The sequence below is a fragment of the Lycorma delicatula genome, chromosome 9, assembly GCF_047948215.1.
Source record: "Lycorma delicatula isolate Av1 chromosome 9, ASM4794821v1, whole genome shotgun sequence".
Taxonomy (NCBI): domain Eukaryota; kingdom Metazoa; phylum Arthropoda; class Insecta; order Hemiptera; family Fulgoridae; genus Lycorma; species Lycorma delicatula.
This window is the reverse complement of record NC_134463.1, coordinates 37,697,526-37,954,854: the sequence shown is the minus strand read 5'-3', so window position 1 is coordinate 37,954,854 and position 257,329 is coordinate 37,697,526. Positions and strand designations below refer to the sequence as shown.

Sequence of the window (257,329 nt, the reverse complement as noted above, 5' to 3'; positions counted from 1 at the left end):
GATGATTTTTATTCCCTCTTCCTTTATTCCATCTATACCAGATGCTGAGCAGTTTAAACGTTTGTTGTCTTCAACCCTCGGTGAGAACAGTGGGGTTTGCTTTTAACCTGGGTTAGCAACAAATTGGGATAAATATTATTTCAGCTTAATTTTTAATTTTATTAATTGTTCCACCTTCAACTGATATTAGTTTGTTTTCACCTGGAATGACATTTTAACAAAACACCATTTTTTCAAACTGCCTTAAATAAAAAAAAAAATCATTTATGTTCTAACGCGTTACTTATAATTATTATAAAATATAAATAAATAATTAACTATATTTTTTTAATAATGCAAGAAATAATTTTACAAGTAAAATATTTCATTGTTTTGTACAAATTTCTTTTTACAGCTGACGTGAATTTTTTGTATTGACTGACAAGCAAGCGAATGAAGAGATTTTGAAGAAGAGCAACACAGAATTTTTCAAAAAAAATTTTGTTGTACTTCGCAATATTTATAATTTATTTTTACAAAATAATTATGTACAACTAATAATTAATATATTTTTGAAGACCTCAATTCACAAGCAGGTGCATGGTGGAACAACTGGCCAAGGCAAAATTTTTTCATTTGTGAATATAATATTTTAAGGTAAATCTAGAATCAAATGAGGTGCAATGAAAACAATAGAATAACAATATTGATATTAAAAAAAAAGTATTGATAAACATTTTAAAAATTATATAGAGAACTTTAGAACATGAACAACATAAAAAAAATATTTTTGAAAGAACATAATTGTTTACATTAATGAATCGTTTTAACAAACAAAAATTACAATGAACTAAATGTAACATCACTAAATATGAAAATCATTAAAACAAGTTTTTTGCCTCCAAGATACAATATGACTTCACAAACATTGCATTACCATCGTGAACAAACCAATTTAAAGTTTTTTTTTTCTATAGATTGAACATCTATGTGGCAGATCCCAATTCATCAGTTGATGGATGCTAGATTCCAATTGTAACCCACCAGATTGGTCTTGTGGTGAACTCACCATCGCAAATCAGCTGATTTCAAAGTTGAGAGTTCTAAGGTTCAAATCCTAGTAACGGCAGTTACTTTTATATGGATTTGAATACTATATTGTGGATACCGGTGCTCTTTGGTGGTTGGATTTCAATTAACCACACATCTCAGGAATGGTTGGCATGAGACTATACAAGACTAGATTTCATTTACATTCATTTAGAGATGAATACACATCTTCTGAAGTAATAATTTACGGTGGTTCCGGATGCTAAACAGAAAAAAATTCCAACTCCAAATTTATATCAAATGTTGCTTTTTTTTAACCTGTGAGGCACTAGGTTTGTTTTTTTAAGCACATAATGATAATTATTTGCTTGCAAAAAATGTTTGGTATATGGTTGTTTCTATAAATTTGACACTTGAAGTTTTTGTGCACTGGTTCATAATAAGTACTTTACAAATGATAAAAATTAATTACCAATATTTTCATCACTCAGTAGGTATTACTTCTTGTTCACTTCTTTACAAAGTTGTCAATTTATAGGTTTACTTATTATGGGCATTGGTTTTAAAGTGGAACCTCCAGGTATTGAAATTGTTTATTTTAAACATTAATATTTATTTTAAAACATTCAGTAGTTATTAAAACAACTTTGAAAATTAATTAAACATTCTAAAGAAACACACTTTAAATTATAAAATCGAAAAGTATCATAAAAACGAAAATAATTATGAACAGATTGAGGTTAACAGAAAAATCATGGCCGATATTGATGTACCAGTTCAAGTGGCATGTTTACTAGCTATGAAGGTAGTTATGCTTTGTAACTGCTTCTTTTGTAATAAATAACGGGAATACAAATGAATACACTATGTAACCACTGTCCCTTTGAGAGACAAATTAAAATGGTTACATGATGTAACTCCTATCCCTAAAAGAGTTAATAATTTGTACGTTTCATATTAAAATGCTGTTGTGTTCTTTCTTTTACAAAATGTGATAAAAGTATAATTTTTGTTGAAGATACTATTAAGGCAAAATTGTATTCAAAAATGGAATGATGACTGTTCTAATGGCTTAAATCGCCAATGGTTTATACTTTAAGAGTGTGTGTAAGATGTTCAAGGACAGAATAGTAACACAAAAAAAACATGTTACTGTTAATTGTCCAAAAGTTGTATCAATTTACAATGGGAAAATGGGGATCTTGTTATGAGACCAATTAAAGGATGGATGCTGGAGTTGTTCTCATAAAACTGGAAAATTGACAATTAAAACTACAATTTAACTTTCTGACCTTGGCAATTACTAACAAATTGGGTGGATTCCCAAAATCATTGTAAAAAGAATAAAGTTCATAAAAGCAAAAAATGTGTTTTCTACATTTTTAATAGTCAATACTGTAATACTTGAAAGTGGGCTAAATATAAAAAGAATGTATGAAGATGAGTGATCTTCAGCATGTGATGGGAATAACATCAAGGTGTGCAGGCCATCAATAAAACTGTTTATTGATAAAACTGTATATATATATATATATATATATAATCTTTGAATATTTTTAATTAAAATTGAGATCAAGAAATTAACTGATGGAAATAGTACAAAAACTAAATTTTGCTCAAAACAACTTTGGTGCTGATATTAATTAATAAAACTTGTGTAGGAAGTTATTCTTAACAATGACAGAAAAATGTTCTTTCTTTCAAGAGAAATAATAATGGGAGCATTCCCCTATCATTTTCAAACAGTCCCTACCTCGCATAACAAATATTGAATATTGCAAGCATTTTGTCTAATATTTTTATAATATTTTTTTTAGGAATTAAAACTTACTTCTATGAGTAGATGATAATAAATAATGATTACTACCACTGGCTGCTCCTGTTAACTATTTCATACAATTAATTTTAAATTGCTTCTAATGTGCTGTAATTGTGAAATCAAAAATACGTTATCAATGAACAACCTAGATTAATAAAAAAAGAAAATATCTATAGAAAATGATAAAGTACTGTCAAATAAAGATACATCATCCTTCATTCAATTATGAGAGTTACTGTTAATGAATATTCTAGGTGTTTTTCTACTTGTTTTTGATTTGTAACTTTATGTATTCTAACAAATGAAACCATCTTTTTATAGAAATTCATGAAATCCATTTAAAAAAAGAAATTCTAAAATATGTTAACATAAGACTATCTTCATTTATTTGAGTCTAACTTTAAAGAAAAGTAATTAATTTTTTTAAAGTTAATCTTAAAGAAAAGTTAAAACTTACAATGTAAAAGAACAGTCAACCTACTATCTGTAATCCTTTTGCATCTTTATCTGTACACTTTTTGCATTATTATTTGTACATGACAAATTATAAGTATATGAAAAAGTTAGTGGAAATATACATAGTCTAAAAATTTTAAACAAAACTAAAAAAGTGAAAAAATACCTTTTTAAAATTCTTCTTTGACTTAAAGAAGTAAAAAATTATTTATAATTTAGCAAAAAGAAATTGAATGAATGAATGAAAAAGTATTACTTTTTAACAGAATCATTTAAAGTGGTTTATTTATTTTAATTTTATTTTTGTTTAAAATTTTGGTAGGCTTACAAAAATACTGCTCATTAGAAAAAAAATTAAAACTTTCATTTTGATTATACAAAAAGGAGAGGAGAGAAATGAATTGAAGTGACTGCTGTGAGTGCAAAATAGGGCTCTTTGAAATGTATTATTTTTTTACCTAAAGGTAAAACTTTGAATCTGAGTGACATGAGTAGCATATAATTATGGATAATAATATATTATTAAACACAAGAAAGAACAAAACAACATATATATCAAGTTTTATTTTGGAGCATTTCTTTTTTTTACTATTTTTTTTTTCTCATTCTCAATTTTACGACTAAATCAAAGTATACAGACTGCCATTTAAATTCTCTTTTTTTCAGAACTCTATAATATATTTATGAAAATGTTATCACATTCTTTCTAGATAGCACTGTAGCAGAGCTATAGCTTTAGAAGGGAAACTATTGCACTCAGTCCAATTGTCCTATTGTACTTGGTACATGCGGTTTTCACCAAGTCTTGACGTTTGACACCTAAGGAACACAAAATCCAAAAAAACCGGATAGAAATTTTCCAGATGTTATGCATGTGTGTGGTGTTAGCCTCTAAATCACCTTATATCTCCAGAACCACTGGACCGATTTTGACCAAACTTATCACATTACTTCTATATATGGGGGACTGGTGCCAATTTTCTACTTAAAAGGTCAAGGGGATGAAGCTGTAGAGCAAGGTCACTCTCAGTATCTTGAGATTTCACCTAATTAGGTCATATTTTTCTTAGGCACATTTGTTAACAATTAAAAAATAACAATATATGCAAACAAAATTTTCAAAATCACACCCCCACCACAAAAAATGCTGTAAATTACTGATATGTTGTGACGTCACAGGTGAGCAGTAGAATTAAATAAATGAATAATATTTAAATTGTAAAAAAGTAACGTGGTTTTGCAGGGTCTCGAACTCAATCGTCCGATTAACTCAGTACCTGGTACACTAAGCATCTGGCTACACCAGTCTGCTAACTATAAAAATAATAAAAGTAAACGTCAAGATCCAGTGAAAACCGCTTATGTCCAAATTGGACCGATCACAATGCTTTCTCTTCTAGATTTATAGCTCTGCTATAGTGCTATCTAGAGAGGAAAGTAAAATGACTACCTTACAGATGAATCTGGTGAGGTATAGCTAAACAACCTTGCCCAAATTATAGTTTCAAAGCTCCATCTTGCTCACAAACCCTTAAGTGATTTGTGAAATTTTACCGAGAACATATTATTGATCAATTTTGAGTATAACTGGTTTATATAAAAGATGGCAACAAATTTTTCTTTTCATCCAGAAATAGGCTCGGGCTTCTGAAAGAATATATTTACAATCCCTGATTTTGTGTCACATGGATCCAAATGAACAATTTCGTCAGAAATCACTACTATTATTTACTGTTTCCAATACCATTCTAAACATTAGAACTGTTGAACAGAGATGGAATGACCGATTTCATGGTTGATTTTAATTTGAATTTACTAGCATTAAAAAAGAATCTAGGTTCTACTGCATCACACTTGTAAATGTGAAAACATCATGTTTTTCAAGTAATTCATGAATAAACATCATAAAACATGTAATTCATGAATATCTTTGTTTGGTAAGGATTTTTATTTTATTTTACTGTAAACTCTACTTAGTAACTCAGGTAATTTTATTATGTTTAAAAGAGATTTACTGATTTGTCTTCCTTATTTTACTTAAAACACAACAATCCTTTTTTTACCTTTTAATTAGATTCACTGAAAATGTACTGAACTATGGGTATCTGATCGGGTAAAAATTTATTTAAAGAATTAATCATAGAAAATAGAATTTAATATGATGTTTTATTCATTTTATAGTGAACATTTTGTCTTAAAATTTTAGCATAAGTAGGAATCGCAGCTGTTAAAGTATTATTGTAATTGCCAGAGGGATTTGGTAAAAAAGCTACCAGATCCTAGTTATGAATGAATTCTAGTAGTAGTTGAATGACTATTATTTATATTGTGTCACCATAATTCAGTAATAACATTTATTATTTTTATTATAATATACAAAAGTAAAGTATTTAAACAGTGGCAAGTTACAATGAAAAACATGTCTACATGCAACTTGGCTACAAATTATCCTTATCAGATAAGATAGAATATCTGTTACCAGAGATAATACTTGTATTTTCCATAGATAAAATCAAATGGTATCGAAAGTAGGAAATATTTACTAACAGAAAACAACTACAAATAGATTTGAATATATATTTTTAATGATGAACAATTAATTTAAATTAATGCATAGACTTAAGGAATTTATTTATAAATTAACACTACAACTATAGTGTAAATCTGTATTTTTTAATATAACATTAACACAAAATGAGATTTGAAAGAATTATTGAAGATAATATAACAAAATATTATTTTCATAATTACAATATTGAATAGTATAATCATGTCATATATTTGCACACTATATACTTTTGTAACTTATCACATAAATTATTCTAACATGTAATAAATTAAATCAATCATGTATGTAAATTACACATTTTGAAAAGATACATATCTCTTTACTATTGAACTGAATGTACGATAGGATTTTGTAGGGAAGGAAGCCATTGATAAGGAAAACAATTATCTATTATTTGGAAAAATAAGGAAAAGATTAGTTGATTTATACAATAAATATCATGGTAAACAATCAAAATGTGTCAGTAATGATCATGAAATTTTGTTGAAATGGAGTAAACAGTCATTTCTTAATGATTCAAACAATTATCTAGATATAATGCAACTATTCTTGATTTGGAAGCTGTAACCCCCCACCGTACCATACTGAGCATATCATATCTGTAACTAGTTATACCCATGGATTTTCAGACCAGGACACATTGCTAATTAGAATGCAATAGCATGGCAGTTTATCAAGAAACTATTAGTGTTAAATGTACCTAATTTAGCAAGGCCTCAATCTGTTAATCTTTTTTGTACAGCAAGTTTATTGAGTGTAACTATCTGCACTCCACACAGACCACCTGAAATATCTATACAAAATCATTTACACCATTCCAACACATTTTAGAATAGGAAAATTAGCTTCCTATATGTTTGATGCATTTTTATCAAATGCAAGGCTAGTTTAATAATTAAAGAGACAAAGGATAACAGCTGAAAACTATTTAATAGAAAAAAATTGAAACTATCTGATGTTCTATTTGGCATCCCTGGCAAAAAAATCATTCAATCAAAAAGAGTTTCCAACATTATAATTTCTTTTATTTCAAAATGTTGGATCCAGTTGAAATGTGTACTGAGGAAGAACAGTGGACTATGATAACATTTTTATTTTCTTAAGGTATAAAACTGAACTAAATTCATTTGTGGATGTCAATACAGTATGGCGAAATAGTCCAGTATTTGATGGTTTTTCACTCAGAATTCTTTCGGACAAAACTGATTGCAACGTGAAATTTAGACAGTAATTAGGGAATAGCTCAAGGAACAAAATTTATGTAGTGCCGATGTGTGCTTTTACCCTGGGGGTGGATGCCACTTTTTTTAGAGTCAATACTTTTTGAATTATTTGTAATTGAAAATGTTGATTTTTCATCCAACCACTGATCTTTCACGAATAACTCAAAAACCTTATATTTATGGAAAAAATGTATTAGCAAAAATGAAGCTTGTAAAATAATGAAGAGATTGGTTTTTTTTATTTCTGCAGATGAAATACTAACTGAGTTATGCCTCGTTGAAGGTAACTTTTTGTTCACCGAAAACTGAAGTGGAATATTTCAACATTAAATAATGGAAAAATTTTTGAGGAAAATTTATAGGATATTTCTCAAAGTACTTGAAAAGACCTTTAAAATTAGCTTTCGTGTTAATTAGTTATTAGCATGAAAACTAACAGTGTTGATGATTATAAAATGGTTGTTTTGCTTTTTTGGGGAGAAAAATGAGCAATGAAACAAATGACTTATTCACAAGAATTGGAATTGAACATAATCCTTTAACAATTTGCTTTATTTAAGTACTAACAATATTTTCTAGAAGTTTGACAGTTTGGAATGTCTAGACTTGAAAAAAGGTTGAATCAAATTTGAAAATTTTTTTGAATTTCTTAAAAAATTTAATTAAATTAAAACAAAATATGTAAAATATGCTAGAATACAAAATTTTTTTTAATTTTTTTATTTCTGTAGAATAAAAATTGATTGAGATATCACTGTTAGAAGTTTGCATTTGAGTGCAAGGACCACCTTTCCCAAGCTCTTTAAAATAAAAAATTTCAAAAACAAAGGGCTCAAAGAATTTGAACGTTATACACCTTGTAGCCATTGAAATTCTCTACAAAGTGGTTTTTTAAGTTATTGGATAGCTTAAAAACTAAGGAAGTTATTTTTGAAAAATCAATCGCATTTTTTTGGTGAAATCTTTGGAGCATGTAAATTTTTATATTCTTCAGAATTTCAGAGCATTTATGAATACATGTGAACACGTATAACTATATCTATATATGTATTACATTAACTGTGAAAAATTTATAATTCAGTATAAATGCACTCACTATTAAAACATTTTAAGCTGTTGAAAACTAATTTTTTTTTTGTCGTTGAGTGGATTCTAAGGGTTGCAACATTGTAATACATCGTAAATTATGTTTCACAATATGGAACAATGTTTATTCTACATATTTAAATGATTTTGAACTACAAAACACTTAAATCTATAATTTTAACAATTTTTTTAATAAGCGGTGGATATCACGGGTTGAAAGGTTGCAATAAAACATAAATTATATTATAAAAGGATTATATATATATATATATTATAAAGGGATTTTAATTCATTATAAATGCACCATTAAAACATTTCAAACTATTGAAAACTAATTATTTTTTTTTAATTTCATCATAAGGGGTGGTTTATAAGGGTTGAAATGTGGTAAAAAATCATAAATTATATTTCACAACATTAGAGAATGTTTATTCTACATATTTAAACAAGATTTCAGTCTATGAAACATTTAAATCTATGGTTTTTTGCATTTTTTTAACAAGGGGTAGTTTTCATTCCCATAAAACAAAAAGCACACATCAGGAACATATAACTTTTGAAGCAGCGGGTTAGATAAGCTTAATTACAAATTTTAATGAATCAATGTTGTCCGAAAGAATTTTGAGATAATACTCTATTTTTACTTTCAAACACTGGACTAAAAGGTATATTAACTGAGCTAATTTTTATAACTGGATTGAATAGTTTAAATTGGGCAGAATAAGTACCACATTTCATTACAGTAGAAGACCAGTGGTCTGACACTTTGCAAAATCACATTAATGATCTTATTCGCAAGGATGACCTATCAAAATTTGGGATATTGCTGAAATTTGTAATGTGAGTATCAGCAACACTGTTCATTCTGTTATTCAGGATAAAGTGAGATACCATAAAACTTGTTCAAGGTCGGTTCCGAAGCAGTCATTTCAAAATCACAATGACACCCAAATTTGTACAGAACTTGAAACGACAGTTTTTAGCAGATCTCATAATAATTTGAGATGAAACTTAAATTCATAATTTTGAACCAGAATCCAAACGTCAAGAGTATGAAATTGAAATATTCATGTATGGTCACCAGTAAATAGGCACTACTTTTAATGCTAATGATTTTTTTTTTTTGCAAAATAGGGCAAATTTATTTTGATTATTTGGAAGAAAAATTAGCAACAATGAGTACTATTGCGACATGCTATAAAACAGTCACATCCACAATAAGAAGGAAATGTGCTGATTTTCTTCCAAAAGGCATAATTCTTTTCTGCAGTTCCCACCACCATAGTTCTCAAAAGTCATGGGAAGCTAATCAAAAGTTGGGTTGGAAGGTACTGCCACATCTTACAGTCCCAATATCATACAATCAAATTTTTGTTTGTTTGGTCCTCTCATTGTTCTGTAAATAATGCTAAGATAGTTTTATTTTCATGTTTTCTATATTTGTAAATTTTAATTTAATTTTTTCCAATTTATATTGCTAAATTGTTAATAAGCATTATTTAGTTAGTAATTGAACAACAGTTATTTTGTTTTTACTTCATTTAAATTTACAGAAGTTTGCTACTCAATCAATAAACATTCAGATCAATTTTTTCAAATTAGGTTACAAAAAAACAATGAATAAAAAATATAAGACTGAAAAAGAGAAAATCTTATAAAAACAAATAAACCAAAAATAAAAAAAAAATTGATTTTTTTTTTCTCTATTTTAAATTAAATTTTTTGTGTTCCTGTAAATGTTTTACATTTTATTTTTATTACTTTCTTCTGGAGTACATAACAAAGCCAGCTTTTGTCATAAGCAGGGTGGTATGATTGCAAAGTGCAACCTGAACAGCAACGTTACTTTTGTTACTGTCAATTACTGGAACAAAAGCGACAATCACAAACTCATTACAACCTGATGACTTAATGAAAAACTAAGTTATGGAAAGCCAAACAGAATTGAAAAATTCTGTTATTCAAGACAATGGCCATGCCATTTTCAAAAGTCTCATTTTATTTTATGTTAGGCTTCCCCAACCTTTTGGTTATAATACACAATAGAAATTTTAAAAAGAATAATTGTATTTATTATTTAAATATATGTGTATACATTAATTGTATGAAAATTGATATATTTTTTAAATTCTTATTATTTATATTTTTAATTTTGTAAATTTATACTGTAAATCAGAATTCCCACATGTTCTTGTAAGCTTTCGTTTGTTTATTCTGGTGTTCACTTAAAATTCAGAACCACTGAGCAATCTAAATAATTATTTTACCATTGTATTTATTGAAATTTATAGAAGGTTACAATGTATATTTAATCAGATAACAATCATACTGGATGAGTAATAAATAAGGCTTAAACTGATAGTGATTTGTATTTTAAGGCAAACATGTTTTGTAAAAAAAAAGTTTTATAATTACAAAATACATTATAGAAGTAATTTTATTTGGTATTTATATTCCATATTTGGTATCAATTGTCCATTCCCCCACTGATGTTATTGAAACTTTACAGACCTTTTAATGAAGGTTCTAGAAATGTTCTATGAAAATTTCAACCTTCTAGAATTTATAGAAACAAACTGGCAAGTTTCAAATAAAAACATCAATTTTAGATAACCACATTTTTTATTCATTACAATATAGCTGGTAAAAATAATTAAAAACAGATGAATTACAAAATGAACACTCCTAAAATAATTAGAAATTTTTGTATGAATTAATAAAGAAAATACTTCACTCAAACTGAAATCCATTGACAAGTGACACACTGGTAACATAGTTTAATAAATCCTGTGTATGCATTTGTAAAGAATGTCTTGGAATTTGTATATTTCTTCTTCATTAGTATTAAGTTCATGGGAGTACACACATTCCTTTAAATAAGCCCACAAGAAAAAGTTAGACAGAAAGATCTGGTGACTTCGGAGGCCAATCAAATAATTCACTTCCACGACCGATCCAATGACCCTTAAGATGAGTATTTAGAAGCAGTTAACTGAATGTGCAAGGTGAGGTGCGGCTCTATCTTGCTGAAAAATACCATATCTCATACCTGGAACACTAAAATGGGACATTGTGTTAATTTAATTAACACTTCTAGGTATTTGTTTACAGTCATTATGTTGTTTGATATGTTGTAGGATAATACATCATTGACAATAACAGCTGCCCAGGCAGAAATGCCTTTTGATTTAAGGTGTTTCTGCTTACCATTTAAGTTATGCCTGCTTACCATACCCTTAAGGTAGAAAGTAGATTCATCTGAAAATTCATGTTCATGCCAGTCTGGATAAATTTAATGATACTCAATAATACATGAACAAAATTCAACTCTCCTACCTGGGTCACCTTCCAAAAGATTATAAATCAGGTGGCTTTTAAATTTTACTTTATTCCTTTTTGCTATTCTTTGCACAGTCTTTTTTTGGCACACCAGTATCTAAAGAAACCTTTCTCACTGAATTAAGTTTACCTGGAGATAGTAGTAATGAAGCACATACCATTTCCTCTTTTCCTTCATCAGTAGATCAACTGTATTTTTTAACTACACTGCCAGTTTACAATTAACATTTCCAGTTAGAAATTGACATTTAGGTGGTTCAACATTAGGAAATTCAGCTCTAAAATATTGTATGGACTTTGCTAGTTTGTTAAATGAAATGCACCATGCACAACATTTTTTTTTTGTTCAGTTGTAAATCCCATTTTAATAATTATATTTATACAGGAAAGTGAAGCAAGGTTATAACTACTTATTAACTTACTTTATTCAATTTGAACAGCTGTTTAACAATGTCATCTTCTTTCTTTTTCCTGTTTAGCCTCCGGTAACTACCGTTTAGATAATACTTCAGAGGATGATATTATGTACGAGTGTGAATGAAGTGTAGTCTTGTACATTCTCAGTTCAACCATACCTGAGATGTGTGGTTAATTGAAACCCAACCACCAAAGAACACTGGTATCCACAATCTAGTATTCAAGTCCGTGTAAAAATAGCTGGCTTTACTAGGTCTTGAACGCTGGAACTCTCGACTTCCAAATCAGCTGATTTGGGAAGACGCGTTCACCACTAGATCAACCCGGAGGGTTAACAATGTCATCTGGCTTTAATTATTTTTACAAACTATTTTGTAATGAATAAAAAATGTAGTTTATCTGAAATCGATGTTTTTATTTGAAAGCTGTCATTTTGTTTTTATACATCCTATAAGTTTGAAATTTTCACAGAACATTCGTTAAAAGGTCTGTAAAGTTTCAATAGAGATGGTAGGGAAATGGGCAAGTGATATTAAATCAAAACTGTACACCTCTTTGTGGCATACGTAGAGATATATACCTATCATTAGAGACTGGGTTATATGCATTTGCATATTAAGCCCATTCTCACTGGTTATTACATATTTTCCTGAAAATCTAGTGATGATGCATATTTACAATATTCTTAGGTAGAGTACCTAGTTAATAAATGAAATCTTACGTTGTAGCCGGCCAAACCTTTTATCCACACACCACCTTTTAGAGCACAATCTGCAGCCATGAGTATGGTTTTGGTAGGATATTATTATGAGGCCAAATAAAACACAGACTCACACAAGACAAAGATGGACGATACTGTTCTGCGTCGCATATGCCTATTGCAGCACTCTCCCACTAGGCAACTAAATTACACAAGTTATTGTTGATGCTCTCATTGCATTAGTTTTGTTTTTTATTTATTTGAGCAGAGTTTAATGTGTACCCGAAAAAAAAGCGCCTCTTCATAGATAGCTGACTATCCTGGAACATTTACATACAATGGAAATGTTTTGCAATTGTTGAGTTTGCGAGAAAAATATTTTGTATACAAAAAAGTTTCAAATAGACCAGCATGTCAAGACAAGTCTTCATATCGCAGGATTGCAAAAGAAAGGCCCACGAGAACAACTTATAACAGTGGCAAGTAGCAGTAATTTCACTTCCAAAGGTAAACAAAAAAACTGCTTTAGCATGGATTTATGTGAAGCAATGCTTACAAGTATTGTTCCTCTTCACAAACTTACAAATCCTACCTTCAAAGATTTTCTGTGAAAGTATTGCTTGAATCAATACACTAGATGAATTAACATTGCGTAAAGATTACATACAAACAATTTACCATTTACAATGTTCTGGAAGAAATACACAATGAACTCAAGGATAGCATTATTTGGATTTCAGATGAAACTACTGACAGTAGTGGCAGTTACATTGTGAATTTAATTGTTGGTGCATTAAAACTAGAGCCTTCTTCTTCCTATCTGGTGGCCTACAAATTGAAAAGACAAATCATTCTATGATCGCCAGATTTGTGAACGAGTGTATTAAAAAGATATTTCCTGAATCTTCTGCAGATGAAAGAGAGTTTATATTTCTCTGAAATATGCTGCTCCCTATATGATCAAGGCAGCCAAAGCCCTCCAAATATTTTATTACAATTTGATGCATGTGAAGTGCTTTGCTCATGGTGTACATCGATTCGCTGAAGAAGTATGATCCACATTTGGATCATACAATATCAATAAACTGATTTCATTCACAAGTATTTCTCAAGGCACCTGCTCGCAATAAGGCCTATAAAGAAAAACTGCCAAATGTGCCTTTACCTTCCGAACCAATGGTAACTCTAAGGGAAACGTGGACTGAATCTGTACTGTTTTACAATGAACATTTCGAGGTCATCAGAGGTGTAGTAAACAATTTCGATAGTGCAGAGGCTATGGCAGTTTGTCAGTCCAAGGAAGCATTTAACGATTCCAGTAACAAAAAAAAAAACATATGTGATTAGGACTCATTTTTCCCACATACCTGTGAGTATTAAAAAGCTTGAAACTCAAGGTTTGGCATTGAATGAATCTATTCAATTAATGAATAAAATCCACCAAATGAACTACGCATTGCCAGAGGTATTCCCATGTAAACTTAAAGAAAAATTTGAAAATATTTTGAACTATAACCCAGGTTTTGAATCTTTGTGTCAAATTTGATAGTTTTATTAATGGGACAGGTGAACTTTTGCCAGAAACAATAAAAGCTACATAGCACCCAAATTCAAATACTGCCGTTACTTCAGTGGATGTGGAACGATCCTGTTCCACTTATAAAGTATTTTGGGTGATAGAAGACACAATCTTACTACCAAACATTTGGAACAGCACCAGATTGTTTACATTTAAAAAGGTAGCAAAATGTTAAATAATTGTTAATTATTGAATTTATCAATATGTTATTCAACTACTTATTAATTGTATGCTGATTTTGAAATAAAAAAACTGAAAATTACAATTTTTTTATTATTTAAAGTTGCATATTTTGACACTTTTCATGTACATTTTAAGCATTCTTCATACACATTTCAAGCTGCATATAATCCGGTATCTACTTATCATATTATTTATAATAACTGTAATGTTTGATCATTGAATGAGGATGGTGATACAATTGGGTGATTGATTATTGAATGTTACATATGTAGCACATATAACTCTGTTTGGTTTTAGTTGTTACAATCACAAAGAATATGCGATGTTAAGAATAACATCGCTTTAACGCTTTAATGTTTGTCTCTACCTGGAGTACAAAATTTTTTTAATTTCAGTAGGATTCAAATTAATATTTTTTCTCTCTACATCTACAACTGCTTCCACATCTGATGAACCGAAAATGAATGACAGTTATGTTTGGTTAGAAAGGAAAACTATAAAATTAAAGCTAATAATCTCTGGTCAATACATCAAGTTCCATTGATTTTAGGTAGATTGGATAAGATATACTTTATTCCAGATATAAATTGGGTTTCTCAATAACTATTTTCGGAATGAAATTTGTTTTGCTTTTACTTAATCCTTTTTTTCCCCCTTTTATAAGGGATTTGAAATGTATTTAATTATTCTGTTTTTTATTTTTTTTTTTAAATGTTAATTTTGAAATCATAAAAAATTTTTCATGTGTCATTTTGTATTTTTATTAACAATTGTGTTCTATAGGGAAAAACAATCCATACTGGTACCTTGTTATGGTTTTTGATGAACAGACAAAGGTAATTTTATATAATTTGAATACAGGCAATGAGAATTAAATAATATTAAAACAGAAAATTAGCATTGGTATGTATAGCTTCAAACTTTTAAACTACCTGCAATAAAATGAATAATGATAATTCATGCATTTCATTTTACTGGTAAACATAGAAAATGATTATGTTATCAGTTACAACTAAATTTTCAATAGTTATAATATTTTTACAAAACCATATGGTAAAATATATTTAACCATACCTGACAATAAAATTGCAATTTCTATTTCTACCTCTTCGGTTAATCACACAAACTTTACTACAACTATATATTTGAGATATTACAAATTCAAAATTTTCAGAATTAACAAGCAATTTTTACCAGTATAACAGCTGTGCTTTCTACCACAATAAAATTTCCAGGATTTTATTCTTTGACTGTTATCTGTACAATAATATGGGAAAACCGATGTTAAAAACATTGAAAATTTTATTCCTGCTCTGATTTAAAACGTATTTTACATATGATGCAGGACTATTCATCTCACATATTTATTTAATCTAGCTCTGCTCATAAAGATAATTAAATACTTAATATGAAGAAATCCGAGGAACAAGTATTAACTATTCAAAGTTTTACACAGCCCATCAGTGAAAATTAATTATGACGTAAAGTTTGACAACTTTTGCTACTCAATTATTTTTCAAGTAAACAGTAAATTTTATTTAGAGCATGTACATTCAAAAAGAAATAGGTGGTTTACGGTGTACGATTTTGTGATTTTTTTACATGGTCAAAAAGGATGATTGTTAATAAAATTGTTCTGAACAATGAGTGAATAGTTTGATGAGGCAACATAATGTTAAAAACATTTGGTAAATTTTTTTTTCATGTGATAAGCACACTTCCTAATATAAGCACAAATGTTAAATGAAAGGTGCCACCTCTAATTAGTATGCATTATTTTATAATAAATCCTGTTTTCAGACAGTTAATTATTTGCTGTTATATAACAGAAAACATAATCTAGCTGAAACTTAACAAGATGACTATGTAAAATAAGGAGCAAATGCTTTTTTAACAGTTTTTTAATGCTTTTAACCGTTTCAATTTTGGTATTGCGGCTGTGGATATTAAGTCTCTGTTGGTTCCCTTATCATTGACTCACGTATAATGTACTAGTTTAAACACTAAAAATTCAGGTTATAGCTCTTTTGAGGTTGAGTTTTCAAAGAAAGAATTTGATAAGGTGAAGAATCCCAATATTTGACCAAAGGGTATTTTGGTTGTGCCTTTTTGTGGAGCAATGAGGAAAAGTGTTAAGTTCTAAGTCAAACCACTGGAGGATGACAGCAATACAACCCCATAATGAAAGATTTGATTTCTGTATATAAAAAAGTATGAGGGCTGAGAACTAAAATCAATGATATTCTTTTATTGATGTTCTCCACTGATTTTCATGTTACGGCTGGACTAGGAGCATCTGAATTTGGACTTCTTTCCAGAGACTTTTAATGTTTACAGAGCAGATCGCAATTACAATTGGACTAAAGACATTTAATATCTTTTTTTAACTTCCATCAAAGACATCTCCACCACACTTAAGAGTGATGATGAATAAAGAGTAAATATGCTGATGTTATTTTTATTAGTGAACAATATTGAAAGAGAGATTAGCCAGATTGGTTTTCTGACCCGCCCACATTTCCACATTATGTCACACAGTTCCAGTACCTGCTTTGTGTGGGTGAAGAACAGAAGTGTGTTGTACATCAGCTGTTATCTAACCCCAAACAAGCAAATATTTCCAGACCAACCCTGACGATCTGGAAGAAGCGACCCAGAACATGAAGGGCGAAGTAATAGTGGCTGGAGATTTCAACACCAAAACTCTTGAGTGGGGGTGACACTCAACCTGAGTACTGTCCATAACATTGTTGATGCCTGGTTTCTATATCACCCCCAAGTTGCTAGTTCATCCTCGTTCTACAGAGGTCCTGGAGGTTCCCCTCTTCAAGGAAGAGGAATAGTGTGGTACACTCCATGACTAAGGAAGGTGCTGGATACAGCTGGTAAACTTCTGGAGAGGTTCCTTAGACCTCATCTGCACATGGCAATACAGGCCGCAGGGACCTCTGGAAGGCAATAATGCTTCAGAAAGGAAGGTCCACAGTGCATGCGATCCAGGAGGTAATCTTGGATCAAGGATCATTAATATGAAAACCTTAAATGAAAATCTTACATTATTTCTATATGTGAAAGACTGAAATTTATATTATACAAGATTTATAAAATAAAATAAAAATTATGAATATTTCTGTATTGAAAATGATTTGTTATAACTTTTCTCAATATAGCTCAATATGGCATATGATAGTCATATGGCAGACATATTTGTAATGCAAAAAGTAATTGTAAAAACAATTTTGAATAAACCCTAGAATCAATCCAACTAACTTATTATTTAAAGAATTCAAAGTTTTCATAACAATAAGACAGTTGTATATAAAGAATACTTTCAAATAGTTTTATATGTATAAAAATAACTTTAAGATAATAACACAATTTATAATATTACATATAAAACTGCTGTTATGTATCTGATTTGAGTGTAATTTGAAAACAACTAATTTATATTGGTCCTAAAATAATTAATATTATTCCCTATGATTTAATCAACAATCAAGCACTAATGTGTAAACAGATGTAAAAAATTGATCAGTGATAAATTTTTTCAAATCAAATATTGTATAAATTTACTTGTGTGTTATGTAAAAATTTCTGTTTTCTTTCTTCATTTTTGTAATTTTGAAGTATTTATTCTTATCTTTGCATTTCTCTTTTTAAATTTAACTCTGCTTCTGTTTCAACCAGCGAACAAGTTTTGACTAATGCTGGTTGATGCCTTAAAATCATGTTGCAATTTATTTTTAAGCATATATATACACTTCATTATGTATTTTTTATTTTGGTTATGAATTTGTCTTATATTGTTACATCCTTTTTTTTTATGTATTGTATAAATTTTGGTTTGGGCAATAAATCGATTGTATTGTAATTGAGGTTGCCAGGGGTATGAAGTGAGGAACCATTATTGTTACCCCGTTTATTTGCTAAATCACTCCGAGTACGAGGAATACTTTTGATTTGGTGGAGTGATGGGCTATGTGTGAGCAGGATTACCTCCTTTGGATGATCAATGACTACTTGAAGGACCGCTCACTAGAATACTGTATAGACGAGGCCTGGTACTATGGGAGCTGACAGCCTGGGGCTGCCCAAGGCTCCATGCAAGGTTCTGACAGAAGGAACATTACAAATGGAGATGCCAAAAGGGACTTTCCTGATTGGGTACGTGGATGATATTGCCACTGTTCTCATTGCCAGGAATGTAGATGCAGCACAAATGCTTTAATAGGCCAAAAACCGAGATCTTGCTGCAAACCAAAAACCGTATTTCCCTCATACACGACATGCAGGTAGGAGAGGCAGCTGTCCAGACACAGACTTCCATTAACTACCTAGGAGTGAGCCTTGATTCTAGACTCACCTTCAGGGACGAAAGGTAAAGAATGGTTAAAGCGGCAAGAGTGATGACCGCATTAAGCAGGGTCATGGGCAATATTGGTGGACGTCAGTCCTACAAGAGACGACTACTGACTCTGAAGGGGAAGATCTCACCATGTGATGATTCTGGTCACCACGTCACCCCCTCCATAAGTAACCCTGATGGGCTTTACTGGTCATCTTCTGAACCCACAGACTGAATAACATGTCTCAGTTAACGGCTTGGCCTCCATCAAAATGCCACCGACTGTTACATACCACCGTGTCCAAAATGCTGTATGGAAATGAGCTCTGGGCTGACGTGCTGTGTTATGAAAAATACCTCAAATGCATGGCTGTGGTTCAACAAAGAAGAGCCCTTTAGGGCCTGTGACTCTGATACAGAATCACCAACTATTAGAAAAGCTATTAAAGCGTCACTTCATCTACTGCTAAATGATTCAACTTCAAACATCCAACAAAATATCCAGTCAACTATCCAAGAAGAAGAACTGGAAATTATTTCTGTGTTACAACTGAATTGACCAAGTAAGATCAGAAGTTAACCAGTAATGTGATGAAAATTGCTCTAAAAAAATTCTTATTGGTGATACTAACAAACATTTTTGTCAACTCTGTCGACTGACCTTTTGCTCACCTTTCAATTCAAGAAACATCTGTTTAAGCTTCCAGCTTATATCCATTTTTGTTTGACTGATTATTGTAAGAAGGATAAGCAATGTTCAAGCAAAAATCATATCTCCCTTAAGAGGTTTTACCACCTTCCAGGTTTAATCTGGCTGATATTTCTAATGATGTTCTAATGACTGCTTCTTCAGTGGATGAAGATGCTGATATCAATGAGTCTTGGTTAAAAAAAAAACCAAGATACAAAAATAATTCAAAAGCAGATGGGGGGAAAAACTCTTATCAAGTTGAATTTGAAAAAGATTATATCTAGAAGTTTAATTTTGGCCAAGTTGATGACAACACTAATTTAATAAGAACAAAAGGTCTTTGTGTATCCAGATTAACTCAGGTGTGTTATTATAGATGAAATAATCAATTTACTTAAATAGAAAAATTTTACACAATTGAAATGTATAAGATTGAAAATCAAATTACAATTATAACATATTCAATGTAGAGTTTAATGAAGAGCATTTTGTGAGATTGAATTGTCCTGAAAGTTGGCCCTCAGGTTGTATTTTTTCTTCATTCTGTGGTGTGTTAAGAAAGAAGCAACTTTAAATGATGTAAATCTGGCAGACGATGTTTCTCCTTAAGTCAAAAATGGTTAAATTGAAGATTCTTTACCAAAATATTTGGGGGTCTATACTAAATGGGTCGATTTATTGGGATCTATGATTGACACTCAGATTGATATTAATACATTGACAGAAATCTGTTTTAAAAGAATTATTTAAACATTAATATGTTCCTTGGCTCTTACAGTGTTTTTCAAGTTGATCAACCAGGTTTATACAGACTCAATGATATGAGGGGTGGCAAATTATTAGCTCTTAGATCTATCATTAAATGTTTTAGATCAGATCTGGAAATTTTTCCTGAGACTGCCTGAGTAGAGGTCTGTCACCTGGGTTTGAAGAATTTATTTGTTTGGCATTTACATCTAATGTTTGCCTTGATAATTATTTTGAATCCTTGTGAAATTTGTTAACTTTATTTGCTATGATGTTCTCATTATGGGTGATTTCAATATGTCTAAAGTTAATTGTCTTCAAGAAGCTTCTCCTCTGATATTAGTTTCTATGCCAAAAACAGAGCATACTCCATATTTAAGTTGAATAACCTGTTAAGTCTGGAAGTCTATTCGCACACGTCTCTTTTTTACAATAATGACCTTGATTTAATGCTAAATTACTGCAATGTTTTAACGAAAGACGACGTGAGCCTAGTTAGGCTGGACAGATTTCATTCACCTTTTGAGCTAACTGTGCATGATTTTGACATGATCAGTATTGATACTGATAAACCCAAATTTCGCTTTTACAAGGATGGTTATTTATAATTATGTAATGATGTCAGAGATGCTGATAGGTGTAACATACTTTTAAGTATTGATTTAAATTCTGCTGTTTCAAGCTTTGATGTTATTAAGAAAAAATGTAAATTTTCTTCTTGTTTACTAATAAAGTTATTGATCTGTTGAAGAAGAAGAAAGTGTATTTCAAATATAAGTCATTTGGTTTGCCAACTGACTATGTTAGGTTTTCGAAGCTTTGATGAGAAGTCAAAATTGCTATTAATAAGGTTGGTTTGTTGTTTGCCTAGAGCTGTGAAAGTGATTTGCTAACCAGACCTAAGAGTTTCTTGAAATACTTCTTTGTACACAAATCTAGTGCTGAGCAAACAGCTGCTCCAAACATTAATGGCAAGACAGTTAATGACTCCAAGTTGGCTACAAAATGTTTTGGTGATTACTTCCAGTCTATTTATCAGGATCTTCCATCTGATTCTGAATCAGGTGACACTCTTTAGCAATCATCTTTGCACATTTGATATTCCATTTTTAACATTTACTGTAGTATCGTGTTACTAAAAAAAACAAAACAGAATCTTTATTTGTTTTTTCAGTAACAGATTTGTTACTACAGCTGGTGCAACAATTTCACCTGCTGAGAGATGCACTGGTGTTGTAGTAAAATAATAAAATAATATCGATTTCTGGCAGGAAGGGTTACAGTTTATGAAAAACTTGAAATCACTATTAGCGACTGATTGCTTTCCTTAACTCATTTGTCTTAAAATGCGAAAGTAGTATAGAAAATCCAATCTGGCTCCCTTCCTTTGTCTGAATTTAGTATATATGATTATTGTTAGTAAAATTACTATTATTATACTGTTAAAAATTATAATTATTATTATTATAATTTTAAAAAATCTATTATTATCATTATTATGTTATGCATAGAATAAAGTTGGTTACATTTATTCATGTTATTTGTGAATTTATGTTAACGTTACGTGTACATTAGTTTTTTATGTTACTTATGTTGACTGAACAATATATCAAGGCTTAGAGTTCAAATGTAGAAAATATTGAATTGTCAAAAGTTAAAAAATATCCATTCAAGAAAGAGAACTAACCTTTCGTAAGTAATAAGAAAGATTACTTCTCTTTCCTATCTTCTTTAAACAGACTTCAAAGTATGCAAAAAGAATGAAGAGTTTCTTGGTCCTCTGAAACAGCTGTAGTACGTGAATCTTGGTTAGCTATTGACAGAGTGCTATGCCCAGACTAGACGTGTAGCTTTGTCTACAGCAGTAATGTATCAGAGCTTCTATGTCAAGAACAAGGGAAAGATTAGAGAAAAAACAGCTTTACAGGCTTTAATTGTTATTTATCAGTATTATTCTCACAACCATGAGGATAAACAAAATGAACCCTGACCAGTATTATTCTTACAACTATGAGGATAACAAACACAGCAAGGGGTTGAGGGAGCACAGCCCTCGTGTTAGTCAATTTGAAACAAATTAAAAATTCTTAAGTCATAAAAAAATACAATTTTAAATTAGATTTCTAAAAATAAACTTGACTGGTAAAAAAAAAAACCAATGGCAATATAAATACTTATTATCTTACAGAGATTTTGCCAAGTAACCAATATTTATTACTATAAAAAAGCCGGCCTACGGCCTGCCGCAAAAATGTTACATGGTTTATGTTTCATTTCACATGATTTTGTTAAATGTTTTTTCCAATTGTAACTAAATAATATTCATGAATTTAGCGACTAACAACAAAAACTTTTACAATAAACAGTTTCAAAATCCTGAACATTTTTGGCTATTTCTTGATTTGTGATTTTTTAACATACCTCTAACCTCAATGTTTTCCTTTTTATCCCCAAAACACAAATATAATTTTATATAAATTGTTTGTATCAAGAAGTATATATCGTTCGAACGAATGAATTGTTCGAGTGCTATGCACAGCCGCCTGGTGCATCACCATTGGTCCACTTTGCGCCAATAGCAGCTAAAATAAAAATGTGAGCACATTCAACAAACAACCCCATACACCATCCTTTTTTATGGGAAAAATTAATAAGTCTTTTTCAATTAATGTGTCTTAATCCTTTACTATTCAGATATTCTGAGAAACCATATGCCCCTAGACTTTGTTTATTATTCCCAACATTTGTGTCAAGAAAACATCAAACTAGCAAATTGTTTACTATACAGCCGTCATTCCAATGTCCTTTTTAGTCATTGACTAGCAGAAGTGGTTTTAAGTGTGCAAGTAGTGTTTCATTCTTAGCAGGACCTGAGGTCTGACATGGGTATTTACATGACAATCTAGAGTGTATACCTATTAGAGCTACTGATTTTAGTAAAATGAATTGATTTAAAAAAAAAAAAAATACTTATGAGTCTGGTCTAGTGAGACTGTAGACTGGATTTATTTGTGCAACAAAAATCTGACTTTGGTAATCAAGACTTTAAATGTAATGTAAATTAATTATAGTGGTGGTTCAAAGAATTAACATAAAATTATTATACATAAATTTTGTTGTAATCTATTATTCAAATTACTACTTATTTCACTTAATAGAAATGAGATATTGCAATTACACTGTTTCAAATAAATAAATAGTTTCAAATAAAAATAATAGTCTAAATGGTGGGTATTCAGTTATAAAAACTTACCTTAAAATAAACAAATCATTAAGTTTTTACATATGATGAAAAACAGAACTCTATGTCAAATTAAATCAACCTTGATTGCTAAATTATGTAACAAATAAAAAAAAGATCATCTTAAATAAATTTACATATCTAATGTACTGAAATTACTTAAATACAGTAGTCCGATGTAGTGAAATAACTTTAAACAAAAAATAATAATTTATAATGAATATTTTTCTCTTTACAATAGTTTTCATCTACTTTAAATGGGAGTATATTTTAAAAAGTAAGAAATATAGTATTTCATTTAAATAAGACATAGTACTGGAAGAAGAAAAGAAATAATTTGAATACATTATATACATAAAAATGCATTTATACATCAAGATCAACAAATAAACAATTCTTTTTCCTAAAGTGTTGATCAGTTTTCCAAATAACACATCTTCCATGAAAAGGCTGAGTATATGTATTTATTAAGTTAATGCTTTCATTGTCTTTTTTTTTTTTAAATATGATTTTCCACAAAAAAATGAGAACAATTAATTCATCACTTACACTGATATAGGAAAATGCCCTATACCGGACCCCTTGTCTCCTAGCTGTGTATTCATTTAAATTCAAGCAAGATAGAGCGTAAATAGTAGTTTAGGCTTCTGCCACTCAATAACAGAGTGAGCTGTTATTGAAAGTGTTATCACTTTCTTCACTTGCTGCTTGTCAATCCACCATTTTTGTGTTTTCACTGCAAACAAAGTTTTTCGGTGTGTCAGTTTCTTCCTCATTGTTCCTGATTATTGGCAGGTAAGCCTTTCAACCTAAATATATTCTTAAATAATAATATTAAGGCTTGATCTTTATCATATCATAGTTTTGTTTAGATGAACGGTTAAAAATTTGTTAGTTTTCAAAAATTTAGGTTAGTCATGCACAAACCAGACCCCTTTTAAGCTGCCTAAACCAGAACCCCCATTTTGTCATGTTTAAAGTCTCCTCTCATTTTATCATACTCTTATTCCCTTGGAATTCTGTTGCATATTCTAAAAGAATAAGATGGAGAATGCCGATTTAAGAAAGTGGAGAACGTCTGATAAGACAAAGGCAATTGATGCAGTTTGGAAAAAAAAGATGGGATGGAAGAAGCCCAGTAAACAGTTTTATGTACCGAAAAAAAACAGGTTGACTACATAAAGGTTGTCTAACATAAAGTACGGAACCTCAGAGGAAGCGGCACAAACAAACAAAGGCAGACCTACAGTTTTGGGTAGGGTAGACAGTACTGAACCAGTTCTTGAAGAAGAACTGGTTCAGTACTGTCTTGTTATGGAAGTTTTTTATGTGTTTATCTGTGCTAACTTGTAAAGATTGGCTGAACAACTGGCAGAGAGAAATAACATGCACTTCCTTTAATTTTTCCTTACATGCCACAAAACCAAACAGGCAGAAAGGAAGCCTACCAGAACATCCTACAGTAGGGCCCTTGGGTTTGGCAAAGTAAACACACTACAGTTCTTTAATCTTCCATAAGATGTTTATGACAAGAGTAAATTCACTCCTGACAGAATCTACAATGTCGATGAGAGTAGGATCACTACTATGCAATCAAAAAGTGGAAAAGCAATGAATGGTCTTTATGGTAAAAAGTAAGTAGCTTCTTTGATGTCGAGAATATGGGGCACTTATTAAAATTATTGTTTACATGAATGCAAGTTGTTCTTTGGGCCCCCTCCTTAATAGTATTTTTGAGGAAAAATATGAGTGAACAGCTAAAAAAAGAGGCTCCTAAGAACAATTTTTGCAGTGCTCTTCAGATTGGACCCAAACCAACAATTTCACCCAGTGATTTGACACTTCATTAAGTGTGCCAATCCAACAAATGAAAAACCTGTCTGTTACTCTTGGATGGATACTATAGCCATACACAGAATATTGATGTGATCGATTTAGAAAAAAAAAACCAATGTTACAATTGTTTTGCTGCCGCCTCACTCCTCCCACAAGCTGCAACCCTTAGACAAAACTTTCATGGGTCCTCTCAAAGTCTACTATAGTGAGGAAATCAGGCAGTGGTTAAGGCATAATGAACATGATCTTGGTGCTTTTGATGTAATAGAGCTTTTTGGCAAAGCTTTATCAGATGCTAAACAACTTATATATTAATCAACAAATTTAAAGTAACGGGAATTTATCCCTTGAACATAAACCAGTTCTCAGATCAGAATATACTGAAGAGGCCAACAAAAAACAAAATTCATATTTTTATGAATCTGAGTTAAAAAATAAGATAGCAGCAAATCATCTGAATCTCCTAGAGAACACAGAAAAGTGTGATGTGGATGAACCACAAGTTATTGAGTTAAGAGTTTGATCCAAATGAACCAACATCTTCAGGAGGTAAAGGTATTCCACTTAATAGTCTCTGGTAAATAACTCAAGGATCCTGTAGTAAAAATAAGCTTCCCCACAGAACAACTCCGCAATTTCTAGCATCCTACACTGCTGTAATCACTTAAAAATCCTCAAGATTTCACATCTAAAACTAGCCTGTCTGAAATCAACCTCATTCCACAAGTGCGTAAGAGGACTTCGAATAGGGGATGAAAGGCCAGCAGCCACATGATCAATACATCTTCGTCTTACAAAGCCAAATTGGTGGAAGCCAAACAAGTTAGAGGTTGAACAGCAAGCAGGGAATTGTGATTGTGGATGTAACCTTGGCTGGGGATGTGGGTCAGTACCTGCTCTAGAACCTACAAATGTTCAGGAAGGGAAAGAGCTAGTGAAAAAGCACCTCAGTTTTAAAAGAAAAGTAGAAGAATCCAGCAGCAAAGATGATGCAAGCATGTCCTCTGGTATCTTAGAACTACAGCTTCCTCCGCAAGTTTCTCCTGCCAAAAATGATGATGCTTGGTGTATGTTTTGTGATGGGAAGTTTTCAGATGACACTACAGGTGAACTTTGGGCAATGTGCATAATGTGTTTGGTATGGGCCCACGTTGACTGTGCAGGGGCTGACAAAACCACATATATTTGTGACTTTTGTTGCTAGTCAATGTGAATAATTCTAAAGTGAATTGTAATTGTAATCTGTTTTTGATGTACTAAAAGAGTAGTTTGAAATTGTATAATGTTTTCATCGATTTAATTCCTTATTCTATTTTTAGAAAGTGTTATTTTAGTTTTTTTTTATTAGGGGGTGATTTAGGCAACCCTTCTCAATATTGGCAGTATACTGTTAATGAAAGAAAAATTTTTCAACCGAAACAGATTGTACATTATAGATGTTTTAGTTTGATTTTAATAAAAAGTAAATTTTTTAAAATTCAAAAAGAAAATGGGGGTCCAGATTTGGGCACTCACCTGTATAGCTTCTTAATTCTTTTAATTTCTGGAAAATACTGCAATTTATAAAGTTTAGCAGTGAAGGATTTCTTATCATAACATGAAATTCTAAAACATCTTTTACCTCCCATTTCTAAATCTGATGCATAAAATTCATGAGATAAAATAGATTCTCTCAATATTCAACTGTTTTCTAGAATAGTAGTTTTGTGATACAAATTGAAAGATTTACAATATATTATATATTTAAACATATATATACAGTTATTGTAAATAAACTATTTCTTTCATTCTGCAAGCACAGTAATATGGCATTAAAACTTTTGAAAATAAGTAAAGAAGATTTTAAAATGATTTATGCACAAAATGAGTTAAACATACAAATTTGGTAATAATGACAACATTTTTTTTTTGAGCCATGGTCAATTCTAATAATGATGGCTTTTTACTGTAAATTATAAAATAACCTAACCTGCTATTATATAAATACATATATGTTTCTAAAATTAAGTCTTTTTCAGGATGTATAATCTAAGCTACAATTATAATGATAGAATAATCTACAATGATCAATCAAACATGAGTCATAATTGCAACACATATTACATTGAGCAATTAATTTTAGCTATTACTATTACTAATCACTATATAATAAACTTATTTTATAAGTACTAAGTTAAAAAAATTAAACATTCACACTCATATATGATCGCAAACATATATATGTTTGTGATCTACTGATCAGAATTATGATATACCTGAAACCAAACTTACTAAATATATTTTAATAATAATATGAATAGAAATATCTTACCTATATAATTATGTAAAAAAATAATATCTATGATAACAGAAAATAAAGGATGACAAAAAAAACAATAACACTTTGGTAAAAGAATGAACACTGCAGTGGAAAGAAGATACACTATGGTAAATTTAAAAAATAATTAATTAATATAAATGTCACCATCAAATTATACCAAATTTATCTCTTTTATAGTAAAAATAAATTACGAATTGAGATTCTTAACGAATGTTGAAATGTCATATTCCTCTTCATAACAATTTTCTTCCCATAAATCAGGTAAAGTTTCTAAAACTGTTTTCATAGTCACTGTCCCACTAGTAGAAGATCCTGATGGCACTGATTGATTACACCAATTGGGATGTTTTGATTCAAGTGAGAATAGATCAAGTAACTTAAAAAAAAAAAATAAAATAAAAATAATATAACAAGTGAATAAATATATAATAAATGAATATATAGTTCAGTAAGTGAATACATTACTGAACTTTATTCCATAAAGAAACATTTCTATATATGTGTTATTTGAAGTCTCAGAGTCATGAGCAAAAGACTCATGACTCTTGCCAAAGCAAGGTTTGCCATAAAAACCAATAAGTCTATCTCACGTGTGTGAATGTGCAACTGCTGCACTCATTACAATTAAATAGGTCCTTGTATGCGAGTCTATTCAATACTGATGAAGTATAGACATCTTCCATTACATAGTTATAACAAAACTAAAAACAAATATTGTGAAATAATCTCCAACAAAATATAAAGATTTAATAACTGTTAAACCAATCACATTATAAAAAAAAAAAAAAAAAAAAAAATTGGTCACATAATATATATAAACTATTTTTAAAAACAAATATTTCATTTTAAAACTAATGAACTAAAAATAACTGTAACTAATGTATTTAAAAATAAATAATTAATATTATTGGCAATGGTCTCATCTAGACTGCACACCTTTTTACAGTTATGCTGTTTTTTTAAATAACAAAAACTCTCATTTTCACACAATTTTAATAAATAAAATTAAAGATAAACTTCTGAAATTATATATATTTTCAAAAAATTATCTTGAAAAATGATACTCCTTTAACCTTTTGGTGGTCTTCTGTCAATAAAAGACATTGATATAGTTTATAAAAAACTGAATAGTATACAAGTCAGAAATTATATAAGATTTGATTATAAATAAGTTCTTCCTTATTTTCTTTAGATTAGTATATTAAAAAAAAAAAAAAAAAAATTAGTAATCTTATTCCCGGAAAGTAAAGGCTGTTATTATGTCGTGTATGCACATCATTTAGACTGATTTTCTTGGTTATCACTGACAAAGTCATTTTCTACTTATTTTCACAATTCATTAATCATTACATTAATAAACAAAATATGTAACACTACACCTAAACCACAATAAAATAAATGAACATTGAACAAATAAATAAGAAACAAAAACATTCCAGAAAAATTAGACAGAATGATTGCATGAGTGTTTTGAAATAAATATTAGAATGTGTGTTATGGTATATAACTAAGTAGTAGTGGTAAACAAAAACATTAAATATAAAACAATAGAAATGAACTAGGCCTTGCAACTGACGTTGCAATCGCAACATTATTACAGCCATAATTAGTATGATATTTGCCTCTTATTAGGAGTAAAATACTACGCCCTTAATAAAATTATATCCCCTTAATAAAACTTGAAAGAAACTTTTACTTTGATGCAAAATTCCACTTTTTTTTAAAGCCTGATTTTATTCGTTTATGTTTAGGTCAAGATTGTTTGTGACTTTGTTTCTTATTATTTTTTATTTTTTCTCTGATCTAATTACTTTATTTATAGATCTTTTAGTGACAATTTTGGGGCAATGGAATTTGTTTTAATTTTGCTTCTTTTTTTGTTTTAAATGCTATTTTTAAATTAATTATATATTAATATATATACTTTAATATATATTTGATTTTATTTAATTACTGTATTTGTTTCTTTTACTACAGTTTCCTGTTACTACAATTTCCTTTTTCTTTTTGGCATCCTACTGATATGACAGCTCTTACACCTACTTTTTAGTTCCTTCTACTTTGGTTATTTTTTTATGTTTTATTAAGTTAATTAATTTTTTTATATTATTATAAATCTTATTATTTAATAATTACTGGTTCCTGCATTCTTAGCATAGAATAAACTGGAGTCAGGCTCAAGAGCCGAAGAACCCAAATTGGGGACAATTGATGAAAAATCAGATACTAGTGAATAATAAAAAGAATATTCTTTCTGAAGGAATACGTGCAGGACAAAAAAAAACTGATTACCGAGTTTAGCTGCTCCAACTATGCATCAGGAATCTCTACAGGAACTCTTCTCTATATGATTAGGGGATTATTATTGATGGAAAGAGCATATTAGTAATCAAAATTTTGCAATTTCAAATTAAAAGCTATAAAAATCTTAGCCACCTAAGAAATAGATAATTTTAAGGAAAATTCTAACCCCTCCTACAAATTTATGACAAGTTGAAGTGTCCAAATTAACTGCTCAGTCAGCAAATCTGAGGATTATTGTAAATGTGATAGCATGTTGTAAACAATTATGATAAATGTTTAAGCATAATCAAAAACATTGGAAATTTTTTCTTTAAAATCGTGATGTTTCTGATTAAATGAGTATCTGCTCTTGGAATGGATAAAAAATTGGATCTAAATATCAATCTAGCATAAGAGATATTCATTCGTTCTTGAAAATATTTTTATTCAAAATACTCTAAATATGTACATCTGCTAGACATAAGCTCCATCCCAACCCCGTAGGAGGAAGACACCCACCTTGTGACATTACCGGTCGCCACACCACCCCCTCTGTTCCAAGCTCTGAGGGACTTTATCAGAGGTCGTCTTTAGACCCTCTAACCGATTACATCTCACAGTCATCAGCCAGGCCTCTGTTGGGATGCCACTGATGAAAATGCGTTGGCAAATTTCACCTTCATGTAGGCCTCAAATGGACATCTTCACATCCAACCTAACATGATTCCCTCAAACTAATTAACTGAAACTGTGAACCACGCGCCTAGTACAGATCTGACAACACCGTTCGTGACTGTGAATGCCTCAGAAAATGAACGAGTTTAAAGTTAAATCAGTGCTACTCATACTAATCAAAATTGTGTTTTACGCAACATAGAAATTCAGACCTACACTCAAATAAGTCTACCAGTTTAGGTCATCTAACAAGGGGAACACAACCTCATTCTGGTCCACACAGGAGTCTGGGACAAACCCTGCACCCCCACCCGGTCCCAACATGGTGTCTCGCATGGCATTACCAAGTCACGATCAGGACCACCATTGGCAGAGGGAAGCCACGTTCCAGGTCGCACGGGCTACCACAACCCGGCAGTGAAGCCACCCCCACCAGCAGGAGCCCTAAATCACATCACAAACAATACCAATATAACTGTGGCATGATGCCAATACGCCTACCTCCAACCAATTTAATGCCTAAGCTAGAACTTTAGCCACCCAGGATCCTACCACAATCAAGTACCTCGATCAAACTCCCTCTGCAGACCTACACATTTGCAAGAGCGTAAAGAAGACTAGCAGTGGCTAGTCTTGATGATCTATAGTGATAGATCATCCTGTTGGTACGGAGATCCAGAAAGGAATGTATTCTCTCAAGTTCCCTAACAGCTCATGAACGTTCGACCTCGTATCAGGGACAGACGTAGAGAATGTGGTCCACTGTATCATCATTCCCGCAATCTGGGCATTGACTCAAATCCACCAAACGAAACCTAGCCAAACTCACCTGAAAGGCACCATGCCCGGACGGAAACTGTGTGATATACTGATTGGGGGAGACCTATTTAATCACACCTAAATTAGACACTATAGGAAATATAGCAAGCTGTGGGGGATTCATCCCACCTGACCTGTCAAGATGCAAGGCCCCGCTCTTCAATCTCCTGTTTTTGTTCTGCTGTCAATAGGTTATTTACCTATTGACAGGTAAATAACCTGTCGATAGCTTTCCCAAAAAATGGGAAAGATATGCTCAAGAAAAATATGTAACCCATTCTAGAAATACTGAATAAAGCAAGGTGTGAAGTGTTTTCCTTGATGCCTAATTCACTGAGCTAAATACAGTACAACACCTTAATTCTGAGCCTTCTAAAATGAAGGTGATAAGCTAAAACAATTTATGGAATTTAATTAATTTTTAAGCACTGCATTCATTAAGATGCTTTTGGACAAATAGACTAAAGTAAAAAATTAAATGTACCCTTTTCTATTACGAAAAGTACTTTTACTAGGGGATAAGAATGTTACATAAGAATACGTAAAAAGCTTTTATTGTAAAAAAAAAACAGAAACCCCTTTTAGAGGCTATAACTAAAACAGCATATTATATGTGTGAGTTTAACCAACATATAATTATAATTTTTTTTTAATATAGTAATGCAAACAAATATAAAACAACAGGTATTTAAAAACTAAACAACAAACCTTATCAGTTCCCATTGTCATCATATGAGCATTTTCTCCACTTATTACTGTATTGGCAGTCATTAATTTGAACTTCTGTAATCTGTAAAAAGAGAAACAAAACTAAAAACCCTATAAATAGGAGGCATATTTATATTTTCCTACATTTCTCACAAAACGAGCTGAGAACATCATGATCCTGTACGTTGGCTGGCTTTGTAGTTCCTAAGATAAAACAGTAACGTAACATATGATTTCCAATTATTAGATACTAGATATGTTGAGGCCTTTCCCAACCAATGAGTTTGGGTATACACTGGAATACCCAGTAGAACCATATAAGTTAACTGAATCCAACCTTCTATTAGAATCAGAACTATTGTACTAATATTTAAAAGCTTAACTTGTACAACATGTGTTTTAGAATGAACTAGTGAGTGGCAAAATCTACATATGCCTTTACCTCAACCAATTAGGGTGACAGTTTAGGCTGCATCAATTATCACTGTCTGGCTGATATGTTTACCAAAATAAAATTTAAAAAAATGTAAAGTACTTATAAACAGAATTGCCTTTATAAACAGTAAATAAATATTAAAACAATAGTTAGAGTAAATTTTGATCAAGTGGCACTTTTCATATGCTATAAAACTTTCTCAACTTATTCAATCATAAAGATTTAACTTAAGTGGAAACAAAATATTCTTATAAATTCTAGTTTCTCCTACTGTCTCAATGCAATAGAATATTATCTCGAAAAATTATTTACTTCAGTATAATAAGATGAGTCACAGTATGTAATAATTAAGTAAAAGTTATTTAAAGAAGATTGTGATGGATGGTCATGAAAGTTTTTGGACATTTTTAATATTAGTCCAGTGAACAATAGAGCTCATTCATTTAGTACATTGAGCTTTACAATGAGATTGGATTATTTAAATGAAAATTAAAATAATGTATAAAATAGAATATGACTGTCACAGCTGGTTGTGAAAGGAATAACCAGTGCAAAAATAATCAAATTGTATTAGCAATATCATAAGAAATATTTCCAGGACACTATATCACTGAATGATGCCTTTCAAGAAGGGATGACTGTCTGAAGTGGGAAATATAAATTTATTAAATATTATGTCAGGATCAAAGACTGAGTAAAATCTAAAATAGTGAAATATATGTAGCTGCTAAAAGATAGACTGGAGTAAATTGGTGACTTACTGAAGTAGATCACAATAGGAATGGAGACAATCTGCTCAGTTTGTTAGCAGTGGCTTGAAACTTCTCTTCTAATGCAACTCTTTTTTACCCCAGTGTAATAAAGATAGTAGGCTACCATTTTAAAAACAGAAAATTTTATGAAAAATATTTACAAATAAATACATTGTTTGGCCTAATTGCCGAAGTTTTACTGTAAAATTTCATAAAAATTAGAAAACACATTTGGCCATAAATGCATCACAAATGTACAAATAGGTCAAATTGCTTCAGTCATCAATAAATGTATATTCTTCATCCAAAAAATATTAAAAAGATTTCTCCAGGTAGTTTTTAGGTAATTTCATAAGAAATCTACCTATTATAATGGGTACCATGATTCGACTTCAGGAAAATTTTGACATATCTTTTTCACATCCCCCAAACCACAAAATCACTATCAGTTCAAAAGTTTATATATACATTTATATATGTACATATTTCAATTTCTTGTAGACACGATAACTGCCATAATTTTGCGCTAATTACTTTTAAATTGATACATAAAATATAATGACCCAAAATCTCGATCGAGTTTGTTAACGGGCAAAATTGAACCATGGGGTGGAAATGGAGGGTGCTTTTTCGAAAAACAAAATATCGCTATAACTTTCTTATTAAGTAAAATATCAAATTCGTTTAAAGTTCCTACTATTCTTTGGATAAGGGCCTAAAAGTTATTGAAGTAAACTTTTTTGATATCACCAACCATTGGGCCAGGGGGTGGAAAAAATGGGGTTTCAAAGATAAAAAAAAAATCATAATTCCCTTAATAGGCACAGTATCAAATTGGTTTAAAGTGGTCATTAGTCCTCTAAACATTACCTTTGTCTGAAATAATTTTTGATATAACAAACCTTTACGGTAAGGGAAGGGATGACCAAAATATTGCTGGAATTTTAAGTAGATGAGGCTTGTCATATGCTAAACATGTGAAATTTTTTTTACATGTAACCATTGTTGTATTGAGTAAATTTGAAGTTTTTCATAACTTTAAGGTGTAAATCTTTTTTACCTCCTACTTAGCACCAGTGAAATCTACCTCTGCCTTCCAGCATGCCAAAAGGGATTTTTTTTTGCTGTCTATGTTAATTGATATCTTAGACATTTTATTATTTAAACAAATATTTTAATAAACTGAACAGTTAATTCAGTAAAGAGTAAACTATATGAACAATATTCTAAGATTAATTACTGATAACAGTTTTATAAACAAATCTTTTATTATTTATTTTTATTTTTTATTATTTAATTCAATTTCATTCGGTATAAAAATGTTTTAAAATGACAAAATAAGTTCTTTAACATACATAAATTAAAAAATAACTTCCTTGCTGTAGGTTGAAAATGTAAAACTCATGTATATTGATTAATATACTATTTTCAGCTTTTACTCTACCCCTTGTGAAAATTAACTATAAAATAAATTATTACCATTATAATAGAAAATATATGGGTGTTTCATGAATATTATTATAGTATTGTTATATACACTTTACAAATGGACCAAACATCACATGACAATATTAATGTTGCAGTTAGGTAGTTACAAGGGAAAAACAATGTAAAACTTCAGAACAGTTTAAATGCTTTAGGGTTTGTTTTTGAACTAGCTGATTTGCCTTAATATTTACTTTTTTTTATGGATACAGGTTATAGTACAATAAATATGACTTAACTTTGACACACCTGGAAAATTTCTTTTAAACAGAGAAATAAAAAGGTCTAAACAGATAAATTTTATAAAAAGAATGAATTTGAGAGATATTTTTTACTTTCATTGAAGTTGTATGACTAAATGATAAAATAATACAATTTTTGTCGTTCCAAATAGAAGAGCAACAAAATTATCAAGTTATTTATTATCATAAATAATATAAGAATAAGAAAAATTACCCCATAATTTTTTCTTCCAATGTAGCTCTAGTTATCAACCTGTAAACATTAACAACTTTTTTCTGTCCAATTCTGTGAGCACGATCCATAGCTTGTAAATCTTTCATTGGACTCCAGTCATGCTCAACAAATATTACCTGAATAAAAAATAAATAATTTATTAAAACATAATAAAGACAAATTTACAGAAACAATGAACAAGAAAAAACAAATTAAGCAACAGGCATTACACTTTAATCTCAAATTAGAAAACATAAAAATGAAAGATACAAATAAGGGTATTGGATTAAAATTCATATGTTACAAGTAAAACAAAAATTATTATCAGTCAATGCCACTTAAAAAATAAACAACTTTTTTCACTATGTTATATAAATATTAGTATTAAAAGAAAAAAAAAAGATTGCCTCTCATAAGAGCTATTTGGACCAATTTCTTTCAATATCTCATCAATTGCTTACAGTAATTTGAAAATTCTCAAAATGCTGCCTTCCCTGACAGTTATTATCAAAAATATTTAAATAACCCCCTTTTACTGTTAAGGTTTATTAATTCCTAATGATTTGATGTAGAATTTATTTTCTTGAAATCTGTACTGTTTAATTATACTACTTTCAATTTCCTATCCTACATTTCCACCTATTTGAGGAGATAGGTAGAAATGACCTTTACATTTCTCAAATTACATCCGGGGGTTTCATAAAATTTATTGTCCATATTTTGTTCATATTTAAGATGATAGACTTAATTTAAAACCATAAAATTTAAATTAAAATTTGAAAATGAAATTAAAATTTCATTTTAAAGCCATAGAATAAAGCTAAATTATAATTATTAGAAAACAATTAATATATGCCCACAAAATAGCTTAGTTTTATATTATGTTCACCTGCTGTGAGTATAATGCTCCCTCGATCTCCTATCAGTTGATAAAGAAAACAGTATCTAATATTGTTTTCAAACGATAAGTGACATATATTTAATACTGAGGAAGTGGTTATGCCAGATATTTGAAGATAAAAACGTACATTAAGATAAAATAGTACATTTTTTCATTAGTAATTCATAATCACTGACTACAGTGATTGCAATGAGGTAACTATGACTCTCTGTAACATCTACTTCTTTCAGCTTACTTGTTTAGATACACGATTCAATATTGTTGCATAACAAAATTTCATTGGATAATGTTTTTTATTGCTTGTGTATGAACTTGTTTAAACTATATCTAGTAGACTGTAATAAAAATAAGGGCTGGTTCAGACAAGCTCTATAGGAGGAGTATACAGAATCAGTATTATTGCCTGCCTTTTAGTTTTAGTGGCACCTCTTACAACCTCATAATGAAGCCAAAACGATATTACTTAAATTCTTCTGCCAAAAATTAATAATTAAAATGTACTGGAAGGAGCTGGAAGCACTAAAGCAATACTTACATTCATAAATAACTGCATATGATAAGACTCTCACTTAACATGTATAATCTTTGAATTTTACTTCAAAAGTTAACTTTAATTAATTTAAAAACAAAATGAATTTTACTTCACTTGTATTTTAATTAAGAAGATGAATTTATGATTCTGAACAAAATAAAATAGAATATAATTACTTTGTAATAAATAATAATTTTCCAACCAGTTTTCTAGCTATTGCCAGGTCTGGGTGTGTATGAATAGGCAAATGCAATTACCACTACCGGCTTACCAGGCCTGAGTAGCTGCAATGTAAGTGTAAATGTACTGGTAAACATGTAGTCTGGAATAATCTCAGGTTGACCACTCTTGAGACGTGTGGTTAATTGAAACCCATCCATCAAAGAACACTGGTATCCACAGTTTAACATTCAAATCCATATAAAAGTAACTGCCTTTATAATGACTCTAACCTTGATAAACAAACATTTCAAAAAGTAGAAATAGACTTATAACATTTTTCAAATTTTTTACCTTTTTATAATGATATATAATATACATTTATATTTTACAATAGATCATTGTCCACTTTGTCATCTATCTAATATTATGCTTTTTATTCAGAAAAAATAATTTAAATTTTAGTGATTTAAACTTCTCTCAGACCTTATGAAATCAAATTACTGTAATTATACAACACAATAATCAGAAAAAAATTTAAATAAAAATTTCTTCCATTACCACTAAATTATGATATAATAACACTAAATAGATATATATTATACATATAATTAAACATACCGTATCAGCTCCAGTTAGATTGAGGCCAAGCCCTCCAACATGTGTGGTTAATAAAAGAACATCAATTGTGGGGTCGTTATTAAACTGTGTTACAACAGAATGTCTTAAACCAGGTGGTATTGAACCATCAAGCCGAAGGTAAGTGACACTAGGCATGTTCTTCCTAAAGAATAGAAAAAAATTTTACTAAACAAAAATATAATCAATAATGCACATCATATATACTATGACTATTTTTAATAACTGTTTGCAATTTTTCACCACAAATCAAAACTGTTTTATTCAGAGATAATAATAAGTTCTGGCAAATGCTCTTAAAAGTCTTCCATGCAGCTTTCGCTTCCTCATTTAATGTACTATTGAAGTTGTCATCTATAAATAAATCTGTAATCTGAAGTCCTACAAAGATTCCTTCTTTGAGTTTTGCTTCACTGATCTTTGAAAACTTATATTTTATGTCAGAAAATTCAAGCCCACTTTGATTCATTGCTTTCACAAAGTTTTTCATAAGCCCCAGCTTTATTGGAGTAGAGGTAAGTAAACTTTTTTGAATCAACAAGTAGTGCATTAACAACATTATTCTTTCCTAGAGTTAATGCTGTTAAGTTTGGAGGAAAACTAAGTTCTGAGCCACTCAGACTTGCAGGATATTTCAGCTATGGGGTCATCAACATAAGATGACTTTCAGTCTGGAGAAGACCACTATGATGCTCCTCAAAGGATGTTTGGCAGGTTCATGTTTCGATGGCTGGCCAGCTCATAAAATACGTTCAGGCTCAAAAGTACTTTGGGGTGTTTCTTGATGAGAAAATGCAATTCAAGAAGCACCTTGAATTGCACTATGTTATGGAGAAGGCCTGTAGTACATTCTTCAGTATTTGGTATGTGATCAATCCTGATTGGGGGTCTTAATTTTAAGACCACGAATATCCTGTATAAGGGCATCTGCGAGGCAATTATGTTATATGTGGTGCTTGTTTGGTTGGGTAGTTTAAGTTTAAAAGCTAACGGGACATATTATTGAGGGCTCAACGCCTTATACTTTTAACATTAGTCGGTGGCTACCGTATGATTTCATGGGAGGTGATTTTGGTGATGGTGGGCGTGAAACTGATAGACTTGCTTGTGTAAGAGCGTGTTATGTTGCAAGAACTTAGGTGAGTTAACTTCTGACAAAGTCTGGGAAATTGAATAACATGGTAATGCTTTGTGGCAGGCCAGATGGGATGGGATGGATATCTGTTTCCTGATATTAGTTTACAGGGAACCTCTTGGGTACAACTGAATAAGTACATGACAAAATATCTTTCTGGGACAGGCTGCAGATATTCAGCCTGGTGGACTCAGGAATGTGTCTGTAATGTAGACAATTGGACGACGTTCATCATGTTTGTTCAAAGTATGAGTTGATACTCATGGAAACCTGTCAGGTTGATATTACTGGGTCGGCGCTGGATCTACATGACAATTGGAGAAACCAGTCCAAATGGTTAATAGCTGAGAATTTTATACACTATTTGGCAAAAGAAAGGATTGCCTAGGAAATTTAGGGTGCTGCCTGGGCCTTCCCGTGTTCTTCTTTTACTTGTTTTGTAATTTGTTCATTTTTGTTGTTGGTTTGTTTTGTTGTAATTGTGTGTTGAACTCAGTCTTTTACCTTCAGGTAGGTAAAGGATTTCAGTTCCTTTCCATATTTTGTTTACTCAGTCCTGTTTGAGACTAATGTAACATGTGTTTTGTTTTTATTTTGCTGTTTTTTTTTTTAGGGGTAGTAGTATCTGATGGAAATGTCACATGTGGCATTCGCATCAGTGGCATCCTGACTCGGCAAAAGGCGCCTTTTGCCGAGGTTTTTGAAGATGACCTCTGGTAAAGCCCCTTATGGGCTCTGGAGGGAATGGAGGGGGGGTGGCAACCGCAACTGTCACATGGTGGGTGTCTTCCCCTATGGGGTCAGGATGTCTCACTCGCAAAGAAAACAACAATATCTGGTGAAACCAAGTTGAAGACCTAGCAACAGAGCAATTTCTTTCAAGTCACCAGAGATATTCCACTAAAATTCTTCACACTTTATTTTATCTAGTGGTAATGTAACTTTCATGTTACATGTTTGTAAGTTAATGTAATGTAAGTTCATGTTAATGTAAGTTTCATGTTAATGTAAGTTTGTTTCAGACCCATGGTGTAAGCTAGTGGCACTGATGGAAACTCATTTCCAATGTGCAAAAGTATGGCTTTCAGACTAGCTTTAGATGAATCAATAAACGAATGCCACCCCTCTGTTTTGTATTAATGACCAAATGATTCATTACAGACAAAACATTATTACAGAAAACGTGTCCATCTTCAAATACAAAAAAATTCTTGAAGTCATTATGCCTATTTATAAAAATATGTACTTTTATTTCATACTGGAGGAGTTTCCAACCATTCAATTGTGAGTCTAAAAGTTCTGCCTTCATTTTTGATAAATTCAGATCTTGTACAATGTCAATGAGGTCCCCTTGTGTTAGAAAATGTGGTTTACTCATATGAACATGATGGTTCATAGTTTGGATCAGCCTTACATCATCATTATCCTTGGCCAAATCTTCGTGCTGTTGATCATTGCTAAGTATGATATTTTCTGGTGGTTTAGACACAGGCAGTTCTTCACTATGAGCCACAGGCCTTATGGCAGATGGTAAAATGGGTATGAAATAGTGTGCTTTGATTTTGAACTAATGCCCACAACATTAGTCAGACAAAAATAGTTTATGTGCCGAGAACCCTATAACCAGCTTGTAAGGTATCTGACACAGGTAGCACAACAAATGTGAGGAGTCAACGTTTGTCTTGGTCACCAACTTTGCAGCCAAATTAAAGCTCATAAAATTTTTTGATGAGAGGAGTAAAACTATGTTTCTAAAATTTAAATGTTATCTCATCACAAATGCAACACAAGCTTTAGGCATTTTGCAAAATTACACAGTATACAAACACTACAAAATATATGCACTACATGTCTTGAATTTAAAAGATGAAATGTAAATTTAGAAAACATCATAACTGAGAAACGTTTACAGTCAACTATATTGTATCAGCACATATGCATAAAATATCTACAGGTATCACAGAACACTGAACACAGACTGGCTACGACTTGAACGAGTAACTCAGATAATTAAAAGAGATGTTGCTTGTAACATCACTTAGACAAACAATGATGACAGTCTATAAGAAAGCCATTTTCTGACTCATCTTAGAATTGCATCATCCAGCAGTTATGACTAATTATATTGTTCTATGCCATTGCAGACTTTCTTTCATAACAAACTATACTCATTACCATTTATAACCGTGGTTTTACTGACTACTTGTCGGTAGCATCTACTTGCCTTATCACCCCCACTATGTTCCAACTTTCCCATTCCATATGACCATGTACAAGTTACCACAAAAACATGGCAGTGTAAGTGTTTCTGTGACTGTGATTGTAGGAGTGCTTTCTTGTGTGTGCAGTCTATTGTTAAAAATTTCTGTACTTTCATCAGATTTACGAAGTCAGAGTAAGAACTTTGTGTATAATGTTTGTTTTACTTTTAACATTTAAAAACTCCCAGTAATGTTTTTTGTGAGTATTTTTCCAAAGCTCAACAAGCCACAGCAGATGGTTGTTGTGTCTCTCTCAGAACTGTTGAGCAAATTACTGCTGAGGGTAATAAGACCACTACCAAAAGGAAAGCTGATAACAAAACAAATGTGAATTCTTTTTCTTCTCCAAAGAAAAAACAACCACATAGTGATAGATCTGAATGATTTTGATAAGGATGTAATCCATAATACCATCCTTAAGTTCTATGACTGTGGGGAGTATCCTACCATTCACAAAGCAAAACATACGTTACAAGAGAAAATTTATCACTGTGGTAGCATGATGTCTTTACGGATAATTTTTAAGGAACTTGGATTTTCATTCAAAAATGTAATGATGGTAGAAAGTTTTTAATGGAAAGGCAAGATGTTATTTTATTATGGAAGGCATTCCTTAAAAAATGCATAAAATTTGAAATGAAAAAATCCATACCCTATTATTTATTTAGATGAATCTTGGGTAAATCAAAACCACTCAAAAGATATAATTGGCAAAATTTGTCAAGTGCAGGTGGCTTGAAGGTAAAGATTCCCATTTAATTTTATGTGATGCTGGATCAGCCAGGTATGGTTTTACTAATAATACAAAATTAATATTTCAATCGAAGAAATCTGGTGATTTCCATGACAAAATGAATGCAGTAGAAAAATAAACAATGAAGATTATTACTACTGCAAAGATGATGATTATGTTATTTAAATCAGATTATTTTCTCTAAGATATGTATTCAATTATTACAATATGAATTGTACACAAATTACACAGTGAGCAAAACATTGCTCATCGCAAACAGCCTGTTTGTGAAAGAGCATATATGTGTATAAACTGAGATCCTATAGCGGGGACTGTATGCTGCACGTGCAACCCGCCTATATTAATGGTAAAGTTTATAATCATTTTTAAATGCTTAATCAATACAATTTTTATATTCATTTATGTATTATAAATATATACTACCATAACATAATTGCATAATTTCCATAACATATATATAGCACTGAACAGGGTGTAACTTGAAAACTAAGGAGATTAATGAAAAATTCTGTTAACACTTTTAAGTTCAAGGGGAAAAATAGATATAGACATCACTTCTATTTGCTCTAAGAGAAAATTTTGTACACTAGTGTTATTATAAATGTTTTACGTTTAATAAAAAGTACTATATACTAATTAATTAAAAATAATTAATCAAATTATATAACTGATTACTTACTTAAAAAGATCATTTTCAACGATATCTAACATAGCCTTCAATTGACAAAATACAAGGGCTCTATGCTGATTGACGACAGGTTCCGTGTTACATCCGACAGTATCACAACCTATGCCACAATCTAACAACAATTGTCTAGAAAAAAAATTCAAATTAAATATAGACAAATCAAAAAGTAATTTTTCAAAATTACAATCTAGTTGTAGATAATGCATAAATTCTATTTACTTACGAGAAGGTGTACTGTAAATAATTATTTTTATAACAAAAAATATAAAGCAATTTATAAGCATTCTATAATTTATTGGGGAACAGTTGACCTTAAAATGTTTTAAGGTTTTTGTAGTTTTGACTCAATGTTTTTATGAGAGTGTGCTAATGTCCTTTTTCTCTAAAAAAAAATACTTTTTCTCTTTTTAAAATCATTAAGTGAATGTAATAAAAAAAAAAAAAAAAAAAAAATGGTAGAAATAGTTATTAAAAACTAAAAAAGAAAAAAATTACAAATAAAATTAAATAAATACAATTAACATTTTATATATACTGAAATTTTAAAATTGAATTCTTAGTTTTTATGAAGCAAATCTTGTATAAAAGATTCTAACTTCTTTTATCAAAAGTTGTGTAGGTAAATTTGATATAATTTAATTTAAGATTCTGTTACATTATACAAGATCTGCTTAACAAAGAAAACAAATTCAAATTAAAACAAAAAAAAAAATGGGATGGCACAGTGCTGTTAGCTACATGGTGATGCAGTAGTTTATTAGTAGTTCTCAAACTACACCAGTTCGTTGCCGTTTTAGATTTTCATTTTTATTTTATAGTAGCTTGAATAACATAATTTTAAATACACTTACTTCCAGACTGAAATTCAAACTTGAATCTTTTGGACGAAAGGCAGGCAATGGAAGACATATTTGGTGTCTATGACAATTTTGCAGGTGAAAAAGATGAAGCAAGAATGAAGAACAAGCTGTACATGTGTTAAATTTTATATGAATGGGGAAAACCTTTAGTAGAGATTTATGATGCTACAATATGACTATGGGGAAGTTGTATACAGTTTTATGAATACATTTCAAATTAGGCACTATGAAAACAGAAAACAATGCAAATCTGAATGCCCATCAACATCAACTTACTGAAAATAAGCATAATATAATTGAAAATAAGAATGCTATTATCAAAGAGAATTTTTAATAGCCAAATGAAATAGAAATCTGTTTGATTTGATCAAACTAAATTTTTCAATTGATTTGGCAAAGAAACTAAGCATGCATTTTGCATAAAATTCAAATTAAGCATAATTGCATCACAATCTTTGACCAACAGTTGAATCGTGTTGTCAGTCATGAGGTTTTTTTTTATTGGTAAAATGATAATTAAAACATTTTGTAAGATACCATAATAGGTGATTAGATAAGCATGTAGTTATGATGTGGAAAGCAAAGCAAAGTCTCTGCTACTAGCAGAGAAAATTACAACAGCCCCCAAAAATGCATGCCTAAATATTTCAAACATTAAGGACATGTTGATTTTCTTACTACATTAAAAGGGTATTGCTTATGACTTTAAGTCAGCAATTTATTGCTGTTGCATTATAAAAATACTCATGAATTATTCCTCTCAATATGTTCCTAGTGAATTGTGTGATGACTGCCATTTCTCAAAGCCCCAATCAACTTGGCTACTGTGTACTTTTTCTTAATTAAAGACTAAAAAAATCAACCTTAAAAAGTTTCATTCTCAAATAACCCGACTCCAGGAAGTGTTTCAATTAAAAAAAAAAAAAAATGTTTAGAGCAACAATAAATCATGCAGGGAAGTATTTTGAAGAAGCTAAATTAGATCAAACAAATATATTTAAATAAAGTTTGGTTTTTATATGGGTAGCTATTATGAGAAACTTCAAAACACAGTGAAAATAAGAATACACAAAAGAGTAAGAAAAAATCAATGTCTTACTTAAGTGCTGGCAATTTAGCAGCATGCTGTATATCGTTTAGACTAGAGTTCTGACTTGCTAACTGTTTATAAATCTTTTCATATTCTGGATGCTGACGTGATAGTACTAATTTTGGATGATTGCAAACATTCTGAAGATACCTTAATGCCTATTAAAAAATAAAAATAAAATATATTAATTTTTTTAAAAAATAAAACAATTATTCAAATTTTTTTTTTTTACAAAAATATACTCTGAATTTAAAACAATAACATTTTTTTACACACACCTGGAATATATGAGTGTTACTCTGGATATTGCTAGTGTTTTGTTGCTTTCCTAATGATTCAGTTAAGGACTGATGTGCTTGTGTATGCGTGAAATCTTCATATAGTTGTTCTTGTAATGGACTAAGATCACAGTAGTAATCCTGCAAACAATAAAAAATAATGAATTTTAAATCAATAATTATTCAATAATCAAATTTTTTAAGATTATGCTGTTCTATCTCTTTGTAATTTTTTAGTTTAAAACAAAATATTATTAATTGTAAGATATATGTAATTTCATAAAACATCCTCCTGTATTGATATATTCAATACTTAGAATGACAGAACCAGAACCCAATTTTTTGTTGTTGAGTAATTTCTGTCTTGGTAGTTTCACTATTTTAAATATTTTATACAAAAAGAGTTCATAAAGAATGGAAATGGTTTAATAACTTTTCAACAGTTAAATTATAAAAAATGAAAATTCCACAAATTCTCCTATCTTGAAACATCTTATTACTTACTTCCTTGTAAGAAGTAAAGGAGTATTGCGATTGTGAAAAATTTCAGTTTCAGATTTCAACAGAAATATCCATTTCTGGACTACTTTTGGTGTGATGTTTATATGTACGTATGTATCTCGCATAACTCAAAAATGATTAGCCGTAGGATGATGAAGTTTTGGATTTAGGACTGTTCTACTTGTGCACCTCGCTTTTGATTGCAATCGACTGGACCAAAAGTGTAAAAAAAACCCAAAATCCAAAAAAAAAAATGGATTTTGGACTTCTTCTTAACTGCAGTAATAAGTCCTCATTGAGTGCTTTTCAACGTTATATCATAAGCAGTATTTATTTTCACTAGTTCCAGAGTTATAGCCAAATCAAATTTTAATTAATGAATTATTTGGATCTTACAACTTCATCAATTCGAATCAGACTTCATTTCATTTTTCTTTTTAACTTAAATATATTGATTTTATTAATAACTAATTATTAACCTTCGATAGTAAATTTTTTTTAACAATAAACAATAATTCAATAAAGAAAAAAAAGAATATGAAAAAATATCAGAAGTTATTAATGAAATAAAATTTTATGTAATTTTTATTTAAAAAAATGTGAATATGTAATTTAATATGTGTACAAGGAAGTCACGTGGTGTCCACATCAGATTTTTTTTTTGTATGAGAACAGGAGGGCTAACTCAAAAATTTTAAATGTTTAAGGGTGGTATTGTGACACTTCGTTTTTAAGAACATTGAAAAAAAAATTATATAAAAAATCTTCAAGCTATAACAACCCTAACTAAAATGATGACCCTTTAAAATCTTTCATAGTTTAACATCAAAACTGATCAACAGTACCTCTTAAATAACTACTCAACAATGAAACACTAACAAATTTAATTTAGCAAATGTTACGTTACCTCAAAATGATTTATTTTCTGATCTGAGATCATCAGGTCCAATTTAATACCCTAACCAAAATGGGAATAGGACAACAGGATACTTTTTACAATCAATGGGGGTGTGGTATTAGCAATATTTTTTCAGGTAGGAACATCTGGTAAATTTCATTTTTACATGTTTAATTATTAAAAAGTTATTTAAGGGATCCTTAAATTATATAAGTATTTTTTTAAATTCCACTAGTATAAACCACCTCAAAAACTCAAAACCTGGAAACAACCTGTTTACACTAAAGAATAATAACAACTTGATCATGTCTTCATAGAAAAAAAACCACAGCAAATAATTCTACACTGTAGAAGTCCTCTGAGGAGTAGATACAACCTCAGATTACTACATAGTCAAAATTAAAATTAAATTCACTCCCCAAAGGAAGCAACAAAACCAAGCCCCTAAAACTAAAAGAAAAATAGACCCTACCTAATTAATCAAGAATGAAAATTATCAAAAAGCTATAAAAAAAAAAAAAACAAACTTTAAGGTCTACTCAACAACCTTAGACATATCGCACAAAATTGGCCCCTATAAAACCCCCAAAAAAGCATCAATGGTGGAACAGCAAATGTGACAAAACAGAAGAGACTAGACATCAAGCATGGATATTATGCATTGAACCCAAAAATGAGAAATATCCTTCCAAAATCTAGTAAAACAAAAAAGAAACCACCTGAACTCTAACGAAAATAAAAAGGCAACACCATGCAGAAATATTGAAATCAATAGAAGAATTCAACAAAATGCAGTCAAGAAACTACCAAAAAACCTTCAAAAACCAATTCCAAAAATACAAACCCTCAACCATACTAATGAAGGTTGAAAACCATAATATGGTCCATAACAATAAAGACAAAGTGGAAATCCTAGCTAAATATTTCAACAAACTTCGAAATTGCAAAGAACCGACAGAACTTCTAAACTTCAACATCTACACCCCAATAACAACACCACTGGAAAACATCTACCCTCCCACAATAAAAGAAGTCTACCAAACACTGGGTGAGATGAAGAATTATGAAGCAGCAGGAGAAGAACAGATCTTTGTAGAGATCTGGAAACATGCAAGAAGACCAGCAAAATCACCATTGATCAATAGCTTGTAAACATCTGGATTAAAGAATAACTATCAGAACACTGGATGGCAGACCTCATCTAACTGCTACACAAAAAAGAGGACAAAACAGATCCTAACAATTACAGGGGGAATCTTACTCCCAGACACAACATACAAAATTCTTTCAAGAATCATTCTCAACAGGATGTGTTTACAACTCAAGAAAGAACTAGGAGAATACTCAGGGAGGTTTCAGACCCTGGAGTAGCTGTCCAGATCAGATCATGAGTTTCAAGCTAATAATAGATTACAACAGGAACAAGAACAGAAACATGGTGATAACATTTGTAGATCTCAAGAAAGTTTAAGACTGCATCCACAGAGAATCCCTACTAAAAATTCCAAGACATCTCAGACTACATCACAAATTAATAAACAATATAAAACTGACTGTCACAAACACTAAGTCAAAAGTGAAATTCAGAGGCGAACTGTCAGAACCATTTGAGATCAAAACAGGACTGTGCTCTGGAGATGGTAATGAGGGAATGGCTCAAAAAATTCACCCCCAAAAATAAAAATAAGCCGAAAAATCAAAACAAACTGCTTTGTTTTCAATGATGACTTGGCCATGCTAGCAAACAACATTGACAAAGCTAAAACACAAGTACATCTACACTAAAAAATGTATATCCATAAATGTAAAAATAAGACACTACAACATAGTTATAAAACCAGAAACCACATATGCAGCACTCTTCCAGTTGAATGAACAATCAAAGACTGACAGACTTCAGGAAATCAAAATAAGGATTGGAAGAATCTGGATTAACAAAAAGTACCAGAAAAATGGGCAGCGGTGGATCGTGTCCAACAAAGTCGTGTAGAATCCATCACTGATACTATGTGTAAGAGGAGACTAGGATTCTTTAGACACATCATGAGGATGCAAAATTCAAGACTTCTGAAACAGTTGATACAATACAATTTTGACAAGAAGAACACCAAGACAGGATGCAAATAGGTCAGAGAAATAAGAGAGGATCTGAAGGAAATTCGCCTTATACCAGAAGACACAACCAACAAAATAAAATTAAACAAAAAAAATCAAGGACAAAAACACTCGTATAAGAAAGAAACTCACAACACTAACATTTTCATTACCAAAAAGGACATGGAGATCGAAATGTATGAAAAAGTACTGGGAGGATTGCAAGGCTTTACAGTCCATTCGAACAGACTTTAATAATGGGCTGACTAAAGTGATTCTTTGCGATCACAAAAGATGAAAAAAAAAACCACCTAGAATAGAACATTGAGATAAGACATATCTTATCTTAATTTTACCAGGAAAGTTCTTTTGCTGGAACCCACATCCTCAGTCATGATTGAAATATTTAATTAAACAACGTATTAAAAATATTAAAATAATGAAAATTGTCTATTAATTTATTATATGAGTGTTGTCATTTGTTGCAGTTTTTATAAGAATATCTCCCTCACACCAAAAATAAATAAAAGAATAAGATAAACAATCTTGTGGAATTTATAAAATTAAATGTGATGATTATGATTGTATTTACATAGCACCAAAAAAAATTCTTTAAAACTAGATTTCTTGAATATTATAGAAAATAAAAAAATTATAAATTAGGGTTATCTAATATGGCAGACCATCTGAAAAATAAAAAAATTCTATTTCTGATATTAACACAAATTTAGAAATTAATAAAGATGACATAAAATTAAAAGTATATTCTATATTTAAATACAAACAAAATTTCAATATGATAAACCATCAGTTGTTTGAGGGAGGTGGCTTTATAAAAACTGCAACAGATAGCAACACTCATTTAAATTAATACGCAATAATGGAATTATTTCTATCATGACTGAGGATACGGGATCCTGTGAAAGTACTTTCATGAAAAATTAAGGTAAGATATGTCTTATCTCAATATTCTGTACTAGGTGGTTTATTTAATAGAATTTAAATATATACATACATACATATTTTGCATGTCCATTTCAAAAGAATAAAAAAGAATGATTAATAATTCATGGCTATTATAAAAATCAGTTAAAATAAAAATGTAATAAAAACTAAAAATAAATGGCAATCAAAAAGACATTAGTAATAATTTTCATATTTTTAATAAATTTTATTTTTATAATCTCTGAATAAAACAGTTTTGATACATGGTGAAAAATTGTAAAGAGTTATTATTAAAGATAGTCACGGTATATATGTTTTATCTAAAAGTTGGTAGTAGTATGCAGAATTCACTGTACAATGTTCATGGATAAAATCAACATGCAAAAGTCCTTTGAAATAAAAAAATACTGTGGCCAGAACCTTTCCAGCTGACAGTCAAGTTTTGGATTTAATAGGTGAAGTTTCTTCTGTTTTTCGCCATTCCATATTTGCCTGTTTTGATTCTGGGGTGTAATGATGCACCCAAGTTTTATCACAGATCATGGTTTGATGCAAAAAAATTCTCCTTCAACTTGGTAACAACTGCTCGCACACCTCTAGCTGATAGAGCTTCTGACCTTTGGTGAGAATATGAATGACCCATCGTCTTGCCACTTTTTTAAATCTATGGTCACCAGTAATGATTGCCTGAGCATTGCTATAGCTTATTCCGATCTCAGAAGCAATTTCTGCAATTGTTAATCGACGGTCATCCTTGATAAGGCGATGAACCATGAGAACATTTTCAGGAGTAGCACTTGTCCTTGGGTGATGATAGTGACCTTCATTTTCAACTAGTTCTCGTCCTTCTGAAAACTTTTGGCTCAAGTGTATGATTGGCCAATCATACACTTGAGTCTTTTTAAATGTGTTTACCCTGACTGTGCCTGAAGTCTTCTCACAATTTTGGATGGTTTTAAACCCTTTGTTGCTGTGAGAAATTTAATAATACGTAGTAGCATAACACACGATGACACCTCCTGATCTGATATTATGATTCTGAATAGGAAAAAGTAGTGAGTTGGCTACTTTTTAAGTGGGATCCCCACCACACATCCCTACATACAACACTGAGAAGCCATGCCCCTCTCCATTAGCCATGCGTCAATGACAACAAAAATTTCAGTTTATATTTTATTCACCCTCGTATATGTGTAATTATGCATACTATAAGTCAAAAATAGAATTTTATTATTAATATTGAGATTTTTTCAGAATTTTAAATCTCAAGGGGATGGTGCTGTATCATTAAGTAACAGAAATTTACTGTATATAGTACTATACAGGAATCACTGACAGCTAGATATAAATGATGATGGAGATCTTATTCCTAATTTAGGTATAATAAACTTTATTAATATGTTATTATGTTTGCAAAAAAATATAATAATTAAATACATTAAAAAAAAGAATATATGTACAGTATAAACCAATTAATTCAGATTAATCCAAGCCAACAGCAATAATTTCTAATAATAATTTTAATGAAAAAAAAAAAAAGAACTGAAATATAAAATCATTCTAGTGAGTGTTAAATACAAAGTTTAATTATTAAAAGCCAGTATTTTGGCTAAATATGTAAAGTTTTATCAAAGAGTAGATTATCTGAGAATGGTTGTTACTTCTCTGTAACTGTTAAAATGTTGTACTTGTATCCAAATTGGATACATACAAAATATTGCAATGTGATTTCTAATACAGTATCACTATCATTTTATATTTTTACTACTGAGTACCTTTGTTTTGTTGTATTGTTATGTTTTAATATCACCCTTCATATTTGTTGGCCTTATTTGAGCATGAATACATATCTATTTATTAATTTTCATAGTCAGTATTTATAAACATAAATTCTTAAAAGTAAAATTTTTATACCTGAGTAATTTTTGGTGGAAGATCATTTAGTACATCCTCTTTCATTCGTCTTAAAACAAATGGAAGAACTTGTCTATGAAGAGCTTCCATTGCCAACACACCTTTACAACAAATAACAAAAATAATAAATCTAAGTTATTTATTTTTTTTACATTTTGAACATATTATGAACACATATTTTAATGAAAAATAAGATAAAAAAACTAAACCAATGCAGGAATCCATGACCAACAAATTTGTAAGCCAGCATGCTAAAGTAATATATATTTATTTATATCTGGGTAATTTGGAAAATTCTTGGTCTGATGCAGAGATGGGGTAAGAATGATTGATCAAATTACTATGAAATTTGTCAGATATGATCCTTTAGATGGCATATTGTGAAATTTCAGATGTGTGCATTTAATTGCTTGCTTGTGGCAATCGAATAAAACAAACAAGTTTTGACATTTTTTGAAAAATGAATAAAATTGAAGTTCAAGCTGTTATGCATTACTTTGTTTTATAAGGTTTAACCCTGATGGGCATAAAAAAAGGGTCAGATTACACTTTAAAGGATTCTACTCTTTTGTTTTCAATGGTGCAAAAGTGTACAGCTGAATTTAAATGTGGTCATACATCCACGTAAGATGGCGATTGCTTGGGATGACCAAAATTCGCTGACTGATGAAATTTCACAAAAATTCACAATTCCATATTAGATTGCTGACTTAACATATGTGAGCTTGTTAACATTGGAAAAATTTCAATAGATCGTGTCCACTATAATTACACGATGTTTTGGGTATGAAAAGGCTTTCCACTTGACTGGTGCCCATTTGTTAACATGTTTCAAGGGTGTTTAGGCTTATTTAAACGTGATTCAGCTGAATTTTTTGACATTTTATAACAGTAGATAAAACATGAATTTACCATTGCATGTCAGAGACTAGATAGAGTAGATAAGTAAAAGTGTGCCAAAGAAAGTAAAAGTGGTTCAATCTCCAGAAAAAATCATGATTACGTTTTTCATGGTGTGGTGCTTATAGTCTAGTTGGAAGAAGGTAAGTGTACAAACATTACAATTCACTACTGAACCAACTGAAGGATTCAGCTCAGATGTGGCTTTTTCACGCTCAGATGTGGCTTTTTGGACACATTTGGCCAAAAAGAAAGTGCTCTTTCACAAGATAATGTGCCTAAACATAAGTCCTGGTTGTTGCTGCAAATCTGCATCACCTATGCTTTGACATCTGCTGTATTTAGCTTCCGGCAATTAATTCCTCTTTCCAAATCTGATGAAATGGGTTGCTGGACAAAGATTTACTTCAAATGACAAGGTTAAAGCTAAAACAACCACTTATTTTACAGAGTAGACAAATTAGATTATACCAAATGCATTAAAAAGCTAGAAATTTGTTGGTCTAACATGTATTTAATTGCAAAGTGAGAATGTTGAGAAATAAAATAAAAATTTTAAAAAATCTTAAATTTTAAACTTAACAAATGGCCACTTGTGCAATATAAAACCATTGTGCTGGAATAATCAAATCAACCTAGCATAACTTACATATTAATAAAAATACTACTACCTACTAGAACAAATTAATAAGCACTAACAAATTTCTAGTTTATAAATGAGTTATGGTAGCAATTGAGCATTATGACACAAGATGTGAAATAACTGCTATGTTTCAACCAAATATGATCAATGGGATTATTATTATTAATGTGATCAATTAATGTTTTACAGATAATAAACACCTAGAAATTTAATTTAGTGAACTGAGTGTGCATAGAAAAAAGGAGAAATTTAGTAATCTAAGAAATTACTTAATAATTAGAAAGTATCTGAAGTTGAAAGTTTTATAAAATTTGCTAATAAGGAGATACCACATATGAAACAAAAGTTAACAAACTATAAGAAATATGTTACTAGTTGTTTGTCATATATTACTCATGTACTACATACTAATGATGTTAAGACGTGAATACAATAACTAACCAATACAATTTAATAGAGAAATGAGTAAGCTAGTTAAATTAATAATTCTTAAGAGAGATAAAGTGGTTAAAAAGTAAATAATAAATCTCATTATTATGAGAGCTATTATGACTTATCTATTTTATTAACTTGAAAATTACCGGATAATTAAGCTTTAATTTTACAATGTGAATATTTAGAAAAAACAAACTAGATATGATTTTTGTAATAAAAACACACACTCATTCATAATAAATAAATTACTTAATTTATAATTACCAGCTTCTTGATCACGTTGAGAACTTTTCGGATCTCTGCTAGCTAGAATCGGTCGACTATATTTTGCAGTAAACTGTCGTTCAGTACCAAGAAATCCTGGCATTAAAAAGTCAAATAAAGACCACAATTCAAGCACGTTGTTTTGTATGGGTGTTCCAGACAATATTAATCTATGATTAGCCACTAACTGCTTTATTGCCTTTGAAGACTGGAAAAAAATTTCAGCAAAGTTTTTTAAAATTATTATGGCGCTGCTTATTTTATACAATCACAAATTTTCAAATGAAAAAGTACAAGTAATTTAAAATAAACCGTATTTTATATAAAAGAAAAGCAGTCTAGTTATTCTCACTGACAGCTCTATAACAACCCTGTAAGAGTAGAAATGAAACTATAAATAGTTGATTCATGGTAGGCAGCACATATTTTTTTAAATTACAATTTCAAACAGTTAATCCCAATAAAAAACTTGTTTTCTTAACCAAATTATGAAGACATGCAAGGAACGGTCTGATTTATACAATGGTATTGGTTCATTCATAGACAGCAGAGCCATAAATATTCAAGAATTATCTAAAAATAAATATTTTCAATATTTTGTTAAAACCTAACTGCATTTAATACAATAATGGGCTGCAAAAGCATTAAAGTTAAATCTTTTAACAGGAGAATTGTTACACTGCAAAAAGGAAATTGATAGTAACAGACCAAATTGTCACATTTGCACTTTGTCTATGTGCCAGCTACAATGAATACATATATTATTGATAACAACATTAAAATATTTGGGGAACATAGATATCATCATGTTAGCAACTACCATACAGTCCAAACTATTCTGGTCAAAACAGCAAATGAAATGCAAATTTTGCTCCACCAACCAAATTTTTGCTCATGGAAACTCATTTAATTTGTTTTTACCTTAAATTTTAAAAATTCAGTTATATCTCTTTTACTAGTATTTGCTAAAGTCAGTGTATTTACAGATAAAGTTTACACTCAAAGTAATAAAATTGCTTTCTTTTTCAATACAACTGAATTTTTTCGTATATAGTAACTTTCAAGCATAAAATGCAACAGAATTTGGATATTTATCTAGATAATAAGAGATGTTTTACAACTAACATGATTTTCAATTTACAAAAATATTTTATATCAAATACAAAAAATTAAATTTTTATATTTTCATTTCCTACAAAACTGAGGTTGGATAAGAACTTTTTCACCAGTGTATAAGTATCAAAGTTTCTGTCCCAATTCCCAAAAAAGCTTTGATCATTTCTTTCACTTCTACAACATTGGAAAAATAAATTTTCCCATGATATCCCACTAACTTTTCAAACAGGTGAAAGTCAGCATTGGTGAGGTTAGGGTTGTACAGTGGATAGTGGTGGTTTTTAATCAATAAGAATTCATAAGAGAAGTAATGATTTCTGTGATATGCACCCACAGAGTAAGATATTAAAAAATGATTCTATATGAAAGTCTAGCTTAGCTGCTTAGTTCTTAATTATTTCTAAGAATTTCTTTATAATGATCTATTTATAACAATTATAGCACTGATAGCTGTTTCTCACTCTAAAATGTCAACAAGGATTATGCCTACACAAATTTTTTATTCACTTACGAGACTGGTCTTTTGATATGTAGGTACATTATGTCAGCTATTACTGAACATGTCACACTAAAGAAATACATTTTTTATTTTAATAACATCTGGTTTAAATGTTTACAAAATTTTTTTCACAATTTTGCATTTTGTTTCTTGCCCATTACAAATAGATTATTGAACACACATCTTGGATGTAAACTAACAAGGCTGAATTCGTTTTAGCACATTCAAAATTAGACTGATTGAAAACTTGGACTGGGATCAGCTTGAAGTTACTTGATGCAAAATAAATCATTTTTTTGTTCTAAACTCAGCTGAGAAGGCCAGAGTAATATTTGCAGCAGCAGATTTATAACGGATTTTACTATTTGAACACTTAGTATTTTCTTACATAAGGTCCATTACTTGAATTGCAGTCAGTAAATAAACTGATCTTATATTGTTTAAGTCTTTTTAGTTCCAAAAGTGTATTTTAATACTGTATAATACTGTACTAAAGATCAAATTTTTTTTGTCTTCAGTCATTTGACTGATTTGATGCAGCTTTTCAAGATTCCTTATCTAGTGCCAGTCGTTTCCTTTCGGTATACCCCCTACATCCTACACCCTTAACAGTTGTTTTACATATTCCAAACATTGCCTGCCTACACAATTTTTCCCATCCAATATTAAAGTGACTATTCCAGGATGCCTTAAGATGTGGCCTATAAGTCTGTCTCTTCTTTTAGCTATATATTTTCAATGCTTCTTCCTTCATCAATTTGCCGCAATACCTCTTCGATTGTCACTTTATTCACCCACCTGATTTTTAACATTCTCCTATAGCATCACAATTCAAAAGCTTCTAATCTTTTCTTCTCAGGTACTCTGATCATACAAGTTTCACTCCTATATAAAGTATATATAGTATATCTATATACTATGCTCCAAACATATACTTTCAAAAATGCTTTCCTCATGTTTAAATTAATTTTTGATATAAGCAAATTATATTTCTGACTGAAAGTTCGTTTTGCCTGTGCGGCATTTTATATCACTCCTGCTTTGTCCATCTTTAGTAATTCTATTTACCCAACAACAAAATTCTTCTACCTCCACAGTCTTTTCTCAACCTATATTTATATTCAGTGATACATCTATTTACTTTATTTCTATTACATTTCATTACTTATGTTTTGTTAAAAATCAACATTAAAATAATAAGCAAACTAACGTTAAAAGCTATAACAGTTTCATTGAATTTAAGCCTGTTACATTATAGTAAAACAGTATTTATAACAGCTTGTAAGTTTTGGTTAAGTTAAATTTAATCTAGTAATTTTAGAAATGATATATTACTAGTAATAGTAAACATTTTTACTATTACTAGTAAAAATATTTATATATTCATTTTCCACTGTTTATGAGATAACTGCAAAGTGTAGTGCAATTACATAAAAACAAAAAAATCTCCAACTTGCAAAATTTACGTGTTGCTAAACACGATTGGTAGTTTCTGAAATTTTTTTATAGGCCCGATTGATATGGGTAATTTAAATGTTAGTAAATAATAAACAAAATATATTTTTAATTCTCACCTTCGTTTTTCCATTCTTAATAACATGTCCTTCATCTAAAATACAATAATTCCATTTTATAGCTGAGAAAAAATCAATATCTTTTCTGACAATATCATAAGAAGCAATGATAAGGTTATGCTTTTTTACTTTTGATCGTAATCTGTAAAATGAATAAATCATATTAAAAAGAATGCGTTGATTACTAATCTAAGTACAATACAGTAATCCAGTAAACAATGAATCCTTCAATAATGATACAGCAACTGATACAGTGGTTAAAATGGCTGTTACATAAAATTTTTGGGTGGAGGCTTTCAGTGCTACTAATATAATATACTAGGTAATAAAATATATCATATTCCTTACTTATCAACAATGACCACAGATTTACACAATGCAATTATGTTTTTTTTTCTTATAGGAAAATAATTTCATTTTTAAATAAAAATAAATACTGTTTATTGTGTAATTCATTTGAAGAGCTTATTATTTTTTTTAAAACTTTAGAATTTGAAAAAAAAAACAAATATGATTAGTACATAGATTACTCAAGTTATCATCCTTATCTATTCAAGAAATATTTTTAAATATTCAATAGTTAGTTTAATTTATAGGAGGTTTTTTTACCAAAAATCTATTTGCAGGAATGGATTATTTGTAGCAAAATATAACAAGTAATTAAATAATAAATCCATATATAAAAAAATTGGCAATTACCTTTCTCGTTCAAGTGGTGGACCAGCATACTGAAGTGGATTCAGATATTCTTGTGATATAAACTTATCAACTTCATACACCCAGTGACCAGTTAATGTAGGTGGACATATTACCAATGATGGCAGTGGTGCACAGTCTGGACTTTTGTTAATCTATTGAAAATATATATATGTATGCATAAAAATATACTCTACAAATTAGTTGCTCTAGTAGCATCTAATACTAATAAAATAAGATGAACACAAAAACACAGAGTGAACAGAAAGTTGTTTTATTGTTTTTTTTGTCAAGTAAAGTATAAATTGGGAAAAAAATTAATTTATTAAGATAAACAAAATTTTTCTAATGGAAAGAAAAACTGTTCCATTAGAAAATCAATAATATATTATCAGCAAACATAAAATAAAATTCTTCATTTCATTGTTACTGATACATATCTGCTGACCTAACTTTAATAATTATAGACATGTAATTGATTGCTTATATAATTGTTTTACCTTTTCTGCAACTGCTAAAAAGATTTTTTTTATGAATTTTAATTTATATATTTATGAATTCATTATATTTTAATTAGCCAGTAATGGAAACTAATTGGCTAGCTAGGTATGATATTGTGAATAAGAATTGTATGGAAAGGAAAGAGGGGAAAAGAATAGCCCTTAAGTAATTACAAGTCCTTGAATACTTAGATAGGATTGGAGGTTAAAAGAAGATGCAATCAAATGAAGCTGAAAGGACATATTGATGAACATAATACAGTAAATAGGCAGAAATCCAAGTGACATTTAAACAAACTCTGGAATAAGGAAAAGGATTATAGCCAGGGATGTGGAGAGGATGCTTGGAAAGATACATGTTATGGATAGAAGGAGGAGAGACAACTGTTATGTTACTGACTTTCCAAATAAAGGAAAAGCAAATAAGTTTATGTAACCGTTTACATATATAAAGTCCCAGATCTAGTTGCAAGGTAAAACACTTCTCAACCCCAAGCTCAGCTATTTTTCTAAAATATGCTACAACAGGTACTGATTTTTGTGAGTGGAAGAAGAAAAGGCGTGGACAATTGTTTTCATGGTTGACAAGAACCCAGCACAGATATAAGTGGACTTACATTTTTTTTAAACCAAAAATGATAAATTTGATCATGAAAATGACAGTGTAAGCTTAATGAAAGTTAAATTAAAGTAATGGTTACAAAAAAGAGCACACATCCCATTAGACCAGTAGAATCTTGTCTTGCAAGTTAAGAAAGATTTCTAAGCTAATTAAAACAATTTACTTAACCCTGCCACATTAGATATAGTCATAACTCTGTCTTTCCTTACTACAGGAATGAGTTATTTAGAATACAGTGTAAAGTAACATATATACACTTTTTTTACGAACCTTTTATTTACATATTTAAGAAGTCAAGAATTAATGTATGTTTTATTTTAAAACTGATTTTTAGAAATGTTGCAAGGTTTTGGAACTGTTAAAACTGGAATAATAAAACATAAAAAAAACTAGCTTAGAAAAATATCAACCATTTCAAATTCACTGATTTTTCTAAAGAAAACATGAATTAAAAATGTCCCGAGAAAGCTGTTACATTTTTTCAGATATTTATTTATACAATAAATATAAGTGAATAATAATAAAATTTATAATATTTATCAGCAGACATTTAAGGAAAATAATGGGGAAATAATAGACAAATAATATTTTAACAAAGTTAAATATATATAATTATTAGATACAAACCTTATATTGATGTTGTCTATTATAATGGTCCCCAGCTAAGATGCATATTGACTGTAAAGTCTTACCTAATCCCATATCATCACATAATATGCCGTGCAATTTATATTTATTCAAGAATGCTAACCAATTTACACCAGCCTGAAACGAAACACCACATGTAAGTTAAAAATGTACTAAGAAGACCTACTAAGGATATTTGGCAGAAAAAAAATCGTTTATAAAATTTACTTTACTCAAGACTCATTTTTTTAATATTTATATAATCAAAATGAAATTTTATATTCTCATAAGCAAGAAAAACCAAAATATTCTTTAAGTATGCATTTAATGTGACAAATTATTAATAAATTTTTATAGTATTAGCATATTTTATATAATGGCTGGATATGAGTGTATGCTTAAATTTATATTGGGCAACTAAATAGGGGACCCCACAATATAAATATCTGCAATCAAGAGATACAGTAGAAATCTTTGTCAATATCAAGGCTATAAATTACATACTACATAACCTGATGATTTAACAACAATGAAAATGTCTCAGGGAGTAAAATCCTGATTATAAAAGGACATGAAATAAGGATTAGGTGTCAAAAGACTATCTTAATAAATCACTAATCCACATCATCAGTTAAACAATGCTGTTTGCAGTTACCCTATGAACTGGAAACTCTATTGTAAATCATACGCATGTATAGATCATGATAATAACTAAGTTCTACTTAAATCTACATAATCTTGTCAAATCATTTTTCTGAAATTCAACTATCTTTTAAATTCAATTATCTTTGCTTATTGTCAAAATACTTACCATAATTGCCTCTTGACTTTCCAATAAGATCCAATAAATCTATTAAGTTTGCAGTTTAATTGAATACTTCCACAAACCACATAATTTTAGGGATATGGGAGGGTTTCCCTTAGGGAAGTCACATCTGTTTATTAAGTCACATCTGAAGATTTATTATCTGAAGGAAAACAATTTGCTAATAGTAAACATAAAATCTTTGACTGGTAGCATACTGCTCTCATCCTAGTTTAAGATACCTTGACTTCTAAAGATTAGTCACATACTGAATAGATCTAGAATAAGATCCTATTGAGTGCGGTTGCAGTTGCTATTTCACTACATTGTTCCTCTTTAGTATATAATCTCTTTCTAATTAGTATTGTTTTCTTCTACTATACAATTATCATTCTCTGATACTTATTAGGTGGGTCATGTGATTTGTCAAGAATTATGTTTTATGACGTCTGCAAATAAAGTAATGTGACTAGTTTTTTTGGCAGCCAAAGTGGCAACACTGTAAAGTTACTAGTAAACATATGGCTATATGAACAGCTGATTTATATTAGGTATTAATATTTTTAGTTTATTGTTGCCATGTGAAACATAAACAAGATTTCTTGAAACAAGTTTTTTTGTGCGTTACAAAAATGAGTGATACTAATTTTAAGCAATGTTGTGCAATCAAGTTTTGTGTTAAATTCAGTGAGAATGCTATTAAAACTTATTTAAAATTGAAAGGGCATATAGAGATGATGCTGTCATGGGCCCAAGTTTTTAGGTGGTTTAAAAGATTTTCAGATGGTTGGGAATCAGCTGTGGACGATCCATGCTCTGGAAGACAGATAACATCAAAAACTGACAACAATGTTGAGCGAATCAGAGACTTGACAAACTGGCAATTAACTGTCAGAATGATTGCAGAAAAATTGAATTTGAATCACACCACAGTCCATCAAATTTTGACAAATGAATTGGACATGAAAAAAGTTTGTGCAAAATTGGAACCAAAAAACCTCACTGCTGAACAGAAAAACAAGGTGGAAGTGTGCTGCTCTCTTCTAGGACAAATTGAAAATGATCTTGATTTTCTAAAAAAAATGATATTACTAGTGATGAATCTTGGATATTTGAGTACAACGCAGAAACAAAATGCCAAAGCAAGGAATGGCACACTTCAAACTCACCAGATCCCAGAAAAACAAAAATGAGCAAATCAAAACTATGCTAATTTGTTTCTTTGATAGTAATGACATTGTCTATAAGGAGTTTTTGCCTACAAGACAGACTGTAAATCAATATGTTTATCGAGAAATTCTTGAAAGACTGCGGAAAAGAGTTGGGCACGTGAGACCAGCCATCAAAGACAACTGGATGCTGCATCATGACAATGCAACTTGTCACACTGCACTCTCAGTTAATGTGTTTTTGTCAAAGAAAAACATTCCTGTAGTTACTCAACCAGCTTATTCACCTGACTTAAGTCCCTGTGTCTTTTTCCTGTTCCCAACCTTAAAAAAATACCTCAAAGAATACCATTTTGGAACAGTAGAAAACAAAAATAAATGCAACCAACAATCTGAAGGATATTGCGGTTTCTGAGTTCCAACACTGTTATGGAGCGTTGGAAAACCATTTGAAGCATTGTGTGTCTTGCCAAGGGAACTATTTTGAAGGTGGTAGAGTACATGCATAATTGGATTGCAAATAAAAGGTTTTTCTGAACCAGTCTCATTACTTTATTTACAGAACCCGTATATCTGGTGGCTACAAAAAGCACAACTTGGGCTGGGGTGCAAAGTTTAGTCCTAATATAAATAGCTGTTTCTTAACATAGGCTACTAGTTATAATATGCTTTGTGCATGCTCATTTCAAGATTATGCTCATTATAATAGGCAGTCGATTGTACGGCAATAGAAATAAGATCCTATACCTGTTCTGTTAAATCAGCTTATTTTCTTTATATTGTTTTTTGGAAAATTTAACACTGAATTTTTTGATTAATAAATACAGAATTCTCTTCTGCACTTAGAAATAAAATCAACAATAACAACTATACCATGAATACTTTATTAGTTACTTAATATATGCATGTTAGGCGTCACATCCAAAAATATTTATACGATCTAAAATAAGATACAACCCTTCTGAAACAGGTATACTCATTCTCATATTAACAAGTTCTCATGTCAGGCTTACCACGAAGATTGAGGAATGAATGGTTTTCTGTTGACTTTTTCAGTGAGCTAAGCTATTGCACATTAGCATACCAACCTATCAAAATGAAGATTTTATACTGTGTTCACCACAGGCATTGGCTACATAATGATTATCATTACTCTCACAAATGCGGTTCTGATTGGTATTTCTTGTATTTTCAGGTGCTCTAGATGAATCAGTTATAAGAATAGTCAAATACAGTAAATTAAATTTTTATACCCCTCTTCTAGAAACACTTGTATACAGGGTCTTTACTTAGTAGGAGACTGTTGTCTTAGTTGGGGGTTATTGTCTCTATCTATATTAATCTAGTCATCAAAACAAACTATGCATGGTAAAATAACATAATATATTTCAAATAAAGAACTTAAAGGGAACATCATATAATTGTTTAGTCTAAAATGTAACTTTCAAATATTTAATCGAATAATGAAACACCCAACTGATAAAAGATTAATAGGTATTATAAACCTTACAAAACTATTCTCATGCTTACAAAATACTACTTCTATGTGATATTTACTCTAAAGAAACAAATAAGAAAATTAAGTTGACAAGCATGCAAAAAAAAAGAGACCTGCTGATATGATCTGAGTTCTGCATATATTTTAACAGGTACAACATAATCTGGTATTGTTTTTGGATTAAATAATTGTTCTAAAAATGCTTTATCTTTATCCTTTTGTTGCACTAGTGTTGTTGTCATCATTGGAGGATTTGGCACAGCTCCGTCTAAAGGCATTAACTGTATAAGAGTTGCAAAACAATGTGTAGATATTTGCCTTACAGATGATTCATGATCACTCATACGTCCTAGGGGAAAAAAGAAGCTTTTATTATATAAAACATTAAACAATACCATTTTAGTAAATGATTAATAAATGGGCTAATAATACAATATTCTCTACAAATAGAACTTATTTTTGTGGAGGTTCCAGGAAAAAGTTCATTCGGTAACAGGGTTTTAAAATGTGGTATAATGAATTACCTTATCAAATATTAATAAATCTATAAAATAACAGGATGTCCAAATACAAGGTAGAAAATATGTATTAGTCTTATTATCAGTAAATAAATAAAAATTTTGTACACAAAGTTGTAGGTCGATTAAAAAAAATTAAAATATTTTTTTGTATCTTTAGATTTCTTTAATAAAACATATTTATTTTCCTAATACGCAAAACAAGTAATGGATAATACAGTAGAAAAATTATAATACATATTAACACAATAATTAATACATAATTACATAATATGTAATTAATACATATTATTATAATACAGTAGAAAAATTATAATATATATTAACACATTAATTAATACATATTATTATAATACAGTAGAAAAATTTATTACTTTCTAAATAAAATAATAAATATGAATTAGAAAGCAAGAATCCAAAGAATTATGATGAAGAAAGGCTTCATTGTAGTCATGAAAAAGCCCAGATAAATAAGATTTTTCTAAAAGACAATAAAATGTTTTTAATAATTGCTAATAATAATTTAAAATTTTGTAACATTAGTGCCATTTTTAAAAAATTCTTCATCTAAAATAAGACTAAACGCACCAACAAATCACAGATTAGCAGCAGGACCAATCTATCACAACAAAAGATTCTGCATTACCAAAATTTATCTTCAATTAAATACATGTTATTAGAATAAATTTTATTTCTGATAGCTACAGTACAATTAATAACACTGAATCATACATGAAGACAAGACAAAGGCAAGTTAAAAATTATCTACACTTTTCATTCTACAATTTATTTACACAAAGGCAGGAATTCGATATGTACATCATTTTTCTGCATAGCCACCTCCCTTGTAAATGCACTTGGTCCAGTGGTCCACAAACTTGCATATTCCTTCCAAGAAGAAGGTTTTTGGTTGGTTGTGAAGCCTCTTTTTCACTGCTCTTTTTATGTTTTGTGGTAAAGTAACGACCTTGCTAAACGTCCTTGAGTGGCACAAACAGATAAAAAAGAAGCAAGCCCAACCAGCCAGTTTATAATAAATATAAAGAGATAAATTTCATCATTCAGGATTATGTCTACACTTACTTTAAGTAAATTAAATTTTTATTTTACATTAACTTAAGTTATCCATTTCTAAATCAAAAAATAAAGTTAGAGTAAATTTATTCAACTCATAAGTCAACAAACAAAAGAGTATAAAATTTTTTTCATACTCTTGCTCATAACTATCTTCCTTCTCTTTCTTGAGTAATACAAAATAAAAGAATAATAACTGACATTTAATTTAACTAATATTCAATAAGCACATAATTTTAATCTGAAAAACTTACCTAGAAGTGGAATCACAAGTAACACAATATAAGGTACAATATCAAACTGTAATTTTTCAATGATGCAAGCAATTGCTTCAGCAGCACCTTGTCTACAAGTATCATCATCTGTAGTATTTAACATTGGTAATATATAATCAACAACTGCTTGCATAATTTTTACAGAATCTAATGATGATAACACGGCTAAACAACGTGATGATAAGTGTCTAATTGCTCTGTATGGATTTCTTAAACATTTTAACAATTCGGGGACAATAGCCATTAACTGAAACAAAAAAAAAATTAAAACTAAGACTTACAGAAACATAAAGATATGGATTAATAAAAGAATAATAAGTAACTTGATATCTACCATCAGTAACCACGGAATATGATGATTGGTATGAAATAATTAACGATAATGATAACTAACAATAGACAGGTAAAGAATATAATGCAGTATTCTAACATAATATACATGGTCAGGAAAAATTAAATTTAATTAGAAAGTGTTTTAAAATTGATTAGATTTAATATTTGAGGACTGTAACATATTAAAATGAATTGAGATGAATTTTGAATTTCATTCAACTTCTAACCCAAAACTTAAAGAAAACATAATATAAGTGTACTTTCTATTTTCACGTGTAAGCAAAATCTCACACAATTGAGTTACTTGTTTTCCAGAAAAATATAAATTAATTTTCTGAAAACATAACAGCAACAGAATATAAACAGCATTGGCTCAAGATTTATAAAATAAAAGAAAACATATAATATCTTTTATGTGATCAGACAGTTTGCTTTATTTAGAATAGAAATCTTTTTCTAAAGTGAAATTAATTAAAAACATATATGTAACCTTTACAAAAGGCTCAAACTACTTTGAAATATTATTAATAAAAACATGTAAACTTGTGATCTTGACTGAGATTGAATTACACTATCCCAATCATATGTAACTGTATATAGTGGAATGAAAAACCTACCTTGGAAAAATTTAACAAACAGAAATTTAACAAATTTAACAAACTCAATTGAGATGCATAAAAAAAATGTCTGCCTTAACTATATTGCAAACACCTTGTTCTAATGGTTATTATCATTATGGTTTCACCACAATAAGCATTTACTCAATGAAAAAGCACTTATAAGTGCTAAATTTTATAATTCCTTCAGATTAACAAAATGTGAATAACTGGCAACATCTTATGCTTAACATGGCTGATGATTAAACTGTTACCATTTATTATATCTGATACATTATCATGAATCAGTTCCATATTCATATGAAGAACCACAAAGGAATAGGTAACAGCTAAGTTTTTTAATTAAACATTTTTGTTTTTGTTTTTTCTGGATGAAAAATGCTTTGGCATTATCACTGGATATGACACATTTGTTGCAATAAACAAACAGATATCACATTTGAATTCTTAATCAGAAGAATAAAAGTTCCAACTACTTGGCAACTAGCATGAAGAGCTGATACACACACACCACAGTAAATCAAATCAGAGTGTAAACAGATGGCCTTAAGAAAAAACAACACATGATCTAAAATTTCCTTATCATTGCCAAGGAATTGTAAAATTTTTCTGGGCAATTTGTATTTAAGACACAAAGCTGCATTAACTTATGTAATCCACAAGAATGTGGCGCACAATCAAGCGGCTGTCAATTGTAATTTGTAAAACTTGGACACATGAAATACAGCTAAATTTCAATCATACTACAGGATAAGTTTACGGAATTGTATCATCCACAAAAAAGATTTAAAAGCATAATATAAAATTTGACCTGAGGTAAAAGAGATTTATGAATGGCTGGTGATGTAATTTCTAAAACTTGTAATGTACCAACTAAATCTTCAGCAACTGTATCACTATCAAAAGTTGAAAGATTATCTGCAAAAAAATAAAAATACATTAATAAAAAAGATTAAACTAAAAAAGCTGAAAATTTTATTATGATACCAAAATTAAAAATATTACTGGATTATAGTGCACTTCTTCTGCACAGGACATTAATTTTATGCAAAAAGAAATAAATGTGTGATTATTTTATATTGTCTAGTCTAAGTTTTTAAAATATCAAATAAAAATGTTTGGCAATGCTTTTAATTTTTTTATAAACAGTAGATGACTGAGTGACAGAAGTCTTTGAAGAGCTCATAATATATATTTTTAAATGTATTACATCCTCACAACCTAATCTAACTCTAATGTGTTATTCTTTGTCTTGTTTTTTCTCATTCACATTGAATTCTTAAAAAGCTTCATGACTACTTTTTTGCAATCTTTACAGAATGGCTGTAAACATTTTTTTGTATTATTCTCATTTCTTCCAAGTTTTATTTATATCAGTAATCTTGAGATCTTCTTTATATACAATATTTTTTTAATATATATTATATTCAATATTATTTTCTAGTTTACCAATGACTGATTTAACTTTATACATTGTTTTGAATGGCAAAATATCTTTTTTATTACAATAAAAAGCACGGTTAAAACACAACAATGTTGAATTCATAGTACTGTAAGGAATAATAAATTAAAAGACACAGAAAACTATACATTGCTTTTAGTATCACAGTTTTCAACAGAATAATTACTAATTTTCAACTGTAACAATCATCTTCAACTTTTTTTAACCACATTAACTGTACAACACTTTTTAGTCAAGAGTTTTATGGCGCATAGCTGTAAATTGAAAAATTTATAAACATGTATAATAAGAGTGCATTAATAAAAGTGAAGTGTATTTTCTAAGTAGTATTATAAATTATAATTGTAGTGTAGATGGTTGTATTATAAATTTAAAACCAGAGGCATGTTTTTTAAAACATGCCTCTGGTTTAATGAATTTTTTTTTAAATTCATTAAATTTAATATTATGAAACAACACTAATCAATATTTTATGCTTCTAGGCATACTATTCATGATTTTTTATTCTTTTATGGTACATAAGCATGTGACAAAAAAGGAAATTTTTTAATTCTGTATGTTATGTCTTTATGAATGAATTCATGTTTTTCCCACATGATGGCAGCATTGTCTATAATGTATATCAATATTTTCAACCATTGTAGTTGCATAGTTCAAATTTATGAATGGTACAAACGATTTCAAGAAGACTGAAAACAAGAGTTAATGTCCTAATAAACTGACAACTGATGAAAATATTGACAAAATAAAGTACAATCAATAATAATCGAATCACCATTAGAAAAGAGAATCTTTTACAGTTTGTGTGGGAGAATTTTCAACAAAAGTAACACTGCAGCATATTTATTAGCTAATATTGCTGATAACTCAAAATTATTTAAACACGTCAAATAGGTGATGAGATGGGGGTACAGAGCTATGATTTGACACAAAGACCAATCATCCTGATGGAAGCTTCTTGAAGAACCAAGACAGAGACAAGATTGTACAATCAAACAGTATTACTAAGTAGTTTTATGCTATTTATAAGAGGCAATCTGAAGAATACAATCACAGATATGGGTGAAACATTCTTGACTTTTGCACCATGATAACAGTCCAGCTCACACTTTACTATTAATTTATGATTACTTAGTTAAAATAACACCATACTGAAGCTGTAGACTTCATATCTCCAGAGATGGCACTCTTCAATGTTTTCCTGTTCTTATTAAAAGGATGATTTATGATGATAGATGATATGAACAAAAATTAATATTCTCTTAAGTAAACTTAAGACAATACCAAAAAAATGCTTTCTACAGATATTGAGGTTTGGAATAAACATTTGAGTATGTCACATATCTTGGGGACTACTCTGAAGGGAATAATTTGTACCACTAGTAACAAATGAGAATGTCATTGTTCTTCAAATAATGTAATCAGGAATATCCTTAATTTGTCTAATAAATCTTATTCCTGTAGCTTCCTACATTTCTTTCTTCCTACACTTTATTTATTATTTTATAGGTGATATAATTAAATACTGATAAACTTAATTCATCATTGTGGGGGGAACATAACAAGAATATATATAACTCAAGTATAAATAATAAGAAAATATATATTGCAATTAACTATATTCCAAACACATTTAGAAATCAGTTTAACAGTTATTGGTGTAAAAGAAACTATTTTAATAATCTGATGATACATAATACATGAACTATTTCTTTGATCACAACTATAATCTGCTACAGCATAAATCATGTTGCAGATGCAAATTCGGATACAAAATTCTTACTTTGTAAGTTTTTCTGTGGACAGAACTGATGAGAACTTTTAAACCAAAAAAAACTCAATATGGAATTAGATTAATGAATTGACATGTTTAGGCAATTAAACTGAATGCTTTTTTATAAAATATTTTTTAAATCTATTGGTTGAATAAAATGTGGAAAAGATAGGCAATGATACCAAAATTAGCTAATAACAAAATATCTAATTTAATGACAGGTCACAAAGACGTTCTTATTATAAAGATAGCATGGTGAGTACAATATACACATACAACAGCCATCAGTGAGAAACAATAGTGTTTTGATTCTTTAAAAATCTATCAAAACATTTTAAGATGTTAAGCCTTAAACTTGAGTTTAAAATTAATCTAAATTAAAATTTTCCAATTCTCAAAACTAAAAAATAAATAATTTAGAAATCAGAAAGTCTATTATTACACCAATAGCTGTTCCATTAACTTAACTTACAAATTATGAAAACATTATTTAAAAAAAAAAATAAATAAAAAATAAATCAAACAAATGTAAACTAACTGTAAAGATTAACAGTCAACTGCTTTCAACCTTATAACAACTACAATAATCAGCTTAAAAATAATAAAAGTAAATAACTGGCACTATAAGAAAAGGAATCTTAAAAAATACTGTTTGCTCAGGTAGTATTTTTTTGTTAATTGTATACTTAGTCAGAAAAATGCAAAAACTAACAAAATTGATTTTTATTAAAGCTAATTATTTTTTAAAAACAATTTTTACTCTAAATCATTATAAAAAGACTAAAATCATTCTTTGGATCATGAATTAATAAAAGTTCATGCTGAATGATTAGTTTTTATTTCATTTATATTTTTTCAAACTACAACAGATTAAGACACATTTAAAAAGTTATTAATTACAGTATAAACAAACGACTAAGGTTAATAAAGTAAAAAAAAAAAATTACCAAAATTATTATTTTTGACCACTTCTTGTAGATGTTCAATAATTATTTCCCATAACTTAGGCAGCTTAGTTGGTAAATTTGCACCAAAATGAGATGCAATAGTTGTAAAAGCATATGTTGCACCAGTTCTTTGGGTTTTATTCAATTTTTGTGTATCATCTTCTGGTCCAAATAATTCTTCGATTGGAATATCAGTAATTGGTGGTCTACCAGGACCTCTTCCCCCAGTTGAATTAGCTCTTCGAAAAGCTGCTTTCTCTGCTGATTTTTGTTGATTAAGAAGCGTTAATATACCGTTATAATTATCTGTATTATTGAAAAAACTTAATGAATTACTATGACTATTAACACTACTGGTATTAGCAGAATTATTAGTAGGTTTTGAGGAATCGTTACTACTTGAACATTCACCATCCACTTTTTTAAATATTTTTGGTGTAAATTCTGGATCGGAACGTAGGAATGTACATAGATTAGCAATAATTTTATTATTCGGACACGGATTTCTTTCGACACATAGTAACATTAATTCAGCTAAATTTTTAGCAGCAAATAATTGTAATTCTTGATTTTCTTCACGTTTAATTGATTCCATAAGTGGTTTAATAACTGGATTTAATTTTTCAGGTAAACATCTTAACATTAATGTAGCACCAGCTAATGCTGCTTGTGTAGATACTGTTAATAGCTGTTGATCAGAACTTGTCTGTGATACAGATCCTTGTATCGATTTTCTTCTACTTTCTAAACTTTCAGCTACTTTAGGTTTTAATTTACAACTTGAAAGTAATTGTTGTGAAGCTGGTCCACTCAATTGTTGAATTTGTTCTAATGTTAGAACCTGAAACAAAAAATTATAAAATGAGAAATACTTATTTAAATGCAACATTAACTTTACCAACTGAATCTTAACATTTACAATTTTCTCTCTAGAAGTATGACAGAATTCCTGATTTTTTTTTTTATTTTATGAAAGATGTTTTTTGATAAGTGTAATTTTAAACATATAACAACAATTTTTAGATAAAAAAATTTATGAAATAATCAAATTTATATTTCAAGAATTTCAGTTTGGCTTCATTTAACTGTTCATCAGAAATCAGAGCTGAATCCGGAAATACAATGTTTTCATTCCCATGTTCATATGATCTTTTTTCCTTTTTTCACATTTGTAAAATAGGTTCTGAAATTCTTCCAATTTCTTCATGAGACTATTTGAATATTAATCAACATATTCAATTGGTTTTTAAACTTTTATATGAATATAGGTCTATAGATATGAATACTTTTATATGAATATAGGTCTAATTCCTATAGATGTTAACTGTAAATTTAATCCACACCTCAGCTTTTACCATAATTATATTTAATAAATAATTTACTATCTTAACTCATGATTATTTGGTGAACAGTAATCTCCTGTGCAACATGTGACTGGTATCCATGGTTTGCCATATATTACAGCTTTTGTTTTGAGATTAGGGTTCCTTCTTTTTCTTTCATTACTTACCTTGAGATTGAGTACACTTAATCATTATAATATATTTCTTCTGAAAATCTACACAAGTTTATTTTTAATTACTAATTTCAACTTAAATGAAGTTTATACATTTTCCCCATGCAAATTACTGAAACTTGTACCATATCCAAAGATGAATTTACTACAGAACAAATTACACTTTTTTGAAGGATTTGCTAAAGTAAATACTTAATATTACCAGGACAATTAGACAATTTGTTTCATTTTTCTTGTAGATGAATAGTTTCTTGTATACAAGAGTTATGTTTTTTTTTTAAACAGTTCTGTACGAAAACGTTTTACAACTCTGAACTAGTTTTAATGGTATATTTCCTTAGATCTAACAACAACTCCATTTAAATAACAATTCATTAAAAACTTCTTTTATAAAATTTAATATGGCCTAACAAAAACTAAAATGAAGAAAGAAAATGGAAACAAAGTATTCATAGGCATGGCTAAAACTAATTCAGACTGGGGTTTTCAAATCTTATCAGTAAAGCAATTTTATGATTACTAAATAATTATAGGTTGATGAGAGAACCGGTTTAATATTACAATCTTAAAAACAGTCATAATTAATTTGTTCTTAAACAAAGTTAATCATGTTTGTTGTTAGACTTGAACTGCAGGTAAGATAGTTTCTTCCTGCATGTTGAATCCACAATACTGTTGTACTCATTATTTTTTGTACCAACAACTGTGAAGAGGTAGAGCAGTAAATCATGAATACTTTATTTATTAAAGCATGCAATTTAAAAAAGTCAAATTTTTATTACTATTAATTTTAATATAGTTAATTTTTAATATATTAGAAATATTTCTAACACTTCTTGGTAATAAAACATTGATAACTGGGAAATTATCACAAAAGAAAATAATATGCTTGTGATGTTAATGTTACAGAAGAATGTTGAAAATCAGAAGTTAAAAAGTTATGAAATGAACTGGATTTAAGATGTAACAGATAGAGCTATTTATTAAAATCTACAGTTTTAGTTTATTTATAATATATATTTATATTTGAATAAAGGGTAAAAAAAATATAGTAAAAAAAGGTAAAAAAGCAAATGTATGAATAAATGTAACGGATGGTTCATGATGAGAACGTAGTAATTACATTGAAATTAAAAGATTAACACAAAACAACAAATAAGAATAAAATAGCATCAAAACACTCAAATAATTAATAATAAAAAAAACTTAGATTTACCTTTTCAAATAAATCCTTATCAAATGGAATCTTATAATGTTTAAGCATAGCTACAAAATCTTTAGCCTCTTGGAGTAAACGTATAAATGAAACTGATATCTCATCAAAGTAAACATTTTCATTTAATGTGCAATGTAAACGAGATGTAAGAGAATCAGGACACGGTACAGGACGTTCAAGACGACCCCATTCTGTGATAACTAAACCGGTTACCATTCTTTGCAAAGCTGATTTTGAATTGAGATGTGCTAGAAGTACTTTTACATAACAATCTATTGGTGCATCCATATTAGGAGTATATATAACACCAGGAGCTGGCTTAACAATATAACATGAAAGAAGACCTGCAACACAATAAATATTTAGATAAAAAAAATGTAACAAAATAAATATATATCATTTAATCAAATGCAAGTAAATGTTTAATTTCAACTTTAGTTTTAATCTGATCTTGGCTGAGCAAATTGTTAATACAAAATAAATCAGAAACTACTAAAAAATCTGGCTTTATAGTTGCCCCAGTGAATCTTGTGATTTCATGTACTGACATCTGATTATACTATTGTTTTCCAAAACTTTATTTTGACACGCAATTAATTTTATTTCATTTTTTGATTTGCAAACAATACAGGGGCTCAAGCAATACATTTTTGTTGCGTGTTCAATTCTTTCCACTTGAGTTGATTACATGTATAAAAATGCTTAATGACTCAATCCTGTAAACAATAACAATTCCTTAACGAATGACTAATGCTCTGATTGATATTATGTACAGGCCTACAAAAATTTAAACATGCAGTTAGAAATGATGTCTTTCATCACGATTACACTTAGATCCACCATTCATAGTACACAATGTTTGTATAAAGAAACACACTTTAGTCCAGTTTATATTGTGTTCAGTGAAGGTATTCAGATAGTGTTTTTGTGGAGTCATAATATTTTATAATTATTCATTTTTTTCGAATTGTTTTGTAATATATTATTTTTTGTTTTATTTTTGTACATGAGTTAGTGCAGTTTGTTATGGCAGAATTTAAATCTGCGGTTAAGAAAAAAAAAACTTTGGAGTCAAATACATGAAATTATCAATAACATTTATGATTTTATGAAAACAGAAGCTCTAAAAGTAGGTAAATTAATTGATGACAAACATATAATTGGCATTCAAAAATGCAAAGAAAGAACTGCTGCTGCTTGTGGGATATCAAGAACACAGGTTCAAAAACTATGAAGAGAAAAAAAAGACATGATTCTTCAGTCAACATCTCAATCATGTTCTTTTAGCAAGCCAAAAAAATATAAACGACATTTGAAACCTGTCAGTGGACTGGACAGTTTTGATTTAGGTGTAGTTAAAAAAACAGTTAATGGATTTCATTCAAAGAAGAATGAATTACGTACTTTAAAAAAAAATAAAGCAAGAACTTCAGTCATCTATTGATTTTAAAGGCAACTTTAGCTGTTATTTTGAAAGAGTTAGTTTCAAATGGTGTAAAACTGAAACTATCTATCTGATAGTTATTAAGAGTACGTATGATAATAAGTAATACTTCAATTTCATATGAGGGAGTTGATGTTTTCAGGCCGAGTAGTAATACACATGCTGCTTGTGACATCACAAGCTCATACATTGGCTGGGCCAAGTATACACTAAATTTTTAATTCAGGCAGTAACAAATCTTTTTTTTTAAATTATAACTTTCATATGTTGATTTTTTTTGGGGTGCAATTCTTTGTAAAGCATACCTTTAGCCACATATTTCATATACTGTCTATTTTCATAATTTTTTATGTAAGTAATTTTATATAATTCACATACTACCATAAGGCAGTGATTTCTATAGAAGTGACCAATGATCAAATTTTGTTAAACAGATTCTACACAGAATCAGTTTTTTACCTGCAGAAGAAAAAAACAAACCGTAAAATATGTCCTCAATAAAAACAAATTAAAATTTGAAGAAAATTATTTAAAAAGAAAAATAAATTCTTAAAGAAGGAATCTAACAATCATTTTATACTTCTTACAAGTTGCATGGCTGAAGTTTCTGTTTGTTATTTACTTAAAAACAAAAATGAAAGAAAAAGGAAAAACTAGGAAGCATTAAAAAAAATTTCTATCTATATTTATACAACAGAAACTCAAAAATAAAACAGTGTAATACGTCTACTTTAACAATTCAATGCTATTTTACAATGCAGATTTTTAAATTTGACACACATAGCAAGATTGTATAATTTTATAGTTTTTAACCATTTGTTTTATTTCATAAATGCAGGTAGAAAATTTCTTTTGCAGTGTAGCTTAAGTGTGGCTTTCATTATCATAATAATCTCCTTGAGGCAGGTTCCTTCTACCATAACAGTTACAATTTCCTTTTAGATAAAATTTTTACTATTTGTTGGCCTTTCTTTTTTATACCTTCTACCCTGATGATCCTTTTAGTGACTGTTTTAATCAATTCTTCTTCTCTAAACATATGTCTCAGCCAGTTAAGCATTCATATTCTGAAGTTTTTTCTACCCATTATTTATTAATTTTTCATTTTGCTTTTATTATTAATCTTCTCCAGGCCCACATTTCAAATACCATGCAACCTTTTCTTTTCTTAAGTGCCCATATTTCACATGCATAAATGACATTTTTGTCAAAAATGTTACTGTTTTATAAAATTTGAAATTATTATGGATAAATATACAAAGTCTGCTTCTCATAAATTCAAAATTTACAACAATTTATTTTTAATGTAATTATAGAATTAAATACCAGCTGAAGATGTGGGATTCTGCGAAGATCAATTGTTGGATTAATGTGGTAAGTTTAACTTATCTATTTACTGTGTTTTGGTGGTTTAAATTTCATATAATATTAAACATATAATCTTAATTTTGTATTAAAACTATTTTAATTTCTTTAAGGCATGATTTTTCTGCATTTCCCTTTTCATTATTCTAAGAATTAAGCCATCTAATATTTTTTGCAGTACCTATGAAAGTGATTGTCATTCATACAATCATTTTATCATGACACAGCAAAATGGAAAAAACTAGTCTTAATAATAATAGTAATAATAATAACAACAACAATCGTATTTAAGAATAAGCTTATATTTATGAATAGTTCTATTTAAGAATTACTGGTCATGCTTATAACCAATAGAAAACAAATAATTATTTAAGTGAACTAACCAAGCATTCTTGAAGCCATACATCTAGCTAAAACAGCATTTTTTTCTCGTATTGCAATTGGAGTTGTTTCATAACCACCAATGAAATGTTTAATCTCACAGTTTGGTGTGAGTCCAACTGTTTCTAAAGTATGAAATGTTCTATTACGATTTCTAACTTTTTGATCCTGAAAAATAAATTAAAATTTGTAATTTGTCATAAACATAACCTTTTATTAAGAAATTTAAGAATGATATTTTAACATTTTTTCAAGGTATAGCTAAAATTATTACACTTACCCTGGCAGTGGTTTTTGCATGAATAAGTAAAGATGGATCATATGGTATTTTAAATGGCTGCATGGCTAGACATAACCATGTACTAACAAATGGACAAGATGCCATTAATAAATTATCCAGTTTACTATTAACAACCAGATTATTCCATACCTGAAAAAAACAAAATAAATAAACAGACTGAGAATAATTAATATAAAAATAAATTAGTAATTTTAATAAAGCTTTATTTTTTAGTAGCTAAATCTTTCATAATAAAACTACGGAAAAGCCTAAGAACTTAGCAGTAACCCACTTCAAATAAAACCATAAAATAAATAACCTAGCAAATTACATCCTAGTAGTAGAATATAATTATCTGCAGAACTAATTTTAAGGTGGTAAAATTAGTTCTGTAGATAATACTTTAATGGTTAAGTAAGTTTAGTACTTTACTGGTTAATATTATTATTATTACTTTCTCTTTTTTCATATTGTGCTTCAGCTTCATTAAAATGTATGATTAAAATATATTTAAAAAGAAATAAAATACAGAAAGGTTTGCTTACCACTGATATAAGAAACTGATATGCGAGGGCTATTTTTTAAGTAAGGTCTGTGTTTTTAATAAAACAAAACTACTAAAGATTGTCAAAAAACGTTTTTTATTTCACTCAATCTTTACACTTTACATTACCTTTCTACATAGTTACCTCGTTTGTTTAAACATTTATCATAGCATTTTACTAAATTGTTTATGCCCATGTCATCACAACCTGTGAAGACAACCATTTTTCAACGGTTGTTTTCACTTCTTCACCGGTGTCACCGCTGACTGCCGAGAAACTCCTTCAGGTAGCAGAAAAGGTAATAACTCTTTAACACAAGATCCGGGCTGTTCGGTGGGTAATCTATTTGATCCCATCCAAAAGATCTGATTAACTCTAGAGTTTGTGCAGTAGAATGTGACATGCATTATCAGGCAACAACAAAACTCCAGATGACAGTAGGCCACTTTGCTTTTTATGTATGGCATGCCAAAGCTTTGTCAATGTCTCACAATACACAGCTAAGTTTATTGTTGTCCTTTGGGCGTAAAATCAAATAACAGGGCACCTAGTCTATCCCAAAACACTGTTGCCATAATCTTGCGTGTTGACATTGTCTGTTTAGCTTTCACTTTGACTGGAGATGTTGTGTTGCCATTCCACTGACTGCCACTTTGATGCTGGAGTGATGTGAGAAACCCATGGCGCGTCTCCTATGACAATGTGGTTCAAAAGTTCAACTCTTTCCTCACTGTACTGGATCAAAAGTGTTAAAGCACTATCTATTCACCTTTTTTTGGTGTTCTTCAGAGAGCAGCCTGGGAACCAATCATGAGCACAGTTTTTTGAACTGCAAGATTTCAATAATAATATAGCACTGACATTGAAACTTTTGAGAATGTCAGCGACAAAGACGAAATTGTGAATCGCTTCATGAATTTTTGTCAACTTCATGCACCAAATTGGGCTGATCGCAGTTCATCATGGACATTATTCCACCCATCCTTGAACAGTTTTACCCATTTATGCACTTTGATGTAGCTCATGTATAGATATGTGAGGCCCATAAGCCTCACATATTTGGTGATGAATGTCTGCTACTGAAAGGGGCTGCAAGCCACTTAATTATTTGAAATATTTTAACTTTACAACACAACCATACACAGTGATGCTATAACTGCAAATGGCATCTGCATTTCCACAAGGTATGCTGAGAGCCTGGTGCATGCGCTTTTCAACAGTCATGCAAAATTTACATAGCTACAGCTGATCAGACTTTACTTAAAAAATAGTCCTCGTACATCTTAATTTCTAAAAAATATGTTTTTAATAAAACACATACAAGGTGAGCAACTTAAAACGAAATGGCTACAGATTAAAAGAGTTGCAACATATAATATTTTATAAATGAAATAACAAAAATAAAATTGTAAAATCAATTAAATTCTGTATTTACATTAACAAAAGTTAGATATACATCTTATTTTTACAAAGGATATTTGAAGCGAGTGCCCTAAACAGTAATGTACTTTTGTGAAAAAATGATCATATTGAGAATCATCAGACACAAAACTTTGTCAATGGCATCGACTTCTTGCTGAATGTTCCATCTTCAGTTCATTGACAGTACGAGGATCTTTCATAAACTCAATACTTCAAATAGCCCCGAAGGAAAAAAATCGCAACTACATATATATGAGGAACAAAGATGCCATGCTTATGACAGTTTGTTCTTTTGTAAAAACTGTAGAAATGCATGCTAGTGAATTAAAATGCCCAGGTAAATGAAATCATGCTTTGTCTGATGTGAAATATAGCATCAGGTTTATCTGTTTATCAATAATGTTTTTGAGAAGCTAGTTCCATTAATTAAGACATTTTGGTTTGTATGTTTTCTTTAGTTGTTGACAGTTGATACAAGATAAGTCCACCGGGCTGATCTAGTGGTTAACTCATCATCACAAATCAGCTGATTTCGAAGTCGAGGGTTCTAAGATTCAAATTCTAGTAAAGGCAGTTAATTTAATACGGATTTGAACACTAGATCGAGGATACTGGTGTTCTTTGGTGGTTGGGTTTCAATTAACCACACATCTCAGGAATGGTTGACCTGAGACTATACAAGACTTCACTTCATTTACATTCATACATATCATCCTCTATAGCAATACCTTATGGTGGTTCTGGAGGCTAAATAGAAAGAGTTGATAAAAGATGTATTTTCAAATTTAAATCATGAATAATTACAGCAAGATGTGTATTTTACACCAGTCTGTTGTGAAAAGTTGTATACAGATTTTTTCATACAGGCAAAAACTCCTTTGAATTCATCCGTAGTCCTAACGGAAGGAAGCACATTTTATTTGAAACCAAACATCTTGTATGCTTAAGTGCTTAATATAAAAAAAGAGAAAGTAATAAGTATAGCTTTAAAGAGAATAGCTCTCAGAATAATTAGAAGCTCTAATCTTTTGTGTTGATCTGAGGTAAAGATGAGGTTAACAAAATATTCATCAAAACTGTTACAGAATTATATGATAAAATCTAACTCTTCAATAACTACAACTAATTAATTCAATAAAATCTCAAAACTGTTTCTCTAAGTTGTTTGTACTTACTAAAATACCTGCACTACAATTTTGCAAATTAGTAAAATGTTTCCATCCATGGTTAGCAATAGTTCTATTAAATACACAGTTAATTAATAAGATCCAGTTCTTAAAAAGTTTTACATATTCGTACACCCATTAAACTAAATTATGTACTTTTAGCATAATAAATATACAGGCAAGCATAAAAGAAAGTGATTTTTACAAATTAACCAAATTTTAATGAAAGTACTGCAATGAATGTGAACAGAGAACAGTTATGAAATTTCATCACTTTTTATAGCTAACATCTGTAATGCTGGCTACAGGAAAAATATAATTTATGAAATTAAAGGGGAGTTTTTACTGTAAATTTATAATTGTTCAGGCTACATTATAAACACACTGCGCCATTGATGGTAACATTACAAATAACTCTTTTATAATTTCACTATTGTATAACTTAAACCACTAAAAAAGTAAATAAATTTATTGATAAATTAGATTACTAACTTTTTCCACGAGATCCAAATTTGGTTCTATAAGTGCTCTTTGATAAATATAACGTAAAGCTTCTTGTAAAATATTATAATCCCATAACAATGCAGTACCTTTAGATGACGTTAATGTTAATAATGTTTGAAGTGTTGCACGACGGACAGATGAAGCATTATGCATTAGAAACGGCCACAGTCTTGATACGACTAGTTGATCTGGACTAAAATAAAATTAAAAAAAAAAAAAAACATTATTTATAAAAAAAAAATCAATCAAAATAATAAAAAATTACAGAGTGTGTGAAATCAATCAATGCAAAGAGGTCTAAGACGATACAGAATAACAAAAAATATTAGTTAAATTATAAAGAAGTGGTTCAGGATAGTGATAAATAAACAAATAAGTATAAAATCAATAAAAATTGAAAGATAATTTTAATTACAATTCACAATTACCATAAAAAAGAAGTCCCTCAAAAACATATACAATTTATATTATTAAAAAACAGAAATATACTGCCTGCAAATGAAATATTTTTATTTATTTTCTTAAGAAAATGTCAAGAACATTATATCGTATTTGTAAGTTACACAATTTTTAACTTAAAATATCTAACTTCATAAAATTTATATCTTCTGATTTTATTTTTGTTTTCTAGCAATATCATCCTTATACAAACTATTCAGTCTCTAAAACTTCAGTCTGGTAAAACTATCTAAATCTTCAAAGGTGTTTAAAGTCCTTGGTTGGTAGATCTATTCTTTCATCCAAGTTCTCTCATTGATTGATTATCTAGATAGGTATCATGGGAATTTGGTATTTTTCCAAATTTAATAGTTTTCAGCAGTATCCATGTGCAATAATGACATAATCAATTTTGCCCCTGTTATCCCAATGCCATTTTATTGTCAATTCATATTATTTGTGTCTAAATTGTTAATAATATAAGGAAGAACATTTCCTTAAACCACAAGGCTGTGCCACACCTGGAATGCTCAGGATCTAGCAACTTAGAAATTGAAGGGTGTAAAGTACAGTAAAATTCCAGATTAATAAAAAAATTCCTATTTATCTTTAAAATTAAAAACATTGGATACAGTTACACTGATGCATGTGTGCTGCTGAATTTATTAGTGGCTTTATTAATGAGCATGCAGTTGATTCTCTCAATAATTTACTAAAATAACCAAAAAATAGTTTAGCAAAGTATCTTTTTATGAGAAATACACACTCTTACAATTTATTGTTACTTACAATAATATCAAATGAAATAGAATGTTGTTACACTACTGTGTACTGAATAATTGATTTTATACAATTTTATGTATAAAATCTTTTAATTCCTAAGAGTGCTGTGTAAATTAAAATGAAAAAATAAATATATATTATCAGAATCAAAATATAATTATGAAATTACCTGATCATATCTTTAGTTGCAGGTATATTGAGTAATGCAGCTAGTAAACCCATAAAACTATTGCAAGCAGCAGCTAATTCATCCTGGTCAGCTAAAAGATCCCATAAACATTTAACAATAACTGGTATTTCATGAGGTAATTTAGAGACTAGCGTTGACGCCACTGGAATTAAAGAAGATGCAGCAACTGCACCCACATCATCTACTTCATCACTCAAACCAGTTAGAGCCGATGGAAATGCTATCGGCAACAGTGTTTCCATGAGATCCTAAAAAAATAAATACTTAAACATTTTTCTCTAAGTACAACAAAGTATGAATTATGCATGAATAGTATTATAACTTTTTAGTTTTTTAATTATACATTAAGTTTTTCAAATTTTATCTACTCTTTTATTGAACATACAAAACTAGGATTATGCTTTGTAGATAATACTATTCATAAGTATTTTAAGAAAAAAATAACAATAGCAATGTTCTGGCACTCTGTAACATCTTGTTATAGAATGGATGTTATATTTTCTGAAAACAACTAATCTATTTCTCTATAAATAAATGTTCCACTGTTACAGTATGAGAAATGGAGCCATAGCGAGAATTAATAAATAAGTTTTACTTTCATTTTTGTTAAAGCAGACCAATAATAAAGCAATCACCAATTTGTATTAAATATAGTCCTATCAAGTACAGGCTTACAGAAAAAATATTCTGTACAAGTATCAAGCCTCTACTGTATGTTTTATGAGTATACGATGGAATGATTATAATTATTTTAAATTACTTTACGTACTTAAAAATAGCACAATTCCCTGAAACATAAGTAAATGGTAAAAAAAGGCCAGCAATTTTAGCTTCCAAGCATTTCATCTTTGGCAAACTATTACTTTGGATGAATTTTATTAATAAATCCCCTTAGTTTAAATAACTTATGGATTAGCTTCGGCATGCTTTCAATTAATTTTATTATGTATGCTTATGTATGCTCCTATCGCCCACTGATTTTCTTATAAAGAATGTTAACTGATGATGACTTTACATAATCAGAAGCTTGTTTTTTAATGAGACCACAAATTTTGATGGTTTAAGATCGTCAGATCACAGGCAACAAATGATATCAACAAAATGAAGGTAAAAAAAAATTAACTTCAAACAAAAATATAATTTTTTTTTAATAATTCTTAACATTGTAATTCGATAACGTAGCAAAAGCAGTGATAATTTAAAATTACCTCTACTAAAATTTTCGATATAAGTATATCTTTTAATTTCTACTTCAGAGCACAAAGCTTACAGAAAGAAGTTAATCTAATAAAGCAAAACTTTATTAAAAAATAAAGTTAAAAAAAGTGTTGAAGAGATCTTAATAGAAAACAGCAAAACATTACATTTTAAGTGTTAAAAACATACAACCAATGAAATATACTAAAAAACAATTTTTTACTGAATAAAATTAAGGGAAAACAACTCTAAAACTTTTATAGAACAAAAAGATATAATGTAAAAAAAAGGTATTTATAGTTAAGCACAAGCTTAAGTAAAATAAAAGAGAAACGGAAATGGTAGATCGTAACATTACAGGTGGGGAGGATCTAAGTGGGGTGGAATGAAGGGTCCCGTCTTGAAAATCATGATTTATTTACGGATATTCATTATTTAAATATTTAAAAATTTACATGAAAAGTAAAATGAGAATGAATATGCATCTTTAATCGTTAATATAAAATGAGTTTTACTAAAACGTTTTTAATAAAATGTTTAAAAAAAAGGTTTATTTTATTTATATTATAAATAATAAACATCTTTAAATCATAATAATTTATACTATAACAGACCTGCAAAAAATAAATTTTATCGGTCACTTAATTACTTAGTGAAGATGATGTAATGCATTGTTTCCCACAGGTAGGATGTGTTTCACACATCTACTTGTTGCTTTACAATGTCACATTCTTTCAATAAATATGATAAAAAGCTTCTAAGGTATAACTACTTAGTTCCTTTCTCTTTCTGAGTAATGATGATTATGGCTAGACTGTGATGATGGAAAAATGGTGATGACTGTAGGGCTGAACATCATTTAGATTTCAGTGACTTGATGTACTGATATGCAACAGTGTGTTCAGCTGTGAAAAGCCACCAGGCTTCATTCTGTACTATCCTTAGCAAGCCTAGAGTAGGTGTTCATTATTCTTGATAATTTCTGTAAAGTTTTTGGGAGTAACTTTGGTCTGGAAAGATCTACAACCATTATGGTTATGGCATCTAACATATTATTATATAATACACAGTAAATTTTTTCATTTATTTAATTTTTAAAATATGAACAAATTTTATATTTAAAAGCACTTAAATTACAGTGGCAATAATTTTTTTTTAATATTAACATCCTGCAACTATTGCATTAAGAAAAATATTAAAATCAAATTGTTTTTAAATGCAAAATGCAGTTTAGCAATGTAATGGAAATATGAGTCATGAATACTAACAGATTAATAAATCTGTTGAATTATTAATCTGTTTGTACAAACAATTGTATGACAGTTTGTATAAACAATTCTCTTTCAAAGAACAGTTTGTTTTTGTTTGGCAGAAACAGAAACGCCCACCTTCGTTGGAAATATAAATTAGGGTCTAACATCGAAGTATTATATGGAACAATATGACGTTATCCAATGTCTTGTTGTTTCTTAAGACTGTGCTCTGCATTCAAATATTTAATGTTTTAATGTGTTTAAGATTTTTACTATTTTGCTTGTAATATTGTGCTTTTTGATTTTATTTTTTATATTTCTGTTATTTATTTAATATATCTGTGATATTTACTGTTTGTTATTACATAACTAGTTTGTATATTATAGAAATGTAGCTTCTAGGTGCTAATAATGAATCTTTGTTGTGTGCCCCAAAAAAAATCTATAGATGGCCTTGACTTTAATGTAATTTAAGTAAGTCTGTTGAGACTCGCCTGTCGCTCTTTACAGAATTTCCATAGGAATTCATTTCCAACAGGACTCAATGATTTAGCACCTGAATTGTAGAGCACCTGATTTAGAGAATTGCATTAATGTTCCCATACTGAGAACACAAAGACTAAATTTTATAAATCCAAATTCTATAAATCTACTTTGGAACTTGTGTGATGCAGTTCATAGTTCTATCTCATAAAAAAAAAAAAAAACAAAAAACAATGATTCCTTATTTACCAAATGATGAGTTCAGGAACTACATTGGTATCTAATATAAGAATTTCTCTATTGTATAAGTTCAATAATAGCTAATGCCAAGATTGTGCATAACTTCATACATCTTCAGAACTGTTAAGTAGTTTCATATGAAGTATTGTGGCTTTTGTGGGAGACCATTAACAGAAGTTTTGGTTATTAAGTGTTGATAAATGAAAATGTGCTTCTCACTTGTCAAGGTGTTAGGTGTCAGTTTTTGGTTTTCACTAATCAACTGTAAAAAAATTCCACGGAAATTTGCAGTTTTTGTAGTTTTGTTCCCAAAATGTATTAATATCTTGAATTTTATAGGGACAGAATAAGTCCTTATGTAAAATATGCCAAATTTTATTAACCAGCTCAGCTAGAGTACAGCATAGGCATAAAAACTACAGGTTTCTGACTAGCACTGCATACATTTTATGGAAACATTACCTGACTCCATACATTTTATTAAAAATGTTATAAAGTTTTCACTTAAATACCAGAGTGATTCATGATCAACGCCCAGAAAAAATTACTGAAGATTAATTAATGAAAATTTGGATATATGTTCTTCTTATGGTGTAAGTGCAAACTAAGAAAGGATTTTTTGAAATTTAGAGTTTAAAGGGTTAGAATGGAGTAATAATGAAATTTACTCTTTTTTTGGTAACAAATGAAGTTATCAACCTGATTCTTGGAGTAAGAGAAGTTTCTTAGTTTGGCTGAAGAAAGGTAAAACAAATGTTGAATAATGTTTGCAAATTTTCCCCATTTCCAAGTATTATATTTACTTGATTTGAGCTTGCAAATACTCTTCAGATAAATATCTAAAAAAACATTTTTGGGTATTGAATTTTAATTTGTTATGAATTAAAAAATAAATTGTTTTTTTTTTTTTTAGATTTTTGTCATTTTATGCTACCACCATTAATCAATCATGAGATTTGGTAACATTGTGATGGTACTTCATGTTTGCAATTCTGATTATGTATTTCATGAGCAAAGCTGTAATGGGAAATCTAAAAACCAATTAGTGGTTCTTGTACAGATCAAACTGTAGCTCTGAAGAAATTACAATACAGTTGATATTTTTTTATAAACTGAAGAGGCTTTAATTTTTATTTATCATTAACATTCTCACAAGCATGAGTTTAATGAACACTGGGGGTGTCCATTCCAGATGGGAAGGGTGTTTGGACTTGGCTGGCTAAACACCCCTGAGCGTCACGGGAAATGCCAACAACCATATAGTACAGGTGAAGCCGCAACTGGGTTGCTAGTTATAAACATAAAATTATTTTACATCAAACTGAAAAAAAAAATTGTAACTGCAAACATATTTTAATACACTTCCATACCTGTCGTACAGCAAGTAGATATTTAAGTCCAAGAAGTCCACCATGTCTTGCTTCCCATTCTGTATGTTTTAGTAATTGCATTAATACATTTAGCACTTTTTCTACACCATCTCTACTCATCAGATGTACAACTGAACCTGTTAAGTGCACACATACATGAAAGTAAAAAAACTGGATTTTTAAATTAGATATCTAGGAGATGTAATTTAATTCATAAATTGGTGGAAAATCTTTTTTTATTGCATCATCTGATCTTTTGGAATTTATTCTATTCAGTTTTCTCTTTACAACTTCACACACTTACACAATCATCTGTTTGATTTAAATTTTACTAGAAAGCAGTTTTTCAAAAGCCTCAAATGTTTATTATTAGTATGAAATTTTAGTAATTGAGCAAAAATCACCTCCTTTTCAAAGCTTTCTTTAGCTGTAGAAAAAGGGGAAATTTCATGACATTAAGGCCAACTTTAAAGGAGGAATTGGCAAATTTTTTGAGGAATTTTTGAGAAGGTTTTGTATCTTCATATTATTAATAGACTGAATTTTAGAAAGTTGTTGAAGGATAAACAATGTGGTTTTCACCCAGGCAGGGGCATGAAAGATACTATTATCAACATTGTTTCTTCCAGTGACTATGTCTCAGGTATCTTTTTGGACATATCAGGGGCTTTTAATAATTAGTGGTGACCCTCTTTCCTATTTCAGCTGCAGAAACATGATTGTATGCAGAATAAGCTGAATGTGTTATATAGTTATTTTAGCAATCAGGACGTTATCTCATAAGTAGGAAAAACACTATCTAAAGGTTGTCTGCAGGGTGGTGTTTTAGGACCTCTGCTCTGGGTTGTTGAATTCAATTCTTTGATGCGGTTGAGCCTACCAAGTGGATGCAATATCATTGCATATGTGGATGATGGGCTTTCGCTGGTTAAAGGAGATTTGAGGTACGAGATTGAATTTAGGGAAGCCCAGGCTTGCAAGATACTCCTGTTATGGAGTTTGCAACATAAGATGCAGTTTAGTCCAGAGAAAATAACGATGATGTTGCTGAAGGGCAGGCTAACTGTTATACAACAATCTCTTGTATCAGTTGCATGAGATCGAATTAGGTATGTCCTGCTGCTGAAGTATTTAGATGTTATCCTTGATGAGAATTTTCTATTCAAGGAGCACTTTCAATGTGCTGCCAAAAAAGTTTGTTCTGCTTTCTTCAGTGTTCGGAGAGCATTCATCCCGATTGGGAGCTTATTTTAGAACCATTCGTGTTCTATATAAGAGTGTATGCAAAGCTATAATGCTGTATGCACTTGTTTGGGATCATTGAATGAGCTACAAATGTTATAGGAATATTTTGTTGACAGCCCAGTGTTCTCTTATTGCTATCTGTGATTGGTACCTCTACAAGACTGTTTCTCGAGAGACAGTCCTTGTTATTTCTATTGATATCGTTGCAACTGAGCACCAATTATGTTATGATGGCAAGAAGGTAGGACAACTTACCCTGGGCGCATAAAAGAAATAGACGACCAAGGTTTCCATTTATGGTAGGTCAGGTGGACTGAATTGTCCAATGACCATTACATGTATGGTATTTTTCCTGATGTGAAAAGTATGCAGATAGTTAGGTGAATTTCCTCCAATCAGCATTTTACAGTTTCTTTCTAAACATGGTGCTTTTCGAGATAGGTAGGCCAGATCTGGTTTGATTGATTCAAGCTTGTGTCCGGAGTGAAATGTCACTGATGATGTGCACCATGACTTATACGTCTGCCCCAGGTATAAAGCTGAACATACAAAAGTAGCTAGAGAGCTTGCGAGGATCAATTCTGGTTTTGATCTGCAAGAACACTGGAAAACCAAAATTGATGGAATATAATTGCTGGCTTCCTTAGATTCTTAGCCCTGAGGAGGATGGCTAAGAAGGTATGATGCTATTATAAATGTATAGATAGAATAGCAACCTGGGAGGCTGGCTGCCTGAGAACTTACTTTGTCAATGCAGGTGTTTTGGCATCAAGCCCCAGTTAGCTGAGATATTCACTGTTAGGATGAGAATAGATTTGCAGAGTACTCTGTGATGGAGCTGCGATATGGGAGGGTGTAGGCATTAATCTCGCTCCCAAAAGTGTACCAGAGCAGAGATAGGCTATGTTTTATTAGATCATTAAATTTGTGAATCTGTTTCTTGATTTTTAAGTAAATCAAGAGGACTTAAGAGTAATTGTAGGACAAAATTATTGTTGTTTCCATCAATACTTGTTTTGTTGATATGGGGATAATATTTTTGGTGTTAGACTCAATCAAGTCTCAAGAGTGCACTCTAATTGAAGTTAGATATAGGAAACATTATAGTGTAAAACATTTGGTGTTAGAGGAAAGTGCAGGGATCAGACTTCCGTGAATTGGTTAATTTGATAGTTGAGGGTTATAAGTTATGGTAGCTGGTTGAGGTTGCAAGAGGCTATATGAAGGCAGTAGTAAGTTGTGTAAAAACAACAATTGAAATGTTTGCCAAGACATTTGCATCAGTGGTATCATGACAGAGGCCAAAATGATGACTGTGTTATCAGGTTTAGGTCTAAAAGATGACCTCCAGAAAATCCCATCAGGGCTAGGAATGGTGAGGGTGATGTGGCGACTGGGATCAACACAAGTCTTCCCCTTTGGGGGTCAATTGCTAAAAATCTATTTAGGAAGAAAAAAGAGAAGACAAATAATATTATAAATATTATACAAGAATTTTTCCTCAATTAAAAATTTCCTTCAAGTAAATTAAATAAGAAGTCACTGCCTCAGATTTTGGATTCCCTGAAATAAGCCAAAGTTTGGTTTTTTATTCTATAATATGACAAACAAAATTTTTATTACCACAAGTTTAGTAATAAAATACAGTATGTAGAAAGTGGCATCTGATCATCTGAAGCAAGAGACTATTGCATGCATGATTTTAATTACAAAAAAAAAAATGCAAGAAGAAAAACCATACAACTAACAGCACAATTCTTTAGCCAGCAAATGAGTATAAGTTGGCTTCACAAATATTAAATCTATTTAATTCTGTTTCATTATTTAATTTTTAAATGGCTTGTAACCAGTGTAACTTATAGGCCATTGAATATGAGTTTCATCAAAATGAAAATAAATAAATTTAAAAAAAAGTTAGTGAAATCGATAATCAAATTTATTAATTTAATATAAAATATGCGTATCATTTCTTTTGATTTTTTCAGTGCTTTTGAACAATATCGCTAAATAATTATCAGAAACTAAATTTATATTTGCTTACAACATTTACATTACCTATTAATGGTTATTGATTATTACACTTATCTTCAAATGTATTTTAATTATAAAATATTTTTATGACAATTTTTAATAATTTTATTCAATCTTTCATAAAAATAATTTTTTATGCATGTTTTCTATTTTAATCACAGCTTTCAATATTTCACTTTGTGGGTTTGAAACAATTTTGGTTTTTGGGCAGAAAATGGCATCAACTGTCTGCCATTATGTATCAATATCATGTATTGATATATGTATTATGTATCATGTATCAATTGTTATATACTAAGAGTTTTAATGTAATTAAAACAAATTGTTTGATAACTATTTCATGAAAATTGTGATGCTGATTGGTACCAATTAACAACTGTAGTATAGATTATTTTCCTTTTAACACATTTGGTTACAGATAATAGATAGATAAAGATTTATTAAAGCTTATTTTAAACTTCCCAACTGAGTTTTATTTACTGACCTAAAACTTGAGAGCACGTTTCTCTGACTGGAGCAACAACTTGGTCAGAAACAAAATCACCAAATCTATCCAATGCAAGAACACAAACTAATCTTAGAGATACATCTTCTAACCATAGCTGATGCAACTCCTCCATCTAAAAAATTAGTGATGCATTAATAAACTGACAATATTTTTAACCAGAACTAAAATCATAAAAAAAATTATTTGATAAATAACTGATGATAATGATATCAAATTTTTAAAGATGTGAACAGTGTTTGGCATAATTCTTACATTTATTTCAAGAAAGATTATCAAAAAAGACTAATTCCAAGAAAGAAGGGCTATGCTTAAAGGTAGTAAAATAAATGTATAAATATAAGATGTCAAAAAATGGCACACAAATTAAAATTTAAAACTAAATCTGCATTTTTATTGATAAAACAGTTATCATCAATCAGGTATTTTACCTCTTACCAGTTTTTAATGAGATAACTCATCATTAACTACCCTGATAAAAATTGTCCTTGACAAAATAATTCATCATCCACTTTTTTGCTGAAAAGTGTCTCTGAAGAAATATTTTATCATTATGAATTGAGCCATTTTATTCTGTTTTTTGACGAGTTACTGCAATGTGTGTGGGTCTAGTTCCATTTTTACGCTAATTTAACAGTGACGTGCTAGTAGCATATTGGCTCTCTATTCTATATGTCTTGTTTCATAACAAGCTGTTATTGAACAGTAGTCATCATGCATTTGTTTTCGTTGTTTTGATCATTCCTTAAGTTACATATGTGTTAGTTTTATTATTTCTTTGTGTAATTTATTGTTTCTATAATTTTATTATTATTTTTGTGTAATTTTCAGTCATATTTTTATCTCTAACCGTTTGTGTCTGTGGATGTGACATATGTAAATATGAAATAACAGAGTTACTGACTGTGTGAGTAAACAATCTTGAATTTTTTATATGATTAAATGATCTTTGTGTTACTACTTGAATTAATTACTAATGTTTTACAATGCTATTGAAATGAAAATAAGGTATTGTTAAGTGATGTTTATTAGTAAAAAATGGCCTATTCATCACATGTAAATGATAATGATATAAATGAACTTTTAAATATTATTTTTTACATTGCATGAGTAAAAGTAAATAAATAGGTCCTTAAATTAGTTTTTTTTGTCATATTTCATTGCATAAATAAAAAATGTGTAAAAAACATGGGCAAAATAACAAAGATTTAGTGAAAACAAAAGGGTATAATAATATGATTTTCTGTTAAAATAAAGAACCATTAAGGGGTTAATGGATAACTGTGAAATTGAAACAAAAATTAGTCAGTAGACATAAGCAGTATTATTTAGATAAAATAGTAGAGATGTCCAATATTTCCAATAAAGCTTCAGAATATTCAGGTACACCTTACAAAATTACTTTATCTTTAATTATAAAAATCAAATCTCATTAATAAAAAAAAAATATTGTTCTGTTTCTGTAATTTATTAAAGAAAACAAATGATGGAGTTTTACCTGTATTCTGGAGGTATGTAGAACTAAAATCCATTAACTTACTACAAGTGGTAAAATAAAACTTAAGCATTATCCTTGTTTACTATTACTATTGTTTATTTTGTTTATTGTTTTGTTGGCTATCTGTCAAATATTTTTAATTTTTTTTTTTTAATATTTAGTATTTTTGTGAATCAAACTTAATTTACAAAGTGATATTTCTGACAATGAAAGTAATATTTTTACTGAAGAAATAAAATATAGTGTAATAATTTATGCATTTACAAAAACATCCAAGAACATAAAAATTGGACATTCAATATGGTAAATAATTTTTTATATAAAATTAATAATAATTTTATGAAAATAAGTAATATTTGTTTGAGCTTTCTAACAATATCAAAAATCATGTAAATGATTAAGTAATCATTTGTTCGATATTAGCCCCCCAATACATTTGAATGAATACATACTTCACACTTATGGACATACTTACTACATTTATTAATTATAAATGTTTATTTATCTCCTTAACTTATCATTTGAAAATATTTCATTATTTATAATTTTTGTCTCATTTTTCTACAATAATTTTACTTGTAACTTGCTTGTATTTATTTTAATAAAAAAATAATTTAAATTCTTATTATCTCCAGTCAGAAAGGTTTAGGTGACAATCTAAATGACACAAAAATCCTAAATAATAAAAAAAATTACATAGATATAAAATTCAACCTGCTGGGCTGGTCTAGTGGTTAGGTTGTTGCAAATTAGTTGTTTAACAGCTAATTTTCAAAGTTGAAAGTTCAACTCAAATCCCAGTAAAAGTTAGTTGCTTTTATATGGATTTGAATACTAGAGTGTGGATACTGGTGTTCTTTGGTGGTTGGGGTTCAATTAAACACACATCTCAGGAATAGTTGATCTGAGTGTATAAGACCACGCCTCATTTACATTTCATACATATCATCCTCATCTCAATGGGCCATTTGGGGGTTCCTTACTGTTCATTAGTTGAACAGATTGCAGCATACACATTAGGAAAAAGAAATATAAATTCAAGTAACTTAATATGTTATAATAAAATATCATAATAATAACAAATAGAATATTACCTGACTGGAAGGCATATCAGCAGATTTCCCAGTACCACGGCCATGAATTTTCAACAACTCTCTTAAAGCAGTACCTGCGCCATGTCTTACTTCCCACACAGGACTAAAAAGTGATGCACACAAGGAATCAGCAAATCCTTCAAGTGGCCAGTCTATTGCCTATTCATAAATAAAAAAAAGTTTAGTGATGAAATTAAAGTTTTTTTTTAACTATCAATACTTCAAAATCAGAAATATCAACGATGATATGTTCACAATTGATTTGTAAATAGTTAATGAGAATAAACTTACATCAGGACCCCAAGAACCAGTTAAATCAGGTACAGGTAAATTTTCAGCATTTCCAGTAACTTCTATGTCTTCCATTTTAATATCCTCTTCTTTTTTAAATTTCTTTTTATCAGGTTCTTCTTCTTCTTGATTATCTCTTGATCTTTGCTTTAATAATGCTTGTCTTGCTTTTCTTCTTTCTCTATTAATTTCACGTGAACTTAGACCACAATGATTATTTGCATTAACAACTTCAGACACATTTAGCTGAAAAAAGAAAAATCAAGTAATAAGTTAATAAAAAGCAATTATTTTTTTCCTTAGTTGTTTTCTTTATTTCAATTCAATTTCACACTTTTAAAAACAATTAAAAGTAACATAACAGCTAATGTACTATGCTTTACTTATAACAAAACTAGTTTAAGATTTAAAAATTAAAAAAGCCCTAATAAACTAGTTTTAAACAAAGGTGGACAGCAAATGAATATCAAAAATCTGTTGCTTAGATTCACAACCCGCTATCCTCTTAGCCAACTAGCTATCCTGAAGATATTGAAATTTTGTTGATGGAAGTAAAAGAAGATCAAGTGAGTGAAAATATGTTTTATATATTATTGGCTGTACATGGGTTGTCTGTAAAGTTTTGAGCCTACATAGAAAGACATATTTTTTCTGTCAAATATAGTTTTATTTTTTAACTTTTTAACAAATCCTCCTTTCAGCCTATACACTTTTTCCAGCAATGCTCTAACCTCTTTAACCCTTCCAAACAGTGGCTGACGTCTTGGACATTGTTTACGGGGATGCTAATCCCATCATTTGCCACCGTGAAAAGATGGGCAGCTGAATTTAAACATGTTCATACCAGCTTGGTTAATGATAAGCATTCGGGATGGCCAAAAACTGGAACCACCACTGATATCATCAAAAAAGTTCTCCAAATTGTACTGGACAACCAATGAATTAAGGATAGAGAGATAGCAGAGACTATGGGCATATAGAAAGAAAGTGTTTGTCATATATTAAATGAAGCATTAGATGTGCATCAGCTATCTGCATGTTGGGTGCCGGGTTTGCTCGCTTTGGACTAAAAACGCATTTGAATGAACGATTCCAAGGCCCTGCTGGAGCAGTTTAAGCAAAACGAGACAGATTTTTTGCATTGATTCACAAATGTAGATGAAACATAGACCCACCACTACACTCCTGAGACAAAACAACCTGCTCCGAAAAAGGCAAAGACGGTTCAATTGGTCAGGAAGGTGATGGCAACTGTTTTTTGGGATAGTAATGGAATTTTGTTTATCGATTATCTTGAAAAAGGTAAAACAATAATAATGGGACAAAGTTATGCAACATTTCTTGACAAACTGAAGGCAGAAGTTGCAAAAAAAGAATAACGTTTGAAGAAGAAAGTGCCTTTCCATCAGGACAATGCGTTTGACAATCGCCATGACTAAAATTCATGAATTACACTTTGAATTAGTTGACTATCACCATATTCACCTGATCTGGCCCAAAGTGACTTTTTCTTGTTTTCTAGCCTTAAAGTTTTGCTTGGAGGAAAGAGATTGTGGTCTTTTTTTGCAATTTCTGCCATCAGCTTGTCAAGTATTGATGCGTAATACTGTCCCATTATTGTTTTACCTTTTTCAAGATAATCGATAAACAAAATTCCATTACTATCCCAAAAAACAGTTGCCATTACCTACCCAGCCGATTGAACCGTCTTTGCCTTTTTCGGAGCAGGTTCAGCAGGTTGTTTTGTCTCAGGAGTGTAGTAGTGGGTCTATGTTTCATCTACATTTGTGAATCAATGCAAAAAATCTGACTTGTTTTGCAAGTAAACCCGGCACCCAACATGCAGATAACTGATGCACATCTAATTCTTCAGTTAATATATGACAAACACGTTCTTTCAATATGCCCATAGTCTCTGCTATCTCTCTATCCTTAATCCATCGGTTGTCCAGTACCATTTGGTGAACGTTTTTAACGATATTGGTGGTGGTTTCAGTTTTTAGCCGTCCTGAATGCTCATCATCAACCAAGCTGGTATGAACATGTTTAAATTCAGCTGCCCATCTTTTCATAGTGGCAAATGATGGGACAGCGTCCAATTCGATTTTCATTTGCATAGGCATATTGCCTTTCAAATGCAAGTATTTAATGAAGCCACGATATTCAATTTTTCCATTTTTACAAAAACACTCACAATGACTTATTAAAATGATTATCAAACAACAAATGAGTGTCAAAAATGGCTGTACCTTTCAATGCATGCACGAATACATTTTCTAACTTTTGTTGACCAGTGCTGCCATCTTCATGTTGAGGCTCAAAACTTTTCAGCCAACCCTAATAAATATACATTACTAACCAATCTTAAGCAATTTCTACAACTACTTTTTCTATCTCAAGAACACTAGCATTAGTAGTGTAACTTACTATAAATTAACTACCACTCACATCATGTATCACATCAATGTCAGAGTTTGCTGACATTCACTGGCAATGTCTATTTTTTAAACAAATAAATAAATTTGAGGATAGATGTTGAAGATTAACTTAATTTGACAAAAAATGGGCAGAGAACATACTTAAAAAAATTATTACTGTTTAGTATAGAATTTGGAGGAATGGAAAAAGCAGTTTTCATTCATTTCAGTAGATTCCAAGGAAAAAGCTTGAATTTTGATCTCTGAGCTCCACTGAACTGACTAGCAACAGTCTCAAATTATAGATTAACTATCTAATCAGAAATGATTTCTCACAAAATCAATTTAAAAAAACTTGTATATGTACCTTGTTATTTAAAGGAAATGGTGTGGTTGGTTTAATATCTAAATCATCGGTAGTTAATAAATCCTTATTACTAAGTATAGGTTCATTGCCTGATAGGCCAAGTATAGATTCACTTCCAACCAGTCCAATTCGTGAATTTAATTGTTGACACTGTCTAGCTAGTCTCTCTTTATTATCACCATCTGCAGAAAAATAAAAAAATTAATTTGATGATCAATAAATATGATAACAAAATCAATCATATAATTTAAAAAATAAACTGAATTGTTCTCAGCAGTACAAGTCAACAGGACTTGTTCTATCAATGAAAACATTAATTCTATACTGTGAACAACATAATATCACATAGTCTTCACAGATTCATCCACTTTCTTAATGTGAATTAAAAAAAATTAATACATAGTTTGTTTTAAAAGAGAGCTCATTTCTAAACCATTGAAGCTAGCAAATATAAAAAAAAAAACATGCGAGAATATTTCTTCTATATAGTAATTTTTTGTGTTGAGACCAAGTTCTACATGGGCTCAAAGATAATCTCAAACTATGCAGTAATTATTTCTCTTTTGTGAATTGATATCATGAATACATGATAGCTAATGAAGTATTCATATAGCATGCTGTAATATATGTCTGTTCAGAAAATAACCGAACATTTTTAATTACAAGCCAACAAAATTAAGTGATGTGTGGTTGGCAGCATTGTGTTTCACATAACCTGCTCTGTAACCACATGTTCTTCTAATACTTAGTTTTCGTGTTACTATTATTTGAGTGCAACATGTTTAAGTGTTAGTAGTGATTTTTGTAATTTGTGGTTTTCAGGAGCAATGATGAAACGTAAAATTTTGCATGAAACTGGGGAAAACTTTCACAGAAATGTTTCAACTTTTGAAATAAGCTTACGAAGATAATGCTCTGGGTCGTATGCAATATTATGAATGATTTTAATGATTTAAAGGTGGTAGTCAATCGACTAAAGATGACCCTTGACCAGGAAGGCCTTTGACTTCAACTGATGACATCTGCATTCAGAAAATCAAAGATCTGGTGCATGCAAGCATGCAAATCACCAATTGATTGTCAGAGAACTTGCAGAAGAGGTTAGCATCTCAACTGGATCATGTAATGACATTTTGACTGAAAAACTGAACATACATCGAGTTGCAGCCATGTTTGTTCCTCATTTGATGATGAAGAGCAGAAAAAATACTGAGTGGATGTTTATCAGCAACTTCTTGAACAAGCCAATGATGATAAAAAATTTATGCAAAGGATCATAATGGAATTTATGCAATTTTAATGGAATTGTGCATCTTGAATTCTTGCCGCAAGGTGAAATAGTGAACCGTGCGTGCTATCAAGGTGTTTTACAACGGTTACATGAAAAAATCTGCAAAAACAGACTAGAATTGCAGCAAGACAACTCATGGTTCCTTCACCATAAAAATAGTCCACACCCTCAGCTTTGTCAATTTGTTAGTTTTCTACCCAAAAATCAGATGACTGTCCTCCCTCAGCCTTCCTACTTGCCAGACCTGTCTCCAGGAAATTTTTTCTTAATTCTGAAATTAAAATCAGTGATGACAGGATGCTGTTTTCTATTGATGACATTAAAGCAAATTCATCATGGACCTTAAAGGTCATTTCAACTGAAGGTATTCAGGACTGCTTTGCGAAGTAGAAGTAGTAGTTAGAAGTTGCTATCCAGGAGTACTTTGAAGAGAACAAGGACCAATAATCTGTAAAATTAATAATAAAGATTAAAGAAATAAAGTTCAGTTATTTTCTGAACAGACTTTGTATGCTTGCCTTCAATGAAATAATATTACTGAGTTAGGACATGCAGAAAAATTTTCAGTTTTATACTACAAAAAAAATCATTTTATATTAAATTTAGTATCAACAAATATGATTAAGAAAATCATGCATAAGCATTCTTATCTAACAAGGGGTGTACATAAACAACTATAGTAGGATTATTTAAATTACATTTGAACTTTGTTTTTATTACTTATGTAAACAAATATTCCACATAGAAAAACTAAAATTGTATTTTTTTATTTTTATTTCCTAATGTGTAAGTTACAATCTGTTCTACTAGTGAAAAATAAGCAATCCCCCAACAGCCCAATGACATGAGGATGATATGTATAATATCTAGATGAGGTGTTGTCTTATACAGATTTAAGCCGAGCATTCCTGAGACATGTGGTTGATTGAACCCCAACCACTACACCAGTATACATTGTCTAGTATTCAAATCCATATAAAAGCAACTAACTTTTACTAGGATTTGAACCTTGGAACCTCCAACTTGGAAAATAAGCTGTTAAACAATTGATTTGCGATGACAAGTTAACCACTAGATCAGCTCGATGGGCTTGAAATCTTATTAAAGCCTGAATCAGTTGATATATGCATATATGATAATTTTTCATCAGGTGAAGGAACAGAAATAGTAAGGTATTCACATTTTGTGAAGAGTAAACTCTTCTATTCAGAGTTTTAAAACTTGTATGCATTTTAAATTTATAAAACAAGGTACTGGAAAAGATATTGACAACCACTAAATTGAAAAATATAACTTATGTAACTATAATTTAGAATGTGTACTAAATTAAACTTTGTATTAACAATACTAGAAAGATTAACATAAGTATATAAAAACTTCTCATATAACTTATAAGATATATTATTAATTATGAATAAATTCTTAAAAGGCAAAGTTATAACATAAGTCAGGTGTAATTTTTATAGATTCACGAAGTTAATAAATTGGTTATTCACATATTTTAGATATTCAAAAGTTCTTGTAAATAATTTTTTTTTTAAAGGGGTCAGGAAACATTTTTATCTTGCATAATAAAATGTTCACAGAAATTTCATCCTCATTTCCTTTTAATTAGCCTTTTTCATTTTAAAGGTTTTTTTTGAAAGTAATTTGTGTGCCAGATGTGTAAATATGAAACTGGAATTTACCCATAGATGGCCCTAGCTGTCAATGTAGTTACCGTCAAACCGCATCATTGGCGCTATTTTCTTTCTTTGACACCTGACAAAGATTTTCAACTCACAACAATACTAGTTTCATACAACAGCATAGTTTTAATTAGTGTTGAACATGTCGAGTTTTGTACCTACAGCATTGATTTTCTGTTATCATTTAAAGAAAACTGCTGCAGAATTGCATCGAATGCTTGTTGAAGCTTACAGTGAGCAGGTTCTTAGTAAATCACAATGCTCTGAGTAGTTTAAAAAAAAAATTAAAAAGTGGTGATTTTGACGTAAGAAATAAAGAAAGTGAAAGACCACCAAAAAGGTTTGAAAACAGCGAATTGCAAGCATTGTTGGATGAGGATGACACTCAAACATAACAACTCACGGATCAATTAAATGTAACACGAGAAGCCATCTCCATATGTTTAAAAGCCATGGGAAAGATTCAGAAGATGGGATAATGGGTTCCACATGAACTGAATGAAATACAGCCAAAAAAATGAAAAACCACTTGCAAAATGCTGCTTGTCAGGTACAAAAGAAACTCATTTCTCCATCGATTTGTGACCGGTAATGAAAAGTGGATATATTTTGATAATCGTAAGTGTAAAAGATCATGGATAACTCCAGGCAAACCATTAACATTGATTTCAAGGCCAAATTGCTCTATGTTTGGTGGTACAATGCTCTGTGTTTGGTAGTATCAAAAGGGTGTGATCTATTATGAACTACTAAAACCTGGTGAAACTGTTAATACTGAACAATACTGACAACAAATGATCGATTTGAATCAAGCATTGCATGAATAACGACCAGAATATCAAAAAAGGCAACATGAAGTGATTTTGTTTCATGATAATGCACCATCACTCACAGCAAAACTGATCAAGGAAATGATTGAAGGATTCAGTTGGGAAATATTTTTGCATGCAGCTTACTCAACAGACTTGGCTCTGTCTGACTAATATTTATTTGCATCGATGGGACATGCACTTGTTGAGCAGTGCTTAACTTCTTACGAAAATGGCTCGATGACTGGTTTGCCTCAAAAGAGCAACAATTTTTTTAGCGTAGCATTCATAAACTGTCAAGAGAAATGGACAAAATGTATAGCTAGTGATGGACAATATTTCAAATAAAATATTTTTATCATTTTCATACAATAAACGTGTATTTTCTATACAAAAATTCCGGTATCATATTTACACATCTAGTACAAGAGTCTATTCTTCATTCTGAATTTATAGATTTTAGTTAAAAGAATAAAAATGCACAGTTGCATATAATTTTCCGAGCCATGTCACTTTGCTAATAGTTTTGTTTAATCTGAGATTCTTATGCAATATAATAAAATAAAAAATACTCGACCTGCAGAATCAATATCAAAATCGTATTCTTTGCCTTCTGATCCCATAAGGTATGCACTATTTGATATTACATTCATTATATTAAATGTAGAAAACCGCAGTCGACCAGCATGCCACAATCCTTCTTTTTCTGAAAAGAAGAAACAAAACAATCTTTAATTAAACAAGCTCTATTTTTCCATTTTAATTGTTCTTAACAAAATAAGTTTCATATTACAAGGTTTATTCATGGACATCTGAAACAACAATAGACAACTCTTTACACAATCTAAGATGATAAAAAACAGCTGCACATTACGAATCTAAGTAAATATGATAGAGTGTGTTCAGCTGAAAGTAATTAATAATTACTTTTCCCTAGTTAGGCATGGAATTTGTCACACACTATAAATTTCTTAAATTCAAACTTATGTGATAAATTAATCATCTATAAGAAGAGAAAAATGCTTTAATCTTTAGCCTAAATCTTATAATAAATGTCAGAATGATTCCATAAATTCTACAGTTCACTAGAACAACCTAAAATATAAAATGGATTAGTTAATAAAAAAATTCAATTTTAGTATTTTCTTTTAATTCTCTATTATTCCTAAACTGAAGTGCACCTTTCTTGGGCAAGTGCCTTAGAAGTTGGGTTTGATGCCCTGGTTCCATTTATGGTATCATGCTGGTATGTTCTGGTAACTGGTATGACAACCAAATCGTTATTCAAGTTAGTAGAGTATTGAATGTATTTACAAACATGATCATTGGTATATTTCCTAACTGGAGATTGCATGAAAACTCAAACTAATAACTGAGTTATCTAATTCTTTAAGCCTGAGCTTCTATTCCTAATTTGTATATATGCATTAACTGAAAAAATTTGATTACAAAAAATTGATTCTTCAGAATTTAAATAATAAAAATAAATAAATAAATATATATAATTTTTCTTTACATAAATCTCACTTATTAAATTATTACCTTTAGGATAATCAAATTATCAAACTGTCAGAGACTTAGAACTTAATTTTGTGAAAAAGACTGTCATATTAAATTTTTTTTCAAAGAAAATGGAAAAGACTTTAATCTAAATAATCATTATCAAAGCCAAGAAAAATATTAATTAAAATGATACTATAGTAGATGATCATCCTAAAATAAAATCAAACCTCTAAATGAATGCACTGTATCTGAGGAGAATGGGATTCCAACTCACAATTCAATATCATATGTCTACTATACATGTAAGAAGAACTGTAAGGAATAATTAAAAATTTTGTTGGACTTCATTTCATTCATTATTTTTTTTATAACTATAATTTCAGTCCCACTCCTGTCTTTCCACTTTATTAGCAGAGGATGTTGTGGGATAAAAGTATACCTCTAGTAATAAAAATAAACAACTGAGGAAATAAATTGAGCAGAAATAAAAAAAAAAGTAGCTCTACTCTGAATTAAATTTTTTTTACACTTCTCAACAATCGCATCATCAGTTGCTCTATATAATTTTTCAAATCGTTGGTTCCAAATTACACATTAAAATTAAAAACCCTACACTATATATGAGATCTAAAATTGTTAAAAGATCCCTTTCAATTAAATCAAAACAGAAAAAACTAAAATTTTTTAAATTAAAAAATTTTAAATTGTAAATTAAAATTGAAACTGCATATATATAAAATATGAAGTTATTAATAAAATTAAATTAAAAGTTAAAATTAAAATCAATAAAAAAAAACAAAATAGAAATCCATGTAGACATTTACATGGATTTCTATTTTGCTTTTATTAATTTCAGAAAAAAAAAGTTATTCATGAAAAAAAAACAAAATTGCTGAATTCATGATAAACGTTCAAAAGTAAAGATGCATAAGCATGTTTCTTGAGCTATAAGAAATGCCAATGTTAGAATCATAACAGGTGATGAAATTTGAATTTCATCACCGGTTTAATCTTTAAACAGAATAATCATTGCATTAGAAACTCCTACATTCATCAAGATGAAAGAAGCTGTAGAAGGTCTGAAATTCAAACTTTCTATCTCAAAAATAGTGTGAATTTGTTCTTTTCAACATTAATAAAATCTTGATTTTTGTTCTGATGTTTGGAGATTTATTACAAAATGTGTAAAAAAAAACTTTGCTGCAACTGCAGTTTACTACTAATTTACAACATCCTATCCATTGGTTGTTCACACCATTAAGTTTCCTGATGGTGAATAATTTTATTCTTGCTTGTCATGCTCTTTTTTTACCAGACCTACTTACTGTGACTTTTACCTTTTTCACCATCATGAAATTGAAACTGAGTGGCCGTCATTTTGAAGCAGTTCCTATAATCCAAAACAAGTACTCAACGGCATTTCTACAGTACTTTTAAAATCTAGAAAAAAAGTTGGGATTACTGAATATATGTATATTTTTTATTAGAATATATTGAAATTATAAGTACAGAATGGTACTTGCAAAAGAGCTACTTTGAATTGTTCATTTGATAGTTTTAGTTGGTAAGATTGAGATCATTTTCTTCCCTAATTAGTACTGTTTAGTTACAGGGGTCTTGGTTGAGAGTGGATTTAAGTAAAAGTATTATATAAAAACAATAACCATTATTAAGTTGTGCAAGACCAAAATTTCATTGTCACTTCTAACTTTGGTATCATTCATATATTGAGCGATGAGGTATCACTTATTATAGCGTGAGTAAGTGGTACACTTCCATGCTATAAAGCACGAGTTGAAATTTGTAGTCTGTAGTATCAGTGCTGGATTAGAAGCATCCCAGGCATAATAAAAAATATCTGAAAACCAAAATCGTCAAGTGTTTTATTCCTGAAGAGTTCTAAGCATTCTGCATGGTAACATACTGTTATTAGGCTTCCTCATCACACAGTACAGAGTATGCAGATTCTCATTTTAGTTTTCATCTATTGTAAGATTTAGGTAGTCTGAAAATTTGTTATATAAAAGGTTTCTTCTGAAAAGTTTTAGCCAAAATATGACAAAACCAAAATTTTTTGAAATATATTTAGATTTTTGATGGAGCTGACTTTGATCTAAATTGTTATATTTCAAAAAGGAACTTTTTCTATTGGGCTGTAGTGGATCTTCCTCTTTTAAACCACCAATCATTACATAGTGAAAACTTCAGTGTGAAATGTCTTCATATGGATTATAGAACTTTTTTATTTTTTGGAAATGATTGCTTACATGATACTGTGACATTCAAATATTTCTCCATGCTGAGTTGAACAATTACATTTCAGAATGCTGAATTTCAGAATGTATTCTTTGGCCAATGAGTTCACCAGATCTTTCAATAGTATTTTTTTAGGAAATTTTTAAAAAGCGCCAGTGCTCCCACATCATCCTCATTGTCAGCATTAATGAACTAAAAACTAGGATTTAAGAAGAGATTGAAGCAATCTTTGCTGAGATGTCCCAGAAAATTTGCATTAACAAATGCATAAATCTTTACTCACCAAAGGTCTCGCATCTGTAGTGTCTTATCTCTAGGAAATTAAATTTTGTAAATTGAATGATGGATTGCTATTTTTAATTCTCAAATAGTCATGTAAATATGAAAACAAAAATAGGTACTTTTCCGTGCTTATTTAAATCATCCATTCTCATGAAGCAACCAGAATTGATTATCGCACAGCTTTTATCAATACATTCTTGAATTAATGTACTTAATACATAATTTAAAAAAAAAAAAATTATGCTTTCATTAATTTTTTTTTATATTATCAAATAAACATTGTACTCCTTAAAATCTGTATTATAGATTTTTGTTTTCACTGAAACATAATTATAGCCAAGTTTTTTTTTTAATATTGTATAGTTTATTAAACAAAAGTCTCTTGTTGTATAATAATGCCAAGGTGTATGGTTTTTTTATTGTTATTCTTGAATACTTGTTTGCTTGATTCTTTGTTTGCTTATAAAGAATTAACAAACTTTTATTTAAATAAGCTGCTTTTGTATGTTCTACATCAAGCATTTAGGTCAATTATCTGCATTTATTAATTTTTTTATGCTCAATAAAAGGTGTATTGACGTAATAATTGAAATAATTCATTACATTTCTTTTGTATGAAACATCTTCAATTAGTACTGGCTTTCTACTGTCAAATTACATAAACAGTCATTATTCAATTAAATTAAAAAACACAGATATTATTTTTAGAAAACAAAGCCATCATATTAAATCTATCATCATGCTTCATTCATCTGTAATAAAAAATTCTAATTGTTAATGTGTTACCACTAAGTTTAAAATTGTAATAATTTTAATAATTAATGATGCAACAGTAATGATATCATGTAGGTTTCTTCTGCCTCTTAAATATCCTTGAAAATATTCTTTTTCTTACTGCATCATACTTAGCAATCAATAAATACACGATCCATAATTTCCAGAAAAATATATTACAAACTGCAAATAACGTTGTGTGATACGTAAACAACTGCTTAATACCAAAACTCTATCTATGATTTATCAATAGACTTCTCCAGAGTAAGTCAACTACTATTTGTCTTAAACATCCCTCCAATAATCTTGTAAAGTATACTGTGAAGCAGCAAAACAAATAAAATCCCCAATCTCTGGAAAATTTCTATACTAATCATATACAACTTGTACATCCTTTAAATTGAAAAATATGTAACCTTAGGGAATTTATTATTTGGCAACGTAAGTACTTACTTATTCCAAATATGGATGTCTTTATACAAAGTTCAACTCTAATAAAATAAACAGGAATTACTTTTGAAATAAAGAAATTTTTAATAAAACTGAACTTGAATAATTTCAGTGTTGTCTTAATAATGAAGAATCTAAATCTTAACAGCATATAGAAAAATAGTTAATACCATTTCTCTGAACAGTGTAACGATAGCAAGCTAAGATTACATTTTGATTTAATAATTATAGTTTTTTGTACTCCAGTGTTTGATGGTTTTTCGGTCAGAATTCTTTCGGACAAAACTGACTGACGTGAATTTTAGACAGTAATTAGGGAATAGCTCAAGGAACAAAATTTATATAGTGCCGAAGTGTGCTTTAACCCTGGGGGTGGATGCCACCCCTTCTTGGGAATGGAAATGATTAATTATTTAAATTAATTAAATTCAAAATAACCGCAGAAATTGATGGAGGAATAGATTCTAAGTAAAATATGTTCTATAAAAATTTTTTGTAGTCAATACTTTCTGAGTTATTTGTGATTGAAAATATTGATTTTTCATCCAACATTGAAGGATTTTCACAAATAACTCAAAAACCTTACGTTTTATCAAAAATATTATTATTAGCAAAAATGAAGCTTATAAAATAATGAAGAGACTGGTTTTTTTTTTCTGTTGATACAATATGAACTGAGTTATGTCTCACTGAACGTAACTTTTTGTTCACCGAAAACTGAAATCAAACCTTCCAACGTTAAATAACAGAACATTTTTTTGAGGAAAATTGATAGGATACTTTTTCAAAGCACTCTTGAAAAGACTTTTAAAATTAGCTTTGGTGAAAGTCATTAGCATGAAAACTAACGGAGTTACGATGAAAATAAAATAGTTGTTTTGTTTTTTCGAGAAAAAAAATCAGCAATGAAACAAATGAATTTTCTACAATTGGAATTGAACATAATCCTTTTACAATTTACTTTATTTAAGTACTAGCAGTATGTTCTAGAAGTTTGACTGGTTTGGAATTATCAGATTTGAAAAAAAAGGTTGATTCATATTTGATAAATGTTTTGAAATTTCTTAAAATTTTTCTTTTTTTCACAATAATTCAAAAACTAAAGAAAATACGAAAAAATACTACAGTACAAAAATATAGTCTATTTTTACTGAAATATTTTTTTTTTATTTCTATAGAATAAAAATTAGGATGGTTAGAAGTTTGCATTTCAGTGCAAGGACCACCTTCCTCAAGCCTTTAAGCTCAAAAACTTCTAAAACAAAGGACTCAAGGAATCTGAACTTTACCTTGCCTTGCCTTGCCTTGTCGCCCTTGAAATTCCCTGCAAAATGGTTTTTTGGGCAATTGGATAGCTCAAAAATTAAGGAAGTTATTGTTGAAAAACCAATTGTATTTTTTCAGTGAAATTTTTGGAGCATGTAAATTTTTATATTCTCAACAGTTTCAGAGCATTTATGAATATATGTGAACACATAAAACTGTACATATTTATGTATAAGTATATCCTCATACATGTAATGTGTGTGTATACAAACACTCGCATGCACGTGCGTGCACACATACATATTTATATACAGATGAAAGTATAGGTAGGAGAAGAAAAGTAATGGAGCACACAATAGGTGAACACCTGCTGGTGGATGAGAACTTTGTGTGCTTAGATGTACGAGTATAGGTATATTGCACATATATATATGTGAATGTACATTTCTTATATGATGTAGTCAGTCTATTTCCAAACCCAGGTGTGGTTCGGGAACAAATATATTCGTCCAACTGACTAGGGATGAATAATGAAGGCTCTTTACTTCCAATTAAAATGCAAAAAATGCCTGCATCAGAAGAATTGCTTCAAATGATAATTTGCAATTGCAAAAAAAGGATGCGGCGCTACTTGTGGCTGCAGAAAAGTTGGACTTTTTTGTAAACCTACCTATGGTACATGCTCTGATGACATTTCTCAAAATTGTCCTTCAATTACTGACCAAGAGGATGAGGTCGGCAGTGATGACAGTTCTAGTGATGATCTATAGTTACAATAATAAAACGTGCTATTATAATGTACATAAAATTTTTATTTCTCTCCTTTAGTCATTTTATAACTTTAGTTTTTAATTTTAAGTAAACATGAATGTTAATTTTAATCACGAGGCTGGTTTGTAAGGTTTGGGATGTTGCAATAAATTATAAATTAGATTAACTGTAAAACATTTATAATTCATTATAAATGCACCATTAAAATATTTTAAGCTGTTGAAAACTAAGTCTTTTTTCACCATTAGGGTGGATTCTAAGGGTTGCAACGTTGTAATACATCATAAATTATGGTTTCAGAATAAGGAACAATGTTTATTCTTCACATTTAAATGATTTTGAGCTGCAAAACACTTCTATATTTTTAACAATTTTTTTCATAAGGGGTGGTTTCTAAGGGTTGAAAAATAGTAAAACATCATAAATTATATTCCAGAACATAAAAGAATGTAAAAAATAAATATGTATTCATAAATAAATATGAATGTAAATATGTATTCTTCATATTTAAAAATGGTTTTGATCTATGAAACATTTAAAGCTATGATTTTTGAATTTTTTTTAACAAGATAGTTTTCATCCCCAAAAAACAAAAAGCACACATCAGGAATATATAACTTTTAAAGCAGAGGTTAGAAAGGCTTAATTATAAATTTTCATAAAAATCTATGTTGTCCGAAAGAATTCTGAGGTAACAATCGATTTTTATTGTCAAACACTGGACTATTAATTACTGGGAGCGAAGATTAAATTTTGATTTAGTTATTATCAAGTTTCTTTAACTACTGGGAACAAGTTGGGCTATACTTATACATTTTTTTGTTACTTCTACATTTACATGAAAATGAAAATAACGCTTCCAAAAACAATATTCATTGCAGTACTCTAATGGTGACTCACTCCATTTCATACACCTGAATTTTTTCTTCCTAGAGATTTATTAAAGACAACTTTAATGTTCAAAGTAAAAAATTTAGATTTCATATTCCTTAAAAAATTTCTAGCTAGCTATAAAAATTGCAAACAGAATCCGCCAAAACAAAGGTATCATCTGCAAATATCATTAAAATAACAAAATATCCTCTATCAACTGTGCCAATTTCCAACCTCTTCCACCTTAAAACAATTTGTTAAATCTTTTATAGATTGTACAAAGAGCTAGCGACAGTTTACATCAGTTTATCTCAGTTTACATTTGTTTGTATAGTCTGTTTTAATAAAAAAAACTTACAAACAATCATAATTTCCCTGCTAGACCCGTTTAAAATAATTCATACCAGAGCTTAACCTAATTAATTGAATTAAAAAATACCCTTTAAATCTACAAAGATTCTGGAAAAACTTTTTTACCTTTGCCATATTTGAAGAAATAACAGAATTTAACGTGAATATCCTTTACAGTTATTAAACCCAGCTCGCTTATTGGGAAACAAACTTGCTTCCTCAACTTATGTCATTAATCTGTTGCTGATCAATACGTTTGTTATACCATCTTACTTGCAGTCAGCCTATAATGGTTGATGTATACTGTTGTAAATTATTTTGTAAATGTTGCATTTAGTAATTTCTACAAGCTTTTTGTACAAGTTTTTTATTCCTCTACATTCCTTTGCTGTTGTTTTATCTTTTGTACCAATGGACCAATCAGTTAATTATTATCAACAGACTACACTTATTTGAATTATACTTTTATTCTTTAATAAATCAATATTTTCTGCACCCTCCATCAAAATCTTTGAAATTATTGTGTAATGTATTAGTATCGGGATTTTCAATATACATTTTATTTGACTGATCTTAACATAAATCTAAAGGTTTCTTTATCACTATCATTCCAACAAAAATATTTTTTATTGTTGGGAGAATGCTTATTAATTATATCACTTTTATGAAACTAAAACTTTTTCATGACTTTCAGCAACACATGTTTTCAGTCAGGATCTCCTGGCAATTTTGATAACTGATCCCGATGAATAGTTAGGGAACTCATGGGTTTTAAGACAATGATTTAATGATTGAGTCCATCATCCTTGCAAAACCTCTACTACTTTTATATTAAATTAAATCTTAGGTCACATGATCAAAACATAAATACTTTTTCAAGAATTTGTAAACAAACATGTGATATTCATTTCTCTTTTTTATTTAAATGAATGATCTGCAGAAAAAGTTCGTCAAAACAAAAAAAAATACCAGTGTTTAAAAATAATAAAAAAATATAATTTTAAAAAACACTGGCAAACTGATAAACATTAATTCTCTTTTATATGCAAGCATAGATCTAAGAAATCAGAAGGTAAATTTGTTTCTTTTTGTTTTTAATTTAGCTTAATGACATAAAATTTACAAATTTCAGTTCTTGTTAACAGTAGGGTAAATTCCTAATTTGATAAGTAGGCCATTCTTTCTCACCACTCACTTTCTTCCTTATTTCTGAACTCTTTTTTACCATTATCAGTTCTGCGACTGCAGGTTTGACCTTGCTAGATTCTCCATGCTGAGTATGTTGGGATCTAACAGTCAATGCAATCTTGATATCCGGTAAAGAGGCATTTTCAGTGAACAGATTTGAGGGGGGCAATATTTCCTACCCATGATAATATACCATAAGCACCAATCAAGCAAAGCCAAATCTCCTAATACCCGAAAAACTTTACAATAAATAATTTTTTAATCCAGATTATGTTTTTAATCATTTTTTTCCTTATTACTTAAAAATCACTAATAAAATTTGATATTTGAATGCAAACCAACTTGATGCTATCAATAATTACATAAAATTGTAGTCTACGAAGCGGTTATCATTTGTATATGAATAAGTTACTAATGATTTACAATCTATTCAATTTAACAATAGCTAAAATAAAAATTTGATACTTAAAAGCTGATAAGCATGGAATCTTATATTTCAAAATTATATTAACCTTATATTTTAAACTCTTTATGTGTCTCTACTCATTAGAGTAAGATTTTCAACTGCAGGGCATTAGTCAATGAAAAATAATCAAATTAAGTCTGTAGAAATTATTTTACCATCATTTCCAGGAACACCGGGTGGATCCCACTGGGGTACATTTTTCAGTATTGCTTCAACAGCTTGTCCAGCTGCGATACGAGTCTCCCATGTTGGACTACGTAAATATGTTGTTAAACGAGATAAAAGGTTATGTAACTCGTGAGGATGTAAACGCTGTACCTCTCCAAGTTGTGTTGCAGCAGCACGACGTGTGACTGGAGATGAGCCTGTCTCAAGCAGTACAAACAGTCGATCCAATCTACAATAATAGACAATTATAGAATAATTAATAGTAAAACACATAAAAAAATTTTACAATATTCTATAGTAGGTGTGGACAATGAAAATTGGCTGACTGATAATGTTTGAAATAAGAGGTCCTCAAATATACCGAAGAAAAAAACAATTTATGGTAACAAAATGAGAACAGTGGAAAAAAATTAAAAATTTACTACAGGTTTGAAATACTTATTTACTTAATTTTTCTACATAATTACCATTTTGTTCCAAACTCTTTTGATATTGTGAAACAAGCTTTTGCAAACCTATTGCACAAAATTCTGCCCCCTGGGATTATAGCCTCTATTGCACCAAGATTTTCAACTCTTCACTTTCCTTGAATCATTGAGATGCAAGCCAGTTCTTGAGGTGTTCGAAGAGATGATAGTCACTGGGTAGGACTTTTTTTATCAAACTCCTACTCAAACTTTTGGACTGATTCTGTTGTGCATGCTGCTGTGTATGGAAGTGTTTTATTGTGAAGAAGAATTCCTGATCTCAACATTTCCTGTCATTGGTTTAAATGGTACGATGCAGTTTAGAAAGTGTTTCACACAGACTTCTGATGTGATGGACGTTCCAAATTCCATGAAATCAATCAAAAGCACATCCTTAATATAATTGCCATGATTTCCTTTGACAATGGGTTTGTTTGAATTTTTTTGGTTTAGGTGAACTGGATTGATGCAACTGCATGAGTTATTGTTTTGTTTCAGCATTAACATATGAAATCTATATTTTGTCACCAGTGATAATATGGAAAAAATTTGTCTCCCTTGTAATTAAAGTGTTCGAGAAAAGCCCCATTCTATAATCTGTAAGCACCTGTCAACATTTTCAGCCCTTGTCAACATGCACACAATTTATGATAGAGGTCAGTCACAATTCTCAACAATGTTGGGAAAACTTCAGGGAATTCTAGACAAAAACTGCTAATTGTAAAGTGACAATTTTCTCTCACTTTTGCATTCACATGTTCAATGAGATCGTCAGTCCAGTCACTAGGCCTGCTACTTCTCTGTTTTTCATGAACATTTAAAAGGCTTGCCTTAAACTCATGATAAAATTGCCCCACTTTTCCTTCACTCATTGCAGTAGTCCCATATGTTTCACACAACTGACAGTGAATTTCAGCAGCATTATGTCCTCTTGCATATAGAAATCTAATCACTGAATGAACTTCACAATTGGCAGGAATTGTTATTACTGCACTCATTTTAACACACTGTCTCACAAAGGCAAACAACAATGAACTGACAGCAATGTGGCAGTTACATGCTCAACAGACCACTTAAACCTACTGTGCATGCCCGAACCAATCAGTGTGGCAAGTTGCTATTTATAACTCATCGTCCCTTAGTTTACAACAGTGTCTAGTATTTAGCTAACAAAGACTGGTGAACTTGGTTGTACATTAAGATTAGAATGTATAATGCAATTAATTAAGAATAAAATCTATTTGCAAAGAACAGAGAAACTGGATATTTTATACAAAGTTAAATGAAAGTGTATTGCTAAAAATTAAAATGGTGTTGACACTTGTTATGAAAAAGAAACAATGTTACATGCAGCAATCTATTACTACACACTTAAAAATATATCAGTTTAATTTCAGAAGCAAATAATTTTGGTAATATATTAATTAATACAATAATTCCAACTTAATAGAAATTGGGTATGTTTTAAGCAATTAACTAATTTTGTGATGAGATACCCTGCATTTTTCAGTATTTTCTAATAACAATATTTTTTCGCACCGATTTAAAATCTGTAATTGGTTTTCAGCAAGGCATAGTAGTTACACTGTTATGTCTTCATCTTGAACAGTTAGATTCACCAACTGACTGTCACTATCATTTGAATTTTAGTACTACTCTAGTACCATAGATTTTATTGTGTTGAAGCACCTCTTTTTTTATAAAAATAAAATTAGCAATAAGAGAAATTATATTTTGAAATCAGATATTTATTAAAATTACTAATATCATAAATATTATCCAGATGAAGCATCAGAGTTTAAAAGGGTCCTGAAAGATTGAAATATACTAATTGTCCTTAATAATCCCATTTCTTTTTCCTTATCTGTGATTTCTTCTTCTCTTCCTCTACTATCAGTTCTGAGGTGCAAGTACAATTCTACTATGAGTAGATTCTTCAAACTTAGGACGGAGGGCTAGCTGACTGATGGCCTGAGAAGCCACTTTAGGGATGAGGTGGATATTCCCGGCAGACTGACTGGAGACTCTTGTTTGGTGGCTGTAAAATTCTAATGACTAAAGTGCCATTTGCCAGGTCTCCACTTTACATATCTGGGGTCTAAAGATGAAAGTCTGAAGAACACGGCAAACTAAAGAACTAAACATATTCACTGTTAATGGTTACTTCATCTTAACCCTTTTTTTACTTATTTTCCAGTTTGAAACTCATTCTGAATAGATCTGTGTAAATAAAAGCAGTAAAGAATTATTTGCAAACTTAGTCATGCATGATCCTGAAAAAAATAATATATGCCATTGCAAGACTTGTGAATAAAGCAGTAAGGAACATAAAAGGAGAAAGAGTCGATAAGTCATAGTTAAGAAATTTACAGCTTGGGAAAAATATAAATGAGAGCACAGATTTTCTCACAATTAAGTAAATTCTTAGTTTTAGCTGTGTGACTGACAATGGGTAGATATTGCCATGGTAAAAAAAAGGTAAGCGTTGTATACCATTTTGAAAAATCAAATCATCTAAAATAAAAATAACCTTTCCCAAGAACTATTATTTCATTCTTCCTCTTATAATAGATATTTTACTTACTTAAAAAAGAGCATGCACATATGATTTAAAATAGATTACATTTTTAAAACTAAGCATCTTATTTGTTAATTGTAATATTTAAGAATTTCCTTTTTTTATGCACTGTATTATTTATTTATCAGACTTTGTTTATTTATTACATAGTAAATTTGTATTTTTATCTTTCTATTTAATAAAAAAAAAAAAATAATGATAATGATAATTATTATACTTAAGCATGCATGCTTATTACAACAACAAGGAAACAGGAAAATGAAACAAATAAATAAAATAAACTATATAAAATCTAAAAAGAAAAAAATTGTAAGTAAAAAAAGAAATACCATGACTAATTTTGACTAAAGAATTACTACTTAAACACAAACATATAGTCTATAAAGATATGATGTTAAGATAAAAAATATTGTGTGATAAATATTTATGAAGTTTAAATAATTCTACAGTTCAAATATAATAAATATAATTAAATTATAATAATTAATTATTATATAATTATAATTATTATATTATTATTATATTATTATAATTATTATTATATTATTATAATAATTATATAAATTATTATATAATTATTATAATAATTAAATAAATATAATTGTAACAGCAATTTATAAATATTGTTTTAATTACCTTATTAAAACAAAATTTTTTTGTAGAACATTCAGTATACAATCAAAGAATATATATACAATAAAAGCACTACTTTTTGATTCATTAAACACTGCATAATAAAATGTTGAAGTATGGTTCAACACTTAAAAAGACAATTAAATTAAATAAACAAATTATTTAAAACATTAACTGTATAGAGTACACTCACACATTCATTCATGGATGTTTAATACAATGAAAAAAAATTTGTTTGAATAAGATTTTAATTTTCTTTTTTTGTCAAAGATGAATAATTTAAAATTTAACAACTCCTTAAACAGTACCACCAAAACAGCAAACTAATATAATTTCATTAAAAAAAATAAAAAAGTAATTACATTCTTTATTAAAGAATAATAAAGTAAAATAATTACTTTATTATAATTTAAATTTTCGAAGGTGTTTTTTTTATCAATACTGCACCCCACAAAAAAAAAAACCAATTCAATAAAATAATTATCTTTCAATTATATTTCAGAAGCTAGCCGCCTATAAAAGCAGAATATTTACAGTAAAAAAAAAATACTTGATTATTGGAAAATTCCATATTTTTGTTAAATTATGCTTCATATCATCAAAAAGAGTAAAAAAAATATGCTGCAATTTATGGATTGATCTACCCATCAGTGCTCAACTTCCACATTAGTAACTATGTGGATTGATTACATGGGTAGAATTACTTCTGGTACGCACCTAAACCAATCAAAAACTTTGTGCAATCCTTGAACAGAAAAGGTGTCTCCAGTCAAGCCTAGCAGGCCAAAAAGTGGCTGTTCCTCCTTTAACTTGAATAAGGAGAGATTAAAATGGTAACTATGATCCTGCATAATTTATTCTGGAAGGACAAACTAGCTTACAGGAATACTGACTCATGCATATACATTAGCATTTAAAATTTTATTGTCTATTTTAACAATTTAAAGTCAGTAAGTAGTTAAACAAAAGACTTAGAATTTTATTTATACATATAGTAATTCTACTAAATCAAAGAACAATATACTATAATACACTTTTAAAAAGACAATATAAATATCTGTTATTTCTTTTGCAAGCACAAGCATATCTGTTGAATTCAGAGTAGACTGATTTGTTTGGGAGAGTGTTTGCTGAAATCGAAATCTACCTTTGTCATGCCTCCCTAAACTATAAAAATTTTTTAAAATAATAAGGAAATCAGTGCCAACATAGATTATCAAACATTACATTACTTGGCATTTCTTAAATATTTTTTTGTGATGCTGGCTGAAATTCAGAGGCAAATGATTGTTCAAATTTAGTATTAATGTGATGGACAAAAAAAAATTATGAAGATGGTGTAGCATTCAAAGTAAATCTCAATCAATACCAATTTAAGGAAGCTCACTGACAATGAAATTAAAAAAAAATGACTTATTTACAATCTTAAATTTGAAACTATTTTTCTTTTACCATTTCTTGTGAAACTCATGATAAAATTGTCCACCAATATTAAGGTTACAAGACTAGTCTGAGTACTATGCACGTTAACACAAGACAATCATAAAAAAATGCCAATGGATATGCATTGGAAATTTTGATTTGCTATATATAATGATTTGCTATATGGGCTTTCCAATATGACTGTTATCAGAGATTAAACTTGTATGATCTATAATCCTTTACAACAAAATTCCATTATTTGAATGGCATCATCCTCTGACACCAAGGTAACCATGAAGTTTAAACAAAATCCATCCACATGTAGGTCGATAATCACAATCGTTTAAGATTTAGTGAACCGATAAACTTTTCATACCACAAGGAAAAATGAATACTGTACAAGCCAACAATGAATCGTTTCAGACACTGTACTGAACTATATAAAACTGATGGTTGACAAACAAGCACTGGACTGTGTGTTAACATGCATCCAAAATTTGCAACTGTAATGTTTTAAGGGAAAATTCAGATGATTTTTGAAAGAACCACAATACAGAATGAACTTAGCTCTGAGCAATTTTCTCAAAAAAAAAATTAAAAAGAATCTTTGGGTGGTAAATGATCTAAAAGTGATAATGAATTGAAATAACTTATCAAGCATTATTTAAACAGATGGAGGCTGCCAACAGAGGGTTCTGTTGTTTTAACAAAAAATAAAAAAATAACTAATTATAATATTCTTAGATTAAACATTTCTATAATCTATTGTAAAATATAAGATTCTGGGTTAAAATCCCAGTCATGCTCGGAATTTTCATATGCTACCAAATTCATCTAACATCAAGAAACTGTATGGCATTAACCTGTTATTTCTGTAATAAAAAAGTGCTATATGAGGGGGCACAAAAAAAGGGAATTATTTAAGGTAACACCTTGAAAACATCAATCCCCCTGCAAAATTCTGCCCATTAGATGATATTCACAGGGAGCTATAAGTCGAGCAAGTAAAGGTGGGGGGGAGTAACCGCTATTGTTTTTGTCAAAAAATGTTGATTTTCGATGTTGTGTGGGGAGGCGCATTGTCATGATGAAGCAGCCAGTCCCCCGATTGCCAAAATTAAGGTCATTTTTTCTCACTGCCTCATGCAATTACTTAAGCACTTGCAGATAGTAATGTTCATTCACTGTGGTGTGTGGTGCCCTGAGGAACAGACTCTAGGTGAATAACTCTCAAGGACTTCACATTTGATTTCATTTGCTGTGCTTTTGATCTGGGAAATGAAGCTTTCTTTCACTGGCTGGACTGTTGTTTTGTTTCATGGTCATACCGTAACACCAAGATTCATCCCCTGTTATGACTTTTGACAAAAAATCTGAATCAGTTTGTGCTTACTTTTTCAATTCCTGGCATACTATCAGACGGTTCTCCCTCTGGTCATCAGAAAGCAGTTGTGGAACAAACTTTGCTATTACACGTCTCTGGTTTAAATCTTCACTTAAGATTCTTTGGCATAAATTCCAGTTATTTCCTCCAATTTGTCAATTGTTCTACGATAATCAAACATGATAGCACCATTCACTCTTTGAACATTTTTGTCTGTTCTAGATGTTGAACAGCAACCTGAACAGGGTTCATCTTCAAGTGACATTTGGTCACTTCTGTACTGATCAAATCACTTCTAAATTCTTGCCTGGCCTAGAGCTTCCTTTCCACAAGCTTCCTGAAGCATTGAAACTGTTTCTACTGCTGTTTTCTTTAACAGGAAATAAAATCTGATGGTGTGTTGCTCTTTAAAGTTTACATCACTGAGAACATTGAGAGTGGCTTAAGAAAACAATCATCACTCTCTCTCTCTCTCTATATGGTTTCTCATGAATGCTACCTGGCTAACTAAATCTAGTCTAGTAAATGTACCTAGCAAAAGAGGGCATCCCAACCCTATGGGGAACGCCTATTGACGTTCTGGTCAAACACCCCCCCCCCCATCCACAGCACTGTTAGGTTTTAACAGGAGTTGTCTATCGCCCTCTGACTTTTTACATCTTATAGTAATAAGCCTAGCCTTGTTGGGATGCCACCAATGTAAATGCCTTGATAGACATTTGCATCGGTGATTTATTAACTCAGCTTTTGCCTTTGCTGTAGGCCTCGTCCGGACATCTTGAAGCAGGAGAGGGATTCCCAACACTGTAGGGGAAGACACCCCCGCCTAGTGACGTTCCAGTCACCACATAACCCCCCCTCCATTCCTAGCCATATTGGGCTTTAATGGGAGCAGGAGAGGGCAACACTGCCAACCCACTTGCCTACAAAAAAATAATTTTTATTTTTTCTGGTTATTCCCCTACATAATAAAAATAGATTTATAATCGGCCATTTTTATTTAATACAGTACCAATAGTATAAAATGTAAAATGTTATATACATAAGGAATTCATATAATTATACATTACAAAAATATAAATAATAAAAGAAAGTTTAACTTCTAGTTAGATGATGATTAATTATCTGTAAATTAGTACAGTATTAATTAATAATAATTATTTTCAAGTATTTTATTGATATAATTAATGTAATAAGGATTATATAAAATCATATAATTGATATTGGCAATAAAATTCAATCATTAATACTTCAGTAAAGACAGATAAATATAAATGCAAGAGTTTATATGGTTGTTCATTTTATATAAATATATTGTACTTTTTTATAATAAAAAACCAACTTGAACAGCCCAAGTACAGAATTATAAAGTAAATGAAATGACACTTACCTTTTTTCTTTTTCTTTTTTTTATGCCAATAGCACTTTCGTAGGATCCCACATCATCAGTTGTATATAAATTATATAAAATTACATATCAAATATAACAATTTTTTTTATAATAAAAATTAAAATTACTATCATATATACAAAACATAAAGTCAATTAAATAAAATAATTACATATATTTAAATATGATGTTAATTAAGAATTAAAACTAAATTTAAAAATAAAATAGAAAATTTATACCATGCAACCTGGTCAGCCACTGTTACATTACTGAGTGGATTTGAGATTATTTATAAACACTCTATATCTATTTTTATCTAAAAGTGTGCTGCCATCTGTTGCTGCTTTTATAAGAGTGTCATCTTCATATTCTGTCTGAAAGTTGATCAAGTTGGAAATTCTTTTGTACTTATATATATAAAATCTCTCCAAAATGTCCAAACTTTTACTATTATTATTTAAATTAATTTCTTGATTTCCACTATTTCCAAATTTGTCCGAATATCATATACAGAATGTTTGTTATTAATAAGGTGGTCAGCAACATTAGATAAACCCAATTTACCATTTTTATAATTTCTAATGTGTTCTAAAAATCTATTTCTAAAATACTTATAAGTTTTACCAATGTATATATATGGTCACAATCATTGCATTTTATTTTATGAATTCCCATGATTTATATAAGTCAGTATGATAGTTATTTTTTAAATATTTTATTATATGATTGTTTGTTTTGTATGCCAGTTTAAATTTACTTTTATCATAAATATTAGTTATATTTTCAACTACATATCAGTGTATAAATATTTTAAATATATGTTTTCAATTTTTTGTGTATCATTTACAGGTATAAAAGTTGTGGTATTAATTTTTGAAATTTGTTTTTTGTATGTATTATCAATTACAGAAACATTATAACATTTATAAATATTATAAAATAAAATACAATGACTGTGACCATATATATATATGTGTGTGTGTGTGTGTATGGTACACATACAAAAACTAATAGTAAAATGATGTAAAACTAATAATCTTTTAAAACTAGATTTTTAGAACACATAAGAAATTTAAAAAATGGTAAATTGGGTTTATTTAATGTTGCTGACCACCTTATTAATAACAAACATTCTGTATCTGATATTTGGACAAATCTGGAAATACTTGAAATCAAGAAATTAATTTAAATAATAATAGTAAAAGAATTAATAGTATAATAATTATAGTAAGGTACAAAAGAATTTCCAACTTGATCAACTTTCAAGCAGAATATGAAGATGACACTCTTATAAAAGCAGCAACAAATGGCAGCACACTTTTAGATAAAAATAGATATAATCAGAGTGTTTATAAATACTCTCAAATCCACTCAGTAATGTAACATTGGCTGCCCAGGTTGCATGGTATAAATTTTCTAACTATTTTAATTTTTAATTCTTAATTAACGTCATATTTAAATACATGTAATTATTTTATTTAATTGACTTTATGTTTTGTATATATGATAGTAATTTTAATTTTTATTCTAAAATAAAAATTGTTATGTTTGATATGAAATTTTATATAATTTAAAAACAACTGATGATGTAATTATTTTATTTAATTGACTTTATGTTTTGTATATATGATAGTAATTTTAATTTTTATTCTAAAATAAAAATTGTTATGTTTGATATGTAATTTTATATAATTTAAAAACAACTGATGATGTGGGATCCAGCGAAAGTGCTATTGGAATAAAAAAAAAGAAAAAGAAAAAAGGTAAGTGTCATTTCATTTACTTAATAATTCTGAACTTGGATTGTTCAAGTTGGTTTTTGTTTATAAAAAATACAATATACTGGTACAGAGGAATATGGATCTTATAAGTATTGAATTTAAAAAAAAAATATATATATATATATATATATGTGTTATATTATATATATAATATATATATATATATATATATATATATATATATGTATAAATGTGTGCTATGTATACAACTGTTAATTGGTTTAGTCATTGTTTTTTAAACTACTTAAAAGGAAATATATTCAATGCGATAACTGGTTATAATCCATTCCATTATCCTAAGTGGAAAAAACAGCAAAATTAAGTTGCTGCAGAATGCTGTCAAATCAGATCTATTTAAAATTTCAATTTAACTATTTTATCATTATAAAAATGCACAAAGATCTTCAGTTGCACAAACTCAGTTTACATCAATTCAAACCAGCACTATTTTTATTAGACAGTAAAATACAGAAAAAGCTCATGATTGTCTTTACATGGAATATACAAAAAAAATCCTTCATGGACGCCTTTTGTTTTTCAAAATTTTATTTTTTCCATAAAAAAATCAATATTCTATGAAATTATAAGTATTCAGGCAAGTCAATATTTAAGAATATAACATTACATAAAAGTCCTCCTTTTAATAAATACTGTTAGTAATATTTACAGAAAGAGGTTGAAAATCTGCTGCTTAATATTTACAACCTGATGAATTTAAATTGAATTCTTGCAAGTATAGGAAATATAACACAGTCTAACTTTATTTTAATGTAAACAGAGAAATAAATATTACATTAAAATAAGAATACACAATGCTGCAAGATTCTATTATTTAGGTAGTAAAATGACAAAGGATGGATAATGTAAGTAAAATGCTTAAAAGCAGATCATTAACACAAGAACAGGCTACGTGCAGAAAACAAATTTATCAAATATTTATACAGACTGAATGTTTATAACAGTAAAACATAGAAAATAATAAATTCAGAAAGTTAACAAAATAAAGTTTAGAAATGTGATTTTATAATGGCTGTTCAAACACATTTTTGCACTGTTGAATAGTACATGAAGGTCACAGTTGTTATCACATTTAATTATAAAGTTCCCCACAGAACAACATTTTCAGAGTAAAAAAGATTTCTAATACAGATGGCTAATCTTCTTCAAAATGAATAAAAGGATTTAGCAATCACAAGTGTTTGAGAATGAAAGTAGTGTAAAAACAAATCTTCATCTTCTTTACAGTAATCTCAAACATTTATTCAAGATTATATATTTCTCATATACATATATACATTAATTAAAAACTAAATTAAAAAAAAATTAGGAATTTTTTTTTTGTTCTTTTTATCTATCGATATTTCTTTAAGAATCCACCTTTTTATCACAAAAGTTATAAAACTGTACAGAAGGAAAAGGTAAATCTACATGGCAAAACTATGTTTAAAGAGTACTGAAAATTAAATTAAATTTGAAATGACTGCTCTTATTAAAAAATAAAGGAAAAAAAGGGCTTATAGTAAATTCTAAAATGATTAGATTGTTAAGTATTAAAACACTCTGAGTTAGTTAATTTAGCTGTGGCAGAAGTTTAGACAGCAAAAACTATATGGGGAGATGATATATATTTTTTTTTTTTTGTCTTCAGTCATTTGACTGGTTTGATGCAGCTCTCCAAGATTCCCTATCTAGTGCTAGTCGTTTCATTTCAGTATACCCTCTACATCCTACATCCCCAACAATTTGTTTTACATACTCCAAACGTGGCCTGCGTACACAATTTTTCCCTTCTACCTGTCCTTCCAATATTAAAGCGACTATTCCAGGATGCCTTAGTATGTGGCCTATAAGTCTGTCTCTTCTTTTAACTATATTTTTCCAAATGCTTCTTTCTTCATCTATTTGCCGCAATACCTCTTCATTTGTCACTTTATCCAACCATCTGATTTTTAACATTCTCCTATAGCACCACATTTCAAAAGCTTCTAATCTTTTCTTCTCAGATACTCCGATTGTCCAAGTTTCACTTCCATATAAAGCGACACTCCACACATACACTTTCAAAAATCTTTTCCTGACATTTAAATTCATTTTTGATGTAAACAAATTATATTTCTTACTGAAGGCTCGTTTAGCTTGTGCTATTCGGCATTTTATATCGCTCCTGCTTCGTCCATCTTTAGTAATTTTACTTCCCAAATAACAAAATTCTTCTACCTCCATAATCTTTTCTCCTCTTATTTTCACATTCAGTGGTCCATCTTTGTTATTTCTACTACATTTCATTACTTTTGTTTTGTTCTTGTTTATTTTCATGCGATAGTTTTTATGTAGGACTTCATCTATGCCGTTCATTGTTTCTTCTAAATCCTTTTTACTCTCGGCTAGAATTACTATACCATCAGCAAATCGTAGCATCTTTATCTTTTCACCTTGTACTGTTACTCCGAATCTAAATTGTTCTTTAACATCATTAACTGCTAGTTCCATGTAAAGATTAAAAAGTAACGGAGATAGGGAACATCCTTGTCGGACTCCCTTTCTTATTAGGGCTTCTTTCTTATGTTCTTCAATTGTTATTGTTGCTGTTTGGTTCCTGTACACGTTAGCAATTGTTCTTCTATCTCTGTATTTGAACCCTAATTTTTTTAAAATGCTGAACATTTTATTCCAGTCTACGTTATCGAAAGCCTTTTCTAGGTCTATAAACACCAAGTATGTTGGTTTGTTTTTCTTTAATCTTCCTTCTGCTATTAATCTGAGGCCTAAAATTGCTTCCCTTGTCCCTATACTTTTCCTGAAACCAAATTGGTCTTCTCCTAACACTTCTTCCACTCTCCTCTCAATTCTTCTGTATAAAATTCTAGTTAAGATTTTTGATGCATGACTAGTTAAACTAATTGTTCTGTATTCTTCACATTTATCTGCCCCTGCTTTCTTTGGTATCATAACTATAACACTTTTTTTGAAGTCTGACGGAAATTCCCCATTTTCATAAATATTACACACCAGTTTGTATAATCTATCAATCGCTTCCTCACCTGCACTGCGCAGTAATTCTACAGGTATTCCGTCTATTCCAGGAGCCTTTCTGCCATTTAAATCTTTTAATGCTCTCTTAAATTCAGATCTCAGTATTGTTTCTCCCATTTCATCCTCCTCAACTTCCTCTTCTTCCTCTATAACACCATTTTCTAATTCATTTCCTCCGTATAATTCTTCAATATATTCCACCCATCTATCGACTTTACCTTTCGTATTATATATTGGTGTACCATCTTTGTTTAACACATTATTACATTTTAATTTATGTACCCCAAAATTTTCCTTAACTTTCCTGTATGCTCCGTCTATTTTACCAATGTTCATTTCTCTTTCCACTTCTGAACACTTTTCTTTAATCCACTCTTCTTTCACCAGTTTGCACTTCCTGTTTATAGCATTTCTTAATTGCCGATAGTTCCTTTTACTTTCTTCATCACTAGCATTCTTATATTTTCTACGTTCATCCATCAGCTGCAATATATCGTCTGAAACCCAAGGTTTTCTACCAGTTCTCTTTATTCCGCCTAAGTTTGCTTCTGCTGATTTAAGAATTTCCTTTTTAACATTCTCCCATTCTTCTTCTACATTTTCTACCTTATCTTTTTTACTCAGACCTCTTGCGATGTCCTCCTCAAAAATCTTCTTTACCTCCTCTTCCTCAAGCTTCTCTAAATTCCACCGATTCATCTGACACCTTTTCTTCAGGTTTTTAAACCCCAATCTACATTTCATTATCACCAAATTATGGTCGCTATCAATGTCTGCTCCAGGGTAAGTTTTGCAGTCAACGAGTTGATTTCTAAATCTTTGCTTAACCATGATATAATCTATCTGATACCTTGCAGTATCGCCTGGCTTTTTCCAAGTGTATATTCTTCTATTATGATTTTTAAATTGGGTGTTGGCAATTACTAAATTATACTTCGTGCAAAACTCTATAAGTCGGTCCCCTCTTTCATTCCTTTTGCCCAGCCCGTATTCACCCACTATATTTCCTTCCTTGCCTTCTCCAATGCTTGCATTCCAATCTCCAACTATTATTAAATTTTCATTTCCTTTTACGTGTTTAATTGCTTCATCAATCTCTTCGTATACACACTCTACCTCATCATCATCATGGGCGCTTGTAGGCATATAGACGTTAACAATCGTTGTCGGTTTAGGTTTTGATTTTATCCTTATTACAATGATTCTATCGCTATGCGTTTTGAAATACTCCACTCTCCTCCCTATCTTCTTGTTCATCACGAAACCTACTCCTGCCTGCTCATTATTTGACGCTGAGTTAATTACTCTAAAGTCATCTGACCAAAAGTCGCCTTCCTCTTCCCACCGAACCTCACTAATTCCTACTATATCCACATTTGTCCTACCCATTTCCCTTTTTAAATTTTCTAGCCTACCAACCTTTTTTAAGCTTCTAACATTCCACGCTCCGACTCGTAGAATGTTATTTTTTAATTTTCTGGTGACCCCTTCCTTAGTAGTCCTCACCCGGAGATCCGAACGGGGGACTATTTTACCTCCGGAATATTTTACCAGGAAAGGCGCCTCCATTATTGCTATGTGAAAATGCAGAGAGCCACATCTTCTTGGAAAAAAGCAGCTGTAGTTTTCCATTGCTTTCAGCTGCGCAGTACTCAGAGGACTGAGTGATGTTGATACGGCCGTTTAAGTCGTCCTGACTCACGCCCCTAACAACTACTGAAAGAGCTGCTGCCCTCTTTCAGGAATCATTCCTTAGTCTGGCTCTCAACAGATACCTCTCCGATATGGTTGCACCTTCGGTCCAGCTACTCTGTATCCCTGAGCACTCAAGCCCCCTCACCAACGGCAAGGTCTCATGATTCATAGAGGAGGATGATATATATATATATATATATATATAGCCCCTGTTTCCCATGATATATGCTTGTAAAACTTAAAAAACTGGAAATAGTTTTTTAGTAATTATATGTGGGCTCTTGCTCTGAGTTGTAGCTATCCACAACTTATAACATATTTTTCAAATGCTTAACATGTTTAGAATCGAGTGAATGCTCGAATGGTGTGGTGCTCTTCAAGAGTTTTTACATTCTGGTCTATAGTCACGGCTATCATCATAAATTCTAATAGCTCTAGAAGTACTCCTATCTGTAATTTTGCTGAACTAGGCATTACAAGAATATTAATACCAAATTGAAAGTCAAATCTACATCAATTAAGTGTATGGCTTACGCTGATCGAACTTCATAGTTCCAGATATAAAAATCTATGGGGTACTACTTTACTTGCGTGAGAGGATAAGTTTTTGTAGATCCTGCCAGATTAGACAATGACATTAAATTTAGTAAAACACATAATAACTGTCTGAAGAAGTCAATATTGACAGAGACAATAACAATTGATGTAGAAAATGACATTAAATTTAGTAAAAGAACTTCTAGGTTAATTATTTATTTATTTGTATATTTATATACAAATAAATATCAGTGTTTCTCAACCTTTCAGTATTTGCAACCCAATTTTCAATCATAATTTTCATCACTCCCTTCTCTTATACAATAACAATATATACAACAATAATATATTTTGAGTATCTTGACGCTTAAACTGCACTACGATCTTAATTATAAACCTTACAAATTACCAAGAGTAAGTAAATTTATTGATAGCTGGCAACACTGATTCGCTGTATTGACAAAACCAGAATCGATGCCTCTCTACTGCTCTCTGTCTTACATCTGCCACATCAGACATTCTCACGACTTCACAAGAAACTCCGATTTGTCTTGAACATTCTGGAATGTCTGTGCGATGGTCTGCACAAACGTGTATAAGTGCTGCGCCTCGTTCAATTCCAGCCAGTCTCAGTCGAGTTGATCCTTCTATCGCTACTGAATTTATCATGAATGTGTATATTGTAATTTGCATATTAATTACAATTTACAGTATTATATATTCAGGGCAGTAGAGTTATACAGAATCGTGAATAAATTTTAAGTGAGCATACGACAATAGTGAAGCATCAACAGGTGCACAGATGAGCATGGTTCAAAAAATAAAATCAAGAAAATATTCTCAAGAATACTTAAATTTTGTATTTACCAGTACTAAAGTAAATGAAGAAGAAAGGCCCCTGTGTGTCATTTGCTTAAAAATTCGGGCAGCAGACAGCATGAAACCTAATAAACATTTGGACAATTGGAAACGCTTCATAGTGAGTATGTTAACAAACCCTGAGAATTCTTCAAATTAAAATTAAAATCACATGAAAAGCAAGCATAATTTAAAAAAACACTTTGTGAATGAAAAAGCTTTACTAGCCTCTTACAAAATTTCATATAAAATAGCCAGATGTAAAAAGGACTCACACCATTGGTGAAGAGCTTATTTTGTTAGCTGCAACTGAGATTGTAAAAACTATGTATGGAGATAATTTTGCCAAACAATTACAGTCCATACCTCTATCGAATAATATTGTTGCCTATCAAATTGGTGATGTAGCTGAAGATGTACAGAGCATCAGCTTTATGGGAAGTTGCATGACAAATTTTTTTCAATTCAGTCTGTTGAGGCAACAGATAGCAATAAAAATGCTCGTTTCATTGCCTTTGTTCGATTTTGTGATGTATGTCAGCAATAGAAGAACTACTTTTCTGTAAACCAATAGATCTCAAAGCAACAGCACTCGCATTATTTGCTATCTTAAATGATTTTACAAACAAGGCTAACATAGAGTGGAAAAATTGCATCAGAATATGCACTGAAGGTGCTCGTTCAATGTCTGGAAGATTCCAAAGTATACAAGCACTCGTGAAACAAAATTCTCCAGTGTGTCTGGACACACTGCATGATCCACAGAGAACCTCTGGCTTCCAGAGAAATGAGTTCTGGTCTGAATATTGTGGTAATGCCAATTGTAACCAAAGTAAATTAAATAAAAATGAGTCCCCTAAAATAAAAAAAATCTTTTTTTTTACTTTATAAAGACATGGGTGCAGTACATTCAGCGTTACTATTTTATTACAAGGCAAGATAGTTATCATGAGGAAAATTTTTGCAATGTATTTATGAATTAAGAGATGAAATCACCATTTTTCTAGAAGAGGAAAACTGACAAGCCTAAAAGTTTCGAGATTGTTTATTTATGATGGAATGAAGTTACTTGGTTGACATATTCGAGAAATTAAATACCTTGAACCTTCAACTCCAAGGAGAAAATACACACATATGTTGGATACAAGTGATAAAGTTAATGTTTTTGTAGAAGATTGGAATTGTGAAGCAGAAATTTAAAGCAAAAAATCTATAAATGTTTGCAAATGTGGATGAATATATCATAATTTACAAGGCTGAAGAACAGCATGTGAAAGTTGTTTTGTAACCATTGAAAATCATTTATCCATGATGGCAAAGAATTTCAACTACTATTTTCTTGCTGACAACTTGGTAGTAAGTTACGAGTGGATTATGGATCCATTTCAAAATATTAGATATAGTAGTTGTATGTGCTATACATACCACATATATCTGTACCGCTACAGATAAGTGGGGAAAGGTGGTAATCGATTACAAATTTATTAATTTTCTTTAATATCATTTAACAGAGTTTTATATTAATGGGCAGACTTAATTAAAATGTTTCCTTAAAGGAAATAAAGAATAGGTTATTCATTTTTACATGAGATAATACTGCTACATTCAATTTCAGCTAGGGAAACAACACCAGAACCTCCAGGAACACTATGTACAAACAATCACTAAAATTGTTTACTAAATTTTTAATCTAGAAATGATTTCTAAAATCATTCCTTTCTTGTGTTTCATAATTTATTTGATCATCCCAACTCCGTAGGGGAAAGACCTTGTGATGTTACCAGTTGCCACACCACCCCCTCTGTTCCAAGCCCTGAGGGGCTTTACCAAAGGTCGTCTTTAGACCATCTAACTGATTACATCTCACAGTCATCAGCCAGGCCTCGGTCAGGATGCCACTGATGTAAATGCCTCGGCAGACATTTGCATTAGTATAATACAAATCAAATTTTGCCTTCATGTAGGCCTCAAACGGACATCTTCACATCCAACTTAACATGATTCCCTTAAACTAACTGATCAAAACCGTGGAAGTGCAAGCCCCGAGCCTAGTCCAGATTTGACAGCACCATTTGTGACTGTGAATGCCTCAGAAAATGAACGAGTTTAAAGTTAAATCAGCGCTACACTCATACCAATAAAAATGATGCCTTATGCAACATACAAATTGAGACCAAAAACACAGAAACAGAAAAATCTAAAAAAGCTCCAGAAATGGCAGTGGAATTGTGTTATTATAAATTTTGAGGTTATTAATGAGTTTATGTTTTCTAAATTTTAGGTTTGTTATTTGTTTGATGTAATTACAGAATTGTGTATCAACCAATGATGCAGGATCCCACCAAAGTCCCAAAATCAACCATTGGTATTAGGTTTTTCTGTGTTTTGGTAGTTAAATTGTTATTATATATATAAATATACAAAAGAATTTTTCAATTCTACTTCTGTAAAATTATCAAACTTAAACTTAATCATACATTCCTGATAAAATTTATATAAAATTAATCTTCACAATTAGTTTGTTTTTTTATTGAATTCATTTATTTATAAATTTTATTAATTGAATGGCTTATGATAATAAAATAAACAATCTAAAACAAAAATTAAATTTTTAAATAATAGTACAAGATCCGACAGCTGATTTCTCCAGGTATCTGTTTTTTTTTAATGAACCAGATTTAAATGAATTATTAATGATAATTTAATACATTACTGCCGGGTTGCCTAGCAAAAATTAGCCGCAATTACCTTTAATTAAATATATTGTAATTAATTTATTTTAACGAATAGCAACTATACTTTTTTTAAGTAACTTAAACATCACTTCCAAGAAAATGATGTGAAGAATGTAAAAAAATATGGTTGCCAGTTCTCAGTCAGCCGCAACCTACAAGTTGCCAGGTGTAAACAGATATGTTATTGTTAATTATTTACGCTCATTATGTTTTTCAAGAAAATTATATAATAAATTGAAGTTTAATTTTTTCTGTAAACGATAACATATGGTTGCCTGTAAAAAAATGGCCGCAAGTAGTAGGCTGCCATTATTTCAACCAATTACTTTCAATCTGGATGAGTGTGAATGAAAAAGAAGGAATGTGCATGCTGCTTCATGTTGTAAACAAGAACACAGCGTGACTATCATGTAGAGAAGAAATTAAACTTTTTTACATTCTTTTTTCCATTTTTTTTTACATTCTTCACATCATTTTCTTTCAAATGATGTCTAATTCACTTAAAAAAAATATAGTTACAATTCATTAAAACAAATTAATTACAGTATATTTATTAAAGGTAATTGCGCCTAATTTTTGCGGTACTAATGTATTAAATTATCATTAATCATTCACTTAAATAGAGTTTCATTAAAATAACAGATACCTGCAGAAATCAGCTGCTGAATCTTAGACTATAAGCATAAAACAACCTTGTAATTAAAATAACTAAAAGGTGAAAATTCCACCTTACCATCAAATGAAATATATGCTCTCTAAATCTTTCAGTTTTTCAAACCATCAAGAGATTAAATATTATATTAAGTCAAAAATTAAAATGAGTAAATTAAAATCAGTTTTTTGAGTATACTGCTGACAAGCAAACAGTCATGGCTGTAATTCATTTTAATTTTTGACTTTATTTTAATCTCCTGATGATGGTTTGAAAAACCAAAAGATCTAGAGAACTTATATTTCATTTGCTGGTAAGGTGGATTTTTCAATTTTTAATTATTTTATTAAAGTATATCAACGGAAACCATGTTTATGAAATTTAATTTTGTAATTGTAAAACAATAGAAGTAATAAGCAAAATTTAAAACTGATTTTAAAAGATAATTACAGAATAAAAACGATACACAATAACAATTTATTTTGGGTTAGTACATTGAACAAATATAGTGAGAAAAGACAGCTTTCCTGAAAAACTGAGATTAATCAATCAAGGATGTTAAATTATAAAAACTAACAAGTGAAAAATTTTACAATTTCAATCAAGCAACATTAATTTAACACATAATAAAAAAGAGTTAAAAGAAATTTATAATGGAGATATAAAATTAATATAAAATATACAATTCTGTTCATTTAAATCATAATCAGAGAGATAGGGTCAGACATGGTCCAGATATACAGGTTGCACACAAAATGATCCAACATTTGGTTTTGTTAAAAAATATTTATTTCAATTACAATACAGAAAAGCAGAATAAAATGTGTTTACTATATATCTGGAGATCATGTTCTGCTTTTTTTTGTGTTGAAGAAGTTGCTAGATAAGATGGTGGTCATATTGTACATGCAATAGGCAGAACATAATCTCAACATATATAGTAAACATGTTGTATTTTATTTTCCTGTATTGTGATTCAAATAAATATTTTTTAACAAAAACAAATATTGGATCATTTCGTGCACCACCCTGTAAATGAAAATCTGGATAATCCAGAAATGTCATATATTATTGAAATTACAAAAAGTGTGATAAGTAAAATGGGAAAACTTATTTGAAACCATTTCTACTCTACGTATTAATAATACAATCACATTTCACTTTTAAGAACAACTTTGAAGAAAAACAAACCAAACAAAATAGGAAATCGGCCAACTATTTTCTTTATGAAATATAGTAAAAGAAGTGAATCAAGATCTTAACTGTTTAAAAATTAAACTTACAAAAAAAAAATTATCAGAGGAAACAAAAATCCCCATCAAACTTGAGATGTAGGTGATAAGGAAGACACAAAAGAATAGTTATAAAATAATACTGACTTGTGAAATTTATTAAGAAACTATTGATATTGAGAATGATTCCAATAATAGTGACAAAGAATAATAACACTAGGCCCATGTGTGCTTTACTTTTCCCTTATTACATAACTTCACTAACTTTATGTGAGCATTATGCAAGTATAAAAAAGTGAGAAATCTTGCAGCAGTAAAAGTTATTAAAAAGCAGTGCAGAAAAAAATAGAAATTATTGCTTCAAATTAACTTTTCATATGTTAAAAAATAATTTTTAATAGAAAATTTAATACAGAGTTTTCATGCTTTAAAACATTTTGGGAAGTCATCTACTGTACAGAATACTAAGTTACAGTGCTTAATCTTTTATAACGAAAAATAAAAATATTCAAATACAAATCATGTACTTTGTAATCATTACAACCAATTTCAATGTTCTATTAGTTATTATTAATATAAATAACATGTTTGAATTATTGATATTCTATTGAATAATTACTTTTAATTTTTTATAAAAATCTTAGTTTTCATACCTTGAAGTCATTTTGTTATTATTATATCGATTACTTTCTAATGAACTACTTAATTATCACAGCCAAAATTTCTTAATCGTTTCAATTTCTTTCTTAACACGAACATGTCAGCAACAATTCTCTCCTAGAACAAAACAAAATCAACAAAAAATTATTATATTAAGGTAAGAAAATAACATTTTGATATTCCCACAAACAACATATGTGTTGTATATTGCATTAATATTAGTATATTGCATTCAATATAACTCATTAATTTTAATAAACAAGTAATCATAATTTTTATCACTGTCAGATTTCCTCTTTCAAGTTTAACAGGCTTGGGCCTTTAGTCAATGGTACTACCCTCTATCTCATTGTGCAATTAACAACAACTATCCCCATTATATTAATCACAATACATCTCTTCTCTAAACTCTCCTGTCAATATGCTAATCCAATTTACCTCCAATCTTTGTTATTCGTTATTTAAAAACCTGCTCAACATAACAAAAATCAAAGCAATTCATTTTCGTCAGTTAAAAAATAAAATCCAGAGCTTTTACTTGTATTTAAACATGTGTAAACAATACATATATAAACATTTGTATACAGTGTTAAGCTGCAGTATTTATTCTTTGAATAATAAATATTCATAAAATGAGATTTCCATAAAGAACACGTTTTTCTCATAAATATTTAAAGTAATTAACAATAATCTATTTCTAAAAAAAAAGAAAAAAACAATTACTAAATGGATGGCATTTACCATACAGATAACATCAGTAATTGAATTTCATTTGAGATCTGAATAAATGAGTTAATTATCTACATTTATAAGGAAGCCTATTAAATAATTGTAATTATCAGTTAAATAGCTACATTTTTTATAAATAACACAAATTTTTTTTTTTGTCTTCAGTCATTTGACTGGTTTGATGCAGCTCTCCAAGATTCCCTATCTAGTGCTAGTCGTTTCATTTCAGTATACCCTCTACATCCTACATCCCTAACAAAAAATTGTTATATATTATAAAAAAAATTAAATATTATTTAAAATTTCTAAGTTTTTAATAAATTCTCATGATTAAATAAGAAAAAAAACAACAAAACATTTAGTAAAACTTATGATTTTTTTAAGACTGGAGTCAATAAATAAGAATTAAAAATATTATTTATGATTAGGGAAAAATAGAAAGGTGTAATTTTTTTAAAATTAAAAGTTGGAAAATAGGTCTGTACACTCAAGTATAAATAAATACTTTATTCAAACCAAATTACAACTAAACTAATTCACATCAAGAACCGTAGATATGCTACTCCACAGTAAACAAAAAGGAACTGTTCTAGAATTTGCCTGCAAGAATTAAGGGGAACCATAAGAAAACCTTGGTCAGAGTGCCACTACCAAATAAACAGAATATTGAATAGAAAAGTCATAATAAATCATATAAATACATAAAAATAATAATTTTATTTAAACAACAGAAATGAAATTACAAAATAATAAATAAAATAGCAATTTTAAAGTCATTAATTGATAAATATCTGAGTATGTATTTAAGTATAGATTAAATGAGTGCATAAAATTGAGATTTATTTCATTAATATTAATACTATCAACTGAGTAAAACTAAGCAGAAGTAAATTATTATATTTATGTTTAAATTAATTGATCAAAAGATCTTTTAGATATACAGGCAGTTCATTAAAAACAGGACCTGAAGTAGAAATATTTCTACTTTGTTATAAAATGAAGTATTGTACTGAACATTTATACAATTATCAATGGATTTTGAATTTTGTTTATATATGTCATATGCCACTATAGTTCCAGAATTACACTTGAAATAAATCTGTTAAAGCCGAAAAATAATACTATACTTTAGCCAGAGCTAACTTCAGAGCTTTGTGATGACCAAGTTGCCATTTTTGAGAAACACAAAATTTTAACTTTATATTCTTTACAAATTTAAAAAGCTTTAATTTATATCTACAAAGAGTAATAATAATTAATTGATTCCATAGCAGTATGTTTAAATACATATTTTAGCAGTTACAGGCTAACACCACTTTAGAGTGTAACAAAGAATTCCGTAGTGCGAGAAAAACACCAAGCAAAACTTTGATTTGAACCCAAGACCTACTTGATGAAAGGCAAAGATACTACCATTCCGTAGTAAAAGAATTAAAATACTATGGTAAAAGAAGACAGGAAAATTAAAGTTGAAGTCTGTCTAAATGGCTTTCAACTTAAAAAAATATTTCATAGTTTAATATCATAAAGTTGTATAACACTATCATTCAATATCCGTTTAATTAAAATTTTACAGCAGATACATCTAAAATATATTAAAAGAGATATACAATAATGTTAATTAATTTCTTTAATTATCTGTAAAACTATTTTTACAGCTTTTAGCTATAATTAAATATTGCATTATATTTTATCATACACTCATATTACTGTAAATAATTACTCATTAGTGAAACTGCTTTCATTTTACCATAATATTTTGCATTTTAATTGATTTCTATACAAGAAAAAGTCTATTTATAAATAATAGTAAATTGATTATACATCATTTATATTAGATAATAAAAATGTGAAACATATCTGTTTAAATCAATAAACATTTTATTTTGGTATATGTATCTATATTGTTTGATTTTTATATGTAGACTGACTTGGTGATGCAACTGGAAGAGTTAGGGGTAACCCAACATACCTTTGATAAGTATTTCTTGAAAAATGATTCCTGAATAAATACCATGCTTACTTAGGATAATATATTGCATTGAATATACTGGTGTGTATCACAATTCTGAATTCTCCAATACTTATAACTAAAAATGATACCATTACTCTGTTCACTAAAGACTGTTAATGTCATTACCAAGAAAAATAACTTAACTCTTACTTAATGCTAAGTTCCTAGTCCTGTTTCAAGTTTAACTGATAGATATAAAAAAATTAAGAAAAAATTGAGTTGCTGATAAACCAGTGACTCCAAAGTGATGATTTGTTAAGATATAAAACAGTGGAATAACAGATATAAAACAATGGAATAACATGTGACAATCAGAAGAAAGTACTTACTATATACTACATTGCAATGAAAAATATTTTTAGAAGAAAATGTTTTTTGGTAAAATATGGATAAGTGAATAAAAATCAAATGCAACACTCGAACCACTTTCCAGTGATGAAGTAATTTATTATGCAGAAATATAACAGAAAAAGAAAATTAATTAACATCTATTGATTAATATGGAAATAACAGTGACATTTTGTATATTCCACAATGAAATTGTGGCACATATAGTGGATAACAGCTTTATAAGAAAATGGGGAATATTAAGAAAAGATGATGATACGCTTTATTAAACCATTTAGTCCAAAACAAATAAGCAATATAGGACAACAATACTTATCTAAGTATTGTCCTTCTTAGAACAGACGTGTTTACTCGTTTCATTGTCATAATTATCAAACAGAGCTGGTGTGATTGTAGTGCACCTGATCTTCAATCAGAGTTGTCACAAAAAACAAATAAATAGTAAAATTTTATGACAAATATTATAAACATTTTAAAATATATGCTGTGGTTTTTGGAAAATGTCATATCAAGCAACAGTATTTTTTTTATATATTTCATAATGCTGTCATATTTTATGAAAATTTTCACAAAAATTTAACCAAATAATTAACAAGTTATATAATTGAAACTTGTATTATATAATATTTAAATATGTTTTTTTATTAAAAGTACACTAAAATTAGCAAAATAGCTTGCTCTTACCAATTAGTTTATATATATTTTAAAGATTTTCTCAAATTTGAGATAGGAGAAATGGTCTAAGAGGAAAAAATAAAATAACTAGAGTAATTATGTTTTACCGGTGTTTTTTTTGTACAAACCAAAAGTAAGTTAGGAGTTCTGAATGAATGTACTTACTGCTAGGAGAGACATTCTGCTTGAAAATAAATAAGAGTAAACAAAAGTAATAAGTTATGATAGAAACAGTAATTAATTAAATTTTGTGAATATAATATAACAATAGTTACAGAATTTTGATACTTAAGAGAGTAAAATTACAAAGGACTAACAAAGTAATACCAACGATTACGAATTAAAGATCTAAGAATTAGAAAAAAAATTCTTGAAAATATTTCTACAGAATGTAGAAATTTTCATACAATTTCATTAAATTTATTGTAATGAAAAGAAAAAACAGAAAGAAAAAGAGTAAAGTTAAAATGAAAGAATAACATAACAGCTTTCAAATGAGTTATTACTGGAGAATGTTGAAAATTATACAGTTGAAAAAATTCACAATGAAGAAGTTTGTAGAAGATGAGAAAAAATTGTAGCAGAAAGAGGTTGGTGAGCTATGCATTAAGATGAATGTCTTAATAATATCTTAAACCTGGATAGGTTTGGTTAATTTGATTAGAGGGATCATACATACAAGGAAAAAACTATAGAGGAAACAAATATTAAAATATATAAAACAGATAAATGAGGATGTAGGATGTAGTAAGTATAGTGAGTTTAAAAGATTGGCACAGAACTGAAGGGAATGGAAAGTAGCATCGAACCACTCAACTGATAACATGAGACTATTGTGGTTGAAATAGTTTCTACTATTTCAACCAACTAACACATTGAAAAAACAACAATTATCAATAGGTTAGGTTTTCCAAATATACAACTGCTGGTTGGTCAGCTTGGTTAGGAGAGTTTCTTTTGCATATATATCTCTGCGTGTATGTGCGCGCACACATGTGTGTAAAAACCAGCAGAGAAAATCTTTAGTTCTTAATATAAAACTACTCTATTAATATAACAATAATTACTCTTTAAATGTTTATTGTTTTGTTTTACATAAAATGTGAATTAATTGTTCAACTTTAATAAAAATTAACTAGCCTACCTGTTTTAGTGTTTCAGTTTAGCTTGATTGTGAGAATACTTCCAATTAAAAAAAAGTAGCAGTTTAGTTTTTATAAAAATAAAAAATATATTTTTTTATAATGTACACATTTTTTTTATTAAACAATTTAAGTTTTTATTTATCAGTAATTATACTGTTTACAAGTATAAAAATTTCAATGTAATTATACTTCATTAAATTAAAAATATATAATTGATAATAACCCTTGACATTTATTTTTAGAAAAATATTCTATTAAACAAAAGAATTCATACTATTCCATTAATACATAATTAATTGTCAACTGATGCAAATATGTGATTTTGGGCCCATACACAACATATATTATTACAAAAACATCTCTGTTATTTTTTTACAGATATCTTTCTTCATGTAAATAATCAATTCATTAACTTTGTTAATTTGGCATATTCTATTTTTAAGTTAACAATTTTATACACTTTCTGTAGCCAATAATAAAAAAATAAAATAAAAAATATTACTCTTAACATTTATAGTGGTTTTTAAGTTATTGCAAACAACAAATATTTTCATTTGTGAAAGCATCTATTAATCAGTCAAATGTATATTAAAGCATGCACACATATATGTGTGTATGCTATTTTTAAATGTACTAATAGTATTTATATTCAACTGATATCATATTTCCTGTTCGTATACGGATTAATTTATTAAAATTTGATTTTCTGATTCATTTAATAATTAGACATTAATACTACAGAGTATAAGATTTACACAAACACACACACACATATATACAGTAAATAAAAACAAGGATATGCAGCAGGGTAATAAAACAAGAAATATATTTAAAGCTAACTTTTTAAGAAAACATGTTTAAAGTTCACAATTTTATCACTGGATAAATAGATATTCACTCATTCACACATTAAACCGAAGATATTAGGGTCTTTATCTACAATCTCCCACACACAAGTATTGACTGGCTTGCATTTACTTTTCCTCAACTGTGGTCTTATATCTAACCATAATTATGTTTATGTAGGTCTGAGTCATTATTATTTAATTTTTGAAAATTTTAGAGTGATATACTTTTCCTTTTTCTTTTTCCTGTTTAACCTCTGGGAATTACCATTCAGGTATTACTTCAGAGTATGAAATGTATGAGTGTAAATGAAGTGTAGTCTTGTCAGTCTCAGTTCGACCATTCCTGAGAAGTGTGGTTAACTGAAACCCAACCACCAAAGAAAACCGGTATCCATGATCTGGTATCCATATAAAAGGACCTTTATTAGGACTTGAACGGTGGAACTCTTGACTTCCAAATCAGCTGATTTGGGAAGACGCGTTTCACTAGACCAACTTGCTGGGTTTAGAGTAATATACTGGAACGGTTATTAATACCACCTAAATACTAAAAAAAAAACACCTAAGTTTATGAAAACATAAATCTAATTTTTCTTGGAAAACTATGACCTAATTAATGAACAAAAACCATAAAATTTTCATATGTACTTAAAAAAAAAACTATATGATAAAATATCACAAATGGATTGTAAAAAACCATGGGCGATTTTATTTTCACGAGATATGAATCAAAGAATCTATCTCAATTGTATGAACTGTAATGTTATGATAGGCCTCTGTAATGAGTTGTTATAACATTGAAATGTAATATAGGGTTACAGATCAAATGTTTTGAAAGAAAGCAACTCATTTCTCAGCAGATTCTTATTTGATAAACTTCTATATTTTTTCTGTTCTCTTGAATCTACATAAAAAATATTGTTTTTAAATCTGTCACTAATACTCATAACAATATCATTACTTCTGTTTGAAAAGAATTCAACTTGTCTTCATTATTCTATTAGAACTGCAAATAAAATTAATCTTAATTTATAGAGAACAAATAAATATTTAAATGGTTTAGAACATATAGGAGTAATCCTTTATGATGAAATTCCAAACAAAGAAAAACTATTAAAAAGTTAAGAATGTTTATCTCTGTTTTATAAATGAAACATGAAGTTCATTCTGTTGTTATCATTAATTATAATGACAAATTTATTAATTCAACAATTAAAGATGAAGTTAATGAAATAAGCTTCCTATTTTTATTTAATGTTACATCGTTATTAATGTATATAAACATAGTGTACGTATTTTATATACATTTTAAAAACTTTTGGACCAAATCAAAAAAAAAAAAAAAAAAAATTGGTTAATGGTACAAATATTTTTCCAAACTGAAAAGTTAAAAGATTAAAATAACTTTGAAGATTAATATAAATAAGTTTTTAAAACAGATTTAATTATATTACGATTATTTTTGAAAATAATATGAAATTGGAACAAAAAAAAGAGTGTGGTACATCTAGATTTCCCAATTTTTATAAAACTTACTTTTTCTGTCATATTATCACCATTACTGGCCTAGAGAATCATACAATCAGAAATCTTATGGTTTTCCACTTTGTAAACAAAATACTTTTTTTCTTTAACAGTTAAAATTATTAAAACAAAGATAAACATATTGATACCTTTGATAAAGTTGCAGGCCTTTCTATATCTTCTATCAAAAGTATTATACCAGATCAGAAAAATACTGGGCGACTCAAAAGGACTTTAAAAGCATATAAAAATTTATTTAGATAACTTACAAATTCAGTTGAGGTCTCATTTCATATTTCATAGCAAAACATCAAGTTTTGACTTGCGTAGTTCATTAGTACTGAATTTGTCCACCAGTATTGTTAAAAATGGATACATTTACTGGTGTGGAATGTACTTGTGCTGTGTGTTTTGGTTCAATGCAATTTTCGTAGAGTACAGTAGGGAGCCTCCTAGTAGGCATACAACTTACTCTTGGCATCAAACCTTCGTTGAGACAAGTTTTTCTGTTAAAACAAAAAATCACCAGGATGCCCAGACTTCTCTGAAGCTGCTATGGTACAACTTAGAGAAAGCTTTCCATGTAGTTGAAAGAAATCAACTCGGTATGAATCACATGAGATTGGCTTTCCACAAATGACTGTTTGGTGCATACTATGTAAAAAATGCACTTGAAGCCATACAAACTAACCACGATTTAACAGATTACAGATGATGACAAAGTTGCTCGGCTACAGTTTTGTGATGGATAGAATTGCAGACAATGATACATTTTAAGACAATGTAATTTTTAGTGATGAGTCAACGTTTCACATCAGTGGCAAGGTGAACAACCATAATGGCCTGTTCTTGTACCAAGAGGTAATGGTACTGTTTATCTCATCATGCTTCAAAATTTTCTAATTCCTCAGTTAAACAATGATGACCAAGATGGATGCCACTACTATCACCACCTCACTACCACTTATAAGTCTGAGATTTTCTTGCTACTTAATTGCCAGGTCGGTGGATTGGGCGTGAAAGTCCAATTGCATAGCCACCTTGCTCCTCACATTTGATCCTGCTAAATTCTTTATTGCAGGGTTTCATTGAAGATCGGGTTTATGAACCACCTTTGTCTGGTGATCTTGTTGAGAAAAGTCTTCGAATTAACACCATAGCTGCAAAGATAACACCCAACTTGCTGGCTACAGTCTGGAATGAGATCGACTTCAGGTAGGTAGGATGTATGTTGCATTACAAATGGAAGCCAGATTGAACCAAAGTAAATGTTGGAGGACAAACCTGATGTGTTATTCTATGAAATGAGACCACAACCAAATCTGTAGGTCATCTCAATACATTTTTATATGGTTCTGAAGTTGTGAAATACTTTTTGAATCACCTGGTATTAAATCTATGGAAAAATAATCCAGAGAGAATGGTTTTAATAATTCAATGAATATTAAACTGTGATATTAATTTTTTACTAAAATGACAAAATTGTAACAAACTATTTCTGACAAACAATGGATTAACTGTAGGCAAATTCTTGAAATGCTATGTTGTCTAAGTTTGAATCAATCAAAACAAAATTTCAATGAATTTTACTAAAAAGAGATAAGATGATTCTGTCTGCAAGATAGAAAATACATAGACAGAATTTCATTTACATACAATAATTCAGTTTCAGGTTTGTTGACCAAGCAAAGCAATCCTCTTTTAATTTGACTTTTGGGTATTTCATCTGTTCATATGTTTGTAAAAGTATGTCATAATTATCTTAATTTTATTGTAGTGATAAAATTAAGCATTCCATTTAAATAACACTTTTAATTTTTATTAAAATTTATTAAGAAAAGGAAACAATTTACTCTTAAAATTCAGTTGAAAATATAATGTATTTTGTTGGGTAAACCTTCAGCAATTGACAATTCCAGTTGTTAAATTTGGTATAAATTGAGCAAGTTCACAGAACTAAAATATATGTAATTTTTTTTCTCGTCACCAGACACTCAATTTTTTTGACATATTCTTCATTCCTTAATATTCTTAGGAAATATTTCAATCTGAAAGCATTTTCTACATCCTATACTGTCAATTATTTGCTTTATGAATTCTAATTCCTTCCTCCCTAAAGTTCTATAATTATCTATTACTAAATTAAGTAATCCTGGGTGCTTTACTATATGACAATCCACTAACCTAGTTCTTGAGATAATCTGTAACAAGTGTCTCTTCTTTTTATATATATCTTAATATTTTAACTTCTTTTAAATACTAAAGTGATAAATGCTTTTAATGTTCATGCTCAACAAAAATATCTTTTATTAAATTATTTTTTTTTCTATTTTTAAACAATAAATACTGATGATTTCAATGAAAAAATTGAATGATCTCTTTTACACATTTTTGGTTGTTTTCATTGGGACCTCTTCAGAGCCACTGTTGTTTTTATTTAATTGTATAAAGAGAAGGGTAATGTATTAGGATATTATGTTAGTATGTGCTCCTGTAGTTTCAGAACTCTAGAAAGTTCCACAAAACAACTGCTGTCAAATAATTTATTTCAATCATGTGAGTGATAACAATAATATGTTTATTTAAAGAAAATATAACAACAGATTACAGATGCAGCCTTTTTCAATGTGAAAAACCAAAATAATTTAGCATTTATCAACTGACAATAAGTGCAATCTGAAATGAACGTGAAAAACTAAACAGTTTTTTGTTGCATCTAACAATTAAACAACATAACACTAATTAAAAATAATCACAAAAACAATAAAAAAAATAATCAAAACATATTTGAAGCTCACTTAATATACCAATAAATGTAAAAATGAATATCAATATGTATTTAAATTTAAATTGAATCAAAGAAATTTTTTAAATTAACTGTTTGAAAGTGTTGCTGAAAAAAAAAATACTATATGTTACAACAAATTAGTTAATAAATATGGTTTGAATACCAATTTCTAAACAAAACATGTCTTATGATTAAATAATCAAATGCTTTGTCTTTTTACTATAATAAGTGAAACTGACTCCAAGGCAGCTAAGAAAAATAAAAGTAAACAAATTGGGCTAGCAAGATCCACTATCATGTAAACTCTTACCCTAGCAAAAAGGGAATTAAAAAAATATCAATCTTCCTTATGGTTGACTCCTATCTATGGTAAATTAATTGATTTGATTTCTATTAAATAACAAAGGAATTAAACAATAATAAATCTTTTTAATAGGTTGATAAATGTATATTATATAAATAAAAATTTGAATCTTTCAGCATATGAAAAAAAAATCTTATGCTGCTAAACGACACAATTTATTTGAAACTGACAAAATAAGTTAAAAATATCAGAATTGATATACAAAGCACAAAAGATACTTCTAACTTTTAAATATTAAAAATCAAGAAAAATAATGGGTTAGCCTATTTTAAAAAATGATCAAAAACTATTAACCCACTTCTTCAATTGTTTTATCCACCAATGTAAAGCTGAAGTTCCTGGAATTTTGTATGTATATTTGTGCCATAATTGTAATGGCTGTAAGTAAACAGAAACAAGATGCATAACACTCCTGAAGTTACCATAACAATTCTCAATTACACTAGGCTTATCAAGGAAGATTGCCAAAAAGATACGCTCTATGTAACACCTAGTGGAAGCTGTTGTAAATCCGACACGGTTGTTACAAGTGTCCGTCACAGTGGATTTCTCCACCACAATTAAAAAAAAAGCTTATTAAGGAAAGGCAAAGAAAGCTTACTAAGGAAAGCACTAAACAGTGCCTTCTTCAGTTAAGCCAAACATACCACTGCTTGTCAACCTGCCAAGCTCACCAAACTGCAGATGATGTTCAGCTCAATAAGTGACATCTTCAATCGGTTCAATCATGAGATTGGTTATATAATGAACATTATTACTCTCATAGAAAGCAACTGACATCAGACTGGTATAAATAATGTAATTAAGCAAATTACTGTATTCTTTCAATCCAGTAACAATAAATTAAACACATATGTATATTATCTCTACTAAGTAGGGAACTTGGAATTTTAACAACAGTAAAAAAAAAAATACCTTTTTTAAATTAATTATAAAAAATAAGTCATATATATATATATAAATATATATATATATATATATATATATATATATATATATTTTCAAAATTAAATTGAAAAAAGCGGAATATCAATTTTTTATACAATAGAAAATTCCCAACAGATTTAAATATGTTTAAAAATATTAAATAGCAATTTACCTGAATAATGATTTTTGATGAAACTTAGAAAAAAACAAATCAACACATTAAATTAAAATTATCTGAAATTTCATTTACAGCCTTTCTATTATTACGTTCTGTATAACTTTAAATAGCAGGAGGAAAAAATGTAACTTTTCTTTTTTAATTATACCTAACAGCTTAGATTCTTTAATTAGAATGACACTAATGAAAAAAATAATTATACAACAAATCATGAATAATGAGACAGCGTATAAATATATGTGCATACTAACATATGTATGCACTTGTGGGAGGAGAATGCAAAAATATAGAAAGATGTCAATAATAAATGAAAATGATACAAGCTATCATTCCTTCATTATATAGTAAAATAATTCTGTAAATAAAATAAATACTTAATTCAAATAGAGTTCATATAACCCATTAAAATGTAAAATAGGCCCAAATACTTATACTCAAAAACAAGTAATATAAAATATTACAAAAAAAAAATTCCTTTTACGTAATAAATAGGTATCATGACTACAAGGTATTATAAAATAAAACCACTTTTTTAGTTTTAAAATTATGTAGGTATTTTACAAAACCCCAATTTCAGGCTTTTACATATGTTTTGTAATCAAGTTTATTTCTAACACAAAAAACCCTGATGAACTGAAATTACATAAATTAACTTTACAAAGATATAGAACAGGAAAAAGTATTAAAAATAAAAACATTATATCATTTTAATTTATTTTCACTTAAAATACTGGTACACCTACAAAAAAAAACTGCCTGAAAGAAAAAAAAGATTGCAGTTAAAAATCTACCTTCTGTTAAAAATAAGGAAAAGAATACACTGAAATGACAAAAAGTGACTGCTAATGAACATTATCTAAAAATGTATGAAATATATAAACTTTCTATTTTGAGTTTCGGAACTATTTTTTTTTTTTAATTTCTGTATCAAAATACTTGGAATTTTAGGACGACACTTCTGAAATAAAAAATTCCTACTGCTTGTATGGAAAATTTATTTTTGGTTTTGAAAAGTTTCTATATGATGGAGAAAAGAACAATGAGATTACCAAAGTTACTTGAATATATGTGAACAAAAAACTAAGTACAGATAGAATTGAGAACCTTGATTTTTAAAGATTAACTGTCAAGTTAAACCAGAGAAAACAAGAAAAATGACAATAAAAAATTAAAATAATATTATATTTTCCATCATGTCCATAAAATTAATCAAAGGTTGGCAGATATCAATCCAAGTATGATTTAATAATTAAACATGAAATAATAATCTGAGTGAAATCACCTTACGAGGAGAAACTTTACTAGTTGACAGCATTGTTATAACTATTAAAAAACAGTATACTTTGTGGAAAATCCTTGAGCCTGCTAGTGTTGATCATATGGTACATCATTTTCTAACTATTATTCCTGCAGCTGAACAAAATTGTTGGTAACTTTTATGCTCATTTACCCTAACAGATATACATGTATAAACATTTACACAATTGTTCCACTTTTAAATTCAGAATACTATTATCAATCAATTTAAGGAAATCAACATCAATATTGGGTAGTATAAAAGTGAATCTATACTCGTATTTATATGAAAACTTGCAACAGAGAGATTATAAGACATAATCTGATACAGTAAAAATATAAACGTAGATAAATGGCAGAATATAATTAATATCATAAGTGGTCACTTATTTTCTCATACAGTTGAACAATACAATTTAAAAATAATAAAACTTAAAAATTGTTAAATAATCTGTTATTAAAAAATTATTATTAAACAATAGGATTTTTGAAATCTGCACACTCATTTTATAAGAGAGGACTTCTTCAAATCATTATAAATTACACATAGCAACACATTCTATTTTACAAACACTACTAATACTACAACACAAGAGCAGTAATATACGTATAGCGGCTAGTATTATGCAAAACAAAATAATACACAAAAAGAAGAAATATTCAACTGATATAAGTTATTTATTTTTAAAGAGAAATAAATACCAGTTAAAATAGTTTTCGTTTTTTTTTTACGTGATTACTCCTTTTTTATTTAGACAGAAAAAACACTATGCTGGTTACTGACCCAGAACTGTTAAATTATATAACACACAATAAGTTACATCCCCAATAGTTAAACAGTTCTAAAATCATGTATGAAGACATACACATACAAAATTCAATAGGAAAAAAATTTTCATATTGAAAATAAAACTTCTGAAGTTTGTTATAAATATTAACAGGAAAATCCAAAGTTAGAATTGCATATCCATCATAGATTGTTTTCTGTTTTAAATCTTTAGTATCTCTTATAAATTAAATCATAAAAGAATTTATGGGTAATGTTGAGATGCATTATTATTTCTTAAATTAAACTTTTTAAGCTAATCTAAATTCAATACTTTTGGCAATGTAAATTCTACACATATGTTATAGAGTAAATCACATACACAACATCTAAGAGAATTAAATTATAATGTACTATATTAATTAAGAAACCCAAATAATACCAGAAAAAATAAAACAACCCACTGTATTTATAAAGGAAAAATTAATATAAGAAAAGAGATTAAGTAGAAATTTCTAGGAAAAACGAGATATGATAAAAGTTCAAAAACAGATGAACTCTGGACTTATCTATGTCATGAACACTTCATTTCCTTATATTTTTTTGTCAAAACAACTCCATAAATTTTATATAAAAATAAAATATAACAAATCACAATATTTTACACAGTATCAAAACCACCCAACCTAATATAAATTCTCTACTTTAAGAACAATGATTAGCAGACTACACACAACACACATGCACGCACGCAGAGAGAGCGAGAGAAAAACATTTGAAACTGGATTAGATAAAACAAGAAAATAATTTACATTCATTTAATATTATATTACACTAACTAGTCAGGGCTCACTCTTCCTGTCTGGCAGGAAACTATGCTCTCTGGATCTCCAAGTGTTCACTGTTCTCAAACTCGTAAAAATAATACTGATAAATAATAATTAATCTGTTCAATTTATAAAAGCTATTATATACTGTAATTTCTTCAGAGCAAGTTTAATTAGCATAGGACTTGAAAGTTTGAGTGATCTGAAGTATGCGGTTTCAGGATGTTGTTGACCCTCAATCTTAAAAGTAGTAGTACCTGGATATCTGTTCTTCGCGTAAGAAGTATTTTGTATGGGTCTTAGTGTTACCTGACAAAAACATCACAAGGAGGTGACTGTACTTAATTTTTCATTTTTTATATAATAATTATCTTTTAATGTTTTTTGTCAAGTAAACAGAGGCAGGTGCAACCAATCGCATCACACACACACAGTAACAATGGCAATGGCTGTGTTGGTCGAGCTGTCGCGCTGTGTACTGTCATGTCTGTTCAATTGGAAGTGTGCTTTATTAGATGATATAAACGGAGTAGAGAAATAAGGATTTGCTTCACAAAAAGTAATAAATTAGTCACAAAATTCTACCCTTCTATCAAAATCATCTCCACAAAATACATGAAGTTGTTTTATCATCTTGGCCGATAAATCTTAAATTTCAATTTCTCTAGTAAACTTACTCTGGATATTTTCAGACAGACATTTTTCTGGTTAATGTTTGTGACTTCCTTACTAATTCATCTGTGACAAGTTTGTTGTTTTCTAAAATATAACTAGTTCAGCTTACAAAAGTTATGATAAGTCAGTAGTGGAGAATTGTAAAATTATACAAAGGAAATGCTCAAAAATTGTTTTAATATAATAATAAAAATCTAAAACTAAATACGCATTCCGATTGTTAAAAAAAAATCACCATAAATACAAGGGGAATCACTATAGGATAATGAAAATATAAAATCTCAAAATAAATGAAGAAAATATAACAGAAATATTAGTAAGGAAAATAAATTTTAATGCCATAAATTTATGAAAAAACTTTTCATATTTAAAAAAAAAAGAATAAAGCAAGCATTCACTAATCTTATCAACTGACATAATGAATATAAATAGCGTTATGCTAACATACAGCTAAATGATTACTGAACTTTATTTTCTTTGCACTTAATATCTTGAAAATTAAACATTTGAGTAAGTTCCATTAATCTATCGAATAAGCTAATTTTCATTTTGATTAATTTTATTTATTTATTTGTTTTAATAGATGGTAGGGGGGAAAGCTTTCCCTCTCTTTTTCAGTTTAGCTTCTGGAACAAACATATGATAATTTCTTCAGAGGATGATATGTATGAATTTAAATTAAATGTAGTCTTGTACCCTCTCAGGCCGATCATTCCTGAGATGTGCGATTAATTGATTAATTCAAAGTGATTCAGAAGGAAAGGGAAGTAATCTGAGGATTTATTTCAGTGCTTGAAATAAGGAAAAAATTAAATTATGCCTAGTGAAAGATTTCACCTGGATTTCAGATCCCCCCCCTGGTGAAATAAGTCATAATGAAATTTTTAATGCATTATATAAGGGTACACTTGATAGTTTTTTTTACCTGAAAGAACTATATCTCGTGTAGTTTTCATGTTCCCAAGGGAACTATTTCGAAAGTGATAAGAGTCCATGTTTAATTGGATTGTAAATAAAAAGTTTTTCTGAACCAGTCTCATTACTTTATTTACAGACCTTGTATGTCAAATTCATTTACCAGTACATCTTCCATCTAAGAATTGTCTTACTTCATTTGTAAAATTTGTTGGTCAAGTTGATAGTACATTCAATTTGTTTTGCCAATGAGAAATTTCCAAGCACTAAAGGAAATCCATTGTTTAAAAATTCCAGATAATTTCTCTCTGTGACATGTAGTTCTAGTATGAAAGGGTATGTCAGGAGGAGACCCACCCCTGTGCACACGATGCAACTGCCGCATGACTGTGCACCACATTCTCGTGGACTGTGTATGTTATGCGGCATTGCGTCGTCAGTTTAATATACTCAGCAGCATTCATGATGTCTTGGGCAATGATGGCAGGGTTTTAGAGCGAATGTTTCTCTTTTTGCATAGTACTGGGTTACTGCAAAGGATTTAATATACTTATATATGTTTTTCTGTAAGGAGAGTTTTTTAATAATTTTAACCTTTATTTTCGATTTGATTTTTTAGTTTAATTTTACTATCCAGGTTGGGGAGTTTTGCACAACCCATCAGGGTTAGGTAAGTTTTTATACTTTCTTTATTCTATTATTTTATCTTTAATGTTTTATCAACTTTGTCTGTGATATTAGTTTTGGGTTTTATTTTGCCTTCTTGGCTTGTTTTAGTAAATTTGTATTATATGATTAATATTACATTTACACCTTGTATAGCTTATTATTTCGGAGTTATATTGTACTTTTAATAATAACTACCGAGCGATGATAACGCCCAAGCGTTTTTCGCCCACAAACAAAAAAAAAAAAAAAAAAAAAAATGAAACGGCCTATTAATTGGTTGTCAATCATGCTACACCATTCAACGTTACTGAAATTTGATTCAGCTGCAGCATATGGGGTTTCTTCAGACTATCAATGTGAATTCCCTGAGTTGTTTATTCCATTATGGGTACAAATAGCTTCATCCAAAAATAGCATAAACAGAATTAAATTTAATATCCTTCATACTATACTTAGTGGACTTTTGAATCATGTAGAAATTCTTTGCATTTGTAGGACTAAGCTGTACCACCTGAAGAATATTTTCCCTTTTATCACCACATACCGGTTGACGTTCAGACGAAACATGAGTGTTGGAAGTGTATAATTCTAATGAAATTATTAAAAATTCTACAAAATACTTTACTGTGTGGAACTACTCGTCCAGGATACATACGTTGGTATTCTTCCACTGCAGCTGATGCTCTTCAATTGTGAAAATTGTACAAAAATATCATATCAGCATATTCTGACATGAGTGGAGATGCAGCATTTTTCAAAATGTAATTTTACGTTTTTAACTTTAGATTCCATTGTAAATACTTTAAAATAATGTAGGTAAAGTCTAGAGTATAACAAACACTTCATAACTTAATTCTCAAAAATAATTTAAAACACAATCAGAATTATGCCAAAAACAACTAAACCACTTAACACATTAACACCTAACAACAATTTTATGATAACAATTAATAGAAGTCAAATTAATTTCAAAGCATTAGTTAATGTTGACAAACTAATTTTTCAAAAGTCTACTAAAAACAGCGGTTTTTAAGTTTTTCAGATTCGTAACATTTTTCTGTTAAGTATTGTTTTTTAATAACAAAAGTTGATTTTTTTGTTGTTTTTCATTCATAGACTTTACTACATTAATTTTCTCAGAATTAAATTCTCTTAAGTTTTAATAATAAAATATACAATTTATTAGTCACTTAACAGAGTTATTGTTCTCAAACCTTAAAAAACGTGTTTTTTTATTACAGAATTTTTCTATTTAATTTGGATATTACGAAAACTACAGGAAATAAAATTCTGGGACCTATTTTATTAGATTTTTCAGTTCAAAATGCATAAGAAACCATCAAGTTTATCCCTTACATAACACTAAAAATTTCACTATGACCTCATTTCACTGGGGGAACTGAAATCCAGGTAAAATTTTTCAATAATCATAATTCTGTAACAAAGCGTTTTTGGGCATATATTTTGTATGAACTTTTTATCGTATTTCAAGCTCTAGAATCAGTTCCCTAATTATTTCCCTTTCCTCCTGAATCGCCAAGTATAAAGGAAAACATGGTGATAATCAAAATATTCATGTAGAGTTTTTGCAAATCTTGACATTTCATGACCCCCTCTAATACAGAGAACAAAAAACACAATTTTAGGTCTGAAAAATTTCAAATGGATATATATATATGTTGATCTATTTTTTGCTTAACACTAAATTGGATGTAGAGCAATTTGCCACAATGATTTCTATATAATGATGTCATTAAATTTTTGTTTCAATTGGTTAAAGGAGCAGAAAGATATAGATCTCATGAGTCCTATGTATCTTAAAATTTTACTCAAATGATTAATGAATTTTTTCACATAATTTAAAGTGCGTTACATAACTAAGATACATTCTGATTATGTTTGGGCTTATTCAAACACGCCATAAAGAGATGGAACAAAAATAACTTCTTTCTTCTTTTGTTGTTTCTGGATTCAGGCATATTCCAGTAAATTAAAAAAAACAACTACTGCTTATATGGTGCTACCGACATAGAATAACTTTCTTTGTAAAATCCTGTGAGATTTCATAACAAGATTATATAATAAAACTAGTCAAGAGTATGCCAAAGCAAATCTATGGAGTACTATTGTATAGAGAAATTTTACGTTATATAACTCTGCAAGCATTTTAATTTTTTGAAAACGATTTTCCACCACTTACTACTTATGATTTTACTTCATTAATCATGTAGCAAAGCTCTTTTATTTTAAGTGTATGAATGAATAAATTTTCCTTCTATGTTAAAAAAAAAATTTCAGTTAATTATTTAAGATACAGTATTGCAAAAACAGAATTTTGTAAATGTATCAACTGCATTAAAGTCTAAATAAAAATAGAAAGAAATTATTGGTGATGTTGCAATAATATGTATATTTTTTTCACCAGTCAGGTCAATTGACTGTTTTCAGAGATTTCTTTTTGTTGTAAGTAGTTTTGCACATTAATCACATAAGTGCAATTTCAATCAACATATAACAGTTATAAGTGCAGTTGCATTTGGTTAATTTAGATAGGAAATAAAGTAATTGGTAGAATTATATCTCATTTGTTTACAGATAGATAATCTTCTGTTACTGTTATTAAATGGGACAAAATCTTATAATATTTAAACAAGATAATGCTGCATAGTTTTTTAATGAGTATAAGCAAATGCTTATAAAAAATTCATTAACTTAAAAAAAAAGAATGATTAACAATATCTACATTAAAGACCATATGTCATTTTCAATTGTGCATTAACATATATGAAAAAATACATTCTTATCTTTTGTCTCATATAGTACAAAATAATCTTAAAAAAATATCCTTGAAAAGATTTGTTATCTAAAAATAAAACCACGTGAACTGCATGTAATTAATATAAAATATATATATATATATATAAGATTTTTAATATAAAAAAAGAACTTTTACCCTCATCAGCTAAAAAAGACATGTACAAAGTGAGCTATTGCTTTAAAAAGAATTTTAGGGAACAAATAGTGAAATAAAGCAACGAGCATCACTCTGCAACTGAATAAATCTGTAATCCCCTAATAATATAAAATAATAACCACAATGAGAGAAAATCACACCACAATATAAGTATAAGTAGATTATTTCAACAGAAAAATAAAAACAAGCATTACATAAATCTCTTCTTATAAAGTGTAGTTGCAACTAGTAAAGTTGCTAAATTTAATATATATGCCTTTTTTTTTTTGGTAAAAATTTGAGTAATAACAAAATACTTTACTACAGGAACTTTGAAATACACTTATTTACTTCTTTAAAAGCTGTAAAAGTAACAGATATAAAGGAATGCAAAACAGAGTGATAAATTATGGCATACAGCAAAAAAAAAAAAAAACTATAGGAGCTTGGGTTAAAAAGGTATTCCACAAATTAAAAAAAAGTTATGTTTATGTGTGTTGTTACATGTAAAAAATCATCATTCAGAAATATTAACTAACAAAAAACAAGTCACAAACATAATACATTAAAATAGAAACTGCTTTAGTTAATGAATAAAATAAATGAGAATGAGTATGCATGCACACACCCATACACATGCATGTGCATTTGTATACTGCAGATAAGTGGGAGGCAAAAGTGAACAGCAACTACAAAAACTTTTTAAAATTCTAACAAATGTAAAAGTTAAGAAATTTAAATAAATTTTCAATTTTTAGCCACATCCCCAAAATACTGCCAAACTGGATCCACCATCGTTAAATAACAATCTACAGAAACAATTTAGCTCCAAATGAATTTGGTCATATTTCTCTATATTTTTTAATTCTTTTCAAGACTTTCTATGTAGGGCAATTTCAGGCACTTTCTTGGACATTCTAGATGTACGGAACCACCAGGTTATTTGTTAGTTTTTTATTTCAAGACCCAACTAAGGTCTTAACTGAACCTAGTAGTATTTAATTAATAAGCATTTCCTTTGTTAGTTTTTGAAGATAATTTATTACTAAGTTATAAATTCCAAACTTAATACAAAAAAAAGTAAAAAAAGCAAAATTTGATTTATTATTTAATACTTGAATGAAAGATTTATTGCAATTGTCTTCTACATTCAAAACCATGCTGTGAATAAATTTCAACTAATTAAGCATTTTTAACAACTAGAACTAATATGTAATGAATATTAATTTAAAAGTAAATAATTAAACTTGGAAGATAAAATACGCTAAGAATATGTATTGCTTAATTAAATAACTTTTTAAAAAACAAACATATTTTTCTTGAACATAGTAATATTTCAAATAGTTAAACATATTCTGCCTCATAAATTAAAAATCATATTAGTCATGACTGCCTTCAATAGTACATACATATAATCAATCAGAATTTTTATAATATTAAGAGATTGTATTTCTTGATAAACAATTTACAAATTAACATATTTATTTTCTGTAAATTGATGCAATCATCACATGAAAGTATATTATTACAACCATAAATTAATGGTTTTAAGTATTATTACAACCATTCATCCCAAATTCATACTTAGAATGTTTAACAAAGAACTTAATGCAATCATTTTCTCACAATGTGTCCTAGATGTAAACTAACTTATGTTAGATTGAGTATGTAATAATTAAAAATCAATTTAAAACAAAAAATTGAATTTATAGCAATATATTGAATAGCATATATGGAATCTATATGAATTTACCAACCAGGCAGAGGGCTCTGGCCTGTGGACACTCACTGTGGTCATCATCCTCATGCTTGTGAGAAAACTGATAAATAACAATTAAAGCCTATTCAATTTATAATAATTATCAGTGTACTGCAATTTCTTCAAAACAGTAAACTCCTGCCTTAAAAATAGTAGTTATATCTGGTTATTCATCTTTCATGCAGCTAAAAAACTGCTTTGCACAGTTCTTAATGTTTACCCAACAAGTACCACACGATGGCGACTATACTTCATTTGTCTTTTTATTTTATTTTATGTTTTTAGTCAAGTAACTGGGAGGCAAATGTAGTAGGTCATGTTGCACCCTTAGGTAAACGTGGCTGTGTTGGTTCAGCCTCTGCACTGTACAATATTGCACGTTTAAAGTTACTTTTTTTGACAACCAAAATAGGCATAAAAAAAGACAATCACATTTTTATAGAAAGTTTAATTTCAAACACTGCAAGAAGTATTCATATTCAAATGGACTAACAGTCTGGCCATAATAAATTTGAATAATGGCAACTCAAGCCATTAAAACACCCAGTATCTTAAAACCGTGAAAAATTTCATAACAGCAATAGTCCTACGTTCTTTCCAGGTTTAAAAACTATATACAAAATTTCACCTTAATCTGGAGTAGTTTTTGCGTATTAACAGACTAGATTTTTTATATACATATATTTTTTTTTTCCAGCCTCTGCAAAGTACAGAATTAAATAACACTCTTTCTTACCTTTACTTTTTTATGTTTATCAAAACATGTTCGGGCCTAAGCCCATCTTCAATGATATTTTTTATTTTGTAAAAATTGTTTGTTAATAAAATTTAAAAACATTTAAAAAATTCATAACAAATATTTGTTCAAGAGAATGAAGAAGTATTGCAATAACTTAATAAAAAAATATATATATATATATAAAGATGAGAGAATTATAAAATCTTCATGCCATAAAAATTAAGATGACTGAAAGCTAACTTCCATTTTATAAATACCTGCTCACTTGTAAATCCATAAAACAATCTAAAAATTTACTGTTATACAATTATGAGGCAGATTGTAAATTTGTACAATGTATAACAATAAAATGGAGGTATAAATTCATATTTTTTAAATACTTCACACATGTTCAATATAACTATCTTTATTGATATCCGGACATACTCCATTATATCCTATATGCTTTTAATCATACAAAAAATTTTAAGTTCTAACAGATCAACAGGGAGAAGAACACAAAAACTTTACCCTTCAGAAACCTCCAAAGAAAAAATTGCATGATATTAACTTCAAACTTTTCCAGCATTTTGATGTAAAAAGACACACTTCCTTATACCAATAGTGAGAATTTCCACCAGTAGAACATGTAGGATTTAACTTTCAATCTCTTATGAACTTGGCAAACTATTTTTAAGGAGCGAATAGTGAATTTGCAGTGGCTATGCACATAGGCTTGTTTAATGTGACCTATAGTCTCAACACTTTGATCTGAACAACCCTATTAAGGAGCGGTTCACAACTAACCTTCATCCAGACATTTTTCATATTATTTTAGATTAATCCTTCTGAAATTTGGCATGAAGTTATCAGTGCACTGTTCAGAATGTATGTAGAGTTCATACAACATTCTATCACACTGAAATCTCTCTCATGTTGATTTAGCATAACTTTTCAAACTCCCACTTAGCAAGAAACCATAGCTACAATTTCTTAACAGCATTTTAAAATTTTCTAACATTTTAATGTGATAAAATTTATATTAGTTTCATCATTTTTTAAATTATTTAAAATGATTCATTCTTTAGTAAATAAACCCAGTATGAATAAATTAAACAGAATAATATGAAATGAGTAAATAAGTCACTGAAAATAAAATAGTAAATATGATCCTGGGTAAGACTGTAAACTACATATCTTAAAATCTGATGGTTCAGGAACATCTTAGAGGTAAAATCTACAAAAAACAGTGTGAAATCTCAAAATTTAATAAACTTGTTCTAGTCATTAAAATGAAACAACATTGAATTCAATTTTGCTGCAGGATGTTTGTGTTCATTAATAAGCAATAAATTCATAAAAATAGTATATGAGAATAAACAAACATTAAAAAAAAAATACAGTAATTTATTTGGTCATATTATGACTATCCATAAATTGGAATAATACATGAATTATAACAAGTTTCTAGAGATAAAAGCAATCATCAGTTGTAATGTGGAGATATGAGGCGTTATTTAACAAATATGTCATACTTTTTGTTATAAAGTAAAAAGATATGTATATATTTTTTTTTTCTTAAAAAGCTTTTTCAGGTAATTTTTTAAGATGAAACAAATTTTCCTTCAATAAAAAAATGTACAAAACAAACTAAATTTAAAATTGAATAGCTGGTAATGCAAATATATACTTTTTAAACAAAAAAAACAAAAATATATATATATATATATATTTTTATATATACACTCATTAATGATGGAGTAATGTTGAGAAAGGGAGTATAAAGATATAATAAAAACCAAAAAGACAAGAGGTAATGTAAATAAATGTAAAAAAAAATCCAAGGAAAATAATAGCTTTTTCAGTTCTTTAAATGTTGATCTTTTGAAGTTAACTCAAATTAACAACTTGCTAAACATTAATTTGAAGCCAAATTCAAGCAGAATTAAAAAGTATTTCTTTTTATTTCAAATTTTAAAAACTTATTTTATTTTACGATTTTTAGTATTTTTTAATGAGTATGTAAAAAAAAAAAAAAATACTGTTTATAAGAAAACAACCAGTTCACATCGAACATAAAGGCAGAAAACCTGCAGCTACTTACACAAAAGCAAGAAAAATTCAGAGAAATGATGCTAAATAACTGGTACAAAGTATTTGTTAAGGTAATCAGAAATGAAGGAATATATATGTATTATGTGTTTAAGTTTTCTAATCAATACTCTTTCATTTTCATGTAAAAATACTTTGAACAGATTTTAACAACATGCCTTTACAATTACAATTACTAAATTAAAATAGTAAATCATGATTACGACAAAACAAAATAATCTCAATCTTTGTAAAATATATCATTTTATATACAATTGTTTTATATTTTTCAATTTTCAAGACTTTCAGTAGGGAAATTTCCAGCACTCTCTTGTACATTTTAGGTGTGTGAAACCACCAGCTATTATTTATAACCTAATTTCAAGAACCAAAAATCAAGTAAAATTCAGTTATATGCCTGCAAATTTTTTAACATTTTCTATACACCTATACTGATGTAAATATTATTATATTTAGCATTTTGTTTAGTAAATTCTATATACAATATTTACATTCTATTTATACAGTAATTTTATATTTTAGTATAAAAATCCTAAATATAAGGTATTTCACTTTATTATAATTAGTTTTAATGAAATTGAACATTTTATACTGTTATTAAACCACAATCTTATACACACATTATTGTTGCAGCCATTTAACACTTGCCTTCCAGTACATGTTTAATCGATTGGCATCTGGAAATAGGCTTTTCTTCCACATAAATTCACATAAATCATTTGTGAGCAATTCCCATAATGTTGCCTAAAAGATTTTGCAACTTCCCACATTCTTTCAAAAGTATTAGCTTGTGCACCTGATATGAAGTCTATGAACTGTTTGGTGTGGTTGACAGTACTATGTTTGTAATGTTAATTCCTGTTCTAAATTATATGAGCTGTGGGTGCAATGCGATTAACAGTAATAGGGAGCAAACTATCTACTTTTCTATTTTCTACAGCAAACAAAAAATACTCACCTGTTTCACTGCAAATGTCTCCAAAAAACCTATTGCTGTTTGTGAACCTGGCCAACATTATATTTGTGTTTTGTAAATAGTCATTCACCAATTACCACAATCAACCCTGGTCCTCCTATTACTTTGGATCTTTTTAAAAGTTTAGCAGCACACACTTCTCACAAATAGTAATACCAATCCACATGTTGTGGTTCATTTGCAATTAACACTTGCAGATCTTAAAATTCACTATTTTGTACCTCAAGCTGTAAATGTTTATTGAAAGTATTGTTGTTGTAAATTGTACAGTTTTCTTGTTTAACGATACTCTCCCACAAAGTACTCTTGGGTGATTTAACAAGGGATTAGACTGTAATTGAACATCTTCTCCACAATCAGTTTTATGGCAAGCCAGCATTCTCGACTTTTAGTTACACTTAATGTAATGTTGTGTCCATTATTACATGTTTTCTCCTTTAACAAAATACTACACACTTGAAAGAAAGAAATACATCACTCTTTAGATTTACAATTAAAAATATTAATTAAACTGAAAATATTACCAGGAACCTGCATAACTTTTCACAAAACCACAAACTGAATGCAATAACTCAATATAGGTAATGAACTGACCTAACATTAGATTGCATATGAACTGACCAACATGCTTATTTCAATAATGTGATTACGTAATGTCGATTCACTCCCAGAATACCAGGAAACACTTATTATTAATGACAACTAAGTTTCTTTATTACTATAAAACACATTTATATCAACATAAATATACAGAAAATGTTAAAGATCTGTACGCATATAATGGAATTAGACCAAATCTTCCACAGTCGTGGAAGACTGTGGAAGGACTACAAAAGGCCATTATATGCCTATATAATTCTATTGGTCTATTAATTATAGACAATGTTTTTATTTCTCTAGTGTCTTAAGAAGGTATCTACCCTTTAGTCTTAAGTCACTTTCATATCGATACACATTGCTTCTCTGTCACATATGTAATTAAGATATCAAAACTCCTAGGCTACCTACACGATAACATTGTGAGAACAATTGAAATAAATGAAAGAAAAGCCTGAATATAGTTATCCTAAGAAGAAATGCTTAAACTAGTGAAACTGATTAAAGGTATCAAATTACACACAAAGTACATATGAACAAATTACTTATCTAATTCATTTCATCCATTTGTTTGTTTTCTAGTGTTTTAAAACAAATATTTACACCATCATTCTCTAATAAATAGCAATCTATGATCACAACTTTAATTTTTAAATCATTAATTCCCAAAATTAAATCTGTAATTTCCCACAAAAATATCAATTTTAAGTATTTTATTAATAGAATTATGCTGTTCTTTTCATTTTTAAAATACAAAGAAAATGGAAATTACACATAATTGTGGAAGAAAAAATGAATTGAAAATAATGAAATATTTTTTTACTAAATAGCTTTTTTGAATTTTCAACAACTTAGGATTCAACTAAGAAGAATGTTAAAGAATTTGTTACTTTGTTAATTTTTTTCAACTGTACTTCAAATCAAGCTAAGGATATCAAACTACTGATTCTACACACTACCTAAACCAACTATAATCTACATAATAATTAAAATTATAAATATTTACATGATGAATTGCAAAATAAATAAAATAATTGAGTATTACATTATGTAAAAAAAAAAAAAATGTTTAACATTCAAGACATAAAGAGGGAATGATAGTGAAGAGTAACAATAAATGAATTTCATCTAAGCCCAATATGTGACCACTAGGTTTAAAACAGATGTTATAACTATACAACATGTCAATGCACTTGATATGTAGTTAGCTGTACAACGGAACACCATCTCTACACATATAACTGCACTCAACATTAACATTTTAATATGCTCTTTTTTTATAATATTACAACTCTTCATATATTGAAAAGTACCATAAGCCAGGGTAACATTTTGGTAGTGCTTTCGCTTGGTTAGGTCAATAAACTATAGTGCTATATATTTTTTTTTAACGCATATATAACAGATTGCAATATTTTTTTATTTTAGGAGGGAACCAACTATATTTGATAATCCATTAGATCTTCCATCTGATTTCAGCCATTAGGCTAATTGTGTATTCACTAGGCTGATCTATACATAGGCAGCCACCCCCACTCCACATCAGCAGTAATATAGTAAAGATAAACTGGCTCTAAAAGTCTGAATATCTTCAATAAGCAACTAACTGGGATAGACTTAAAGCCACAGAAAAAAGTATGATGAAGAAAGAATCAAGGTATGGAAAATAGTGAGTAGTAATAAGGAATGGTTGAGTACCTCTAGGGCAGCAGATGCCCATTTTGGTCCCAATCCCTTAAACGACTTACGACATTTTTACCCATTTTAAGCAACAGATTATCAATCAATGATTCTGCACTGACCAGCTTAAATATATATCGCTACAAAATCAAACATAATATTGAATCTAAAAATATTTTATCTTTAAACAGTAATACATATTTACAGATAGCCAGAGGAGTAACTCTGTAAGGATAACAATTGAAGTAGCAAAAAACTCCTAAACTTTTAACATTGAAAGTCTGGGAGTTGTGTAAATTAAAATTCCTGTAACCAAAATTTCCAAGTAATGAAAACAATTTTTTTTAAGAAAAGTAGAACTGGTAACAAAAAATGAATGAACTCAGATATTTTAAAAAGATAATTCATTAGTATTTATTAAAAAAATCATGGCCAAATTTATTAACAAGGAATTATCTCTTAAACAATGAGTTATATATTAAATGAAATTTGAGCAAACATATATAAAAAAATCAATTCATTGTTAAAAAAAGTAAAGAATTAATTTCTTAAGAAATGTGAGACTGGCTAAATACAAAAAGATAAAAAGCTGGCAAAAATTTGGATTCTTACCAGACTTTTTAAAGTTATTAACTCTTTTCTCTGAGAACTTTGGCCTTGACAAACTATTACTAAAAAGAAAAATAAGTGAAACATTAAAATACATAAGTATGCAAGTAAATAATTATGCAAGAAAATAATTTTATCTAAATAAAAATCTGAGGAATGGGACTCATATTGGCCACATCTCCCCAACTTCAAGAAAAACTGTAACCAAAATTAAATAGTACTGATGACCCAAATTTAGAAATCATCGTACAGAATCTCACAAAAACTATTAATCTTGAGTGAAAATATCAAGAAAACTATGACTGATAAAAATGCTTATAACCCCTCATCCCTGAATAAAATTGCCCAAATACCCGAAAAGAAATACTTATGTAATGGAATTATCTAATTAACATAAGAATGTGACTTTTGAGTAGAGAAATGACAAAAAGAGATTTTTGCCCCATTTCTTTTTTATGGTAGTTAGAATAAGACCCCAAACATCATTGGAAAGTATGTTAGTTACCTAGGGACAATAAATTAAGTAAAAAAAATTACTTACTCTTAAAATAAAAGTAAAATTTAAAAATATAGACCCATAAAAATAACAAGTAATGAGTAAAATTTGTAAGGGAAAGCAAAAATAATATTAAAATACAGAAAGTGACAAAGATTATGTCAATGTGATAAAAGTAATGACATTTGGTTGATTTTCATGAAGTAAAAAAGCAGTTGTAATCTTGGTAAAGCAAAAAACAAAGTGTTTTTGAAAGATGTCTGTACGCAGAAGGTTTTTAATAGAGTAGACATAGGTTAATATCATGAATAGACATTAACTGTGCCTTATTAAATAGGCATCCTTCGTAGGTTAATAAGTACAAAAAAGAATGTAATTTTTTTTAACTGAATGGTATCACATTACAAAGGATCAACGGTGGTATATGTACCTTGGTAAACTGAAAAACTTACTAATTCAAATGCAGTTATAACATGTTATATCTTTTTGAATAACCCTTAAACATTACTCCATATGATATGTTATTAGTGAACAGTTTGAATTTCACACATTTCCTGAATACTTAGAGCAAATTTAAGGCATTAAAAAAATGTTTGGAATTGCTATGGCTGGACAATTGATGAATGATCTAGTATAAACGCATAACATTACCTTAAACTTTTGAAGTGGCGCTATGTATTCATATGGCTAATAAGATAAATGGAAAAATTAAATGCAATATTTCATAGGTGGAATTTTTTCCTAAGTTACGCAAATTAAGTGAAATTACTAATTGAAGTACTGTACTAAATGCAAATAATATTTTTCAAATGTACTTGTCCAATATTTTTGTGTGTTTTCAACAGCAATGCATTTGATCCTTTGATGATAACATGATAATACTATTGAAAACATTAAAGAAAAGGTAGAAATTTTTGCATAGATTTTAGTATAGTTATTCTTGTTTAAGTAGTTTTATTAACTTAAACAAGAATATAACAATTAATAATACAATAACTGAATTTACTTTCACTTATATTAAATATTACAATTATTCAATAATTATAGGCTTAATTGAAACTTTCAAATAAACGTGAGTACACTGAGGGGGTGGGGTAGTAGGGAGAGTGGTAAGAAGACGAATATGATTCTAGGTTACAGCAACTTGTTTTTTAATGATTCTGGTTACAGTTTATCAAGGGGTGGGGGAGGTATGGTCAACGTAAGTCCATTCCTTAAACTTTTAAGAAAAAATTAATTAAAATTAATTTCTTAGATAATTATTTACTTGCATTCTTAAATATTTCACTTAATTTTCTTGTTACGCAAGAAAATGTTGACGATGAAGTCTTTGGTAGAGACGTGTCCCATAACTTTCTAAATTTAGCCAGGAAAGTTATTCAACCCTTTGCTGGTTTTTTTATCTTTTTTATTTAGTCTCTCATTTTTTTTGAGAAATTAATTCGTCATCTTCAATAATTTCTTTTAACAACCTATTGATTTTATATTTTTGCTTTCACTTTCACTTTATATATTACTTGTTATATATAATTGTTCTTTAATTGTTTAGGAGATCATTTCATGTTAAAAAATTTTGCCACCATTTTTTAACAAGTCCTCATAAATTTTATTTTCATTCTAAAAAAATCTGTACAAATTAACCAATGAATTGTTTGAAATTTAAAATGTTTCATGCTTACATTAAAGTTGAAAATTGTTATTAATTATCTGCAAATATATTAATAAGAACTATGATCAAGCATGTTTTGGTTTTGGATAAAAATTATTAAATTTTTACTGTCAAATGGTAAGAGGTATTAACCACAGCAGAAGCTGTCATGGAATACTTTCTTTTGACATATAAGAAAGTATCTGTCATCTTGAAGATAAGAAAGTTTTTTAATTCAGAGAATGTATTCCAAATAGTTCTAAAACATCCGAAACTGATATGACTCTTATAGGATTTTTTAATTTGTTTAATGAAGATACCTTTTTTGAAATGACTATTATTTTTAATTCCTGAAATACACGAAATGACAAATAATATCCTAGAAGGAAAAATAGAGATCCTCAGGATGTGAACATAAAAAGAATGCTACTGCAGGGTGAGTTTTACAGTTCATCCTAACAAAAGACCAGCATCTTTTAGCCAGAAACAGTTACTGGTGTTACAAATAAACATTTAAAGCAGCTTGTGATCCTCTACAAAATGATCAACACTGGAATGACTACCTCAGAGTTCGGCACAGTTTATGGATCCCTAACCCTATTAAGAGATGTTTTTGTCATATTGATATTTTAACTGTGAAACTTTCAACCCAAAAAATGTTTGGAACAAATATAAACATGAACCACCTGACCATTCATGCCAGGAAGTATCAATTTCTAAAATATCTTTAATTAACCTACTTCTCGCAAAAATTGTGGTTTGAAAAAAATCGCTTTAGCAATGGCATCATCTGGAATATTGACTACCTCATTCCAAGAAAGAAGGACAGTCCATTCAATGTTTAAATTGTATTACAACCCTCAAACTCTATAGCACATTGCGTAACATAAAAAACTTCTATGGTGGGAAATGTAATTCAAAATATTCACTAATAGTGTGTTTGTCTTTATTTTTGGTGTTACCACACAGCTAAAAAATTTCATAAGAGGTTTCTAACTCTAGTGTAATACGTGCAACCTTAATGGTAATGGGATGAATAAATACATTATGTGGAGATTTTTGTCAAACCTTACCAATGGCGATAAGATTGAAAGCTTGCCTAAAATCTTCATACCTCTGGCCAATTATTTTCCTTTAAAATAAGTATCAGGATAATAAAATCTAATTTTATTTATTTATTTACAGGGCAAAAAGGCAAAAGGCCAAGGCAATGGCAATGAAAAAAAAAACTATTACAAGGATTTATTATAGTTATATTCTTTATTAAAGTTCTGTGCAACTTTCCCCACAGCCAGCACCATCCAGTTATAAGGCAGGTAGCCAAATTTCTCTCATGACCTCTGTACCCCGCCCTAGATGGAACTTCAAAAAGGCTAATTGGGAAAATTTTTCTAGGGATCTGGATAAATGCCTAGGCTGGATACTATCAATCAGCAAAAACTATAGCAGATTTATTGGAGTAGTAACAAGTACTGCTAAGAAGTGCATCCCTAGAAGGTTTTACAGAGAATATATCCCAGGGTATATGGTCCCAAGATAGCGAAGTTCTCTACCGAAGCTTCCTCGAAATGGGGGATCAAGAGGTAACAGATGAGCTTCTCCATAGCCTCGATGCTGCAAGACAACAGAAATGGTGGAAAGCCCGAACTTCAGACTTCTGAGTCATCATGCATGGACTCTGCTAAGAAAATTAGGAAGCGGATCTCCTATTCAGAGACCAAAAGCAAGTGTCTTCCCAAACACTGTAGCATCCCACATAGTGGCAACATCCAGAGCACCAAGAGAAAGGGCACACACAATTGAGATAAAATGCGAACTAAGAAACTTGAGGAGGAAGGCAAGAGAAACTGCGGAAAATACGCAAAACTTTGGCTGGCCAGATTCTTCACTGACATAATGCAGACGGGTAGTGTGCATAGAGAGTTCAAGCAATCGAAGGTAGTAGCCATTTTAAAACCAGGGAAACCAGCAAACTTACCTAAGAGCTACTGGCCTATAGCATTGCTATCAGTGACATACAAATTACTAGAAAGGCTTATCTACAACAGAATCTGTCAGAGGATATATGTTATCCCAATTGAACAAGCATGCTTTAGGCCAAAACAAAGTTGCACCGACCAAATTCTCTCGCTCACATATATTGAAGTGGGGTTCCAAAGAAATCTTAAAACCTCTGCTGCATTCGTTGATTTATCGGCCACTTACGACACTGTCTGGAGAGAAGGTATGATTTGTAAGGTCTTCCATGTAATCCCATGCAAACAAACAGCTCGCCTCCTTATTAATAACATGTTGAACGACAGAATGTTCCAAGTTATCATGGGATCCGATATAAGCTCACTGAGGAAACTCAAGAACGGCCTGCCACAAGGGTCGGTACTTGCGCCTTTCCTTTTCAGCCTCTATGTTGCAGACAAGCCAGAGACAAGATCTAAAAAGCATGGCTACGCCAAAGACTGGGTGCTAACAATAAAATGTAAATCATTTGAAGAGTCGGAGGAGGTCCTGATGCTGACCTGGAGAAACTGGGAAGGTTCTTCTGGAGATGGTGCCTCCAACCAAATGCTAGTAAAACAGAGATGTCATGCTTCCATCTGAGTAACAAGTTCGCTAATAGGGAGCTTAAAATTCTATTCGAGAATACATGGCTCTTTCACAATAAGACACCAAAATACCTAGGCATGACACTTGATAGAATGCTTTCATTTAAGAAGCACCTAATGAAAACTGCAGAGAAATTGAAAGCGAGAAACAATATTATGCATAAACTCTGTGGAACAACATGGGAGCATCGGCTTCCACTTTGCGCACATCGGCTCTGAACCCCGGTCTTCTTGGCTGCTGAATATTGTGCGCCAGTGTGGCTTAACAGCCCTTATGTTCATTGAATTGATGCTCAACTTAATAATACTATGAGAATGATTGCTGGGGTTATCAGGTCTACTCCTGTGGAATGGCTCCCGGTATTGAACCACATACTACCCCCAAACTTGCGCCATATGAATGCTCTTGTAAGAGAGTACAAGAAGATTACAGACAATCAAAACCTACCAACACATGAGGACAATTGAGGCTGCCAATCGTGGTTGCCTTTGATTCAGAAAGCCACCTATCAAAACAGCAACTGCTGCCACAAAGGATGGATTTAACCTGACGCCTGGCGTCAAGAATGGACCACAAAGCAGAATAACCAAATCCCATGTATTACTCAAAGGCCGCCGGGTTTTGACTTGCTACGTAAGACATGGTCAACGCTAAACAGAATACGAACTCAGCATGGTAGGTGCGCCTATTTCCTGTATAAATGGGGTAAAACACCAACGCCTCTTTGTGAGTGCGGTGAAAATCAAACTGTTAGAAACATCACAGAAGTTTGCCCTAGGATAGCTTATGAAGGGAATCCTGAAGATTTCCTGATGGCAACTCCAGAATCAGTAGCATATATTAATTTGATAAATCTTTGTTTGTAATTTTGATTGTAATTGGTGTTGTGTTTTGGTGCCATGCTAAATAAATAAATAGTTATGTTTTACAATTTTTTAATGTTCATTTAAAATATATACGTATAATATAATATATAATATAATAAATAATATATATATATATATAATAATAATATATATTAATATATAATCATTAATAAAATTCTTACTTGGTTGAAAAAAAACTTATTCTATTAAAATTGTCTACCACAATAATCAGAATTTTCTTTGTCAGTGAAATGGATCGCATATTGTAAATAAAACTGCAAAAATTTCTAATATTGCATAAGGGAATACATGACTGTACTTCATTTAGTACAGGATTGTATCTATGTAATACTTTATGAAAAAATTGTACATCAATGTATTTTCTGTAGCATGCAAGAGATAGTAAATTATAAATTAACTTCAGCTGTTGTTTGTCAAGATGTTGAAGATGAAATTTGTGGGAAAGCAAAGAAAAATGTTTTTCTGGATATATTCAATGTTTTACAAAGTATACTCTGATAATTCCAGGTGGAGATGCAATATTCGAGTATACTTAAAGAGCAGGATGCTAGTGTGTGGATCAATAAAAAGTCTCGCAAGCCATTTCAACAACCAAGATTTCACTTCACCCTGCTCACAATCCTCTCCCAGGAAAAGTATAGCTTAAGAGAAAAATACAGCCTCAAATAACAAAAGATGCCTACACTGGCGACTGAATCTACAATAGTACTTTTGTTAACATCATTAACAAAAACTAAAAACAGCAAAAGGCCAAGATTGGAACCCTATGCAACTCCAGATGTTGCGTAGAATTCATGATGGGAAATATATCCAGCATATTTAGCAGCAAAAGTTCTACCACTCAGGCATGAAGAATTCCACTAATGAGATGCTCACCAAATCCAAATCTGGCCAACTTCTTCAAGAATAGGTAGTGTGATATTTTATCAAATGCCACACTACCTATTCTTACTCAATGCTGTTTGAAAGTCAAAATAGATGGTGTTCACCTGGTCTATGGAACAGTTCTGCATGAAAACATGTTGAAAACCAGAGAGAGAATAAGAGAGAAGTGTTTGTGCCCAGAAGGATGTTAAAGGAAGATTGAGAGAATAATTTTATTACATATTAAATATAACACATGGATGGCAGGGACTGGGAAGAATGCAGTACTACTGCAGAAACTGAAGACAGAGAGTCATCCAGTCTTCAGAATAATAATAATAATACCAGGTGAACTGATTTTGGTAGAAATGCATAAAATAATTAAGTTCATCTGGAGGAAGGAAAAATACCAACAGAGTGCAAAAAAGCCCTGTTAATACCAATCTACAAAAAAGAACACTGAGTTGATAGTACTAAGATGGTTAAAAGCAGTAAGTATAAGCAATAGCTTACCTGGTTACATATAAATTTATATAAAACAAAATGCTGCAAAATAAGATATCCACAATGTCAATGTAACCTATAAACAGCTATTACAAACAAAGTATGGTCAAGAGTTTCGTACTGTCTTTAGACAGACAAACATTTTGAAAGGTCCGAAAAAAAAAGCTGGTTAAAAGGGAATCCAACATTAGTGTTCACAACATTGTCATACTTCCTGTTGTGTACATGGCTGCGAAACCTGGGCACTGATGAAAACAAGACGTGAAATTGCTGGTGTTTGAAAACAAAATTTTTAGAGGGATAAACAGTCCAGTAAATGATATAAATACCCATGAGTGGAGAAGGAGGAAAACACAAAACAATGCAAGCTGTATAATAAACTCCTAATCGTGGAGCTTGCAAATAAAAGGAAAATGAAATGGGCAAGGCATGTATCATGAGCAGCAGAGGACTACAAAATTAAGAAGGCACTTCACTTTAGAAGAAGAGAAGCAGAGGCAGGCTAAGAAGATGGATCGACAGAGTGACAGATGTGTGGTGGATTGGGAGTTGACAATTGGGAGGATACTGTTAGGGATAAAAAGTGATAAAAGGAAAATTGTTACATAGGTTAAGGGTAATTGATGTCTGTGAAGACCAAGAAAAAAGAACAATCGTGAAAGTTAAACAGTAATTATATCAAGAATTCCTCTCATATTTCTGTCATTCCTGTCAGATTAAACTGTTTTATGTCCCTTTCAGGGAAGTACCCTTAAAGTAAATTTAGAAAGTGATGCCTTATCTCATGGGTAACTATATACAGTGTAATCAAGAACAGTGAATCCTTTGTATTCATTTCCTTAAACTTTATGCCAGAAAAATGGTTTACAGAGATTTTATGATGGCGCAAAAAAATGTAATAATTGAGTGATAAATTTGATACGGGCTGGGCAACACCATTTACTTACATATAATTATATGACGATGACAGTGAATTTAAATTAAAAAAAATTAACCAATTCAATCAAGTTTTTCTAAGACTGCAAGAAGTAGGCTTCCCATATTTTTTAAACTTCGTTTGTGTTCATGGGAAGATTACTTTCTGCACTTCAAAGTTCATGGGAAGACTACATATCGCAGCACAATCCAAAAGCTCCTGCTTGTGGATTGTGCTGTGATTTTGTAGATGAGTTGTAGAGTTGAGAAAAATGCTTGTATGTCTAAAGACAGTGCAAAATTCTTGACCATATTTTGTTTGTAACAGCTGTTAGGTTGATGTTGTGGATATCGTATTGTGCAGCACTTTTTCTTATATAAATTTATATACAACCAGGTAAGTTATTGCTTATACTTCTGTTTCACTAATTCTTTAGCAACATTTACCTATATGAATAACAAAAATCTGATGTGGACAATACACGAAACCTTGTACTCCTATTACATTACATATACACAGTTTTTTAAAATGAAAAGTACATAAAATTTTATTTCATTAATAACTTTTGTTATTTTTTCATATTTTTTTTTTCTTTACTCTCATTGAATTATTATTTATTGTAATTTTTTTTACAATCAGAAGTTAATAATTATTAATAAATCAATGTATGTTTAAATTAAAAGAAAAAATTAAAAAAAAAGGAGATGAAGTCTGACTCAACCCAATGTGCCTTCCAAAATATCCAAATATTTCATTAAATAGAATTTTATTTAGGTATAACTCTGGAACCAATGAAAATAAGTAACACTTATGATATATCGTTGAAAAGCTCTCAATAAGGGCTTATTGAAGTTAAGAAAAAGTACAAAATCCATTTTTTTGGATTTTTGGCCACTTTTGGTTCAGTCAATTAAATAAAAAAGAAAGGTGGACAACTAGATGTTACAACAGCCTTAAATCCAAAATTTCAACATCCTACGGCTAATCATTTTTGAGTTAAGCAAGATACATACGTACGTTTGTACAGACATCATGCCGAAACTAGTCAAAATGGATATTTCTGTTTAAATCTGAAATTTTTCACGATCACAATATTTCCTTTACTTTGTACATGGAAGTAATAAGTTGAATTATTTTGCAAGCACCTAAAATCCTACTGGGAATCTGGCTTCTTTCCAGATTCCAACTGTAACATGCATATAAACTGGAATTTATATTAATGCATAACAATCACTTACAGCAAAATTAGGCATACAAGTAATAAAATCAATGCAATGAAATAAATTTCAAATATTTTAATTGGCTTCACTAATGAACGTTTATTAGTTTTAACTAAATTATACCAATTCAAAGTAATTAAACTAGTCAAAGTAACTTATGACGAAATTTGGCACACTGTAAAGTTAACACCATGTAACCAATACTAACATTATTTCTTCAAATATTACTATATACTTTTCTACTAGTGAAAGTAATTAATTTTTATTATCCTGCTTTTATTTCAGAAAATGGATTGGCTATTACTTGAGGATGAGATCGAACAGATACTTTTCTCACTGCCGGGAAAAAAAATCTGAATCAGAGGTGGAAGCAGATAAAGATGCAGTTACTAGATAAATATTCTATAAGTTTTCCATCTTTGAGATCTGTGTCAGCCACAAAAGAATGTTCTCTACAACACTGTCTAAATCTTTATCTGGGTTAGAAAGCTTTCCTCACACCTTGTCCAATATTGAGCTACATGACATGAGTAGCGATATACTTGAATTAGTCCACCATCTGAAAATTTCTTGGATTCTGACAATGAATCTGAAGGGATGAAAGTAACTATTTCAAAAACCTAAATATATTATTTGATTCTCCACCTCAATGTATTTGTGTTCTTACTTCAGAAAACAATGAATTTTTTTTAAGGAAATATTTAATGATGAGGTCTTTAGTTTGTTAGTCCATCAGACAAATTTACATGCGACCAAGAGAGAGAGATGTTAGAGGTAAAAAGACAACTGTGAAGAATTGGGTACCAATTACTGGTAAGGAGTTAAAAGCATACAGAGGATATCTAATTTTGATGGCCATACATGTGTTGCCTTCTAAAAATAATTATTGGAGTTCAGGTCAAGCACTGAGTGTATCTGAAATTGCTGATGTTATGACTTACAAACAGTTCAAAAAATTAACTGAAACAATTCATGCTAATAATAATGCTGAATAAATACCAAAAGAGCAACCAGGTTAATATAATATGCACAAATTGAGACCCATGTCAATATTATGTTTGAATATGTCTAATGTTTATGAATGAGCCTTCATCAGTACTTTCAGTAGATGAAAGCATGACAGCTTTCAAAAGGTCTTTTATAAAACAGTATATGACTATGAAACCAAAGAAACAAGATTATAGAGTTTGGGTCTGCATATGCTATGATAGGATTTATTATTAATTTAGAGGTACACAGGGGAAAAGTTACTAACATGGAAGGCACTTATAATTTACTGTCTACGTGTGAAAAGATTGCTGTTGATATATCAATTAACAAAGAAACGAATAACCTTTTGGCTTTATGATAATTTTTTCACCACAATATAACTATGAATATTTTATTGAAGCAAAAAAATTTAAAACTGTGAGACAATGAGAGTAAATCGAAGTGGACTGCCAGATTTCATGAAACCAGTAAAAAGACAAAAAAAAGAAAGAGAAAGAGGGTTTAAATCTGGGTATAAGGGAAAGCTTTCTGCTGTACAGTGGTAGGATAATAATCATGTTACAATGTTGTCCACTGCACAAAATTAAAAAAAAAAATGATTTTTGAAGAAGAAAAGATTCTACAGGTAAAAAGCATGAAGCAAGTTACCCAAAAGTTTTGAAAGTTCATAATACCATAATGAACAGCATAGATAGATATGAACAATATTGTGAATGCTATGCTATAGGAAGGAAGTCAATGAAATGGTGGCACCACATCTTGTATTTTCTGATTGATTTACAAATTATTAATTCTTACTGCCAAACTGTTTGGTAATGAGCAAAAAAGATAGTCAACTAAATTTCAGACAGGGATTGGCTAAGCAACTTATTGGTGGTTATATTTCAAGAAAATCATGGAGAAGACCTGTACTATTCAAACCTACAAAAAAAGAGGTGTTGTTGGTGTACCAGATGAGGGATGTAGGACATTCAAGATGACCGGATGAGGCCTACAATGAAGGCAAAAGCTAAGTTTCAAAATCACCGATGTAAATGTCTACCACGGCATTTACATCGGTGGCATCCCAACGGGGCCTGGCTTATTACTACGAGATGTAAAATGGTTGAGGGTGAAAGATGACTCCTGTTAAAGTCCAACAGGGCTAGGAATGGGGGGGTTGGTATGGCGACCGGAAGCGTCGCAAGGCAGGTGTCTTCCCCTATGGGCTTGGGATGTACCAGATGAGGTTAGGACAATAGGTGTAGGGTGTATTCACACCCCTCAGTCTATAAAAACTTGGAGAAGGTGCAGGCAGTGTAGTTCAAAACATTTCGAAAAGAGAACTCAGATTTTGTGTTCTAAATGTTAGGTCTCACTTTGCATAGATCCATATTTTGCACAGTTTCATAAAAACTAACATAAATGTTTGTGCCAGTTATAATAAAATTTACTTTCTACAATATTTTTGTTTTCCTACTTACTTTCTTTAAGTGATTTGGGTATGTATTGTGTTTTGCACAGCTATTTCTCTTTACATACATTTACTACATATCAATGTAGTAGAAATTATAAATAATTTTATCATTTACATTATTATATAAATATTTATATTATTCTATAAATTTTTATGTCAAACAAATAATTTTTAAATCATATGAGTCAAAAATTTGTTGCAAATTTTTTGTAAGGATGAGAATAATCTTTGGGCACCTGCGAGTTGTGAGAAGTTTGCTTCCCACTTTTAATAATTCTGTAATTAAAAAATTGCAAAAAGTCAATAGATCATTTTCATAGAATTGTTAGTGACTAAATAATTACTTTAAAACGGCTTAACATCTTGAATTAATGATGAAAATGTAAATACAAATAAATCTAATTCATGAAATTTATTGCTTTTTTTTTATTTATTACTTCTCTTTCAAAATATTTAAATAATTTATTTTTTTAAATACTGTCTACTGTGACAAGGAGAATTGTATAAAACTAGTCATCCCTTACAAAATGTAGTTTCAACCTAGAATCACAAACTAAACAATTTACTTCGGATAAGTTGGGGTTTTTAATACATATGCAATAAAATATAAACTTAATAGCTATTATATTGGCTTAACATAATTATGTAGTATAATATTTGTTAAAGATGTAAATGAAAAAATTATAATATTACTAACTCTTTAAATAATGTAATGATTTTTTTAATGGAAATAAACATATAAAACTGTTAATGCTCCAATATGTTGAATTAATTTCTATATTAAAGTAACTAATTTCATACAGTATCTTCTATATTTTATAAAATAGATTAAAATATTACACAAAAAAATTATAATAATACAATAAAATAACCTCCTTTCATCAAATTATTATAATTTAACTTATCCGAAAACGTTATTATATGAAAGCTTTTTTCCAGTTACATTTCAACAGGAAAAAATAAAATAATAAATTAAACAGTGTAATTATACTGTATCAATTAAATTTTATGTTTACTTTACACGGTTAAATATGGTGATTGAAAGGTAGATAAGTTCCAACGTCAATTAACGATCTTCACTTATAATAAATGACAAGGGAACATATCGAAAAAATGACCCCATATATTTTATTTACCCTTAAATTATAAATTATATCATATTTAACTAAAGTAAATCGGTAAAGGAAAACCAAAATAAAGTTTGTCAATCCCATTTACCAATGATATAATGTATAACTGGTTCTACAATTTAAATTTCGATTAAAAAAACAATTATTACAGTTTACGGGTAAAGATTAAGCACCCTGCTTGGGTTATAAATTATAGTACATTTCAAACACTTTAATTACGTTCTAAGTTAAAACTAAAATTAAATGTACTTTTACTCGAACAACGTGGCAAATTAGCTATTCTGAAATCAAGTAGCTTATCGAAACAAGTTTTTTAATGTCTCAAACCTGTCCTTTCAAAGAATAAAACATAAGCGTACAAGCTATTTAATAATGGGAGAGGGGTTGATATGTATCTATTAACCTATAAATTTCTCCAGTTAAACGTTAAACATTCAATTAACACTTACTCTTAGATATTAAGGATATAACCCACAAATCCAAATCAGCCATAATCGGGATTCAAAAATATAATATCTTTTATACAAATTATACACTTTCCACTTAAAAACAACGCTTTTCCTCGGAGAGAAAGGCATTCTAGCAGACTCAAATATATACTGACAGCCATATTGCTGATGAGTCCAAATTTTATGAAATGTTTCTTCTCTGATTGGTCGACGAGTAGGTAACCTCTATTCAGTTTTGTTATGTACCAACTACGTCAATAGATTATAAAAAAACAGCAGTGCAAATAGTCTGTATCAACTAATTGTTTGTGCAAACATTACACAAAACTTATAAACTTAAGTTACACATTAATCCACTAACGGTATCTTTAAAACATGATATTTATGACAGAAAAAGTGATACAAATAAATACTGTTTAATAAACATACAAGAAAAGAAAAATTTCAATCATTAAGAGAAATATATTTATATATTATTATTCATTTAAAAATAGAGTTAAAGGAAAAATTCTTTTAAACAATTAGAAGTTAAAAGCAGAAACAGATTAGTATAAGTTACGAAAAAGTAATTAAAGGCAAAGGTTTTATGACTAGTGCTATCATTACAATCAAAGTAAAATATATATAAGCAGACTGTATTAAACACAAATAGATAAATAACAAATTTTGTTAAACTCAATCTTAAAAAACAATAAGACTAGCGGTTACCACGAACTCTATCAGTTGAAAGTTACAAAATACGTTGACGGTTGTACATTAAAAAAGGGAAATCTTTCATGTCACTCCCTTCCAATTAGCAATTGTCTAATTACATAATATTAAATGATCGCAATTAAATATTTTATTACTCACCTTAATTAATTAAGAAGCATAAAAAACACAAGTTTACGTAATATCTTAGGGTTACGTAATCGATCGTACATTTGCAATCGAAACTTTTTATTACGATAAGTATCGGTTATTGGTTATCACGTGTAATTATTGCTACAAGTTCGGTTGGTTTAAATGGATCCTGTTAAGATTCGTCGAAGAAAGCCAATTAATAGGAAGACAAAATTGAAAATTGTATTTGATGAAAATGCTCGCAGGTATAAATAAAAACCGTTTATAACCTCACTTTTGAATCGGTTGGCATAAACAGATTTGAAACATCACGTAAAGTAGCTATTGAAAAGGGTTATGTATTAAATTATTATTGTTGTATGTTATTCTTTATGTTGATATTTTGAATGTTCAATGAACCCTTTTTATATTATCCAGGGTGTAGTTGTTATTCCAGGAAATTTGGTAAAAAGAATAGTTAAAATGCATCCTTCATATATAACATTACTCTCGGATAAAGCAATACTAATGCTGCTTGAACCTCAGTTGCTTTACGTGCATCCCAGATGTAACAAAAGTGTGGGAGAAATAGTATTAAGCAATAAATTAATATATCTTTCTGTGAAATGTAGTACACTGTATTCAGTATCTACGATGTTGAATAAATAATTCTGTTTTATGGTATAGTACAAATATTCTCTACATATCATTATTTTTTTACTACTATTTACTTAGACTTAAAAGAGTATGCCTACTTTATAAAGGCAGGAACACTTTTTGTAGGCAGCCATAAGACATTGTCATTTGACAGAAGAATATCTTTGTGCTGCTCTTACCAATTTTGAGTCCTCCATACAGCATGTACAGATCTGTGCTTGATGAAAGTTCCTCCTTTACTTGCTTCTGTGGGTGTGCTTGCACTTCTCCATTTATTTGTGTGCTTTAGCTTTGAAAATATGAAATAACAAAAAACTGATTGGATTCAGTGAACTGGATGAAGATGGCTTTTGGTGTGCATCTGTGACAATCTTTCTTCATATATGAAGGTCAGCAGTATAATCTCTGTGTGGTTAATGTTCAAAACATTCACTAACAATCGATGCAGTCTTATCGGCATCAACATCCATCTTTCTGCTGAATATTGAATCCTTGCAAACTGATTCCAATATATGAGATGAAAGGAGAGATGTTATACACACCAACCTTAGTCCATGAGTTTATGGAGGATATTAATTCTACTGGAAAAATACTTGTTCCTTTATTTTTAGTTAAAGATTCTTGAAGGTAGATGGTATATGATCCAGAGTTACACTCAGGTGTTTAAATGCTGGACAGTGCTATAATCTTTTATCTTTCAACTAATGTCAAAAGAATATGAAATATCAAGATAATGCAAACAAATTATGTCTGTCAGTAGCTGTAGTAATAAGATATACTACAATTACTAGATTTATTATTTATAGGTGAATTTCATAAATAATACAACAATTTTATATTGAAATTATAAATTTAAAATTATAATTAAACTCAGAAAAAAAACAGATGTTAATTTCTGTTGTATTTTTATTACTTATTTCAGCTTCACCCTGATTTTACCTTTGACTGTTAAGAAAACACTCCTTCAAATAGCTGCATGGTATTTAAATTAAATTTATTAGTGTTGCTGCATTCATCTATGCTACTCATTTTATCACCTCAAAAGTTTTTAATATTATCTATGTCACCACTACTATTAAATGTTATCACCAATAATACTGCCATTTTCACATCAGGCATTTATGCTGTGATTTTTAATGTGGGTTTCAAGGTAGTTGTAATTAAAAAATTTATTATTTATAAGTCCTTTTGTGATGTAATGTCTATAAGTTCTAACATTATATAAACTTGACATAAAATTTACAATTTTTTCTGGTAAATTTATTCACATAATAAATTTAATAATTTAGATGTAACTCTTAAAGGATAAGTAACAAGTATTCAGTTTATTTTACTTTGATTTTAACTTATGCATTCAAAATGAATGTCAGGTCTCCCAGTTAATGTTCTTGGTCCCCTGATTTAAATAATACTTAAACCTTAAATTGTTACATACTAATTTAATGTGTATTGAATATATTCCCAAATATTTTGTAATTAACATCTTTAAAATTTTAGTTTTTAGAGCAAAAATTATAGTTGCATGTATGGCTGTAGGGGTGATTCATTCTGTAGGAAGTTTAATGGTGATCCTACAAGTTACAATAACATTCATTGATGGCGTAATCAATGTGAAACGAATGAATATCTGCATAAGGATCATTCATTTTCTTCAGAAAATGTTGCACGTTTTCAGGAGTCTTTTTTCCTGCATAGTTCTAAAAAAAAATGTTAGGAAGGGTGGCCACAAACTAGAAATTGCCAGTTTGGGATGTTTTGAGGAATTCTTACATCCACACTTTACAGTTGTTACAGGTTTGAAGTCTACAGACTATGCCGTTTGTGCTGACTTTGTGATCAAAATGTTGCAGCACGAAGATAACAACCTTTTTGATCATGTTGTGTTTAGTGATGAGTCTAACATTTAATTTTAGTAGAAAAGTACATACATAAAGTCCGTTATCTGGGAGCTCAAAAATCCCCATGAACTCTAACATTGCAAAAGGGACTCTTCAAAATTAAATGTTTTCTGTACAATATCTCCATGGCAGTTTACGAGCTGTTCTTTTTCGCTGAAATAAGCATAACAGTTGTTGCTTATATTAATATGCTGTGTACATGATTCTTTCTCCAACAAAGATGGACCAAAGAATTTTATTTGGCAAGAGAATGCCAGTGCCTCCTCACTGTTGTAATAGTACATGATTGATGCGCTCCTTCACTGGCATGGGATTGGTTAAATGATGCTTTCTCCCAACCACTGTTTTGGCTGGAAAGGATCTCATGGTATAGTTTGTAGTGCTCTCTGAAGTCATCCTATCTGATTCCATATGATTTTCTCCTTTGGGGTTTTATAAAGATCTTGTGTTGATCTATCCAATTTTAGGCACAGAATTGAAACATGTGTCGCTACCACTACTCCAAGATGCTGGTTAAAGTAAGGGACAAACTTTCCTATTGATTGGAAGTGTATGCGTGACAAATGGTATTCAAATTGAACACTTGTAAAGAAAAACTTTAAGTTACTCTTTCATTTTATTTGCGATTCATTACTGAAGTCAAAGGTAACAGATAATAAATAGCTGTAAGACACTGATATTCTTTTTTGTACAGCTATATTATTTCGTAAGTTATTTATATATATTAATGTGGACTATAATTAGGTTTTTCTTGTATTTTTTCCTTGCAACAAGGTTTTTAATAATTAATCTGATTTTTAAAACTTGTTTATGGTATCATAATATTATATTGTCTTTCTCTTATTAAACTATTTCATTGTTTATATTACAACAACATATTAAATATTACAGGGAATTCTTGACTGGATTTCATAAAAGGAAGGTTCAAAGACAGAAAAAAGCTCAAGAAGAGTTAAAACAACGATTAAAAGAAGAAAGAAAAAGAATAAAAGAAGAGGTATTGCTTTATTTATTTATTTTATTTTTTTTGAGGAAATCTAAAGTGGGAAAATCTATTAGTAATTTAAAGTTTTGATTGTTGTATTGGTACAAATTACATACACAATAATGAGACTTAAGGTAAATGTTACATTAAATTGAGTTTTTTCAGAGAAAAATGTAAATGTAAGGATTTCAGATGAAGACATAATTCGTTTTGATACATATTTCCATTTAACATTCCCCTTCAATTATGATGTAAAAAGTATCTTTTTTATTTCAATATTTTGTTAAATCTTAATTTTCTGTGTGTAGGTAAACCTATTATTATAATGTCTCTTAACCAAACTGAAAATTAATGAAATTGAATGTACAAGGTACCTATAGAGGCTAGCGTCTAACTAGGTGATTATATGTTAAATTTTTTTCATACTATTTATTTAAATAATATAACATTTACTATACTAATGTAAGTATATTTCTAGGTATATAATAAAAAATGAGTCATTTTATTATTCTGAAAACTGCAGTATTTTGTTTGTTTATATCTTTTGAATAATTGTAACTTATCTTAAACTAATATTTGAACATTCTTAGCAATCTAAAACTACAAACTGTTATAAACAATAGAAATAATATGTTATTTTTAAGATGGAGACCATTTGCAGATACAGCTCCTTTTTCTTTTTCTGTTTAGCTTCAAGAATCACCATAAGGTATTACTTCAAAGGATGAAATGTATGAATGTAAATGAAGTGTAATCTTTTACAGTCTCAGGTCTGTTCCTGAGATGTGTGGGGTTAATTGAAACCCAACCACCAAAGAACACTGTTATGCATGATCTAGTATTAAAATCCAAATAAAAGTAACTGCCTTTACTAGGATTTGAATCTTAGAACTCTCAACTTTGAAATCAGCTAATTTGCGATTATAAATTCACCTCTAGACCAACCCGATTGGGTACAGATACTCCAAATTATATTCAGATAAAACTTTACTCTGATGGTGTGCACATGAACCCTCACAGATAGGATACCAATATACTAGTGCCACTGATTTTTGTTTGGTCAGTGTCCATGTACTTTTCTATAATTTGTGAATGGGCTTCTGAATCAGGATCAATGAAATTGTGTGATTGAATTGATTTCTTCTGGATGAAATCTTTACGTAATTGAATGCTATCAAATGCCTGACATCACTATTGTGCCGTTGAGGATTCTTTTTCTGTTTGTTGGCAGCATTTACATTTAAATATCTTACCTCTTGCCTAGAAAAGTTTTTGTTTTACAGCACTTTGTGCCAAGTACAGACTACTAATGCGATTCACATTTGACATGTTTTGTCCCTTATCAAAATAAACTCCTGCCAATTGTAGTAATTTTTTTTGGCTAACCAATTTTTTTTTAGATTTTTTTTAAAAAGTTAACTAATACATGCTTTTTGCATGTAGCTGCATTAATCTACTGTAGCACATTGGTTTATTTACAGCTGTTTTATGTAGATTTAATACTGGTTATTTATTTTACTTGCATAAACGTTGAAAATAGAAACTTTCAACAACTCAAGTGGTGATTTACAAGAAGAGAAGGTCGTTATTGGTTTTCCTTCTAACAATCCTTGCACAAAGATTCCCTTCTCTACATTCAATGTCATTTTGTGACTGCGTACATTTCTGTTAGCTTATTAAATTCCTTTTTCTTAAAAAAAATTATTTAATCCTTTTCCATTATAATTTTTTGAACTACAGCAATAAGATTTATTGCATTTTAAAACAACTGAGACCTTACTGGAATAACATGAAGTACCATTATTAAAATGCCGCCATCATTTGACCACTGGCCTTATCTTTTAGGTATTTTCATTACTGATTTTGCATCTAAATATACCATAATGTAGTACTGCATATTTCTTTGTTTACTAACATGTTTAGATTGGTAAAAATGTTCAAATCTTTGTTAATGTCTAAACCAAAAGATGTGTATAAATTGAATTTTATTTTACAACAAACTGGATAATGTTCTTTGAAAAATAAGTATTTCTCACTCACAAATATAACAGTAATGAGTAATAAGGGAACTTTCTGAAAAAAAGTTAAGAAAAAATTGATTCTTTTTAAAAAGATATTGACAATCTCCAGAAATATGTTAATTATTGGCAGGTGTTGTCTTTTATGTAATGTATGTTTATGAAATAAATTAATATTCTTTTTTTTTACAGAAACATACTTAACTATCTTATTAAAATTTATCATTTATATTCGTATTGAATTTTTGATACCTTTATTTTTCATAACAGGGGATCTTCTTGCTGGATCTGTCTTGCAACAGGTTTCAACTGGACAGTTTTTTTCACTTTCTTGATAGTGAGCTTCTCTTTTAATTTTCCAATAACTTCTTTCCTTTTTTATGTCCATTGATTGTCATTCCTATCTTTCTTCTACCCTTTCCTTCAAGTATCCTAATATTTCCTATGTTTGAAATATATTGTTAATTTAATGAGCATTAGAGATTTATATTTGAAAATTTGAATTAATTCACTTAAAGGTTTATGCCAAAAGTAAAATTAAAATCTATTTATTTTTTTACTAGTAATTAACTTGTCAGATTTGCTCTGTTGGTAGAAGTACAGTCATACTCTATAAACTTACAACATAATTTGTTCTGTACATCAGAAACAATTGAAGTTTAACTGTTTCTTCTTTAAAGTACACTGTTTGTCTTATAGTTCCAGTAAATACTATTTTGTTTTAAAACTGTTGAATTTTAATATTTTACAGATTGAAAAAATTTAATTTAACAGAGAACTACTGTATTCAGATATTAAAATTATCATTTCACAAAAAACTTAATGGTATAAAATAAAAACCTTTTTTTGCTGGTTATATTTAAAATTTTTAAACTGTGTTTTTTTAAATAACGATAAAATTTTACAGTTCTACAGTAAGTGACTGGCTATTTGGTATAGTAGTTAGTAAACAGGCTTCTACATATAACGGCCTTTTATTTGATTAGAAAGTATTTGTAATTTTTTCACCTGTTATTTCATTCATCTCATTCTTGTTAAAAAAACTTGTAGAAACACATCAAAGAGCATAATAAAAAATACCCAAAATACAAAAAAACCTTAAATTTTAGATTATCATTCTGCAGTGGTGAGACTTCTCTGATTTACTTTTATCAAGTGAAGGTATGGCTTTATGTATAAAAAAAAAAATGTGCAAGAAGTCTGGTAGAACCTTTTATTTTGACATTGAATATTCTAAAACTATAGTTTGAAATAGTCAGTTTTATTTCTGCTTTGATGCCACTTGCTATACTTAAGAACTTACTTCTTTTGAGAATTTTTTTCTGCTAAAATGGGTCAAAGCCCTTCAGTTTGAGAACAGTAATCAACTTTAATCAGACATAAAATTGTTTTTTTTTTTTTGTTTTTTTTAATTTACATTAATTTATCAGTGAGTGAGTATGTGTATGGACTAAATGTTGTTTTAGTACTGTGCTACTAAACTTTAAACACTTTTCATCAGTATACAAGCTACATTCAGTTTCTTGTACGTACTGAATTTGATGTATATACACAATTACAAACATAATTTGATTTATATAGGTAATTTTAGCTATATTACACAGGTCAAAAAAAAAATTTGGAACTGAGATAAAAGTAGATAAATTAGTAATTAAATGTATTTTTATATGTTGAATCTCAAACTGAAATCAGTTTTTCTTCATCATCCTCAGATTTTTAGTTATGACCGTTTAAAATATTGAGAAACTTCTTAAATAATAGAATACAAAATTCTATTTTGTAATAATAATTACAGTTAAAATTACTACCTTTATTTTGCTAACATTTACGTTTATCCTAATTACTTTTTTCTTATTTTCCTTTTATGTTCAGTAAAGTCTTCTCTTTTTATCATCCAGCAGTTGTTATTCATCATAGATTCATCCCATCTGCCTTGTTAACATTGTTCCACGTGCAATATATCTTTGTGGAAACCTTTCTCCTTGTTCGTTGCTGATGTCTCCCCAAGTTTAAAGGAAAAAAGTCCAATGAGAATGTAAAAAATGAATTTTCAATGACATTCTACAGCATAAATTTTTTCAGTTTACTAAGAATTCATTTATAAGCTTTTGTTTCCAAGAAAACCAGTAACGATATCTTTGAATGACTTCCATGCTGCTAGTTCTTTAGGATTCAGTTTGTTGTCAAATATATTTTCACGAATTAATATTTGTGGCCCAATAAATATTACCCCTTTTAATTTGGCTTAACTTAATTGTGAAAAAACCTCAGCTAAATATTTAAAGCCATCTCCATCTTTATCTAATACTTTTACAAAATTCTTCATCAGGCCTCGTTTTATATATAGAGGTGGTAAAATAATATGATATGTTTTAACAAGGGGAATATTGACATCATTTTCCTTTCCTGTATTAAACTGATTTCTTTTTGATCAGTCTTTTAACTGGATAGTGTTTATCTGTAGCCTTACTGCCTCACAAATACAAGAAACATATATTACACATATTTTGTAAAGCCACTCTGGAGATAGAGAAGAAGCCCTGTCACTTTCAGGTTAGCGATGATTCGCCATGAGTGTTCATCATACTTAATAGCTTTTAAAATTTTTGACATACTTCCATATGTTTCTTTCATTGCTACAGCATGTGCTACCGGTACAGAAGAAAACCTATTCGAGTTATGCAATAACACTGCCTTTAAGCTTCTTTTTGATGAGTATAAATAAATACCAATCATAATAACATATTCAGTGTCCAGTTCAGACATTAGCCCACTAACATCATGACAGGAACAAATTAAACCATCTCTTCTAAAGTATGTTGTTTTGGCAAATACAAGTCATGAATTAGGTCCCTCAGTTCTGCTTGTGTGATGGGGTGAGGTTTAGTATTTCATTTTCTGGAATGTAATTAATATTTATTGGTTAAGCCTTCTGGGGAATTAGAAATAATTTCTTTCCAAGTTGGAGCAATCTGAATTGGTAAATCAACACATGTCTGGCTTGACATGAGATGACATCATTTGACTGTTGTGTATCAAATATAAGTCTACAGCATGCACCACAATATAAATTAGATGTGAATAAGCAAACATAGACTAAAAAAAGAACAAATAAAAAAATCAAATCAAACAAATCTTTGTTTTGAAACAAATAAATTTAAGGGGTTGTAACCTAAGAATGTTACGTGATGGGTTGTTTTGGAATATATATACAGATTCAGCATATAAAATACTATATGGAATACCTACTCCCTTTTCAGTTCCAAATTTTTTTGTTGACCAGTGTTATCAGTATTGTAGTTTAATAATAGTGGTATGTATCAACCTAATATTGGTAACTACCTAATTTTATTTGTTAGGTTTTTATTACCTCTTTCTTTAGACTTCTTCCTAAAAATTTTTAAGCAGAAAATGAGATAAATACAAATCAATTAAGTCAGGAAAACCTGAGTCCAAGTATTATTATGCTGATAAAATAGTGAAATGTCTTTTATTTCTGTTATAAAACATGAAACATTTTTTTGAAAAATCCAATGTTTTCATTTGAAATAAAAACAAATTTCATTTAACTTTATCCATTAAGTCTTAAGAAATAAAATAAAAAATCTTAATGCATAACCCATCTGTTTTGCACAGGAAAAGATGCAAGTATGATGAAAGAATTATTTGTTAACTATTATGTATAGCATTATTAAGTTTACATATTAACAAAGAAATTAATATTTGCATATTTTAATAATAAATCTTGTCGGTCTTTCTAGTATTGTGGAAAGTATTTTTTAATTTAAATCTGAAAAGAAGTATGAACCTTTAATGATTGGTGGATAAAATACTAGAATATAATAATATGCATAGGAAAAGAAAAATCTTGTCTTTTGAAGAACTTGTTATTTTCTGTGAAATTATTGTGAATTGCAGCTTATTAGAAGAAAAAATGTAGGAATTACTGAAAGTAATGTAAAGTTGTTTATAAATTACAGTTTTTCTGTAAGTGCATTTTTAAAATCTCTGTTACTGTATTGAGAAATTGTATTAAAAAAATTGATGTTTAAGTAAAAAACACATTATTTGTCAATTATTATTAAAAATGTTTTCCAATTATTAGTTTATATATAATTGTATATATATTATTGTTTATATGTAATTGGGTCTAATTTATAATTTACCCAAGCTATTATTTGCGTAAATATGGTAATTTCAATTAACAGTAGTAGGAAAACAAATTTGGGAAGGTAAGAATTTTCATTAAAACTGCTGGGAATAGTTGCTTGATATAAACATAGAAAAAACATCTAACATATACCTTGTACTTCTCTGAATGTCTTTTCTCTATGCAGCACCATGAAATGACTATTGATTTCTACCAGCAATTGAAATTATAACACTGTTTATGTGGTGTAATAGTATACTAATACATGTAGTTAAGAGAAAAAAAATCTATATTTTTATCAAGAACCGAAATACTACTTTTTTAAATGGTTGTCATATTGAAACTGTTTATAAAAAAAATTTAAAGAATGCTTACAAAGAGATAAAATTGTTATTATTATAATAAACTTAAAATTAATTATTTAAATAGTCTCAACAAAATTATTGACTGTTGAGATTGCACTACCAGGAAACAGGATACTTTGTATGTGTAATTTACTATAATTTCTGCTTCGTTTCTTCAAATAAATAGTAAATTGACAAGGCAGAAGAGAATTCTAATGAAGTATAAAAGTAAACCTTTTCCATAGTTGTTTTTTAGATATAATTTTCAAAAGGCAAGCTTTTTCTTTTTAGATGCAAACTCTAAACTGGTTCTTAGCGTGGCACAGATTATATAAGAGTTCTAACAATATAGATAAGAATAGCTTGTAATATGCCTGGCATGTGATCCTGTGCAAATGTGTTTATGGTGGAAATTTTAATGTGATATTCAGTATTTTGTTGAAATTTTATGATTTAACAAAGTAAATTAATAAGCAACTGTTCACATTTTTGTTAGGCAAAGAAATCATTTCAAAGGTTAAAATTATCATATCAACCAATACCTGAAGTGGAACAATTGCTCAAAAGTTCTGGAACAGAGTTTGATTTTGGAGACCATTCTGTTAATGTTGTAGAGCTTAATAATGATTTTTTACAAAAGAAAAATCATTTCATTGGTGAAAATAAGGTGAGTTATAATTTATTATTACTGTCCTATATTTTAGAATATTTTATACAGGTGGAGCAACTTGAAACCATATTGCTACAGACTAAACACATGAATGAAAAATTATATAAAATTTTATGAATGAAATGAAAATATAAATTAAATTGAATTCTGTATTTATATTTGCAAATTTGATATATTTACTATTTTTGCAAAATATGTTTCAAGTAAGAACACTGTGTAGTGATACACTTTGTGCTTGAGTGATCATATTGAGTCAGCCATGCAAAACATTGTCAGTGTCGTTGATTTCTTGTTGCATGTTCGCTTTTCATCAATAGTAGGGGGAATGGATCCATAAACTTTATCCTTCTAGTAGCTCCAAAGGAGAAAATCTTAACTAGACAAATCTAGGATATGCAGAGGCCATTGCCTGACAGTTCATTCTGTAAAAGCCTTTAAAAAAAGGGTATTCTATAAACATCTTTAAAAATTATACAACATACTTCTTTTAAATCTATTTAAATAATATTGGTTCTCACCATATGATTACCTGAAACAGCATACCATAAATGATCTTCTCATTGTGAAATGGTTACTCAAGCATTGATGATTTTAAGTCACCAAATACCTAGTAGTGTTGTGCGAATTAAAATATCTAGATAAATGAAACCATGCATTGTCTGACATGAAATATAGCATTGGGTCTGTCCAGTGACAATGTTTTTGAGAAGCCAGTTGCAATAATTGTGTTGTTTAGGTTTGTATGTTTTCTTAAGTTGTTAAACAATATGGTTTCAAATTTAAATCGTGAAGGATCTTATGGGAAGATGTGTATTTTACAACACTTTGCTGTGATAACTTGCGTATAAATCTTTTGGGCTGGCAGAATTTTTTGGCTGTATCCGCTAAATTTCTAACAGAAGGTTGTCTCTTTCATTTTGCATTTGATAACAACCCCATTTTTTAACCAAATTGAGTATGCTGCTCTTTTCTAGGATACTGGGATTCAGAAATTTTTCATTGACTATTTGACGTGTTTCTCAAGAGGATCCAGAATATACATAAGCTTCCACTATATCAAACCTTTCCTTGATCAGACAAGGCATTCTTTAAAAAAAAAACAACTGCAAAGAATGAAATTACTCTGCACTGAAACATAAACAGTTTACAAACTAATAGCAATATGCAAGAGTAGCAACATACAAAATCAATTTTGGTGCTGGTGACAGTAACAAAATTGGTAAAGGTGATACTCAAATAACTGCAGCTGGCTCAGGTTTGGTTCTGTTTATTTCATAATGTAAAATATAAATAAAATTGTTAAAATGAGTCTCGAATCCACCAAAATTAACAGCAGCAACCTTGTTATAACATGCGTATACAAAAAGGGCATTTTAATGTATTTAATTATTAAAAGATATTTAAGCACAAAGTGTGAATAAAAATCAGTAACCAAATGCTAAAAATGTCCAAAAAAATGATTGGGAGCATTATGATTTAACTGCAAAAAAATAACTTAAAAACACTGCTGATGTAGTGTATGAACAAAGTGAATGAGTAGTAGCAAGTTTTACATGTTAAAAGCATATATTGAAGCCCAAGCATCTTAACTTTTTTAATTTTCATAGATGAATACAAATCTCATTACATGCAAACTACTTTTGAGAAAACTGGTAACTACAGCTTCTGTAAAAGAAAAAAAACACTAAACAAAAGTTTATTAGTAGGAGTGTGTTCAGTGTCAAATGCCTTCAATTAAAATGAGATCTGTAGTATGAGCTTTAAATTTTGATACTGAATAATAAAATTGTTCTTTGCCATAATGCCACCAGATGTGATAGTTTTCCTATTCTGCTAAATGTTATGCTTGTCCCTTTTTATGTTTAATCTTTTTAAGCATGAAAAGATTATGTAATTTATTAAAATTCTGCATCATGTGATCTGCTCGATAACTCTACAAACCTCTGTGCTACATTACACAGATCACCATGATGATAGGCATCATGTTATATAAATTTGGGGTTGGATCTTTCTTTATTGTAATAGGTCTTTAAGACTATTTAGTATAACTAATGATTGGTCAATTAAGTTTGAGTTAACTTTATTTTTTATTTTTAAGAATTTTTTAACAATTTAGTTATTTAAAGAAAAATAAGTTGTGTTTTTCATTTATTCAGTTATTTTTAATATTAACATTTCCATTAACATCATATGAATGAGTTTCAATTTTGTGCTATAATTTTTTTCTGAAGAGCATTAATTAATGAAAAATATATCTATGTCTGGTATAGCTTGTCCAAGCCAAATTGGCACAGGTCTGATAAACAGCATAGCTGCTGAGTATCTTGCTGCCTAACAAGCACGGGTTTTTAATACTACTCGATTAAAGACAGTTTGTGTACGATACGACTATTGTTTATTCCAATTAATGAACAAATCCACATCTTGTATTTATTAGTTACTCATTTAATTCTGAGTTAACATATTATTAAATTAATAATCTATTTCTTTATTAGATACTGAAATAGATATGTTATGCAATATTATGCAGACTAATTGTTTGTTTCTGATTAGTGTTATCTACTGTTTATGCTACACTCTTCGTCCTTGTTCTGGGAGTGGCAAGCAACCATTCGCTAGACTCGGCTATTTGTCTTATATAAGAAAATTTTCTTTAATCAGGTTTGTGTAAATAACAACTGAACGATGTGTCATTCTAAACATTCAAATGAAATATAAATCTTTTTTATACAAACCGTTCCTGATTCATTCAGAGACTAACTTGTTTTTGTAAATGACTCCATTCTAATTTATACTGTATTTGCAGTTAAAACTTTTCCAGTTAATTGTGTGTATCCAAAGAGTAAGGTTATCATTGGATTATAGTGTTCTTTGAGTTTCAATTCTTGAAAGTAGTTGAATTCTTTAAAAATTCAAAGAAATTTTAAAGTAATTTATTCACATTAAATTAGTGAATTTTTGTCGGCCTATTCTTATGGTAGTGAATTGATTTTATTATTTTGCATATTATGTCTAATTTACGTGAAAAGAAATTCACCACCAAGGGAAAGACATTATTTACAATGTTTTTAATTACATTGCAGGAGAAGCTACAGTTGAAATGTTTGTTAGTGACCACAAAAAAATTGTAGAGCATGTTGTGTATGCTACAGGAGTCTCAAAAATAACTATTTAACAAATTACTGGTGAAACAGCTTCGGAAAAAATTCAGTTCTCCTCACAAAGTTATGTAGTGTTAAAATTTTAACACTTAAACGAGGGCTGCTTGCCTTCTCTAAGGAAACTTGATGCAAAATTAAAAAGTGATCGGGTATTTAATGGACAAAAGAGTAGCTTATGAACATTTTTGTTAAGCATGGACTTCAAATGGAAGAGAATCGGAAATAACAGGGCAATTCTTATTAAAAAACATGATATTTAGAACAAACAGTTTATGTATTTGAATAAAGTTGAAGAAGATGTAGATCGAGTTGAAGGAAGACCAATCATCTGCATCGATGAGTCTGATATTTTAAGTTCTCATTGTCAACAGAAATGTTGACAACCTTCAAATGTGCCTGATTGTTTTGCTGTGCCAATTTCCACGCCAGTAGTGAAATGGGATTCGTCTTGACAGTATGGAAAGCCAAATCTTCCTCAGGTGATCATCATTCTCAGATGAACTGCAACATCTATTTAAAAGTAGATAAGAGAAAAATTAATGCCTAACTTGCTGGTAAACAGTGTTGTTATTTTAGATAACGCTTTTTATCACAATGCTGAAGAACCAAGCACCGAATTCAGCATCAATAAAACAACCTTTGATTGACTAGCTGCGAACTAACAGCTTACCATTCCATGAAAATTTGATGAAAGTTCAGTTGTATGAGACAATTAAAAAAATAAAGATCATCTGAAAACATATAAGATCAATGAGATATTGGAGGAAGGCGGGTTCTCTGTTTTATACCTACCCTCATACCATCGCAATTTGAATCCCATCGAGATGATTTGGGCACGGTTGAAGAATTGGGTCACAGCCAAAAATGTAACATTTACAACAGCTGTAACAATGGAAATTTGTCATAAATAGTTCGTATAAGTCAGTCAAGGACTGGATAAAAAGTTGTGACCATATTAAAAAAGTGAAGATGAGTATCGCAAGCTGCAAGAACCTGTAGAACAAAAAATTGAACAAGTCATCATCAATTTGGGAAGTGAGAGTTGATCAGAATCGTCAAAAGAAGACGAAACATACAGTAGGGAGTGAAGTGCTATATATTAAGCAAGTTTGTAATTTTTTACTAGTTATTTATATTATGCTAGTTGCTAGTTACAGAATTCATAATGAAATACATTACAAAGTAAAGTGTAAAGGTTTTACTGAAAAAAAGGATTGCCGAACAAGTAAAAACAGTTTTTTTATTGACTGGAATAAATATTAGTATAAAAAATACTAAAAAATGTAAATTAGTTCAAAAAAATTAGTAAAATAAAAAAATTGTAAAAAAACATTTTTAAAACACCACTCTTAAATTAAATGCATTAAAAATTAAAAAATAATTCTAGGATGGTATCTCAAAATGGATTTGACAAATAAGCTTTGATGGTGATATGCAAGATTATGTGAGTCATATATGGGGAGTGCAATCAAAACATAGGGCTAAATAATTTAATTTCTGGATAACAAAGACCCAATTGATCAAGAGTGTACCCAGTGTGTTAAATAGTTAGTGTTCAACCTGCTGATACATATGCCGTTTGAATCATGAAAATCGGACGGGTGGTTGCTGAGATATAGTGGCACCCCCTCCCCAATTTCTGAAAGGCACTTCAGGAGCACTTGAAAATATTGTCATCCGTCGGGTACCACTGGGAGCAGATGAGTATTGTCAAGGGAGGTCGGAAAAAGTTTTCAGAGCGCTAGGACCAACCATTTTTGAGATATTTGCGATTTTCATCCGAAAATTTGGATCCAGGTAAAAAGTATTAAATTTTCCCAAAACTTCAGTTGTGAATTTTAGATCCAAACTTACCAAAACAGGCTTCGTTATCTTTCACTAAGAAAATAAGCATGTGAATGAGCTTGTAACAAGCTCAAGGGGCATTTTGTTTAACTTAGCAGCTTAGGAGCATCTTAGCGACTTGAAAATGTATCTACAAACAAAATTAGTTACTTCTTGCTGTTAAAATTTTTTTTCACAATTCAGTCTTGTTTTTTTTTAATAAAGTTAAATTTAAATATCCTGATTTCAATTTTTTTCTTCAGTGATTTACATTAATCTTTTCAGAATTAAATTTTCTACATTTCTATTTTTTTTTTAAATCCAAAAACATGTTACAATAATTTTTACCCCCAATTTTTGTTCTACATCAGATATCTTTAAAATTAATAGAGATATAGTTCTGGGACCCATTTTTTAAAAATATTTTCAGGTCAAAAACCATAAGAAATAACTAAATCTGCCCCTTAGTTTACCTTACCAGAATTTCAATAAGTCTTCCTTTCCCCCAAGGGAACCGAAATCTTGGGAGCTAACAAAATGTTTTCGAGCCTATGTTTATATGAATTTTTTCTCCTGTTTTTAGCTATAGAATCAGGTCCTGAGATATTGCCATATAGTTTTTAATCATTCTTTTATATATACACACACACACACATGGTATTTGAAATTTTTTTCCATAATAACTTTTATTTGCTGTCCGATATGATGAATTAAAGCAATTTTACTGTTTGGTTTGGAGAATGACGTCTATTTTCTGCTACATTCTGTGTATTATTTGGTTTTACAAATCGACCAAAATTTACTAACTGTCGTAAAATTGTGACTAATGGCTGATAACTAGCTATTTTATTATAAAAATCATAACAGTCAGCATTTGATGTTACATTATCAACAAATAAAAAAATACATAAGGTTCCAAGCAGAATATCTTTGTTTTAGTCAGGTAAATAATAAATGTTATTGCAGAATTAATTAATAAATAAAGAACTAAAATTAAAAAAAATTGGGCAATCTGAGTTTAGATTCTGTTGTTTAAGATCATTTTTAAGGTCATTTTATGCTAACCAAATAGTATCCAAAATGATAAAGTGCAAGTAAAAATTTTCTCTGTAATATTTTGAAACTATTATTAATCTTTGCAGTCTAGTTTTTATCAAGTAATTTTTTTTTAATACTAATTTCTCAGTATCTGTTGATGAAAGTTGTTATTTAGCAGTAAAAATGACTATTCAGTTTAGAATTTTAAATTATTATTTTTTAAACATTTTTCAAGCATTACTTGCTTTAGAATTTATTACAATTCATCACTGTTTTTAAAATTTCAATAAAATAATCTATTTATTGGTTATTATATTTTTTCTAGGTTGAATATGAGGAAAATAGATCTAATGATGAAGTAGATAAAAATAGTGACAATGAAGAAGAAATAACAGGAATGGAATTAAAAACTAGAAAAGAAATAAGAAAAGAAATCAAGAAAAAAGCAACCAGTGAAGTAAAGAAAAGTAAAGCATTTCAATTGAAAAACAAATTAGAACAACAAAAACAAAAGAAAAAATCTTTACAACAAAGAAAAAGAAGAATCAAAATAGAAATGAAAAGTAAAAAAGGAAAGAAGCATAGAAATAAAAACTAGCAATTTTTTCTCTATCAGCTATTAGGAGGCTACAATAAATCAACATTTGAAAGTTCACTTTTCACTTATTTTTTCTTTTCCTTTAGCCCAGTATACTTCACGTTTTCAGAGAACTGTGCGTTCAGTGCATTGAACCGTGTGTTCAGTGTGTGTGTTCCTCGCTTTATTTGAGATAATAATAGAATTGATTTCAATCAATTTTGTAAAATCAATTTCCCTATCCGGACAATAAGTTGCCAACAAAATGGGCTGCCTTTTGTTATAATTAATTAAATTACAATTGCAAGGTAATAAAATTATGGTTTATTTTAATTAAAATGTGATTGAAGTAATCATATTTTACCGTAAAAGTAATCATACTTTATTGTACGATGAAAAATATTTAACAGTAGAGTTGCAGTTACATCACAATCAACAATGTAAATTATAGATGCAAACTTTCATGTCCAATTTTATTGTTAGAGACAAGACTATATATTTTTAAACTCCTGTATTATTGAGTGTTTTTACAATCTGTAAATACTGAATACCCGAAGAATGCTTACAAAAAAAAATCACAATTGTAGGAGTTGAAGAAAATAAAAAATTTTGAGTAGTTTTGTTGCTGAAAACATGTCTGTGGCATACAGCTTGCAACTGATCATTAGTTTTTATAATAAAACAACCCCTAACAAAGAACTCTACTGAATAGGATCTGTGTATCATGTTGGGGAGAAAATTGAGTCTTTTTCTACAAATATTTATTCTCTTGCATAAAAAGAATTTTCAGAAATAGTCCGAAAGAATGTTTCTAATAGTAACATTCTTTCTTTTTTTAAATACACCAAAATAAAATATTTTAGGTATCATTATTGGTATTTGTTTATCCAAATGTAACAGGATTAACCACACATAACACTATATTTCACAGCGAATACAGGTACAGTATTATTATGTTTATCGTTCAATAATTAACTACTTAGGAAATCCAAATAATTATGAGGGGCAGTTGAAATGTAATGTACACTAACATAATAGAAGAACAAAATGTCATACAAAGCAACAGATACTGCCATATTATAGTTTCATTCTTCTACAATGTTAATACAATCCAAAATTCATTACCCATCCATCTTTTTTTCTGTCAGTTGCCATTGTTGTTGGAGTCAAGTATACATTTGCTATGTTGTCAATGCCTTTAAAACAACATGGATTGAATTTTCAGAAACTGAAAAAATGAGTGCTAGTGATCTTCATCTAAATTCTCTACAAGTGTATTTAACTGATTATTCTGAAAGCTTGGTCGACTGTAAATTCTGTGCGATACAGAAACATTAAAAACACCTTAGGTGACTTGTGTCCCATGTTCAATAATCCATGGAGCCAATAATTCTCCAATATAATAATACAGCTATAAATATTATGTGGAACCTCTTGTCAAGTTAAAATTTGAACCTAATCCATACTCGCTAGATTTGCACTTCTTACTGGAAATAAAAAGGGATATTAAGAGAATTCATCTGACTCATCATGATTAATGAACTAAAGGACAGTTCATTGAGGCTATGGATAAAAAGACTCTGCATTCTTCATTAACAGAATTAAAAAGTTGTTTACTACTGGTAGAAATATATAGCACTAAATTGTGACTACAAGAAAAAAAAGTTTTCATAGCAAATAAAATGTACTTTTATGTTACTCTGTTTCACTTGCAAGTAGCAGTAAGCATTACACTTGTAACCCCTTGTATTTGTTAAAATAAATTACTGCATAGAGTACATCTCTATTAAGGCTGTAAGTTCAGTTTTCAGTAAAAGTTGCATATTACACAGTTAATACATGAATTAACATTCAACTGATTATGGTTCATATAGTCACTTCCCTTGTCTGGACAAAATTGTTTTCATGTCAAATGTCCAGACAAGGAAAATTTTGTATTTAGTTTTGTTGTATTTAAAAAGTTATTTAATATGATATATAAGTTATTAAATATTAAATATGTGTGATTATTGTGTCTATAAGTTTAATTATACATGCAAATTTTAAAATTAAAAGACTACATCTGAGTAGATTAATTTAGAATGATTATGTATGCACTATTTTGGCTGGTAATTTTGATATAAACTTGAAACAATGTTTTCCAACTGGCATTGACTACTCTATGTTAGGTGGCCTGACAAAAAGGTCTTAAAATGATCATACATGAGAAATCATTCGCTTCAGAAAATGTATTTCAGGAATAAAAATGTGAGGCATGCTGGGGAAAGTAAGAATTAAAGTGGTTATCCACTGAACCAAATATACTACTGCACATTAGCATGATGAGTTCATTAAAATGCAGGTGATAATAAGCCTTACAAGCTGAACACTTAATAGAAGTCCCATTAGTTTACTCAAAAAAAAATTTCTTTATTAGTGTTGCATCTGTATCTCACAGGATTTACAACTATAAACCAGATTTTGATAGAAAAAGTAATGCAATATATATTAATGAACTCCTTTTTTATACAAAGATATGTACTACATTTGTTGTTTCCATTCATTAGGAAACTAAAATATAAAAAAAATTAATCATAAATTATCGAATTAATGTCTTTTTATGGTTGAGAGTCCTTTTTGAACTTCATACTTTTCTGATAACACTCACACCTTTGCTGGGAATTAAACACAGGACCTTATCAGTCGGTTTTTGATGGTGAATATAAAAAAATCAGTTTAAAAATTGATAATCTATTTCTCAAAATTAATATGATAATTTATTGTTTGTTTAAAAAATAAGTTAAATATCAACTGATTCTCTAAGAATTATAAACAATCTATTTTTTTTCACTTGTACAAACAGCTTTAAGAATGACTGCTTAGAGATCAATTCAGTCAAATTATACTCGTAAATGATTACAAGATCTCAACAAAATCCAACAAGACCGTTTAAAAAATCGCAGATCACAACAAATAAATTACAACTATAATTATAACAATTACAAAAAGGTAATTCCTACCTGTTTTCTAAGAATTTTCTCTTCTGTAGAGGAACCCATAATTTATAATTTAAATTTTATTTATCTCAACAAAAAAAAAATTAATGTAATTTTCATATATTTCTTTAATTACCACATACTGCTTTTGTGCAACATGGCTTAACGTAGTGTAAAATATTGTTTAATTTATACTTTATCTTATCAGAGTTTCTTTAAGTGAACATTTTCTATTTCCTCAATTTATTACTGGCAACATTGTTTTAATGTTTGAATTAATAATACTGATGTTAGTAAAGTGAATATGTATAATTTTCAGCTTATTGCCCAGTTGAGTGATAAATATATCTATTTAATTTCTGTGTAATATAAGTCAGATGATGAAATTATTATTGAAAAACCGATAACTAATGCTGGCAAGAATGAAAGAACTCTCGTATTTGTACAATCATAGCAAATGGAATTAGAAAATGACCTATAACTCAAAAGGAATTATAAAAAAGAAGTTCATTTCATTAGTGATAACAATTTTATCACCTCTCATTTAGATAACAATTTTATTAAATTGCCTGGACAGAAAAACATATTTCTACCCACTATGGTGTTGAACCAATGGACACATGTAAATTTTATAGTTAGCTAGAGACAGCAGAAACAGATATTTATTGTGGTATATGGTAAATAGTGTAGTTTAGGGGAAGGGTTGGCCTGGTGAATATGCTCAATTTATATTGCTCTGATATCATTTCTAAGTGGTACACCTGTATCATAAAACAGTATGATACAGGAACAGTCATATGAAAAGAAAAAATATAAAGGGAATTAGCTTACTACAATTTCATTTAATTTGTACAAAGATGTGGTTGATAAAATTTACATAATACAGTAAAATCTAAATGGGCTGTTATTTACAACTGATGATTGTATTTTTTTTTAATACAATGAAAAGTAAATTAGGTTCTACTTTCATGAACATAAAAAAAAACAAATAAGTAACTACAGTTAAGTTACTATTTATCAGAATAAATGAACACTTAAGCAAAAGCAATCTCTTGATTGTAATTGAATAAAAGCAACCTTTTACTTAAAAGTAAACACTGGAAAATGTTTGTGGTAGATAAGAATTTTCTTATAAGTAATTATTTAATTTGTAAGTACTCACTTAATATTAATAGAATATGTGTCACTTCAGTTACATAAACAAACATGTTTAGTTATAACTGTAGCAATAATTTTTTTAAGACAGGATTTTATTTAGTCATTTGATATTGTAAACAGAATTATCAAAAAAGTCTTCGAGTACGGAAGAATTGTGTACAGATACTAGTTGTGGATGTCTTTTAAAAGATCATGCTATTGTTTTTAATAAATTCATGATCCCAGAATTAATCTAGGGACCAAGCTATTAGGCTTGGTCCCTATCAACCAAGGGGCCTTTTCCTAAAGATTTAGTTGGCCACACTAAACCTGAGACTTCAGCAAGAAGTATTATTATTAATATAATGGACATTTAAAAATTAAAAGAAAATAATTGTGTTATTTAATAAAAAGAAATATTTGTTACTGTCAACTGTGCTGGCGTTTTGATATGTCAAACTATGATTTAGCTTACATAAGAGGAACATCTGACTGGAAACATTTAATATGGAATATTGAAAAACACAAAGAATCAAACAAGCATGGACTTTCTTGTGAATTTTATTATTACTGGGAAAATAATTCAACTATAGATATTGTTAATCCACTCCGGCTTAAAAGCACGAATTAGACAATGAAACTTTGCTGCCAGATTTGTACTCACAATTTGAATTTGGTGATCAATGACAATGTCACCAATGCATTTAGGCAATTTTATGAAGTTAGAAAAAACTGATTTTTTTTTTTTAGTTCTTAGTTGTTTGGCAATATTAATGGAAAGAAATCAAACCAACTTATTAAAAAACATTGAGAAAATTTGTCCAACACAATGTTCTTACTATGTTTGGGCTCTTGATATACTGCTTCTCGTTATTTTGATAAAATTAAAATATTAATATACTTATTAAAAGGAAAAAATTCTAATTTTAATTCAACTAGTCCTTGAACTATCAGCGATACGGAATATTGAACATTCTTTTTCCAAAAAATATTGCATAGTATGAAAAACTCTTTGAAGAATTATAGGTAGACGAGTGCATTGAAAACAGTGCACAATTTTCAGGGTCAAGGTGTTTTATAATGGATTCAGTAATTAACTGTTTATGTACACTTTTTAAGTGTATCACCTGCATGCATATCTTACTGCATCATCTGATAAAAATATTCAGGATGGATCAGAATTATTACAACTGGCATATCCGAACGATATTTCACCTAGTTTTTGATACGCAACTGTATCAATTTAAAATGTGTTTTTATATTCAAAGGAATTATTTATACACATGAAGTTGCTGCATTAATTTTAATTCATACTGCAGCCTCAAGCAGCTTTTCTACATTATTTCAGCATGCCTAATATTTTTTAACTATCATTGACGATGACAGCAACAGAACAGAATTTTTAAATATAAATTAATCAAAACTTATTTAAGAAGCATTATAATAAAACACCGTCTTAGCTGTTTGGCCACTATATAAATTGAAAGACAACAGTTTGTCCACTTGATTTAGAGAAAGTTATTGGCAGATTTGCAAACAAAAAAAAAGAGAAAATGACAACTTTTAATTTTTTTTTTACATGGAACCAAAATATGCTTATATTTCATTAATATAGTTTATAAAATATGAGTAGATATTCTACACATGAATAATTATTTTATTATTATATTTATTGCACTGATTATGTTATTGTTAAAATGGTTTGAATTTCAAATAAATTAAGTAAAATTCTGAATCAAAATAAGTATGCTTTTTTGAACCTCAAAACAGATTTTACCAAAAAAGGAGGTGCACAAATTTCACAGGCTCCAGGATGCTGAGTATGTAGCTATGCCGAAAAATGTATTATTATAAGTCATATCAGTTTTGAGTTGAATCTCCCAGAATAAAAATGATAAAAAATATACATACATACATACTGATCTCACTTTGTGAGAATATCAATATTATGACTACAAGAACACAATTTCTACATTGGGATTTTCATGAACATGAGCTATATTAAAATAAAATTACAGTAAGGATAATCTAACTAAGAATTTATTTTTTTAATGTAAAAATAGTTAACATTAATTTTTTTTTTCCTGATTGCTTCTTCTATATAAAAAGTACACAAAAATATAAAATATATTCAAGTTAAAATTATACATATTCATTAAGTGGCTGCAATTAATATATATTTATTAAAAAAAAAAAAAATGTTAAAAAATAAAACAGTTTTTAAGTAAATTAATATAATGAAAATTGTATCACTAATAAGTAAAATATCCTATTATAATTAAACACTTTGAACTTTCTAAATAGAAATAAGTAACAATTGTTATAATATATAATAATAATAACCATTAATATCTAACAAGAAAATGAATACTGCATTCTCTCTTTTGAACATGACAAATAACAAATCAATTCCACTTACAAGATAATTTTTTAGCACCATTTAGATACATTAGATAAATGAAATGCATATGAAAAACATTTACTGTAGTAATATGTAGCAGACTAGTATTAAGCTTAAGAAAAAGTTTATTACTATATATAATTGGATAACTTTATTCAGATGGATCTGGTATTATTAAACGCCAACATAAGTATAATCATATATTTCAAATCTTCACAAATACTGTATTTAATTGTGATTTTATGTAATTTCTGATAAATAATTTTGGAAATCCGTAGTTCTACAACACAATTTATGAAAACATTTAATTAAACAAAAGGTGTATTTTGAAATTACTTTTAAAACACAAAAACGCATGAAAGGAAACTTTTAACATTTCTATTAGTATTATAAATAATCCTTCAATAAAACTTATCAGAAATTACAAATGTAATATGTACACTCCTATATAAAGATGTACACCACTTTCTATGCTTATTTCATGGCAATCTTTTTTTTTTAAAAAAAAGCAAGATGTTAACCCCTTACTGTTCTTTAACGGAATATTCCGACATAGCTGATGAGCACGATTAGAGAGCCTTTATTGGCATAATCCGACATCAACTTTTTATCCAATTTAAATTCGTTCTGTCATAATATTCCATTGTTTTATGTAGATTTTTTTAGTAATAATATACAATGATAATGAAGTTATTAGTTTTTAGTACAATGTAATGTGAGGGATTTTCATGTATATTTGATGATATTATGTAATTGTAAGTTGTTTGTTTATGGTGTTCTGTGTACTATATTTGTTCTGTACTACATATTATATCGTGAAATTCTTTAAATATAAGTGTATAACTGTGTAAAAATTTTGTGTGTAGGTAAAATTACAAAGCTAATTGTGTAAATATTTTGTACATACGTATGACTGAAATTCTGTAAATATTGCATTTGTTTGTGTGTAATAAAATACATTTTGTATGCAAAAAATTGTTTTTAAATTACATATTGGGTGATTATTAGTCAAAATACATACATTAAAAAAAAAAAAATAGAGCAAGATTATACATTTCTGTAAAAAAAAAAAAATACCAGTAAGGGGGTTAATATACATATTAGCTACAAGGGCAAGTAACTCTACTCTGTTCATCACTATCCAATGGTGCTTTGGTAGTTAAAATAGCAACAACTGGTACTGAAAAAACTGGATAAACAAAACTATATTAAATGACAAACATACTGAATTCACATTAATAAAATTTCATGAACTGCATTAGAAAAATTAAAATACATAACAATAATAATTTAAATCAAGAACATCTACAAAAATAAAATTAACATAAAAAAATTTACAACAAAAATAAGTATCACAAGTAGAGAGTAAACAAAAAATCTAACTCAAATCTTAATCTTGTATTACCTGAGTGCTTTCTTACCTGAATTAGTAATCATTCCACATTTATTTAGCTAGGATTTTATTTTTTTTATTTTTATGTTTTAATTCAGATTTACCAGTTGGGCATATCTTCTTATTCAGACAAGTTTCACATTTTGGGTTACGTGGTAAACATATTTGTTGCCCAAATCCAACCATTAAATGATTAACTTCAAACCATAACTTAGGAGGCAACCAACTTTCTAAAGCAATACGTGTTTGTTCAGGATTTGATGTTTGCTTTGGAACCCATTTCAACCTGTTTGATATACGATGAACATGTGTATCAACACCTAAAACAAAATAAATATTCTTCATGGTCTAGTTATAAGACTAAAACATACTATCTCACCCTAAATCATACATTCTATCCTGCACGAGTTCCTCTTTTACCAAATCTCTGATCCTTTCGTTTCTTAACCTACCTGTTCTTACAATTAACCATTTTACTTGAAAATTTAATTTACAGGTATACACTCTGTTTATATGCAAAGCATGTGAGATAATACAAACTGTGAATATCCCATTCCAAAAAAAGTTTTGTTAAGTACTATATAATACTGTTACTTTCATTAATGACTGAATAATAGTAACAGCATGCAATGAAACTGTACACAGCCTACTTTAACTTAAGTCCACTACAATAAAAACCCACTCTGGTTACTACAGATCTTTGAATTGCTGTGAAAAGATACAACACAGTGAAGCCAAACAACACTTATTACATTGGTTCACCTTATATCATTTTATCTTCATTTTGATGGTTTAGGCAAATTAAAGATAAAATGCTTCAATTTCCAGGATACTATTTTGTGAAATATCCCAGATTATTACAGAAAGATCAGGTTGTAAGGGATGCAGTTTACCAACTTCAGAACTAGGCAGACCCCTGCTGTAATTATAAATAATAATCTTTGATATAGCATTTAATCTTCTTTCTTTTTTTTTTGTTTCTGTTTCTGACACAAACAGTAAATGTTTCCAAAATTAAAAAAAAAACTAATTGGACAACATTAAATGAAACATAAGAAAAATAACTTAAGTAAACAATTTCATTAGAAAAAGTTAAAACATTTTAAATTTGAAACCAGTCACCCTTGAAAATGGCATTGCCATATCTAAGAATAACAAGAAGCACCCAATGGCATTCTTACTAAGGAAATGATGAATGAAGTGATCTCCTGTACTTCCTTCAATAAACTGAATATACTGTTAATAAATCAGCATGCCGTGTCCATAAAATTTCAGCTGAGATTCAGATAAGCAACATCTTCACCCTGTTAACCAAGGAACTGGCTGCATATTGAACAATTAGGACCCACAAAGAAAGGAATTCTGATTGTGCACCCATATCTCAAAGTTTTTACGTGTCATAACCATATAGTAACAAAATTTAAATATAAATTGAAATAAATTTTTCAACAATAGTGGATATGAAAATTTACTGGATATAATTAGATAAGATACACATTCATTCAATTAATTCTTTAAAATTAAATGTGTAATAAAATCTGTACAATACAGAGAATGAATATGGAGTCCATTAATAAGAAAGTAATGTTGAATATACTATTACAGAAAGAGATGTTATTAAATTCCACTGAATTGACAATGTAAATAGACATACTTCAGTTTTTCCTGTTTGATGAAAGAGCAAAGAGCTTTAACGTCAATAATTGGAAATGGGTTTCAGTATATTTACTAGCTACAGAGCATGCCCTCCACAGCTAAAGTAGTTTACTAGAGTAGGCATGCCCTCCAGGGGTGTTGCCCTGGTGGGTAGTGTCTGAGAATTGCATTATTAAGTGTCCAAAATTGATTACCTCTTGTGTAAATTTTTTTTTTTTTTTAATGATGAAAATTGATATAACGAAAGTTAAATTAGAAATTTATACTAACGAATCGGGATTTTCTGCTAGTGATCGGTACATTCCAGTGTCTATGTTTTGGTTATAGTTCATTTAATTGAAAAAACAATCACATAAATAAAAAAAATACATTATTAATATATATTTTACATATATATCGATATATAATAATAATATTACAAGTATACACCTGACCACCATGAGACTTGTACTAAGTGGGATTTTCCACTAGTGGTCAGTACATTCTGGTGCTAAGCTAGGAGGGATGGACACACACTTACAAATGCCCTTTAGTAGGGTAGGGTTTATTGTTAAAATAAAATTTCAAAATGTTTTAAAATTATACAGTCATTCATCTAAGTTTATACTGAAATTATAGTCTTCTGCACTATCTGAAATTTTCATTACATATTTTTTAAACTAAAGTAATTTGAACAATAAAATCAATATCAATTATTTGATACAGTGGATAAAATTGTGACATTTCACTCAACTGAACTGAATTTTAATTTTCAGTATGGATTTGCCATCTTGTTTTATCTCATCTCACCTTTGCATCAACTTGTGAAAAAAGAACAATAAAAGAACAATCATAAGATAAGTAAACTGAAACATGTTTTTTAGATTTCAAGAGAAGTAGATCTAGATGCAAATGTAGCCTACCAAATCAAGCTTGTAAAAGTTCATCCTAAAATTCAAAATTTAGTCACATCAAACTCACATTCTAGTCTTGTTGAAATGTCAGTATAATTTAGGTAATCGGTTCTCTTGGATAAGATATTCCTAAAAATACTGTCTTCAATAAGAAACCTTCCTAAGACTTTGCCTATCTGAAGCAACCAGGTGTCTTATCCAGCATGAAGCAGTTAACAGTACAAAAATTATTTTATAATACTAACTTACCAATACCATGAACTTTTCCCCATGCAGTAGTCATACAAAGATGTGCCATTTTAGGTCCGACACCAGGTAACTTTAACAATTTATCAACTGTATCAGGAATGTCACCATCATACTCATCTTTTAATATTTGTGTCGTTCTCTTAATATTTTTTGCTTTAATCTGAAAGAATTAAAAGAAACTATAAAATTATGTATTACTAAGTTAATTAATTCATGTGGTGATTATATAGAGAAGTAGTATAAGGCATGCAGTTTAAGAGAAATAAAATATATTTATAAAGTTTTCAGAATAATTTTTTACAATGAAACTGTCTTTACTTTAGAGATAACCTCTGATAGAATCAAATAACAAATTTTAATTGGCTAGGAACAGAACTGAAGACACAAGTATGATCAAACCTCAAACTATTGACATTCCACATGAGATAACAAGGTTACTGTTTGTACATAAATAAACACAGAGTACATGAGATATATTATTTGATTAGTAATTTAAAGGCTTTAAGATGAGTGCCTTTAACAGTAGTAATACTAATGAAAACTGCAATGAGAAAGGTACTAATAATTAGTTCTTAAAGGGTTTTGAGAGAAGCAAGTTCCATTAATACAAAAGTGAGAATGACAATTTTTCATAATTTTAAGGTATTAATACTGCAGTTCAGCATGTTTAAAAAATAAATATTTTACATTTACCTAAATTTAAATCAGGGTACTGCAGTGTCACAGAACTACTGTTAAACATTTTACTACAGCTGCAGCAAGAGTCGATAACCAAAGATATTAATCACTCATCCAACCCACAGTAAATGGAATTAAATCTCTAACAATGGTTATTTAAACATGTAGCAACTTAGTAAATATTAATTATGATGGGGAAGGAACTATTTTACAAGTTAAGCTATTTTTAAAACTTGATGGAAAATATAATCAAAATTTTAGGTTATGTGAATGTTTGGGAAAGGTCAGAATTTTTAAGTAAACTAAGGGAAAGACTGAAACTAAATTAAAAAGGCACTAAGCATATTATAAATCCGAACACTGCAGAACTTTATTTGTGGCCCAGCACTGCTTGGAAAATCTTCATAAAACAATCTATTAAAAAATACATTTTTATAAAATAACAGCCATAATTAATAGCTTTCTTTACTGGTGTGGGAGAAAATTTATAGTTAAGTAATCACAAGTCTTAAAATATTAAATAATGATGACAGGTGTTACTGAAGAATTTTTTAGCATTAAAATGTTTGTATGAAACAGTTACTGTAATTTGCCATTGTTCTTAAAGATATATTTTGTAACTTCAACATTTCATCTTTGTCTAAATTTTGTGTACATGAAATTTATTTTTACAGTGATTAAATGTTCGTAGAAGACATTCTGTCTTCCTTAAGAAAATGACTTTTCCTACCCTATATTAAGAGGAGGGAAAAAGAGCACGGTGGCCAGTCCAAGTGAATTTTGGAGACTACAATGCAGGTTAATCTTTTACTCTCCTTTTGATATGGATATTCAAAAACAAGATCATACATTTGTTAAGATTTAATTAAGATTATTATTTACTGAAAATTTGATTTCAGTGGTCTCCTTCAACCTTCTGATAATTTAACAGAATTTTAAAGCAAATACTCATAATTTAAGATGAAGGATATATTAATTAATAATAAATCAATATTCAGTGAATCCTGGTCAGATATACTTTCACAGTAATACCATATTTACACAACCATGTAATTACATGGTTGTGCAATTCGCACAACTGACTTTTTAAACGATATTTTTTAAAAATAAAATTTTAACAAAATTTATTTTCAAGAACTTGAGAATGAATTTTCAGTCTTGTTGATAAGTTAGTATAAGCCTGTTTAAAGGACTCTTGGAAGTGGTGAATGTAAGGACAAGAATGGGTTATACCTGAGAATACCTTCATAAACTAAACCCCTTAGATAGTAAATGGAGTTACTACAAGCAAGAGTAATAACTGATCCTGTAGAATTCTCTTTTTTTTACTGAATGGATATGAATACCTACTATTCACACAGTTATAATGTTGTTTTCTTGACATGTACCACCATAGTTACTGCATTGCATATTTTCTTGACATGAGTGTACCATATTGTGTTGCCAGTGGCAGCTGCGAAGTGATTTTTGTAAAGTGTCTAAAAGTAGTACTAAATATTCTAATTATCCTGCAAGCTTCAAATTAAAAGTGATTGAATATACAGAGAAACAAGAAACAGAATATCTAGACGTGAGTCCACAATTCCTAAATTTAGCATATGCTACTGGAGGAAACAAAAACAGGTGCTTGCCCAAACTAATGCATCGAGGATCGAGGAAAGCATTCCAAGGTCTAAAAACTGGAAAATTTACCCAATCTGAAGAAGAGTTAGTGGATTTTTTAAAAAAATTCCATAACAATGATATACATGTTTCATATGAAATGGTACATTTCAAGGTTCAAGAGCTGGCAACTGCATTGGGCATCTGTTCTACCAACTGCAAAGCGAAAAGATGCTGAGCATGTCGCTTTATGAAAAGGAAAGGTTTATCACTGAAAAGGCAAACATCATTGTGTTAACATATACCAAATGTCTTTAATGACAAAATTATAAATTTTCATAAGCATAACATTGTTCTACAAAAACCAAACAATTCTTGTTTTCTCAAATAGACAATGCTGATCAGATTTCTATTTTCTTTGACATACCAAGCAATACCACCATTTGTAAAAAAGGTGCTAAAAGTGTACCAGTGCGAACAACAGGGTTCGATAAAGTACAGTGCATTGTGATGCTTTCAATGATGGCCGATGGAACAGAACTAGCTTATATAAGCATGATGGAACCACCTTATATAATCTTTAAGAGGAAAATCATGCTGAAGGAAAATTTACGCAAAGGAATTCATGTTCGCATCCAGCAAAAGGTTGGATAGATGTAAAATTGGACCTTCTCTTCTTGTCTTGAACAGTTTTTGTGGTCATTTAGGGATGATATAAAACAACTTCTTACCGAGATGGAGACATATGTGGCTATTATCCCTGGCAGTCTTACATCAGTGTTGCAAACTCTAGATGACTATTCTCTAACTGAGAAAAATGTAAGGAAGAAAGTCAATCAGAGAAGAACTATACTTCTGAGGAAGAGAGCAATAATGCACAGTGGACCGTTGTAAATTTCAGTCAAATAAATACCATTTTTTCACTGATCATAACACATTTTAATTTCATTATAAATCTGTGTAAGATTGTTTCCTCGCATAAATCATGCACATATTTTTAGATAAAAAATATTAGTCAAAAACATGCATAATTACACAAGTAAATGCAGTAATTTATTTTGCGAATTTAAATGACAGAAAATACACTTGAAACAATTTATTCAAAGTAATTAATGGTATCATAAATTACTTTTAAATGTAATGACATATTTACCCGCCAAAATCCAACTTTATTAATTAAATTTGCTAATGATTCATCATCAGTATTTAATATATTATCAACAGTAAGACCATGTTCACGAAGTTTTAACATTGTTGCATATGTTGTCTGATCTTTTGTTTGACTTGAAAGCATTAATGAAACTAGTGCTTGATATCTTTTTTCCTATAAATTAATAAAATTAAATTAAAATATTTATTCATAAATTAAGGATAAAGATAAAATAAGTAAATAAAAACTAACTACTAAGCACACAAAAACAAAAACTAAAATTATTAAAAACAAAATTGTATAAATTTTTATCATTATTCTCTTGTTAATACAAAGTTACAAATTACATGGTTTTAATAATGACCATTTTTCTTAAAGAGTTTTTTACCATGCTGTAATACACAGGAAATCTGATTTTTGTCTGCTAATTAGGATTGTTTTATTTTAATTTTATCAAGTAAAGTGATAGGTTCAAATGCTTTAAGCAGTTTAATCAAGAAAATAAAAGGGTTGATTACCCTAATAGTTTACAGTTCAGTTGGATACATATCATAGAATTTTAAGGAGGTGAGGATTTTCATCTCTGATAATTATTTGGTTTGGTGAGGACATAATACTGCTTATAGAGCTATCTTTTAGCTAATGATCTTTCAAATTATCGCAGAAATAAAAGCCACAAATAGAGAAAAAAATATTACTCTCAATTTTTCAGTAAATATTCTAATTATATTATTAAAATGATTTACCATTACATGGGCTTACATGCACCTATTTCAGTAGCCAAAAGTGCCTAAATTATGGAGCACAGATTCCAGAATAAGAATAACAATTTTTTCTTATTATAATTAACTATTCATTTTAAAGATCTTTCCTTATTGAATGCCTGCCATAATTGATGATTCAACAGGCCATAATATGCTGAATGGTGTTACAAATAAATAAGACATCATTTATTTTGGCAATTAAACAGTGCTACTACGTCTACCAGTAGGGGTATTCCGATTTTAATTCACCAAATTTTCAAAATCTTTATTGCATAATTATTTTTGATTTTGATGATATTTGGTAAATGATAACTACCCCACGTTGTAGTGGCCAAAAAATATTTTTTTATATTTTTAAACAGTTTTTTTCTAGAGTAATAGGCTATTTTCTACTTTGCAAACAGATAAAAACAGCCCTTTTGTCACTTTTTCCATGAGCTGTAGAATTCTTATTTTACATCTAGTATTAGCACTATGGAAAAAGTGACAAAAATGGCTGTTTTTACCTGTTGGCGAGTTAGAAAATAGTCTATTACTTGACAAAATTTTTTTTTTAAATATAAAAAAATATTTTTTGGCCACTAGAAGGTGGGTAGTTATCATATACCAAATATCATCAAAATCAAAGATAGTGATGCACTGATCATTTGTTGAATTAAAATAGATACCCCAGTAAGATTTACAAGGAGGCCAAAAAAATTACACAATCTAAAAAAAAAAAATGGAAGTAATCAGGAGTGCAAAACGTTTGCTAAAAATAAAGTTAATGGAGATTGGGAGATTGACACAAACAAAAAGAATCTATATATCTATATATATATATATATTATATATATATATATATACGTAAAATGTTAAATATAAGCCTGACTTTTAGACTCAGATTTAACTTCCTTTTTTTTTTGTATTTGTTACATCTTTTTCATTCATTTTATGTCTTCTTTTTACATAAATAACATTTTTTACTCTAGTAAAAAATAATTTAAATGGTTTTGAAATATCAAGCACTAAAAAATTAACTAATTAATCACTCTGTTTTTATATCTCAGAAGCTTAGAAACAAAAATACATAGACTGTAAAGAGAAGGTTAAAAGCACAAGAATGTGTACAGAAAACGTCTGAGTTAATGGTCAAACCAAAGTTGTCTGATCTTGCAGAAAACTTGACTAAGAACTTCATATAATATAAGAAGGGTAGAATCACATAAAATTTTCTGGCTTAATCTGAGATTAAGTCACAAAAATAATATACAATATTTTGAACCGTGGTATAACTAAATAAAAACAAAAATCTTATCTGTAAATGCCAGTAAAATTTAAAAAAAACATTCTTGTGCAATTTTGTGCAGACTGACTTTTTGTTATTTTATTTTGTTTCCTTTTACCTAGTCATCATGACTCTCAAAGAAGATAATCTCACTACCTGAATACACCAAACAATAGTGCTAGCAATAGATACCACAAATAAATATCAATGTTCCAACTTGCAGCATCATAATAAACCACGCTTTTAACCTGGCTCACTCAAATTTTTTTGACCTTAAATTGAGCATAACTCAAGAATGACAGAACTAATTAATCTTCATCAGATTTTCACATACTCCACTACAATATATAAAAATTTCAATAAAACTGATCAAATAGTTTTAAAGATTTTCGAGCCACAGAATTTTATGACGTAGACAAATAAATACAAAGTAAATAAATAAATATATAACAAATAAATAAATAAATATGACAAATAAATATATAAGGTAATCACAATTTAAGTGAATGATACTTTCATACTCCTCATGCCTCAAAACGTAAAAAAGACTCATTCCCCTCTACTCACACAATGCAACCAAAAGTAATATTGTACTTTTCATCGAAAAGTTTGTAAAAAAAATTTTTACCTTAGGAGATGCAGTTTCATCCATAGTCTTATGACATCCCATATCATCGACAGGGGCGCTCTGATCTTTTCTCATTTCTCTTATGTTTTTTAAAACTTCTTCCCAATTTTCAGGGACCCATTTAACCTTTTCAACTTTAACTTTTTTCTGTTTATCATCTAATAATTCATCACAATTCTCTATATCAACATTACCCATTTTCGAACTTTCTTCAGGATTATCTATTTTAATTTTTTTTGTCTTTTTACCTTTAATGTTCATTGATTTAGATGCAGTCTTTTTTTTACATTCATCTATATCTGTTTCAGATTTTACATTTACTTCCAAATTCTTTTCATTCTCAATTACCCTATCCAAACTTTCAGACTCCAATTTAGCTTCTAATTTAATTTGTTTTGTTTCCGTTACATCTTTATCGCTGGTAGTATCATTTAACTTACGTCTTCCACGGAATAGGTATTTTTCAGTAATTTTTAAATTATTGACTGATTTACTTTTTAATGATCTTGATGACATTTTTATTATCTGGTAACAATTAACCAACATAAACTTGAAAATGTATATTGACAATATTAAAAAAACCTGAAACAAAAACAAATTAAAATCAAAAATCAAAGTTAATTAAACAATTTTAGAAGAAAGATCAAAATAAAGAATAAAAAATTCATATTTTGTGTTTAATTCAGTATTTCAATTTAAGTATTTATGTTTAAAAAGATTAAATCGTATAAATCGGTGGTATTATAATTTTGTTTCATTTTATAAAGAGATAAGTACTCACAAATTATCAACGTGTTATACAGAATGTATACGCAATAGTAACTAAATTTAAAAAAAGTTAAATATCACTTCACCTTTTGATATAATGCAAACCAATACCGTCAAATTAAATATATTAATTAATATTAAACAGAGAATAACTTTTTCCATAAATGAGAATTTATAAATAATAAACATATGATGCATAAGGACTATTTAGAAACCACACCATGTTTCAAGAGAAGAAGTTACAACAGAATTAAGCATTTATTATGCTGAGAATGCAGAGGAGTTTATATGTGACATAGATCATCATGTTTAAACAACATAATAAAATATACTTTTGGCTTTCCCTGATCTTTAAAATTTAATTGTTAAAAACATCTACAAAGAAAAATTAAAAATTTTAAAACAATAACAATACTAATAAAAAATTAATTTTGACTATTTTATTTTTAAAAAATGTATTTTATACTAATAAAATAGGAAGTTTATATTGCTTAGTGTTAAAAAATTTTTAAATAATAATAAAAATTAAATTTTGTGTTATTTTCCATGCAACTGTACAGTTGAAAGAGTTTATATGTTATAAATACAATATTTTAATTTATGTCATTTACTTTATGAGTTTTTATTCTTTACAATAAAATTTTATATAAATATATAATAAAAATATTACAAGGGGTAAAAACAGAGAATAAATATCAGAGATAATAAGAACAAAATAAAGGGAAAAGATAAAAAGATTAGAACCCCATCCACAAGGTTTAGGTTACAAACATGACTTTATAAGTTCAAAATTATACTAACAAGTAAGGTAAACAGGTGTATACTGTTCCTTTTTTTTTTTCACAGAAGCAATGTCAATTTATATCACAAATCATACAAGTGTTTGCATGTATTCACGTATTTATATATATTACAAACAGGAGATTACTAAGATGTCCAAGTTCAGAGGTTGCTTCTGATTGATCTTCGATATCTTAAAGTGAATTTTTTTTAAAGTACAAATATTTTATTAAGAATGCATTAATTCCCACTTAAAGCCTCAAAAGTTGAGTTATCTTTGACAATTTCATACTTCTTATTAATCAGAATTCTACTATGTTGCTTTTTCTACATGTCCGTTACTTCATAAATATCTACATAAATTTTGAATAAAAATATTTAACATAGGTTAAACAAAATCCAGGTTGTGTTTCACCCTATCTGAAAAAAGATAATTACTAGGCTTTTAAAAGATGGAGGACCTTCGTATTCCTTTAATTTACTTGGAAAAAATGTAACATTCAAACCATTATATTTTCTATCACATTTTACATTTGGACAAAAAAATATTGCTGAATGATTCCTTAACTGCTTCGTAGTTAGATTCTTCCCATTAAAAAAAAAACTAAACCGATTATAAATTAACGCAAAATTAAATAATCAACAGCCACGAGATAATATTAAAAAAATCATTTGTTATCAGAATGTACTATTGTTGCTAACCTTTAGATAAATTATGTCATTTAACATAATTTTAATACTTGATGCTAATAATATAATATCTCATCTTAAAGGCAACTATCATATATTTGATAAGTCATATCTGATGAATTATTAAAGAATAATTTATTGATAAGCATTATAAGAGCAGAATATTATAAACTATCAACAAAATAAAGAAAAACATTCACTTTCTGCTTTTTTCTTTTTAAAAAATTCACAATGTTTACACAGTGCACATTGCTTAAGAATTAAGAATTTCTGATTAATTATGTTAAATATTATAACAATTTTGATTTTTGGCTTCTCCTGAATCTTCAAAATTTAATTGTTAAAAAATCTACACAAAAAATTTCCTCTATTCAAGACAACACAGTAAAATTTTCTCAAGTACAAATTACAGGTTCATCAATAAATCTCCACTTTAAACATCTGTTGTTTTGTGCAGATTGGATTATAAGAATTCTGCAAATATAGTTTTATAATTTTATTAGTGAAAATTGCCAATCAAAACTAAATTTAGTATTTATCATTTGGGATTGCAAAAAGATGAAAAATGAAAAAAACCATTATCTCACAAAATATAGCATATTAGACAATGAAATTATACAGTACATTTATCTGTTGAGTTCAACCAAAAATTTCATTGTGTGATTCTAAAAAATAATTTAAAATAGCCCTATTTTATATAGTTATGATTTATAGAATTATGGTATTAGAAAGAAGCAACACACCATTTTCAAACTGTATCTAGTAGGAGTGAGGAAAAAAGGTTTCAATGTTGTTTTTTATGATTCACACATTTTTTTCATTTAGATCAATGTAATTCTGTGATCAAATATTATCTTATATTAATCACTTTGTTTTGCAAAGGTAACCATTGAAGAAAAACCAAAACAGTTTTCCATCTACATGTTAAAAAGATATCTGTTTTATTGAAGTGGCTACTATTTTTTCTTATTAATAAGAAAGAATTGTCATTTTATTGGCAATTATTAATTTTTAACCAAAATACTCTCATTAATGTCAAACTGAACCAAATTTTATAAAACATTTCTAATAATGTAATAAATCAGTCATCCATGCAACCATCTTATGAGACTGGTTCTGCTGATTCTTTTTTTAATTAGGTAAATATGTATTTAGAACATGGTCGAAATGTGTGTTGCATTTAAACTGCCTATTTATTCATTTATATAGTTTTTGTTTGTTTTACATATCATAATGTTCAATAGTATTTAGTATGTGTGTTCAATAGTAAATACAGAGTATAATAGTTGATTTTCTGTTTGTGCTTTGTGTTTATGAGATGGCCGTCAAATGTTCATATTATGTTGCTATTAAGAGCCTTTTAAGTGTTCATAATTTTAAGTTTCATCCCATTTGAATGATGTACAATACTGTGTAGTTAGAAAAACAGTTCAGCTTACATGTACCATAGGCATTTTGTGTTTGATTACATTCTCTGTGCAATGATGATAAAAATTATCTATGTTGTTATGGTCATCATGTTAATCATCAATACATAAGAAAACAGTGTCGCTCTACCATAGTTTTTAAATTACTTACAATCACTTTGTTGATAATAATGATAAATTTCTATACTTTTTTTTTATAAAAATTTTAAAATGAAAAATCAAAAGATTACATATTCCCGTAGTTAGGTTAGTTTAAGTCACGATTAGGTAACTAAAGAGTCCACGTTGGAAACTTCGTACAATACCAACATAACCTAACGCTAGCTAACCTCATCTAGAATTAACATTAAATATTAATTTGGCTGATTTAGAATGTAAACACAAGAGAATATCAATACAAAATCAAAACACACTACAGGACTATGTAATTTTTGATTTTTAATTTTAAAATCTTTATAAGTCAAAAGGTACAATAAAACAACAGTTTTTTTTTTTTGCATATTTATAATCAGTGCCATGAATACAAAACATATGCCAAGATTACTGACTTTTGAATGCATGTAATCTTTCTAAATAATTACCTAAAAATGCATCATATTACATACATAAACCAAAATGAAAGAAAATGGCTCATAAATTAAAAAAAAAAAATAGATAGAATTTAGTCTGTAGAATATCAAATAACACAAATCATTACACACAACATAATCATCAAACAGAATGGGAATATATAAACAGAACTATTTTAAGTAAGCAAAGTTAGAATCTCCAAAAATCCAAATTTCCAATCTGTCACCTTAAAATATTAAGAGGCAACTGGCTCCAGTCATTGTAAGCAACTCTCTCTCTCTCTCTGTGAAAGAAGTACATTACAATCTCCATCAAACTAAGATTCCCATCAACTGTGTTCCAGGTAGATCGAAAGATCTTCAGAGGATGTACTGAAAGTAGTAACGGAAATTTTTCAACTCTCCCTTAAAATAATTAGTCAATTTTTTTCATATTCAAAATCTAAAAATAAATTGGAAAGCAATCCCCAATTCCTTCCACTTAAAACTAATATAAACTTGATCTACACCCACCAGTAAAAATAAATAACCACCAATTAATTAGATATATCCAGCAGCAAGGGATTAATATCCAATCCAAGTTCTGTGATAAGCAAGAGGTAAAAAATTATCCTGAAAAGTTGGGTTCTGTTCCAGTTCATTCCTGCGCAGTGCTATAAATCCATCAAATGGGATTTCACTTGATTAACGTTATGATTAACACTTGAAAGTCCTCCAGTAAAAAAATAAGCCAACATTTGTCAGTTATCTCATAAACACAAATCCACAATCCTGATAGTTGCACAAATAAAAAAAAGGAACTATATCTTAATGTTAATGAACATTGCAAAACATACAATTCACAATATATTAACAGATACAATTATCCAATATACTGTACTTTTAACACAATCAAAAATAAATCACAGCAGTATCAATTAACACCAAAGAACAGCAGTATAGCAAATCTGACAATTATAGGTAAATAATTAAAAAATGTCTATTATAAAATTTTGTTCAATTTGTAATTTATATTCTAAAATAATTGCTATCACTGACCATGGCTAATATTCAAGTGTGCTGGATCATGGCTTTTGTACACTGCCTAAAATTTGGATGGTAGTATATATGCAAATAAAAGTACAAAGTATAAAGTATTTTTTTTCAATAGCATTTATGTTCTCTGTACCTTTTTTTTCATTTAGCCTCTGGAACTACCATCAAGATTACTTCAGAGGATGAATGAGGATATGTTTGAGTGTAGTCTTGTACAGTCTCAGGTCGACCATTTCTGAGATGTATAATTAATTGAAACCCAACTATCAAAGAACACACATCCATGATCTAGTATTCAAATCCTTGTATAAAAGTAACTGCCTTTATTAGGTTTTAAACCTTACAAGACTTGACTTCGAAGAATGTTCTCTGTATGTGGGTTTTGTTTATCATACTCAATTAACCTGTCATAAGATTTTATTTGTTTTGAAAGACTGTTATCTCAAAAAAATGTCTGACAATTTCATTTGTTGATATTTATTAAGTTTTTAATGTATTTTCTGTTGGTAGGTGTCTTTCATTTTCTCTTATAGTTTAAGCCAAACATTTTCTGATACAGTTTGAGTTGCCAAAATCAAACTATTTAATAAACTTATTGAAAGGGTTCCCTTATAGCTCAAGGTTGGTGAAATTAACAATAATGTCTGCTAGAATATCAATGAAAAGAAGCAAATGCATCAGAAAGATCTTTTGCAAACACAGTTCTATGTAATATGCGAGACATTTTTAATCTGCCCCTGAAAACCTAAGCTTAATAATATATTAAAGCTTTTAAAAGAAACTGTACTACTTCTTTTTACATATAGTATCAAAACACTTAATTTTTTTAAATATTGTATTACTTTTATTTCATTCACAAGGTTATTAGTTTAAATACTGGTAAAGACTGACAATTTTTCATAAACTAGAAAATTAATCTCGTATCTTCATAAAAAAAATGATTATAATCTGGCAGTTAACCTACGTAAAGAATAAATTAATATAATTGTAAAATACATTTTATACAATTTTTTAAATCTAAAAATCTTCAAACTTTTAAAATGTGTTCATAATTCATTTTAAAAAACGTCAAAACGAATTATTAAATAAAAAATGTTCAGCATACAAAACCTGAATCCTCATATTAAAAAATTCCTAAACAAAACATTTTTTACAACCAAAATGTTAAATCGCATGATTATTCTTAAGACTGTTTGAGTTAAAGGTTAATATAAACAAATTAATACGAACCACTTTGTTTAAACGTGATTCTGATACATGTTACGTAATTTTTTGAATAAAATAAAACATTAATTAGAATCAGATAATTACGTAACAACATTTATATTTAAATAAAAACAATAGGCACATTATTATAAAGTAGATCGGCCTCAAACATTTCACGCTGCAAGTAAACTTCACAGTTTTACAGTACTACCAACACCACGTTAAAAATACGTTACTTCATTGAATTCTTTGGAGGCAAAAAGTATGTCAAATAACATTTCGGGTTTCAAACGAAGTTTTTATCAAGGTTTTATACTATTCTAATAATTTTGGATTACATAAAGGAATGACATAAACGACAGATTACTGATAAAAGTGTAAAACGAACATGAGGTAGTGTATTACCTCAGTGTATTTCTTCAATATCCGATAACCTGCTGTCTGTTGAACTATTGTCATCGTTTCCATATTTACCATAATATCTTCAATAATAATTTCACACAAACTTCCCAAACTTTATTTTTTTCTTTAATTACATGTTGAACACAATTTTTCCAAGCATTTGCATCTCTTATTAACAACTTCTATCAAAAGATTTTTTAAATCACTTAACTTAAATGTTATTACTCCCAATGTAGAATTTGATTTGTGTCCGTATCATATCAATTGGGTTAAAATTGCTATGATAAGGAGGAAGACGCAACATGACACAATTTTTTAATTTTGCTATTAATTTTATCGTGATATTCTTGGAAATATCTGGATTTAAATACCCATAAACCACCGTTCAAAAACCCATTTACACTTCCTACGTGCGTTACAATTAGTCGTTTACCTTTTCCAGCCGGGTTTGTCGCTCCAATTGACAAACCTTTCGTAAAAGCGTCTTTTGCGCTTTTTGTTTATCTATTCATTCGTACATCTTCCCGTACATGTCCCGCATTAATCCGAGTTTCATCTATACAATAAATTGTCTTATCCTCTTCATAAAATCGCTTAATTTCTCTTAAATATTCCCTACGCCATGAAATAATATCTTTGTGATAGTGGACGGATGGTGGGCGGATGTCGAGTTGAAAAAAAAAACTTCTTTAATTGTACTTGCTCGTGGGAGTGACAGAAGATTCAGCCTAAACTAGTGATGTAACATACATGCTGAATTCATATTTATATCTGCTGCACCGTTTCGTGTCACAAGGATTAGTAACTTCGTCTGTTTAATGCCGTCTAAAGAAAGCCTGTATAGAGTGTGAGATCTTAATTAGCCGATGAACATTTAACTTTGTATAATTTATAAGAAAATAATCTTACTCTAGAAAGTATTTTAGCCACTCTGTGAGGATAATATTAGTGATATGGTATGAATCGTGGATTTTGTCCAGATTAGTTTGATGATTTAAACTTAATAACTGGTTTAAAAAATAAAATTTACTGACAATGGATCGGCTGCTAATTTATGACTTCATAGCATTAGAAGAATTTTTTTTTATTTCAGGTAGCGCTTTTTTATTTAAGTAATTTAAAACTCTTCTCCTTACAAAACAATAAAGAAATCAAATCTTCTTTTATTAATATTAGATGTCAATAGCTTATTTAATGTCCCAAAATAGGAAAAATTCCTTTCCTACGACTCATAAAGCGGAAAACTTCGATGTTCTTTGAAGCGATCGACGCTGATTTTAATTTGAAATTAATTTATTTTTTTTAGTTACAAACCGAAAAGATTTTGTTGAAAACATTTTTTAAAAAAACAAAATTCAAAAAAGGGTTCAATCGGCTTTACAATCATCCTCGGTGATGAGTGCTGCTGTTTCCAATTGACTCAGCTGTTTTTTTTAACTAGGCAAACAGTTAATAATGTTGTTTAAAATTTAGTTGGATTTGAATCGTGTTTATTCCTTTAGTATATCATTGTTGTGTATTTCTGAAGGTTTACATACTTCGTAATGTCCAAGATATGATTCTTTATTGTGCCAAGGTACGTTCGCAAAGTAGGTTACACACTTTTTTGTAGCTTCGAGGGAAATTTTTCGTTTCAAAGTTGACACTCTTGTGTGAAAGGGAAGTTCAAGTGACAAACAAGCTTAGGTGGGAGTCAGTACCTTGATTAGTTACCTCAGAATTGTGTCTTAATACGATCCCGGCAAATCCCGATCCCGCCAAGTGTGAAATGCGAGCCCCCATCCAATATCTCTCTATGATAAAAATGAAAAGCTCACCAACATCCACGGCGCAATTATTTGTGTTTGCGATGTCTCGTGATGAAGTAACAAAGTGGTGTAAGGAATTTAAAGATGGTAGAACAAACATTCACGATAAACAGAGAAGTGGAAGACCGTCGATTGTGACAGAGGAGTTTGTTAAAAAAAACTCGAACGGCTGATTTGCGAAGATGTAAGATTTGACTGTGGACAAACTTCATGAAATGTGTCCAGCAGTCGATAAACTGTGTTGTGTGAAATGGTAACCAACAGTTTGAATTTTTAAAACCTCTGCAGACAGTGGGTACCGAAAATATTAACAGAAAAACACAAAAAGAAATGGAGCTCTTATTGTTCAGGAGTTTCTCGATTGTTATGTGCTCGATGGTGACCCTTGACTCTATTGTAACTGGTTATGAAACCTGGGTGGCTCACTACACACGGTAATCAAAAAATTAATCTATGCAGTGATGCCATTCTGGTTCCCAGTTGGCAAAAAAATTCAAAATGCAACAGTATGTGAAAACAATCATGGCAACATTTTTCTGGGATCAAAAAGGAAACTGCTTATCAATTTTTTGACTTCAGGTCAATCAGTAAATGCCAACAGATGTAAATCCCTTTGAAAGCTTCATCGGGCTATTCAAAACAAAAGAAGAGGGCAGTTGACATAGGAGTGTGTCTGTTGTGTGTATACACTCGGCTTCCCAAAATGGTTGATCTCCTCAACAGTTTTGATCAAGATATTTTGTATCATCCTGCCCATAGTCCCGACCTGGCACTGAGTGACTTTTTTCTTTTTATTCTTTCAAAAGACTATACAGGTAGAAAACGACTTTTCAACTGACAAAGAGTTGAAGAAAGCTGTGAGTAAATGGTCAAAGATGGCGAGACAGATATGTGACATATAAATAAGAAAGTTGATACCCTGGGTGATCAAATGCTTGGAACTGAATGGTGGATATGAAGAATAGTACATTAGTGAAATATGTCATAAGTTTAATTAATAAACATGCATTTTTTGATTTTTGTAAATTGTTATAACCTTACTTTCTGAACATACCTCATTTGTGCAGAGTTTTAAAGTTTATTGTTATGTTGTTGGACTGGCGATTAAGATTAAGGTTTTAGCAAATTTTGGTTCTGTGTTGTTGTGTTAAGGTATTAAGTGTTCATTTAAAGAATATAAAGACATCATATACCTTTGTTTAAAAGTCCCATTTGAACATTATAGAACACTGAAGTCTGAAATATTTACTTAATATACTAATATTATCATTTATTTTATTAAAATACTAAAAAAAATGTATTATTAAAAATTAATTAGTAATTTTTTAATAGCCTGTTTTTTTTAATCTGATTTGATAATAATGGCATTACAATTATTTAAAGCTTTTTAAATCCTGTATTTTAATTAATTGGCTGTTGTTATATTTCTTTTTGTTGTATTCATGAGTATTATTTTTTTGTTTGTAATTTGTAATTATAATTTTTCTGCTCTTTTTTTGTTATCCATACTTTTCTAATTAAATGCTGTGTCCACAAATAAATTTTTGTTGGTAGAGTATTTAAAGAAGTAATATATTAGATAAAATATTACTATCATTATTGTCCACATCAATTATTTTAGTTCTATTAATTAATTAATCATTTTTATTATCTGTTCATATTTTATTATTAAAATTTACTGAATTATCCTGTTTGGAATAAACTTCACTTTAATCACTAAAAAGATTATTAATATTGCTTATTTTGCAGTAAATTTAAAGTCTTATTATATAGTATTTCTCCCTCTATGAATCATGAGACCTTGCCGTTGGTGAGGGGGCTTGAGTGCTCAGTGATACAGTATAGCTGGACCGAAGGTGCAACAATTTCAAAGAGGTATCTGTTAAGAGCCAGACTAAGGAATGATTCCTGAAAGAGGGCAGCAGCTCTTTCAGTAGTTGTTAAGGGCGTAGGTCAGGATGATTTAAACGGCCATATCAACATTACTCAATCCTCTGAGTACTGTGCAGCTGAAAGCAATGGAAAACTACAGCTGCTTTTTTTCCAAGAAAATGTAGCTCTCTGCATTTTCATATAAAAATGATGGAGGCGCCTTCCTTGGTAAAATATTCCGGAGGTAAACTAGTCCTCCATTTGGATCTCCAGGTGGGGACTACTAAGGAAGGGGTCACCAGAAAATTAAAAAATAACATTCTACAAGTCAGAGCGTGGAATGTTAGAAGTCTAAAAAAGGTTGGTAGGTTAGAAAATTTAAAGAGGGAAATGTATAGGATAAATGTAGATGTAGTACGAATTAACAAGGTTTGGTAGGAAGAGGAAAATGACTTTTGGACAGGTGATTTTAGAATAATTAACACAGCTTCAAATAATGGACAGACAGGAGTAGGTTTCGTAATGAACAAGAAGATAGGGAAGAGAGTAGAGTATTATTTCAAAATGCATAGCGATAGAATCATTGTAATAAGGATAAAATCAAAACCTAATCCGACAACAATTGTTAACATGTATATGCCTACAAGCGCTCATGATGATGATGAGATAGAGTGTGTATACGAAGAAACTGATGAAGCAATCAAACATTTAAGAGGGGATGAAAATTTAATAATAATCGGAGAATGGAATGCAAGCATTGGAAAAGGCAAGGAAGGAAATATAGTGGGAGAATACAGGGTGGGTAAAAGGAATGAAAGAAGGAATTGACTTACAGAGTTTTACACGAAGTATAATTTAGTAATTGCCAACACCTAGTTTAAAAATCATAATAGAAGAATAGACACATGGAAAAAGCCAGGTGTTACTAAAAGGTATCAGATAGATTATATCATGGTTAAGCAAAGATTTAGAAATCAACACGTCGACTGCAAAACTTACCCTGGAGCAGAGATTGATAACAACCACAATTTAGTGGTGATGAAATAAAGATTGGGGTTTAAAAACCTGAAGAAAAGGTGTCAGATGAATTAGAGGAATTTAGAGAAGCTTGAGGAAGAGGAGGTAAAGAAGATTTTTGAGGAGGACGATGCAAGAAGTCTGAGTAAAAAAGATAAGATAGAAAATGTAGAAAATGAGGAAGAATGTTAAAAGGAAATTCTTAAATCAGCAGAAGCGAACTTAGGCGGAACAAAGAGAACTGGTAGAAAAACCTTGGATTTCAGACTATATATTGCAGCTGATGGATGAATGTAGAAAATGTAAGAATGCTAGTGATGAAGAAAGTAAAAGGAACTATCGTCAATTAAGAAATACTATAAACAGGAAGTGCAAACTAGTGAAAGAAGAGTGGATTAAAGAAAAGTGTTCAGAAATGGAAAGAGAAATGAACATTGGTAAAATAGACGTAGCATACAGGAAAGTTTAGGAAAATTTTGGGTTACATAAAGTAAAATCTAATAATGTGTTAAACAAAGAAAGCAAAGTTGATAGGTGATGGAATATACTGAAGAGTTATGTGGAGGAAATGAAATATAGAGAAAGAAGAGGAAGTCGAAGAGGATGAAAGGGGAGAAACAATACTGAGATCTGACTTTAAGAGAGCATTAACTGATTTGAATGGCAGAAAGGTTCCTGGACTAAACGGAATACCTGTAGAATTACTGCACAGTGCAGGTAAGGAAGCGATTGATAGATTATACAAACTGGTGTGTAATGTTTATGAAAAAGGGGAAGATCCATCAGACTTCAAAAAGAGTGTTATAGTCATGATACCTAAGAAAGCAGGAGCAGATAAATGTGAAGAATATAGAACAATTAGCTTAGCAAGCCATGCATCAAAAATCTTAACTAGAATTCTGAAGAAGTGTTAGGAGAAGACCAATTTGGTTTCAGGAAAAGTATATGGACAAGAGAAGCAATTTTAGGCCTCAGATTAATAGTAGAAGGAAGATTAAAGAAAAACAAACCAACATACTTGGCATTTATAGACCTGAAAAGGCAATCGATAATGTAGACTGGAGTAAAATACTCAGCATTTAAAAAAAAAATTAGGGTTCAAATACAGAGATAGAAGAACAACTGCTAACATTTACTGAAACCAAACAGTAACAATAATAATTGAAGAACATAAGAAAGAAGCCATAATAAGAAAGGGAGTCCGACAAGGATGTTCGCTAGGTTCCCTATCCCCGTTACTTTTTAATCTTTACATAGAACTAGCAGTTAATGATGTTAAAGAACAATTTAGATCCAGAGTAACAGTACAAGGTGAAAAGATAAAGATGCTACGATTTGCTGATGATATAGTAATTCTAGCCGAGAGTAAAAAGGATTTAGAAGAAACAATGAACGGCATAGATGAAGTTCTACGCAAGAACTATCGCATGAAAATAAACAAGAACAAAACAAAAGTAATGAAATGTAGTAGAAATAACAAAGATGGACCGCTGAATGTGAAAATAGGAGGAGAAAAGATTATGGAGGTAGAAGAATTTTGTTATTTGGGAAGTAAAATTACTAAAGATGGACGAAGCAGGAGCGATATAATATGCCGAATAGCACAAGCTAAACGAGCCTTCAGTAAGAAATATAATTTGTTTACATCAAAAATGAATTTAAATGTCAGGAAAAGATTTTTGAAAGTGTATGTGTGGAGTGTCGCTTTATATGAAAGTGAAACTTGGACAATCGGAGTATCTGAAAAGAAAAGATTAGAAGCTTTTGAAATGTGGTGCTATAGGAGAATGTTAAAAATCAGATGTGTGGATAAAGTGACAAATGAAGAGGTATTGCGGCAAATAGATGAAGAAAGAAGCATTTGGAAAAATATAGTTAAAAGAAGAGACAGACTTATAGGCCACATACTAAGGCATCCTGGAATAGTCGCTTTAATATTGGAAGGACAGGTAGAAGGGAAAAATTGTGTGGGCAGGCCACGTTTGGAATATGTAAAACAAATTGTTAGGGATGTAGGATGTAGAGGGTATACTGAAATGAAACGACTAGCACTAGATAGGGAATCTTGGAGAGCTGCATCAAATCAGTTGAATGACTGAAGACAAAAAATAAAATATTTATAATATTTATGTAATATCAATGTATGTACTAGCAAAAGTGGGTATCATGAAACAAAATATTGTTTCCTCTATATGGTGCTGGATAAAACTGCTGAAACACTACTATGTGTTACAAAGGAATTAATTTTGCCAGGAACATTTTGTGGGCATTGCACTCATAACGTATCTAGCATACAGTTGGAGACATTTTACTGTGAATCATTCAGAAATGTTTTAGATCTCAATCATTATATGCTTGAATGAAGCTCAGAAATTGAAAAGAGTGTTGAACTAGTCATGAATTATTGAATTTGTATTGCTCTGAATCCATACATAAATGAAGAAATACATATAAGTGAATCTTAATGAAAAGGTATAAGGGCTGACATAATGTTTTACTGGTCCTCAGAACAATGGATTATTTTGTTAGAATGTATTTAATTTGTATAGGCTAGATTAGGATTTTAAATTAGATTGGATGGTGAGTTTTCTTCAAAAACCTTGAATGTTCATAATAACGAAGATACTTTATCAAAATTTTGTAGGAAATTAATTTCCTACTACATTTTACTATTAGAAATAATGTGTTAGTAGAAACTGGAGTAGTGCGCATTTTCTAGAAAAGACTTCATTTCCTTATTCACTTGAATTCTTAAAATGAAATTAATTCACCGCAGACAGTACTCTGTGAATAGAAAAATATTTTCCCCATAACCTTCGCTTAGTTATTTGAATGAGAATTTTGTGTCTAAGGATTTAGTGTGGTTTTGGATTGTGACTGACTTTTGTCTGTGAATTTGTGTAAAAATAAAATATTAACTTGTTACATTGTTCAGAAAAAAAGTTTACTGATCGACATAACAATAAGATTCCCTTTCAGAATCATTTGCCTTTCTTTCTAATATACAACACTTTTAAATAAATTTGTAACAGACATGTTAACTGCATTTTCAGTTTATTGTGAATATTACTACAGCAGCTTCCCATTAATATTCTAATTTCTGAAGCTATTATCTTAAAATATTTCTTCTACACACTTAAGATTTTTGTCATTTATTACATTAAACAGGCTTCTTGTAGTGGTATTTGTTTTTTATTTACCTTATATATATGATAATCATTTTTATTTTCCATGACACCAGTCTGTAAAAAATTTGACCATTTGTAACTCAAAGTTATGTTTTTAATGTGATTATCATTAAAAATAATACTTTTATCCAGTTCTTTATTAAAATCAATTTATTTTTCTATTGTATTTATTCTTAATATGACTAAATTTAAAACTTTGTGTGTGTGTATAAACATGCATGAATATGGGAAATTCTTGTACATAATACTGGCACAATGGAATGCCAATAATCTGGAATAACCTATGCAAGCTGGTTAATCAGAAATTCAGATAATTGGAAAATTAAAAGGGTTTATCATATGTACTGGACATATCATGGGTATCACACTTTATAAAAAAAAAAAAAAAATACAAATATAAATGTATTTCAATAAAATTAAAAAGATACTCAGAACATATATTCAATGTAATAATGTAACATATAAATAATGTTATAATACATATAACATAAAAAAAAGTAAATAAACATTACATAAGTAATACATTACAAAAATTCAAATGAACAGAAATGTGCTAATAGAAGAATCTGAATGAACAAAAATTATTTGAAAGAAATTAAAATTTACTGTCCTACTGTTTAATGAAAAAAATCATTTAAGAAAAAATTAACAAAAACCATTGAAAAAATTGAATTAAATTACTGTGTTATAAAAATTTCGTTTCTTAGAAATTGAAAAAAATTACAGATCATTTAAAACAATAAAACTTAACTGAGTCAGTAATATTTAAAAACACTATTTCTTCTTTAAAAAAATCTGTAATTATTCTTGCTTTAATGTTAATTTTTTTTTTGATGAGCTGCAAGATCATGTTCACTTAAAATTTATTTTAAATAAAGAATCAGTGTAGAATTGATTCTTAATGTTGATGCAATCAGTTCATAGTGTCAGTCATTCATGAGCTTTTTTGTTTGATGACCCTGGATGCAAGTCTTTATATAATAGTTCATGACTGTTCAATTAATAATAATAATATTAATAAAAACATTTTTTTTCAGTGTAACAGTGTTTTCTTGTTTCCATCAATGTTTCATAAGTTAATTTTATAATTAATTTAACACAGTCCTAAATTTATATAAGTTTTGTGCTATACGAATTAAAAATGTCAATAATAAATTTAGTAAAATCAAAGATTGATAATATTTTGATTTTTTAAATAGTGTATTAATTTTTTTTTAAATTACCTGTTTTGATGTAATCCATCCAGATAATTATACGTCTGGAAAACTGGTGTCCCACTGTATATTATGCAGTTTTACTGTGTTAGGGGTTTTTTAATATTTTTCAAAATATAGATTAGAATAATTTGACCAGCTAAATGGGTTTTGGTGTATTTATTATTTATAGTTTATTTTTCATCATTGGCATTATTTTTACTGGAGTATTTTTTTAATTTTTTTTTTTTGGGGGGGAATAAAACACAGTTTTACTGATTCTTAAAGCAAAACTATAATTTAATTTTCTAAATTTATATTGCTTGATTTATACTTTTAAAATACTTACTATTTAATATTATATACAAATTGGTTGTCATACAACCAATTGGTATATACAACCGTATGGTAATTGTATATGTTTTTTCTTTTAGCATTTAAAAAAATAGAAAATATCACTCGTACATAGAACACTATACATTTTATACGTACATTTTCTGGGCAATGTAGTCTAGGACATTTAATTCATATTTCAAATTTTTGGCTTTTATAAGAACATTAGAAGACAGGCAAATACAATAAAAAAAGTTAAAGATATTTTAAAAGAATATCAGTATTAACATAGTAGGTGATCTATCACTGAAGTTAGCTAGTTTCTTAGATGGCACCACTGAAACGCTACATTGAAACAAGAAAATAAATAAAATTATAAGTATAATCTAACCAAACTTAACCTATGCTTGCTTCATTTACTAGTCAAGGTTAATGACTGTAGGTTCAGTTAGGTTAGATTATATTTATAATTTTATTTATTTATTTTCTTGTTTCAATATAGCATTTCAGTGATGCCATCTAAGAACTAACTACCTACTGCAGTAGATCATCTACTATATTAATATAAAAATTTCTTTATGAATGAAAAGAAAGTCCTTTGACAGAGAAATTTGGGTAATAGAAATCCAGTAAGGTAAGAAAGCTGTGTTAAATCACAATGCACGGTATTATGTTAGACAGGGTTATAGTAGTGAAATGAAGATGTTTTAAGATAAAATGGGTAAAAAAGAAGTACATGTTTAAAATAACTTGGTTGATGGGTGAAATGGAATATAATATTAGTATATTAAATGGAATTTAATATAATATCTAGGACTAGATAATTTGTGTTATAGAAGCGAAAAATACAGAGTGAAAAATTTAAAGGGATACAAAGAATAGAACATATATGTAAATGTGTAACAGTTTTACTGTTGCTAAATACAAGTTGCTCTCTAAAATTCATTCTCACATCCATTCTCAAGCGTCTTTATTAATGAATATGAAATGTGAAGAGGTTTCCCACTGACTATTTCACTGAGCTGAATGGGGCAAGTCCATCCGAATGCAATTGATATTTAGCATGCAAATGATAACTTCACTCTGTTTATCACAGTGACTGACTGTTTAATGAATTTTATTAACTTCTGATGCAACTCTGACTGGTTCCATTTGTATCTAAGGTGTTTTGAATGTGTTGTAGGGATAAGAAACACTATAACAATGTAAAGCAACAAAGTAATGTTGAATTTTATACATATATTATATACTGGCTCATCTAAGCAACAGACAGCTCTTACTCTTAATTAGCAGTAATAAATATATTAATACTTTATACACCGCAGGGTAGTTAACCAATTCAGAACACATGTATTTTACTTAAGTCAGCAGATTGAAGCACAACAGTCCTAGTTAAATTTTATAGAGAAAAAATTGAGTTTTCTAATGTGTAGATTATGCTTCTTGTATATTAGTTTTTTTCTATCATGGGGTTGCAACTATTTACTAACAAAAGAACTGCAGAATAACAGAGAGATCTAGAAGCATATTTTCATGTTCTCATTTGTAGAAATGAGCAAGTAATTTTTTTTAATGTTTTAAAACTGCATTTTACCATACTGATTAGTAGTAGTTAAATTTTAAATACTAACAAGCATCTTTCATGAGGCAATTTCTTTTTATGGCTGTAAACTGGATTAAATTTTCATTTAATTTTTTGAGTGTATTCTTGCCAGCATTACTGTTTTTTAGAAAAATAAAAAGGTCTTTTTAATTTAAAAAAAAAATATAATTGCTTTAATATATTATGAACTTTTTTTTAAAATAATGTCTTTCTTAATTGTTTAAAGACTGTCTACCATTCAGTTAAATACTGACTTTAAATAAACATGATATTAATAAACCTAAGTTTTCAGTATTTATTTTTAGTTTTATCTGTTTATTAAAATTAATTTTCTGACATATTTAAGCTAAGGTGAATTTAAAATTACTAGTAAATTAACAAAAAAATTGAATGATAGAAAAGAATTAAATGAAAAAGCTGGAAAGTTATTCAAAATTTAATTTTTATGATTACTATCTAAAAGTCCTGTAAATATTTTACTAGATGGCATGATGTAGTGTTAGTAATGTAAACATGTGATCATATTCATTGATTTATAGGTTATATTAACGGTTTTAGAAAATAATTCATTTTACACTACTTGTATTCTATTTTTATTACATTTATTATAGGAAATTTATTCTACTTAAATGGTTGCGTATAAAATCTGCGAAACCAGAGGTGTTTATTAAAAGACAGTACAAAAAAATGTTAAAAAAATTTTAAATGACTATGTGAAACATTAACAATTACTTTATTAGGAATTAATTTATCTGTAATTATTATATACAATTTTTAACTTTATTTGGTTAATTATTAAACTATCTATTCGTAGAATGTTTTAAAAAAAAAAAAAAAAAAAAAAAAAAAAAAAAAAAAAAAATGTTCTTGATCGGAATTGAACACTTTATATAAACATTAGACGCTCACGATTGTCGACTGGGAGTTGTGGCGTGCTCCTGTAATTCAGCTACTTGAAAGTCGGATGTTGTGGATGGTTTTCAGTGCGTGGGGGTTTTCTGTGTAAAATATTACACAAAAAATTATCCGCCTTTAGCGCGGCCATTGTTCTGAGTAATAGATCCAGAGCAATGTGGGAAAGGTGGGGAGTGGTAAAGCTTTGTTCGCCACCCGACGACACGTGCAGCTCTGTGGACAGCTCCTCGTGTGTTGTATCGGCTGGTAAGTAAGGATTCGTCGTCGCTAAGGCGCAAGCCTTAGCCCAAGCACACCTATCACTTTGTTGATCAACCCTTTGCCCGTTTACTGGAGGCGGCTTTAAATAATTCCAGTTGGGTGGGTCATCACCCCTTCCCAGATGTTACTACGGGTCACATCTGAATGATTCTTAAAATTTGTGTGTGTAATAATTAATATATATAGATAAGATGTTGACACATCTTATAAATGTATATAAATTATCTCTTATAAATCTTATAATAAAAGGATATATCTTATAAATCTCAACTATGGACCGCTTAAGCCTGAGCCCGAAGTACGTACGGGCCCAAGCTAGGGCAGTCCATAGGCTAGGTTGAGTGTGTTGCAGAACACCTGGCGAAATCCGCAAGCGGGATTACCCATTCCCCCCTCTGCTAACTGAAAGCCGGACCCAATGTCTTTTTTGAATAAAAATTAATTCTTTTTAATTAATTAGTATCTAATAAATTTTAGTATCTTTTAAAAATTAATTAAAGTATCTTTATTAGTTAAGCGATAGCGATAAGTATTTGTCAATATTTATTTTGACTGATAAATACATTTAAATAAATAAATACTGACTGACTAAATATCACGGTAGTTCTTCAGTTACAGACTCAGAGTGAGGGAGTTTACTAGAAATTTCATTTTTTCTGATGATTGTCTCTGAAAGTTATAATTTGAGTTTTATGAATTAGTAAAGCGGAAAGAAATGCTGTTCAATTTTTTCAATGCGTAAAATGTGTTCGCTTGGTCATGAAATGATCAAGAGACCAATGGCATTGCCACCGTAGGGAATGTCGCGAAGATGTACAGCTGAGGAAAGACACATGGCTCGAACAGGTAAACTAGACTATTCTACTGCATTGTTGTTCATATATTGTTGGATGTACGAAATATAGGTATTACTTTTTGCGAGGGGGTTTCACATACAACAGTGGTGGACTGGAATAAATTTTTACAAGAGGCAAGCGCGGCAAAATTGTTTTGGAATCCAACTGAAATTGATAGTTCTAATACGAATATTGAAATAGATGAATCGCTTTTTTTAAAAAAAGGAAATATAACCACGGACGACAACACTTCAGTCAATGGTTTTTTTTTTCTTGGTGGTGTATGTTGTGAAACAAGCCAGGAACAAATTATCCATTCCGATAAATGGGCTGCGTATAACAGCGTAAGAAATGCCAACCGCAACTACACTCAATTAACTGTAAATCACTCGCATAACTTCGTTGATCCAATTACTGGTTCTCATACAAAACGCATAGAAGGACTATAGAGCTTAGCAAAAATAAGGAACCAGCGTCACTTTCGAACTCATCAAGGTATGGCAGACAGTTACACGTGTTTGGGGAGAATTCGTCTTGGTGACCGTAATCCTTTCCTGATCGTACCGGAAGACATTGCTGATTACAGTTAATATGAAAGTTTGTTTTAATATTTATATTTATTTATTTTTTGTATTTTGACTGACTTTATACTGCAATTAAAATTACTAACAAACAACTGCGTAGGGCTAATAGTTATTTCCCTTTGTAATAAACAAACTTACAACCAGTGGGAGACGTTTGAAAAATCAGTGGTGGAAATCTTCTGATAAAGTACCTTAAATTTAGTTAAAATTAACTTATACATATTTAATTTTAAAACCCAGAAAAGATTTACGATACTTGTACAAGTTAAAAATATCTATGGAAAAGAATAAAACTATTATTAATTATTTATACTGGGTGATCTGAAAAAACTTCTTAACCTATTTTAAAGATTGTAATATATTTAAATGCCAGCAGAATCCCCGCTCACCACAAATGATAGGCTACTAATAATTGTTTTACCCTTCTTTCTCTCTCTCACCCTCACTTTACACTCTAGCGATAAGGAACTACTTTGAACTGTAACCACAGACTCATATTTAACAAACTGCAACACACAGAAGGCTTTCTTTTCCGGAGTTGCCATCTTTGATAGTGGTGCTGTCAAGCGGAAATGTAGGCAATCAGTCTACGGCCATATATGCAACTAAAACTGTTCTTTTTATCTTTCTTTCTGTTTCCTGTTTAGCCTCCAGTAATTACATTTCAGATAATACTTAAGAGGATGATATGTATGAATATAAATGAAGTGTATCTTTTACAGTCTCAGATCGACCATTCCTGAGATGTGTGGTTAATTGAAACCCAACCACCGAAGAACACCGTTATCCACGATCTAGTATTCAAATTCTTACCGTTTTTAATCTAGTACACTTTAAATCAACTCTTTACACTACATCCAAGAAATTTTATAACAAATCAAACCCCGATATTCTTTCTTGTACATTCGATTCTTTTTAAAAACACTGACCGAAGAGGCTTCATAATAATATTGTGCCTAGTTTTTAATCGATTTTAATAAAACAACGAGGTACTTAATTTAACAAGTATTTTTTAATTTGTAGAAATTAAAAAAAAATATTTTCTACCGTTGTAGGTTATTTTTAAATAGCAATGGACGATTTTTCTAAAAGAAAACTAATATGGTTTAGATAAATAATTCGAAAATAACACTTTTGTGTATTTTGTTGACTTTTTTAACGTTAAAAATATTTTTATAAGAAAATACAACAAAATTACGGTGTCAATACATATTTCTGCTTTCAAAAACATGTATCTAGGATAAAATATTATACTCAGGATTGACAACAGCCTACACCATTCCTTTTCCTTTTTTTTTTTTTTTTTAACAAGGCGCAAGATTTTTGGCCTTTTTTATTACGAGTAGCTTTTATGCTTGAAAACAATTAGAGGATTTGATGTCTGACACAGATTTTAAATAAAACTAAAATTATCAAAAAAATTAATTATCTTAAAAAAAAATTTTAAGAACTGGGATATAGAATTTTTGCTTCATTAAATTCGTATTTTTGAAGTTTTTAAGGGTTGGTAAGTTGTAGCAATCTGATTTTAATTTGGTTTTTGAATTTTAAGAGTAGAAATTTAAAGAACTGAAATAGTGCTACTTGTATTTTCTACTTTTAAACATAGTTCTATGAAATCCATTTCATTTTTTTTTTTTTTTATTGAGTTTATTGTTAAAAAATTATATGCAGTTAATGCACATCGAAGTTTCTCGGGAGTATACCATATCATTCATGAGAATTTTTTTTTCACTATTAAATAATATTCTACTTATAAAACTGCAGGGAAATTGAGAGCGAGAAACAACATCATACATAAGCTCTGTGAAACGACGTGGGGAGCATCGGCTTCCACTTTGCGCACATCGGCTCTGAGCCTGGTTTCCTCGGCTGCTGAATATTGTGCGCCAGGGTGGCTTAACAGCCTTTATGTTCATAGAATTGATGCTCAACTTAATGACACTATGAGAATGATTGCCGGGGTTATCAGGTCTACTCACGTGGAATGGCTCCCGGTATTGAGCCACATACCCAAACCTGCGCCGTATGAACGCTCTTGTAAGAGAGTACAAGAAGATTATGGACAATCGAGACCTGCTAATGCATGAGGACATTGAGGATGCCAATCGTGGTCGCCTTCGGTCTAAAAAGCCACCTATCAAAACAGCAATTGCTGCCATACAGGACGGATTTGACCTAACTGACGCCTGGCGTTGAGAATGGACCACAAAGCAGAATAACCAAATCCCATGTATTACTCAAAGGTCGCCGGGTTTTGACTTGCCACGTAAGACATGATCAACGCTAAACAGAATACGACTCAGCATGGTAGGTGCGCCTATTTCTTGTATGATTGGGGTTAAAACACCGACGTCCCTTTGTGAGTGTGGTGAAAATCAGACACATCACAGAAGTTTTCCCTAGGACAGCTTATGAAGGGAATCCTGAAGATTTCCTGATGGCGACTTCAGAATCGATAGCTTATATTAGTTTGTTAAATCTTTGTTTATAGTTTTGACTATTGGTGATATGTTTTAGTGCCATACGTTAAATAAATAAATGTTCTAATTTTCGTGATAGAAATTATAAAGGAATCTTTCTATCTGTAGATAAATATTCTACCTAAAAAACTCAATAAATTTATTATCGTTTGTCATTTAAATTAATACATTTGTATAATTTCACTGTCGAGTCTTATGAATGTACGGACGACATACTTAATGTTAATATTCTTTGTTTCCATCCATCAATTTTCACTGAAGATTACTGCAGTGAGCTACTTCTGTATATATATATATATATATATATATATATATACAGAATTTACATTATATATTATATATACATTATATGATATACTATCATATAAAGAGGAAGCGGGTTCTTTTTGTTTGGGATAAACAAAAAAATTGCCCGATCTATCACTACTAAATTTTTACCCATGTTTCTTGGCATAACTGAGAAGGTTTTTGGATATATTTCATCTCGAAAAAAATATATAGTATTGGATGGAGGTTTGGCGGTTGAAGCAAAACCTTTAATGAATAGAATTAATGAACTGTGAATAGGGTTTGAAATGAATGATTCAAAATAATAAAATTTGGTTGCGATTGATGGAGTAGGTATTTTGTTTATCCTAAACAAACAAAAAACATCTTCCTGTTTATGTAATAGTATTGATACAGATATACGTACATAAAAATCAATCGCGTGCATGGAAAAAAATATTCATACATATTATTCACTCACACAATCTAGATCTTTCACGTATAAGAGGTTTTTGTGATTACTGTGTAAGGTACTTGTTGTGTGAGTGCGTGTGTGTGCGTGCCCGCGCGCATTTACTGTTTCTTGTATAAGTTAAGCCAACCTTCTTTACAGCATGTTTGTACAATGCAGTCATATATCATATTTGCTGGACATTTTCCCACAATACTTGTTAGCTAAGAATTTTATTAACAGTAAGTTACATCTGTTACGACTTATTCGAGATGAACTACGTTAAGTTTCAGATGATATGTGTATGTATACATATTTTACTTTAGCCTACCTTAGATTTTATATTTTACATTAAATACTATGTCATGAGATCTATGACCTCTGATTATTTGAACCGTGTCATCTTAGACTTCATCACGTCTTATTTTATTTATTTATTTTTTTTTACTCAACTTATCTAATATTAAGAAAAAAAATATTTTTTTCTTTGTGGTTGTGGTCAAATAATTTCTTTGCTTTAGGGTTTGATAAGATTTAGATTTCAGTTTGTAAATATAAAATGTATTAAATACTCCATAGTTCTAATATTTATTAAATGTCTTATAAGACCTTTCACTTTGACCAAATCTGATTGGAATAAAAACATGACACACCTTGTCTAGTCTTTATATATATTTGATACATGCAAACAAATATATATAAAGCAAACATATTTTATATTTTATAAGTACGTATAAAATGTTCTGCTCTAATGAAAGTAGGACAATTAATTCAGTATAGTTATTAACAAATATTCTTCTATTCCTGATGTGAGTTAATTTTAAAATAATTTTTATTTTAATGAAAATTGATTTATGTATTTTTATACTTCTAAATAAACAATTTAATAATCTACATTATAAAATAATAATACATTTTTTTTTATTTCAAAGGATTGTAGTTTATTCGGTGATTGAAATTCGATTAAATATTTCCACATATTTTCACCCGTATAAACAACGCATATTCTTCAGGAATGAAAAAAATTAAATTCCATCTCTAAAACATAAAAGCTCACAAAAAATGTTACCTCCTGTTTTTGTAACGTTAAGCTTTTTCTTTACTCGGTAGATAGCAGCACTGAACAATCTCATTATAGTATTATTGTCTTCTCGATTTTTTTTAATTTTGTTAATTTAGTAAAATTAAACTTTTGTTACTTATTACAGTACATTACCACAGTTTATTACAACTTTTCCTGAAGCCACCATAATTTTTTTGGTATCCCTTTTTTGAAAAAAAATAACAATTGTGAAATGTTTGGTTTAATGCCATCATGGAATAAGTTGAATCTGAATTTTATTATATAAAATTTGCTAAAAAGAGATTACTTACGAAAAAAATTATCTTATCTTGTTTAAAGATTTGTAACAACTGTATTATTATAACAATTTATAAAAAATTGAAACAGGTATGTATGTTATGTGTCATAACCATAACGTACCGTAACCGATATATGGATTATAAACCGCTCCCACCCCCAAAAATAGATTAAATCATTAATAGATCAAGAATAATATGATCCTATGTCAGGATTTTTAAGTGAAAGTGAGGAATGAAGTGGTTTCCCTGAAATCCTTACTAGAATCCACATTTCGGTGCGACATGAAACTAACTTTTTCTTTTGATTTGCCTTCAAAGAAAAATTGGGTTAGGGAAAAAATTCCCCCCCTGGTGGATGATTTCAGGACTGCATTACTTTAATAATATTAATCAAATTTGGTAATACTAATGTAATTTTGAAAGGTGACATGTCACTGAGTATTTTTAGAAAGTTATGATTTTATTAGTTTATTTATTTAAAAGTTTTTGCGACTTGAAAAAGTGTGAAAATAAAGAAGAAATTCGTTACATTTTGAAATTCTATTATAAAAAAGGGAAAAATGAGACTTTGGCTACTAAATAATTTTTCATGTTTATGTAAATGATGCAGTATCAGTAAGTCTGGCACAAATTTAATCAAATGTTTCCAATCTGGAAATTTTGATATCAATGATGAATCTCCTTCTGATCGGTCAATGACTGAAAAAATTGATGAAATCATACAAAAAATTTAGCAATCCCAGCATGTCATATCAATCAGATCGAATTGATCCAATGATTATTTGATTATCAGCAGTCGTGATATCATTAGCAAACTGAAAACGACTAAAAAATAATTTTAAACCGTTTTGTTAAAGAAGGCTGGATATAAAAAAAAATATCGCTGTTTGGATGTCACTTGGCATACTAATGAAAAATTTAATATATCGAATTTCCATCTGCGAATCATTGCTAAAACATAACCAAATAGAACAATTTTTAAAATGGGTCATTACGGACATTGAAAAGTGGATGATGTTCGACAATGATGTACGGAAAACGTTGTGATCGAAGTAGATATGAAACTCCTCAAAAGATTGGCGTCAAAAAAGTAATGCTGTTTATGTAACAGTTAAAAGTAATCGTTCACTATGAGGTTTTTCTGTTTACCCTCCGCCGTTCAGGTATTACTTCAGAGGATAAATGAGGATATGTATGAGTGTAAATGAAGTGCAGTCTCGTACAGTCTCAGTTGTCTTTTTCTGTTATACGGGGTTCCAGGATGCGCAGAGTACATGCTGGATGCCCTGGGTCAGGTGGACATGTTCAGACCTGAGGATTTTCGGTACGTCATGCTTCAGGGTGTGAAGCAATGGACTATTATTGCAAATTATAATAGAAAAGTTTTATAAGAACTTAATAACACAGATAAAACTCGTAGGAGACGGCGAGCATTGGTGCGGCCTGCAAGGGAATGAGGCATCGGAGTGGGCCGGGTTGGACAAGTCTGCGGATGAGCCTTGGGGGCCCTCTCGAGCATGAGGAGGTCGCTTTGGTGCGGTGAGGCCGTGGATACTCCGCTCTCGGTGCCTGAGGGCGTTGCCCACGTTTTTAGTGATTATGGCTGACGGTCGTGTGGGTAAGTAATAAGTTGGTAAGTAGTTGAATTGTGTGTTTGTGTTAGATGGTGGGTGTGTTTGTGTACTCTGGGTGAGATTGTGGAAATTTAATTAACTTTTGAATGTGTTTTGGTGAATAAGTTATCTCTTGTAGCCATGTATTCATGATTGTTGTGCGCTTGTCTTGTGTTGACTTGATTGTATGAATGTATAAATGTGTGTAATACTTCTTAATACCTGTTAGGTGTGCTATTTTTTCTGGATGTTTTCCTCCTTTAGGTATTTGTGGTGTGCAGTGTGTGCGTGTAGTGTTCTGGTATGGATGATGTTTGCTTGTGGAGACCGAATATGTGTATGGGCGCTTACCACCTTCCTGAAGTAATGCTTTATTAGCGGTTTCCCAGGAGGTGGGGTCGCCAGCGGTGGAGGTTTAGTCGGTAGTGCGCAGGAATACATACGCATTTTTTGTAACAGCTTGCGGAACCTGTTAGCGAGTCCGAAACTGCTTCGGCGCCCGTAAATGGGGTTCCTCAACCTCAAAAAAAAAAGATTAAGGGGTTGATAAAGGTTGGTTGTACCTGGAGTTCTTTTAATAATTAAGAGGTTAAAAAAGGTGGGTTGTACTTGGAGTTGCTTTAATAAGTATAATATTATTTAATTAATTACTGTTAATAGACTACATCTAAACTAAAATGAGTTACATATTTACACATTTTTCCAGATGTGCAAAAACTAAAAGTATTTGTGTATCTCGTACTGCAGTAACAAACTTTGCAAATATCTGACAATATTGAGCTGATAAAATATATGATAATTGCCTTTAACAGGAGATGAAAATTGTATTTGTTAATATAGAATATTGAAATTATGATAAATGGTTAACTTATCAAACACACTCAGAAGTTTAGCTCCATTAGCGTATTATGGTAACAAATGATTATTTATATTAGCACATGGCTGTCAATTGTTTAATCTTGCTTTAATTTATAATTGGTTCAGAATTATTTTAATAGGACGATTCTTAATCTGAGCGGTTAAGGATTCGTTCATAAACGTTTTTGTCCAAATGTAAAATGCGATAGAAAATATAATGATGGCTCGAATCTTATATTTTTTCCAAGTAAATCAAGGGAATATCGAGTTCTTCAACTTTTAAAAACCTAGTAATTACTCTTTTTTTTCAGGTAGGGTGTAAGACAACCTTTTCTTCCTGTTTAGTCTCCGGGATCACCGTCAGGTGTTACTTTAGAGGATGAATGAGAATGATATGTATGAGTGTAAGTGAAGTGTAGTCTTAACACAGCCTCAGGTCGACCATTTCTGAGATGTGTGGTTAATTGAAACCCAACCACCAATTAACACCGGTATCCACGATCTAGTATTCAAATCCGTATAAAAGTAACTGCCTTTACTAGAATTTCAACCTTAGAACTCTCGACTTCGAAATTAGCTGATTTGCGAAGATGCGTTCACTACTAGACCAACCCGGTAGGTTAAGGTATAAGACAATCTGGGTTTTGTTTAGATTTAATTTATTAAGCATTTGGCACCGTTCGTATTAATACAGTTGTATAAATTAAGTTTCCACTTACAAACAATTTAAAAAGTGTAAATCCTACTACTTTCGGAGCTGTTACTCCATCTTCAGCGATTTTCTAAAAGATGTTAATTTAAATTCAAATCAATAATCGTTTTTAAATTAATCTGTTGTGTTCATAATAGTCGGTCGTCAAGAATAAAATTAAAATTGACTTACGAATTAATTTTATTGTTGACGACCGACTATTATGAACACAACAGTTTAATTTAAAAACGATTATTGATTTGAATTTAAATTAACATATTTTGAAAAATCCCTGAATATGGAATAACAGCTCCAAAAGTACTACGATTTACGCTTTTTAAATTGTGGGTAAGTGGAAACTTAATTTATACAATCTGGATTTTATTTAACCTACGTTAAATACTTCTATTTGCAATTGATGAATACACTTATGAAATAATGGACGGTTAAAAAATCAATTTAATAGAATTCTGATTAATTTCTGAGAAGTATGAAATTTCCAGAGATAACTAAATTTTTCGGGGCTTCTTAAGTTGAAGTTACTGCATTCTTAACAAAGTATTTATACCCAGGTGATTCAAACAGGGTTTCACAATTTTAAAAGCATATAAAAGTTTTTTGTGATAACTTTCAGATTCGGTTGAGGTCTCATTTTATAGAAAAACACATCAAATTTGTCATCCAGTATTCACTTTGATTCGATGTGGCTTCCATTGTAATGCGACATACTATACATCCCACCTGAAGTCGATTCATTCCAGACTGTAGCCAGTAAGTCGGCGTTACCTCTGCAACTGCGGCGTTTATTCGAAGTCTTAGTTCAACAAGATCAGCAGGTAAAGGTGGTATATAAACCCGATCTTTAATGAAACCGCACAAGAAAAAATCTAGCGGGATCAAATCTGGGGAGCGAGGTGCCCATGCAATTTGACCTTCAAGCTCAATCCACCGACCTGGGAAAATTTCTGCCTTCTAGGCGGTAGTGAGGCGGTGTCCCGTCTTGCTGATAGTTGTGGCGTCCATCTTGGTCATCATCGTCTAACTGAGAAAGTGGAAAATTCTGAGCATGTCCAAATAAACAATACCATTTATGGTTACCTCTTGGAAGAAGAACAGGCCGTACAGTCTTTGTTTGCTTAGGGCACAAAAAATATTGAATTTAACGCTATCACAAATGTGCTGCAGTATCATGAGGGTTTTGGCTACCCGTATTCGGCTGCTATGGGTGTTGCCACCCATAGCTGCCAGTGATGTGAAAACGTTGAATCATCTCTAAAAATGACATTGTCTAAAAATGTATTATCTGCAATTCTAACCATAATTTTCACACAAACTTTGTCGTCATCTGTAATGTGTTGAACAACGGTTAGTTTGTACGACTTCAAGTGCAATCGTTTACGTAATACGCGCAAAACAGTAGTTTGTGGAATGTCAGTCTCACGTGACGCACGTCTAGTTGATTTCTTCGTACTACGTGCAAAGCTTTCTCCGAGTTGTTCCACAGCACTTCAGGGATGTGTGAGTGTCCTGATGATTTTGTGTATTAACAGAACAACTTGCCTAAACGAAGGTTTGGTGCCAAGAGTAAATTGTATGCCTACTAGGAGGTTCCCTACCGTATGCTCTACGAAAATTTCGTTCAACTGCAGTTGCTGACTGTAAATCGTCAAAACAAAAACATACAGCGAGAATACGTTCCGCACTAGTAAATATATACATTTTGAACAACACTGGTGACAGCGCTAGTGGCCGAATTCGGTACTATGAAGTACGCGAGTCAAAACTTGATGTGTTTTACTATAAAATGAGACCTCAAGCGAATTTATACGTTATCTAAATAAATTTTTATACGGTTTTAAATTTGTCAAGTCCTTTTTGAATCACCCGGTATTTTACTTCAAAAAACTTCTCTTTAAGATAACAAAGATCAAAAAGCGACCTCTGCCCTTTGACACTTTAGTAATCTCCTGTTTGTAATATATACAAATACATGAATACACACAAACACATTTATATGATTTGTGATATACATTTCATGTTGCTTCTGTGAAACAAATGAACTGCATTCGCCTATCTTGTTACTTGTTAGTATAATTTTGAACTAACGAAGTCATGTTTGTAACTTTAAACCTAACGGATGGTGTTCTAATCTTTTTTTCTTTTCCCTTTATTTCTTTGTTACTTTCTCTGATATTCTCTATCTTTATCTTTTGTAATATATTTATTTTATATTTTTATATGCAATTTTATTGTAAAAAATAAAAACGTATAAAATGAATAATATAAATTGAAACATGGTATTTATAATATACTCTTTCAACTGTATAATTTGCATAGAAAATAACACAAAATGTAGTTTTTAATATTATTTAAACATTTTTTAACACCATGCAACATAAACTTATTTTAAAATACATTTTGTATTAAAAATGAAACAGACACAAATTAATTTTTTTTTTAGTAGTATTGTTATTGTGTTGAGATTTTTTTTTGTAAAGATAACAGATAGGATTTCTCTAAATTATAACCAAAATTAAATCTTTGACCTTCAGGTCAAAAAAATTCATATTATTATTTTGTACTTAATTTTTGTATTTAATATTTTAAACTTTATAACCGCAACTTTTTGTTTTGGAAATAAAAAAATTAATTTGTTCGGCTTTTAATAATTAAACATTTTTTTCTTTAAATAAATATATATTGAATAATATAATATAAAAATATTAATAATAAATTAAACAAAATTTTCATTAAAAAAGAATAATTCGTTGTTTTTATAAAATTATAAATGCAATAACAGTAAACATTTTTCTACAACTTTCACTTAATTTGAATATTAAAATATAATTTTTTGCTTTTATCTTCTTGGTTTACTTTTCATATTCTATTAATTTATATGTTTAAAAATTAAACACTGCCATAAGTTTGTTATTATTTTTATTTACGTTTTACAATGGTCTTATGTATATATATATATATAAAATAACATGTTGCGAATGATTCATAATCAACGCCCAGCAAAAACTACTGAAGATAAATTGATGAAAATTTGTATACACGTTCTTCTACTGTTCTCTAAGAAAGACATTTTTGAAATTCGGAGTTTAAAGGGTTAAAATGGAGTAACAAGGAAGTTTTGTTATTTTTTTTTTTAATTTTTTAGTAACAAATGAAGATATCAATCTTGAAAAGGGGTAAAGACTGGTAAAACATAAAAAAAAGATTGAAAGATTTGAAAAAGGTTAAAAATTTTCACGTAAAAAAAATAAAGATTAAAAGTTTACCTATCACCCCAACAAAATTTAATTCCAAAAAATCAAAGAATGAACTAAAAAAATAAAAAAATGTAAAAAATAAAGATCTATAGGGTCTTATCGTACCTCTTCATTAATTAAGCTTTTTACCTTAAAAATAAAATTAAAAATAAACTATTAAAATAAAATATAATTCTCGTCAAACCACTCATTTCAGATTTCCGACTATATTACCGAGATTTTCCCTAGATTTGGGCTTGAAAAGAAAAATACTCGAAAAGTAATTGTAAATACTCTTCAGATAAATAACTAAAAACCTTTTTCGAATTTTAATATTTTAAGAGGTTAAAAAACCATAAATTGTTTTTTAAACTTTTCCGTTTTTTGCTAACGCTATTGAATCAATCTTTATGAAATTTGGTAACACTGTGTTGTTAATTTATGTTTATAATTATAATTATTTGTTTCACGAGCGAAGACGCAACGGGAAATCTAAAAACTAATTAGTGGGTCTTGTACTGATGAAACTGTGCTCTGAAGAAATTACAATACACTGATAGATTTTATAAATTGGACGGGATTTAATCTATATTTATAATTATTATCCTCATAAGTATGAATTTAATGAACACAAAGAGGTGCAGGAGGCAGAGCCCTGATCGGCTAACATCCCCTGACCGTTACGGGAAGCACAAGTAATCATACATCGCGGGCGAAGCCGCGACTGGTATGCTAGTATTATATTTATTATTGGTATAAAGCTATCTTTTATTTTATTAATGTACAAATAAAATAGAATATTATACATTATTCACATTATAATTTTTGACGTTGAGTTTGAAGTTTAATTATTTAATTCATAATAATAGAATACAATTTAAGATGGTCATATTTTATTTAATTATTTTTATGTTAATTTATTAAATTACATTTCATTATTAAAAAAATAATCTGATGTGGACACCACATGACTTCCTTGCACGCCTATTAAATTACATATACACAATTTTTGCTGCACTTCATTTAAACTTACTTCATTTGAAAGTAAGATACGATCCTCCAATTCTTTAATAAAGTGGAAAACTACACAGTTTGCTGAAACTAAAGACGTATACACAAATTAAGATTTGAAGAATTATACCAAACTAAAGAGCGATTAAATGATGGGAAACAAAAAATAAATAAACGAAATGATGATCAACTCCGACTTAGGGAGAATATTATCCTACAATATCAGAGGAGTAATGAACTAAAAGATAAGATTTTTTTTGCAATTTGTTGAAGATCAGGGGCATGTATGCCTTTATGTTGTACTTGTGAGGGTCTATTCTTCAGTCATTCTGTAGTTAACTTTAATGTAGATAAATTAAACAGAAATTTCAATAATTAAATAAAATCAAACAGAAATTAAACTAGAAAATCCAGAAATCATACGATTCGAAGTTACAATTTTCAAATAATATTAAATTGTCAGATGTTTCACCAAACCTGTTACACATACAAATATGTAATAATGCCTATTAAATTACATATAGAACTTTTTTTAAAAGTACATAAAATTTTATTTCACTAATAACTTCTGATTTTTTTCATTTTTTTTATTATTGAATTATTATTTATTGTAATTTTTTTTACAATCACAGGTTAATAATTATTAAATCAATATATTTAAATTAAAAAAAAAGTTAAAAAATAAGGAGTGAAGTCTGATTCGAACCGATGTGCCTTCCCTTGTAAGATCCAAATATTTCATAAATTAAAATTTTATTTAACTATAACTCTGGAACCAATGAAAATAAGTACTACTTATGTAAATCACTGAAAAGCTCTCGATGAGGGCTTATTAATGCAGTAAAGTAAAAGTCCAAAATCTAATTTTTTTTTTGATTTTGGGCTTTTTTTTGGTTCAGTCAATTGCAATCAAAAAGGGAGATACACAACTAGATGTTACAACAATCCTAAATCTAAAATTTCAACATCCTACGGATAATCGTTTTGGACTTATGCGAGACACATACAAAAATACGTTCGTACATGCGTCATGCCGAAACTAGTCAAAATGGATTCAGGGATGGTCAAAATGGATATTTCCGTTGAAATGGGAAAATCAAAATTTTTCACGATCTTAATACTTCCTTTACTTCGTAAAAGGAAGTAAAAAGAAAATAAAAAATATAAGAATTGTATTCTTTTGTGAACCTTAATTTTTATATTACGTCTGTGTGAAATGTGTAAATTTATAGTCCTGTTATTATCTGCCTGATAACTAATCTTTTCTCTTTGAACTTGTCAAATTTGGAAGTTTTTGGATAAACGGCTTTCTAATAATCGCAATTTTTCTAGGTAATCGGTACTTAAGTTAGGAGAGGTTAAAAAAAAAATTACAATGTTTGTTCGTTTTAACAAGATATATTTCATAGTTCCGAATATTTAAAAAGATTTTATTAAAAGAATATAAATAATACGTTTGGTGAAACATAGATGATTCTACGCGAATTCCGCTTATCTGTTTAATCTGAATTTGTTGTTTTTTTACAAAACTTACTTCTTTTCTATTATGAAAAACGATTTTTTTTAAAAAATAGAATTTATATATAGAATAAATGATTCGATTAATTCCGAAAATTAATTACAAAAAACTTCATTTCATGTGGTAGGACACACCAAAAGGTTCTATGACATTTATTTTTCTTATTTTTTGATCTTGGGTCGCATAACTGCAATAATTTTCATAAAAAAAAAAAACCAAAAGTTAAGAACAGTCTGACAACATGGAAATTTAAATTACAAGTAATTCATCTAATATAATATTACATATTTCATATTAGAAGATGTTATAAATATCACCCGAATAATATCATCAAGATATCTAATATAATATCTCTTATATCATCAGATTAATATTAGTATTAATTTAAAAATTAATTCCTGCCGACCTCCGTGGCTGAGTAGGTAGCGTCTCGGCATTTCGTACGGAGGTCCCGGGGTCGAATCCCGGTCATATATGTTTTTCATACGCTACCAATTTCCACCGGGCTAATGACCATAGCTGTTGTTCCCCTTCTTTCATAACAAAAAAACTGCCCTATTATAGGTAATTAAATCACTTACAAAGACGATTTATTTCAATTTTATGTGTAAAATGCACCTAAACTTTACTTTCCCGTATAGATAACGCTATAGCTCTAGAAGGGAAAATATTGCAATCGGTCCAATTTGAGAAAATGTAGTTTTCATCAGATCTTAAAGTTTTGATACCTAAGGAACCCTAAAAAAACCTTGGAAAGTTTCCGGATGTTAATGTTTGTTTGTACGTGTTTTCGGTGTTGGCTTCTAAATCACCTTATATCTCCAAAATTACTGGACCGATTTTTACCAAACTTGCCCAGATTACTTCTATATATCGGATATTTATGCCATCAAATTTTCAACAAATATCAAGGGGGGAGGCTGTAGAGCAAAGTTACTCTCAGTATCTCGAGCTTTCGCCTAATTAAGGACATATTTTTCTTAAGAAAATTTGTTTACAAATAAAAGATAACAATATTTGCAAAAAAATATTTTTGAAAAATCGCACCCCTATCTCAAAAAATATTCTATGTTGTGACGTCACATGTAAGTGGTAGAATTAAATAAATGAATAGTATTTAAAGTGTAAAAAAGTAACTCGGTCTGGCTTGGTCTCAAACTCGATCGCCTTATTGACTCGGTACCTGATGAGTTAAGCCTCGCGTCTACTCCAGTCTGCCGACAGTATAAGCGAAATTTGTCCTATGTAAGTTGTGAGATTATATTAGTCGAGTTATTGCCGACCGTTGCCGCTAGTACCGCCAAACCTGCGCGAATTAAGTACGGCATGTACGCGCGCTTTAGTTAGAATCATTGAATTAAATAAACGAAAAAAATATTATATTTAAGTAAAATGATAATTTAAAAAAAATTAAGTTTATGTATGTGTGTGTAAGCCATGCATCAGAAACAACCCACAGTTGTTAGTTTTATTTTTATTACAACTAATATTAACCCGCCAATCGTATAAAGCCCGAGAAATTAAATATTTTGGTTTCTAAAAAGTCTTATTTCATATAGTTTTCATCGTTTATTACTCTATAACAACGACGGGATTAGAGATATCTTACTTTAATGTACTAAATGATTGTGAAGAATGCTTTATGATTTTCATATGTAGGATCATATTTTAAGAATTACTGTTTTAACGGTCTGATAGTTAAATTTTATAGTTACATTCTTTATTTATAAAAAAAAAAAAGATTTAATCTAACAAAAATAACCAGTATTTATTAATTTAAGAATACTTAAATTTTTCATTTTTAAGAATTTTTAACAACAAAGCTCCTAACTGTAAGTAGACAGATACAGATACATGTACGCGCGCGCACCCTACAAAAAAATAACAATAATATAATTACACAAAGAAAACTTGAAGAAATAACACATTTATTTTATTATCCCAGGTAATTTTAACTGAACTAAGTAGCATCTAGTAGGAAATAAAACAAATTAATTCTGTAAGCTAATAACTAACCAGTTAACAAGCAAATGAATTTTCTTTCTACATTATTTTTATTAATTTTATTTTACTGTATTTATTTACACACGAGTTCGTTCATAAAGTACCATTATTATAATGTTTTTAAAACGGAAATGGAATTCATGTATATTTTCACTTATACGTAATTTACCTATTTATTGTTACTTATTTCATTCTACGTTAACTTGTATATTTTATGTTTTTTTTTAAGTACAAATGAGTAACCAATAAATATTATTAGTAGGGCGCGTCAACCTGATTAACGTAAGCAACTACATGAAAAAATGGATATTCTTATAATAGGTAATAATTTGTGAATTTATTCACCAATGGTTGGTTAATTATGTAAATTTTCTGTTGAATATACAAAACAAAACTAAACTGTTATTACATCACTCTTTTATTAAAAGTAAACGTAACTTTAAAAAAAAAAAAACCCATTAAAAACTAGAGAATAATTTTTTTTTCTCAATTTTTTTAAATTTCAACTAATCGAAGCGAAATTAAAAAAAAACACATGCGCAGTTCTGGGCGAGCAGACCGACTTTTGTTAATGTAATTTAGTTTTAATATTTTTAAATTTGGTTTAATATTACTAAAATTGGTGCCGCAGATAAAGAAACGTTAACGTACCAACTTCTTTCTTTTTTTTTGTTTAGCCTTCGGAATCACTGTAAGGTATTACTTCAGAGGATGATATGTATGAATGTAAATGAAGTGGTCTTATAAAGTCTCAGGTCAACCATTCCTACCCACCGGGTTGGTCTAGTGGTGAACGCGTCTTCCCAAATCAGCTAATTTGGAAGGCGAGAGTTCCAGCGTTCAAGTCCTAGTAAAGCCAGTTATTTTTACACGGATTTGAATACTAGATCGTGGATACCGGTGTTCTTTGGTGGGTTGGGTTTCAAATTAACCACACATCTCAGGAATGGTCGAACTGAGGATATACAAGACTACACTTCATTTACACTCATACATATCATCCTCATTCATCCTCTGAAGTATTATCTAAACGGTAGTTACCGGAGGATAAACAGGAAAACAAAAGAAAAGGTCAACCATTCCTCAGATGTGTGGTTAATTGAAACCCAACCACTAAAGAATACCGATATCCACAATCTAATATTGAAATCCCTATAAAAGTAACTGCCTTTACTGCAGTAGTCGTCTGGTATGTTGTAGTCGTCAGAAGTGAGCGGTATAATTGAATAAATAAAAATATTTAAAATGTAAAAAAGTATTTAAAGTGACCGCTAGTACCGCCAAACCGGGGCGAATGTGATATACGGTATGCGCGCGCGCTTTAGTTGAATCATTAAATGAAATAAACAGAAATTATATTTAAATAAAATGATAACTATTTTAAATTTAGTTTTGTGCGTTAGCCGTGTATCAGAAAAAAGTTGCATGGCGAGAAAGTCCTACAACTGTTTTGCCAGTTTTTTATTAACAAATTATTTTAAAAAAACCAGTATTTTTCAGTTTTCTACATTAGAGAAAAGCCGCTGGTACCATCGGAAAGCTGAGAAAATTTTACCTTATTTTGCTAGTAAGCATTTTTTTCTACGACCAGTAGATTTGGCAGTATATACAAAAGAATAAAATTACAATAATGATTTTTTTCTTCCTTGTACGAAGTAAAGGAAGTATTGTGATCGCGAAAAATTTCGGTTTTCAGATTTCAACGGAAATATCCATTTTAACCATCCCTGAATCCATTTTGACTAGTTTCGGCGTGACGTCTGTACGTACGTATGTATCTCGCATAACTCAAAAACGATTAGCTGTAGGATGTTGAAATTTTAGATTTAGGATTGTAAATGTACACATCTAGTTATTTATCTCGCCTTTTTATTGCAATTGACTGAACCAAAGTGACCAAAAAAGCCCAAAATGCAAAAAAAAAATTGGATTTTGGAGTTTTTCTAACTGCAATAATAAGTCGTCATTGAGAGCTTTTCACCGATATAAGTGGTACTTATTTTCATTGGTTCCAGAGTTACAGCCAAATGAAATAGTTCATCTCCTTTTGTTTTCTTTTAAGTTTTTTTAAAAATTTAAATATATTTATTATACTGATATTTTTCATTTAAAAAAAAAATGAGTATATTCAATTTAAAAGGCGTACAAAGAAGTCATATGGTGTCTGCATCAGATTTTTAAAATTACTTATCATTGTAATATATTTCTGAATCTGGGCTTCTAATAGATTTTTTTAAATAAATAAATAAATAATAAAAATCAATTTGTTATTTTGATAAACTAATGGATAATAAATTAAAAATAAAAACCTGAAAATATTTAGTTAATTCATAATTTCGAAATTGTTATTGAAAATTATTAGTATATTATAATAAACAATAATGTAGTATGAGAATTATAATACTCGCGTACATTTGTTTTTCAACAACGACAGTAGTTGCAGATATCGATATGTATCGATGTCGCTCAGGTTAATGTAGTCAATTGTTTATTTGATTTTGTCTCACAGAACACAACGGCAATTAGTTACGAAATACGCACAGCCTGCTGCCTCTGGATCACATTTACTTGTTTGTTTGTTTGTTTGTTCAAGTATCTACAATATTCTGTTTTCTTTATATCGTGCTTTTATAATAATTCATTTTTTATTTGTTTTTCAAAAAGTAAGTAATTATAGTACTGTTTTTAACACGGTATCTTTATGTGTAATGACAAACGTAGAACATTTTAAGGTTATGATTTTATAACTTATTTTTAAGGTTATTTTTTATCAATTTAAATAAATTTTGTGAATTATGAAACAACAAATCACAAATAATGAACATTGTTAGGAATTGTTTAAAAAAATAAGATTGTTTTTTGTAGTTTTCAATATTGGATTAAATATATTTTAAAGAGAAAGACGAGGCGGATAAAATTATATGTGAAAAACTTCTTGATCCTAGCCGGTAATGGATCCGAGACCTAGAACCGAACACACTAATCGGCCTGTTAGTTATATGAATTATATGTGAATCTGTTACAAAAATTTACTTCATTAATAATTTTTATATCCTATTCTTGTGCTTATTTAATGAACGTTCTTTTGTATGTTATTTTAATTGCAAAATAATTTGTCATGCTTGACAAAGTTCGTATTAGAAATTATGCTGTGTTATTCTTTTTAATGACAGCTTAAGTTAATTAGAATCAAATGGTAATTATTTAGAAAGATAAAGTGCGTTTAAAAGTTGCTAATTTTGGCATATGTTTATCATATAGTGTTCATCATCACTCTCTCGCTATCACTCTCTCTCTCTCTATATATATATTTGTGTGTGTGTGTGTGTGCGCGCGCACGCGCGCGCGTGTGACTCGGTACCTGGTGCGTTAAGCCTTGAGGCTACACCAGTCTCCTGACCGTATAAGCGAAATTTGTTCTATGTAAGTTGTGTGTAGTGTAGTTAGTACCGATCTGCTATGTTGCGACGTCACGGGTGAGCAGTGGAATTATATAAATACATTTTTTTTCCTGCTTAGCCTCCGGGAATCACCGTCAGTTATTACTTCAGAGGATGAATGAGGATGATTTGTATGAGTGTGAATGAAGTGTAGGTCTTGTACATTTTCAGTTCGACCATACCTGAGATGTGTGGTTAATTGAAACCCAACCACCAAAGAACACCGGTATCCACGATCTAGTATTCAAGTCCGTATAAAAATAGCTGGCTTTACTAGGACTTGAACGCTGGAACTCTCGACTTCGAAATCAGCTGATTTGGGAAGACGCGTTCACCACTAGACCAACCCGGTGGTTGTATAAAAGTAACTGCCTTTACTAGGATTTGAACGTTGGAACTCTCGACTTCGAAATCAGCTGATTTGCGAAGACGCTTCCACCACTAGAGTAACCCGGTGGGTAAAATGAATAATATTTAAAGTGTATAAACGTAACTCGATCTGGCTGGGTCTCTAACTTTATCGCCCGATTGACTCGGTACCTAGTGCGTTAAGACTTGCGGCTACACCAGTTTCTGTCCGTATAAGCGAAATTTGTTCTATGTAAGTTGTGAAATTGCATTAGTTTAGTTAGTGCCGACCGTCGCCGCTAGTACCGCCACACCCGCTCGAATTAAATACGGTATGGGTGCGAGTTAGAATCATTGAATTAAATTAACGAAACAAAATTATATCTAAATAAAATTATAAATACTCGTATTTTAAATTAAGTTGTGTGTGTTTATGTGTGTAAGTCGTACATTAGAAACAATACACAGTTGTCAACTTTTTTGATCAACGAATTATTACGATGTATTAAACAAGAAATATGTATGTGTTAGCGAGCGAAGCGAGCGTAGTAGGTTATGTTTGTTTAGATTATTTTGACTCCGTACACGGAAGAATCGTACGTATATCAACATAATCTAACCAAAAATAACCTACGCTCGCTTCGCTCGCGAACCTCGTCTAATTAACATTACATAATATGCATATTATATACAACTTATTAATATCACCTTATTGTATCGTACAACCACTTTTTTTTTGTGAGAAATGTTGTAAAATGAGTAAAAATATGTTTTTCAAATATTACTTAGGAATTATATGATCTTCGTATATTCCCCGCCTAAGAAATATTATAATAATTATACCGTAGAAAGTAAACCTTGCTCGTCATCATCATTTGGAGAGTTATTTAACTGAATTCGTGGGGCGTAAAAATATTAGAAACTGCGAATATCTTTAATTCTAATCTCAGTAGCATTCGCGAGTCTTATCCTTCGAGAGTATGATGTATTGTGTTTATGAATTTATACTGTATTTATTGTTTTTGTGTAATTTTTAATTTTCATTTAAAAATGAATATTTTTACCTTAATTGAACATTATTTATATCTTCATGAAATCTGAAGTTGCATAAAAAAAGTGAAAAAAGTGTCGGTACAATAACAAACAAGTATCGAAACGTTTAATAATTTTCTTAAAACTATTATTTTATTAACTATTTTATTTCTAATGTTATTCTTTTATATTCTATATATTTCTATTATTCTCTCTCACCATACTTCCTAAAATATGTAATCTTTTACTTTTACTTCTTCTAGTTTTCCTTTATACGTCCTTAATACTAAATCCTTTTCGTGGTCAAGCGAGAAGTCAGGCTTCAAACTCATCGGCAGAGATATAATTCGACCAGAATAATAAATTTCATTTCTTTTCTTTATCATTACTAATCGTGGATTTTCACTGTTTGCATTAATGTCTTATTTATTTCGTTCATACTTTGTAATTTTTTCGACCGAAATGATATATTATTACCTAATAATAACTTTTTTATTTTTATAAGAAATTAAATTATTTACATTATCTAAAATAATAGTTTTATTGCATAATAATTTGTTTTTAGATTATATCACGTAAAACCAGAATTTTATATTATTGATTATAATAATTTACTCACAATAAAATTAAATTTGAAAAAAAAACTAACTAAAAAAAAGAAAGAATATTTTATTAAACCATTTTGTTTTATAAATAAAAAGAATATTTATTATGCAGTTCCAGTAGTATATATATTTTCTATTTATGTGCGCTGAGGCGTGTAATAGGCCTATAGACACATTTATGGTGTTAATAATAGCCCTGTGGTTAAATATACCAAACCAGTATTTTCAAATAATAGACTATCATCATTCTCCGATAACAGTGTGGCAAATCCTTACTCTCTCTTACTTTTTCTCTATCTTTGAATCACTTCCCATACTCCTCTAACATTATACTAATAAATAAAAAGTTAAAGGTTCGCAAATTATTTGGTTTTTGTTCGATGAAAGCAGTTTTTGTGGTAATTTTTTTTTAACCATAACGTAGGAGCGTGCATGAATACAAGTAGATTAACTTTATAAGCTATAATAATATTAGTATTAAAACTTATAATTTATATTTGTATTTTATAACGTATATACGAGATATAAGTACCCAGAAAAAAATTTCCGCCTGGTTTCGTTGAAGTGGATTTTATAATTATTATTTTTATTTTTAGAAATAAATTACTTTCATTTAAAAATAAAATAGAAATGTAACATATTTGTGAACATAAATATGTAAAAGTTAACATTTTTAATTCATTAAACATCGCTCTAATGATTTATATTAACAGAGGTTAATAGTAAGTTGGTTGCCCGTATTTTGTATCCTGAAAACTCTTTCTGATTATTATTTGAAGAAGCTCTAACTTATGATATTATATTTTAAACGAAAATACTTAAACACATAACACAAACACAATAATGATTATAAGCTAGATAATTTATTAAGACGCTTAAAACGAAACGATGGTATATATTTTGTTTGGGCACTTTCATTGCCGTAGAAGAATTTATTGTTTACCAAGACTACCTCAATTTTTACATTATGGGCAACAGAAATGTATCCGAAGGGAACAAACTTTCACGTACTAAATAAATACCGCTCTATAACCATGTTCAAAATAACGAGGATAGTAGAATATCCCACGATATATCAGATATAAAAAAAGTGTTTTTACTTTTTTGTGGGTGTATAGAAAAACATCTAAACTACGTATACGTAAATACGTATACTAAAAATAGTAATAATAATAAATAGTACGCTAATACCTTTGATAATGTTTAAGATTTTTTGTAGTCATAATTTCATATGACAACGGATGGATGCAGATAGTTATAGTATAATCCCGATGTCATTCTGATAATTCAGAGTAACTTCCCTCAAATAACGAGAAAAAGAATTTCATAGAGTTGGGGAAAAAACAGTTAAAATACATTCCGATATAACAGTAATCCATGCTAGATTGTAGTCTGTTTGTTAATTCATTTTCCTACATTCTTTTCATTATTTCGATCAAAAAGTAATTCATACATTTTTTATATGAAAAGGGTTTTAGGTAGATTTCGTAAGAAAGTTACCTATTGCAATGGGTAACATGATTCGACTTCCGGAGAATTTTGACATATCTTCGCGTTTCACATCCACCAGACCCCAAAATCACAGTCAGCACAAAAGTTTATATATATACAATTTCACTTTCCTGTGTACACGATAACTGCCGTAATTTTACGCCATCATTTTTAAATTGTTCCTTAAAAATAACTCGTCCTAAAATCTCGGTTGAGTTTGTTAACGACCAAAATCGGACCACGGGGGTAGGATAAGGGGGCTTTTTCGAAAAAACAAAATATCGCTATAAATTTCTTATTAAGTAAAATATCGACTTCGTTTAAAGTTCTTACTATTCTTTGGATAAGGACCTAAAATCTGTTTAAGTAAAGTTTTTTAATATCACCAACCACTGGTTCAGAGGGTGGAAAACATAGGGTTTCGAAAACAAAAAATCATTCCTCCATTAATAGGCACAGTATCGAATCTGTTTAAAATGGTCATTAGCCTCTAAAAATTTTCTAAAACTTTTGTCTGAAACAATTTTTGATATGACCAACCCTTAGGGCAAGGGATGACGAAATGGTGCTGGAATCGTAAGAAGATGGGGTTTGCGTTTGCTAAACATGTGAAACTTTTTTCGCATGCAACCATTGTTGAATTGAGTAAATTTGGAGTTTTTCTTAACTTTAAGGTGAAAAATATTTTCTATCCCCTACTTAGCACCGGTGAAATCTACCCCCGCCTTCCGGCGTGCCGAAAGGGATTTTTGTTTTGTTTTGTTAGGATTTTCTAAACGATTAAAATAAATCAAAAATGTTTGAAATTACACGTAGCTGTAAAAAAAACTATGAACTCCAAACAAACAAAAATAATTTGTTAATTTTTCAAAAAACTGTCATAAATCTAAGTCTATCTTAAATTTTAGTGTTAATTCAGATGTGTTGTGTTCTAATAAAGTAGTCACTTTACGGTTTAAATTCAAATCAGTTTCTCCATTACTGTATTTTTAATTAAGTTACAATGAATGAAAAAATTGTTGAATTAAGCTCCAAATTGTTGGAAAAAAGTTTTTTTAATTTATAAAAAAAGGCATCGGTCCGATTATATCGGTCGGGCTACAACAAGGCTACCACTCCCGGATGCTATCCCACTACTGCTCACCACGGGGACTTTTGGCTGCTGAGTTTCCCCCCTGGCCCGATTCGCCCCTCCTTAGCTAACCTGGCCGTCCCGAGCTCCCCCAGGACGCCCATGTCGATGGCGAGCTTAGTGCGGACACCCGGTCAACGTGGGTCACCTTACCGCAGGACTCCCGTCCTCAAACAATCCACAATGCCCGACTTTCAAGTAGCTGGATTACAGGAGCACGCCACAACTCCCAGTCGATGATCAGTGAAGAATAACTTTAATATAAGCAGTTCAATTCTTATATAAGACTTATTTTTTTTTTTAACGATTAATACACTAAAAAAAAGTATCTTATAATATTTTTCGTTATTATATTATAATTACAATATTTTAAAAGTGTAAATTATTATGCCAATATTACAAATTAATAATAATAATAATAATTTTTATTTATTTTATTTATATATATATTTTCATAAAATTATACAACATAGATTCCCACTAAGTCCTAAGTCTTAGCAGCAAGTTCCCGTATTAACATAATTTGAATAAGTTATTTACACAGTACAACACAAAAAAATACAATGAAAAATATACTTAGTAAATTGTTAAGATTTTATCAAATACTTAATTAAGGAGACGTCAGAAAGTAATACAAAAGTAAATAAAAATTAATTAAATATGAGATTAATTCGTAAATTATATAAAATGAATTTCAGTAAAAAAATATAATTATTGAACATTTTTTTTACAATCGCAGGTTAATAATATTTAATAAATCAATATATATAAATTAAAAAAAAAAGTTAAAAAAAAGGAGATGAAGTCGGATTCGAACCGATGTGCCTTGTAAGATCCAAATGTTTCATTAATTAAAAATGTCTTTGGCAATAACTATGGAACTAATGATTAAAAAAAGTACCACTTAAAAATTTCTCAATGAGGTCTAATTACTGTAGTTAAGAAAAAGTCCAAAATCCAAATTGTTTTGGATTTTGAGCTTTTACGGACACTTCTGATCCAGTCGATTGCAATGAAAAGGGGAGATACACAACTATAGTTACAACAGTCCTAAATTAAAAAATTTCAACATCCTACGGCAAATCGATTTTGAGTCATGCGAGATACGTTCATACGTACATACAGACGTCTCGCCGAAACTAGTCAAAATGGATTCAGGGTTGGTCAAAATGGATATTTCCGTTGAAATCTGAAAACCGAAATATTTCGTGATTACAATACTTCCTTTACTTTGTACAAGGAAGTAGAAAATGCATAAAATGTTCGTTTCATTATTCTTTAGCTGGCATAAAATAATTTATACAAAAGATCGCTAATTCGGAATTATTATATTGCTGATAAAATTCCTAAAAACCAGCGACGAGAAAGAGTTTAATATTTTTGGGTCTTTTTACTGTTAATTATATAATTTGTTAATTAATAATTATTGATAAATGTTTTTTCGTTTGTTTGTTTGTCCTGGATTTTTTTTTTAACAATACAGAATGATAGCAAGGTAGTAACATACCATTATCAAGAGGTACTGGATCATAAAAAAAGGGTTTGAATGAAAAACTCCGATCTAGGCAGTTATTTTTATTTAGGAGTCTGTCATATGTGATCAATCGAATACAATATCTTTAACAACAAAATTTGTAAAAATACATACTTTATACTTAAAGCATATTTTGACGTACATATTATTATTTTATAAATAAAAAAATGGTAAAGATTAAATACATAAAATTTAAATGTATTTTTTAATGTGTATGTATTTTTAGAGGCATATACCTCTACTTAATATAATACACATAACGTTCGAATAAATCAATTTAAGAAAGGTTATCTTTTCAAATTACGGCTAGCGAAAACTTTCACCGTGACTTTTATTCTATTGATAAAATAAGACTTTACCAGAATCTTAAGAAACAAATTATGCAGAGAAATTGGCGGTTTGATATGTTAGGATAACAGGACAAATCAACATACACAAATCGCGCGCGCACTATTGCAATATTTTATTGCATTCTATTGCCTGCAATATTTTATTTTATTTTGTAGTGAGTGAATTTTTTTCACCCACTACATGTGAGGCCGACATGTGTCCGTCCCCCTTAGCTGAGAAATTACTTTCATTATCAAAAATACTGCCCGTCAAAAAATCATATGATTTTTATTTTTAAACAATGTTTATAAACAATAAGAAGAAGCAACACCAACTAATACGAGCAAAAAGAAAGAACATGCCTACAATATTGAACGTACAGGCCTTAAACAAATCATAAGATTTTTTCTTAAATGTTTATAAACAATAAATAATAATAATTATAAAATAAATTTAATAATAAAAATTATTGTTCCGATTGTAAAAAAAAATGATGATAAATAATAATTCTATAATAACAGTAAAAATCAATAAAAAATATATGAAAAAATATCAGAAGTAGTTAATGAAATAAAATTTTATGTTCTTTTCATTTTAAAAGAAAGTGCATATATAATTTAATAGGCGTACGAAGTCATGTGTTGACCACATCAGACCTTTTGACCTTGTAGTGCAAGCGGATATTGTGTTTTGAAGTTATTTTGGTTTTAGAAAGCGCGATGATGGTAACACACCCTAAAACTTATTTCCTAAAGAGGAAGGGTGCTTAGCTGAACCTTGAAGAACCCTTTACTCGCTTTTCCTTGATCAATTTTCATCATTAAAAAAAAATATTTTTATACATGACGTAATAAATTTTGGACATCTAATAATACCGTTCCAAGACGCCTCCTCTCACAGGGACCCGCTCAGAGGGCCTAGCTGCGGAGGACATGCCTACGGAACGCCTCTGCAGCTAGTTAATTTACTAAAGAAGTTCGCCAAGAGATGTTTTTGGATTATATGTCTGACTCGTATTAAATTCAGAACGGCAAAACCAATATGGAAAAAAAATAAAATTACAAATTGTAGACAGCATTTTATTCGAAATGAAAAATCAAACATGTTTTATCCACGTATGGGATACCATAAAAATATACTTAAAAGTGGATTTTAATTGTATATATATTATAGAGTTCCGCAACATTGATCATTTTTGAATCATAATTACATAAAAGTTGAAAAAAAAATTATTACAAACGACCTCGCTCTAACTCGGTTCAAACGAGGCGGTTAGAAGAATGTTCCTAGAAAAATGGAGCTGGTTTCAGATATAAAAAAGAATATTTCGGCTTTTTATTATATAGAAACGCATTTTAACTATGTATACGAATTTAGTAATAAATTGAACAAAATAAATAAATACACTGATATATTTAGCTCTTCGAAATTACATGTAGCTACACTGTACAAACAGGAAGACAAAATCATGAAATAACGATATCAGAAATATATGTTGGTTTATCTTTTTCTTATCTTTGAATGTGTTTTGTTATTGTAGTAATTTGTTCTAATAAAGTGGTACTCAATATTACTTTATGGTATTTTAAATTCAAATCAGTTACTACAATACTGTATTTTCAAATTAAGTTCTGGGTTCGAATCCCGGTCAGGTATAGCTTTTTCACACACGAGCAGAGCATTTTCTCATCCTCTGAAGCAATTATACCTAACAGTGGTCCCGGAGGTTACACAAAAAAAAAAGCTGTAAGGGTAAATAATATAATTAAAAGAGACTACAATTACTGTAGTTTACCGTTCCGAAAAAAAAGCAATGTGAAAGTGAAATCCAGCTACAAAAATATAAATACTGTAAAATACATATTCAGTGCTGTATTTTTATTTTCCTTCATTTTATTTTAAATCATAATATTTTATTTTTTAACTGTAACATTCGGTAATATGTGAAATGTATTTCAATATTAACTCAGTTGGTATTATTTGTTTTCATTTATCTCTTTATATTCGAAATAACGCATTATAAGAGTTGCCTCGTGATGACCGCGTTATAGCGAGGTCGTATTGCATAACTTTTTATATTCCAAACGGAAAAATATTTTACAAAAAAAAAAAATTCTTTTAAGTATCTTCTAACTACTTTTGCTCTAAGGAATTATTTGTTACTTATAAGGAATTATAACTGTATTTGATACAGTTTTGTACTCAATAACAACATTTAAATTTTGTTTGTTGTTCCTACTGTCCCGGAATAAAGATTGTTATTCAGAAAAGGATTGTTTTTAAGTAATAAAAACCTAGACTAGAACTTTAGAAGTGATACACCATTAACGCGTACGTCTTCTCTATAAGTTATACCGATGCGTTTTTAAAGAGTTAATTAAAGTTTGAACATTTTTAGAACGGTTTTGTTTGCATCACTGAAACACTTAAAATTTTGTTTATATATTTACTAGCCGATCAGGACTTGTTTCACTCATTCTTCCCGACTAGCCAGGGAGCTTCTTCCTGGACCTCTGCTCTGTTCGTTATTTTCATGGTTGTGAGAATAATACTGATAAATGACAATTAAAGCCTGAAAACCTCTCGATTGTCCTTCGTTTCCCTCGTTCTTGACATAGAAGCTTTGATAGTCCTGCTGTAGACGAACATAATCCTTTTGGTTCCCTTTTCCATAACACTTGAATTCCCTATATCACGGGAAGAGGTCAAGGTAGAGAGCTGAGAAAAGGATATGTTGTAAAACGCATACTCTATTATTTTTTTGTAGAAAAACGCAATCAAAATTAGGTCGTCGTCCAACAGGAGAAATTCTTAACTTCATCCCCAAGGGGACTAGGGCCTTGATCTATGACTTAAAACGTTCCCTGGAATAAAGAAATGTATCGTGAAAATTTGAAAGCAGTTAGTCGGTTGATTCTTGCGTGATGCTGTTGCAAATGGACAGAACTGCCACAAACTTCCGTATCTATATATATTAAATGTTATAAAGGTGCCTTAGACCTTTGTAACATATGCAATTAACTCAGGATTTAAATTGCGCGCAATTTTTTTCCCGTTGAGTTGGCAACGCTATCTGAAGGACATATAGTAGTAATGATACAGGGAGTTAATTGATGCAGGAAAAACAATCGTGAAAACATATTAGAGATACGTAGAGTGTTCGGGTGAAGAAATTGTGCGCAAATTACGTGGTACGTTTGGACAGAAAAACGGGCTAAACGAAACGACTGTAAAAAAAAGTTCAAAAATTTAGAACAGAGATGTTCGGTGATGTACAACATAAGAAGTGGCCGTCCTCGTATCGGACGTTCGGCCGAGAACATTACCGTTGTGAGCGCTGAGTCCGGATGTGCAATAACTGTCATAGTGTACATTATTGCGAGATGATAACAGCATTTTTGCGGCCTCAGTTGGAAGCCATGGATTTTGGCTTTGATGTTGATGAGATGTTCTTCCAACTTTCTCGCGCCATATGACATGTAGCGCGAGAAATTTGTTACAGCAAAAATTTCACGGGGAGTTGATTTCGTGTAACAGTGATCACAATTGGCTATCAAGGCCATGCTCTCTTAATACCGCATGACTTTTATCTTTTCTGGGGATTTATAAAGCCCAAGGTTTACAGCAAACGCATACCAACCATTCTTGAACTTACAGAAGTCTGACGTATTATCGCAACAGTTAAGCCACATGTCTGCAAAAATGTGATTACAAATTTTCTTAAAAGATTGCTCGATTCATACGAGACGTGAAGGACATTTTCCGGATATATTTCTCATATTTAATCGGTGTGTTTACGCTTTCAAAGAATATCACAACTTTGCAAATTCATGCGTAAATAAAGGTTTATTTTGTAAATTTAAATTTTGTGTTAATTTTGAGACAGCCTAAATATTCATTCTATTACTTTAAAGTCTATTACTTTTCATTTTTGTAAATGAAAACTGAAGATAATTTTGATTTTCGGGATTTTGAATAACATACGATAAAACTTTATTAGAGAATATAAAATATCCTATATAAGGTTTATATGTGTTAGTACGTGTTTATATATTCAAACACACACGTGCATTACAAATTGAGTTCGAATTGAAAATGAGTTTAAAGAAAAGTAATTGCTGTTGAATGAATTTGTTTTTTTAATTCTAAGAATAAATTTCTTACATAGTTACAGTTTATGAGTAATTAAAATGTACAAGCAGTTTATTTAATATTTTTTTACGGATTAAAATGATTTAACTTGTTGTACGTGGTAAATGTGTCTATTATATTTTAACTGATCTATTCATTACAGATTTTGTCAGATTACCTTAACATTAGAATTATCTACAAAATAATTTTTAACACACAAACACATACAAAAAAATTACTGTTAATACTAAACATTTAAGTGACCCGTTGACCGCTTTTAATGAATCCTCTCTATAAATTATAACGATGAATTTTTTAAAAGATTTAATTAAAGTTTTAACATTTTTAAGATCGTTTTGTTGGCATCACTGACACACATACATCTTGTTTTTATATATCTATGTTATTTATTCTCTTACGTATTAATAAAATGAAACTATATAAACATTATAATATAATCCTTTCCATTTTTAATATCTCCTTTCTTTTTTTTTAATATTTTTATTAATAACGTTTATTTGTAATGGGTTAATATGTTAGGCGTAATAGGATATTAAGAATAATAAAATCTTACTAGTACTGTAGAGTACTGTAGGATTCCAATCAGCCGGACACAGTTTACATAAAGTTACCAAAGTTAACTGGAAAGTTACGTTTACAGTTTTAATCTATACTATTATACAAATTAAAAATATTGTATTTTCTTTAATGATATTGCATCTCATGTAAAAATGAATCGAAGTGTCAGTATTTCAGTTTGCATCTAATTATCCAGGCATTAATAAGAATGGCTTATGCTGTATCCTCAGTTATTAATGATAAACTTAAATGACCGGTGTATGTCCGGGTATCAATTTTTATATGTTACTCTGTATTTAAAAAAAAAAATAAGAATCTTGTTTTCTTTTATGTGCCCCGCAACCATTTTTATACGTTATTTATGAGTTGCTTTTTTTCACATATTCGTTGAGTTTGAAACCTACAAATAGTAACCAGTTCGTAAATTTTTTCGCAAATCAGCTGATTTCGAAGTCGTGAATTCCAACGTTCAAATCCTAATAAAGGCGGTTAATTTTATACGGATTTGAATACTAGATCGTGGATACCGGTGTTCTTTGCTGGTTGGGTTTCAATTAACCATACATCTCAGGAATGGTCGACCTGAGACTACACAAGACAACACTTCGCTTACACTCATACATATCATTCTCATTTATCCTCTGAACCTACCGTGATTCCTGGAGGCTAAGCAGGAAAAAAAAGGATAAAATTATGCAATTTGTAGCTTTTCTCCAGTCTGACGAACGTTATTGTTACCTAAAACAAGACGAGGCAACGTACCATTATTCAAAAACACAATGGAATTTTTGGAAGAAATGTTTGTCGTTGCATGATTTCAAAAGGTCTGTGGTCCCCTCGCTCCCCTAGCTTAACGTCACCAGCTTCTTTGTCTGGGGTTTTTTGAAAG

General features: G+C 29.5%; 3 protein-coding genes and 1 long non-coding RNA gene across 11 annotated transcripts; 2 read left to right on the top strand and 2 right to left on the bottom strand.

Annotated features, from left to right (window-relative positions):
* Nucleotides 1-27,095: 27,095 nt before the first annotated feature.
* LOC142330599 (TATA-binding protein-associated factor 172-like) lies at nucleotides 27,096-171,020 on the bottom strand. Of its 5 annotated transcripts, none has more exons than XM_075375991.1 (30): nucleotides 170,882-171,020; nucleotides 129,619-129,742; nucleotides 108,556-108,797; nucleotides 98,798-98,926; nucleotides 94,433-94,614; nucleotides 91,649-91,894; nucleotides 91,358-91,516; nucleotides 88,745-88,880; nucleotides 84,985-85,121; nucleotides 80,421-80,689; nucleotides 79,019-79,223; nucleotides 75,394-75,543; nucleotides 75,116-75,281; nucleotides 71,924-72,267; nucleotides 69,192-70,032; nucleotides 65,820-65,926; nucleotides 64,038-64,305; nucleotides 62,305-62,540; nucleotides 58,720-58,857; nucleotides 56,974-57,125; nucleotides 56,275-56,416; nucleotides 53,086-53,293; nucleotides 50,844-50,944; nucleotides 44,492-44,632; nucleotides 44,223-44,371; nucleotides 42,255-42,389; nucleotides 37,408-37,570; nucleotides 35,195-35,331; nucleotides 32,066-32,147; nucleotides 27,096-27,956 (listed from the first exon to the last, which is right to left on the bottom strand). In XM_075375991.1, exons 2-30 carry the CDS (start codon nucleotides 129,627-129,629, stop codon nucleotides 27,768-27,770), a joined length of 5,565 nt encoding a protein of 1,854 aa, XP_075232106.1. In that variant the 5' UTR covers nucleotides 129,630-129,742; nucleotides 170,882-171,020; the 3' UTR covers nucleotides 27,096-27,767. The 5 variants fall into 5 exon arrangements, with proteins under 5 accessions (XP_075232106.1, XP_075232108.1, XP_075232107.1 ...); XM_075375993.1 differs by lacking the exon at nucleotides 170,882-171,020 and adding an exon at nucleotides 154,814-154,832; XM_075375992.1 differs by lacking the exon at nucleotides 170,882-171,020 and adding an exon at nucleotides 141,160-141,178.
* On the top strand, nucleotides 89,948-100,070 carry LOC142330600 (uncharacterized). The gene is made up of 2 exons (XR_012757817.1): nucleotides 89,948-90,148; nucleotides 99,849-100,070. It is a non-coding gene; the product is annotated as an uncharacterized LOC142330600 (long non-coding RNA).
* A 775-nt stretch (nucleotides 171,021-171,795) lies between the features above and the next one.
* Nucleotides 171,796-189,103, top strand: vito (nucleolar protein viriato). The gene is made up of 4 exons (XM_075374619.1): nucleotides 171,796-171,969; nucleotides 175,150-175,255; nucleotides 182,252-182,422; nucleotides 188,774-189,103. The coding sequence occupies exons 1-4, from the start codon at nucleotides 171,887-171,889 to the stop codon at nucleotides 189,044-189,046; spliced, it is 633 nt and encodes a 210-aa protein (XP_075230734.1). The 5' UTR covers nucleotides 171,796-171,886; the 3' UTR covers nucleotides 189,047-189,103.
* On the bottom strand, nucleotides 185,842-212,480 carry Nthl1 (Nth-like DNA glycosylase 1). 4 transcript variants are annotated; one of them, XM_075374618.1, is made up of 7 exons: nucleotides 212,318-212,480; nucleotides 210,280-210,424; nucleotides 205,819-206,400; nucleotides 203,163-203,333; nucleotides 199,730-199,889; nucleotides 196,960-197,251; nucleotides 185,842-186,096 (listed from the first exon to the last, which is right to left on the bottom strand). In XM_075374618.1, exons 3-6 carry the CDS (start codon nucleotides 206,362-206,364, stop codon nucleotides 196,983-196,985), a joined length of 1,146 nt encoding a protein of 381 aa, XP_075230733.1. In that variant the 5' UTR covers nucleotides 206,365-206,400; nucleotides 210,280-210,424; nucleotides 212,318-212,480; the 3' UTR covers nucleotides 185,842-186,096; nucleotides 196,960-196,982. The 4 variants fall into 4 exon arrangements, with proteins under 4 accessions (XP_075230733.1, XP_075230731.1, XP_075230730.1 ...); XM_075374616.1 differs by lacking the exon at nucleotides 212,318-212,480 and adding an exon at nucleotides 212,198-212,306; XM_075374615.1 differs by lacking the exon at nucleotides 210,280-210,424.
* Nucleotides 212,481-257,329: the final 44,849 nt, after the last annotated feature.

What these genes read in the sequence shown, in the direction of transcription:
- LOC142330599 (XM_075375991.1), bottom strand. An exon ending in CGGTGTTCCTGGAAATGATG is followed by an intron (nt 98,927 to 108,555) that starts GTAAAATAATTT and finishes TCTTCTTTTCAG; the next exon opens with AAAAAGAAGGATTGTGGCAT. An exon ending in ATAAATCTCTTTTACCTCAG is followed by an intron (nt 64,306 to 65,819) that starts GTCAAATTTTAT and finishes TTTTTGTTTCAG; the next exon opens with TTAATGGCTATTGTCCCCGA.
- vito (XM_075374619.1), top strand. Translation starts at nt 171,887, where the DNA reads ATGGATCCTGTTAAGATTCGTCGAAGAAAGCCAATTAATAGGAAGACA. An exon ending in GAAAAAGAATAAAAGAAGAG is followed by an intron (nt 175,256 to 182,251) that starts GTATTGCTTTAT and finishes CATTTTTGTTAG; the next exon opens with GCAAAGAAATCATTTCAAAG. An exon ending in ATTTCATTGGTGAAAATAAG is followed by an intron (nt 182,423 to 188,773) that starts GTGAGTTATAAT and finishes TATTTTTTCTAG; the next exon opens with GTTGAATATGAGGAAAATAG.
- Nthl1 (XM_075374614.1), bottom strand. An exon ending in ATAAAGTTGGATTTTGGCGG is followed by an intron (nt 199,890 to 203,162) that starts GTAAATATGTCA and finishes TAATTCTTTCAG; the next exon opens with ATTAAAGCAAAAAATATTAA. An exon ending in GGGAAAAGTTCATGGTATTG is followed by an intron (nt 197,252 to 199,729) that starts GTAAGTTAGTAT and finishes ATTTTGTTTTAG; the next exon opens with GTGTTGATACACATGTTCAT.